Source organism: Heterocephalus glaber, unplaced genomic scaffold (genome assembly GCF_053883595.1).
Source record: "Heterocephalus glaber isolate CG9 unplaced genomic scaffold, H.glaber_assembly_v1.0 deba00001662, whole genome shotgun sequence".
Classification (NCBI taxonomy): Eukaryota; Metazoa; Chordata; class Mammalia; order Rodentia; family Bathyergidae; genus Heterocephalus; species Heterocephalus glaber.
Window position 1 is genome coordinate 7,619,402 of NW_028258403.1, and position 288,358 is coordinate 7,907,759.

The following is a 288,358-nucleotide window of genomic DNA, read 5'->3' on the forward strand; positions in this document are numbered from 1 at the left end:
TTTGTCAGATTGAGGTAGAGAACCTATGGTTTAGTAGAAAGATTTTGGCTTTGTACTCCAATAGATGTGTCCATTGTGTCTTCTTTCAATTGGGCAAGTTAGCTATTCTAGGACTCTGTTTACCCCATCTCTAATACTGGTAGATTAAAATCTAATTGAAATTGTTCAGTGAAATGTGAATGGAAGAACCTATGTAAAATGCCCAGTGCAGTATCCATGGGTAACTCAGCTCCTGTGCTGAGAAGTAAAGGCCTTCCTCTCTTGTTTTTAGCAGCTGGAGAAAGTAAAATCTGCACAGAAGCTATACTACCTTAACTTGCTGGATAGAATTGAATTCTTCCTTCTGATTCAGTTCTTTTTTATTATTATTTCAGTAAAAGTATTTCTGAAAAGAGATTAAGTGCTTTTGGCATAAGGAAAGAGGCAGACTATAGAGAAAATTGCAGGGGTTCAGTTTCCACCAAAAGATCCATTAAAAAGGTAGGTGAGAAAGTTCTCGTGGCTCTGTGTTTAAGCTCAAGTCACATTTAGGAGATCATGGCACAGGCCCTTCACCCTTGGTTTTAATGATCTTACTTTAAAGTACTGAATGGAAAACCCAGTAGAGTCAATTGCAGACTCAGTGACAGGAATTAAAGTGCAAAGCTGCCTAATGATATCCATGCTTATTCCTTGTGATTCAAGGAATACTGTAGTTAACAGTTTACAGCCTGAAGGGTCAATCCCCTTGCATAAGTAGAGTTAACATAGGCATTCCCTGGGCTGTATAAACAACACTGTCTGTAGTAGGAAGCTTGACCCTCCTTTTATCTTGCCAGGAAATTCTTGGAATACAGCCAGGATCTGATATTTATGGTTCCATAAGCATTTGGCTCTGAAAAGTCTCTAAGGCTGGAAAATAGCCACTTGTCCATTGCTAATGTGTGAGGCCTGCAAGAAAAATCACTTTAAAATAGGACAAAGGAGAAAGCTCATGAGAACATGTGGCAGGTATGTTGTCATGTATATCAGTGAAAATGCTGTATATATGTATTTTTACAGAAGTACTAAAATGGTAAAATAAAAATTTAATTTTAAAAATTAAAAATATAAACAGTATTTACCTTTCCTCTGCATGAAAAGGGAGAAATTGTTGCCTGTGTTATTTATCAAAATAGTGAAATGAAGAATATAAGTTCTGACCCAGTTTGAATTAACTACCTTGAGCTTTGGGGGCTGTAAGGAACCTAGAGAGCTTCTTTCATCCATTTCTCTCCTCTCTGTATTAAAATTGGTCTTCAGAGCAAGTCAGCAATTGTTTCTTTTTTTTTTTTAAATCAAAAAAATTACAGAAATGTCTGTGTATATATTGCCATATGTTAAAAAACCCTCCATTTTTGAATCCATTACCACTTTTTCTAGAGATTTTAAATTAAGCATAGTGAATCACATAGAATTTCTAATAACTGAACCAGAAATAGTGGTTGTATACATTTTCTAAGTGTTCTGTCTCCAAGGTAACCTGTTTTTTCCTGACAGGCTAGAGGGGCTGGAGAGAAGCGAGAAGATGGAGGCAAGAGGAAGTTACATCCAAGGATGAGGTGGCCACTGTGATGGATCAATCGCGACAACAATAAAACAATTCATTGAAATCAATGTCACCAACCCCCGATTGTATCTCAGAGTTGCTGCCACAGTAGAGATGAGTTGAAAACATTGCACCCTTTCTCCAACTAACACTAGCACCCATAGTCAGATTAGAAACTACTCTATCCCATTTGTCACAAGAATAGTCACTGAGGCAGCATCATTAGCTCTTACCCCGAGATAACTTTCAGATTACACTTCTAAGCCCACCCCTTTATCTTCTCATCACTAACACACTGTTAGTCTTTGAAACAAAAGGCATCATTTTCTATTTATAGCATTGTGGTTTTAGTAGTGGTATTTTCATTTACAAAATAAAATGACTCTTGATTGCTTGAACCTTAAAGAGCATAATTGTGTAAAATTAAATGACCTCTGGCATTAAGCTACACATTGGTTTTTCTAAATGGGAAATGGGTTAAACCTGAATTCCATGGTAAAAATTCACCCAGAAATCTGCCGCAGGTGAACTTGGTCTACAACATCCAGGCAGGTGACAGAGAAATTAGAGTCAGGTTGCTAAAACTGATACATGGTTGGGATTTTCTGATGCTATTCAAGGCCAAGATGGACTCTCCTTTCCAGGAGTACTTTAAAATATCTAACCTGCATGCCTAGAGCTGCTCCCACTTGAAAAGTGGCCTGAACTTGTAAAAGGATGATGCTATGATTTAGATGTAGAATGTTGCCCCAAAGCCTCCTGTATTCAAAGATGGGGCTTTTGCAAGGTGATTGCATCATAGGGGCTATAGCTAACTTGCTGTAGAGATGGGCCCTGGTTGGAGGTGGTCCCTGGGAGCATGACCTGGAAGGGTACATCTCCTTTCCTGGCTCCTGGAATCCCTGTCTACTTCTTAGCCACCGCGACATGGGAAGCTTTCCTTTGCTATACCCTTCTGCTGTGCCATTTGTGCCTTGGAGTTGGCTGACCATGGACTATAAACATGTGCCAAAAATAAACCTCTCCTGCTTTAAGTTGTGTGTGTCAGTTATTGTGTCCAGGGAAGAAAAAGTGACCAAGACAGCTGGCAAGAAGAAAATCACCTCAAACCTGGACCAGCCTCCTGCATTCTCCACTTGGACTGCATTAAAAGACACTAGGCAGGGGTATATGACAGCCTAAAGTTTACAATTGGCTAAATCTCAGTTAGCATATCAATGGGGCCCTGCAACTATTGAATTTATGTGTTGGCTCTTTCTGCCTCCATCTCTTTCCTAATCTACCACCTCATAAGTTTTACCACCACCACCATTAAGACCCCGAGCTCCCATCTGAGAGTCAGGAGACCACTCCTAAGGAGACTACAATGCTTAGGAACATCCACTGGTATTCACTGAGCAGTCAGTGTATGCCATGTTCTAGGCTACATGTTGACACATAAGCATCACAACATCCTCATGAAGGAATATTATTTCATTTAAGAATAAGAAAACTGAAGCTTAGAGAAGTAACTTATTCAAAGATAAGCAGAGAGTAGATCCAACTTTGGAAGTACTACTTTGAAGTTTGTGCTAATAATACTATATTCTATCAGCCACATAGATGCCATTTGGTAGATGTTGGAAACTCAAACCAGTCAGAGGCTGTCTGAATCTCATCCTTCCATTGAATAGGATCATTATAGTTGCTCCCTTTTTTGTTCTATTTTGTTTTGTTTCAAAAAGAACTTTACAGAGTCTGTATGAGGTGCTAACTTACTGGGTTCCATCACTGGACAAAAGAGGGAGGAGAAAAGGTAAAAAGATTTTTTTTTTTTTAAAAAGGAAGAAACCAAATGCAAATATTTCTGAATATATATACACACTATAAATAACTCAGAGGATAATTCAGTTGTGCATAGTTAGCATCAATTTAGATAAAAAGATCAACAAAGGCTTCTCATGAAGGTGACATCTGACTTACTGAGACCTGAAAATAAGCATGCCTCACGTCTGAAGTCCACTCCTAAGTGTGGCAAGACCTTATGTGAAAGCCTGAGACAGGACATGGATGTGGCTGGAGCAGAATCATCAGGCAGAAAGGTGGGGGGTAGGAAGCTGGAGGCTCTAGAGGCCATTGTGGAGAGGTTGACCCCATGTCTAGCCTTGTTTACTGATTCAAAAGTATTTCTTATTGCCTAAATAAATCAGTTGGCCAGTGCAAAATAGAAAGACCAGATTTGCATGTGTAAACAGTAATGGAAAGTCTGATTGTTGGAAGGTAATAATGTTGAAATTGAATGAGAGTGCCTGTGAAAATGCTTTGGAGAAGCTGAAGTTTTAAAGCCATTTAGTTTCTACTTTGTATATTTTCAGACAGGTAGGTGGGAGAGAGCTACTTGTATGTTGTGTTTTTGTTTGGTTTTGTTCTTTCTTCTCTGGAGGAAATACAAAAACTGAGATGGTCTGTGATGAAAGGGCATCTTATTCCAAAGAGGAACCTTAAAATGTTGTGAAGTTCTAATGCCAAGACCCTAAAAACTTAATTCATTTATCCAACAAACTTCTATTAAGTGCTGTGGCAGTCACTGATGCCAATTACCCTTGCCGGTGGAATCCTGACTTTTGACGTGATATCATATGGTCAACCCAAAATGGAGTGATCAGTTCCACAATTTCCCACTTTCTTTTCCAGGTAGCAAAAACCACATGACTCAGTTCCAGACAATACATAAATGGAAGGTTTTGAAACAAACATAGATTTTCTCATATAAAATTGCCTCTCAGACACCCACTACAGGGGATGCTATTGCCCAAGGCTGCAGTTGCTGTGTTCTGAATTCCATCTACGCTTTTCCTAGGAGTGTGTCCTGTACTGTGCTCTCCCAGACAATGGCAGTGTGGCGGGAACACTGATCTGAATCCATTCCTGGGATATGCAGGATTCCTCTGACAGCGGACTGGGGATGACAGCTCCCTGACAGTCTGGCCAAACTGGATCACAGCCTAAAATGCAGCCACCCACTTCCTTTCTCTCTTCACTCGAATCATATTTGCATCATGGTCTGACAATTCTCTCAGCCTCTGCCAGTTACTTCCCATTCATTTTCTCTCATAAGAATTTCATGGAGAACACTGTCTTGGAACCAGCTTCTCAGAGAACCCAAGCTAGCAGAAGATGTATATCATTTTGTGATGTTATAAGAAAATCTCTCTCATATATTAAAGGGGAAAATCAAAATCCAGAACAATATGTAAAATGTGCAACCCATTATGTTAAAACGGGAAATAAAAATATAAGTGTATATTTTTTTATATGCAAATATAGTGATTATGGGGATGGTTATGGAGAAACTGAAAGGCAGATGGAAGACAAGGAGAAGAAAATATTTTCACTCTATATTCTTTATAGTATTTTTGTTGCTAACTGAGTGAAGAAATTATATGTATAATTTTTTAAAATAAAAGATTAGATATCTTTAGAAGCAAATACAGATTTTTGTGGATTCTGGTTGCTCTAAAACTTGTGACACATTCTCAGTAAGGCAATTCAAAGATTGGAAAAGCTTTTTTGTAAGTCACAAGAAGACATCAATTACTCAGCTCAGTTGCATGCAAGAGCCCCAAAGCAGCCACACTCCTTGTGAAGCTGTGAAAACTATTTAACACCCTTCTAACAGGATTCTACCACCACTCACAATGCACATGGCCACATCAACACAGCCTCCATTCAGAATCTGAAGCTAATGACTTCTGAATTGATTCTTGCCTAAGTTTATCTGGCTATCTAACCTTGATTCTAATTCACAAATTTGAAAGATGGCAGGTTTAGATAGTCTCACAATGGCCTGAATTAACCTCCACTACAGAAGGTGGTCTGGTCCTTTAATGAGATACAATGCTACTTCCTCTGCTTGACACATCATTTGGGCCCTAAAAGGGACTTCTGGTCTACCTCCAGACAGTTTGCAAAATTGTGATGCTTGCAGGAATTGTAAATAGCAATGTTTTGTTAAGGTTTGATAAATAAAATATATTTCAGAGATAGACAAATTTGTGGAAAATGATGTCTAGAATCTAGTGTGCTATTTCACACGGAGGGGGCAAAAATTTTTTTAAGCATGATTTTAGAGTGAAATGGCTTGTATTATCAAGATTAAATATTGTATTAAAATTTTTAAATTTTCAGAAATCTAATATGCATGGGAGAACACTATAGATTGTTTTAAAAGTAATGATGTGGGGTCCAGGGATTTAGCTCAGTGGTGCCACTGCCTGCCTCACAAGCACAAGGGTCTCAGTTCAATCCCAGTACTAAATAAATAAATAAATAAATAAATAATAAAAGTAATAGTGGTGGAACTTAAGACCATATGGTTATCCCCAAGCCATCTGCCCAATCTTTAAACATGAATCCTTTATATTATAGAGTATCTGCATTCCACAATAACAACCTTATCACCTGAAGACCATATCCCTACTAACTTTCATGAAAGCTTTAGAGGTTTTCTTGGAGATAACATTGGGAGTAAGGATTTATCTTTATTGAGCTCCCACTATATCCTAGATCTGTGTTAAAGTTTTCACATATATTACCTCCAAATTTCATAACAACTCTGTATGAGGTAGATATTATTTTTCCTTTCTTACAGATTAAGTTTAGAAATTAAGTGACACAAATGGGGCAAAGCAAGGATTCAATCCCAGCACAGTCTGACTTTGAGGCCCATGCCTTTATATCTCTGTGAACTTTCACACATAGATGAGAAAGAATGCATCACAGTACCTAGCACAGTGTATGTCCAACGAGTGTTGGTCTGCTTGTTACTTGTGCTTTATTCTCTAGACACAAAACTCATCAGCTTGTTCCATAGTTGTTCAAATATAACTGTGCTTACATCTGCTTGTAGGTTAAATTTATTGTGGATCCAAGGAAGTCAAACAGAGAATGTTGCTCTTTCTATGCCATTTGGGTCATGTTTTGCAGTCAAATTGGAGCCAGTGCAGGGGAGTAGGACTCTTTGAAGGGAGATCTCACCTTGTAGACAGCCAGCCAGGTAATACTACTCACAGTACTGGCAGTGCTTGGAGGGTTAGAAATTAACTTGCAAGGAGTCTTTTGCCACCAATACTAGAAAAATAACATGCCATGGGCAAGACTATTTAGCATGCTACAGGTAGGCATCACCAGTCTCTGATTAGCCTCCACTATGGCTTGGGAAGAAAACTGAGTTTATAGGATTGGAATATGATCTCAAAAGAGTTACAAACCTAGGAATAAATATCTTAGAATTTTTTGGTCAGGACTCTGGGTACCATTATATATTATTTAACATTTTGTTTTATTATATGATTGCTATACGATAATTTATAAAAACCACAATACAGATTTGTTCAAAATTAAAAGTGAAAAAAATTAACTCCGTTTTTGACTTTCTGTCTTTAAATTTGTAATGTATATAAAGATATATCTTTTTAAGCCCTGTAGGAGAGCTTATTATACTCATTGCTCTGCATCTTGCCTTTTCATTAAATATATCTTTAAAGTTTTGTTTTATGAGAACATAAAGATTACATCATTTGAAGTTTTTACTTGTAACTAACAGAAATCTGGGTCATTGAAGCAGAATAATTTTTATGAAAAGTATAGAGGGAGCCTTTTGAATGAAATGGCCTGAGAACAGTGTGGAGATCTCAGTATAGGAACTTACTCCAAAGCCTTATTTCCAAAGTTGCTCTGCCAAAGATGTATATCCATAGCTTCTTCCTCATCTAACATAACAGTCACTGACCCCTGGATGAGGCTGCCAGAAACACTCCCTCCACCACCCCCTCTGTCATCACTCTCATCGGGATGTAGGTTGTACAGCCCTGCTACTTCAAATCACACCTTCAATTGAAAGTCTTTGGGAGAAAATATTCACAAATTATACATCTGACAAAAGGTTGATAACCAGAATATACAATGAACTCAAAACAACTCAATACAAAAACGACACAAGTAATCAATTTTAAAAGGGCTAATTGTCAGGTACGGTAGTGCATGCCTATAATCCCAGCACTCAGTACGCTGAAGCAAAAGAACGACTGCAAATTTGAAGCCATTCTGCACTACATAGTGAGTTCAAGGCCAGCCTGAAATATGTAATGAGACTATTGTCTCAACAAACCAGCAAACAAATAAAAAAACAAAAAAGGGGTAGGGGACAATTTATCTAAATAGACTTTTCTCAAGAGAACATAAAAATGGTCAAGAAGTACATGCAAAACTGCTAAATGTTACCAATCATCAGGGAAATGCAAATCAAAACAATAATGATATATCACCTCACTCTGGTAAGAATGGCTGTCATCAAAATAACAAAAAGAAAATAAGTGTTGGTGAGGATGTGGAGAGAAGGAAATCTTTGCATGTTGTAAGTAAGAAAATACTATATATTAGTTTAGACAGTATGGAAAACAGTCCAAAGCTTCATCAAAAACTTAAACGCATACACCTTGTTTCCATTTTGGAGGGGAAGGGTGGAGGGGGTGAAGGGTGCACAGATAATGCGGAAAAAATAAGAAACAAGATATATCATGTACAGGTACAAACACCCAATGATAAATGTAAATGGATTGTATACCTAAAATGTACCAATAAAAGAATTTAAGAAAAAAAAATTAAAAAGAGAAGTGTCCTATGATCCAATAAATACACTGCTTGGCATACATCCAAAGAAAATGAAATCTATAGGGAGAAAAAATATTTGTCCTTCCATGTTCAGTGTATCACTGTTCATAATAACAAAACAGAAAAAATTGAAGTGAAGAGCAACTAATAAGTGAGTAGAAAAAATATGCTACATATAGAACACGGAACACTATCCACCTATAATAAAAGGTGAAATCCTGTCATTTGCAATAACTTGGAAGGAACAGGAGCTCATTATGTTAAATGAAATAACCCAGGTACAGAAAGATAAATACCTGGTGATCTCATTCATACATGGAATCTAAAAGATTTGATCTCATGAAGTTGAGTGTAGAATGGTGGTTACCAAAGGCTAGGGAGGAAGGAAAAAGGATGGTTATTAAGTTTTACTTAGACAAGGAAAAGTCATTCTGCTATTCTATTGCAGAGTAGGGTGACTATAGATGAGTGGAGAGGGCCATTGGCTGGTACCCATTTTGCAGAGGGTTCTACTGAGCTCGGAACTCAGAGCAGCTGTGGGCCACCCCCACCTACTGGCTCCCAGTGCCTCAGGTCGGGTGCTGAGTTCAAGTCAGTAGGAGGTCAGGGAGCAAAGTTCAAGCTGGCAGGAGATACACAGGCTCAAAGAATCCAGCTCCAGCCTCATAGTCAGAAACCTGCCTGAAATTCAGTGGCTGATTATGATGTATTGTATATATTTTTTTAAAAGACAGAAGAAAGGATTTTAAATGTTACCAACATAAAGAAATGATAATTGAGGAGACATACAAGCTTACTCTGATTTAAATAACACATAATACATACAAAATCAAACATCACATGGCCTCCCACAACTATGTACAATTTACATGAATCAATTAAAACAATAAAATAAATAAATGTAATACTGAAAAACTACGATGTCTGTGGCAGTTCATTCTGAATGAAAGGGACATGTGATTGTCACCAGGAAGGGAAGCTTCAAAAATGAGTTTCCACTGTAGTATTTTCCCCTTCTTCCATAAATGGAGATCTATTAATGTTACCAATCCCTCAAGGTGTTTAATAAGTCAGATGCTTGAAAGCACAAGAAAAGGAAGAAAAAAAATGGGCCACTTTATGGTTAAAGATGTCATTTGTCTTTTAAGTTGGCATATATTTTATAGCTCCATCAATATAAAGTTAATCTCTAATTTTCACTAAATAGTACTTCAGTAGAAATCTTTACTTGTAATATTTTAATTATGGCTATAGGTAAATTAATGGCAATAACACTTCATGGCTCTCCAAGAGCCATTTTTAAGCTTCAAAATTCTACCACTATGAGTTCCTAAATGTTGTTGTAATGGACACCCCCCGAAGAGCAGCATGTGAGGACACCTCATTTGGCACAGCTTGGTCAACAGCCTATCATGCAGATTCATTTTTGCCAATCTTAAGTGTCAACTAAAGGCTCCAAATGTAACTGCTTCAACTGTAGAGTGACACTAAATATCATTTTTCATATGTTCACTTCTTTTCGGGTAACTGATTGGCTATATTTTGATATGAGACTGCATTTCCTATGGCAAGTATAAACTGTTGGTTTGTTAGACTTAATTTCTATCTGGAAACTCAATCCCCATTTGGAAAGTTGCTAAGTTGCTATGTTGAAGTTCTACCGAAAGTTGCTGACCTTTGTTGGTGAAGATATTTCCCCAAAATAATTATTTTAAGTAATGTCACCAAGAATATATTGGCTTAAAGTCAGGGACTACTCATATATGTTAAGGGTCAGGCTTTTGAAGAGCAGTGGGAAAGCAGAAACATGGATCTTTTTTTGTTGTGTAATATTTAGCCCTACAATGACAGTGGATTTACCCAAAAGGAAAGGTCTTCATAAGGTCTTCTCTGCAACCAATGTAATTTATCTCCTTCCAACCATCTGAATTGGGGAAATTTGAAAATTCCAAGTCCCTGACACTTCAGCAATATCTATAATTCAACATTTCTCATCATGTGCTTGGGCATAAACATGAGAAATTAGGCAAATGGAAAGACAACCTGGCTCATTTAAGTTGGAATCATGTTTGCAATACACATGAAAGCATCTGGACTTGATGAACTAAGACCAGAGACCAGCACACTCCAGGTTTTCCCTGGCCCCCACCCCTCCAGCAGGTTGGACATCCTTTCTGGACCTATGGAAGCAGGTTCTGAGTTCATCCAGGCAGTGGACTTTGAAGAGCCTTCTGGGTAATTATAGTGCAGGTACAGTTTGAGGACAGGTTAGCAGAAAGAACAGCTGTGGCGGTTCAGCTTCTATCCTTCATCTGGCAGTCTCTATGAACATTTCTTCTCTCAGGAGTTGATGTTAAGAGACGATGTGCTGCCCCGAAGAGCAGCCATATATAATCATAATTCCCTGGATAACCTTGTCCTGTCCAGGTGTCATGAAAAACTGCTAAAGTAAATACCTGGAGAAAATTTTACTTCCAGCCAACTTCTTTAAAGTTTTGTTGTGAGTTTAACTCTGGCATACCTACAAGTATGTAAAAAGTAGGGTTCAAGGCATGTATATTTACACATCCACATACACGACTGTGTCCATCAATAAAATCACCACCCACAGAGTCTTGCCGTCCAAGGAAAGTGAAAGATATGCCTCCATTAAGTTTGTTCACTGTATCGTAACCGTATTTGTGGACTTCTCCTTATCTCAGTGTGATGTCCATTTGCACACCATGTTCTTTCCAGTGACTGAAAAGTGATCTCTGCAGCTTGGCAGCCTGCACTGCAGCACCATCATTCATTTCTCAGCGCACTCTCTCCTGGACATTCCCATTGATCACAAAGCCTTTGAAGTCCATGAGGGCATATAATTGAGCTGACAGTGGATTGGACTGGAGTCCATCTAAATAAAGCCCAAGCCTGCATGGGCATCAAATATCTCCCCCATAATTGGCAAGCACTATTTTTCTCCTGTGCTATAAACAAAAAAAGGATATTTTCTTGGCTACATATTTTGTCAACTTTTGTTATAATGAATTTTTATTACTTTTGAAGATGTTTTTGCATGTCTCTAAATTTGTATCTGTTCTAATAAACCCCAAATTTTGCTCAGTTTATGTGTATCTTTACATACACTAAGAAAACAAAGGAATATTTTTTAAATTTCTCAGGCTTTGAATTATGACAATTGCTTTAGTTTCCCCTGGAGTTTTTAATTAATTTGTGTAAATCCTTTTTAAATTGGGGCTCATTTACTTAATGTTCAATGTCTACATTGGGTTCCTTAAGCTAATTTCAAAAAACAGGGTCAGTTCAGGAAAGCATTTCTTCTCTGAATGGATGTATAAGAGCTGGGATGGGAGGGAATTTGGAAACACAGAGACCCAGCTAATTTATTACCGTTCTAATGTAGCAAATGCTGAATTATCTTACAATAATATCCTTTAGCTTTCCACTTCTCCTCATGGATCCTAATATAGAATTTGAAACATTCAGCCTTTGTTACTATTTTTAATTTCAGGTTATAAGTAAACCTGGCCTAAGAAACACCTGGGGTAATTTAATAATAAAGTAGGACACAGAAGACACTAACAGTTGGCATTAGGGCATAAAAACACAGAAAATATAAAATGTAATAGCAATTGCCAAATGTAATACAATTGCATGAAAATGCAATTAAATCAGGTTGGATAAATAGCTTCCAGGATATAATAGCAAGAAGAGAGAGTTCATTTCAATGAAGTGAAAATGGCAAAAAAAAACCCTGAATAAATAATTTAAAGATGGAAATGAAAAAGTTCCGTGTGGAGTTTAGAAGACAATTGAGCTCATCTGACATCGTGAGAGTCAGTTAACCTCCTGGGGCCTCCCTTTCCTTATTAGGAAAAAGTGAGGGCACAAGGGAGGGTTAGATGGCTGATCTCAAAGGTTTATTCAAGTTCTGAATTTCCCTCCTGGGCTTGGGAGAGAATGAAAATGTAGGGCATCAACACAACATTAGTGGTTCTAGAAAAAAATTCACATATACAAACTGTGCATTTGGATTTCTTATGGAGCTTTGGTTTTGTCTGCCTGGATCCTTTGTCATTCTTTATCAAAATGAAAGGTAAGAATAAATGCCTGCAATGGATTAATTTCTGTTTTTCCATCTTTTTGTATCTACAGTTTTCCTTATCTGGGATTTTTTTAAAAACAAAGGCAGTCTGCATATAGATAAAGCGGCCCAGGTGGATAATGCTATGCTGCAGTTCCAGGCTCAATCACTTTCTCTACTTTTCTGCCCATCTGCTGTGTTTCATTCACCTGATCCTCCAGGGTAGAGAAGCTAGCTGGGTACTAATGAGCAGGTAGGGAAAAGGAAAGCATGTGTTATTACAGACTGGATGGATCATGGATCACGGGTCAATCAGGCAAGCACTCTAATGAGAGCTTTTAGAGATTTAATTCATTTAACCGTGAAGACATGCTGAAGAAAGAAATGCCTTCATGAAACATGCACATATTGGTCAATCAACAGACCAAGGAGGAGTGTTGTGTTTATTATACTTATTCATAAATTTATGGGATCTTGAGAAAAACAGAGGTATTCTAATCTCAATGTCTTTTTTTAACCTGAAATATAGTATAAATAAAAAGATAATCCAGCCTCTTCTCTCCACTGTCAGATGAGGGTGTATTTCTCATCCTTCTGTACTTCAATGGAACTTGTCAGCAAACATGAAAGTTAAATTGGATCTTTGTAGATGAAAGGACCATGTCCAATATTTTAATGCTCAAATTTCTGATTGGAAATGTATTTATTTGCTAGTCATATGATGATTATAACTTTTGAGCATTTAATGACTTTAATAATTCCTCCTTAGAAGGGGCACAACAGGGAGAATCTGGTAATTAAAGTCACTACAACACTATAGCAATAAGATTATTGATGAGCTCTTTAGTCAGCCTACCTTAGGTTCACCACTTCCTAGCAATGTGACCTTAGGCTAGGTTGTTCTCTGGGTGTTAGTGTTCTCTTAACAATAACACTTATAGTACACAATGGTGATTAAATGTGCTACTATAGATCAAGAATTGGAACAGTGCCTGAACATAAACAAGTAGTGCATGTAAGGCAATATTACAAGGAGCAGGCTTTAGGAGAAGCCAATAATAGCAATAAAAATAGTATCTAATTTAACTTCAAGGCTTAGATGGCCTTGAATTACATCCAAAAGTCACAATTGTAGAATATCTGTGCTTAGTTTCTTTTTTTTAATATAAAATATCATTTTAATTCTTGTCCTTAAAACTATAAAGATTATACATGATTTGAAAATGAGACTGTACCAAACAATGGCAAAAGAATCATCCGTTCATTCCTTTCCTTTTGTCTGGTCACTCAAAAAGATAACGTTATCAGCTATGATTGTTGTTGCTTGTCACCTCACATTATTCTTATCCATGTATTCACCATAGTCTATTTTCCCTTCCAGGAAAACTCAACATCCTTTTTCACATATTGATATGCTACATCTCTAAGGCCTGGCGGAAACACTGATATTCGGTGCCATGTCGTCTTTTGACTGACATCACCTATTTGGTATGCTTCATTGTGCCCTGATCGCCACATCTCATTTGTTGCTAGAGAAAATACGGTGACTGAATTTTTTCCTTTCACCTGTCTCATGACAGGGTCCTGATCCACTTGCCCAAGCAACTGTACCCGATTTAGAGATCTTTCAAGAACAAAACTGCTGGCTACTTCAGACCCATGTCTTACAAACTGACGAATCACCTGTAATAAAGGTCTTCAAAAAAGCATGGCTCCTATCTTCTTTTTTTACAATCTAATCTTTTGGGCTCTTCCTGACGCGCTAGCCAGCACTACCTCCACCACGGAGATCGCTTCCGGGGCACAGAATCTCTGTACTTAGTTTCTGTTCCACTAGACAAATACTGTCTTTGTAGGAAGTAATTGTTCCACTTGACAGAGTTCAAAGAGAAAGCCAGAATAAGGCCCCATCTAGTTTATTCACAGTCTTAATCTCAGAAACTAGCTGTGCTCAGTATGTGGTCAGTAAATTACAGTAGAAAGCATCCAAGTCACACTCAAAGAGTGGCTCCCTGGTTCCACTTTTCAGAAGCCAGGGGCTATAAGAGTTGCAGACTTTCATGTTATAAACTTCTTTCTAGTGTTGGTGGGGAAGGTCATAAAGTCGTGGGCAGCTTGTTCCCAGATTGTACACCACACCCTGCTTTCTGGATAATGATAAATCAAAACTCAAATATAACTGGTCTAAAAATTATCGTTTTACTGATTTCTAAAAAAATACATCTAACTGAAGGGAGTGGATTGATACTAAAATCATTAGTGAAAAAAAAATCCTAACAGCAGCAACAGCACATCCCTGATGCAGATGAATTACAAAGCGTTTATAAAACATATAAACCCAAATCAGCTGTGTTACTGAACCAACAACAACTAAGTTATTCCTGAGTTCAAATAAATGTCCTTATGAAACATTTAGTCCATAAAAAGTAATCTACATCTTGAACAAGTAGAAACTTTTAAGCACAGAGAAAGTCATGAAAGGGTGCAACCCTGTACTTCCAGGAGGATTTTACCTGTGAGGGGTTTTAATTGTGCTCCTCTGAGAACCAAGTTTCACAGAGGTTTGGAATATTCATAGCACATGATATTTGTCTCACTTGGAAAACCAGAAATTTATACATGTGAAAATATTACACTAATATGTGTTATAAGTAAGTCTCTACATGAACAATATGGTTGTTGAATTGTCTAGAACCCTGGTCTTAATCTCAGCTTTACATTACCTGAGGAGCTTCCAAAATATCACGGTGGCAGGCATACCTGATTTGATTGCTAAGTGCTAGGAATGGTTATTTTTTATTAAAAGAAAGCTTATATTAAAAGAGAAAGAAGATGGATTACAATGAGCCCAAATTCTGAGAATACTTTGAGTAAAGGTAATCTTCAGAAAAGACTTTTAGGGGCTTGGAATATAGCTGAGTGATAGAGTACTTACCTAACAATGATAACATCCAAGGCTCAGTCCCCAGTAATGGAGGGGATGTGGGAAAGGCATTTAAAGGATTATAAACATAAAAGAGAAAAGAGCTTATTCTAAGAAAAGGATAAATTGAACAAAATTATGACTCATGTTGTGATATTAATTCATTTTGTAAATATGTAAGATGAACAAGAATTTGGAGAACTTTAACTGCCAAGCTGTAGATTTGGACTTGAACAAACCACTGTGGGGAAAAGGAGAGATACCAGTCTTTTGGAAGAAAACTCAACAGGAGTCTAGAGCTTAGTTCTGTGTAGTGACTGTGAGAGAAGCAAATCAACTTCCGTATGCTTTGAAGTTTATTAAACATTTCTTTTCCATGCTCAGAAAATCTCTCATTTTACTCAAAGCTAAAAAAACATACATATGGTAATCTAATGTTTATGTATCTAGTTTGCGCTTGAAAACAATATCACCATTGGATAGTGAATTCTATTCTCTGAATTGGGATATATGCGTTTATGAAATCTTTAATATTGAGGAGTCAGGAAATGAAAAATAAATTATAGTTGATTCCTATCTCTCAAGTTCATCTTAAATGAGTAATATCTCTATTACACATTATGTTGAAGGGCATACTCTTTCTTGAAACTTTCTGGGTCACATATAATTGAACTTCTGTTTGGGTGGCTTTTGGTCTAGATGCCATATCAGAAGACAACAACAATCTTATGTTTCTGAAGCCCTTGAAATTATATGATATAGGGGAAATAGCAATGTAATGAAGCAGAAGAATCTTTCACCAATGGACACTAGGGTCACCGTAAGAAAGAAAAAAAAGACAGAGCCTAGTGTTGTCAGGAAAGTGCCCAAAGATCAATCAGAAATATTGTCATGATCACCCTATAGAGAATTTATGACTTGCCAACTATATAACTGCTAATTTCACTCTCGGTTATTGAAAATACTGGGTTTGGAAGCAGTCCCGCGATCAACTGCAAGGTGTAATTTCTTGCTAAGCTTCATAGCTATCCTAAGTTAACAGGTAGATTCTCACTGTATCACTTTCATGTAGACAGACACTCAGGCTAAGAGTACCTCCTATCCCAAACAGTTCGGAATACACTGCCTAGAGCAAAGGAAGACCTGGAAGTCTTGCACTATAAATGCTCAGCTCTAAAGTGACACTCATAATTTCCCTTTAAATGCATTATTCAGAGCTAGCTATGGGGACTTACATCCACACAGGAGGCAAGAAGTAAAATCTACTGAATTTAGGAGACAGCTAGAAATAATGATAGAATACCAGTGAGTACCCCAAAATGTTACATTGACGATAACATTTAGATATTACTCTCCTGGGGTCATCTAAAATGTTGGGTCACTGAAAATCTTATACTTACTCCTATGAAAGTTCCTCAGTACTAAATAAATGAATGCTAAAGAGTCCAAGATCTTGGGCTCTATCCCTATAATAATTTGTATTTATCTTCACACTATCATGGCCATGGATAGATGCTCTTTTTCACACCAACAGTCCAGACGACCTGAGTAAAACAAAGCAAGGCCATTTTAGAACGCCAGTTCCCAAGCCCCAGTTCTCAACAAGACAACAGGGAGAAAGCCAGGCACCACCTGTGCATATGCAGTAAGCTGCACTAGGGAAGAGGAACTCCGTGCTCATGGAGCATAGATCCATTATACTGTGTATGCATAGACATGGCCATCTGTTGTTCCAAAGGCATGTACTATCTCTGTCTCCCAAAGCTGAAAGCAACCCTCTTTTTTGCTCCAAAAAGAAGTGTAGTTTCTGTTTCCCAGTAAGGTTTACTACACAAACAACTTTGGGAAAAAAGGAAAGAAAAGAAAGTCACTACCTCTGTTCACAAGACATGCAGAGACTTGTGGAGAATTATCTCTACGTGCCATTCTATAGGATAGATTCAAGCCTAAATATCCCCAGAAAAAGACAACTCCAGTTTATCTGCATCAAATTATTCTTACCCAATTTTAGAAAGGACATTTATATTTTATTATATTTTCTAAATCTCTCTTAGATTAGTTGCCGCAATAACAGCTCCTAAAATCCAGAGGTTTAATAGAAAACATTTTATTTTTTAACTTGCATCAGTATATATAATGCTGTATTCCATAATGTCTCACAAGTGGATAGAACTCTACCATTTGTAGATGTACCATGTACCACGTAATTTCCTCAATTACCTTCATGTTCAAAGAGACTCATACACGGACTTCTCACTCTTATCCTGGGAGTGACATATGTCACATCTTATTAGCAAGTATGGATTATATGGTCTCATCTAATGGCAAGGGTGCTGGGAAATATACGAAGGTAATGGAATATTGAATAAGCATTCCTCTCTCGCTATATTGTACTTGAATATCCAACCTATTTTCTATTTTAATGGCAATTCTAATCCCTTTCTTAACATAGGTTACCAGATCTGCTTTGTCAAGATTCCATAGGAATTTTTTAGATGATTTATCCACTCAGTCCTCTAGAACATGAAACCGGAATCCTGTCCCTACATCTTCATTGTTATAATCATAATATTATGATTGTCATTCTTTACAATGGTGAAACTATACCTTCCATTAAGAGGAAAGGAAAGTCACCTCTCAAAATCGAAGCTGCTTCTTGTTTTGAACCTTTGTGCTAATATCAGGCCAGGCTTCAGGAATGCAGAGAATAAAAAACAAAAATAAAAACCAGGACTCTGCAATGGAGAGAGAAACATAGATGAACCAGACTGTGAAACAACAGTGTACAGGAGTTGCTGTGCACATAGGGTGCCTCGCAAGCTCAGAAGACATAGTACATAGTCTAGAAAAAGACCTCTGAGAATACCTTCTGATTCTCCAGGAAATATCTGAACTGAATTTACAAAAAAACAAAAGTGAAAACTGTGGGGAAGTCATTTTAGAAATAGGGAATAATTGGTCCAATTAGAGAGGCACAAAAGACTATGGTTCTCTTATTAAAATGCAGGTACTTTGGTATGACTGAAACATAAGGTCAGTATTCACAAGTTGTAAGTGATGAAAATGGGAAGAAGAGTTGGATCATGAATGAATGCATTCTACATTAAAACAATAGCATGATTTTAAGTATGATGAAACTTTAGTATTATGAAGATCATTCTGACAGCAAGATGAGGGATTGGAAGTAAGTAGGACTGAGTCAGTAGAAGTGTTAAGAGGTTTTTCAATATTTCAGGCAGTTGTGGAAGTGTGGATAGAGAGGAGAAAATGTATATGCACGATGTTAAAGAGATAGACTATCAGAATGTGATAATTATGGGCATTGGAGATAAGAAAGACTCAAATGTCACTCGGACTCCAGAGCTAGAGAGATCATGTACAGATTTCAGACTGAAAATAAAATTTCCATATGGGAGGCAGGAAGTGAAATCTACTCTTTGCTGTCTTTGATTGACAGCTGTGGAACATCATGGTATCTACTCTGGAATTCAATGGAAGACATGGATGTAGAGGAGATTACATTGGAAAAGGCAGATAAAGAGAGGAGAGAGGTCAAGGACATAACAACATCCTGAGAAAAACAACAGCAATGGTATGCCTTTACCAGCAGAATATATAAGCTTCTTGTCTGCCTATGAATTAAATAATGTAAGCTTAAAAATAAAAGAATCCTCAAAATAGCTTAGAAATACTTTTCCCTACCCACTTTCACTTCCCATACACATTTAGCATAAATTCAATGATGAAGAAAATCACAAATGTAATGTAAATGGAAAACTGAAAACACTTGCTAGTCACCAGCAAACACTAGAAATATTTTATATTTCCAAAGCTCTTGTCTTCTCCAATGCACTGCTGGAATAATTATGACAAACCTCACAAAACTCCCAGGCGGTAGGAAATGAGTGTGGTAGTACTCTGTGGCATCCTTGTAAATAAGAACAGATGCTCATCCATCCACAAAATCATTTTGTGCCAGACTGCCTTAGGTCATGGGGTTGTTGAACAAAGGAAATCTCAGTTTTCTACCTGTCCCAGATGAAAGAGACCAGCAGTAGTTGTAACTGGTTTTGGAACAACTGGACTCAGGAAATGACACTTTGGGATATGAGAACCTTGCCAGGGAGCTCAAAGCACATCTGAGTCATTGATTCACTAACCCTCAGGCAGCCCTTGTGGGATAGAAAATGGCTCTGCATACAATTTTAAAGATCTGAAGCCTTGAAGTCAGCAAATTAGAGGCCAATTCCAAATTCTAGTAAAGTCCTTTTTTTTACTAAATCCAAACACTTGGCAATATCACCCAAGTACCTACAGAGATCCAGAAGGATGCATGTCTCAGAAACTCTCTCAGTGGGCTCACCTGCATCCTCAGTTTGCTTGGTGCTGAGCCATTTTGATTCACTATCTAAAAGCTCTCAGGAGGGGAGGTAGTCCTGTCTCTACTCCACTTCCCCTTGTCATCTTGTCCTGAACTGCTGCTATTTCTTTTAGTCTGATTCCAAGCCAGAGAACTTGCTGTTTTACTGGAGGCAGAAAATGAGTAAAAAGAGAGATAATTCTCATCAGCAAGCACCCTGGGACATTCACTTGTTGCTTTGGCCTGACACTTCATGATGCATTGGACTTCTACTTCACTAAAACAAGCATTATGATCCACCATCCTACCTCTTAGACATATAATGTGGCTCTTAAAGGGCCAATCTAAAAACACTTACACTACACTCAAGGCTTCATATAGTTTACAACTTTTGGTAGAACAGAATATTCTCAAAAATATGTATTTTGGAAAAAAAAAGAAACATCACTTCTCCTTTAAAAGGAGGAGTATGGAAATCATAGCAGTCATGATCTGTTTCTACTCAGGCCTGACTTGTTCTGAGAATCTCTTCCACTGTGCTTTTAAATATTGTATTATGTGATATCAAAGCCTGTTTTAATGCAACATATTGATTGTTTTATAGACTAGGGTATTGTCTTAAATAGATTCAAAGTAAATGATTAAACATAGCTTATGCCATTTTGGTCACTGGCAATTTACCACTCTCTTCTGATTGGTATGTATTATGGCTGCTGCTCAAGTAACGAAGGCTAGATAGAACATCTTACACGTGTGCCTGTGAAATGAAAGCAAACGTCACCGCAAAGTCTCTGCCTACTTCATTCCATTAAAAGAGCCAACTTACTAATTAGGAAAATATAGCAGACATAATTCCCTTTGGATAGGAGGTTCATGTCCTCACAATTGGTGTAGCAGAGAAAACAAAGAGAAGAAAATTAAATCACCTTGACATTATTCAGTGAATTTTTGAGACAATAGCTAATGCTACGCCAGTGACCAGCAATAGTCAGCATGTTTCCACTGAGTCAACACATACCTTCTCTAAAAAGCACAAATCCATGGGAAAGCATTGTGGTAAGAATACAGTCTTCTCACCAGCACCCATCTAAGATGTTAGCCATCTTTATATAATAGAAAATGATTAAATTGAGGGAAGATTACAAGTGCTTTAAATTTGCTTATTTTGGAAAAGAATGTCTTAAACCAACCCCTGTATTAGTGGCACTGTCACTCTTCCTAGGGAAGATATAAAATCAAAAATGAGCTCCTTGTATTTTGGGGATGATTTGTTACCCAGGCTGAAATAGGTCCTTGGACTCCTGCCATTCAACTTAGTTGGATTTTTGCTTTAATTATATTGGGATATGACCATCTACCAGATTTCCAAAAGGTTCAGCAGCAGAGAAAGAAGTAGAACCAATGGCATGTGTGTTATAAAGCTTAAAATGTAGAAGACATCTCTACTGCAAGGCAAAGAGCTTGGAGAGAAACTGTTTACACATGGCAGAAGGATGCATCTTTTTGTGCCTTTTATGATTATACAAAGTAAGCATTGTAGGAGAGGCCACTTACTGAGGGTGCCCCATGGTCCTTCCAAAGATGGTTCTTGGGATATCATATGACCCAGTTTCTCTTGGTGGACAGAGGTGAAGTCAGTGAAGGTGAGAACAGTGAGAAGTTTAAGGTAGAAGCCCTGCCTCTTGGAGTTCTAAAAGCTACCAGTCCTGTATTATTCAGCTTTCCTATCACTGAGACATAAGACTCAACATTCACAACTTAAAGGAAGAAGGGGCTAATTTAACTCTTGGTTCTGGGAGATTCAGTACATGTTTGGTTGGCTCTAAGGCAGAAAGGTACAGCAGAAAGGCAAGCAGAGCCAAGCTGCTTAGCTCATCGTAGCCAGGAAGGAGAGCAGGGGACCAGTGCCAGAGACAAATGGGGACAGGGACCATATATAGTACCAAGACCACGCCCCCATGCCCCCCCCCCCGACACACTCAGGAGCCTGCTTCACTAATATGCGGGGTGTTTTTTAATCCAATGAAACTGACAAATCAGGATTGGGGGTCCAACATATCAATGATGGAGATAAGAAGTGGTGAAGAGCTGGAAATGTCCTTTGATTAGTGTAGCCACACTGGGAAATCCAGATAAACGGGTTCAAGATTCTGTCTTCAAGGGGCTTAGAGAAGCTCTGGGGTTTTATAGGAAAGGGGAGCAAAGGCAAGGGTTTGGGGTTTGCTGACAATGTAGGTAATACTGGTCAGGTTATGTTCTGGTCGGTCTGTATCTCAAGACTGCTTTTGTGAAATCCTCCTTGGGGAGTCATCATTGCTTGAGGGGACAATTTAGTTTCCATCATGAGATGATGACTTCTGCTTTGGAGGGCAGCCTCAGTTTTATCATAGGGTAATTGTTCCTGCTTGGGAAGTGACTCCATTATGGGGTCATCCAGAATGCTTTGCCTTTCCTGGAATCTGAGGTGGCTGCAGTTTAGGACAATGATTAGAGACTGCTAGGCATTGCTCCAGGGGGTTCCAAACTGGGCTGTTGTAAAAGCTGGCAATTAAACATCCTGAAAATTAATTCCTCTTATCTTGTTGTCCTCACTCTTGAAGGAGGATGAGATAGCCTAGGTAAATTTAAGGCTAATAAACCTTTTAATACTCCTTAAGTGACTAACACGCCCGCTTGCAGAGCTGAGCAGGGATCTGACCCATAGTTTTAAAGTAACAAGGAGACACATAAAGTAAAGGCAGTGATGACAACTTTTACACTACCTTTTGTTACCCATTGAACATCTGCAGGCCCAGCCTCTAAGTTCCTGTTACAAAGTGACTTGTGGCAACCCAACCCATTTACTTTTCCAGTGATAGAAAAGCTTTACAATGATAAGACTGCTGTTGCTCAGTGAGTATTTAGGAAGAGGGTTCTAGGGAAGTAGAAAGTGATAGTATCCTAAAGAAGCCTGGCTAAGATGGGACAAGGATTATTTGCTTTTAAGTATAGATTTTATTATTACTCAAGTGTGTAAGACCAACCTATCTGGACACTACTGTGAGAAGATGCCACACAGAGTCCCACTGGGAAACAGCAGGGTGAGTCAGTAGGCAGAGGAATCAAAGAGAAAGTAAAGGAAGGATGGAATGCACCAGGCAAGCTGAACTGACTTAGTACTGGCAGTCTGGATAATTTCAGTGGACTCTAAAATGTAAGGGTGGTGCCTAGTTTTGTTTTTTGTTGTTGTTGTTGTTGTTGTTGTTGTTGGCTCTAGAGGGAAGGGATAGTAGTGCAATCTTGCTGGAGGAGGTGGTGGGGATGTAGGTCAGGAATGGGTTCATTTACATATGAAAAACATGCTAGCAGTGGGCTGTTTTTAATCTGTAGGAATTGGTTACCCAAGGAGAGGCAGGCTCTCCAAGGTCAACAAGGCCGGAGATATCAAAGCCTCAGGAATACAGAAAGTAGAAAGGCATGATAAGACACCATCCAAGAGTAATGACCATAACTTAGAGAAAGAAAGACTCTAGTGTTATACCAGTAAATGATGTTCCTGTGAAAAAGAAGTGCTGGATCCAATTAGCTATGTTTGGGGGGATGACAATATCCAAGAATATAGGGCAATCCTCAGAATGAAGGAGGTTACCCTGTGTGAGATAAGAGTGGTCAATTGTAAGAGAATGTCCCATAAAGAAGTGGTACTGGGCCAGGGATTTAGCTCAGTGGTTTCGCCGCCTGCTGCGCCAGCGCAAGGACCCGCGTTGGCTCCCCGGTTCCAAAAAAAAAAAAAAAAAAAATAGAAGTGGTTCCGCTACCCTGCTGAGAGCTGTAAGTACAAGAGGAAAGAAACTCAAGAAAGAAGTATTAAAAATAATACCCTTGAGTCAGAGGCCAGGAAGAGTTAGGAACATCACCATTATTTTTTTCCCTGATCTTAACATACAGAGAAACAGGCTCCAATTGGTTGGTGAATATTGCATTTGTTACAGAGCCATGCAACAGGCCTGCTTACATCTCAGCTTGTACTGTTGAGTTTACAGCAATATTTTCTGGACCGTATTCAAAGAATTTTACTGATACAGTGTTGAGCTGTTAGAGGAAAATCGACTTGTCTATTTATTATTTAACAAAACAAACTCTGGAGAGAAGGGCTTGTGAAAATTAATAAGGCTTAACAAACAATTCATTCTCTCCACCTAGCCCCGCCCCCATGCATTTATCAAACAGACATGGCCCTTGGGAGAGTTCATGGCAACTTGATCCCTACAGATGCAAATCCAGACAAGGACACTTGAAACAAGAGTGCAGTGGTTAGGAAAATGCCTTTCACCACCTGGTAGATGAGAAGTGGCAGCTAAGGAAACACAACCATGTTGACTTTCTCCTTTACTATTTTACTGTCTTAGGGGAAAGCAAAAATTATAAACCAATTTGTACTCAAATCTCCACTGCATTACCAGAAGTTGCAGTAATATAAAGTAGTGATGGTGGAGATTTGAGATTATGATGTTCTGGTAAAGCTGAATGGAGAGGAAGGCAGGCACAAGTAAGGGGTTCATGGAGTATGGGGAATGGACTATGAATCCTGTCCATTCAACTCAAGTCCCACAAGGGGATCACCTCCACTCCCTCACTGGTAAATGCTCACCAAAACTGGGGTCTGGCTGTGTGATAATGCAGCTACTAGATACTAAGAACCACTAGGTGGCATTTGTGATTTATTACTTTCTAAGCAGAGATTTAAAAATATCTCTGCTGATCCTTTGCTTAGACTGAACAAGACATTTAACATTCCAAAGCATTTCATTCAAGAAATGCATCGTTGATTCTCTTTCTCAAGCTCTAAGGGAGTGAGAGCAGGTGACTGGCTTGAGAAGTTGAATTTCAGATCATCTGCATTCTTCAGGTCCTCTCTGACCCCACACCATCAGCTTACATAAGTAATTACTTGTCTACAATTAAGCTGTAAATAATGCAATCACTCCATTCTTGTCCCGTCACTCCAGTCCCAACCACAACAAATAGTGCTAATCACATACTTATTCAAGTGTGTAATTATTCACAGTTAAACTTCTGTCACTTTCACCCTGTTTGGAAACAGCAGAACACAACCTGTAATTAGCAAATGTGGCTCCAGGCACATTTGCTTGGGAGTACGCCAGGGATTCAGCACCTAGGCGCTTCTTTGATCTGGAAGCTGGCAAGGCACCTCACCCTGAGGCCAGAGTGCTATCAGCACTCTGCAAGTCACTGAGATCAATGAATATGTCAAAGGCATCTATCCCAAATCACATATTACTTCCTTCCCTCTCTGTGGTTTCTGCCTTTAGTATATATTTCATAGACTTTCCTTTTCTTTTTGAACCCTTTGACTTCAGTTTAAAGGGTTACCAAAAAGGTCTCCAAGCCCCTGCATTTTCAACTCAGATTAAAAATGAAAGTCCCAAAAGTCCTGCTTGAAGGTCCCTGTTCTTTCTTAATTTTGCAGTTTCCTTGAAGAAAAGCACAATGGAGGAGAAATGACCTTTGCTGCCTCACTGGCTCCACATGGAAAAAAGAAACCAAGGACTTTTGTCCAGTCCCTGAGTGTACCACTCCCCTCAATGCCCAGCTGATCATCCATCCAGCATATGGGTACTGTGCCTGCTTGCAAAAAAGACCACGCACAGTTAGGTGTTTCAGAGCAAATCCATTACATTTTATTACAGGAGAAACTAATTCTGCAGCACAGATCTTTCCCAGGAAGAGATGACAGTGTCCTCCTAGGTGAACAAATAGGACTCTATGGGCATGGTCTAGCTGGTTCGGGAAGCCATATGCCTCTAGGGAGGAGGTCATGCTTTGCATACAAATAAATTGAGGCCATAAAAAGGAATAGTGCGTCATAAGACTATAGTATGTACATCCATGAATTGGACTTCTATTTGTGTGTTATATTAAGAGTGATTATTTGCTTCTTTGAAGAAAGGTTATTCTACCTTCATTAAGACCTCCAGTGACAATTACTTAATGAAAAGAAGTTTTCATGTCTTGCCTGGTTTAACATCTTCCTCTCCTGACATATCCAATTAAGATACTGGTTTTTCTCTTCAACCAAACATGAATACCCTTCACAATATAAAGGTAAAGAGGATTTCAATTCAGCTCTTTGCATATATAAATATCAGTCAACTTTTGGTTCTAACCATAACAAAACCTATATTTAACATAATATTTAAGTCTCCTTGGGAAGAACAGCTATGCAAGAATCTGTCAGAAAAGGCTGCCTCAGAATAGAAAGCGTGAGAAAGTGTGAGAAATACAGGCATGTAGCCTGGCCAACTAACTTAACCAAATGAGCCAAATTAGCCCTGGCAAAGAGCACAGTGACAGATGTGTGAGCCGGATTGCCATGATGTTTTTATTTTATAATTTTTAAGAAGAAATACTATGATTGTTTCTATGGGAGCAAAGTGGAACAGTACTGAGTAGTTATCTGGTGATTTTGATTCATACAGACTGGCAAGCAATCTGGAGGATTAGTTAAAAAACAAACCAGAAAGGACTCTATTTTTCTCCAACAACAGAGATCTTTAACATTTCTATTTTTTAAATTGATAGATAAAATTGTATGATTTACCATATGCAGTGTGATGTTCTGATTTTTTAAACCTCCACTTAATTTAGCAGCTCACACATAGCACTTTCATTGTCATTTTGTTAAAACTCAGTTTTAAAGGTTATTCTATGCAGTGCAGTGATGTAATAACAATGAAACCCATCACACTGCTGACCTAAAAGAGGGCCATAGAGGTGCCCACAGGGACTCTCCTGTCTACCACCTGAGAGAACTGAAAAACTGTGCGAAAAGTCACTTCTCTTGTGACTTGGGGCACAATTTTACCATTAGTTAAGACACTTCATCAATATTATCTCTGTCTCTGTGTCTACATCTTTATCTGTAGCTGTATCTTTTGCATTGGAGAAATGGAATCAAAATAGTCATGTTCAACCAGAAATAAAACACATCAACTAATCTTCCTGTCATTCCCACTATGTCACACCCATGGCCTGGGTCACTAGCATCTCTTTCTTGGTCTTTATCATCAGTCTCCCCATGTGGACCTTAGCATTCTTAGTGCATCTTGCAAAAAAGGGACACTAACTTTAAAATGTAAGTCTGATCTTGTCCTGCTGTGGTTTAACTCTTCAATGCCCTCCCATTGCACTTACAGTATCCCTTGCCATGCCTTGTGAGGCCCCAGCAGATCCTGCTCATCCTGAGTACCAATCTTCTTTCTGCATTGTTCCTCCCAGCCAGCCTAACTGGTCTTCAGCTCTGTGTGTGTGTGTGCACGCGCACACGTGCACGTGTTCGCACACGCGCCCAGGGGCACACACACCTTGTGCCTTCTACTTCAATTGTTCTTCATCCAGCTCAGCTTCCAAAGTAGCCCTCTGTGACTACCTTGTGTAGGATAAGTGGTCCCCTCTGTCCTTTCAGTTTCAGCCCTCTGGTTGATCCTTCCATGAAACACATCACCATACGTAGTCTATTTGCTCATTGCGTACTGTACCCGTTAGACTTTAGTTCCATGAGGCAGAGTTGATGACCTTCTCATTCACTCCTGAATCTCCAGTGCCTATCCCAATATACTATGTAGTGAACTCCCCCAAAATTGCTTGTCAAACATATGAATAAATGGAATTTAATCAACCCAAAGATCAAAGCATATGATATGGCAGTTGTCTTTTGAGATTTCTTTGAGTAATTGCAAGTAAACCAAAGCTAAGACACTTTCCTTCCGATATTTTCTTTTGAAAAAATTCAAATATATAGGTGAAAAAATTTGGTAGTGAATATCTCTCTATATTGGGCAATTAATATTTCATTATGCTTACTTTATCACTTGTCTATCTATCCCTCTACCTCTAATTTAATCCACCTGATTTTTGGTAACTTTCAAAGCAAACTGCAGTTGTCAGTATACTTCCTCCTAAATATTTCAGCATGCATACTAACTAAAATTCAATATTTGTTTAAAGTTTTTCTTTTGGTATAAAGTTTACATGTAATGAAACACATAAATCAAGAGAATAATCACTAATGTTTAAGAAACACACACATCTCTGTGACCCAAATTGCTATCTAGATAAAAACAGTATCCATGCCCCTCAATAGTCAATCTCTAACTCCAAGGACAAAATTATTTTACTACTGTGGATTAGTCCTACCTATTCTAGAATTTCATATGAATGGAATTATACATATATATATATATATATATATATATTATACTGTATATGGCTTCTTTCACATTAATAGAATATTTTTGAGAGTCATTGATGTTGATGCATATGTGAGCTTGTATCTAAATATGCCCCTAAAACCTCTTGCATTCATAGGTGGGGTTTTGGGTAGGTGGCTGGATCATGAGTACATGATACTGGCATTAAGTGTGTGTGGTAGTGAATCAATCCACTAATTGCTTTAGCATAGTTTTAGGTGTGGCTGAATGGATTTGTCAAAGGCAGAAGCCCTACCAGTAGGCTTGTAGTCTGGATAGAATATATAGGGAAAGATGGAAGGTAGACTCACTCTTTCCTGCCTGCCCTGCCATGAACTGTTTGGCCCCTGTGATGCCCTCTGTCATGCCACCCTGCCTTGGAGCCAGGTGCCTATGGACTGAAACCTCTAAAAACTGTGAGCTGAAATAAACCTTTCCTCCTTTAACTTGGGGGGAGGGCATTGGGTATTTTCTCCCAGAAATGAGGAAGCAGCAAAGACAATGAGTTATTAATCTTTTTTACTACTAAGTAGTCCATTGTTTGAATATACCGTAGTTTGTTTATCTATTCTCCTGTTGATGGATACCTGATGAATTCCTAGTTGAAGTAGTTATGAATAAAGTTTCCATGGGCATTCATATAAAAGTATTTTGGTGGATATAATTTTCACTTGAACAAATATATAGTAGAATTATGAGTTATAGTTGGATTATACTGTTAGATGTTACAAGAAACTTCCAAGTGTGTGCACAATGTTATCTTCCCACCAACAATCTAAGTTTTGTTGCAACCTTCTCAACATTTGATGTTATTAGTCTGTTTCATTTTAGCCATTTTCAGGGATATTGTGGCTTTAATTTGATTTCCCCGATTGGCCCTTTCTATATCTTATTTTGCAAATTGTTTTTTAAAATATTTAGTTCATTTTCTCCTGAGCTGTTGCTGTTTAAATTATTGAGTTGTACAATTTCCTTATGTAACCCAAATATGCAATATAAAGTCCTATGTCATTTGTTTCACAAATATTTCCCTCTGGTCTGTTATTTATCTTTCATTTGCATGAGTTTTTTGATAAACATAATGTTATGGCTTGTGTTTAGATGTCCTTCCAAAACCTCATGCTTTTTCAGAGGTGGCTGAATCTAGAGTATGTGATTGATTCATAGTGGGGCTAGGCTGAGGGCACTAGGATTAAAGGTGTGAGTGTTACCTGCCCTGAGTAGTCTGGATAAGATAAAAGGGGCAGAAAGACACTGTTAAGGTCCCTTGTTGCTTTTGCTCTCTTCCACTGCCATGAACTGTTGCCCCTCGGCCACCCTGCCTTGGAGCCAGCCAATTACGGACCGAAACCTCTACAAAACTGTAAGCAGAATAAACCTTTCCCCCCTTACCTTTGGGTGTTAGTTATTTTGTCTCAACAATGAGAGAAAAATAACTAAGGCATGGAAGTTTTTGTTTTTTTGTAGCCAAGTTTTCCAACTTTTAATGGTTATTGCTTTCTGTGACCCCTAAAACTTTTACTATCTCCTATTCCTGAAGATAGTTTTTTTACATTTATTTTCTCTAAAAGATCTTATTGTCAGGTATACTCTATCTTAAGTTAATTTTTGTGTGTGGTATAAGATAGTCATGTAGACTCAAGTTTCTGTTTTGTTTTATTTTTCTGTATGGATATTAGTTTCAATAACATTTGTTAAAAGAATTTCTTTTACCAAGTACCTTACTTTAGAAACTTTGTCAAAAATCAAACATGATCCAAGTGTGAGCTGACTCCTGGGCTCTCTATTCTGTTCCACTGATTTATATGTTGCTTCTTATATGAGTAGTATTTTTGATTATTGTAGCTTCACCATAAGTCTTTAAAAATCAGACAATAAAAGTCTGCCAACTTTGCTGGGTTTTTTTATTCACAACTGCTTTTATTATTCCAGGTTGTTTGCATTTCCATATCAATTTTCAAGTCAGCTTGTCAATTTCTACAAAAATTCTGAAGAGATCTTGATTGAGATTACACTAAATTGGGGATAGCAGTGCTTTTAAATGCAATTCTATGATCCCTCAAAGGCATCCTTCACAGTTCTCTCTTGCACATTGGAGGAGCCTGTCAGTTCTTGATTGGAAGTTTATTTGAATTAAGATGTTGTGCCTTCGAATTTCTTCTGCTACAAATAATAACCAGTGTTTTAAAATGCACTCAAGAAATTTACATTCATTATTTTATTTAGCACACATATAAAAAACAAACCCCACAAGTGTGATATTACTTTTTGAAAATTGCACATTAGATATCTGAGGCCCAATGAGTTTAAATAATTTGCTCAAGGTCAGACAGCTAGAAATGGAAATTTTGAATTCAGATACCTCTTACTCTGAAGCTCACATGACCCAGGCAACAGAATTTTATTATCTTTTAGTATTCATTTTTGCATGAATGTGAGAGTTTTATGTTAGTGGGATCCAAATGCTAAGGGATAGGAAGATGAATGAGATCATTCTGGAATAGTGAAAACAGTAAAGACTTTAAAATAGAGTCGGAGGGGCTTTGTCTGGAGATGCCCAGGGTCAATGGACACTCCTGGGTGCTGGGAACCTGGATTTGAACCCATGGAAAACAAAAGCAAAAAGCTTCTCTCCAAATTTGGCCAGGCAAAGCCCTGCCTATAGGCTGACCACCTAAAAACAGCCTGTTCTGATGCCTTTAGCTGCCCGAGAATATTTATATCTTGAGAAACTCACATGTGGTACACTTGGCAATAGCTGCGGGGCACTAGTTCCACCTCCTCTCCTCAGATGCTCAGGGCAGCAGAGAGAACATAGAGATTCACAAATGAGCTTTCTTTGTAAGGCACTGTCCGCTTTGAAATTCTTCATTAAATCTTTTTCACAAATAAATTGCCCAGTGTCCATGGGGAATATTTCCATCTTTTAATCATATGCAGTTTGAATTGATTCTAGAATTCACGCATGCGTGGCAGGGCTGGTGTAAGTCCCTAGCAAGGGGCTAGATGGGAGCAGACCTTCAGAGGCCCAGCTCTTGAAATCTCTTTTGAACGTAAGTAACAAAAGAAGGCCCCCAAAGGAGCAGTTGGAGTGAGCTTATATTTTGTGATGTGTTTAGTGTCCGTTGCAAATGGAATTTTAAAATGGTGAAAGTTAATTATTCACCTAACCCACTGATTTATTATTGGCTCCAGAAGTGAAATCTTAGGGTTCAACTTTCTTCTCGTAGGCTGCTGAGCCATTCTAGGTTAGTAGTTTAAATAAAATGTCAAGCATCTGATTGCCATGGAAATATTAATACCGAATGGACCCAGTGGCCCTCTGTGCTATAGAATTACAATGATATGAATTACCTTGGTCTCAAGACACCTTTAGAAATGGCCAGAGCTGCATCCTTGAAAAATGAGTCATTCATGCACAAAGCAAGAAATGGTATGGAATGTCTCTACTCAGTCATGTCGCCATGCACATAGCTGTGAGTTGGACAAATGCCAGTTGCTTCGCAAAGACAAGAACAGGTAATAACGCAGACAGATGTTACTCTGGTATGGTCTTCCCCTCCTGCAGAAGAACCAGTGAGGATGGGAAGTCAGCTTTAGTGGTCTGCAGTCCTAAGGGAACAAGTGTGTCAAGGAGGGTGTCAGGCCCCTGGGGGTAAAGCTCAGGAAGGTGCAGCATGCTCTTTGGGGCTCACTCCAGGACCTCTTCATGGAACACATGTTCCAACTGCCTCCTCCAGCTTGATTAACAGAGCACTGCTGATTATGTTATGCAAATGATAGGAGATGGATTTCACATTTCCCCCAGCCAGGCTTTGCACAGCTTTGCATTTATTATCCCCCTTTAAAAATACAGAGTCCTCAGAGAAGGGGAATGGCTTGTTTTTATTTGTTTGCCAGTGGAGTTGGCACAGACCTGTCAAGCAATCATCCTGGGCTGTGATCTGCAAAGCTGCCCTTTGTCGTTCCTCCTCCTCCCCCATGGCCCCCCCTAGATTGTTTACAAGAAACACAGAGACATTTGTATGCCTCAAAACAAGTTATTTTCTGATTCTCCAAAACTTGTCAGCCTGGGTGATGAAAATGTTACAGCATTTGCTGACAAGCCATCAGATATACCCAGAGTTATGTCCCCAGCACCTTGTCCTCATTCACAGCTCAGGACAGTAAATACTTAGCAGGTCCTGGTTCTAGATGATTGTGCAATCAACCATCTGGCCCTTGGCACTTCTGCTATTGCTTTCTACACTTCGGTGTTTGTCTACCATCAGGAAAGCTGTGACTAGGTTTACTTCTCTTTGGAAATACAAGGACTAAGCTTGTATTTCTCCATTACCAGTAAAACCTAGAAGTCAAGGTTGGGTCTCTTGGTTTACACAAAAGTCCTGAATGAGTGCCCATACAATTCAAATATTTCTGAATCATAAATTATGGAAGATGTTTTCTTCTATTCCTATGATAGCTGTCTGTGAATGTCAAGAAAACATAGTGTAGCTTTCTATTAACCTCTCCTCCCTCCCCCACTTGGCCCTCAGCTCCCACCACAGGGAGAAGCTAATATAATTTGTGTAAAATGAGCAACTGAAAATTAATGGCGCAAAGATCAGCTGACATATCCAATTCCTCCGGAAGACTTTCTATGATGATTTCTCCTGTATTTACATGATATAGCCCAGCAACAGTATGAACTCATCAAAGTGGGGTAAAAATGGCTGCATGTCACAACTTGGAAAGAGCTCCATAGATCTTTGTCAGAAGGGAATAAAATTCTGCAGCTCTAGAAATGTTTATTAAATCAGAGATTTATAATGCAGCTTTGCAAATAGCTACTCGCCACCTACCTCTAGTGAATCTTGAGTACTTCCAGACATTTGGCATAAAATATAAAATATATATATATATATATATATCAATCAATAACATATATGTGTGTGTGACACACATACACCTCATATATTTGTGTGTATGTGTGTACTTTTTAACAGTTATTCTCGACAATTGCATTAAGTATTGTGTTAAGACAATTGCACCTGTGTGTAAAACACTAGGCCTTGTAGGTTCCTGTAAGTTTATAGCTTATAATGCAAATGAGGTGATAGTTCCAGCACTTAAGAGGCTGGAATCAGGTAATAAGATTGCTTGAGCCCAGGAGCTCAAGATCAGCTGGTCAACATAATGAGACTGTTTCCCAAGAAATAAGTAAATAAAATTGATATCTTCTGGTACTAACATTTGATGAGCCCCTTTATGAGCCAGGAGATTGGCAGATAACTTATATTGTTAGGTCAACTCTACTGAGTTGATACTATCTTTGTTTTTCAGATGAGAAAACCAAGACATTGTTTATGTGACTATTTTTTAATGGAGTCAGGATTCAAATACAAGTCTTGGCTGGTTCACAACAATAAGGAATCTTGTAATTTCCAGGGTCAGTAAGCCCAATGCAAGCTTAAATTTAAAACAAAAGGAAGTTGTTGTTTCACATAACCAAAAGATCCAGAAGTTGGCTTCAGTGCAAGCTTGCTCCAGCAGTTTAAAAGATATTACTAAAGGCATAATATTTTGCAGTTCATTCAATCTTGTACTTTGTAAAGAAACTTTATTCTTAAGCTCCACACTGTGGCAAAGCAGCTCTGCCTCTCTTAGGATATGAAATGCCTCCCCAGTGGCACATCTTCAACACACCAACCAGGAAAAAAATAAAGCAAAAAGAAAACTGATATTTAAAACTTTGAGAGAAGACAGAGTTTCTTTATTCTAGAATTCCAACAAATTTATCAAGTTAAAGAAACTATTACTATTACATTCCCATCTTGAACCAATTCCTTAGCCAGGGGAAATGTGCCAATCAGGACTCATGTCTGGAATCAAGGTGGTGTCAATCCCATCCAAACCATATGACTAAGAATGGAGAAGAAAGATATTATCCCTAAAGCTGGCCCAAAATAACAACAAAAAAAGACAGTGTTTCCTGTTTACACTTCTGTTTAAAAATGTATAATGGAGACAATGAGGTAAAAGATATCTGTTCAATGATCATTAGAACAAACATCAAGTGACACTCAAACATGGATAGCAAATATAGCAAAGGAGAGCTGAAAAAGACACCTTAAGGAGTTACATTAGATAAGAAATTTAAAAGGGCAGAGTTCCAGCACAGAGGTTTAAGCACTTGCATTGCTGCTGCTGCTGCTGCTGTTTTATTTTAGTAGGAAAAAGCTGAGAGTTGTTGACACAAAAGCTGAAGTGCAAAGGTAGAGAAATCAATCACCTGAAGACAAAGAAAGGAGAATAAGCACTTGGTGAGAACATTAGGGGAAATGATTCTGGGGAGGCTAAGTGATAGATAGTGAGAGGCTGAACATTCAAGGCTTTCTAATACTATGAAATATCAAAATACTTCAGGGTTTTGAGCTGAAAATTCACATGGTAAAATACTATCTTAATAAGGTTTCCTATTCTCTATAGAGGTCAGAGAGAGGAGGTGATGAGATTAAAAGGAAGATAAGTGGAAGGAAGGCAAGCTGACACTTCCGATGTGAGGTCATTCTTCACCAAAACATGTGCTAAGCATATTCTTTGCCATGATTGTGCTATGGCTTGGGTGTAGATCCCAAAGGAACATGTGTTGGAAGTCTGGTCCCCAGTATAACAATGTGGGAAGTGGTAGAGACTCAAGGTGGGAACCTAGATCATTGGTGGAGCAGCCTTCTAAAGGAATTAAGGTAGTTTTTTTTTTTTTTTTTTTTTTTTTTTTTTGGTGCCAGGGATTGAACTCAGGTCCTTGTGCTTGTGAGGCAGGTGACAGAACCAATGAGCTAAATCCTCCCGCCCAAGGTAGATCTTAATGGGTCCTTGAACTCTCATGAAAGCAAGTTATTTGGAGTGAGCCTGACCCCTGAGTCATGTTTTTGCTTCCTGTTTAGCAATGTAATCTCTTTCTCCCTCATGTCCTCTTGCCACTGCCATCTACCATGAAGTGACCAACATACCAGAGCCTGCTGAATGCTCATTGAACTTTCAGCATCCAGAGATATGAGATAAGTAATGCTCTTTTCTTTCCACAGTGTGCCTTTCTCAGGTACTTTGTCATAGTAACAAAAAACAGACGAATGCACACTATATCATGTGGAAGTCTGTGGGCTAGATACAATACTAACAGAGGTGACATAAAAATGAATTACATATAGAACCTGTCCTCAAGGGGCTCACGGTCTATAGGTCAAAGTAAATATGTAACATAGATCACAATCCAACATGAAACATGGTTTACAGGTAAGAGATACAGACCATGGTGTACATGTGAACAATTGATTTTACCTAGAGAAATACAAGGAGTCCTCACTTGGCTAGATGCTATAGATGATAGGAAGCACCATAAATGAGGGTGTGGGAATGCAAATGATGATTTGTAATTAAAAGGGAAAAGAAGAAAAGGAAATAGAGTGAGTGGGGGAGAGAGAGAAGGGGCAGACAGAGAGAGAGACAGAGAAGGAGTCTGAGAGAGAAATCAGAGGACAATAGTATTTTTACTTGGTTGTTTGTTCCATGATTTAACACTTGAGGCCTTTTTCAAACTTTTTATTAGGCTGTTTTTAAAATGTCACCAACATTAATACCGGAAAACGAAAAGACATGAAATAATACTTACAACTAAAGTTAGCAAGAGAATATGTCTTCTTAGGAGTACTATAATGGAATTTAGTTTGTACACATTTCTTACTTCACCTTCAGTCTATGCTATATGTAATCACTAATATAATTTGTGGTACCACCCAGTAAAATGTACACTTTTAAGAAACTGCTATATTGATTTGGCACTAAGAAGGTAGAAGGTACAGATTAATTAATAATGTTATTTTTTTCCACAAATTCGGACTCTGCCAAAACACTAATGCATGCATATGAGACAGGAAAAGAGAGGATGACAAACTGTTGTGACCTTGTAAAATAAAGCATTATGATGAAGAAGCAATTTCAGACATCAGTGGCTTCAAAGGAGAATTTTTTCTGCTATGATTAACAAAGGTCACTATGTTAGTGGTTCTGGAAAGTGGATCAGAAGCTAGGAGTAGAGGACCAGCAACAATTTTGCCTGAACATGACATGTATCACTCCCTAGCTCTGGAGTTTCTTGCATTCTTACAAATATTCACTCACTATAAGGTATTAGTAAGAGCCACATGTATTTACGCCACTGAACCCATCACTTATTAAGGTACAATTCCCGCAGTGCCAGGTTATACTGTTTCATCTTGTACTTTATAGAAGTATTGCAAACTTTTCCTCTCCTCCAACTCACTTTTCTTCAATTACTCATTGAATTAGACTCCCCTGGAATTTAGGAGAAATTAATTGTTATATCCACATTCATATCAAATTAATTAATCATGATTAATGTTCCTACAATGAATACAAAAGGAATTAATCATGATTAGCAACATACTGAAATGTGTAGCTCTGAATTTGAGGTCTTCTTTCCTCCGTATGTACTATGGAATCCTCAAAATGGTATCTATAGGTTTTTGCCCTTCATTCTTTCTTCTATTTTTTATTACTATTCTAAATTATTGATTATGACTTATAGATAAGAGTATATGAAAAGTATATGACAAAATATTTATGAAAATAAAAATGGAAGGTAAGTTTTCTTCCAGCCATAACTCCTCATTATGGTTTGGATCCTAAATGACACCCAAAACTCATGAGTTAAAAACTTGGTCCCCAGAACAGCAGTGTTCAAAGATGGGGCCTCTAAGAGGTAATTGGATCATGAGAGTTCTGACCTCATGAATGGTTTACTCCACTTGTAGGTTCATAGTTAATGAGTTTTAGGGGAATAGCCTTGCTATAAAAGAGATTCTCTCCCCCCCACACACCCCTTTGATTTCTTTCTGCTATGATGTTGCAGCTTTGTTCAATGAAGATTTCTCTGTCATGATGTCCAGCCTCAACACAGTGATGAGGCTAAGTAACCACGGACTGAAACCTCCGAAACCATGAGCCAAAATAAGTCTCTTTTTAGGTTGTTTGTGTTAGTTTTGTTATCCCAGCAAGAGAAAACTGAGAACTGTAAACCAGTAGGCCAGGGATTTGGCACACTGTGCCAATCTTTGTCACTTGTGTATTACTCATGGCTGCTCAGAAAATATATTGCAGAGCAGAGTAATTGTAATAGACAGACACTCAGGCAACAATGCTAACAATATTTACTATCTGGTCCTATAGAGAAAAAGCTTTTCTAGTATTTACTTTAGATGGACACAAGGAAATAGATTTCTCATTTATGTGTTTTTAAAAAATTATCTCAACTAGTTAAGAGTAAGGAACTTAAGTGACACTAACTGGAACCTCCTTGAGGTCTATAGGTCTAAATTTGCTGTCTGTACCAAGCACACTGAACAACACAGTGCTGGGCACATAACAATCCCTCACACTGTTGTGGTTTAATGAATAAATGAATGAAATATGAGTACTTGACTCAAAGAAGTCCAGCAAAAACTCCCTTTTATTTCATGACTAATTTTTATACCTATGGAATTGAATTTTCTGTTGTTAATCATACCATGTTTTGAAACTAGATGCCATTATATACAAAGACTATATAGTTCTACCAGATTTACTTTTGCAATGTATTTAGTAAACACATGTAATGACAACAATGTACTAAGCATATGTGCTATACAAATATTAATTCATTTAATCCTATGTAACCCTTGGCTATAGAGTTTTAGAGAGACAGGGAGTCACTCAGTGAAGATCACAGAGGTACTAAGTGCAGGCAAACTCCAGCAGTGTGGCTTGGACAATAGCAGCTCTGCTTCCAAAGCTGACTTTTTTCACTCTCTCTGCTGTCCCACGTATTCTATAAAAGGATGCACTGCTTTCAATAACTGGACAATCAGTCGAGAGCAATAAACCAGACACTTTGCTCACAACTGGTTTCCTTTGAAACCTTTCATTGGAATGGGACCCAACAAAGATGATATTCTAGAGCTTAGTACTCCTAAATTTCCCAAAGTACTTATGAATACAATGACTTTCTTTACAAGGCAGCTAATTGTGACCAAAAGAAATCTCCTGGAAAAATATATAATCCTTCAGAAAATTCACTGTATCCTATGAATTTATCGGAAGAAAATTTCAAACTTAGGTAGAATTTCAGATGTTCACTCAACTTATCTATTTGGTCCTTTAAAATACAGTGTGAAATGTTTAATTAAGTGAAGAAAATATTAAAATATTTGATCCCTACATCAGTTAATTCTCAGCTGCAAGAATCAAAAAGTGACATAATAAAGTAGGAAAAAATTTCTTGGAAGGAGATAGATGTTTCACAGAATGGACCCTTGAATAACCAGGCTCTGATTATGAGGAAGACTATGGAAATCTGAGCACCAGAGGATGAGCTAATCTCAGGGCAGAATAACTGTCCAAGTAGGGAACACTACTCATCTTCCTCTATTCCTGGCTACTTTCCATCTCCTTAATGCACTCATGGGAATGCAGCCATTTGTTTAAATTTGTTCTCAATGATCCACGTGTTTTGGTAACACTACCTGAAGATTTAAAGACCCAGAGAAGTAAAAGTTGCATTTCTTGGCTGCTAAGGAGTGAGGAGCAAGAGTATCTGGATTCTTGTCAGCAAGCCACATTGAGGATGCCTTCAAATTCAGATACTGGGTACCCAACACACATGCACACACACACACACATGAACGTATATGTATATATAATCACATATATAGAGATATTACCACCAGCAACCGCACCTTTGCTATATTTTTCTTTAAATAGGATAATTTTAAAGAGTTTTCCTTTCTTTATATCTCTTGTTTATAATTGAGAAATGATTTCTTTTCATAGTAGTTAGTTTCAACAAGTATTTTTTAGCTCATGTGCCAAAAAGAATGTCAAAACTTTCGGGAGTAAACTTTAAACTGTTATTTTTAACACAGAGGGATTGTATTAACATTGGGTGGATTATGTGTTAATGAGACTCTACAATTTTATGCTAAAGTGGTTTTTAACTCTCAGAAAAAATTTCTCTGATCATATGTTTGCATTTATATATATCTGTATGTATATTTTTTAACTGCATTCATAACTTTATTTTACCGTGAGCATTATTCAGTTGGTATCAAATATCTAAAGGCAAGGATCTAAACAAGGAAATATATAGGTATTTTAGCAATATAATTCATACTCTTGTGAACAAATAAAACATGACTTTTCAAATGTATATCCGATTTGACTTTTTGCCTTTATAATTGGGATTTTACATCGTTGTTTCTTCTTTCATTCATTCAACATATACTCATTAAGGGTGGGCTTATTTCCAAGTAATAGCATAGAGAACAGTTTCTATTGCCATATTCTGGAAGCATAATGTATTGCTTTTCCAGAAATTAGTATTAAAAGAACTTTGAGAAAGTCTCATCTATTGAGATGTTAATTCTATTTCTTAAATGATGAAAGCACTTGTTTTATAGAATGTTATTTTAATTCAGTTAAATAACTCAGAAATGTGATAGATTTTTACAAGAATGGCTCCTAATCTATTAGGTTATCATCAATGGAATCTGTTTCCCCACTCACTGAATCCAGGCCAAATATGTGATTTTTAGTTGGCTTGAAAGTGACAGAAATGATGATGTGTGAATTCTGGAACCTGGACCTTAACAGGCCTTGTTGCATCTGCTTTAATTATCTTGGAACCCTGAGATGATACAAGGTGCACAGAAGCTTAGTTTAACCCACTAGAGAATGAAAGGCTACATGGAGGGCAACTGAGATGCCCAGCAAGATCCAATATGAACCATCAGAGATGTGAGGAAACTGTCTCGGACCTTTCAGCTGGAACTTCTGGCTGTCAGATGACATCAGCCATATGTATGTTCCCTGGCCACTCAGCCTTCAGAACTGTGAAAATAATACAATAATATTGCTTTAGGTTACTAAGTACATGGATAGTTTATTATGCAAAAATAGGTAATCAAAACAGGAAATACTTATTAAATGTCTCTTACCACTAAATTTATCATTCTTGGATTCAGCTTCTCTAATCAGATCCAATTTCTCCATGTTTGTCTATAATTGGTCATTTCCTCAAAGTGGATAGAATTTAGTTACCTGATGAAATTAAATATTTCCACTTGGATCATACTGGAAACACTTCAGTTTTCTCTTTGTGTACTTGCTCCTTTTTCTTGGAAAATAATCATGGATTTCCACATAGCCATAATTATAGAAATCAAGAAAAAAATTACATATTCTTTTTTATAATTATCTAGTCATAATTTTAGGAAAGGAGAGACACAGGGAGAGAGGGATTAGTGCCGAACTTTTGGATGCCATGGCTGTAACTTCAAAGGTGACTTACAAGACTTGGGAGTCTCGGTGGCAAGCCCAGTGGCTAACAGTGTAAGCCTGGTTGTATATTTGCTGAGTAGATCTTGCTCAACAGAAATCACAAATCCCCATAAACAATTCAGATTTTAATAAAAGCCTCCAAATCTATGTTGCTATAAAAACGTTTGTTTAGCTGCTAAATGATTCCTGTTAAAACCACAAACTTATGAACACTAAAGAAAAAAATTAAAACAAAATCAGTATTTATACATCTCCCCCCAAATATGTATAAACATACACTTATGTTCAGAAAATTCTAATAACTCTGTCCCTGTCTTCAACACAGCCCAAGAAAGCTGGTTTCTGTAACAGATTTCCAGCCCCTTCCCTACCCAATTTTCACCTGAAGCAAATCTGTGCATCCTGGACCACTTGCTTGTCCATGTATGAGTGTAAAAATATCAGAATTAACTTTTTCCATTCTGCAAGGAAGAATATTTTATTTCCTCCAGGAAAACTAGTTAGGGGTTTTTTTCTGGGTTGTTATTTAGATTGTTTTGTTTTGTTTTGTTTTGCCATAGAATGAGAGTTACCTTCTGTTGGAAAGAGGAATAGAACAATTATACGCAGGGAGAGCCACATGTTAAATGTGTTCTTTCTTGTCATTTTCATGGAGAAGCCAAAAATAGCAATCTCCCCCAGCCATACTTTTGTCTGACAGGTAAAATCCTATTAAATGGTACCTCAAATTGTCTCATGAAAATTACACTCACTTTTCTAAAATTGAAAAGATCCACCCAATCTTCTTTTATTACATAGCAAATTGATAGGCATATTGAGATCATACTTTGTCTTTTTCAGCAAGGTGAAAACTTAAGGTTTTCATTTTTGTCTAAAAGCTATTAGAAATATACAAGACCTAATGTTATTTTAAAATCGTATTATAAAAAGAGGATATCAATTGCAAGTACTATCTTTTAGAATTCAAATTGTTGACTTGAATTGCACCTAGAATTTAATACGTTTAGTCCCAAAGTAAATACTGTTAAGCAAGCTTGAACTTAGCTTAACAGAGTTTAACATGTTCAGTTATGTTTGTTTAAGAAGAATTATTTCTGGCTCTTCTTACAGAAGTATATTTGGTACAACTTTTTAGAGATTTGCCTCTCAATTCAATGCCTATGTTTCATATAAAGTGTTCATTAGTCTATCTGGGAGTGGGGAGGAAGTAGTTTTGTCTACTATCAAGACAACTGGGAAAATATTTTATCCCAAGACCAGTGTGAGTCTCACTCAATGAGATGAGTGCATTTTTCAAAGTCCAGTATAACTATTTATGATAAACCACAGCTTATTTGGTGCAATGAAACAACATGTGCATCAAAATAATGAGAAGAAAACTGAGTTACTTTCAAGTACAAAATATTTTATTCTATAGATAATCTTGACCAGATGTTCTCCATCTTCTCTGAGGATAGCATAGGATGGTGAGGGATTATACTGTAGTAAAGAGATTCAAATTAGATTATTTTCCTGATAATGAATTGCTGAAAATTTGAATTAGTAATCTAGGGAAACTAATTACATGATCCTCAAAATGGTATGCCAATACTGCTGCTTTATCTTATCTTTCTACATATCATCTTTCTATCTCTGTCATCTTCCTATTTAATCTTATCATTCACTATTCACTAAAAGTTCAGTAGAGTTACTAGTTAGGAAGGATTCCCTGTTGAATGTAAAGCTCCTTATGAAGAAATCACCCATCCCTCCATATTATCTAGTTTCCTTAGGAATAATCAGATCTGAAAAGGGCTAGGTACTTGAAGCACATGTAGTTGCCACCTTCTGCTCTCACAGGATTGTCTTACTAAATTATCCTTTGATGTGATGTTATCATACTACATAAGAAATTGGCCTGATAGCAATGTCTCTTGCAAGGATGCAGAGGAGTTTTTTTTGCTTTATAAGTCTATTCTTTAAGAGGGTCTCTGGAACTAAGAACTCCTAGGTTTTAGTAAACAGAATAGTTCTAACTTCTACAGTGACTGATTACACATAGTTATTATGTAACTGCAAGGTTTCTTAATTTCGGGTGACATCTAGAAAACAGATCCAGTTTTGTGGAATACCTGTGTATATATTTTGTAAATATGACTTTGCAAATTTCCCAGCTTATTTTATTTTCTCCATCTACTTGTTCTTTACTTTTACTCCTGGTTTTAAATTGTTCCATTTTGTTGCAACTTCCATTTATTTTGCACTATCTGTACGATTTATGCTGAGTCAATACATTTCATTTAATTTAATTCGAACAAAATACTAGTGATATTATCTCTATTTTTATATACAAGGGAAAAAAATGTCATCACATTGTGATATTTCTTTTGTTTAGTGGAGGAACTGAGATTTCTTTTTAAATGTGCTCTCAATGATTGCAAACATATAGGGAGCAAACTGTAGGTACCAATAATTACTCAGTGCATGATGTGGGCTATGTTTATTAAAATCAGAAAAACCTGATGCTATAGATAAGTACTATCAGGTACCAGCACTACTTATTATTTATTATTCTCATTTCACTGATGAGGCAACTGAGGTGTAGAGAGGTTAAATCACATTGCAAGATCTGAAATTGGTATAGAGCTGAGATGTGAATGCAGATGTTTTACTTCCGGGCTCCAGAAGAATAAACAAGGTATCATCCTGTTAGAATGTGAGCTGTCCATGTAAGCCACCTGAAATTCATCTAGGGACACATAGAGGAGGATGTTCTTAGCACACCTGTGTTAACATATACACCTATCTGCCTTTTTCATCTCTTCCCAATGGAAAGGATCTTGTATGGTGCTAAGGTAAAGAGAATTTCCCTGCTTAATGGAATAGGTAGTTCTGCTTGGAATCAGGGGAAGGGTCAGATGATTCTTAAAAGTTCCTTTCTGCCTCAATTCAAAGAGGTGAAAAGCTCCTTGAGGACAGAGACTATACTAATGAGATTTGAGAAGTAATAAGCCTGAACTGCTCTTATCTGACTCATTAGTGTCCCTTGGCTTTTCATGAGTCACAGAGCTAGACAGTTTTCACATTACTGGTGTACCTCTTCATTAAGCAAGAGTGACTTCATTTCCTTTATAATGAACTCTGCTCTGGCCTTAGACCACACCCATTGGTCACTTAATCATGTGGCAGCTACCGGTTAGCAGCTCTTTTCAGGCTCTGAACTTTCACTGTAGAGATGAGGCCAGAATGAACAGGGCAAAAGCCTGGTTCTTGTTAGCCTGATAGGGTCAGTGTGTGGGGGGTTATATGCTCACAAATCTGGACCAGTTCAAGGAGATGATTTAAGTTAATAATATCTGAATTAAATGGAAAAATTAAAAGTGCACCAATATCTTAGAATCCTGGAATAAATGAGTATGGGCTTTCAATGATTTCATACTAATATTCTTCTACCTTTCTTACAAAGTTGCCATGCACTCAGCGAGCAACAGTGGAAACAAGTCGCTTATCAATAGAGAGAGAGGAGATTCAGTTTTGTGTTGCTTCATTTTGTTTGCTTGATTGTGTAAGAAATAAACTGGAAGTTGATGAGAGATGTCAATAACAGAGCTATTAAGGTCCAGATATTTGGAAGAATAGTAATGGACTTGTTAGGAGTAAGCAATTATGATTTGATTTGGTGGTATAGAATTTAACACTTCACAAATTTTAAAAATGTTCCATCTGCTTTGGGTGGATCATTCCTTTCAGTGGATGGTAATCTACATGAGAGTACAAGTCAGTGTTTGAAGTGATCAGTTTTTTAATCAATTTAGAAAGTGTTGGCTCTTCTGGAAAATCATTCCTTCTCCTCAAGCACTGGCTTCTGTGCTGCATGAAAAAATCAGGTGGTGCTTCTCCTGCCAGCATTTAGGTTGCTTCCTCTCCATGTACACTGATGTAAGAACATATTCACTACGGCCCTGTGCTTCATAGCAGTTAGGAGAAAGTATTGTTCTCCTCAAACTGGCCTTTGGGATAATACCTTGTTTTATGCCACTGCATAAAAGCTTCCTGGATGAAAATGGAATAGCTATTAACCATGAAGGAATATAGTATATATGATATATTGGGTATGGGTAGGGACTATGGACACAGATTGTCTGTGTTTGTGTCTTACTCTACTGCTAACTCTGGATCTTGTTAAATTTTGTAAATCTCTTGGGTCTATTTTCTCCTAGCCAAACCCACCTCCTAGAGATGTAAGAATTAAATATGTGTAATATGGATATTTAGAAGTTTAGAAAGCACCACATATGTTAGCTGTTACTATCACAGCTAACATAAGTAAGTCTTCACACAAAACCCCTTAAACTTGACCTCATTTCCACTCTAACTGAATTTGTCTTCTGTAGGTCTTCATAAGCTCACCCACCAGCCTCCAAACTGGTCTCTCCATCCTTCCTCTTTTTGAATCAGTCTTACAGGTAGATTTCTTGTTAATCTTCCTTAAATACTGTTTTCTACTGCTTTCAATCAAAACCGTATTTTGCCCAGGTAAAGTTTGTTTTTCTTTTTCTGACCTTTAAGATCCTCTACAATTCCCTTTGCTTCTTTGTCAACTTACATTTGTAACTATTTCTTATTTTTACTGTCCCACAATGAGTTGAACAGAATGTATGCATGTATGTATTTACTTACTGTGTAAAGGTAGAATGGAGGGAGAAGAGAGCTAGATAAAAGGAAGAAATGCAATACAAATAGTCCCAAACTATACATCACAAATCAAGGGCTCTGAAATTGTTTTAAGGAAGACTTATGAATTTTAATGTCAGCGATGAGGCTGGGCCACTCTAGTAGAATCCAGAAAGGCTCTGTTGATGGGGGGGATTATGGTCTCTTCTGTGACTTAAACACTGATTCTAAATCACCCTGGGTCATGAAAAGTTGGGCTGAAAAGCATATGCTCAATGAGCTGCTATACTCAATGCTTTCTTGCACAGGAAGAATTAACCACATTAGCTGCCATTATAATGTGAATGTACATTGCATTAACATAATAGAATTTTATAGATTTAGAAAATATTAAACAGAAATGAGGTAAGCAATGCATTCCTAATGAGTTTACAACATCTCTTGTCCTTACTCTTTCTTCACTTTGCCTTTTTGAAGCCAACATCATTTTCTTTTCTGGTTAAGCAAAATAGATTCATTTCCAAGCATGCACTGTGCTATATCTTCTGATGGAATGTGTGCAAAAGGCAAAACTATTGATATTATATTGATGTCATTTCTCATCTGTGAAACATGCATGTGAGTGCTGTGCACTGCATCTCTGTGTGTGTTTTGGTTACATTGTAGAAATTCTCATAGTTGGCAGCGGCTCTTCTCTATGTTTCTTGCTTGTCTTATTCTGCTCCCCATGACACCGATCAGGTTGCCAAGTTCTTACTGACATCAAAGCAGGCTCCAGGCTCAGATCATCTCTGTGGGATGCAGAGGAAGAGGAGAAATAGCTCTTTCCCAGAGAACACTTCTCTGACTGAGTTCTGAATAAATTCTGGGGCTTATCTGACAGTTTTTTTTCCTCACTGGCTGGGCTCCTAGTGAAGTCAAATATTGCAGCTGACGTCAATCGGCATATGGCCAGGTGCTGGACTGTGCTGGGCAGAATCTCAGGGCAACAGATTCATCCCCCTTGGATCTTGATTTTATAGTTCCATTTTACATGATGTTCTTTCAAATAACAATAAAAACAATAAACACATTACAAAATGCAAGCCACCCATGCGTACATTCCTTTCTTCTGAACCCAAATGAATACAACGCCAACCCCAACAAAGGTTAATTAATAGCACAACAGAGATTCTTATTTAAAAATTGCCTCTTCCCACAGGCTGCAAAACTAGGCTCTTGCCAGTCTTGTGTTCCTTCAACAAAATCTGTGTGTATTTTTCTTCATGGTTGTGTAAAGCCTCTCCTCTTCACCTCTTCCATATAGAGATACTAGCAAGTCTGCAGATGGCACAACTGAAGTGAGTGGCATTAATTTTTATATCCAGAATTCCCCACATTTGGATACACTCTTATTAATTTTGTGTATCTCCCTTGTTTTGCTCTAGAACTCCCTGGGCCGTGCTTCTTCTTGGTTTTACAGGCTCAGCATTGAGGAGGAATGAGTCATTATGCTCCTGATCACATCTTTCCACAGTCACCACATAGTGTCTTACTTCTCAACCCCAAAGAGCCTCGCCAATCAGTGGACCCTCATGATGATGAGTTTGTGTTTAGGTGGAGCTTCTTATTGTAATTGCTGTAGATGAGGGAGTTTATGGATCAGAGAGACATTTGGGGGTCTTAATTTGTGGTATGGGACTCACTCAAACTCACATAGAAAAGAAAGTCAAATTTGGGACTAACATAAACAGTGAATATATAAACACACGTAGTGAACAGAACGACTTAGACTCTTGCAGGACTTTGACTCCCTGAAAAAACAATCAGCATTTATGTGAGGTCTAAGGATGACCTCAGTGTGTTTTCATATTCAAATGGAAGCAGGGAACTTGCTATTCCTGGAAACTCTCCTGAGAATCCTTCCATCATGGATCTTCTCCTGGACTGGACTGTTGAGATGACTTGACTCTGAGATAGGCGTGTTATCCCTTTACTGAGCAAAGACCCTGTTATCTATTTCTTGGTAGGAACAGCCCATTAGCAATAATATTTTAAATTACAGAAAGATGCCTTTAAATGATCTCATCAGAGAGTTTTAGATTTTCAAAGGATCTTAAACAGTGCCTGTTCTGCTTGTTTATTTTACAGCTGAGGAGAGATAAACCCAGTTAATAGAAAACCTGTGCCTAGAACCAAGATCTTTCACTACCTGTACCACAGTCACTTATTTGAGGAAAATCATTAATGCAACCATTCTCATCAGAGTTTTCATACTCTCATTATTTTAATGCTATTATAAGAAAGTTCTATGTGATTTACTAATTCATTTGTTAAGTGTGAGTAAAACATATTGGAAGAGACTGTAGAATAAAACAAAACAGTGGAGTCAAGTATTATAGCTGACAACAGAAATATAATCATGCCCTTCCTGGATTAATTGTAGATGTTTATCTGTGGACTTTCAGAAGTGCCACAGCTAATATGTGCAGTAAGCTGCCTTCATCTTTCCAATGTGAATCAGAGTTTTAAAACTACATTATAAAATGCAGCTCAGTCTTTATGGGAGAAGTAGTCCTAAAAGTTTAAGATATTCCTATTAACTATCTTTATGTTCTGCTCTATTCCCAACCAACTCTTCTCTATGCCACCTTACTGGTTCCGTATTCATTTCAAGTACTAAGACCTGGTTGTGTGGTTTTTCTGAAACTGTCTTTCTTTTCCTAACCCTAAGTCCTATGTGCCTTCAAGTTCAGGCCCACTTCATTAATTCTTTTCTCTAGAAGTGATACCTTTCCTTTCATTGAAACTCTCTTAAGAACTTACAATTGATACACCAAATCTGATATGTAATTTTATTTAATTCAATATAACTTGCCAATTTATGTTCATCTAACTAAAACTTTCACTTTGATTGTGAAAGTTTCCATGCAGAGATTGAATGTATTCTTTATTACCATACTACTCAGCATTATACTGCAGAAGTAGATACCCCAAACTATTTGCTCTTGATTAGCTTATGATCAAATGGGAACCTATGAGATAGGAAGCACACCCCATGCTACTCAGAATACGGCTCAGTAGCATCAAAATTCCTTAGGCCTCATTCTAGATTTACTGACTTTAAAAATTCAATGACTTGAAAAGTATGATAAACAATAAGTTAGGTGAAAGACAGATGGGCCACTGGCACTAAATTGTGTCCTACATCATGCAACTGCCAAGGTCTGTTAGGTTTAGATCTGGTACATGTGCTCAGAGGGAAGTAAGACTTTGACATTCATAGGCACCAACTATGTAGAGCATCTGGCGACCATTCTGAATCCTTTTTCATAAAAATAAACATAGATATATATGCATAATATTTTAAATGTAATTTATGAGCTTAAAGGATGGCATAAGTGTTTAAATAGATAATTTATTTATCTACTGGAGTTGCTGGTTGCACACTGTATTTCTATTGTTGAAAAATTAGGGGGATCGAGTTGGCTTTGCTCCAAGAGGATAGTCTTTGATATTTGCACTAAATGTTTGCATGGACAATAATAATAACGTGTAATTTTACCCCTGCAGGTGCAGTGGCCAGAATTAGTGTGTAAAACCTAATTTACACATGAAAGAGAGCTTCATGTGATAGATTTTATTTATCTCAGTAACAGAGTAAGCTTTGATTTAAGCAATAAAGTCTGTCATTCTACCTAATTTTGTACTTATTTTAAAAATCTCTTTTTCTTTGAATTCAGGCAAAGAGTCATACTTTGCTTTACAAATATTTTAAAAAGTCTTTGGGGGTGATGATCTGAATTGCTCTTAATTATCAATTAAAATTTCCCCAAGTAGATTTTTTTAAAGTTTAGGTGATCCCAATTAGTGAGAAGCACACTCATAACACCAAGAGTGAGGTTGATTACTTTGTCTTCTTTATTATATGAAAAGACATGATCAGATATCTCAGATCAAAGTTAAAAAGGAATTATGGGAAATGGATCCTACAAATAAAAAATATAAAAAGTATGACCAAGCAAGTAAAAATTGTGGTCCCCAATGGTTTTAAGTTTTTCCAAACTCTAATAATATTCATTTAAATATATTATACCCCTATTTATTCTAAAAGGAGTGACAAGTTAATATCTGTATTTGAATTTGAAAATTATTCTATTTTATACTCTTTACTAGTGTTTTTCTTGGAAAGAATAATACTCAACATTGTATTTAAAGACCATTAAAATTTGCTAAGCCCATCACATATGAAATTGGGATGAAGCTATCCGACCAGTTGGACAGGGCATCAGTGAGGACACTCAGAAAATATGCAGCCTTATACTCCTCTATCAGTGATACCCTAAAAGCAGTGCCAAGAAAATTTTGTGAACTGAGAATTTCTGAGAACTTCTTGGAATCGATTATGTGTCAGGAAAAATCAATAGTTCAATAGTTTTAAAAAAGAGAATTCGTACTAGCCTGAACAAGCTTTGGAAAGAAGAGCTACATGAGAGAAAGTTTAGAGCTGGTCCCAAGAGCTGACTAATGATGATAAGATATACTATAGATCTCTATAGCAAGTTTTAGACCACTTCATACTCTTCATTAGAGTGACAGTGGGTAACAATGTGACTGAAAGGAGTTGAGGTTAAATTCCATGTAATTTGATTGGATAGTGTGTATTTGTGGCACCCTTAGCTCATGCCAGGTATACTTCTTGGTCAGTGGAAAAAATTGGAGTTAGACTAAGAAAAGGTTAAGATTGGTGCAGTGAAAATACACATCATTTACCCTTAAGAATCTTGTTATGTATTTGGGGAAACAAGCACAGATGCACTGAAAATTAAATAACTGGTAGTGTTTGGAAGGGCTAAACCTTGAGAGACTGAGGGAAACAAAAGAAGGAGGCCATATTATTTTTTTAATCCTTATGGCTTTTATTTTTCTGACCCTATTGTACCACATAAAAAGCTGTATTTTCACATGAATATAAGTCTAACTATGAAAGTGTAACTGTATGATACCACATGCAGTAGGTCAGTAGGGGCCAAGATATATTTGGAGCAGTGGGTTTCAATGGAGCCTCTGAAACTATGTCTGCAGGGATTTGGTTTGATCTAATTGCTATCTTGAATTTTGATTGCCATAATCACCCCTGTTTACTCTAGTTGGTTTTTCCCATGTAGTTTCCCAGCGTACTATGAGTAAACAAACCATTGTTATATGGAGCTTTATGACTGGATATTTGCACCAGGATTGTGCCTGAATTGGATATTAACTTGAGACAAGCCAAGAACATTCTGCCCTAGAAAAAGTCACTTTTGTCCTGATAATTATATCCTCCTTTCTACCCAAATTGTAGAACTCAATGATCTTTTGGCCACCGAGGTTCACATTTTTTTGTCAAAGACCCCAATATACTGCACACTTTGCAAACCTGAATCTGCATGCCTTTTTCTTTGGTCTCAGAGTAGCTGGCAGCTGGTGTTCTCATACACTGTGACCCAGTTTTTCACATATCTCAGACAGTCACCTCTCCACTGGTGGAAGTTTTGGTAAAATAATTCAGAGAGAAAGTCAGATCAGCAGGTTGGGGTATGAATCCCTAAGGTTATTTTGAGATAATTTTGGATAAGCTTAACCCATACCAGCCTTGGTGAAACTCTGGATCAAAATTTAAATACTGATTTAAATTGGATGTGGTCTCAAAGAGAGTCTAACTCTAAAATATGTCTAGAACAATTGGAAGGGGGAAGGGCAGAATGAGATGCACTCGTAACCATCTTTTCATTTTTCTTTTTCAATTTGTCTATCATTTTAAATCAGAAAGCACTTATATTAAATCTAATATGGACCAATCCCATTTCTTATTGCTCTGCTTAGTGGGAAGAGCTCAGTTGTATACTGTCTTTCTCAGATACTTATGAAAACATCTGGATTTACTCTTAGGAGTAGAATAATGTGACCTGACTTGTCTGAGCTAAGGTCACTCTTTCACCTTTGTATTCTAGCTCCTTAAGGGTAGTTGCAGGCCAAAACCAGAAAAATAATCACTTGATTTCCCACTTCATCTTTACTGGACACTTTAACTCAAAGAAGGGAATCATCTTGCCAGAAATAAAGAGCCTTGGTTTTGGCCTAATCTGCAGAATATCTTTCTAAACATCTTAGAAACTGAAATGAGATTTTCAGGAAATAGTAATAACAGTGATGACTATGACGATGATGACTATGGTGACAAGAGTGGTTAGTACGTTAGTCAGTACCGTGAAATAGATTTATTATTATTAGAGTCTCTATCATGTGAATCATAATTTGCCTATGTCTCTGGACCATGCTGTTGCCAAAAGCAACAATGACCCTATGGAACAAAAGTCCTGATAATTATTAGGGCATGCTCAATCACAATTTACTAGTTGGAATTCAATATATTCTAGCTTTAAAGAAATTTCCTTATCATAAACTAAGCTTGCTATGAGGGAAGGGGGGAAACATTATATGTAAATTAAATTAATAACTGCCCACTTCATCTAAGAATGGAAAGTCAGAAGGAGACACAGGAATGGTGAGTTTGGATTACGGATAAACTAATTACAAATTTATGTGAAAAAACCTAAAATAAAGACAAAAGACTAATCACTTTTAGTAACTATTTGTAAATCTCTAGGTAGGTATCATGGCCTTGAAGTTAATTTCTATAATTAAAATATAAAATGCTATCTAGAGCTGGGAGTTCTCTCCGAGATCTTTTAAGCTTTCATTTTATAGAAACCAGGCTGTAAATTCAGAAAAGTGAAATAATTCAATGACTGTCATACAGCTGGTTACTGGCAGGGTTGGGGCAGGAATACATGCATCCTAATTCCCCTCCGTCAGCTTTGAGAGGAAAGTGAGTTTTCATGGAGGCTTCAGCACTGAACAGATTAAGCAGACAGTGGCAGATGGACGGTGTTTATTACAGCTTCTATCAATATGTACAATTATTGGGAAGCAACACGCTACTAGGGTTTAACATTTACTTCCCGACATCTAATTTTTTACTCAGTGTTTATTGTGCTGCTTGAAGAAAGCTAAACATTTTGTAAACAATACAATTCATTTTCCCGAAAGGTTATATAATCAAGTAAAACAGCAGTAACAAGAGCTTTTTTAAAAACCTGAAGTTAAACCTTATTTTAACAGCAAATCACTGTCTTTTGGTAACTTGCTTTCTACCACTTTCAGCCATACAAGGATCAAAAATGTCTGTGCCTCATACTATGGCTTTGTTTGGATGGTGTTATCCCAGAAGGAATGCTGAATCCAGCAAGCTTTCTCCTGCCCACACTAGACTTTTCTTATATAGTCAGTGTAGATATCAACATAGTAATTTTTAAGATGAAAGAAAATGTGCCATTTACATACAGTGGAGTACTACTATACCATAAAGATAAACTTGAGTCATCTGTAGGAAAATGGATGCACCATGAGACAACAATGTTAAGTGAAATAAATCAAACACACAAACTTAAATGTCACATTGTTTTTCTTATAAACTAAAATTATAATGAGCAAAATAAAGGATAAATAATATGGAGTAGGGAAAAAGGTCTTTCTCGAATGGGAGAGGGATCGAGAGATGGGAAGAGTGGGCAGGGAAAGGAGGGAAAGAGGATGAAAAGGGGAACTAAAATGTTATGCACATGTACTATCTGCACAAATGGAATGTAAACATTATGTGCTACAAACACAAACTAATAAAAATTTTAAGAATAGTAAAAAAATAACATAATTGGTCTAAATGCCTATAACCCTGAAGTTTTTGTGTCTTTATTTCTAAGTATACACTTGTTTTTCTTTTTTTTTTTTTAAATTCTCTTGGCCTGAGAACAAAATAACTGCTACTGCTGTCAGACCAACTATCAACTTGTGCTAGATTCTGTGAAGATATTTTATTCTTTTCTTTTAAACTTTACTTCCTTCCTTCCTGCTTGCCTTCCTTCCTTCCTTCCTTCCTCCCTTCCTTCCTTCCTTTCTTCCTTCTTGTCTCCTCCTCCTCCAAATCCTCTTCCGTACCCACCCATCCTCACTCCTTAAAGGAAATTCAGGCATCGTCTCTGTATTAAAACGAGGGATATCTGTGTGGCTGTGAAGATGCAGTGGACACGCCTCTTCCTGGGGAGGTCTCACAGTCATTTTAAAGAAGTCTACAATTCAGTTCTCAAGATCTAGTTCATAAGGTTTGACAGATACTATAAGCACCCTTAGTGCACTCTATGATTAGTTTACTAATTATACTTTTCTTCTGATTTCTTAACCTATTTTTACTTCTAGTCTGTAATACTTCAAAACAGAAGTTCTACCATGAGTTTACCACCTCCTTAATATACCTAGCCATAGAAACTATATCTATGTTTGCCTCGTGTCCAGATCCCTAGGACCAAAGATCATTAGTCCTAGATTTTGAAGGCACAAGAAGAAAATAGATGATCCTGACTTGATTACACTATGAAGATTTCATTTGGTGAAGGACCCCTTGGCTCCCTTTTGTTCTGATGTTAACATATTCATGATGTATTCTAAAAACGGTGCCCCTTTTGCTGAGAAAGGAGATTTAAAGAGTAATTTCTTGTAAATGTTACTCTGCATAACTGATCTGACCCTAACAGAACTGAGGGTTTAAGAGCAGTGAGAGGTGCAGATTTACTTGTAATCCTTGCTGCTGCTTTGTCAGGTTGTCCTTCCTGTCGGAGGCGTGCGATCTGGGCCAGGCTCAGAGTGAGAAGAGAGAGTTTTTGACTGAAATAGAGTGGTCACCATACATTTCCAAATGGACAGTCTGATAAATCAGCTGCTATCCACAATGAGATGAATATATTTTTCTTCCACACTTAAGGGCAGAAAAAAGAAAGAAAAATCCTTACAACCTGTAATAATATGTGTGTATGTGTGTAAGAAAAAAAATTCTAATTAAAATCACAATCCAGAGAATACAAATAGACAAAGAAAAAGCAAAAAAGGGGAACTCTAGCAAGGTTTAATAATAATTTATATTCTAAATAAGATTGGGGGAGATTTGGGAATGAAGATATTAAGGGAAGAAACTTGTTCAAAGGAACAGGATTTTTTAAAAGGGGACAGGGAGTAAAGGGACAGACGTGTTTGGGGAAAAACGTAGATTTTAGTTTGAAACTCAACACCTATGAAAGGGGTTAGAACACATGACTTTAATGCATTAGGTTTCCATTTAGTCTCTCGCATTTCCAGCCCCCTCTTTGCAAAGTCTGCAACAAGTCTTAGATTCTGTGCTAAGCGCCATGCATTCTAGACAAGGCATGATTGAAGAGAAAATGAACTGTACACTATGACCAAGGATTGGAATCTCTCCAGGGAAGCAAAAATGCATCCAGAGACCATTTAGTTTCATGTGTTAGCAAAGTAAAGCCTCTAAGTGGTCTCTGGAAGGAGTTTACATAGGCTAATGAATAAGGAAAATGAAAGCTTATACTTCATTAGCCTGACAAGAAATCAATAACGTTTGATGAACTAGTAAATCTGATTTAATTGCAGGGAGTTCCCTAAGAGTACTTAAATTTGCTCCACCTTTGTGTATAAATCCCAATGGTACCTGTAGTTACCACTCAAGAGTATCAGTCTTGGGAGTTCATGGAAAACCACATCCAGAATCAGCCTATTCACTTTTCTGAAAATGTGTACATCTTGGCCCCCATTTGAATTGTTTGTAACAGCAGTGTGTTTAATTGCTGCCTGCCTTCTTGGGTTCTGCTACTATCTGTTTCAAGAAAACAATATTTGCCTAAACATCATGTGCAGATAAATACAATAAACAATATGGAAGGCCAGCATGGTGGTGTGCAACCTTGGATTGACCATTGTGTTAGCTCCCTAACTTCTTCGCCAACATTATGCAGCATGTAACTTAATGCTCATGTAATTTAATTTTATCTTGGAGAGGTAGGGAGATTATATATATTGTCACTTTTTTAAAATAAAATTTTAAAATTAAGTGACTTTTCCCAGTAACATATAAGAAGGGGCACTCCTGAAGTTTTTCTCAGTTCTATGACACAAATCACACAAAAGAAACTACTTGTTTGGGTCAGATAGTATGATAGAAAGAACCTCCAGACTGTACCAGCCCATATTCTGAAGGAAATCTGCCTTTATTATGCTTCTAGAATAAGCCAAATCACCTTGAGTAAATTATGTAATCTCAATCTGTTATCAGTTTATCTACAAAGTCCTTCATTCTTTGAACAGTTGTTCTTCTAACAATGTGTTTTAAAATGTTCCTTTCTAATTCCAAAATTCTATGGCTCTTATAATTACATAATTTTTCTAATTACAACTTTCTTTGATTAAAAAAAAGGAGTTTAGTGATCTTTATGGGACAGAATGAAAGTATACTAACTAGCAATACTAGCACCATAAAAATTTTCCTTAGTGTTTGCCAAGAATCTTAAAGTAATATGATAAGAATATGATCAAATCTCTTTTAGTTTTCATGCCTATAGCAAACCATAGTCCTACCCAATTTCTGGATTACTTGTGCTGAATGTAGAGATCTGTTGTGAATATAAATGAATTATAACAAGAGATTTAAGCCAGCAAGAAGCATCATTTGTAGAATATTCATATCTATATCAATTTATTCCATGAATATAAAATTCACAATGGATTTTAATCTCTTCTGTGATGAACATCCTGTCTAATCTTTCCTAAATAAGTCTTTACAATTACTTATGATTAAACCATCAAATATATATATGTAATATTTACTATGTTCAAGGTTTATAGACATGGCTGTTGTCTTTAAAGTGAAATATTGCTATATTTGGTGTTTATTAGATTTTGCTGACTAACAGAAAGATAATTGGAATCAACGTTTTAGAAGAAAACCTGTTTGAAAACAATCTCTTGAGATACTTTAATTTCTTAATTGTGTAATAAATTCAATATAGAGAGACTTTGAAAAATGATCAGAGTGCCAGGAAATCTGCTTGGGAATAAAATTTAGAAAGCCACTACATTTTACCACCTTGGATAATCTACTCTTACGAAAACTCAAAAGAAAATATGACTGCTATGTTCTTTAAATATTTTAAGAGGAATCATTTGTGATTAAATAATAGAGCATTATACATTTCTGACAGTAAATCAGCTCCTTCCATTGGGGAACTTCTTTTAAAACTTGAAACTATTCCAACTTTTTCCCATTCCAATAGAAACAGAACACAATTGCTTAGTAACTCACCTGTTATGGCTCGTTAAAATTAGAGGTGGTTATCATATTATTATCAGCCATTCCTTCTCCAAGCAAACTCCTGGTTCCCTTATTATGAGGACTTCAATTTTGAATTTTTAGTCAGTTTTGATGAAAACCCTCTAACATTTTCTATATCACATTTTAATGCTAATGAGTGTTTTTCTTTATTAAACATATCACTTGAAGACAAATAAAGAAAAGGACGGATGTGTGGGGGGATTAGGACAGAAAAATAATGGCAATTCAATCACAGATTTTCTAGAGATAAGTGTTAGAAGAGAGATTGAGTGTGTCACTTGAAAAGTCTGTGCCTGAAGTAGCTCAAAAAGGCAACTGGAACCATTGGACCCACATGTGTTGGAAATGAGACCTAGATGATGTACACCATGTGCCAGCTTATTGCAACATACACATGCCTTTGGGCTCTATCACCATCACAGTTAACTGTAGTAACTCAGTAGGGCCAGGGATATGTTTTTACATAGAGTTTTCTCATCAACTTTTCCAAATGCAACAAGAGTGCAGTAAAATGAAACATGGTACAATTCTGAACTAATTTGTTTTCATTCCCAAATATGAATGTTCATTACAATCTAAGCCAATGTATGGTAGAAGTGAGTTAATTTTGGGTTTATCTATCCAAACAATAAACACAATTTTTAGAACCCAGAACCTGACAATTTTTACTGTTGGGGATGTCTTATGAAGTAGTAGTGGCTTCTCATCAAGATTTGTTCATATCTTTATTATTACAAAATGATGTTTCAGAAAGACAAATTCTCGTCACTTCAGTGAAGACCAGCCAGGCATTAATCTTCAGTTCTTTTTCTTGTCATCAGTTATCTGTTTAATATTCTGTGTGTTCACTTTGGTGACTAGAAGTTACCTATATTGTCACTAAGGTGTGACTCAGAGCTGGGTTTTTGCCCCTACTGGGCAGTGTGAATCATTTGGGAAACCCAGGTAGATATTTCATACCATTGTTAATTAGTCACTGTGCATCTTTTAACTCATGAAAATGGCCTGATTTTGGAGAATTAATCGTATACCCTTCTACTATTTGAGGTAGTTTCTTTCCTCTTCCTTTCACTGCCCCACCCCTGCACCAGCCTTCTATGTGAGGCCAGACTTGTTCCCAAAGCCTGAGTGAAGACTCATTATTGGTGGTTTACATATTTGATGAGGTTCTATCTGGCAACCAGCATTCTTCTTGTTTTTGGTTGTCATCATGCTAAAGTGAGTTCTGATACAAAACACACACTTGGGAGTGAAACCTTAGAGGAAAAGCTTGATAAACAAAATATGAAAGAGACAGATGATGAAAGGATTTAGAAAAAAAAAACACTCAAGCACTATAGCAGTAGGCACTTTATGAAGAAGGAAAACAGTATTGTTGATTCTCCAGTACTTCTTTCATTGTTGTTTCTGTAATGTCATCTCTCCCCCGACTTCCCAACAGGATGGAAACAGGTAGAACTTGCCCCAGTGTTTCCAATTTTTTTATTCCTCTTCAAGGTCTTTATTCTGGAGTGTGTGTGTGTGTGTGTGTGTGTGTGTGTGTGTGTGTTTTAACATTTGGTCCTTTCTCTTGATTCCCTATATTCCTCAGATTCTATGTATTTAAATTTCTATCCTCATTTGGGCCATCAGGAGAAGTTAATTTTCATAAAAACAAGAATGGTTTTAAGTTCCTGTTCCAATACACTTGTGCTGTAACAATGGCCATTACATTATGCCCTGAACTTACCCCTAAGTGTGTTATGTGGCAGCAAAATACAATGGGGGATATATTTTGGGTCAGTGGGCTGTTAACTCTTTATGTGTAATTGTTTACAGCATTGTGCTGATACTTCATGCTGTTGTTGGTTTTTGAAAGTAGGACATTTCTTCCTAAAGTACAGTCAATTCAAGTTATTACCATCTACTCCATTGTGTAAAAGCCACTGACACTCTAGCTAGCTTTAGAAAATACAGATAATAAATGAATTTGTACAGGTTTCATGTCTATTGGAAAATTGTAAGCTCAGCTTTTACATTTGCTTGTAATTTATCTTGATGTAGGGGTTTGTACTGTATTAATATTCAAGAAGTTTTTTAAAAATTCTAGTCTCTGGACATCAGAACAGTAAATGTGGATTTTTTTTTCAGATTCTTTAGTAAATTTCTTTTCTTGATCATAATGTACTTTGCTTTTGAAATATGCTCCCTTCTATAGGGCCATTATTTCCTCAATTAGATTTATGAATTGGTATGAATTACTGGAAAGCAAGCTTGGCTGAGGGTCAGGAGGTATGATTTGTAGCCATGACTCTGTCAGGACTTTGATACATGATCACTAACTGACCTAAAAACAAAATCAAACCAAACCAAAACTATTTTCATTGTCCCACATGCATGTGTTCTAGTGTTAACTCCTTTGGGTCTTTCTATGAATTTTGTATTTTCTCTATAAGACACACCTAATATATAAAGTCTTATAATACACTATAATCCATGGTCTATTTTTTTTCCTTCAAAGTCAGGACAAGATGTGTTTATTTTTTTACCTTAATAAACTCACGGTTTATTATGATGTCAGGCATGTTGCAGGTCCGTAAGATTTGTTGAATTAAAGAATGAAAGTCACAGACAAAATGATTGCTGCTCTGCATTTCTGTCTACAGCTACAGATAGGGAAAACTAACCACCTCTGGTCCTTTCGAAGTCACTCTGCTGAGTGACATTGTAATGGAGGTTTTGCCTTCCAGTAGCCTGCTAACTGCTCTGTGTGATGTCACTCTTCTCACCTCTGTTCCCTATCACTTTCTATTCCTTGCTGTTTTATTTTCTCCACATCTTGTTCTTAGCTTCCAAACTGGAAAGTTAGCTCTATCTGGCAGACACTCCATTTTGTTTTACTTAAAATCCATTTTCCTTTTAGAGAGAGCCATCCATATATATTGTAATGCTTAATGAATGGTTGAGGGAACGATGGAATTCCTTATGTGGCACTGGGTGTCTCTGTCTCAATAAAGGTAACTATTTTTTATGTGACAAAATAGTATGTAAATGCAATACTATCCTCATGTTTCCTTTGTCTAACACAAACAATATGCTAACTGGAAAAAAAGGGGTCTTATTTACTGGTAATTTTTAATTTATTTTTGTAACCATTCTTTGTTTAAAAGGATTATAAACATACAAGCCTTTTAAGATGCAACTTCTTATTTTCTTGAGCTTTCTCAAATTCCTTCTCGAGGGAGTAAGCGGTATTTCTTGAATTATTAAATTTCTTTTCAAAGTTAAAAGACAGCATTTAATATAATAATAATACAAAGATGTGTTTAAGGATTAAACGTGCTCATTTTATTCAGTATGAGGGTTTCAACTTTATACTTAATTGTAGCATAGGTTTGTGGCATGAAGTTAGTTTCTGGAATAACATGAAGGTGTAATTTCATATTTCTAAGTATTGATGATTTGTGAATAAAATGTGGATGCCCATGTATTTTCAACCAAGTTTCATAGTCTGCATCTGAAAGGAACTTTTTAATATTGCATCTTTCACCTTTTAAGGACATTAAAACTTACCATCGTAGGTGGGCACTGATTTGATACTGCCATCAAGAAAGCAAGTCAACTCTTATGTTTATTTTCACTCCTGACAAATGAGGATGGTTGACAAATTAGTGAATCTGAACATCACAATTATATACATACAGGATCATAAAGTATTCAAACATATTCATACTCAGGAATCTGCTTGTGCATAATGACTACAAGCAACATCTAAGAGTGTCTTTAGTTGGACTGTTGTCTTCTTTGATGTCCTGAATCTTTTCAAAGCATTTACCTTTCATGGTCATTTTGGCTTTGGGGAAGAACCAGAAATCTCACAGTGCCAGATCCTGTGAATAAAGTGGATGCAGACACACCATAATGGTTGTACAATCCTGAATTTCTATCGGATGGTAATCAGTAGCACTATTTACTGCATTTCTGATCACACCTTATAAAGATACTCATGAAAGAGGACTTCCAGGACTGCTTTAGAAAGTGGCAAGAATGATAGGATAAGTATGTTTGAAATGAGGGGAAGTATTTTGCGGGTATTAATGGCAATGTGTCTTTTACTGTAATAAATTTTTAAAATTTAAACATTAACCATATTTTTTATCACCCTTGTACAGGAAACATGAGTTTTGTATTATGTAGAACTATTGAATTTTATAATAGTCACTTTAAAGGCTATAAGCAACCTCTGCTGTCTTCTCTCCTAGTAAAGGAGATATTAGATTACTTTATGAATTTAATCCAGAGACATTTAAGAGCAACCAGGAAATTTTATTTAGTATCCTTCACCATATCATTCAGTGGAAGCAGTTATTTAAGACAAAGTTGGGGCAAAAGGTATGGAGCCAGGCCTCAACTGGTCATGCTTCTTGAAGTCAACTGAAATGACTTCAAAGATAAGACTATTTAATGAAAAAACAAGTCTTAAATAGGCATTTAATATAAGATCCTACAATAGGTGCTACATACTGTAAATTTCCAATCTTCTATGCCTTAAGTTACTTCTTTAAGCCATGTGAAATATACAGCATCCAACAGCCAGTTAAAATATTATTAGACCATTGGTGGATATCTATTCATTGCTTGAAAGCAAGGTCCATGCAATGAATTATATTTTATAACAGAATGTAATCCAAGCACATTTAAACTTACCTTCTGAGATTCTGAGTCATTTCTGAGAGTTGTTGATCTGGGTAGGCATCAGACAGGTTAAAAATTTAATACATTACACATTTAAATATTATTGCCATCATCAATGGGTTGTGTGGCACTTGTTTCATGCACACTAAAGAGTGATTCTCATAGATTAGGCCTTGTCAGGTATTCAGCACATCTGTCATTAGAATTTTAAGTAAAATATGAATGTACATATTTAAAATTATTGGGGCTCTGCCTTTTAAAAAAATACAAGGCAACATATTCTTGAAGAATACAATATACTATAGTACTCAGTACATATAGGGATCAGTGTATTTTAAATTGATTGCTATTCACATTATGAATGCACACAACTTAATTTTTGCTTATACTTTTCATTTTAAAATGAATGAAAATAGGGCCAGGGATTTAGCTCAGTGGTTCTGCTGCCTGCCTCGCAAGCACAAGGACTCAAGTTCGATCCCCGGTACCAAAAAATAAAAAACCCCAAAATAAATAAATAAATAAATAAAATGAATGAAAATAAAAATTTTGATATAGAACATAAAAGTGGGAAAAGCAGTTTTCCTTTAGATTTTATTGTTCTCTTCTTTGGTTATGCTGAAAGTTGGGACACAGTAATTGCAAAAATTTAGAACTTGAAGTACATTTGTCAAGTTAGAAGTGAAATTTGTTTTGGGAGGCTGAGGGAGGAGGTTTGCCACAAGTTCCAGGCCAGCCTGGGCTACATAAATGAGTTCAAGCCCAGCCTAAACGACAGTGAGAGACCCTGTCTCAAAAACCAACAAATAAAAAAGTAAGAAAAGCAATGAAGTTTGTAATTGAGTATGGAGAAATATTCATTGTTCTAAATTTGTTTTAATAAAAACAAAAACAAGGGCATGTACTACTCTTTCCATTTCATCAGTACACAGCATCGTTCTGGCCTGTCAGTTTATGAAAGGATGTGATATGTGGGATTGTGGGCATTTAGTTTTCAGATACGATTTGATCTGTATACTAAGAGAAGAGACTACTCACACAAAGAAGTGTTCTTGCTTGGTTTTCTTGTTTTGATATTTTATACTTAGTACAAGTTAAGGCCTACTGTCAAACAGAAGAAAATTTTACTCTTTCATAATTCAAGATTTTTTTCTGTACATGCTTGTCTACAATAAATAGCCTTGAATACTTTATAGAACCATATTTAGGGCTGGACTCTGAAAGTATAATATTCATATGAAATGTGATGTACATTTTAAAATTTCATACTGTTGAGGTGCATTCTGATACTCTAAAGAGATATTCATCTTTGTCTGTTTTGTTTGTTTGGTACCAGGAATCAAACTCAGGGCCTCACTCCTGTCAGGCAGGCGCTGTGACACTGAATTACCTCCCTGGCCTCATTGTTGTCTTTGTTCTGTGAATCCTGTGAACAATTTTCAGTCTTCTCACTGCCCGAACAATGGGGAGCTGCCATTTCTCTCTAGGCCTGATCCATATTTCAGGTTTTACATGTGTACATGATTTTCCATGAGGAATGTTCACCTCATTTTCAATGATGTTGGAGAAAATTAGACAGCAAGAAAAATGAAATTGAGTCATTTTTTTATGTGCATTACTATGTTATGACTTTTCTCTTTTATTAAATATAACAAAAGGTGTTTATGTTGCATGATAGAAAATGTAATATGCAATTTTAAAATATTTGACAAATTAAAAAATTAAGTTTTCCTAAATTAGATCAATATAGATCTTAGTCTTAGTATTAAAATTATATTAACCTCCTAAGTATTAGATGTAAAAAGTACATTTCTGATGAGTCAAAGTGTCTCTAAACTGTATACTGAAAATTACCACTTTAAACATCCAGAGAATGAATGAGATAGAAAAGTGTGAGTCACAAATAAGTTCTGCCTCCAAAAATATCAACTCCTCCCATTAAAATCAAGATTAAAACGTGGGTGTGTGTTTGTATATAAAATTGTCAGCTTTTAAAATATTTGGTATAATAATCCTATGATAATCAGTGAAGAGTATAAAGTGTTACTCAAATTGGATAAAATAAGCCTTTCTCTATTTAGGATCTTACCTGTAATTCTGTACTGGACTTATCCACCATTTAGATTTCCATATTCTGTGGTGTAAACTATATCATGTTTTAATACTTTATTTGTTGGTAATGAAAACAAGAGTTAGTAACTATATTAAAATTCATACAAGAAATAATTTTAAAGTGTTGATTTAAAATATCTAGGTTGAAGAATATTCATTTTCTTATCTGTCCTCTTAATAAATATAACCATCAATCACAGATGACTAAGATGATTACCACTGCTTATTATCCACCAGAAATCGTAATAAGCCAAATGAATTAGGCTTCATAGCTCACTTTCTCTCTATTAATGGCATCTTCATTTATTTTTCTTTATTTTGAATGCCTTTCCTATCAATTGCAAATAGAGTATTTTGAACATTAATCACAATATTCAATTTAATGCTTTCAAACAAGCAAAATTTTCTGAGATTACTATTGTTAATACTTCAATTTATTGAAAATGAAAAATTAATTACTGAAATAACATTGTTTTGACATATCAAAATTTATTAATAATGTGTTAGCTTATATTTAGTCATCCATCTTGTACTTTCCTCAAATCTCTAGTATTTGCTTCTTTTCCATTATAGTTGATCTTAGAAAACACGTTAATGGCAACAAACATACTTTGATCTCAGAGAGCTAGCCCATTGTGTACACTGAACTTCATTTGGTTTAACTTCTACCTAGTGCTTAAGAGCATCCTTTAAAGTGGGTAGTGTTGCCTGAGAGAAAGAACAATTTTGGTCTTTGAGTTCCCATTTTGTATATCTCCTGAAAAATCTTCAGGCTATGCAAGAGTTTGCAATCAGATTTCTGTGAAACTCATAATACATTACGCCCATAATAATATTTTAGCAAAAAGAAAACCTCTTAAAGCTCTTATACATTTTACATTTTTCCTTATGTTGAAAATCATATGCACATGATGTTGTTTACTTCTTAGTCAAATATGAGAACTAAGCTTGAGGGCCAATTTTAGCAAAGGTATTAATTTTTCAAATTAGTGAAATGAGAATTTTTAAAATATATTCTCCTTAAAGTTGTAAATATCCCATAATCAGTAGCTGCCACTAATTTGGTAGATATTTTGAGAACTCAGATGATCACTCACTATATATGGAAGTGTCAATTTTTTTTCCCTGTGGGACTTTCTGTTCTTCTGGTGGACAGACCTTATTTCAACTTTTAAATTCTAACTTGTGGCCTTCATTCCAATGCTATCTTCTGAAGATATCAAGAATACAACGTAACATGTATTAAAATTCTCAATTATGTCTACCTTTCCCTCTCCCCTGCTGTTGAAATCGTATAAATAACCATTATAGTTTAAGGAGGAATACTAAATTTGATATTGGTTTTGGCAATTTTAAGAGATTACTGTGAGGGAGGAAAAGATGCTGTGTGAGAGAACTTTGAAAACTTTCAAAGTGCTGTTGCAAACATATTATAAAAGTATTTGGCTCTGCTGAGTACTTTAAACCATTAATTAGCTACCTGAGCAGTAAGTGTACTCCATGTCATATTGTATGGCTAAAATTATTCCACAAAATGTACCCCACAAAGACTGCAACAATTTTCCCACTGATTTTCTTGTAATGTGTGACTTTATAACTCTTTAATGATGTTAATGACCTGAATATCTTAAATTTTGTCCTACAATTCTTCCATTAAGAAATATTGATACACTTCAAAACTTTTTCATTCACTTTCAAGAGTACTTTTTCAAAACAGATATTTATTATCTTTAAAAATTTTGAATCAATTTTTTTTATTTTTAATAAAACATACATAGAATTTCATATATAAAATTCTGGGGGTGTTTTCTACTTTATTACATATCTAACTTTACTAACAATGAGTTTACAAGGAAATCATCTGACATATAAAACATTAAGTAGTTAAAAACAATAAAAAGCTGAAATACCATTTTACTAATATTCAATATAGCACACCTATCAAAGATTTCTAGCACTTTATTATTTATTTTTATTGATGTGCAAAAAAGATTTCTTTGAGGGGCTTATGAAAAATAACCTAAAAGATGACTAGTTACTAGGCAACCTGATAAACATGGTTTCAAATTTTATTTTCTCAAATAAAAGTAATTAAATGCCTATTTTCACATAATTTCAACAAGCCTTTAATTGCGCATTTTATGTTATTAATCTCTAGAATATTGCAAGCTTTTGCCCTTCTTCATTTGTTCACTGAAGTTTTTAGAAACAAGAAATATATTTAAAGAGTATTTTCATTGAGTGTTTATAAAAACCCTTTTGAAGCTGTAACTAAAATTTTCGTTTTATGGATTAATAAATCATGCTTAAAGTAGTTACATCTTTATATTTTTTTTACTACTTGATTAATTTAGTGAAAAGTTCTATTACCTTATGGCATCATCCATACGGAACTGTAATAAAAACATGAATATGGGAAAATATTTACTTACTGCCTATTTTGTGTTTATACTATAGGAATTTCTCCATGGGATATATTTTTTTCAAACTAAAGAGTCTTATTCTAGGTTTTATCCTACTCATATTTTGGTAATCATTCTTCTTTAAAATAGTTTGTAAATGTGTCACCCTTTTAAGGAACAATTGATAGTTACTGAAAACTCCCTCCTTGAGGTTGAATATAGGTACTGAAATTTAGATATGCTTAAATTCTCATTGAATTCTTGTATGCTGAGCTAATCACAATCACTATAGTCTATAAAGGATATAAGTCTTAAAATGGTAAATTAAAAGCAAAATAAAAGATAGATAACAGGAAATACGAAGATAGATCTTTTCCCAAAAAGGAGGGGGATCAAGAAAGAGGAAAGGTAGGGGAAGGGATGAAAATCGAATTAAGATGTGTTATGTATATGAATCAACTCCGCAGGAGGAGTGTAGTCATCTTGTATTACAAACATGTACTAATTAAAAAAAAGAAAAAGAAATTGCAACAGTATGAGAGAAACTGAGATTTAAATCCTTATTAGTGTATTGCAAGACACACTTTTCTTCTATATTGGGCTTCGTCTAGAATAAGGATTACTTAAGAAAAGTCACAATTTTATTTTCCTATTTATCAAAATCAGCAGCATTGCACTTTATTTTATGGAATGTAGAAATCATAAATCTGTACTTCTAGGGTAGAATAAAAATCAAATAATATCAAATGATTTATATATCTCTTCATTTGGAGAACAAAGCAAGGCAATTATTCTAAAACACCTGAAATTAAAATATTTTTTTCTTCTGGAACATTCCATTGATTATTATTTTAGAGAAAAATAAGTCTTCTTATGAAATGGCCACACAAATCCTTATATTTTTCCTATCACCCTGAAATCGAAAGCAAATGGGGCCAGGGATTTAGCTCAGTGGTTACGGCGTCTGCCTTGCAAGCGCAAGGTCCCAAGTTCGATTCCTGGTACTAAAAAAAAAAAGAAAGCAAATGAAATATTTTCAAAATATTATTTTCAGTGTTACATAATTTTGCTTTTCTTGAAGAACTGTGAAAACAAAACTAAATACATTATTAACAGTGAGAATGTTAATGCTATATCCCAATTACAAAATAGCATAATTTGATGAAAATATTGGGAAATGTTCTTTCCCCTTTAATATATTATTAGACATTAAAACATTTTAGACATGTTATCAAAATAATCTCTTTAATACAACTAAGCCTCTTCTAGGATTTAAATTTTAAATTAAGTTTGCAAAGAAATAATCTCTGAATATGATAAATATAATGATCAAAACTGGATATGGCAGAGCTAATTTGGTACAAATATTAGGATAATCAAATAAGCAAAGATGAAATATATAAAGGGTGTATTTGATCACAAAAGAGACTATAAAAAAGACACACCCTGTGAACTACATCATAATTCATAATGTAAGTCATGGAGACCACTCTTTTTTGTCAGAAAAAAGAAATATAACATGAGAAACAAACAAAAAAATGACTTCAGAATTTTTTAAAACTTCCTTTAGAGCTTGTTCATATTTTAAAACTGATCATTCAGAAACTGCCATTTGACTTTTTTATAGCTTTCATTTATCAGAACACATTAGATTTTGATAATTGTTTTTATACAATAATATTTGTAATCAAAACACTTAAGGATTTAACAAACTGAAAAAATGAACAAGTGGCTTTTATGAATGCTTTAAAATTTATAACTCCAACAGAATGGTTAAGAAGCAATGTGTTTATTATTATCCTGTCATATAATCTCTATAATATGGCAGCATTTATTTTTCTAAATATATTCTATGCATTCAATTTAAAATTGATGTGGATTACTTGTGTTTTGGTTTTAAAATATATCCGTGAATACATTTTAAACATCTATCCTTAATTCACTTTTATTTTTCTTAGGTTTGGAAAATAAACCATGTAAATTTGAAACTTTCAACCATTATATTTTTCTGTATCATGAACATTATTTGATAGTTCGAGTGGGTGCATATTTTTAAAACTAAAAAAATTATCTAGTGGCAAAATTTTCCTTATTGACTTCTCAGAGAAAAATAACACTTAGAAACTGCTTTGAAATCATGTATTATATAGGGTTTTGTGAGCACAGAAATAAACTTCAATGAATTTTGTCTATGGCCATACAACAAGCTCACTGGACAGGAAAGAAGACAGACCTTGATTTCACGTCATTCCAGGTAACCTTAACATGTTGCTCCACTTGCCTGAACATATTTATTTCTATAAAATATTTTGGTTCTCATAAATATTACCTTTCTTCACTTTTCAAGTTATCTTTAAAGAGGCAACACGTACTGTAACAGGTATAAAATTACAGTTTAAATGGGTTAGTAGTATACTTTGCTTTGCTTTATAAGAGAGGTGTGATTCCAGAAACTTTAGAGTATTTTAACTTTTTGGAAACTTGCATTAAACTTGCATTAAACTTGAATTAAAGTTACTTAGGTTATGAATGAGGAATCTTTATGTTCAGTAAAGTGGAATAAATCTTCAATTTATTAATTTAATCTTAGTGGCTTCAGACTCAGCAGTTTCATGTTATTTCATTTTCTGTAAAATAGGGATAAAATTAATGCTTGCACTGTATACTATTATGACAAAGAATAAAAGTGCATTCTGTACATTGCAAGATATGTTAAATTTTGTCACATTTTGGAGAATCATTTATGAAAATATCTTCCAAATAATTCTTGAGAAAAAGTTCTTACCCAGTTTTGTATTAAGAAATATTCTTGCAACAATTTAATTTTAGAAGTTCAATTTTTTAAAGATGTTAAGGTTAATGGCAATAGGGCTTACGCTCATGATAGGAAAATATAATGAGTATTATAATTATATTATAATTGTAACTTTGCTTTGCCCAAACAGTTGAAGTGATATAAAAAGAGGTGTGATAAGCTTAATTATACTAGTCTTAACTGTTTCCCCAAGATAAGTTATGACATTCTCATTGCTGGTGAAAAAAAAATTATTCTCAGTTCTAAATTAGAATCAGTATATACATAAAATACATGATCTCAAATGAGTGTTAATACCTGTTCAGAGAAATAAGGGTTTTGTATCTGCACTTTTAATATCAATTTTGGTTCGTTGGGTATAATGTGCTTAAAAATTAAAAACTGGTGAAAGTTCCTCACTGATTTCATTTTGGGAAAAGAATTGAATGACTTGAAAACAAACATTATGAGTGAAAAGTAAGGAAAATAAGCAAAAAATGTGTTTTAATTTGCATTTGGTGTAACGACGACATGTAAGCAGAACTACCAACATAATGTATAAAATGTTTTTGTGGTATCATCACCTTCTACATGTCACTTCCTTGGTACATTACTTCATGTACACGCTTGGTTATTACTATAGAAGAGCCTTTAATGACAGTGTTGACTGGAAAGTAATGCTGGTGGTACAATGCAATTGCAAAAGCTGAAAATACAAAACAGAGATGATGTTACATTGGCTTAATCTTGGTATGCTTAGGTAATGCCAAGCATTCATTCGAGGTGTCCTGGTTGGCTCAGGTCTCTGACTTGGTTATCCTGCCACTCTTCCAAAGACTGATTCTCTAGTGCTTTGCATTCCTTTATCACCTTTTTTTTTCTTTTGGGTCTTAGGTAGGTATGAAGAGTATACTAAATAGTTTCAAATCTGTACAGGAGATATTTTATCTTTACCACACTAATGGTGATTGCATCTATCAATCCATAGAATTTGTTCCAGAAATTTAAAGAGAAAAATTCATCATTCTTACCAGTCTATAAAACTTTCAAATATTTTAATAAAGAAAAATTATCTAAAAATAAAAGCTGATGCATAAAAATAAACTGATATGCTGACTAAAAGAAATAATATGTACTTGTAAGAACTATTTTATTAAATGATTTTATAGGTCTTAAATGTGATAAATTACAAGGAATTTTTTTTTGTATATTTGAGTCAGTATCTCATTATGTAGTTCAAGCTGGCCTTGAACTCACTATGTAGCCCAGGATGGCCTCCAATTCCTGGCAATTGTCCTTCCTCAGCCTCCAAGTGCTGGGTTTACAGGCATGTGCCACTATGCCCAGCCTTAGGAATTTTCTCACAAATCCCAAAGCTCAGGTATGGTGGCACACACCTATAATTTCAGTACTCTGAAAAGATGAGGCAGGAGGATGCCAAGTCCCAACCTAACCTAGGCAATTTAACAACTTAGCAAGGCCATGTCTCAAAATAGGAAATTTCAGAAAGGGCTGAGGATGTAGCTCAGTGTAAATGCATTGGGTTCAATCCCCCATACAAAAAAAAAAAAAAGTCAAAAAGAAAATGTTTTAAGTTTGCTGAATGTGAGAATTTTATGCTAAAAAATAGTTGCATATGCAATCACTAAAACCTTAAAATAAGAAGGATGCTTCTAGAACAAGGGAAAATGCTCTCCTTTAGCTATCTACTAGAATAGATGAAAACTATTTTAGGAGTGTGAAGATAAAAGTGAATTTCAAAAGGTCTCTAGATTAAACCTTGTAGTACATATAGAAGTAGCATTTTCTGAAAGTCATGAAGTCAAATGTAACAGGAAGTTCATTTTCAGAGTTTTTCTTTCTGCTGGTAAAATGGTGAGAAGATGATAATTGAATATTTGGCCTTTCTGTATTGAAGTTGTCTAGCTAAAACTGTCCTGATAATTACCTCTATTCTCTATGTGTAAATAGCCCTCTTTCTTAAAAAAACAAAAACAAAAAATCCCAAAATACAATCTTTATGGAAGATTGAATTATTAAAGATCTTTTGAGTTTTGGCCCTAGGTGGTAAATTTGTTAGCAAATGATTTTCAGTAGGCACTCAAGCCCCACAAAATATATTCTGTACAGAACTCAGTGGAGATGTTTATCCTAAGATATTTAAAATAGAGTACAGTAAGGCTTTGATATGAATGCAAAAGTTTAAAATAATTGAAATTCATAAGGTCTTATCTTTCAGTTTCCCTTTTATCTCTCAAAGTGAAACAAATGAGATATAATCCAGTTTGTGTTATGTTAATTTTCTTAAAAGTTTCAATTCGATTCTGGACAGTTATAGTTTAGTTTACAATTTCAGCATGGATTGATCTCACTTCAGTTTTTTGGTCATTCTCTAATGAAAGCTGTTTTAGAAGTAACAAAATATGAAAATACCATAAAATTACCATCTATCTAAAATGTTTAGATATACTGAAGTATTTTAATATATTATTGTATCTACCAAGGATCTGATCTACTTTAATACTTAGGAAAAATAATATAAAATGTGAGAATATGTGCAAATTTGTACAAGTTTTTTTTTTTTTTGTATCGGGGATCAAACTCGGATCCTTCCGCTTACAAGGCAGGCGGCAGAACCACTGAGCTAAATCCCCTGCCCCTGTAGAAGTTTTTTTTTTTTTTAAAGTTAATTACCACAATCCTTTAAAGAAAAAAATATTACCTATCATCTAAAACACTGACAAGTATTCGAAAGTATTTTGTTATTGATCAACCACTGTAAATTAGAAAAGCCAATGAAAATGTTAAAAGTTTTCATATGCCAGAAGACCCCAAATATTTTGCTAGTTAAAAATAAATTAGCAAATTGAAATATTTCGTTATAATTTGAATGTTCACTGTAGTTCCAGAGGACTGTGATACACAAATGAGTCCTTCACTAAACGTTAAGCATCTCTGCTCAGCCAAAGACCACACCCTCCAAAAAAACACACTTCAGTACTTCAGTATTTTTCTTAAATATCTATCCTCTTAATGGCATTTTATAAAATGGAGACTATATTAACAGGAATAGATGACTATATGTTATCCTAAAACATCTTTGACATGAAATATTATAAAGTCTTAATTCAAGGGAAATAAATGCATTTTAGCTTAACAATTTTAATCATAATGTATAAATCACATTAAAGAATAAGGCACTATAATTCAGAAGAATCTATGTTCCTTTATTGCTCTATGTAACAGAAGATTATTATCATTATCAAGTGATCTTTTGATTATCATCATTTGAACATGTGATTTCATTCATTTGCTGTTGTTTTACTTGATTGAATTAAAGCAGATACAAACTGGTCCTTTACTGATATGGGCAATGGCTAAACTGGTGGAGGTTTTTTTTTCTGAGGAGGGAGAAGGGAGTTGAAGTGTAATTGTTCTTATGCAAAAACTTCAATCACATCAAACAGGTTAACATGCTCCAATGCTAAATACCTGAACTTTTCAAATAAATGCAGGCCTATCTTGATTTTCAGAATAAGCCTCTATTCATTTCCATCAATGTTTTCACAAAATAGAAGGCAAAACAAGTGTTATGTACTTAACAGAACTCATAATTTAAATAATTAAAACTAATTTGTGTTTAAAGCTATTTGCAGATTTATTAGAGAAACAAATACAAATATGCATTTCTACAGAACTGTTTTTTTTTTTCCAAAATGATCTTAAACTTGTTCCACAGTATTCACTTGTTTATATATCTATGGTAACCCAAGTATTGGCTTCTGTACCACTTGTAATGAGACAATTGCCCTTCCATTGCAAATATAAAAAACTATTTAAAAAAAATTCGGCACATACATGTTAAATATTTTTCCTTAAAAAAATAATCTAATCAAAATATTGAATACTTTAGATTTAAACAATATTTTATTTACAAATCTGATTTGATGTACTTTATTAATTACACAAGGTAATGCTTCAATTTTCAAGAACAGTTGATTTTTGTTTATATAGACCAGTTGAATGACATCCTATCTAATAATATGTACTACACTTCAATTTTTTTCAAAATTAACATGACAAATTTTGTGATATTTTCATTTTTTGAAAAATGTTATTTAATTGGGGCACATATCTGATGAAACAAAAATAACATGCAGAATTCCAAAAATAATCTGTTAAAGTAATATGATACTTACCCTTTATGTAAAAAGACATCTATGAACAACAGTGCATAACAATATTATGTATTCATGTTTATGAAAAACCACGCAGGAGGCAAAATGAGTTCATCCTGTTTTCTAATCATATGCAATTTCATATGGCTGTTTGCATCAATTAAATAAAGTGTGTACATTAAATTTATAAGACTGCATTGCACTCAAAATTATTACGTATAGCCATGCTTGCCCTGTATTTAATAAGTGATTAATTTCTCCCTCTAACAGAGTAACTGGTCTCATATCATGTCTGTGATGTAAAGAGTATTAAATTATACTTTCATCTCCTCTAAATTGCTGCCTTGGAAAGCAAGAATTCCCTTCTTGGAGAAGACTTACAGTAAATAAAATTTACTTAAGGGCTCAGTGAGGAATCAGCATATGAATCAAGAACGCAATACAAGAATGGGTTAAAAGGAATGTGATTATAAGTACCTTTGTTGAAATCTATTACCACCATTAAAGATTCCAAGGAAAGATAGGGCCTGTAACATAGGGATTCCATTCATTGTTAAATTACTAAAATCTACCAATTTAATGCTTTCATACTGTTTATTTTTTCCAATAAAAAAATAAATCTCATACATTAGAAGTGGTACACAAAAAACTGGGATAAAATTTATCAGATTCTTGATAGCACCATTTACACATTCTTAAAGTAAACAATATGCACTTTCTTAGAAAGCGATATAAATATATAATACAGGACTTGCTAACCTCTGTTAACCATCTGAATGCGATGGAATAATCTATCTCTACTGTGCAGGTAGGCTTGTGCATGGTGGTGTGCAATATCATTTTAAACGTTTGTTACAGATGTGATGGGAAGCTGGAAGGAGTCGAATAAGCAGAAAAAAGAGCTTAGATCTATTGTAAGCAATGAGTCGAAATGAGCCGTTACAGGTTAGAATTTATCTTTGTTTCTGACCATTCGATGAGAAAATGACTTCCACACAAATAGATACATTTAACTGTTTCAGGAGTGGGTTGGGTGAGGTGAAGTAGGATTGAAGGTCCTACAGGTAATAGCAATAACTGGAAGTGCAGACGAAATTGGTCTTCAGTGCAAAGAGGAAGGCAGCCGTTTAAAAACTCTAGGTGCAATGTTGTGGTGCTGAAAGAAAAGCTCCCAGTAATAAAGGGGGGAAAAACTGCAATGCAACTTCAAGCAGTAATTTTGTGGTGCTGAAAGGACAGCTCCCAGTGTTGAGGAAAAGATCTTGGCTCTAGAATGAGGTGTCCAATCTGTATGATAAACAGCACACTGTGTCTCAGAGCGCCCATTCAATCTCAGTAAGTAAATGAAATATTGATTGAAAGTGACCCTGAAACAGAATGCATTAAAAAGACATAGAAAGCTGCAGAACTGAGGTAATTCGTATTCAGCATGTTCACCAGCCTCCCTATAGCAAAACAAGTCTATAAATAGTTGCATTTCATAAGATGTTTGGCCCTTGTATCATCAGTTTTCTCCATTTTGGATCAGTATAGCTGAACAGCCATTGTTACATGCCTACCTGTGGCAGTTTGAAGCCATACTAATTTTCTTGCAATAAATTAAAGCATCACATCACAAATCAATTCTACATGGTCTATAAGTTTCAGAGAATAAGTTTTTAAACAGCATGAAGCTGATTTACACATAATGCATACAAACCCTTATTTGTTACCACAAATTAAATTGTAAATATCTTCAATTTAGCTTTCAGTTTTAACTTACATATAACCATGCCAACTAGGTAAAGTTTTAAATTCCCATTTACAATTAAAATTGAACTGAGTGCATTGTCAGCAATACTGGTTAGTAAAATACACATAATTGTTTAATGGGTTGGCTTCAAAGTAACATTAAATTCCAGATGAAATGCATGGGCTCCACAGTGGACTACTGGAATTTTGAAATAAAAGACTGAAGATTTGCTAAGACTGAACAAAACATTTTAAAGACCCAACATTTGAAATGCTTCTAATACACATCCTAGGTCACTTCCTTTCCCTTTTTAAAACTGAGTGGGGCCCCAATCTTTGCCTTTGTCCACTGCTGACTCTGAGACAGCATGGTGAAGGAAATTTACATAGATATTATTTACTGTTAATGTATTATAAATGATCTGAGACTTGTGACATGCAAGGAAAAAATGAGACGGGAGACAAGTGATGCTACATGATGAACTAAGCACATTTATAATGATAAAATGAGTAAATATAATAGCGGCAATGCTAACCACTGATTCCACGAGATACACTATTTGTCAAAACTTACACAGCTACAGAGTATCGACGATAAATAGTCATTACCAATTAACACAGTTTACTACAGCTTTTCTCTTTCATTTAAACAAGCATATCATTCCCTTTTAAAATCATTCTCTAAATAAATATTTAGAGATAGAGAACTCTAAATGAAATAACAGTCCAATGTTAAAAACTAAAAAAAAAAAATGAGTCTACTCTTACAGTTTGACAGAAATGAATTATTAATAGTGAAAGGGGAAGGGATCGGGAAATAATTTCAAGTTCTCAATGTCCAAAAGTAAATTGCACAGTAAATCAATATGAAATGAAGAGTCCATATAGTTCAATGAACAAAAGGGAAAGTTCATGAGGACAAAGATCACAGTTCAGAGAGAGGCTGGACGAAATTCAGACATGGAGCATCACACTCATTGTTCTTTAATTGGTTGCACAGAAAGGAGCAGCTGGGATGCCATTTAGCTTGCTAGGATGGACGTAATCAATGGGTTGAAGTTGAGATGGAAGTAATTCTCTTTTGTAATTCAGTTGCTCAGCCAGATGATCCAGAGGTAGCCAGCATTTTATTTTTGTCCATTGAATTTAAGACTGCATGCACAGCATGAGGAGGTGCTTGGGGATGGATGCCCCTATGAGTGGCCTTGAGTGGGCAAACTCAGAGGTTAACAGATGGTGTGTCAAATGGCCTGGACAGTTGGCACTCAGGAGAGGTACAGAAGAGGGTGACAGTTGTTGGGTCTTGGGAACAAAGGCTTACTCAGAAATGACCTGTCAAAAAGCCTGACGAAGGTAGATCATACTACCTCTCAAGATAAACTGCCTCTTCTAAATAAGCATGCAGAAAATACTGTCTGGTTGGTGACATAAAAATGCTCCACAAAACATGCAAATTACCGAGTATTAGAAACTGCATTGGCTGCTAGCGCCATGCTGCAAAGACTCCATCATGGGAGCAAACAGCTAAATCACAGATAGCTTCACAGTAAAATCTACATTCACAATACTAATAGGTTTCTAGTGTTAACAAATTATACACAATTATAAGCTCTTAAAATGCAACATACTTATCAAGCAGTTGCAGATAATGAAACATTATCAGCTATCAATAATTTCTTGGCACTTTCACTTTTGTTTATAAAATTTCCAATACACTGTACCACAGTTATGTGTCTAAACAGTGAGGATGTTAATGGAGTAATGACTGTTCTACTGGCCAGGCGATGGGATCAGTAGTGAATTCAGTGCGTAAAAACAAATGTACAAACCTCTGAAGAGGTGGGACTCCATGTGAGAACTTTTGTTGAACTTACAAATGATGAAGAATGGGCCATGGCCAGCATGCAGCATTATTTCCATTGTCTAGTTCAGATGGAGAACAGGTGCTTTTATTGATCTGTAAACTTACCAATATAATTTTCCACAGTTTTAACCTTTTAAATATTTTACAGTGCTTTTATGCAACTATATTGCTTTTTGATCATTTTAAATTTAAAACTTAGTTTCAAAACATTGTTTCCTACTTCACTGTGCCCTAAGCAGGAAGTAAGACTTACATGACAGTGCTTTGGCCTCACTCCATTTTAGGTCACTGACCCCACCAAACTCAACCTAACAGTAGTTAATTTAGTGTTATCTAGAACTAATACTGAAAACTATACGCATATCCCTGTCTACATTCAATCATTAAACTACAATAATGCTGGTAAAATGGCAGGCTTAAATCTTACACTAGAAACACCTCTGACAAATATACACAAGCAAAGTATAGAGAACAAAACAGATCCAGAAAAAATTCTTTCTATGAAACATCTGGTAAAACACATATTATTTACATATACACATTGTCAACATAGTCGCATTCATTTGCATAATTATATATTAATAACAGAAAAACTTCACTTCTGCAAAGTACAGTACATCCTTCTTGAAAATGGGGTAAAGGAGGGGTTAAAACAATCTGATGTACAGTTGGGATACTCAACCCACTTTCTGAGGATTGGCAGCCCGAACTCCTTGCTCATACGTGATCCTTTGTGTAATTAAATACTGAGCAGCCTGTGTTGCAGCTGGTGTTCCAGTAATGGTTACCTTCCGATTCCTTGTGCCAGGTACGAATTCTCCCTTTTTGGAGATCTGTATCCTTGCACCAGTCAACTCTTGGTATTCCACTAATGTTTTCCCTCCTTTGCCAAGTATTGCACCAACTAAGTTTTCTGGCACTGCTATTTCAACTACATCCTTTGATCCATCTGTGGATTTTTCTGTTCCTAGAATGGCACTGGCAGCTAGGGGAGAAGCAGCTCCAAAATATCCATTGGTTGCAGCAGTAGCAGCAGCCAGGCTACCTAATGCAAATGTCCCCGCCGTACCACCAGCTGTGCTGCCACTGGCTGAGGCTTCACTGGCATAGGTGGCCAACAAATTGGCTGCTGCTGCTGCTGGGTTGGCACTGGCAGCTGCTGCAGCCAAAGCCCCTGTTGCTGCTGCTTGACTGAGACCTAAACCTAACGTGTTGAGATTATATCCATAGCTGGCTAATGTATTAAGTGCAGAGGTGATGGCCACCAGGTCATTGCCTGTAAAGCCAGATAAAACTGCTGGAAAGGCTGCAACGCCAGCAAGGTTAGCATGTCCTAATAGCCCTGCGGCTGCAGCAGCAGTTGGTAATACTTCAGCAGTGTTTGCATAAGGAGATCCGGTTGGATTGGAATTTGCCACTGGACCTGTCACATTGGCATAACTGATATTGAGACAGCTGCCACTCTGTGGATCCTCTTGTATCTTCTGGATGATAAGTTCAACAGCTTTTCGGTTTTGTTCCGGTTCTCCACTCACAGTGACAACCCTCTCTTGCAAGTTGATCCCATCGGGTTTCTGGGAAAGCTGCACCCAAGCCCCTGACTGCTCCATTATAGCCTTCACAGTAGCACCTCCCTTCCCTATTATCAGACCTGCTGTGCTGTTGGGAACTATAATCTTTACCTGTAATTAAAAAAAATACATATAAATAATACTTCTGTTTTGCGCACATACATTATATTACTTTGCTATCCTAGAAAAAGTAAAATAATAAATTGTAAATTAGTTCAAATATAATTTATGAAAGATATAAATACAACTTTAAAGTGACTTTTATATTTTAATAAAACTTTCTTGTAAAATAATTTCCAACGAAAGAAGAAATTTTCAAATCAAAATCACTACATAAAATTTTTTTCTTGAGTCTGCGTTTTGCAATAGAATTAAGGAACCAGTATGTTTAAAAGGAGGAAATCATAATGACAAATCAATGATAACATTTTTATATAGTTTTAAAATCACAATACTTTTGACGATTCTTCACCTATTGTAACTTTAAAGAAATCCTTTGCTCTAGAGCATATGGAAAAAAGAAGCTGAAAATCACAAAGCAGAGTTAATGAAGATAACAGTAGGAACGTTCTCTCTTAAGCCCCTTCAAAACATTAATTTCATGTTCCTTATCATCTAGTAATTTTTGGGTTATTCATAAGTACCTTAATTGTTTCATGATTGTTTTCAGAGATGAAGGTCAATACAATCAGTAGTAGTTGTTTTTCAACTAAACTGGTATATAACATTTAGCTTCATAAAATAGTTAATGCTTCCTAAATAATATTAATTTTAAATTTTTCAATGGCTTTGGGTAGGTTGAGTCTATCTGAGAATTGTATTACCTAAATCGTCTATCTACATTTGGAAAATGACTGTTCTGCTAAGGCAAGTAATTTTCTTTCTTGGCAGGTATAGCTACATTTTTAGAAAATAGGCTCCACTACCGTATTACCAAAGGATACTGAAAAATCAGTCACTTGAATATTTGCAACAATCTAATGTGACCATTAGAAGTATAGGCATGCTTGTTAATTTATATTGAAATATCCAGCCACAAAAATCAGAATATGTCTTTAGTTACAATCAATTATTATGAAAATATAAAATAAGTGTGGTATTCTCCATAAGCCCTATAATGCAAGTACATATTAATATTTAAAAAATGTATTTCAGTAGTACAAAGATACATATGAGGATGACTGATGGCTCAGTGGGTGGATCAAAACCTTTGATTCCTGCGTCACTGACAAAGCAATGAAGGGAATGGTTTCCTGGTTCCAGACGTTAAAATGGACAGGCTAAAATAACTTGTCAAAATTTAAACAGGAAATGTAGTTGTGCAGTGGAAATATTCTACAAAATACTTCATTAAGGAATTTTTAGCAAGCACCATTAATGCTATCTTTAAAACACAGATTTAGGTAAGGACAATTTAAAGAAATACAGTGGTGCATTTCTGGCAATTTTGTACTGGAAGGCAGAAAGCAGTAGAAGTATAAATGAAAATTCTAGACAGGGTCATCTAATGAATATATTTATGTATTTTACATACACATATGTGTATACACATTCCTCTGTTCTTTACACACTCAAGATTTACGACATGGTAGAATCCTGGTTCATTATAATTTGTTATGCAATAATTTCCTTCGATGAAAAACAATCTACATTTCTAGAAACATTTCTTAAGAATGTCAAATATATCCCTCATTTCCCTCGGTTTACTGTATTCACTTTCATGAAGTAGACTAAGATGTATTTTTTTAAACCTTTACTAATTTTGCTCAGACATTGTTATAGAAAATTATTTCTCTGAAAAGCTAATACGTTACAATTAGAAAGTTAGAAGATGATTATCTTACACCAATTATAAATTAGAATTATCTTTGTTTCATCACACAAAATGTTGATAAATTATACTTTTAGAGATTTAAGAATCTGTTAAATATTATTTCATTAATAAGCATTTATATCAAAATCAAAACTTTTTTGCAATAAAACATTGTTGAAAATATATATGACCTGGAAAACTTGTGATTTCACATAATTTTTATGAAGGAAAATACATTAACCAAGGCTTTGCAAGAGCTGATTTTAAATTATATTACCTTCTAGTATCACTGTTGTTTTGTTCAACATAATGTAACCTGTGACAACTCAGTAATGGAAATCACATGAAAGGTTTATTATAGGAACTATCCTATAGGCTGTTAATAAAAGGTAATGAAATATATAATTTTATAACATCTACCACAGTTGCCGTAAGCTTCTATGAAATGTTTACAGATTATATTAATTTCTACTACAAGCTGCACATCAATCTTATACTGTATTTACTATATTCAATTTTCTTTTTTAAATTCTAGGATTAGTGTCAAGTAGAACTTGCAGATCTGAGCATGGAACATTACTGAGCATTAGCTTGTCTTTTAAAAAACTTATTCCCCCTTTAATAACTTTTCTGCTTTTAAATATTCAGAAATTCTGAAATAATATGTTGCTCATAAAAAGTACACTGATTTTTCATTAATAAACCTTCAAAAAATCCCTATCATTGCAAATTGGAGAATTACATACAAATTATCATGTATCTTTATATTAAAGATGTCTTTATATGTAATTGGTACTATTTTCTGGTTTTAGTTTTAACCATCTGACATAATAGTATGTAAAAAAAATTATCAGCCAAAATCATTGTTTTAGCAAATACTGATGTGGCCCCCAAATTTTGTTGCCACGCTTGATTTGTCCAGATAAAACAAAAGGTGTGTTACAATTTGAGAAGAGCTGTTAATGCTTGTTACTAATAACTTCGTATTTATAACATGCAACACTTCTAGGATTAGATAATAATAGGCTATTACTGAACTAAGAAAAGTAAAATAAAATATAAAAAGATCCTTAAATTCTAAGTTCATAAATGTATACTTAACCTGGTCAAGGAATATGTTATCCAAATTTTATTTATGATAGAAGGACACGAAAATCTTCTTAGATTTATCTTTTTCTCTAAAGAAATAAAACAAACTGTATCTACCTGGGCATATAACATTAATCTAATATGGCTATACAGACTGGAATCAGACACTCTAAAAAGAAGTTGCAACAAAAAGAAAAACAAGTATGTATGATATCATAAGAAAGAATAGTGATAAATTTACATTTTGAGTCAGGTCAGAGTTAAGTGATGCCAACATGGAAGATTAGAGATGCTAGGCAATGTACTATTAGGAAGAAAAAGAAAGAGAAAAGAAAAGGAGCATGAAGAATTACATAAGACAGCCTAATAGCTCACTTCTTCAATATATAGGCATAGAGTATTTACAAAGAAGAATTCTGTGCACTGACAGTGTTTTCATTATAACTGATCAACTGCAAATTTTAATTGTATAGGTGTATGAATATTTATTGGTGAAGTCTATTAGTGCACTAACAAATGCAGACATACTTATTTCTAAAGAATTGGGTGAAGACTACTGTATCTTAAACAACATACAAAGTAACTGGCACAAAACATATACAACTAAGGTATGTTCTTGACAGTTATAATACAGATTTCTCTTCAGAGTTATGATCTATATGTGATCCCATCTATCTGACAATTTATAAATGCTTACTGACAGGCCCAGACACTGTGTTGGAAGCTGGTGAAAATATGACATGTCCCTGCCTTTAAAGAGTTTATAGAGTAGTTACAGAAAACATTTGTGCAAGTTTTTCAATAATATCTGAGTAGGGCTAGCCCAGAAGTATATAAAAGAAACACAAAACCTAACTAGGAAAAGGGGTAGGTAAGAAAATACTTAAAAGGCCATGACCATATTTATCCAAGTGTGTTAAACATTTTTGCACTACCAGTACACTATTTTTCAACTACCAAATATTCCCATAAATATAGTCACTGTTACTTCTGTAGCAGGGATTTCCTTTTTTCAATTTAAAACCATTTCAACAGAGATGATCTACTTAATAATATTATTTTTAAGTAAAAGAATCTTTAAATTTTCTGTATTCTAAACTTATACTTCAATAAATATCAGATAAGATTAATGATATAATTATACTAACTATCTCTTATCCAAAATGCTTGCATTTCAGATTTAGCATATTTTGGATGTGGAATATATGCATATGCACAATGAGATATTTTGGGGGTAGGACATAAGTTTAAATGAGAAATTAGCTTAAGTCGCATGTACAATTTATACATATAGCCCAAAGTTAATTTCACATAATAATTTTAGTGCACTTCAATTTTGATTGGAACTTACCACATTAGATCAAGTATGGAATTCTGCCCCTGTGGCATGTTGATGTTAAAAGGTTTCAGAGTATCAATTTTCAGAATAAAGGTGCTCAACCTATAGCAGTAACTTTCTCAGGGAAAAAAATCAGGGGGGTGACTATTTTTCTATTTATAATAATAAAAGAAAATCTGTTTTAGGACTTCTATGGTAAGTATTAAAACCATCAAACAGGAATGTACTGATGTGTTTCTTATTAAAAATAAACATTAAGACAAATGTACTCCTTTGCCAAATAGGAACCCCATTCACTGTGGTCATAAGACTATGAAGAGATGTGATTGTAGACATCATATTTCATCATCCTGGCAGGGAAATTATTAAACTATTACATAAAACTATAAATAGATGAAAATAAGTTCCAGTGTAGTTTAATATCAATTAAGAGTGTGCATAGCTTTGTTTAGGGCTGTCATATTATTTGCCATTTATGCATAAGCTAACATTTATAAAGTAATTTCTGTCTACAGTACCAAGTACCTGTTATTTTACACAACCACTCATGGACTTCATTCATTCACCTGGCATGCAATCTATTCTAGCAATAGAACCTCGGTTTTCCTTTGAGAAGCACACTTTCTCATTCTCTTTTTTTTGGTACCGGGGATTGAACTCAGGTCCTTGTGCTTGCACAGCAGGCGATAAAAGCACTGAGCTAAATCCTCAGCCCCTCTAATTCTTAATATATGTGCTTCAGGTAAGGTTGGCAATCTTCTAATGTCTTCATGAGTGGAAACAAGACCTGGGTCTGATCTATCACTATTTTCCATACCCATGAAAATTGTTGATTAGATATTCAGTGCATGACACAAGGTGGTCCAATAAGAATTGGTCTGATGAAGCTGTTGGGGTAGAAGTTATTTATGTTCCTAAGCTAGTAGAATATGATCTTGCCATTGACAGTGACTATCTTGCCATCATATGAGAAAAATAACTCTTCACACCTGACTGGAAGTGAAGTTAATGAGAAAATCTTACTCAACATTCTCCCATAACTCCTCCCACTTAAATTCTCACAGAACTGTCCAGACTCCTATGTAGACAATCAAAATCTCAGGACCCCATCTCCAACTTGTCTTCACATTGTTATCATCTATGACAAGAAGCCTATGTTAAATCCAAACTTTATTTAACTTCTTAATATATTCTTATTGTTTCCTTGTATTTCTGTTCTATTTCAAAGATTGCTCCTGTAGTGTTCTTTTCCTCAAAATGTGCACATCTTTGCCTGATAAAATCTTGTGTCTCTTGCAAGTAGTACAATAGCAACATATTTTTAAAATTCAAACCCTATTCTCTAAAACCAGAAGTGTCAAAGTATTTTTTAGGTTTCTTATGTTACTTACCCTATGGTGACTTGTACAACAGATATTTATCTCATAAAATTATACCTTCTTAAAGGCATTTACTATTCACACCTAGCTGACATCACCAACTGGATTAACTGTTAAAGAATTTAGAAATAGATTTGTATAAGAAATAAGCAATAAAGTTTTGAAAGTGATCTATCATGGCCACGCAGGAGTGTGTTTGTGTGTGTGTGTGCACGTGCGTGTGTGTGTACAAAATATCTCACTTTGGTCTCATAAACAAATGAACTTCTTTGTCATCCCACAACTCTAAAATTGTAAAATTACACCACAATCACACCAAAAAGATAAATGCACTGACATGGTAGACTTATCAGAGAACTGCTTCAATCAAAACAGAGGCTAGTGGTTATTTAGAAATCTAATGAATAATAAAATATGCATGACATGCCTTCTAAGTTTTCACTGGTGTATTATGTTTTTCAAGCGTTTCATCATTTTTCACTTATTAAGCTTGTGCCCAGGCTGTTTTAGCCAAAAATTGTAGCTAGATTAATTCTGAAAGTCTAGAATATAAATATGTTGGTATTTACCAAATTAAATGGTGAAACGCATCAATTAATAAAATGGATGAAAATGATATCTTCTACTGAATCATAATCATAACTCTTAACTGATACAATGAACTCTCATCATTTCAATTTAATTTTAAATTCAAAATATCTGACATACAAAATTAAGGTCTTTAGAAGTTTTGTGCAAATTGTACCTCATTTTGTTTCTTCTTGTGAAGGGCCATACTTTATTTTGCCCTCTGGTGCCAAGTTATGACAAAGACTGACAGGCAAAATGTCTTTTTTATCTGTGCATCTTTGGAAGAAGTCTGAAACTGAATATTAATCTCCACAATATTTCTAAAGGCAAAAAGTTTAATGTACTTATTTTTTTTTTTTTTTGCTTAACACATTATTTCAAAGTCCCTGAAGCATTATTCCATTTTTTTTTCTTTTGGTAAAATGCTACATATTTTTAAAATACATCACTTTACATCCCAGAGAAGGATATTAGGAATGAGAAAAATATAAAATGTCTATGCTTTCTAGATAGAAAAGGAGAGAGGCACTTTGAACTACTCCTGTTATGCTGAGATGATAAGCACTCCAGAGATAATTACAACAACAAAAAAGAAAGCTATTACAGTCATACCTTGGTACATAATTGCTTTGATACTCATGTTATTTGGTACTTGACACGTTTTGACTTAAAACTTTTGTCCTCATATTTGTCCTATGGTACTTGACAGGAAGAACTTTTGGTGTTGATGCCTCCTGACTGACTACCCTTTCCAGCCAAAACAGTTTGGTAATTGTCATTTTTGGCACTCATACCACCTCCCCCAACCAAGATACCACTGTAGAGTCAAACAACTATGAACAAACCATGAAGGCCATAAACAATACACTATCACTATAGAAATCTCTTATTTAAAGAAGTGAAAAATAATTTGGAATACTGAGGTTATATTTATGGAGATCTACTTATCAACTATGTGTCAAATTATAAGGAAGTTCTTTGAAATCATCATCATTGTTATTATTATAAATCCCTTTTTAGTTCATCTTTTTCAAGGTATATAAAATCAGATGTGTTTACAGTTCTTAATTGTAATGTGAAAAAATATATTTTAAATATTTAGTTTTGATATAAAAATGTTTTTAAATTTAGTATTGGAAACTGATTTGAATAGTCAATTTAAAAAGTGAAAGTATGTATCATCATAAAACTAGGAGGTCTGTTCAATAAAGTACATGGTGGGGGGAATAGGGTGAAAGATGAGGACCAAAAATGTTGTTTTGGATATTGTGAGTTTGAAATGCTTATCCAATTTTCAATTGAAGATATCAAGTAGATAAATGGCTATTGGTCTGGAGATCAGAACGACATTGGGAGTTAACATAGAAAGAGTATTTTAAATCACAGGAATAGATGAGGTTAGCTAGTGAGAAGTAAAAGTGAACAGATAATGAGCATTAAAGAATTAACTAAGAAAAAATATTTAACTTTGACAAAGATATTCAAAGTAGAGCAGCAAAATTAATCATTAAGATGAAACTAACACATCTAAATAAGGGAAGCATTAAAGTATTAATATCTTTCCTTTTAAAAATATGTGTGGAAGCACATACAGCCTTTTTAAAATCCCACTGTAGCATTCATGAAGTTATGAAATGAGCATAATTAAGTTTTGCAATCTTTTTAGTAAATTATTCAAAAAGTACAAAAGGTATATAGTTAGAACAATATTTCAGTATCTGACTAGTAAAGGGAGGTGGATAATGTACTATCACAGATGACTCATTAAGAAAATGAAAATGTCAAATCTTTTTACTCATTAATACTTGGGATAAATATTGACTAACATATTGCAGAAGTATGTCTACATTTTTACAAACTATACTATTTAGTCATAAACTAAATTCTTTCTGTATATATGCATTAAAGTAGTTCACTTCTAATACTTAATGAATCACAAAAATATATTAATTTTATAACTTCTATTACTTGACTAACAGCAGTTTGAAGTTACATAATGAAATATATAACTTTATAGGTCAGGGATTTAGCTCAGTGGTCCCATGCCTGCCTTGCAAGTGCAAGGTCCTGAGTTCGATGCCTGGTACTGGGAAAAAAGATATATATATATATATAAATAACTTTTTATTTTTCAAAAATATTTTCAAGGAGTAAGTACGTCATCATTTTGTAGGAAAGAATAGTAAAACCAGTAAAATGAATTAAAAGATACTGTTAAGAAGATGAAAAAGGTCACCTAGAAAACTCCTAATTCAAAGATGAAAATAAAAAACTGACAACGCAAATTATAATTGTAAGTAAATTTGTGAATTAAAAATAAAGGAGAACTCATTATTTCATGGGTAGGCATCAAACTGACAAAGCTACTCTTAACTGAGAGCCTATCTGAAGGCATTTCTATTTCCAAGTCATGGATGGATGGATGCAAATCCAGGTTCATTGCAGCAAGGATAACATTTAATTAGTATGGATCATATGTATTTATTTTATTCTCCTTCCTTATGCATACAAAGCTCAAAGCTAGGATGACCCAATTATTAGCTGTTGTTCCAGGAAGTTGTACTCTCTTAAGCACATCAAGATAGTGGGGTACATCAAATTCAAAACAAAGGGAATGTATGGGAAATAGTGAATATCTATAAAATCTGAGGTAAATGGTATCAGTGAGGAATAAATTGTTTTAAAGAGGTAAAAGAAAATAAAATTTTGAGAATAAATTTGATAACTACCCATTTTTGTATTTTAAATGTTTTCCATCTTATACGGCTTTCTGAAAAATAAAAATATTTGATAAACTGTATGTACATAGAAAAAGAAAATAATACTCAGGAGTAGACAAGTATTTCAGTTATATATAGAAATGCATAATATTCTGTCTTGAGAACATACTAAGTGGAAGAACTACAGGGAGATTTTGCTAGGACTGAAGAAATTTGTTGAAACAGAGAAACACTTTTACCTAGTAGGTGGTTCAGAAAGACAGATTAGTGTCAATCTGCCTATTCATGAGCTAATGTTAATATGAGGTAGTTATGCATTTTTGTCAATGCCCGAACCCTATGTGGAATTTAAGATATTAAATATTAAAAATCTATTATTACACTGACTCTTCTGAAGTGTACTTTCTTCAACCTTGTGAAATCCTAGGTTTTTAATAAATACAAAAGTGTCTTTGTATGAAAGGATACCTCTAGAAGAGACTTTTGTAAGCCTGCAGAACCTGTTATTTACTCAATGATATAACAGTAACCAGGACACATTACTAGTGTGCTGCTTTCAGTAGTAATTCTTAACTTCCCCCAGGAAGATCTGATTCCCACCAATGGGGATCATGAATATACTGTCTCTAACAGAGCATACGGACAAACTTAGCAATTAGCAAGTTAGCAATGGATATGAGTGGGAAGCAGTTATTAAACTGATTTCCACAAATTTTGATAAGAATATTATTAAAACACCTTAAAATAACTAATATAATTTTCAGATAAAGATCTTTAAGATGAGATAAAATTTGTCAATATCAAAAGCCTACTAATGCTACATGAATGGATAAACATCCTTGTAAAATATAACCCTTCACAGATTCAAATAATTAACGAACTCTTACTTCTTACTCTGAATTTTAAAACTTAATACCTACTCCAACTTTTGTACAAATCAAATATTTTTCCTGCAGTGTAGTCTTTTCCATATAACGAAGTATGATGCTTCATGAAAAACTCTCAGTGAATTAGTTGAGAAGGGGACGGCTATTAATACATAGTACACAATTATCAGTCTGTAACTGACTAATGTCCAATTATGTAATGAAGTGTTTCCCAGACATCTCCACAAGCTTCAAGAATTTATCCAACTATTCCAATATAGGTGTCTCATTCATCCTAGATCTATTAAATTAGAATCATCTCCATAGGTAATTTTGTTATGAAACCAGGATTGAGAGCTTTTTGATATATGAAGTAATCATAAATAAAAATGTTATATTTTTAATAATTATTCAATTTGGCACAACTTTAAAATAGGAAACAACTGCCATTTTTTGCCAGTTAATAACTGCTTAATTTATGCCAGACGCCTCTTTGGCGAACCTTCTTGAAACTCAATAAAGCATCCTGACATTTAGAAATAAAAGTATATATAGTTCAAATGAAATTTCCACTTCATCTTCCTTGAAACATTATGATTACCACAAATGCAGTCATTACTTTTTCCATCCTGTCTTGCATTCTTCTAGCTAACATTTAAAAACACGGATAAAAGAAAAAACTTAGAAATTATTATATTCTTTAACATCACCAATAAACAAGAAAACATGAACACTAGATGATTTTTGACCATTAAAGAAAGGTTATAGGTCTCTTATCACCTTAGATTTCTTTACTAATACGGTACAAACACTATTCTAGGTCAATTTACATGGATCTCACTTTTACATTTAGTAGCTTTACCACATGATATTCTAAATATGATAATTTATTCAACCACTTTTCGGTTTGTGGGCAAACTGTTCCCCAAATTCTACCAGTGTAAAAATGCCATAATACACACTTTAAAGCTGCATTCCCATGTGTTGGTGCATTAAGTTTTACAGGATAGGTCTCAAAATGATAATATTATACCAGTTGCTACTCTGTCATTGTATGAGAATGCTTATTTTCTGTATCCTTGGTGGGAGTTTTAATTTCTGTGCATACTCATGAACATATTAATTCTTGCATTTCAAATATGTGTATTATATATACATACACATAAAAATGTGTCTGGTAAAAAATACTTGATCTTGAGTTATTGAGTCCTATTTTCCAAATGCTGATGAAGTTAAACAGGCTTTTACATGTTTGTTGGCCATTCACATTCCCTTCTCTGAAAAGTAGCTTTCCATAAATTTTACACATTTTTAATTGGGTTGTTGGTTCATAGTAATCTAGAATTTCATTGTATAGTAGAGATAGTAATTAATTGTCATATGTGTTCACATATTTTTCTAGAGATATTGTCAGTGCTTATTAATATTGTCTTCTGCAATACTAAAATATCAAACATTTACATAGTCAACTATGCTAACCCATTACTTCACGATCTGGATTTCATTCTTGCTTAAAAGCCATCCTCAATTTGATTTCACACATTACTATCAAATATAGTCTTGTAGTTTTAATTATGAATGTTTTGTAATTTATTTGTGTATTGTTGGAGATGGAGTTATGATTTTCTTTCTGATGGATAATGAAGTATACCAGCATCATTTATCAAAATATTATTCTCTAACATGAATTAAAATGACACTTATGTATTACTTTGGTTTTTTGTTGTTTTTTGGAGTTTTTTTGGTACCAGGGATCAAACTTGGGACCTTGCGCTTGTGAGCCAGGCGGCAGAACCGCTGAGCTAAATCCCCAGCCCCCTTATGTATTACTTTGGACCAGGCAGTTTTCTAAATGTTTATCCTGTACAGGTTTACTAAAGCATCATGACAACTCTACAAGGAAGACACTGTTATTATTTACATTTTACAATGAAAACACATGCCTCACAATAGTGAGGAATTAAATTTCCATTGGTGTAAACTGGACCTGCTGGAGTGGGTTCTTTCTCTCCTGTCTCTTCTGTGAGGACACAGTGCTAGTCCTTTTTTTTCTAGCCCTTCTACCTTCTGCCATCTGATGAGGCAGTTAAGAAAGCTCTCTTCAGATGCTGGCATTTTGCCTTAGATTTTGTAGCCTCTGAATCTATGAAAATTTTCTCTTCTTTATAAATTAGCATTTCAGATATTCTGTTATAGCAACACAAAACAGATGAAGACAATGGAAAGCCAGTCTCTGACTAGATACATAACTTCTGTAGATGTCAGCATATAAAAGCCAAGGGATGCTATGGAGAAAAAGCATATACTAGAAGAAGTCTCCAGTATCAAGACCTGGAGCACGCCACCAAAAAGCAGATAGGGATAGGAGGAGGAACTGGCAAATGACTCTGAGAAGTAACGCATCAAGGAGCAGGACAAAAACTAAGAGCGTGTAATATCCTGGAAGCCAAATAAAGAAGGTACACTGAAGAAGTGGAAGTAATAAATTGTGAAGAACACTGTTACTAGGTGAGGCAACAAATGGACTGAGAAGAGGCACCTAAATAGTAATGTCATGACTGATGACCTTGGGAAATAGTTTTGGTGGAACAGTGGAAACAAAAACTTTACTACAGTAGACTTAAGAACAGAAGCGAGAAATCAGAAAACAGAGTATAGATAATAGTTAAGTGAGAATTGCTTAAAAAAGACTAAAACAAAAAAAAAAGCATTAGCTGTGGTTTAAGTGAGATTAAAGGAGATTATTTCATCTTTTGGGATGAGAGAAAAACAAATATTTGTATGCTGACTGGAATGCTCTTATAAAAAGTAAAAACTTGACAGGTAAAGGAGAGAGAAGGCAGAATTGCTGAAAGGATCCCTTATTAAAGGAAAAGAATAAGATTTAATGTACAACTGAAATGACTCATTTTAGATAGAAGCAGAAAAACTGTCTATGGTTACAGACAGAAAGGGAGAATACTGGATATACACGCTGGTCCATTAAGTACCACTTGCTGTCAGTTTGGGGAACCTCTCTTGATTGCTTCAGTTTTTTCAATAAAGTGAAAAAAAGTAAGGTCATTAGGTCAAAGAGAGGGAAGAACAAGAGATATTGGGGGGTGTGTCAGGAAGATTCTCAGATAGCACCCATTATCTGTACCTCCTCTTGTTATACTTCATATTCCTGTCCCCTTGAGTTTAAGTGGAACCCATGACTTGCTAATAACTCACAAAATATGGGACAAATGATGAGATATCATCACTGCATTTAGCAAAGAAGGTGAGCAAGATGAGCTTCAAGAAAAAAGACTCCATCTTGCTAGCACACAATAGAGAGAGTTTCTGGTCTTGAAGGGGCAAACTGTCAAGCTACGACTATGGATGTCTCCTCTAGCATCTAAAGTCAACCTCTAGTCAATAGCCAGTAAGAAGTCCTGGGCCTTAGCCAAACAGCTACAAGGAACTGAATTCTGCCAACAACCAAGATGCATGGAGAAGCGGATTAGTCCCTAGTAAAGGCCCAATGTGAGATACAGCCAGCATACTGACTGCAGTGTGAGAGACTAGGAGAAGAGAACTCAGGCTGTGTGGCTCAAGTAGTGTCTGAACACCTGACCTACAGAAACTGTGAGAAAATAAACAGATGATGTCTACACCTTAAATTTGTAGTGATTTGATATAAAGCAACAAAAACTAATATAGGGGTTGAAAAGAGAAGAACTTAAGAAAATGTCACTAAGAAACCAAATGGGCTTATGATCATGAATTTAAAAGTTTTACCAGTCAGTTTTAGTCATGTTTTTCTGCAAACATAACAAGGGTAGTATAAATGAATCACCTATTTGAATGTGTTTTATATATTTTGATAAGCATTTTTTATATAATTTCAAATTTTCAGCCAAGAAATATATATAAAACACATATTCTGAAATCTTTTTTTCTTTTCCTAAAATTTGAGAAAAATTCCTTGAGTGTTAACAGCCAGAAACCTAATGTTAATTAGGAATTTACTGGAATTTACTTTTGCCAGCACTGATTTGGTTTAAAAACCATTCTGTTGAATCTTAGTGAAATGAATAAGTAATTCAATATTAACAACTTAAAATTCACTGAAAGCTAGTGATTGTTTTTAAATGTTTGTTTTTAGAGTTTAAACATGATCCTTTAAAGAATTCAATTTTTACATTTACTTCATATATAAAATTGCTTATATAAAAATTTCAAGCTTGTATCTTACAATATAAAACACAAACAAAAGAGAAGTTGTAAAATCATTAGCTCTGCAGACATTTCTTTCCTCAATATTGATTATTTACATGTTAAAAAAAATGTATTTGCTAGAGGGGACCAAAGGAAAGAGGAATATATGTATGTAGAAATCTGTCAAAATGAAACCCATTAGTCTTTAAAAACTAATATGCACAAATAGAAATGTAAAAGAAAATAAATAAAAGTCTATTTTAATTATAAAAAGTTTAAGATTATTATATTACAACATTTTCCTATTGTGCTTACACTTACAGAATTAAGTCAACATAGTGAAACTACATTAATTAGAACTATTCACAAGAAACCACTGTGAGCTTTAAAGTCTACATGAACAACAAAACATAGATCTCCTACTGTCATACCACATGAATGGAATCTATTGGGAAATACTGTAGAGAATAATCACAAACTACTAACAACATAATGGTTGATGATAACTACAGGTCTTTCAATGAATTAAAGATTTTGTTTTCTTCGTTTAAATCTTCCTTCATGTTATCCGGAGATAGTATGCTTCTTTGTATAAGAACAAAAGAAAACAGAGCTATAAATAACAAAGTGAGCACAGTAAACAGAACATAAAATCACAAATGACTTATTTCAAGTTAACAAAATGTTAGATTTGGTAGAGGTCAATGTAGTAACATTTAGAGGGTAAAATAAAGTAAGAATAAATTTAACGTGTATAATCAGCCTTTTAAGACATTGTTTTATGAAAATTCACATGGTCATATGAAATAAATGAAAACAAATCTAACTTCAGAGACAAAATTATTAAGATGGCTTTTTTCTAGATGCAGAATTTTTACTTTTTACTTAAAAATAATTCATTTTATTTTTACTGCTGTTGTGCTCATTTGTCATGTTTTGTTTAGAAACAAAATAATGAAGTACAAGAGAAACATTTAATATACAATTATTTTCTCAGTATTTTTATATCATAAAATTAAAGCTCATGTGAAAAATAGGATATGTAGAGTGAATAACATACATACATTTTTTTAACTTCATGTATACATAATACAAGCTTGGTTCTCAATTTATGTAGTACCAATTGGTTAAAACATAAAAGTTGGATTTTATCACTAGAGATGTGTACTTTATTCACCAATTTATTAAGGCCAAAATATGAGCACTATAAGCACTTTTGTTTGAAAGGGATATCACTTTATAAAACAAAAACCAAACTCCTACTGTAGAATAACTACCTAGTTTTGTTTCAAGTTATTCTAATAATTTTTTTGCTGAGGTTACAAATGCATTGGAATGAACAAGTGAGCAAAATAATTCTGATAGTCTTATATTAAATATGATGCAAAAGCCACATTTAATATATGTAGTAAATATAGTTCAATGTTGATAATTATTAAGTCAGCTAGTCAAAATATATTAAAAAGATAAACTTCTGTTTGATATTTAAATATTATCACAAGGGCTTGTATTAGTAAACAAAATGGAAAGAAAGAATATAACATTTCTTACCTAAATGAAACTCAACTCAGACAAAATGAAAATGTGTTTAATCATTTTAATAAATATTATTCAACATTTACATATTTGAAGAATGACCTACAAGTTCTCAGTAGCACAACAATCATCAAATCAAATTAAGAAAATGTATTTTAAATTATAAAGTTGCCACTCTATCAATAAAAATGTTTAGAATTTCTTAAGCACTAAAAAAAATCAAACTCCTGAGTTGTTAAACAGTATTAAAATATCACAAGTATCAACTTTAGTTATCTTTGGATTGGTAAAATGCTTCTCATGGATATTATTTATATAGTAAGATATGTCTCGAATAAAATTGCATTCACTTTTAAAGATATACCTTTGCTCAATTATCCATTTTTACATATATGATATTCATAATTTACATATCAAAAATTCTAGGAAGACACATTAAGGGTGATTAAAACACCAACTCAATAAATAATACTCGGCACTTTATACATCATAATTTTAAAGGAAAAATTCCCAATAGTAGTATTGTTCTCATAGTCTACCATTTGTTTTTCTTTTTGGGTTAAGTAATAAAAATGTACATAATCTATACTTCTTCCTATACTTAGAAGTAACCTACATTTCTTCCTCAGGTTATTTGGAATCTGATCATGGTGCATATATGTGAATGAACGAATAAATCCTTAACCCACCATTATCATTTTCTCCAGTTTGCAGGCAATCACCCGTGAAAAGTATGGTGTAGATGATAGGATGATACTGTACCTGATTAGCTCTGGAGGTGGTCATGGGATCAGATGGAGAGGACTTGGTGGTAGTTGGGGAAGATGGCAATGTCTGGGAACAAAGCAGTTCAGGAGCAAATCAACCTTTATAAGCCTTAAACTGATTATTAAATAAAACAAAAATAAAATAAAATGTAATATAACGAGAACAAAATCCTATGAACAAAGTTTTCTCCTATTCATTTAAATTTAATGGAATTTAAGATCAATTAAGTAACTAATGCAGGTAAATATGCATGCATAAGCATGTAAAAATAAATCCATGACTTGAAATCATGATGGTGACTGATAAAAACTTACATGAGTACTAGAGATATCCTGACCATATTCATGAATAGTAGTCTCATTTCTTTCCCTCAGTTTTCTTGGGGAAAAGAGATGTCACAAAGAAAAATTCAGGAAGTTCAATGAATAAAACTTAAAGAGTCATTTTCCTATCAATGAATACAGTCGGAGATTTGAAGAAGTGGTGAAATGAAGTTTACTTTGGCATAAAAGTATCCACCTACTTAATATGTTGAACATCACCAACAAGTTGATTCCACATGAATTTAGGGATCCATACATAAAAGCAATTAAATTTGCAGTTCTGAGTTCTTAATATCACATTATCTTCTAAAATATTAATTTTTAATAAATTTAGAGCCCGTCTGAAAATGTAAACATTAACCTCAAATTAATAAACAAGTAACTAATAGTATTCTAAAAATTACTAAAATATTTGTATCATTTATGTTAAAACAATAAATTTAATATAGATGAGTATATATTATATTGTAGCAGCATCAGCCTGTGTTGAAAATAATAAAAAAAAGCATATTTATTGGCTCATTTCTAAACACATATACATTCTATATAAAACATATTGTGTAAGATCATATATATTTGTTGAGTAATTCATTAATATATTTAAAAGACATTATGTCTAACAGAGTAAACTTAAAACATAAGATGCTAAGATTTTTTTCTTATATACAAAGTATATCATATGTTCGTATAGCAAAATGACATTGCTTAAGTAGTATCCTCAATTAAAAAATACTTATCAACAGGCAAAATTGGGCAGGTTTTTAGTGTAGAGACACAATTCTATATGGGGTTTCTTTTCTACCTTGATATATATGAGCAAAAGCATAGCTTTAAAGGTTCAGCAGTGTGAAAAAAAAGTAGATGAAATTGTTGGAAGTTATATTTTTGTATTTGAGATTTCAACAGTCTTAATTTAGGTAAAATAAACCAATTAAGATGGAAAGATAGGTTTAGAAATTCAGAGGCTTCTGGTTAATTTACTGTCTTCCAGCTAAAAAGGAGGACTGGTTTTAGCATAAGATCATGTTTCAGATAGTTTCTTCAAAATATTTCTTATTCTTAACACCAAAGATAATTTGCGGAAAGCTACATTTAATGGTGAGTCAAATCAAGATTCCCCAAATCATACAAACAAGGGAAAAAGGATCCAAAGTCAGAGATAAAACTTCATTAAATTTTTTAAAGTTTCAAATGTTTTATTTTCTATTTTTGCTTTTTGTAATAAATTCTTGCTATTTCTGCAGATAGACTTTATTTCAGTCACAAAAAATTTCCATGAGTATTTTTGTTTCCATGCAATACAGTGCTGTGGTATATGCTGATTATTTTATGCTACTCTTGTGCTCTATGCATTAAAATGTAAAGGTTTTATTTTCCCACCGTTGGTTTAACCATTACTATATATAGTATTCTGGGAAAAGTTAACATCCATTTAAAAATCTGTTCTGTACTAATCTTAGATTAGTATTGAGGGCATTAACATAGAGGCCATTTCTCCCAATGTAGATTAAAATACGAGTTCAATACCTGCTAGAAGCCCAAGGTTCCACCTGTAAAATCAACTTGAAGTACTCTGTATTCGCTATGACAATCACGTTTTCCTGGATATAAAATTTCATCAAAGTCTTTAAAAATATAAAAGATCTATATGTAAAAAGTAGAATTGTCAAGTAATTTAGGATTTGTAATAACTTAGATTAAAATTATTGATTCATTTTGCATTCTCTTTCTTTTAAATGTCATATACATGAAATACTGAACATGTATTAATAATTGATACAATTTACATTCATCAAAATTATTAAATTCTGATGCTTTTTTCCTTACAATATATTTATACTTCTACAAAATATTATGTTTTAAATAAAGGTTTGATTATTAAATATCATAATCTGATGTTACATTTTAATACTGTAAACAGTTAAAATCACATAAATTTGGACTCGTAAGGATGAGACTGTTGAAATATCTCAGAAAAATTGTCTTTAAATATATTTGTTTGGCTTAAATTGCTAAAATACTAATGAAATTGTGACACATTTTCTAATTATTCACATAGATATTTCTAAGAATAAAGTCTCTTCCTTTTACAAACTTAATTTATAACGATAAAGACATTCCAGAAAGTTTTCAATTCAATTTTTTTAAATATTAGGAAGAAAAATTGTTCTCATAAACAGATAAATTAAAATATATTAAAGTAATTATCTTCAATTTAAAACCTTCTATTAATTAGACAAATGCAGCAGTTCTGATAAATGTTCTCAACTACACAGAAAAATGGAAGAAAAAAGTCCATAGAAATGTTTCAAAGTACAATATAAATGAATATTTGTTTCCTAAATATTTTATTAGCAAAAATTTTATATCTTTTCACTGTGCAGAATTAAAGTTTAGTAGTTTCAAGTTAATACCATTTACTAAAATTTCTGTTACACATCATGTAGATGTAATTAACTATATATATATGACATCAATACACTGATATAGTTATAATAACATTTACAAAGTACACATTCCTCTAATTTTTTGTAAATTTTCACACAGTGACTATGAAGGACACTGTCATTTTTAAGACCAGTTCCCCTTCCATTTGGAAAGGTATTTTTTATATACAAAATGAGTGGCTGCTTAAGAGTTCCTCAAACATTGAAAGCAAATTACTTATTGCAAAGAAAAATTGAAGTACTTCAATGATTCTAAAATAGCAGATCCTTTGAACTATGAAATAGTTTTTTTTAAATGAAGGTTTTAGTAATAGTCCTTTAGTTAAATGTAGATGCTACTAGGCTTTCTGTAATAAATAAAAAAGTTACAGCAAATTATAAGATAAAGTCTTGTTAAGATGTGACAATGTTGTTGGAGTAGAGACTACTACATAAATAAATGATTAATAAATATAGTTTGCCCTCAAGCAAGTCTAAAGTTGTAAATGTGAAGAATCTCTTATATTTACAAGTATAATGACAACAGCAATGAACAAATCTTAATTTAATTCAGAATCTACTATTAGCTAATAATACTCAAGTCATAACCTCCCCTGATCCTTATTTAGAGTTAATCCTATATATTGCTGCATACAAAATATATAAAATATTTAATATGTAGCTATCACCTTCAGTTGATCATTCTTGACAACTATCTTCCCTTTCTTCAAATATCCGAACTATCTTCCGACATCTGAACTAGTCCATTCAAGTTCTCCTTCCCTATCAATAGCTTTTCCTACATGTACCCATAAAGTCTATTGGGACTTTTAGCACACAAGACCAAAATGCAAAGATGCCTTCATTGTTTCCATAACCTTTAAGATAAATTAAGACCTCTTTTGGAATACATTGGGAATAATCTGTAGTCTACAGGAAATTCCGAGTCAGACATCCAAGTATCTGCATTATCTGGCTCCATCTTCCCTACTTAACACTAATTTTCTCTAAATTCCAACACAAATGCTATAATTCTGTTAAGACAGACTTCTTATTATTCAAATTATATGATATCCTTTCCCACAAATCCATGTTGTTTCACCTTCCTAAAATAAATACTTTTCTTTTAATTAGGTAAGTCTTGCACAATTTTCAAAGTCCCATTCCAGTCTTTGCTTATTTTGTAAGACTATTTACTGCCACTGTAGCCTACACGTCTTTCACGTGCTTCTTAAATCATTTATATTGAAGTTTTGATATATATGTAGTTTTCCATTTTTATAAGTTATTTTAAACACAGATACCACCAAACTAGTCTTCAAGGGAAAAGGTTATAATTAAATATATGTTGTAATACCTAGGCATTTCATGACTGAATGAATGAATAATGAATACACAAATTAACAACTGTGATTTTTGCTATTTGTTCATAATGGAAATAAAATACTTCTGGCTAAATGATAGTGTTTTTCATATCTTAATTTGACTTTTTGAAAAGCAGGACAATTCTTGAAATGCTTTTAGCAACCTCTTTCCTAATAAAAATTTTCTTTAAAAAATTCTGAATTATAATATGACATCCAATATCTAAATTTGGATCTAAGGCTATCCTGCTAGATTTCATTATTCTACTACACAAAAGACCTGTGAGACCAGTATGCCCTACATTCCTAAGAAATTATATTTATTTGAGGACTCATTTAATAAATAATGGTAGGTTTTATTTGGAAACAATATTATAATTCACATAAAGCTTACTCATTTCGAACTATCTTAATAATACAATTCAGAATATAATAGCTTATTAAATTTTGTAACAGATGTAAAATCCTAACATTTATAATCTTATTTGTTTAGAACTAAAGCATAATTTTAATAAGAAAACTTTAAAATTCTCAATTCTAATAAACAATGGACAAATGTAATAACTGAACCACTAATAAAATCCATAATTTCATATTCAGGAAGAATTTATTTCTATGGAGAAATCAAGAGTTTTATGGATCCAGCAGTTTTTGAAAGTAGGTTTATCCTTTAAATAATCATATCTTGAATAAAATTGGTAATAAATAAAGGTTTTAAAATTTTTTGTTTTTGAGGTGCTGGGAATGGAACCCAGGACCTTGTGCATACTGAGCAAGTGTTCTACCATGAAGCTACATCTCTAGCCCAGAAATTATTATTTTTATTATTTTGTTTTTTTGAGATAGAGTCTCACAAATGCAGTCCAGGCCAGCTTTGAACGCACTAGGTAGGCCAGGCTGGCCCAGAACTTGTTAACATGACCAACTCATTAGTTTCTGGGGGGAGGGTTGGGGGTGGGGGGTTTTGCTGGGGATGGAACACAGGGCCTAGCACATTCTAAATGCTCTACCTCTGTGCTATATCTTTAGGCCTCCAGGTCAATTTTTTTAAAAAACTACATTTAGGACTAAAGCTAAAAGCAAATGCAAATCTTATTTCATTTATTAAGAGAAAAAATATCTTTTAACAAATATTTTTATTATGTCTTTGTATTAAAATTTAAAACAAACATTGAATAAAATGTTTTTATCTGTTTTATGGAAAAATGATTTATTTTACAAATAATACTTTATACTGCATAACCTGGATATCTTCAGAAATCAGATCACCATCTGTATTTATAGACCTGACTTATTACTTAATGCTCTGGTAACAAGTACTGTATTGGTGAACTGGATACCTAGAAAGTAAGAGAATCCTAAACTTAAAGTATAAAAACCAGTTAATCTATAATACATTAGATATATATTCTATTTCTTTTCTAGATATATCAAGTAAATTTTTCAGTTTTTGAATTACAAAGAAAGTATTTAAGCATTAAATATGTTGCCCTATTAGATGCAGTGTTGTCTTTTCATAAATCCTGTTAAATGATATGGTACTTTATATGCATTACTGACTATATGAAAAAATAAAATAGTCAACAATAGTTTTAATCCATAATACTAACGAGGTTTAAAAATGAATGCAAATACACAAACTTCGATCAGTCAATATTAATTTTAACATTTCTCTTGAATGTAAATAACATTATGCAAAAAATGCAAAAAAAATCAAACCTTTAAAAATTCTAGTCCTTATAAATCTACACTGGCAATAGTATGGCAGTCAGTAAGTCTCATATTTCCCTAATTAAAGTTATAAAGTTTTGACAATGATTCACAGACTATCATTTGGTGGTACTAGCTATTTGCTCTTACAAAAAATCAATTCATCACATAACCTGAATATATTGCCAGTGATATCATACTACCAAAACTACATTTTATGTTTTACTTTAAAAAAAATCAAGATGTTCACACCTATATGAAGTATCTGAACTTTCTCACAGATGTTACAAAAAAAAAAAGGAAAGTAATTGGCTGGATTAAGGTAGAAAGTCAGAAGACTGTGTACTTCAGTGCTTATTCTGTAAATCCTTAGTCCCATATGATTTTAACCCAGAGGTCTTTAACTAGAAATATAGATTTAAGAATCTGGAAGTCCCAATATTACTTTTGAGTAATCATTCCTTTAAATTAGTCTTTGTATTCACCTACCATAGACAAAAACAAACACATCAAAACTATTGAATGGCTGGGAAGAATAAAAAATCCACTAATAATTACCACTTTGAAATATTTTATATACTGCCATTGAAAAAATTCCTAGAAAAGTTATGAAAATTATATAAATTGAACCATTTAACCCTGACAAAGTATCATATGTAAGATTTTATATAGAGTAAGAACTAATTACTCAGGATTTAAACATGGAAGAATTTTAAAAAGAGAATTAACAGAAAACTGATTATTAGTTATAATTTGAAAATATCTAATTATTAATGTTTATATTTATATACAAATTAGTATATTTACCTATATATAGGTAACACTGGTTGGTATAATTTTTTCAATTCAGAAACATGAAATTAATAAGATTTTGAACTATATTTCAAATTTATTACAGTGAACATAAATATTCTTGAATTAATTAAGAATAATACATTTCTTCTTAAAGCATAGTCTGTTGGTAGTAAAACTAAATCACAAATTAGAAGGTTAATTATAAAATGGCAAAGGCAGAAACAATAATTGTGAGCACAAAGTATTAAACAAATGCGTAGATTTAAAATTGTTTATACTGGAAATATCTGTCATATTTAAGATTATAATGTCATTTTCCCTACATCATGTTAACCATTAGTCTTAAAAATTTACATTGGATTGTATCAAGTAAATATTTTTTTTTACAAAAAACCCCCATACATTAAAAATCAACATTGGTCCTTTACGACATATATGTAAATACTATAAAAGTTATACAAAGCATAATAGCTGATTTCTAACAAAGGACTGAATGCTAGTTACAAAAATTATACAGATTTTTGATAAAAATGTTGAACAAGACAATTAACAAAACAGGAGTCTATAGGCAAAATAACTACAGTACATATATCACTAAAAATTGGGTACTGGAAATTTTGAGGATATGGTTTCATTTCAATTTTTAAACTTAAAAAAAACTGATATGATTTAAAATAGATTAAGTTCCTATAAGTGAAAAAATCTGTAAGTTTAAAAAGGGCAATCATGAGTCACATGAGTGCTCATCAATGTAATAATAATAAGGGCGTAATTCAATTAATATGTAAATTTATCAGTCGAAGGAAAATACCTTCATAGCCTTTAAATAACTAAATAATATCTGCTGTGTTTTTAATATGCTTGAAAAAAAACTTTAAGGCTTCTTTTGTAAGGAACATGTTAGAAACTATGCTGTGGAATTTTTCTTTGATTTCCCAACTAAACACTCACTTGTTTGATGCGATCTGGGTTAACGGTGGTCTGGGGTTGTAGAATGCTGACTGGTTCTGTCTTGGCCACATTTTGGGGCATTTCTCGAATTTTTTCTGCAATGAATCCATGGACTGCATTCAGTGCTTCAACTGTTCCCTGGATCAAGCACACTCGCTCAGTAGTACCTGTAGACAGAAGATTAATTTTCAGCAAACATTCCTTCACGTTTGCATTTTTAAAAATTATACAAAAGAACACTATAATCCCAATAAAATAATGTAAAAGGTAGGGCTCTAAATATATATCCCTTTTTAGCATTTTTATTCATTTTTTTCTTATTGTTGCAGTTTCAAAAGGAGTGTTTGGATTCTAGCAGAACCAGAGATGCAGAGAAGTTGAGTATATTATGGATTCATTGATATAATTTAAAAATGCAGTTTCATTTCAAGGACTTAGAAATTGGTGACACAGAGGTGACAATCTATGAACCTATTTTTCAAAAAGCTTATTCTTTATAGATTAAAAACACCAACCCAATAAACATAAGAGAATATCATTTGAAAAACAAAGAAGTACTATAATGGGTAGCATAGTGGGTTTAGTAGATAAATGTCTAAATTTATAACACCTTCTACTCATTTACCATGCTCTTTTAATTACAGCAATAGTCACTATTTGATATTTACTTTTTCACTAGAATGAAAGCTTCATGTGGTCAATTAATTAGTTTTGCTTTGTGCTGTAGTATCTCCACAGCCTACTACAGTCTGTGGCACATTAATATGTACACAATAAATATTTCCTCAGTAAATGAATCAATGTTCTCTACTGATGAAATAATTTTAAGGAACGACAGAACATCAGGATTAAAGGGGTATTTTAAAGTTTATGAAATTTCAAATTCATGAACAGTTGATAAAAATAATACTAATGGCATTCATTTCTTATTAAATAGAAAAAATGTAGACAGGGCTAAAATGAAATTGGCAGGGTCATTTACATAGATTCCATAATCGAGTATGATTTACAGATACACATTAAAGCAAAGAAAATAAGTGATTAGTTTTTCAGACTATTGTGAGTTTACTGCAGCAGCCTGGTATTCAATGGTAATCATCTTCTCCATGTGCCCAAACAACAAATGCACTCAATAAGCTCACTTCTCAGAAATCTTTCTTTTCTAAAGAGTTGTAAAAAGAATTTTTAAATGGTATTTCAAAGTTTGTGAATTCTTTGTGAATTAATATGAGCACTTTCAAGTACCTACCATACATCCTTTTTTTTTTTGGTACTGGGGATTGAACTCAGGACCTTGAGCTTGCGAGGCAGCCTGCAGCACCACTGAGCTAAATCCCTGGCCCTAGCCTTTTGATGTTTACTGTTTCAAATTTCTAAACCACTCTGTAAAATTTTTAAATGTATTTTTAGTGCCTACTAGTTTCACCAAATATTGAGTTCCAATGCAGCACTTTCCTGCGTTCACCTAACGTATCTGGGTGCTACCTGTCTTTCTTACTACTCTTCCTTGCACCTCCCCTCCCCTGCTTTCATTTCCTTTAGTAGGAAGGCTAATAATAGTATAGTCTCCCTTCTATTTCCATGCCATCTTTTTTTTAAGATTTCACATATTAGGTAAATCTGTAAAATATTCTTAAAATATATTTTGAGAGGCAAAGTTGTGAAAATATGAACATTCAAAAAATCAGAGTTTATGCTGCTTCAAAGATTATGACTGCATTTTTCTAGTAATTTTAATTTAAAATAATAGTAAAATATTATCATTCCTCTAGGAAACACGAAGGACCTCAAGAATTAGAAAAAGGTATAGCTACAGGGCTATAACAAAATTAAATTTTCACAATTTAAATAACGAAAATTCAAATGTAAGAAAAATCAAGTTTCCTAGATTGTAGAAAATTTGTAAAGAAGGGTAGGTTGTAAAGGCATAATGTAAGTTTGTGGACTTAATTTTTCCTGTTTTTCTTAATTAGCTTTTCTTATTCTTGTCTATCTTGTCTTTGTGATTCTTGGGTAAAATAATGTATAGAGATGCTCAAGGGAGATTTTGTAAGATTGCATTAGTTGTCCAATAAGTGACTAGAAAGTGTGGGAACGCAGCAGACAACACCAAACTTAGATCAGATTACATTACTATTTTTGGAAACAACAGAATACTCTTTTGTGGATGTCAAAACAGTTTAACTTAAGCAGGATTTAAAAAAATAAAACATGTCATTAAGTAACTGAAGACATTGTACAACCCATGTAGTTCCTGAAATTCAGATTTGACATAATACATTTCACATTTGCCCACACAGTAATCCCAATGCTGTTCAAGTTTCACAGACAGCAAATGGAAATCACTGAACCATGACAAAATGATTGTCTAAAACAAAATCTCACATATCAGTGTGTGTACAACAATTTTAATATAGCTTTTGGTTCACAGTTACAGTGCAAATTCTCTGATGATGAAATTCTGTAATTTCTATTAGAACTACTCCAAAAAGAAAAACAAACACAACAAAACAAAAAACGAAAAAGGAACTGATATATCTACCACTGGGAAATACTACAATCCTCAGAAGACACACTGTCATATTCTTCTACTGAACTCTAACGGCCTTTTCAGTCAGGTAAGACAAAACCATATATTTAGGAGGAAATCACAAAAAAGGAATCCTGTCAGGTATGCGACCAAACGTGTAATACAAATGAGCCTATAAATCATAAAAGTTGCTAGATTTTGTCATTTTAAAGGCTTTTAGACTCCATTAGTGTCTAAACTAAACTGCCAGTTATTTATCATTTTATTTGCTTAACAGTAGCATTTACTTCTCTTTGCAACAGACTAGCAACAAAAGCTGTTACATAAAAGTACATTCCCGTATTTTGCATAATGTAAAAATTCAGGTGCATAAGACATCAGCAATTTTAAATTGCACTTTTTAAGGGACAAATTACAAAAATTGTAACAAAAACAGTCACTGTCAAATACAAAGAGTGATATCCAAAATTGCTTTACATCTTGATTTCACATACAATGTTGAAAATGCACAAGTTTTTGAAACTAGGTACAGTTATCAAATAGGTTTCACAGCAAGTTTCCACAAAAATGTAATGAAATATATTCTTCCTATGCTGCCTTTGGTAATCCACTTAACCAGTCTCTGCTCCTATCTATAGCTCTCAGATACTTACACACTAAGGTCCTCCCCAAGTACTCACTCCACACTTCTTGTTCACAGAGTTCTTTCTCATAGCATACTTTTTGTCTTTTTGTATTGTATTTCACTATCAACAATAGAAAATGTGTTATAGTTCCATCAATGTTTAAAGACATTGATGGGTTAGGAAATTACCCTATGGAAACCTAATGAAATAACTAATTTAAGCAAAGATAACTAATGCATAATATCATTGGATAAAAAGTTAAAGAGAAGTTTTCAGTGAACACAGAGTGACATCAACTTAATTCAGGGGTCAGCATTACTATGATGAAGAATGTGATGTATGTGCCTCGTGATGTGATGCAGTACAAAGCACAACACCAATTTAAAGCATGTGCCCAAAGTAGCTGAACCTAAATCCAATGAAACATTTATATTACATTACATTTACAGATAATACTGGAAAATAGAGATAACACAAGAAGAAAGCAAAGATCTCAATCAAGAATAGAAAATAGTTTACATAAATTAATCCAATTTCATCAATAAAGGATTACTTTCCTAACAAAATGAAACAACTAAGAGGTGTTATGATCCAATGTAAATTAGAGTTTGGCTGAATTCAAATTCAAAAAACTTTTAAAAGCATAATTGAAACATAATAACTAAGCATTATGCAATATCAAAGAATTACTGTTAATTTAAAGTTATGACTATGGTAAGTTATTAAAAAGTTTATAATATTTTCTTTTTTACTCTTTTCTTTTTTCAAGATGCATGCTGACATATATACTTAGCAAAATCATTGGAACAACTGAAAAAAGTAAATGAAACATGTATGGTAAAATTTTAACATTACTGATTACATAAATACATTTATTATACAATTCTATTTTTATGCATGTTTGAAATTTTCATAGCAATAAAATTTTAAAGGCTTCTTGATGTTATACCTTTATTCTAGTTACAGTGCTCAATTTAGTTATCCTTCAAACTTTTTTGAACTCTATATATACTTATTTTCTACTTCCTCACTATCCAGTCTTCAACCCTACTGAAAGTGACTTTTGCCCCTCAAATTTACTGAATTTTGGCGTTTGTCCTATAACTCCACTGAACTCATTCACCACAGTTATACCAAGATATATCCACTTCTCAGGTCTGCATGCTATTTGCACCATTACCAAAATATGACATAGTTGGCCATTCTTTTTTTTTGTACCGAGGAGCAAACTCAGGACCTTGTGCCTGTGAGGCAGGCAGGCATGCGGGCGCCACTGAGCCAAATCCCGGGCCCTGGCCATTCTGTTTATAGAAGTTACTTGGTTTCTAGTTTTTACTCCATTCGTTCACTTGCTAAACAGTTAATGAGTCCCTACTAAACAAGTGTTAGATAGAAGCACAAGATACAGCAAGGATCAGACAACCCCCTCACTGGCCTATGGAACTCATAGTCCAGTTTGTGTAAACAGACACTGTAATAAAACAGACTATACAGAGAAAATATCAAAAGCAAATAAATGCTATACAGAAAATTAGAGGTCAGTAAAAAGCTGAACAAAGATAAAAAGAAAATCATGAAAAGGACTCTGCTATGTTTCTTACTGTATTTACTAAACCTAAGCATAGGCCCTGGAACATGACAGGATGTTCAGCAAGCTTTTCTGAATAAATGAATTAACTCCCTGAGTATAGATTTTCTTTAGTTTGGAAATATATATAAAAATGAGTGATTAATGTCCAAGGCTGTTTTATCTACTAAATATCTGTAAAGATAGTAAGTCTCTTTGAGTTTATAAGATCAATGTATATGAAAATGAATATATTTTAGGAGATGATTTAAAACTGTAAGTTATAAATTACTGTATCTTTATGTCCATAAAAAAGGGACTCAGTAAAAAGGTCTTAGGCAAAGGTACTAGGAGATACAATAAATAATTCAATACTATATTTTTATTTAAAAAATAGATTAAACATGTAATTTACCTAAGTGATAAGGTTAAGAAAAAAAGGATTTTTTTGGCTGTCATCTAATGTAAAGTATAAAAATTCTAAATACTTGAGACCTATTTCAAACCAGAATGTGTCTGTTATAGAATAATGGACATACACCATTGAGTTGATCCATATACAGTATTTCAAATTGTTACCTATGATGAAAATTATGGAGTGTCTTATTTGATTATAAAAATACATCATTGTATACAGGTTAAGCACCTTTAATTCAAAAGTTCAACATCTGAAACCCTACAAATATGAAACTTCTGGAGAGATACTGAAAATTTTCAGACTTTGGAACATTTCAACTATCAAATTTTCAGATTAGGAACACTCAATTAGCAAAATCTATGCAAATGTTCTCAAATCCAAAAATCTGTACAATCTGAAATGAAATATTTCTAGTTCTAAGCATCTGGATAAGGGACACTAAACCTATACTCCTACTGAAAATATAACTATTTTAGGATAAAAATGCAAAAGTATATTAAATTCTATAAGAAATATGACTGTCATTCAAAAGCATGAAATCTGGTTGTAAAATATCTCAAAATATAACACTGATACAATAATCTAGTAGCATATTTATTAATACTTCTGATACCCTACAGACAGTATTTTGGGGCTTAAAAATAACAAGAAAAATGGAAATGTTAATTCATTTTCTGATAGGCAAAAACTGACCTTTAAAATAATACAAAATATTTAAGTGGTTTTTCCAGTAAAAAAAAGGCGACTTATTGTGCTGAGAAATTATTAATTCTAGATAGCTAATATCCTGCATGGGCAAAATTTATTTCTCCCAAGACAACTTTAGCTTTTACCATTCCAAGAAATATCTCCCAATGTATTATGCATTTTCAAGTATATTTAATATTTTCTTAATGTTCAGGGTTAATTATATAGTTATGGTTAATAATAAAGTGGAAACCTTTAGGTTTCCTTATGAATTTATATGTATTTACACAAATGGTGCTTTCTCCTCTTTTCTTATTAGTATATATTTGTAATATCTAATAAAAATATTCATCAAGGGGAATTGGTAGATATATACATAACATCTTGATCCTTTTTTACACAGGGCTTTGTGACAGCTATATGTCTTTTTATTTTTCCTCTCTCCTTGGTTGTCATTTATCCTTGATGTTCGTTAGAACATCTAATTATAAGAGTCCTCTGCTTCTAATCATCAATGGGCTTATAACCAGACAAGCAAAGTTGTTCAAATTATATAAGCTATCAATAAAACGTTTTATTAACAACCATAGGGAATTCTTGACTTTTGTAAAATCTAATTTACCTAGGGTTTTTTTTGGCGGGGGGGGGCTTTATTTCCAAATTTGGGGTCAGTATCAATAGATAAAATATCACCTTAACGTTTTTTCAAATGTTTAAAACTGTGTGTAGGTATCTGAGTGTATTTTCTCCAGAAAGGAATCTGCAATGAATTGTTTCAGTATCCGCAATCTACAATTATGGTAATTACTTGCCCTGTATTTTTACGATTTAAAAAAGTGTATATATTAGTTCATCATCTTTCTTTTAGGTTAATGATTAAAAATACAGAAATTAATCATTAGTGGCAGCTAATGTCAGGTCTATTCTGTCATTAGTATGAAATGTGAATTATTTAAAAAACTAGAACAGTAATAGCGATGATAAAATTAACAGATAAAAATTGAAGAATGCTCATACATGATTTCATTTAAGCATACTTTTTTCAACAGGCCATGTTATTTCTTTATTATGCCATCCATAATAGTATATATATCAGAAACATTTATTCCTATTATTCCTGTTTATAAACAGATTATTTATGTGCATTTCTTAGGTTACCATGTTTATTGCAATAAGGATATCACCCATTTAAGGAAGTTCGTGTGTTTGCTAGATACAGCACAGTTGCATAGTCTCTCAGGAGAAAATATGTATTTCACTCATTTAAAGAAATGAAGCAGTGGCATAGACCTGTAATCTCAAAACTTGGGAGGCTGAGAAAGGAGGATAATATGCCTGGGCAATTTAGCAAGATCCTAAAATTAGATTAAAACAAAAAATTTAAAAGAGCTGGGGATGTAGCTCAGCGGTAGAATGTCCTCCAGTCCAATCTCAGTGAGACACACACATGCGCACACACACACACAAATAGTTAAACTAAAAATTTAAGCAATTTCACAACTTGCATATCAGAATATTACTCTAAATGCTTTAAGTAGTGATTATGCTTCCATATGTTTACACATCAGTTTATTATTTATACAAAAATACACACTAACTTATATTAGCAATATAATTATAAATTATGTAATTCATAATTTTATACACATGCATAGATATTCACAAATACAGAATCTTATCTAGTATTCACAATAAACAGGACAGGTAATATTATCTTCAATTTATGGATATGAAAATGAAAGCAATACAGTAAATGCTAAAATAAGGGCCTATCAAATAATGATCCGCTTGTTAAGTACTGAAAACGTAACACTAAGTCTGGTAGCCAATTAAAATATTTAAGAAAGTCAACTTTCAGGGCCTGGGATTTAGCTCAGTGGTTTCGCCACCTGCTGAGCAAGCTCAAGGACCCGAGTTCGATCCCCGGTACCAAAAAAAAAAAGTCATGTTTCAGTTTGTTTATGGAAAAATAATTTTCAGCCGAGATTGAAATTTTTTAAAACATACTAAGTCATGTCACTAATGTTTCTTTGCAGTTTTATTCTAAATCTGGCATAAAAATGAGAGAAATGATTGACTCGTCTTGAAAAGAAGACTCGATCATGAGAGATGGTTAATAATTGTGTGGGCTATTAATATTTTTTATAATATGTTTTCAGATCAACAAATTAACTTATGAAAATTGTTACAAAGTTAAGTTCAAATTGTAATTTCAGCTCTTATACTATTCTAAAGCTATGAACATTTAATAATACTTTCTATACTACAATTATGGGGGGCAAAATGCACTATATTAAGCAGAGGCCCTGTAGAAACAGAATTCATAGGAATTGACACCTATAGCACAAAGTAATAATTACTTTTCTTCTGCAGGTGACTAAATGCTCTATATGAAAATGTCTCTATTATATTTTTATTTTTAAATTGTAGAAATTTGCAAAATGCCATATACCATGCTTTGGTCTCAAGGCAACATAGTCTAGGTTTGAGTATTTGGTTACAGAACATGCTTTGACATTAAAATATATACAAGCAAGCCAAAGGATAAGTGTATACTTTTCAGAAACATCTAAAAGATACTCATCCTGCAGCAACTTGAGAAAGAGAAAATGAACGGCAATCAAATTAAACAGTTTAGCTCCACACTACTCATTCAATATCTTATGAATGCAAATGGCCTATTAATTTAATTAGCCATTCTAACAAAGAAACATTATCTGCATAGGAGATTTTAACTTCTGAAGAACTTTGAAAACAGACATATCTGAAAATTTAAAAACAATGACAACTGTTCACATATGTATTGAAAATCCATCTCGAGATTCGAAGCTCTGAAGCAATGCAGAAGTTCATAACAACAGTTAGTCATTCATCCTTAATACAGTTATATTCTAAATTCAAGATCATTGCTACAATTCTAGTTTGGTCAATATTATTATCTTTTAATTTTTAACATGAATTATATGTATATAAAAATGCTAAGACAAAATTTCATTATAGTTTAATTATATTCTTATATGTACAAATAAAAAGATATTTCCTGACTTGTCACCATCCTATAATCACGGTTATCATTTGACACTGATATCTACTCTTAATTTCTGCTGTAAGAAAAATATCATTTAAATATCTTCTAGCTATCCTTCATGTACTAATGGAAATTTACTTGCATAATTTTGCAGACTACACTTGGGGGCTCTGGAAACACTCTGCAACAAATACAGGGTACAGAATCAAGCTCAGAAACTTAGAAGTATTATCAGTTGTGGCATATAAAGGAAAGTCATGCGAAGATAATGAGAAGCACAAAAATGGACATGAGAAGGCAGGGCAACAACTGGAGAACTGTTGCCTATAAACTGAGAAAAAAAGACAGCTATCTTTGGTGATCCCGTTTTTGACATTTAATAAAGTTATCACCTTTGAGATCCAATAAAGATTAAGCAGTAACTATTCCTTGTTTTCTAAAAAAAGTTACAGAATGATTAGATCTTTATAATGAGCCAGTAGTTAACAATAGGAATGCAAGGTCTACAGGTACCCAGGTTTCAAGAAGGAATGAATTATTAAAGTCAGTGAATGATTAGTAAGTCTCAAATTGCTGATCACATGCACTATACATAAAGGTAGAGGAACTATGAAGAATCATGACCCTCTAACTTGCCAAGAGAAGAAAAATGCAAATACAAATTTATAAAGCTTGGGAAAGTGACAGAGATGCTAAAAGTATATGTAATTTTCATTAAAAATTAAAAGGTTTTAATTTGGGGCACAATTTATGTGTGTCAATATTATATACAATGGCAATTAAAATATTTTACATGTAACATAATACTGGTCATTTTAACCATTTTTAAGAATATAATTCAGTAGTATTAGTTATATTCAAATTGTTGTCCAAGCACTCCTATTTCCAATTTTTTTCATCATCCCAAATATGAGCTCAAATACTAAATAAATAAATCTCTTTCCAACATGCCCTGGTAACCTCTAATCTACTTTCTCTCCCTGTGAATCTGTCTATTCTATCTATTTAAAATATTTTCTGCTGGCTTGACTGGGATGTTTTAAGGTGCATTCATCCTATAAAATATATTAAAACTTCAGTCTTTTTATGACCAAATAATACTTCAATCCATTTTATGTATATATCACATTTTTTTCATTTATCTGTTTGTAGACACATGGTTTGCTTCCATCTCTTGGCACTTGTGAATAATGCTGCTGTTAGTCCCTAATTTTGTTCTTTTTCGAGATTGTTTTCTCATTTGGCACATTTTGTAATTGACTGTCTTTTCTGTTGTAAGTTTTTAGAAGTTGTTCATTCTGGATTTTAAATTTAAAACAATTTTTTTTAGTACATGATTACATTTCTGGTGGGGAGTTGATACATGTACATATCTAATTCTTTTTATTCTTCCTTTCCTTCATCCCTCCATTTCTTTGTCCCCTCCCTTTTTGCAAAAGATTTATCTCCCTATTTCTTATCTTTTATTTTGCTTATTATTTGTATTTTGGGTTTCTCATATAAGAGAAACCATATTATATTTAAGCTTATGTGTCTGATTTATTTCACTTAACATTATGGTTTTTCCTACAAATGATTCAAGTTTACCCTTCTTTATGGAGCAGTACTCCATCATATACAAATACCACACTTTCCTTATTGATTCATCTGTTGATGTCATCTCTTTTAAGATGTAGCTACCAAGAATTGTGTGCCATAAACATGGGTATGCATGCATCACTGTAACCTATAGTGATACTAGAAGGAGAACAGCTGGGTCAAATTCAATTTCTATTTTTAGTTTGGACATTAAACTTCTAAGGTTGATTTGTAAGATTTTGTCCTTTCCCGAAGCTGTTTTCTCACTTCCTTGATAATTTCCTTTGGTGCACAGAAGTTTTAAAATTTTGACAAAATCCATTTTATTTTTTCCCCTTTTGTTGTTCCTGATTTTTGTGATATTTCAAAGAACTTATTTTCCAAATCCAAGGTCACAAAGAACTACATGTATGTTTTCTTCTAGAGTTTTTTGGTTTTCACTGTTAGACTTAAATTGCTTTAAATTTTTTGGAGGTCCTTCTAAGTTAACTTTTATTGGTGGGTTGGAGGGGGTCTTATTATGTTGCACAGGATAGTCTCATACTCCTGGGCAATCTCCCTGCCTCATTCTCCTGAACAGCTGAAACTACGGATGCATGACACTACACCCAGCACTGTTTGAATTGCTGCACAATGTGCAGTAGGGCTCTGACACTATTCTTATGCATATGGAAACTGTTTCCCCAGCACCATTTGTTGAAGAAACCAGTCTCTTCCCACTCAAGAGAGCTGGTACTCTTGTCAAAAATCAATTGGTCATCAATACATGGGTTTATTTCTGGACTCCAAAAATATTCTATTATTCTATATGCCTATGCTTATGCAAGCAAGAGTCTGTTTTGATTAGTGAAGCATTGTAGTAAGTTCTGAAATCAGAAAATGTTAGTCCCCAGTTTTTTCTTCTTTTTCAATACTGTTTATATTCAGAGATCTTTGTAATTCCATATGAATTTAAGGATCAGGTTTTCCACTTCTGGGGAAAAAAGCTTTGAAATTTTGTAGGAATTAAAATGAATCTGTAGATTGCTTTTTGTAATATTGACATCTTAATAATATTCAATCTTTCTGCCTAGGAAATGGGTTCCCTTTCATTTCATTAGAACTTGCCATTCACCTCTTTATTCAAGGTATTTTATTATTTTAGATGTCACTGGAAAGGAATTGGTTTATAACTTCCTTTTCAGATATTTGATTGCTAGTGCATAGAAACATGTTTTTTTCTTGTACCATACAATTTTGCTGAATTTGTTTACTAGTTTTAGTAGCTTTCTTGTGGATTCTTTGCAGTTTTCTATTTATAGCATCAATTTATCTATGCATACAGTTTTACTGATTCCATTTAAGCCATCTTTTTGTTTTCTCATTTCATTATTTTGGCTAGAACTACCAATATAATGTTGTATAGCAGTGGTGAAAAAAAGACATCATTATCTTCTTCCTTATTACAGAGGAAAGTTTTCAATAATTACTATTATGATGTTAGCTATGAGTTTTCCTTTTACTATACTGACAAAAATTGGCAATATTTTATCAAGAAAGAAATTACAAACTCATTACTAATATATCTTGGTGTTCAATGCTCTTTTTGGGCATTAAAGTTATTCTATGATGATACTGAGAACAAACAACAAAATATCTTATCTAATTAGGTTTAGTATATCACAATATATTAGGTAAAAAAACAAAACAAAACATGGCTTTGAGGCTGAGGGTGAGAATACACTTGGTCTTAGCCAAAAGGCTGAGAAACCACTGAAGGTGCAATTAGAAGTTGTTCAAAATCCTTCACCTCATTTGCTAAAAGTGATACTATTTTGTATGAATAGATAATGGAATCATTATATTATTCAATACTGAAAAATAAATAATTACAAATGAAAGAATATCAGAATATTTTAAGAGTTCTTAGGGCTAAAGTTGAAAATATGAAAATAGATAATACCAGTGTGACTGCAGCTGTGAACAGGTGGTTGTGTTTCTATGACACCGTGAACTGAATTCAGTTGACTTATCCACTATAATTTTAACTTTTAAAAATATATGCCTCAGAATATTATAAGCTGGGTTCCTATACCTCTGTAGCTCCAATTCTTCTTTTGTATAAGCCTCTGTCCTTTACATTTTTATTCTGAATTATTAAAATGAGTGAAGCTTGCCCCATAACTGAAGGAATCCCAGGTCAGACATTACTTGAGAAATAATAGGTAATCTGGCAGGTATTCCCTGTCAGATGCATCTACACACTGCCATAGAAATACACAATTATTCACAAGCTCAAAGCTCAACTCTCTGGATAGACCTACTGACTTCTAATCTACTTGAAGACAGATCCTTGGACTTCTGGTCACTCACTTACTGGCCTCTGATCTATGTGAAGACAGATAATTGGCTCTCTGACACCCTCTGGCCTTTACTTCAAAAGGGATCTCTGAGTTTTTGTTTCCTATCTGCAATACATGCAGTCTAGCTTGCTTCCTCTACTCATTAACCTGCTTCCTGTGAATAAGTCCTTGAGTAGCCCTTAGTTCATTTCAGCCAACTCTTTCCCCTGTAATTAGTTACCACAACTCTTTAATATCTCATTATCTCTATCCTTGCCCCTATCAAAGACCACTAAATAATATCAAGGACTATACAAGAATAGTGGTACCATATCATTAAAATAACTTGGACTAGAACACTTATCTGCCCATCTTCTCATAAGTGGCCACCATTCCTGTTCTTCTTTATTAGTTACCAGAAACCTAAGTAACTTCAGTCATCAAAAGTAGATTCTTACCTCAAAGTCTTGTCTATGTCACTGAACCTCACCCAATTCCCTACTTCTTTGTTTTTCTAAACCTCTTCATAGTGCCCTTTGTTATCTCCATTTCAGCATATGTCCCATATTCAAACATCTTTTTACAAAACGTTCTCGTCAGCTTCATCCCTTAGATAAAACCTGGCTGTTCCCCCATCTTTTTGTATACCATAACTACTATCACGTTTCTTTCCTCTCAAATCCCCAGTTACTTTGAACCACAAAATATTTAGTTATATTTCTGGGTCCAATTTGCCACTTTCTTTTTCTCTTTATCATGATTTCTTCTTTTCCTTCAGTGTTTTATGAAGCAAAGATTCAACAGGTATATAAGTACAGAGGCAGAGTAAATGAGTTGCTAAAGTTTTCAGTCACGACAGAACAGCAGGTATACTGCTAAGGTACAAGCAATGAGAGAAATGTCCAGCACTCTGGTGTTTTATATTTTCTTTCCATGTCTTCTTATTGAAACAATTTCTTCTTTTAGATTCCTAGTTGCTACTCCCTTCTAAGATAATTCTCATTTATTTCCATGACTGTAAATATCATAAAAAACATATTACATATTAATTCATTCTTTCTACTGATACTTTCCCAGTCCAAGCCATCATTGTCTCTAAACAGGTCCTTTGCCATCGCCTGCTAATTACCTGCTTTCTTTTTTGCTCTTCTACCTCTTAGTCCTTGCTCAGAGTAATCTTTAGAATATATAAGCCATGAGTAGCTTACTCATTTAAAACCAGTCACTTCTCATCTAATGCTAGAATTAAATCTAAACCCTTTACTTACAGCTTCCAAATCCATCAAGTTTGGCCTCTGCTAAGCTCTCAGTGCTCATCTCATGTTACTCTCTGTCTTTTTCTAAACACCAGAGAGTCAGGTGTTTTTTAGTTACTGAAACATGTCAACTTTGTTCTCACTTAGGCCCTCTTTCCCTGCTGATCTCTATCCTGGGAACCCGTTTCCTACAGCTTTTCCCATGGAAGCTCCTTTTTTACATACAGGCTTTAGCTCAATAATACCTGTCAGATAAGTCTTTCTTAACAGCCATGCAGTAGTCTATTCCCAGTCACTACATATCACTGTATGCTTCTGCACTTTCTCCATGACCATCACTACTCTCTGAAAATACTGTTGTAATATGTTTACTTCATTGTTTGTCTCTTTCTGATGCAATCAAAGGTCAAAAAAGCAGGAACTTGAACTGTTTTGTTCACAGGTGTATCCCCAGCCCAGTACTTAGCAGACCGATAATAAATAACTATTCATTTATTAAATTAAAACTATGGACTTGAATAACCCACATTAAACAATTTTTTAAATCTGGATTGCATAAAAATACAAAGTAAATGTCAAAAGAAGAGGGAAAATGAATATGAAATGACACCCAGAGAAACAAAGACTATAATTAGATCCTTTTCTCTTTATGAGGGTTCATTGTCACATAATACTGTATTAAATATTATGTGACATTCATAATGTATATAATGAATATATACGTAATTATATATGCCATGAATATATACTAATGGATATATATGTCATGTATTCCAGAAATTGTGTTCTACCTGTCCCTTTAGAAATACTGCAACACATGAAAGCTTCCTTATAATATTGCTTCATATCAAACTCTAAAATTTTAGTTTTGGCATATAATGGAATGCCAATAAGTATAAATTGTTGGGAAAACTGTTTTTATCAATTTTTCTTAACAAATTCTGTTAGATTAAATTAGAACTAAGAAAAATATTAGTATATTGATCATAACCAGTTCTGTGTAAAAATTGAGATATACAAGTTTGAATAAAATTTTCTTCTACTTAATAGGTGAAAAAGTAAAGTGCTAATACAGGATTTTTCTAAAAGACCATGTAAACATATTATTTATTTATTCAGTAAGTCACTAATAGGTCCAGATAAACTATTATTTTACAAATATATGTAATCAATTGACCAAAATATTATGAAAAATACTACTTGTTAGTAAATAGTAAAGTAATATTATTGAGAGTGAAGCTATTCCTAGTGTTTCCTTACCATTATGTCAGGATTTCAGGCACCTATATATGCTGTAAGCAGATGTAGTATATTATCACATTTAAATACCACAGCAACATAAAGGTTACAACACAAATTTGACAAGAATTTATAAGATTCTTATATCTTTCTAAGAGCTACAAAAGAGTCTTGAAAGGTTGGTCACAGGACTATTATAGCAAAATTTCAGGACTGACTTCAAAGATATAAACATTTAAAACTATACCTTCAATATCCTTATAAATATTTTAAAGTTAGAGACCAAAAATATAAATCTACACACAAAACCATGTAAATTGGCAGGATAAAGCAACTGTGTTTTTGTTTGTGTCTAAGTTCTAACAATGCAGAGGAGAAACCCCCTATAGATAGGAAATTTCAAGCTACAGGTCACTATTCTTTTAGGTGTTGCAAAGAAAAGGAAAGCAATATGACATACAAATTCCACGGGCAACATTAATGTGTACACTGTAAAAAATATCCAAAACTGTGACCACTTTTAATATGGAGAAAACATGTATTAGATTTTAAGCATATCTGCATTCCCCAGACATGGGTGTTAGCAAAAGATGAAAACAACTTCACTTTGTTGGAAATTTACTCTTTTATGGAAATTCAAGTCAGGGTTCCTTTATATTGTATTGCTATATAGCTATGGTAAGGAGAAACAAACTCAATGTGTGTGGCTTATAATATGCTTTGTATTTAGTACAAAGCAACCTTATTAGTCACAGTCAATTCGGACATGGACTCAAGTGTAGACTTAAAGTCCTCAAATCATAGTATTTGGTAAGTCTATATAAATTCTTCCACTACGTATTTATCAATATATTCTTGACTATTTCCCTGGCAATTACCCTGACTTTCACTAGGTTTATACTTATTTTTACTCTTTTCTTAGATGTTCAGCTTATGCACTCCATCTTTTTAGCTCACCAGTGCTATTTGTCCTTTAATTCTCTGGCCAGGTTTCTTTCCAAAATATGACCAGGTTTGCATGGTGTAAGTCAAGTACTCCTACCTGCAATATTCTGGAATCCCCTAGACAACCTTAACCATCCACTATTTTAATTGCCTGTTCGCCATCCTGCCTAGCTCACAAGAATGTGAGACATACATTCCTTATACATGAAGCATCCTGGAACGCATGAGCATTGTGACATAATGATTCTATGTGTATACATAGGATTTAATAACTGGCTCAATATTTTATTTGCATAAACAGATGGCAGGAAAAGCTTAGGGAGTGGGCCACAATCTGAATTCTAAATCACAAGAAGCAAGAATTTACTAGCTAAACATAAGGTAAATGAGGGATATTTTAGGACAAGAGAACTGAAGTTCTCAGAAGTGTTAATAAGAAAAAATCATCAGAACCATAATGTCTCATGTATTAGGGTCATATGGGAAATAGATCAAGGGGAACAAAAACAGAGATGAAAACGGACATATATAAATGACCCAGGGCACATACAATATCCTTCTACAGAAGGAAAAGTGAGAATTACCCATTGAGAAATAGGATCAGATTGGAAAAACTTTTGAAATTATTTCAAGAAAACTTAAGAATTACAGGAAGTATTGTTTAAAAACCAATAGGGTTAATCATCTTGTTTTAAACAAAGGTAGAAAACAGTAAATACAGTATTTTTAAAAAGTATTAACACTTCCAAATGGGTGCACAGCACTCTTCTAAGTATGTTCTATACAACACCTGTTCTATAATATGTTCCATGAAAAAGGGAATCTCTGGCAAATATTTTTGACATGGAAAGCAACATATAATACCTTCCTTGCCAAGTGATTCTCAATGCATATCAGCATATTAAAATATGAACTTATAAAATAAATTATTTAACTTTTATTAACATTTATCTATCCAGGGCACATTTTTATATGTAAAACTTATTAAGATCCTAACCATATGATATTTTACAGAACATACACTCTAAAACTAAATGTCACAAATCAAATTTGCTTGAAGTATTTACCTCACAATTTTTTTAAAGGCAGTAACTCAATGCTATTTGTCAAACATAAAGCCAAGACTTTAAAAAAGGAAGACACAATAAATATCACCTTCAGGTTAGGCAGGATCCTAACTGATATTTTTTGAGGCTGCTAAGATAATATCATTCTTAGTTTGCTAGCAGTCTAGAGCCAGAGAAGATAAAGGGACCATATGGTGGAAAACTGCTGCAGAGGTACCAGGGAAGAGGAGTTACAAGTGGATTCAGTTACATATAAGCTGATGTACAAAGCCCATCTACAAATGTATGAATGTGTGTTATGAGCAGTATTAGCAAGTGATGTACAGAAATGACTATTTCTGTCTTTTAAAGAATCACTGGAAGTCTATTGAATAGAAACAATAAAAAAGATTTGTTTTAAATGGTGACAATGCATTTTAAGTACAAAGGAATCATGAAATATTACTGAAATTTCTGAAGAGACGTATGGTGTTAACACTAAGTTTGCATTTCATTGAAAAAGGCACCAGCTGGGGGATAAGACCACAATCATAATCGTTACCATTAAAAACACAAAAATACTAAATGCTGGGAAGGATGTGGGAGAAAAGAAACCCTTCTCGTTGTTGGTAGGAATGTGAGTTAGCATAACTATTATGAAAATCAGTATGGAGATTCCTCAAAAAATAAAAATAGAAATTCTATTTGACTCTCCTGGGTATGTCTCCAAAAGAGTGAAAGCTATTGTAATAGCTAAATCCTTGAAGCAGCATATATGTCCATCAACAAGCAAATGGATGAAGAAAATGTGGTATTTATACACCATGGAGCATTACTCTACCAGGAAGAGGATAAATCTGAGTCATCTGTAGGAAAATGGATGTACTTTGAGACCATAATGTTCACTGAAATAAATCAGACACAGAAGCGTAAATAGTGCACAGTTTTTCATACACGAGAAACCCAAAGCATAAATACTTGAAGAGCAAACTAAAATATAATAGGCAACGGGAATATAGATCTTTTGAGAAAGTGGAAGAGACCCAGAGATGTGAGATGGAAAGCTGGGGAAGGGGATGAAAAGAAGAATTATGATGTGGTATGCACATAAACCAACTCCCCATGAGGCATGTAATCATTATGTGCTGCAGCATGCACCAATAAAAATTTTTAAAAAGAATAGAAAACAAAAGAGTTAAAGATATCATATAGTGACACCTGTATACCTATGTTAATAGGAGCACAACTCATAATAGCTAAGCTTTGGACACAGCCTAGGTGCCAATCAATAAACAAATGAATAAAGAAAATAAGATTTATATACATAATGGATACACTGTTCATCTATTAAAGAGAATGAAATGTCATTTGCAGGAAAATGGATGAAACTTCAGATCATAATTTTAAGTGAAATAAGTAACAGAAAGTTAAATATCACATAGATTCCCTTATACAAGAAACTTAAAATTGTAAAATAAAAGAGAGATGGTAGGAAACATAATGGCAGACTTGTTTGACATGGGGAAGGAGGATGAGGGAGGGGGAAGAGTAGAGATTAAAAGAATTTAAAATAATCAAGATATGCTATATACGTGTACCTATTCTCCAAAACGAATGTAACGATGATGTACTGCAATCATACACTAAAAAAAGGGACAGGCATTATTGTTAATGAATCAAGGTATTGTTGATTCCCTTTAAGAGTTTTTCATTCTCTACTTCAGCAAACTTCCTTCAAGCAAAACTGTTGGTACAAGATTTTAAACCTTCATAATTAGTAAGAAGAATATATTAACTATGCTGTTATATTTTTCAGCTATGAAAATAACCAAAAGTTAATAATTTATTGTGAATCAATTTATTCTACTATTCTTTTCTCATGTATCTAATTTACAAAAATAAAGGGAGGAGGCCCGGGGATTTAGCTCAGTGGTGCTGCTGCCTGCCTTGCAAGCGCAAGGTCCTGAGTTGGATCCCTGGTACAAAAAAAATTTTTTTTAAATAAAGGGAAGAAAAACCTACCAAGTCTTGCAATTTTGCATCAAGTCTTGCAGGAGAATTTTAGCAAGGATGAGGTGGAAGTACTTCCGATTCAAACAAAATAAAGAATTTAAAATAATCATAGTGGCAACTCAGAAATACAATCAACAAAACCCATTTATTAAATACTAGTGTGATAAAAATGGTTATGTTTAACAGGAACTAACTAGTTCTTGTTGTTTTCTCTCAAATTACTATTTTTTTAATAGATTCTTTGGACTGAAGTTTATTTGCTTCACTAATCATGGCTATTATATGGATTGTAATCCATCTTAGGACATGAGCCTTTCTATATTTCTAAGTTTCTTGCTAACATGTCATGGACTGCAAAACCTATGGGACTGTGGGAGCTTTACTTAATTCCATGGTGCTAAAGATGCAGCTATTCATTTCCAGATCGTCATTCCAGCTATTAAAGCCAAGGTAGAAAAACACTTTAAAACCATTATATACTATATTCTCATTTTATTTAAGATTAGCATTATATAGTTATTATGCATTTTTAACTTGCTAAATTCTATTTTAAAGAGAAAATAAATATTTAAAATATAAACTATAAAAAATGTAAATTTTATTACAGGTTATGCATACAATCAGCTTAAAGACAACATGTTTTTGGAGAAATAAAAAAAGAATTACACAAATCTAATAAGATTACAGAAAGTGAAGAGTTAGGGATTTTCTAGCTCATTTAAAAATTCACTGGGCCAAAAAATTCAAATATTGTAAGTAAAAAAGAATTAAGATGTGTTATATTAATGTACCAACACCCCAAAATGGATGAATTATTATGTACTGCAAACCTATGCTAATAAAAATTAAAAAATTAGATTTTATAAATTAAATACTTTTGATAGCTATCACTTCCTAGTAAACTCTAAACAATAAAATTGCACCATTTTTATATAACCATACTTGAATTGTATGTACAATGGTAAGTGTGCCTTTTGTGCTATAGTTCTCAATATGTGATTTCAGAAGCAAATGAAAAAGCATTTATTTATAAAGTGCTATGTTGATATTCTTCATAGCTGTTTTTCCTCCAGCTGAGAATAAATTAAGGGTCATAAATCAAATGTTGCTTAGTACCTGCTTAGTCTCCTTTAGTACCCTCCATCAATATACAGGAGTGCCCTCATCAGCACAGGCTCTCTTGCATTTAACTAATATAAGTTATTGCTTCCTGATATCCAAAACAATGTCAAAAGGCTAAAATCAAACTTCAGTGAACTTGAAACAGAAGTGTTAAATGTTAGATTGACTTCCAGTACTATTCTTTAATACATGCAATATTTAAAAAATCCTTAAGAACAACGTAAGTATTAACCAGAAAAACTGACACAGGTATATCAACAGTCCCTTCACTTACTCTCTCTTATACATATATGAGGTATGGTTAAAAAAATATGGTGAATATTAAATTTAAATTATTATAGTAAAAGACACATTGCCATTAACCCCTCTCAAAATATTCCTCCTTGCTTCATACTCACTTATCTTATCATTCTAGCCATTTTTTGAAGCGGTTGTAGAAGCCCTCTTTCAGGAGTTCTTTCAGTTGTACTATTGTGGCTACCTCAATTACCTGAATCAATTCAAAATGTTTACTTTGCACAATCATTTTGACTTTGGGGAGGATCCAGAAGTCATATAGCACCAAAGCTGGTAAATAAGGTGGATGAAGACACTTATAATGTTTTTCAAGAGCCTGCTTTCCACTGGACAGTACTTTGCAGCAGCATTCACTGTATTTTGGTAACTCATAAAGATTCATAAAAACTAACTTCCAGAATTCATTCAGTACATGACAAGAATGATGGGATAAGTGTGCTTAAGTTTGGGGGGATTAATGGCAATGTGTCTTTTACTATAGTATTTTTAAAATTTAGACATTCACTGTATATTCTGATGACACCTCATACATATGCACACATATACTAGCATAATCTCAGCAAAAGAATAGAAAACGCAAAGAGGGAAGGATGGAGCAAAGATTTGCTTAATAATCATATGCAAACATATCTAAATTCACTTACTAAAAAATGAAGCAGGGTTCAAATACTCCATATTGCTCTCATTAGCAAATAATTAGAAAGGTTAGGTATAGACATGTAGAAATGGATATTATAGAAATGTATTGCTAAAATTATAGGTTGGCATACTCTTTCTGGAAACCAGTTTAGTAACAATACCAAAAGTATTTTGATCCAGTAATCCTATTAAATACATATAAAATTGATAAGGAAATGAGTGAAAGAGTTTACATATGAAATACAGACTTATTCATGTCAGTACTACCTAGCAGCAATCAAACTTGAACTAAACTTAAGGTTCAACATCAGTAAATTAAAAGGTGATTCACTATGATAAATCAAATAAATTTATGATGTAGATCTTTACTGGTATCAAGAAAGATTTATAATTAATTAACTTTTACAAAATCAGGTAACAGGACAGAAGGGAGAGACAAAATGTGCATTGCTTTATGCATACAATATTCTGTAACTTTTTAATAACATGTCTTAAATAGTTGCTGTTTATCACGGGCCATAAAAGATGACTTACTTCAATACAAATGGTAAGTCTCTCTTTATATTCAGTTTTGAACCAGAATCTCCTGGAAATAGTAATACTAAAAAATAATAAACTAAAATAATAATTACTAAAAATATAGATAAATGTGTAAGTCACCCATGCCATGTGACATTAAATGAATGTCAAATAACTAGCCTCATGGTCTGCAACAGAGCCTGTAACTATGTTATCCAGCACACACACACATGGACATAATAAAAATATTTGACAAGGACAGTCTTTTCAATTCACAGCAATTATGTATTGTATGTGGTGGTAGGACAATTGAACACTAACATGGAAGAAGAATAAAACTAGACCCCTTCTCTCTCATCAGTTACAACGTAGACTAATCATTTAAATGTAAGGCCTGAAAGTATGAAACTACTAGAAGAAAATACAGGGGAAATGCTTCTGGATACTAGAATGGGCAGGGAATCTTTGAATGAGACCCCAAAAGCACAAACCAAAAGCAAAAAGAGAATGGATTCACATTAAACTAAAATTTTTCTGCTGAGGAAGGGAAACAATCATCAGAGTGAGGAAACAACCTACAGAATGAGAGAAAACATTTACAAACCAGATATCTGACAAGGGGTTAATATTCAGAATAAGGAACACCAAAAATTGAATAACAAAGAAGCAACCTGATTAAAAAATGATTTAACCCAAATTTAAAGACCCAGTTCAAAAATGGACATCTGAAATGAACAGACATTTCTCACACAAAGAAGTAAAAGCAGCAAATAAACAAATGAAAAAATGTTCAACATCACTAGTCATTCGAGAGATCCAGATGAAAACAACACTGAGATTCCACCTCACCCTAGAAAAAATGGCTGCTATCAAGAAATCAACCAATAACAAATGTTGGCTGGGGTGTGAGGAGAAAGGAACCCTTTCTCCATTGTTAGTGGGAGTGCAGACTGGTGCAACCACTGCAGAAATCAATATGGAGATACCTCAAAGAACTAGGACTAGAGGTCCCATTTGACCCAGCTATTCCTCTGCTGGGGATCTTCCCAAAAGAATTAAAGGAATCATACCACAGCGATATATGCGCACCCATGTTTATAGCGGCACAGTTTGTAATAGCTAAAGCTTGGAAACAGCCGAAATGCCCATCAACTGGAAACTGGATAAAGAAGATGTGGGTTTATTTATATATAAAATGAGTACTACTCAGCCATAAAGAACAAGAAACTAGAGACCTTCACAGCTAAATGGATGGACACTGAGGCCATACTCTTAAGTGAAATAAATAGGACACACATCTGTAAATATTGAATAGTTTCTCTGGTGTATGAAACTGAAAGTGTAAATAAGGATTAAAATGAATAATTGATAATATGAAATGAGAAGTAAAAGTCCAAAGGGGTAGGGGAAGTGGGATGGGTAGGGGAAGGAAAAGAAAGGAAAGGAAAAAATATGAGAAAAGGAAAAAATGGAAACAAAGTTTTTGTAAATAGGAAGGGGTGGAGGAGTTGAAGGGAGGGCAGGGTAATGGGGAAAAAATAATAACCAAGATACATCATGTAAAGGTACCAGTTCCCAATGATAAATGTAAATGTATTGCATGCCTAAAAGGTACGAATAAAAGAATTTAAGAAAAAAAAAGATTTAAAAATATACTTCTTCAAAAGACTTACAAAAGGCAAACAGGAACATGAAAAAAAAGCTCAAGATCCTCAAGCAGTGAAATGCAAATCCAAACCATGAGATATTACCTTGCCCGAGTAAGAATGGCTATTATCTAAAATACAAAAGATAACAAGTGCTGGTGAGGATATGGAGCTAAGGTAATCCTAGCACACTGTTGATGGGAATGTAATTTATTGAATATAGTGTGGAATTTTCTCAAAAAATTGAAACTTGAACTGACATAAAATAGAGCTGTTTCATATCCCTTGGAAATGTAATCAGGCTGTTGAGACACCTGTACTTCCATGTTTGTTGGAGCATTATTCATAAGTCAAGAAATGGAAATAATCTAAGTATCTACAAACTGATGAGTGGATAAGGAAATGTAGTACATAGCCAGATGAAGTGCAGATGCTTGTGATCCCAGCACTCAGGTGGTTAAGAAGGATTGCTGTCAGTTTGAGGCCAGCCTGGCTACATAATGAGTACATAGTGAGACCCTATCTCAAAAAAAAAAAACCCCAGCAATATATATATATATATATATATATATATATATATATATACACACACACACACACACACACACACACATATATAGTGGAATACTATTCAGTCATAAAAAGAATGAAATCCTTTTTTAAATGGATAGAATTGGAGATGATAAGGTAAATAAGCCAGGAATAGAAAGACAAGTACTGTATGATCTCCTACGTGGAATCTACAAAAGCTGATCTCACAGAAGTTAAGACCAGAATGATAGCTATTAGAGGCTAGGGAGAACAAGGAGAAAGAGGAATTGGTAAAAGTTGGTTAAACGATAATATGTGTCAGACAGGAACAAGAAGTTATTACTTCACAGCAGGATGACTGTAGATAACAATTATGTAGTGTATATTTCAGAGATAGAGGAAAGATTTTGAAAGTTTTCACAAAGCAGTGATAGATATTTAAAGAGATAAATACATTTAAAATGATTAAAACATCATACAATGCACACATACATCAAAACATCTCAGGGTACCCCTTACTAGGTACAATTTTTATATTTTATGTATCTATTAAAAGTAAATTTTAAAATATTCAACAAATTTTTCCAATTAAATATCCACTCATGGTATCTGTTGTGTTAGCAAGACCACTATATATATATTTTTATATATATATTCATATATATTTATATATATATTTCTATATTTATATATATATATTTATATATATATATATTTCTTTTTTTCTTTTTTTTTTTTGGTACAGGGGATCAAACTTGGGACCTTGCGCTTGCGAGGCAGGCGCCGGAACCACTAAGCTAAATCCCCGGCCCAAAACTTTATATTTTTATGTACTTATTTATACACTCATTTGTAAACTTCAGTTATGGAAAATCATTTTCTCTTTTCATTAATTTCCTGCATAATATAGAAAGGTAGATGTAGCTCAAGATATAGGAGACAAGGCACATCCAGTCCCTTCTTGACCGAGTAGGCTGTCTTACTGGATCAGGAGTTGAGAAAATTTCTTAAATGAAGACAATAGTCATTCTACTGAAGCAGACAGTTCTTGACATGATTCTCCCCTTTACTCTAGTATTACATTATGCTTTTGTAAAATTTTACTTATGCTATTCACTAATTATTCAATTCTTTTGCTTCCCCTAAGAGCCAATTACTTTGCATACATTTTTACTGGTATATTCTCATAGCCTTGAACTGTGTCCTACACACAATATGTCCAATAAATAATCATTGACTACAAATGGCGATGAATAGGAAGAAAAATATAAAATTAAACAAGTGCTCTTAACTCACAGAAGAGTGGCTAGTTCAAGCACTCAGAATATAAACATGAGTGAAAAGGTTACCAGCTAGAGCAGAGCTGGTACACTTTGAAGGGAGTACAGGGAGAGAAAGGGACTTAATTCTCACATCTTTTTCTCCACGAGGGCTCAGTGGCACAAAGTGTCTCTCAGACCCCAGGTGGCGGCTGTGAAGAGAAACCAGGTCAAAAGGCAAGGAGTGCTGACTAGCCACACTCAGACAAACAGATGAGCATGGGCATGATGAAGACAGCTTCGGAGTAAACCACACCCAAACCAAAAGTAAGCGCAGATTCAAGACACCTGATGTATTTGAGGAAATCAACAATGTGAATGCTTAGCAATGCTTATAAGTCAGCTCTACATATCCAAGGGTTCCACACCATGGTTTCAATCAACTACAGAAAGATGGACAATATTTGGGGATATATAAAATACATACAAATATATGATAAAAATATAAAATAATACATTATATACCAAAATGTTAAAAGTAATGATCTCTAAATTAAGCCAGTATAATTTGGATTAACTTTTTATTCTTCTTAAACTGTATTTAAAATATTTCCTATAGTCATGTGTTACCTATGAGTCATAACATATATTAGCCAACAAAAGAACATTACTGTAAGTATTCCATTTTGTCATTTACAACTCATTTAGAAAACTAGAACTAAATGTAACTAGACTTTAAAAAAATTTCATTTTCCTTATTTTATTCATAAGAAAATATTAAAAAATCAAAATTATTCATTGAAATGTTTAGAAATTTTTTAAAATTGGCTATACATAAAAATTAAGTGATTTAAAAATACTGATCTGAGTAATATTAACAAAATTATAACTAAATAGCATTACAAAATAAATTTTATTAAAGTAGGTAGATTATTATCACAATTCCATAATTACAGCTTTCTAAGGAATGGTATATAATTTATCATTTCTTAAAAAAAAATATTTCATTCTCTGAAATTTTGCTCTCAGGCAATACTAAATTACCAACACCTGAATAAATTCTACTCATTAAATATGTTTCCACGTTAAGAATTTATGGAAGTTTTTAATTAAGCAAGGCAATCTTCCAGGGTATAAAATTTCTCCAGCAGACCTTGGAAGAATAATTAGGATCTGAAGTTTAAAAAGGGAAGTAAATTCAACCTCAGAAAGGCAAACTTGAAGAATAAATTTAAGAAATTTTTAAAACTACTCATGTTTAAGCACAGTAAAGCCCCACTACTAGATTACAATCACCATCCTGTTCATCTGTCTTTGTGCTCCTTATTCATCAAGAAAATCTTGACCAGTGCTGATCCTAATCTAAACGAACCTCTAAAGACAGAAACATTAATAATTGCCCTATAAAGACTGGTCAACACATCAATTTGGTATCAGATATTGGATAATAAAATCAAAAACTGGAATAACCTTATTTAACTGCTCAATAGCTACCTGAATTTTCCAGAATTTAATGTTGGGATTTAAGTAAAAACAAGCTAGCCTCACAATGTCTACTGAATACTACACTGGTTGCTGCATGCTAAAATTAACAGTGTCAGAAATGTATTTATTTTATATAAAGAATCTGTTTTATGCTATAATAAACAGCAAGCACTTAGCACAACTTCCCAAATTTAAGAAATCTACTTAATTAATAGTCAGATAAAGGGCACACCCACATAATTGGGATGATTGCAAAAGAACACCTTAATGCAATACATTTATCCTCATAAGTAGATTAATGTGAAAACTAAGTTCTAAATGGCATGCACTATGATTTCTGCAAATTTTATTATTGTAATTAATAGATGTGAAGTGATACTTGAACCATGTTTCCTGCTATGCAGCCTTTTGTTTGGGTTAGGCTGCTGCTTTTTCTATTATTATGGCAAAAGAAATGCATCCCATCTTGATTCAAAATTTTACCATGTTTTTAGGAAGTTGTCCAAAATAAATTTTGAAAGTAGTAAGTAAAATAACAGATGCTACAAAATCTTGATTAATTAATGTACTTCATTATGTTCACTGAATTTCATAAATTTTTACCCCTGGAAAACATTTTAAATAGCTTTGGTTCACTTCTCACTAAAATCACTATGTTTCTTGCTTTGTCAAGAGCAAAGGAGTGTTCTAAATACAAGATTGTACAGCAGACTAAGAGTGTAAATGTCTTGCTGTTTTTCCATTATACTATAGCCGCCTAATTATACATTATGTTAGCCTCTACATCAGAAGATCTGAAACAGAACTGAAATTTAAATGTGTTCCACCTTAGAGTGATTAAAAATTCAAACCTTAAAAATATCAAACAAAACATCCTTGATGAAGATTCATTTCTTTGGCAAAACAAAAACAGAAATAAAAACTGCCTACTAAAAGGAGTAAACAAATTCTGTCCTAAACAAAATGTGGTCTTTAGCTAGTTATATAAAATAGAAGAGAAAAGAAACAAATGGTTCTAGTAATATAGGTTATCTTTAAAATTTTATATTGCTTAGAAGAAACGGTATACAGGTAGTCCCTAACTTACGATGGCTTGACAGAATCTTCCCAACTTTATAATGATACAAAAGATCTACACATATAATAAACTGTACTTCATATTTTGAATTCTTATTTTTTCCCTGAGCTAGTGATGTACAGTATACTATCATGATTCTGGGGAGAAGCAGCAAGGCACAGCTCCTGGTCAGACATGCAATCACAATAGTACATAATCAATACTCTGTGTTGTTAAACTACTATGTTCAGTAGGTTACACTATCAAAGGCATTTTGATTTATGATATTTTTAACATACAATCATTTAGGGGGGAGGTAACCTCACAGTATGCTTAGATACATCTGTGGCACTAATATACTTAACTTCAAGAGATGCCATTGTTTGGTTTCTCTTACAAAGATGAGCATAGCATTCTTATATTAATTTTTCTAAAAATATTTATGACTTAATTGTATATAAGTGAAATGTTATTCTTGGCTCAGTATATAATTTTCCGACATTTTTTAAAAAAAGTTTTCTTCCTTGAAAAGTCAGTGTTCTTGATTTCAGAACTTTACGAAGAAATAAAAGAAATTGAAGTTACAAATTTCCATAAATACCCATTATGATATGAAAAGATTTGTAATTGGGATCTACTCGATGGCTATATCTTAGATTCACATCCTATCCTACATAGATTTGCAAAGCACATTTACCAAGAGAAGTTTTTAAGATATACATACAATAGGTAAGCACACCTATACACCCATGAAAGTTAAACACTATACTTGCAAGTATACCTCAAACCACTAGACAAACTATACGTTAACACACAAATATGCATACACCATGTGATGGAAAAGTTGTTATGTAGATGATAGAAACTATAAGGCAGTAAAGGATTATGAGGGTACTCGTACAAAATAGAAGCTTAAGGAAATAATTTAACAAATGAATGGGATGATATATAATTTTTTTTTGAAACGGGGTCTTGCTATGTAGTTCAAGCTGTCCAGCCTGTCCTGAAACTCTCAGCGATCCTCCTTCCTCAGCCTCCTGAGTACTTGGATTACATGCGTGTGAAACTATGCCTGGATCAATATATGATTTTTTAAAAATCATTTTTAAATTATAAAAGAGAAAACATTATAAAATACATATGTTTAAAGATCTGAAAGTTGTAGAGATTAGCGATGTAGTCCATCTAGATTAGGAAAAAATGAATAGGTATTAAACAAAAGGAAAGGAAACTGTGGAGAGAGTCAAAGTGAAATTGAATGTGTGGCAAAGAGTATGTCTAAGCATTATGATGACATAAGCACAACAGAGTTTTTGTTACCTTGAAAAACATCTTACAAAGGACAAGACATTTCAAGAAAGGATTTCTGTATAATGTGACATTAAACTAGCCTGTGGTTTTAAAGATGAATAAGTTTGGGACACTTATAGATATATTTTTAAACAGCTTCAAATACAACATTGAAGAGTCTGAGTTTAGTGGTAAACAATGAAAAAATAAATACTTTTAACAGGAGAATGGGATAATTATATTTATATAACATGCATAAACGATAGTGAGACTGGTGATAGGGAGGTAATGAAAACAATCCAAGTAAGAGTCAATGAAATTAGAAGAGTTGACCTGGGACCAATCAGATGAAAAAATACATTTTAGAGGAAAAATTATCATAATTTAGCAACAGACTAGCATAAGCACCTGAGGGGAAAGATTAGACATTAAAATGTCACCTTTTCAAATTTTCATGATAATAATGCTGATAGAATGAGGCACAAGAAAAGAAGGTTTTAAATAGAGGAAACACATTTAGTTGGGCACATTGTGAATCTGTAATTCTCTAGACGTGAAGATGAAAACGATAACAGTTTTAGTGTGGGGAAGACCTTTATTCATGCATATCAACCTTTATTAAGAACAAACAATATGAACACAAGAGAACAGGATCAAGCTAGATGTTTAGAAATGTGAACAAATAGAAGATTAGGAAGAAAATGATGAAAGAGTAAAACAAGGGGCTTCATAACTATTCATTGAAAGAGAGAGAATACAGAAAGATTTATCATTTTGGCTTTATAACTGATTCATTAGCTATAATTTATTTTATTGACTTTCTATACCACTCAAAATAAATATAAACTAAGTAAATAATACCCCTTGCCTTCAAGTAACAAATAACCTATTTTAACTTAGTTTGCTTTCCTCAGTAGTCCTGGCTTGTTTCTATACTGCTAGCATAAACAGTGACATAAAAAGAGATAAGGCAAATCCATTGTTTCTAAACATTATATCCCATGTCTGAAGGATCTCAGCTAGCACATAATAAGAAACCATACACATAAAACGTGAAGATTAAAGTGAAATACAGTAATTAATGTTAAAAGTCTTAAAAGTTTTGAGGATAAAAGTACATCATTTTTTAAAAGGCTCCTAACCATATGGCAGAAATATAAAAACTATTTTATGGAAGTGATTGGTAGGGTTTAAAAAGATAAGAAAGGCTGTGGGAAAAGTGAAAAAATTATGGAAGTTGGAAGAGAAATATACCACTGTTTTATCAGAACATGAATGAGAAAGGGGAAAATGAATTTGTGGACAAAAAGGTTTAAACACAGCTACTAAAACCTTTTGGTCTTTGCTCTTCACTCATTTTGTTTATAGACCTGTTTTAGATTTTCACTATTAAGACTGTAAAAAATGTATATAGTTATAATTTTACATGAATATAATATTCAAATAGTATTTCACAATGATGTATAATGATAAATGGATAAATTAGACTGGTTACTGTTGATTCAATGACTCAATAAACATAGGGAAATAACTTTCAAAAAACACTCTGCAAAGAAACATATTATACTGTAAATACATACTCAGTTATCTTCAAAGTATCCTTCCTAAAAATGTAGCCCATAAAAATACTTCCTAGCAGAGTAGCTTGCATATTTGAGATTCCAATGAATACTGTCAGATAAATAAATGGTAAAGAAAATTTCCCATTGAAGTTTACTATTATGTTCTAACAAAATGGTTTATAATACATATATGACTGTGTAACTGCATAGCTATATTGTGCAGATGTACATAAACTGTCAAATTAATATTCTTTACATGCAAAAAGAGCTATTTCAGAAAATTTGATAGTGATGTAGAACTTACACTTACCCAATGGATAAACTCAATATTCATTTGTATATTTTCATGTCCACATACAAGTTTGTAAATGGTCAAAACATATATTGTAACTATTTTCATTATGTCTTTAAATGTGCCCTAAATTTTTAGCTTAATGATCTAGAGATAAATAGATTAGGTATTAAATTCAAATTTCTTATGCTGATAGCTGTTCAAAGTATATGTAGAAGAGGAACAGAGGGAGAATCTAGGAGCAGGGAAAGGAAGAGAAGGACAGGGAGGAGAGACTGAGATTTTGCTTGAAAGACACCTGTCGAATCTAGTAAATATGAGAAACACTGGCCTAAACATCATTGAACAGAACTGTTATTCAGTTTTCTGAACATTTAGTCCACTAATATACATCATGAGTTCTCGGGGGAAATACAATATCTAGTAATTTTCACAATTGCTAGTCTATATAGAAAACTTCTTTTATGGAAGATCGTGTTAAAACTATTACTTCACAGAATACATTTCAGGGAAATTATGCTATACAATGTAAAGCTGCCTTTAAAAACAACATATCAAAGCCTAAATCTGAATGTAATTTTTGCCTCAAATGTGTCCCATAGGAAAGCCATATGCTTATTCCAGAATTATTCAAAAATATTTAATTTAGATTTCTTTTGGAACCTGAGCAGTCAGTCTTATTATTTGAAATTCAGCATGTAGGAATACTTCCCATACCTTTTCACTAAAGAATTTCTAACTCCAAAACAGTAAGTAAAAGTGTGAAAAGGAAGAAGGTAATTGTAACTGAATAGTCTAATTCAAGAGTCAGCGGATTAAAGGCTGCGGGAAAACTGAGACCTCTCCTTGCTTTTGTGAATAAAGTTGTATTGAAATTCTCCGACACTAATTCTAGTTATCTTCAACAATTACAATGTAATATTGAAACACTTGTGACTTCTAGAAGTAACAATGTTATAGATAATATTGTAATTATTGCCTATATTCAAAATTAACAGAAATATTAAATTTGATAGAGATTTAAGAAAACAAACATAATTTTTCACAGAATACAGATTACAAAACTCCGCTTTAGAGGAAAGGGAAAAAAGAAATATGTAGGTTAAACAAAGGAATGTAACTTCTCAGGCAGGCATTAACCTAATATAATAGGAAGGAGTTTAAAACTAAGATATTATATTATTATAATATAAAATGTAGATTATTACAATGCAATGCATGTAGATTATAGGTAATGTTGGAGATGGAGATTTTCCGAGTAAAGGGCTGTATGCAGACCTTGTGACAGGTGATATTGGAGCATCTTGCCTTTTTCTTCTCAAAGAACATGGAATCAAACTCAAGGCTGCCATGGAAATACATAAACATGTTTTATAATACCATGGGCTTACTATATAAAAACAGATCTAACTTACATTTTTATCTCTTTTTCAAATAAGTTTTTGCAGAATAAAAGGTATTTTTAAATTAAAAATAAGTGAATTAGGACAGGACATTATAAATTACACTTAATTTTTAAATTATCAATCCCATTATTATAAATTCTCATCTTCAAAAGAAAACTCACATTTTTATTCTATTTCATTTTCTTATTATCTTAATGAAAATTTTATTATTTTCATGTTTCAAACTTTTCTTCTTGCAAATAATAACTTCTTTCTCTTACTATATACTTATTCTTCGTTAGTGTCTCTACAAACTTTTAAATTGAAATTAAAAAGTGGCCATAAACAAATACAAATAGACATTATTTGTTAACACTCTGAAAACCATTTGAAGGGAAATTTTCACTTTATTCCTTGCATCATTTTCGATTTTCTTTTTTTAATAAATTTTACTGGTACATTTTAGATATACAATATGATGACATTCATCATTGGAAATTTGTACCTTTACATAATATATCTTGATTCTTATTTTTCCCCATTAACCTGCCCTCTCCTCAACCCCTCCATCCCTCCCTATTTACAAAGACTGTTACCATTTTTTCCTTTTCTCATATTAATTCCATTCCCTTCCTTCCTTTTCCCAACCCCTCCCACTTCCCCTTCCCCTTTGGACCTTTTCTTACTATTTCATATTATCTATTATACATTTCAATCCTTATTTAACTACTTTTGAAAAGTCGCAGGTTCCCAACACCGCTGTTTAGGGTTCCAGTTAAGTTCAACTATGAATTGTCACTTTAAACTGTATATGATTACTTTGAATTTGTATTTATTTTAACAGCAAAATTTTCTCTAAGTGCAAATGTTTCTAAAATGGAAATGTACTTTATAAGAAATTTCATAAAACCCTGATTTTGGAATTTCCTTATTATATGACTATTATCCAAAGTTGGTATTAATTATAGAATTTTAACTTCACTTTCTTATGTTAGCTAGAAACAATTTTTCAGGCACAGAGAGAAAAGAAGACAGTAGCATAGAAGTCACTAGCATAACATAGCTTCTCTAGGATATGGATTCATGACACCAGGAAAACAACTTAACAAATAGCAAAGGAAGAAAAACTGGGAATTAAGAAATAGTTGTTTGGAAAACTAGAAATTACAGAAAAACTGGAGACTCTGAAGACAACATAGGGAAAAGAAGGTGCAGGATGAACACTAACCACTGTTTTCAGGGAGGGTGACCTGTCTCTGCACACACAAGCTAAGCCTCAACAGGATCAGCACTCCAGAGTGAAACAATCAACTGACTGGGCTGGCACCCTTTGCCCCAAGAGAAGCCCATGGATATTTTAAACTGCAATAAACAGCATGAGGTTTTATTCTGAAAGTAATTTCTCTTGTATGGCAGGCTAAAGTTGGGGAAGAAATCCATTTCAGCACCTGCCTTATTTGAAAGTGATTAACCAGGAGCTATTTTGGGAAGGGGTTAATTGTTTAAGACTGGGCTATTCTAGGAATCAGAAGTCAAAGAACAACTATACTTTAAGGTTTCTGGGATAACCCTAACACAGTGACTGGGTGGCAGAAGGTCACAAGAGATAGTTGGAGAGAGGGAGGGGTTAGACATAGATTCCCTGAGAAGTTTAATCTCAGTCTAAGAAGAACACAGGGGTCCCACCCTCTTTGGCAAGAAGTCACCAGGTCATGAAATCCATTGATCTGCTTAATGCCCACTCCTATCCCTCTACTCACATTCAGGACACAGCTCACTGGTGTATTTACTTTCCCCATCTGCCAATGTGATCATGGAAATGACTCATTTTGGATGGTTGCCAAAGGCTGGGGTGTATGGACAGAGAGCCCTCTAAGGCAGGGGAGGGCAAGTCACAAACCCATAGATCAGAAATGTAGAGAAAACAGTAACTTGGGGTGCACAGAAGAACACAGAAATTGAGTGTGGATTGACTGAATGCAGCACTAGAGCAGACCCAACTGACCAACCATGCCCAGAAGGGAGGACAGGACTCAGTGTTCCTACAAAAATAAATAAATAAATAAGCATGGAAACAAAATATGATTTAGTAGTGACTATCCTTCCCTCCAATCTTGTGGATTCCAATACTGCAGGCCCTGGAAAGAAACCACTCATTCAAATGCATGGAGGAACTTTTCACTCATTTTATTTTTTGTTGGGTTTTTTTGGGGGGGCGGGGTTGGAAATTTTTTCCTTTATTTTACTTTTTGTTTTCCTTTTTTATTTTCTTGTTTATTCTTTCCTGTTATTTACACCAAATTACATTGATTTCTTTTAACCCCTAAATACGATCCTTTATCTCATTTTCTGTCCTTATTTTCCAAGGCTTAACTCTTCAAATTTTAGTTCTTTCATTATCCATTTTATCTGTACTATGATAACCATTAAGCCTTATAAATCTTTAGGCAGTTAACTCTGTGCTATCACTGCCAAATTCCTTTTTTTTTTCTTATTAGTAGAGGTATAGATGTTGTACTAGTAGATACTGTATGTTAATATTTGGTTTGTCTTAGTGTTTAATTATAGATCTATTTTCTATGGTTAAGGGTGGTATGTTATTGCTTCTTATGGCATGTGAATATCCCATTTATCTTTGAAGCTGCTATTATTGCTGACTTTGTTCCCATCACCAAGTTAGGAAAGTTGTTGCTTTTAGATGGTTTTCTCTGAATGCCCATATTTGGATTATTTCTGTGTCATTAACAATACTGTGCTCCATTCCTGGAGAAGTGAGTCCTATGACAATTATAGTGCATCCTACCCACCCTTATTAATGGAGAGGTTCGGATCTTGGACAGAGACAAAAAACTATAGTTAGCTATGTCCACAGAAAAAGAATGAAAAACACACACTCAGGAAAGTGTTAGCTATACTAGCAACAATCTTTCCATTATAATTGACCTGCAAGCCTCAGTCCACATGTGACCCCCATCCTATAGAAACATGAGATGACACAGCTACAAAATGTCTCCCAAAACTCTCAACTCCTCCAGAGCTGATGTATAGGGCCTTTAGGGGGAGAAAATGAAAAACTACACCGCTAAATTATTTAAGTCCTGCATGCTAACTGCACCACTGGAGCTCCTACACAGATAAATTATTTCACATTATAAAATAGGAGATAAAAAATCAAATCAATAAGGTGGTCAGCAAGCTCAAAGAAGATATAACTTAACAGGTACTGGATAAAGAAAATGACATCAAGTTTCTTTTAATAAAAAGGTAGCTGAACTAAAAAAAATATACAATACATTAATTACCAGTTTAGCAAAGAATTAGTCTATGAAAAGGCACCACGTGGAAACTGAGAAGATTTAACTGAAAGTATGGGAAGTAAAAGTGACCAATGTGAGAACAAAGTGTCAGCATTAGAGGACAGGGTTAATGTTGGTAACCAATTACTCAGAGAGACTTAAAAAAAACAAAGGAAAATGAAAAATGAATCCATAAGCTGATAGATGATACAGAGAAGACTAAGATCAATAGGAGTTAGTGAAAAATCAGAAGATAGTGCTAACAGCATAAAAAAAATTTTTAAAAAAGCAGCAGAAAACTTTCAAATATGAGGAAAGAATTTAACACACAGATAAATGAGGCACATAGAACTACAAACAGCTACAATAGTAAAAGAAATTCTCCAAAATATATAATAGTCAAAAATCCCAGAAGTCCAACAAAAGATAGAATCATAAAAGTTGTCAGAGAAAACCAACAAGTTTCCTTGTACAGGTAAACCCATTTCTATTATAGCAGACTTCTCAACACAAAAGTTCAAGACCAAGAGATCTTAGAGTGAAGAAGTGTTTTAAACCTTAAAAGAAAACTTCCAAACCAGACTAATATATCCGGCAAAAGTTTCTTTCAAAATTGATGCAGAATAATGTATTTCCACGAGAAACAAAACCTTAAAAAATTCATGTCCCCCAAACCAGCACTCCAAAAAATTCTCTAAAATATTCTAGAAAGAGACAATGAACCAATAATGCTTACAATGTCTAACAGAATGAGTACAGCTGGACGAGTGAGCAGTTAGGCAGAAGCGGTGGTGGTGGGTCAGTAACAGGAAAATAATGCAAAAAATGAATAACTTCCAATAATAACTCTCAATGTGAATGGTCTCAATCTCCAATCAACACGGACTGGCAGACTGGATCAAAACCCAAATCTCATGGTACGTTGTAAACAAGAAACTTATTTAATCAAAAAGAAATTCCTAAATTAAAAATTAAATATGTAAAAGAATATTCTTTGTAAGAAGAGCGACAAAACCACCAGGAGAAACTACCCTATTTTCAGAAAAAGTGGACTTCAAGCAAATATTGATCAGAAGAGACAAAGAAGGTCACTACATATATTGGTTAGGGAAACAAATGAACAGGATGTGATTGCAATTAAAAATGTATATGCACTGAATACTGGTTCCCCAAATTCATACAACAAATATTACAATGTATGTTGAAAGAAAACTGAATAGGACCCTTGTAAATTTAAATATTAAAACATACGCCAATATAACCCAGCTTAGCATGTCAATTGCTAATTTCTCTATATAGATGTTATTGAATTTTTTTATATAGATGCGATTAAATTTTTTAAATCTCTATATAGATGTTATTGAAACATCTATTTAGATGTTATTGAATGTGTTTACAACAAAAAAATTGCATAGCCATTTAGTGAAAAACAAAAAATAAACACTCAGTATTGGACAAAAAAGATCAGATAAACATTAACACAATTATAATGGTGGACCTCAATATCCCACTCTCTCAAGTAGCTCAATTTATTTCATTTCATATGATCTCAAGTTTCATCCATTTTCCTAAAAATGACTCAAGTTTATACTTCTTTATTGGAGAATACTGCTCCATTGCCTATAAATGCCACATTTTCTCTATCAATTTAACATCAAGTAGACAAAACAATCAGCCAAATTTCAAAGTTGAACCAAACCTTCAAAGAAATGGATTTAATAGATATCTATAGAATGCTCCACTCACCAAAAGAATACACATTCTTCTCAATAGCACACAAAATTTTCTCCTAAATAAACACACGCTATCTAATAAAACATACTTTAATAAATGCAAAAGAATTGAAATTATCTCACGCATATTCCAGATCCTAATGTAATGAAACTCAAAATCAATGGGAAAAGAAAACACAGGAATTATGCAAACACGTGGAAATTAAACAATACACTCTTGAATAATCAACGAATCACAGGTAAAATTAGATAGATGCTACTATCAAATGAGAATCCAAGTACAACCCACCAGAACTTAAGGGATGCAATGAAAGCAGCCATGCGAAGAAAATTTATAGCCATGAATCAAAAAAAAAAAAAAAAGAAGAAGCCAAAATAAATAATCTAATGATGGACCTCAATGTCCTAGAAAACAAGAACAATCCAAATTCAAAGCTAGTAGAAGAAAAAATATAAATATTAGACCAGAAATTAATGAAATTGGCCCTATCCGAAGAATCTAAGCTAGTTCTTTGAAAGACACACAAAATAGCCAAACCCTTAGCAAATCTTGAGAGAAAGAAACAGAGAAAGAAAGAAAGAAAGAAAGGAAGGAAGAAAAGACAGACCCAAATCAATGCCAACAGAAATCAAAAAACAAAATCACTAGAGTCTTCATCGCAATCTAGAAGATTAGTAACTACTTTGAAAATCTGTACTCTAATAAATTGGAGAAACTAGAAAAAATGAACATATTCCAAGACCCATATACTGAACCAAAACTATACAAAATCTCAGAATAATTCAATAGCACACTAAGCAATTGAAGCAGTAACAACTAAGAAAAGCCCAGGACCTGATGGGTTCACAACTGAATTGCACAAGAACTTCAGAGAAGATTTAATGGCATTTGAGCAGTAGCTCAAACTCTGTAGTGAAATTGAAAAGAAAAAAGTACTTCCAACATTATTTCTGGAAGCTAGCTTTACCCTGACAAAGACTCAACTAAAAAAACAGAACTATAGACCAAACTGTTAATGCCCACAGACACAAAATCCTCAACAAGTTAGCCAAACAAAAAGCAACAGATCATCAGAAATATCATATATCATGGGCAAGTAGGTTTTATACCAGGGATAGTTCAACACAGGCAAATCATAAATGTAATATGCCACATAAACAGAAGCAAGGTCAAAACTCTTATGATCATCTCGAGAAATGCAGAAAAGGCCTTTGGGACAAAAATCTAACATCCATTCATGACTTTAAAAAACTCTCAAAAAAAGGTATGAAAAGACATTATCTCAACCCACTAAAAGCTATTTGTGACAAACCTATTGCCAATAGCATAAGCAGGGAAAAACTGAAAACTTTCCCTCTAAAATCAGGAATAAGACAAAGATGTTCCCTATCATCACTCTTGTTGAATATAGTACTCAAAATATTAGCCAAAGCAAACAGCAAAATAAATGGCTGTGTATAAGAAAAGAAGTCAAGTTAGCATTATTTGCAGGTGCCATGATCCTCTACATAGAAGACTGAAAAAATTCCACTAAAAAACCCCTAGAATTAATAACCAAATTCAATAGTGTGGCAGGATACAAAATCAACACACAAGTCTATAGCATTCCTTTACACCAATAATGAAGTGAGAACAACAAAACCAAAGTAATATCATTTATAATAGCATCAAGAAAAATTAAATACTATGGAATTAACCTAACAAAGTAAAAAACCTCTACAATAAAAAAGGGGATCAAAGAGGACATCAGAAAATGGAAAGACGTCACTGTTCTTGGATATGTAGTAGCAATATTGTCAAAATGGCCATACTTCCAATATTGATATATAGATGTAAGGCAATTCAAATAAAAATGCCAATAGCATTCTTCACAGAATTAAAGAAAGCAATCCTAAACTTCATATGGAATCAGAAAAGACCCAAAATAGCAAAAGTAATCCTAGGTAACAAGAGTAAAGTGGGAAGCATAACAATTCAGGATTACAAGTTAGATTTTTAAAAACTGTAGTAATAAAACAACATGGTACTGGCCCCAAAATGGACATGTGGATCAACAGAAGAGAAGAAGATCCAGAAACAACCCAAGGCACATTCAGCTATCTGGTCTTCAATAAAGGAGCCAAAAAACATAATGTGGAGGAAAGACAGCCTCTTTAACACATAATCATGGGAATCATTGGGAAAACTACCTATCCACATGCAGAAAATTGAATCTAGGCCTGTATCTCACAGTAAGTACTACATTAAAATAAAAATGCACTGAAGTTCTAAATGTTAAAACATAATCTGCTGGAAGATAAAATATATAAAACTCTTGATGGCATAGATGTGAGCAGTGGCTTTCTGAACAGAATCAAACTGCATATGAAATAACATCAAGAATCAACAAACGGGATCATATTAAATTAAAAAGCTTCTACACAGCAAAAGAATGAAAAGAGACAACCTACAAAGTGAGAAAAATATTTTTGCCAGATATTTTTTGGACAGAGGAGTAACATCTAGAGTACAAAAAGAACTTTTAAAAAAATTATTAGACCTCCCCAATAAAAGATTCAATCAGAAAGGCAAATGAAATTAATAAATACTTCTCAGAAGAGTGTAAGTGGACCTAAATATATCAAAAAATGTTCAACATCTCTGACCATTAGAGAAATGCAAATTAAAACAACATTGAGAGTTTATCTTACTCCCGAAAGAATAGCCATCATCAAGAAATTAAATAATAACAAGTGCTGGCAAGGCTGCAGGCAAAACAGAATCCTTCTACATCATTCCTGGGAATGTAAACTAGTACAATCACTACTATCAGTATGGAGTTCACCAAAAAACTAAACAGAAATTCCATTTGACTCAGTCATTCTCCTCTAGGTATCTTCCAGAAAGAGTTAAACATATTAACAGTGATACATACACACCCATTTTTTATGGCAATACAACTCAATTTAGGTAAATCTTGGAAGCAGCCTATACGTCCATTAATAGATGAATGGATAAAGAAAATGTTGTATTTATAAAGAATGGAGTATTACTCTGCCATCCAGAAGGATAAATTTGACTCATTTGTAGTAATATGGATTTAGCTTGAGACCATAGTAAGTGAAATTAGACAGCCAAACTTAAATAGTTTTTATTACATGAAACCCCAAAGTACAAATAATTTAAAGTGCAAAATAAAGATAGATAATAGCAAACAAGGAGACAGATCTTAAACAGAAAGGAAGGCAACCAAGAGATGGAGGGAGGGGAGACAGAGGAAACAGAAACGTAAAAAGAATTAAGATGTGCTTTGTACATGTACCAACTCTCCGAGGTGAATGTAATCACTGTGTCCCCCAAACACATACTAAGACAAAATATTCACTTAAAAATTTAAAATGGAAAACAATTGTCAGGCACATAACACACAGCTAACCATTACTCTTTGATTTATTCATACAATATATAAAGAGAAACTCCCACCAAATTAAAAATTTCTCAATATGTGTATAATATTTCTATTATGGCTCCTTTATATTTTTATAAAAACTTTAGATCATCACATATCTCTTCTCCTACAAAGTATGATTAAGGATAATAGAAAAAATGAAAAATTGACTTTTTGAATGGAAATTATTACAACTCTATCGTACAGAAAAATGGATCATGGCTGTATCTTACATTCTTAAGTGTCTGTAGATTATATTACTGCTATTTTAACTTATTGTATGTATTCACGTATACATAAAATGCAAAATCACAAGTATGTATTTTCAAAACACAACACAAAAATAGCATCGCAGGTCAAGAAACAGAGCATCAGAACTACATTATTAGTCACCTGTCTGCGTTATTCTAGGCATTACTTGCTCTCCCCAAAACAAACATGTTTTTTAATATCGAAAACTAGTTATGCTTAATTTTGAACAATATATAAATGGGATCAGACAACATTCATACTTTTATGCTGCCTTTCTTGTCTCGATATATATATATATAAAACATTACTTATAATATATAATACAAATGTTTGTAAGATACATTTACATTGTATTTACACTTGTAGATAACTCATTCTGTTGTGTAGTATCTTATTGTGTGAGCATAATACAAAATATTTTTACATATTATTGTTGTTGGAATTATTGCTAATATTGCTAATAATATTTTCCCATATGTCTTTTGGAACACAGGTAAATGTTTCTGTTTGGTGTTTTTTTAGTAGTGTAGGGGTAGGATCAACTTTATAAAATACTCCAAAATGATTTTCACAAGCTGTTGTAACAATTTATACTCCTTTTAGAGATGTGTGAGAGTTAATCCACATTGTAGCAACATATAACATTATCAGTCTTTTTCACTTCAGTTGTTCTGAGGCATATATTGTTGTGTTACATTATGAGTTTAATTTGCCTTTGTCTGGTAACCGGCAATTAAGATATCCATTTTTGGATGCATATTGAGGCCACACTCTTAAGTGAAATAAACAGGACACACAAGTATAAATACTGAATAGTTTCTCTAGTATGAGAAATTGAAAGTGTAAATATGGGTTAAAAATGATTAAAATGAATAATTGATAATTTGAAATAGGAAGAAAAGTCCAAAGGGGTAGGGGTGGTGGGAGGGGAAGGGGAAAGGAAAGAAGGGAAAGGAAAAATTATGAGAAAAGAAAAAAAAATAGAAATGAAGTCTGTGTAAATAGGGAAGGGTGGAGGGGGTGAAGGGCGCACAGGTAATGGGGAAAAAATAAGAACCAAGAGAAATCATGTACAGGTACAAACACCCAAAGACAAATGTAAACATACTGTATACCTAAAATGTACCAATAAAATAACTTAAGAATAAAAAAAAAGATATCCATTTTTGTAAAACTTCTAACAGTTTGGTCCATTTTTAATATCCTTTCCCTACTGATATAAAGGAATTCTACACATAATCTGAATATAAATCCTGTTAGAAATACGTATGACGAATATATGCCCATTTTCTAACATATCCATTCAGTTTATTAATGGTGCCCTTTGTTAAACAAAGGTTTCATTTTATTTTGAGACAATTTCTCATTTTTCCTTTCCAGTTAGAGCTGTGGTTGTCTACTTTAAGCTTAAAAAGATTTTGTCATATGCTTTTTTCTTTCCAACAGTTTTGTTTTCTTATCACTGACATTGAGATTTGCAATCCACTTGTGATTTTTGATAATGGTGTAATATAGGACTCAAGATACAAATTTGTATGCTTATTTCCCATTTGGCTACTAGACCAACCCAAGCTATGTTTTCATAACTACACTACAGGGTCACTTTTGTCATAAATGAAATGACCATATAAGTTTCAGTTCATAACTACACTCTTCCCTGAATGCTTTTGTTTTTATTCTGCTATACAGGACTACTTACTTATTTAGTCCTATGGACTTATTTAGGACTTATTTCGTCCTACCACGATGGGTCTCAATGTGTTTTAGTATCTGAAAATAGAAATCATCTGTGTATGTAGTTATGGTTTGGAAAAAAGTGAAGGCTGTGTGATTATCCTTATCAAAGTCTTCTCATACTCAGAATAAAATCCAAGCCTTCGCTATGACCTACAATTTCTGCTACTGCCCCTTCCTCTGAAAACTCTCAGCCCCTAGGCTTTTTGCTCACTATGCTGCCACCAGTGGCCCTCTTGAAACACTGTTGCTCTTCTTGTTGGATTCCCTATCCTCAAACTACCTTTGCTTTCTTCACAGATATCCCTCCTCAAGCAGGCCTTTCCTGGTTAGTCTTCCAATAAAAGTTGTGCTCCTGAAACAATCTCCATAGTTTGAGTACTTATCATTTTTCTTGGTCAGTTTCAAAAAGTCCAAGATTTGTACAGGTCTTCAAGTTTTGTACATATAACTTCTGATTACATATTCATTGAATTAAGTATTGAGAATCGTAATATGGAAAACAAAACTAAGTTGAGGAAACTAAATGCAATATGTACTTTAAGATGGTAAATTTAATAATTTTATTAATTGAATACAAGTTTTACTGTTTGTCATGTTCCAGCTAAAGTTGAAAGTATCATTTCACCAAAAGCAATACTTCTCTGAAGAATGTACCCATAAATGGCTTATATACACCATAACAGGAACAAGGCACAGACATACACAAACACTAGTCAATTTCAATGGATATCTTTGGAACCATATGAGACCTACAAACTAGGATCAGGTTCTTCCTCTTTAACATAAGTATGTATTAGTTAATATGCATTAAAAATTTTGATATAATTTGTTTTCAAATATATAAATTCCAAATCAGTTTTAAAAACTCACTTATTCTGATGAAATCACAACTATATATAATAGTTAACTACACTTGCAAGTTTCAATCTCTATCATAAACATGATACAGACTCAGTACTATGATTTAAGTCAGACGGTATATTTAAAAGGGAAAATTCATTTGTAATAAAATATCCCTAAATACACCTGTTTCAAAATGAATAAAATGTGTGTACTGTTTCATCTCTAAAAGAAAGATTGCATTCAGTAGACCATTTTAGGTGTGGTAGATAAAAAATAATATGGGAAAGTCCTTATGTGTATTGATTTAAGAAAATGTGAATATTTTAAAAAATTAATGGTATTATCATTACAAATGAAAATAAATAATAAAATCGTATAAAAATGAAATGTTAAATAATTGAGTTTTTCCCTTGCAATTTCAATTTTTAATTGCAAAACAGTCTAAAAGTCCTATTATCTAGATTCTCGGCTAATATAGAAATTCGTAAGAATTAACTGAAAATAAAATTTAAAAATAAATGAGTCATGTAGAAAACATACCTCTCCAGAGTAACTTCCTAGAAGCAACTTTAGCAGGAAAATATAAAATACAATAAAGAAAAAGACTATAGTGTTAGAAACAACAGAAAATATACAATAGAGATAACCTTAACAAGAAAACTGAAGATCTTTTTTTCCCCTAAAATACTACTGGCAATGATTCTTGAAATTGAAAAAGTGATTTTATGCTTATTTGAAAATTAGAAATTACTACAGTAATTATGGTAAAACATTTTAAAAGGAAGGTATTACCACTGCTTTTATAAATTATATCGTGTCAGCTTACTTTACATCTTTTTATTAAAGAGCATATTCTTTTATTATTTTATGTTACAGTAAATTATGTGAAATTTCACTCCACTTTTTTTTTTTTTTTTTTTTTTGTACCATGGATCGAACTTGGGACCTTGTGCTTGCGAGGCAGGCAGCGGCACCACTAAGCTAAATCCCCAGTCCTCTCTCCACTTCTTACTTTAGAAAATATATGCGAGTAAAATGTTTTAAACTCCTTCTCTTGTCTCTCTTGTGTTTCTTTCTCTTTCCTCTCCTGTTCCCCCTCTATCTCTCCACAGTACTAAGGATCAAACTGAAAACCTAGTACATGCTATGCTAAAGCTCATTTTTAAAATGTATTTGAAATTAAGAAATTGCTCAAATTTTTCATGTAGAAAATATTACTATACACTTTTCAAGCTTATACTAAATCACATATTCTATGGTTTTATGGAATTTCATTGTAGATTTTTAATTGAAATAATTGTTATTAAAAATTGTACATGAACACATTTTTCTATTTAAGGTTGTATTATTTTTCTTTATCCCAAATGACTTATTCAATTTTTTCATGTGAAATTGACATTTTAAAAATATATTCAGAGTTTCTGTTTTAACTAATATATAATGCAGAACTATAAAATTCAGAATTTTAGAAATAAGATATTTTCAATGTTCTCAAACAGCACATTAGAATTTTTGAATTATTCTGACAAATGAAGTAGTCATATTTTAACTTGTAAACTACACTGAGTAGATTCTCACGATTACTGGAGACAGCAGGAATTAAGGTATATACAGAGTAAATGAAGATATACTCAGCGAGGCTACTCCCATGGTAGTAGACAATGACATGCTTTGCAAAATAAACAGCACAAATTATGAATATGTATAGCACACCCACATTTGAATTCTTTGAAATTCACACAAAGGATTTCGGATTTAATTATTCAATTCTTAGATGTGTGGTGTCATGTTTGTTTTTGCAAATTAATACTGTTAATTCCTATGCAAAAGTATTAGGAAGATAAATTAATTCACAGATAATATAGAATCATAAGTCCTAAAAGGATGAACTATGCTAAAATTTGTCTTCCTGATATAATTTTGAATTTTTTTTCGAGTATTGGTAATGGATTTGCATAATTCAATTTGACTTCCTCTAGGTTCTTTATAAATAATGATAGAGACTGGCAAAGCTACAACTAGGATTAAAGCATCATCCTATGGACAGGAAAACAAAAACTGTATGACTTTGGGGCTGGGGATGTAGCTCAGTGGCACCATGCCTGCCTCTCAAGTGCAAGGTCCTGAGTTTGATCCCTGATACCAAAAAAACCCAAAAACAAAACAAAATTTTTAAAAATTGTATGACTTTGAGAAAAGCAGATAATTAGCAGGAAAACAGCATAGGAAAGAAAACTTTCTGAAATGGAAACAGACAAGGAAATGTTTTTTTAATTTGCATCCCCATAAGTATGATCTCTGAAAGAATCATTTTAAATAATTTTTGCTTGAACTGTTGAAGAATGAATACAATTTCTGTTGATACACATATCCAGTTGACTCTCACAATCTGAGCTAATTCAGTCTATAAAGCTGCCATAAACAAATACTGGAACTATTACTCTTAGGGGGAACACAGAGTTAGGTTTTATGGCTCTCTGGTCACAATTACCTCAACTCGTAATCTGTCACTTTATGTGTGCTTCTGTTTAAAGACATCATATTTACTACATACTACGGATTTATGAATACCATATAAGTCATGCCTGAATGCTCACTAACACATATAACTTCTCCAGAAGGGATATCATTACCTCCTGGAATTTAGGACCACTGAGATAACATTTTAGGACTATATTTGGGGATACTGTGAACAGTAAAGTCATTAGGCACCAGCACAAAATTGTTAAAAACATGGTGCTAAGTAAACTAATAAAAGACATTTGTTTATAGTTGAGAACTCAAAAAAGGTAGTGTTACCTTGTTCAATTTAAACTAAGAAAGTATGTGTCACCTGACTGAAAAGTTTCACTGCTTTGCTCATATCCATGACTGATTGTAAAAGTTCTGCGTATGCACTGATCTGGGGAATACACATAAACTTTAGCAAGTGCACAAGTTCTCCAACATAGAATTCATGGATAATGAAGCTCACTGTGTTTAATGGGATCATATGTACTGTAGTATATAGAAAGAACATAGGAAGGCAATCTTAATTTAGTTAAGTGAAAGTAAGAATGTCAGAGTGGGGATCAGTAAATTTTTCTATAAAAGGTCAGAAAAAGTAAGTATTTTAGGACTTGCAAAACAGAGGTACAATCTATTACATAGGCACTTATATAACAACAGAGAAAAATTCTGCAAATTTTATTGAGAAAATTCAAACTATAACAATCTACTACTACAAACAAAAGAGAATATATATATTTGAAAACTTAAATTATTTGGGGAGTAAAGGTATAATGTTATCCTCAATTAGAGCTCAAAATCAGTGTTCTTTATCATCAAATCAATAGTAAATGTTGATATGCTAATGTGGAGCTACAATGAGATTTTTTTCTATTTCAGTTTTTGTGTGACAAATGCTGATAGATGTTCATGATCATATAATATTTTAGGAGCATATTTACTATTTGGAGGTATGTATAAAATTATAATGGATTTTTCCCTTAATATTTAGTGTGTCATTACATTACTGACAACTGAAGAATAAGTAGCAGGTTCTGGGGACCAAGAGATGGAGGGAGGAGGGGAGGAGATGGGAAGAGGATAAAAACAATTAAGATGTGTTATGTAGATGTAACAAATCCCCACAATGAATGTAATCATGTACTGAAAACATGTACTAATAAAAAATAAAAATTTTTAAATTTTTAAAAAGAAGTAAAAATCTGTACTAAAGTCTGAAACACACTCCTGGAAACATAATATGAACTTATAAGATACATCTATGCAATTCTGTATGGGAATGAAGATTTTGCTTTAATTTCTGGAAAGAGTTGAAGCGATTCACATGAAGTGTATTCATGTGATCAAAAACTTAGTGGCAGAAATGACTTAAGTTTAAACTACTCAAGTGTTTTCTTGGCAGGTAATTTGCATTGAATTCATTAGCAACATTATCAAATTTACAGAAAAAGCTAATTTACACAGCCATTTAGCCTCAATAACTGTGGTTGGCAGTCAGATTCACGGTTCTCATTCAGGAAAATTTCCATCTTGATCTAAATTCAAAAAATCATAATAAACTTTATCAGTACTAAATTTACAAACTGCTATATGAAAGAGAAAAATCAAGATATTTATCTTATGTTTCATACAAAAGTGCATAACTGTCAATGATTAAGACTATAAGGGTGTATGAACTATATTCTTGACAATATTAGTTCAATAACTTGATAGATTCAAATATATCCACTAACTGGTGAGTAATAATACAACATACAATCATAGATTTAAAAACCTTTAATCTTCAAAATCCACTGAAAGCTCCTAAAACTACACAAATCATTGCGCTCCAAACATGTTTTTATCACCTTCGGTTGTAATTCATCTACTTCTACTTGTTCTGAATTAGTATTTTCTCAACGTCTTTGAAAATATTCTCAACTGTAGTTGTTCCACAGAGACCATACATAGACATTTAATTTCTCAGTAATATTAATTCCTTGAATAAACAACTAGACATTAACTTCTTGAAAAAGGCTATCTTCTTTGGACAGGTTTTAATTTACCATTGGAAATGGCTTTCCTTGCCTATCAACAAATTAACTACTCAGAAACTTACTCTTGTTGCAAACTGTTTAATTATTTTCATTAACTCTAAGACATCATTTAAAAATTTTTTCTGACCACTGCTTTCTTAGATGTTGGGAACATTGCAATGAGGGCATAATCTGGTAATGTTGACATTAATTCTTTTAGTGTAGATATCAAGTTACTGAATAACAATACCTTGTACAACAAAATTATCCACACTGTATGGTGCCTTAAAACCATAACATTAGAAGTTCACATTTCTCTTGGGGTTTTTTTGACACTGTAAATATGGACTGATAATAATAATACAATGGTAGGGTAAATACTGTTCCTGAAATTTTCAGTGCCTTCAAGGCAATGTGATGTGATGAGAGCACCATGAATGATGTCTGCTGTAACTACTCAACCGCCACTAAACTGCAAAAGCAGACAATGTGGCATGCTTGTGTTCTGATACATTTATATACTGACACTGGAATTTCACAGAATTATCACATTCCTTGAAATGTCATTAATTTCTTCTTATTATTTCCACCACTTATAGATTTTAAACAATCTGTAGCTTGCAGGCTGGGGAAAATGAGGCAGCCCACGAGATGTGACTCACAGACCAGAGTTTACAAACTCCTGTGTTTAAGTATGGATACAATGAAGTCCTGGAAACTGGATAAAGAAGATGTGGATTTTTTATAAAATGGAGTACTACTCAGCCATAAAGAATGAGAAACTAGAGACATAGCTAAATGGGTGCATATTGAGGCCATACTCTTAAGTGAAATAAATAGGACACACATGTGTAAATACTGAATAGTTTCTCTAGTGTGAGAAACTGAGAGTGTAAATAAGGATTAAAATGATTAAAATGAATAATTGATAATTTGAAATAGGAAAAGATCCAAAGGTGTAGGGGTGGTGGGAGGGGAAGTGGAAAGGAAAGAAGGGAAAGGAAAAATTATGAGAAAAGAAAAAAAAATGGAAACGAAATATATGTAAATAGGGAAGGGTGGAGGGGGTGAAGGGCACACGGGTAATGGGGAAAAAAATAGGAACCAAGATACATCATGTACAGATACAAGCACCCAATGATAAATGTAAACGTACTGTATACCTAAAATGTACCAATAAAATAATTAAAAAAAATAAAAATAACCAGGGGGTCTTTTTGAAACCTACCCATCGATTTAATTAGTTACAACATGGATGAAAGCAACCTGTTTATAGATCTGGTTTCCACAGAATGAAAAACCTTTAAACAGTAAGACCAGTGCTTGTGCTTCTTGAATGGTGACTAGAAGCCACATTACAGAGTATACTTGCATTTATTGGTGTTGTCAAAAGGTTTTCACATGAGCTCAGAGGGATCAACAAAAACCCATCAGAAAAAAATGACTCAAAAGACATGTGTCACAAATGTTTCAATATTAATAATTGACAGCAATACTAAAACTGTTAATTCCACTCAACACTAAAATGGTACCACGTTTTCCTTCAATTCATAGGAAAACGTTGAGGACTTTTTCAGTGAACTTATCAAAGTGGTCTGGAATAACAATAAAGAATGCCATAGAATATACAATAAGTTCTTCAAAGGAGTATTTGGAAGCTTTCTCCTAAAGCAAAATCTGAAGATGGATTCTTTAACATAGTTTTGCATGTTCAGTATAGTAGACAAAGCAAATGTAACACACCAGGGCAAAACTCAAGGAATTGTTCATTAAAAGTGAAAATTTGGATATAGAGAAATTATTTTTAAAACACAAAGAAATTCTTCAATATTCCAGATTATAGAAGGGATGTTATACAACCTGTGTAGAATATTTTATCACAAATATTATCATACAATATGTAATCCACTGTAATGATACTCATAGGCTTTTGAAACTATAGTTCAGAAATCACACATATAAAATCACTTTTCATATATAATTTGGGAAGGATAAAGTATTTATATAGGCTAATATACACAAGCTTTCAGAGTAACGTTCAAATTCTGAGGACCAAATCAGCTAAATTTTGTTAAAAAAATGCAACTCTTACCAAAATACATCTGTCCAGGCCTATGTAATGAGGAAAACATCTGTCTGTTTTACATTAGCCAACTACAGTACTGTTATTGACAGCCAACTTATTTTGTGTTGAATGTCTTCAGCTACAAACAAAAGTAGCCAATTCCTACAAGATCTTATTTTTATAGTTAGTAACTTTGCCAACATTTTTTCTACTTTCTGTATAAAACAAAGGTTCCTTAGGTCATTTACTGCTTTAAGATTCAAATTATTACTATACTTACAATGAAGAACAAAACAGAGAAAGCAGGAACCTGGAACAATTTGGTAAAAGAAAAAAAAAAACACTTCACAATTCATGTAACAGTTGCATATCTGAAAGTTATCAGTAAACTTATTAGAAAAAGAAATCACATTCTCCCATCATAGTAGTTTTCTGCTTATAAGAAATCCATGTTCTCTTTTTCTATCAAAATAGAGTCTGTGGGCTGACATTTTATTAAATATAATGTATGATCCAGTATATACGTATATAATAAACTAATGTAAATATATTATATATTTATGTAAATATATATATATATATATATAACCTGAATTAACATACACTAAAGCAACCCATAATGTTCAACTTAGGGTTAGGGTTCCTTTTTAAAATAATGTGTTATGGATAATAATGCCAAATTTTTAGCTTAAACTTCTAAAACGCAAAGTGTTATTAACATGATTTAAATTATAAAATTAATTTTTCACTTGCAATTTTTATATTTGCAGACTATTACAGAATTCTCTTTTTTAATGAAAATTTAATATTAAGAGAATTGCTTCCTGGCTTATTATTTACTCAATGTTAATTCTCCCAAAATGCTAATAAAAGAGCCATTAAACTTTTATTAATATTAATTGAGTAAATCACAAAAATGTTAAGTAAACATAACTCATATTTGAAACATGTTAAAAATGAGAATATATTTTTTAACTTTGCAAAGTGGGTGGAGTTTATTGATGACTAACATAGTTCTGTTTTTCATCATTTATAAATTCCAAAAGTATAACAAATTTGGATCAGTTGCTTTCTTAAATATTTAGTCACTCCTACAATTTCAAAGCTACAGTTGCTTAGAAACCTGCATAAATACTTTTTTCAAAAAAAGAAATTAAAAACACGTTGGAATATTATTTAAGCTGAGAGAAGTATAAAAGTAGATAAAAACACTTTATTAAAAAGCTCTAGCACTGTTTACAAAATTCTTAACTGAAATATAAAATTTAGTACTGAAAATTATTACATATTAAATATAGGGATATATATTACTAATTTTATTAGAATAAGAACCATATAGAGGAGTTACTGTTATGCTCCTTTGAAATAAACCAAATTGTATCTGAAACTCCCATTAACAGTGAGTACTGAGATTATATGTTTAAGCGTTGTTATGAATTTAGAATCAAGGGATTAAGACTTGAAATTCAATTGCCATTAGTTTTAACCAATACCTGCCAACTCGAAGTAAATTAAAATAATTTATGGGCAAGTCTACTTTCAAGGCAATGCATTCTTGAAAATGTATTATAGACACAGATTATATTATTAAAAACTGGAGGTATATTAGCTACATGAAAAAGTGGCTAGGAATTCCCAAAATTACTTTAGATGGATAGTCTGTATCAGAACCTTGGAAATCTCATGGGCGTCAGTAGTCTGGGGTTCTCCAGTTTGCTTAAAAATTGCATAAGGTCTGACTCAAGGTGAATTAGGTCTGGTAAAGTCCAGTGGCATAGGTATACTGGGCTAGTACAGCTGCTCAGTCCCAAAGAAAACTGTTTAAAGGTGTAGTGGAAATGGAATCTCTGCTCATTGGGTGAAGTCATGGGCTGTTGCTTTCCCTTGTAAACATCTTTAAAATCTGTTACATATTTAATGTTTTATCAGTAAGCAATGGGCTAGTTTTATAGCAAAGTCTAGCAGTGGGATGATTAGTTGACCCAGTCCTAGTCTCTATGAAGGTGAACATTATGGCTGCAAACTGTACCCGGACCACATGTTCCATGTGTATGCCTGCAGGAAAGGGGCCTTTGAGAGTCACCATTAATAGAATTAATGTTGATCAAACCTTCCTAAGTAAGGACCTTAGTCACCTAGAGTCCAGGCCATGGTTATCCAGCTGCATTCCAGGATGCCCAAATCCCAGTGATCCAAGCACATAGTCAAGGATGCCAATAAATGTGTCTACTAATACAAACTACAGATTAAGTAGAAAAGGAACTCTCGGGTATTTAGACAGAAATACTAGCCCTGTCTAATTCTATCAAATAGAGTATATAGGTAACATTCCCTGCTTTTAAGGATACCACTAAGTGTTAACAGCAGTAGACACCAAGATATTTATTGGCAAAGGTGTCTGTCTACTGGTATCTCCATCCACATTGATGCAGGCCACACTATTCAAGGACTCTTAGATGGACTGTGTTATGTATCTAGATTCTCAAAATACATCCCATTGAACAATGGTGCTGCCTTTATGGCAAAAACATCTAGCAGAGACAGATACCTGAGACACTCAATGTATAACTTATGCTCCAAATGAACCTCAGGTAAGAGGTGCCAATGAAAGTTGGAATAGACCATCAAATGAAAAAGTAAAAAAATTAGTATACAAGTTCAGATTCCAGTCTCAAGAAAGGTAATTTGGGTTCTTAGTGTGCCAATTCCCAATTCCCCAAAAGAGAACTTCCTATCTCATACAGGATGTTTACGAGGTTTAGAAATAAGAGAAGAGGCAAGACTTGCTATAAAAGACATAAAATATGCAATTAATCTTGGAAGAAGACTTCTGGAACAAACGAGTGTTGATTGGCGGTAAGAGTCTCTAACCTGTTGATTCTTTTACTTTCTTTCTTTCTTTCTTTTTTTTTTTTTTGGTACCAGAGATCGAACTCGGGTCCTTCCGCTTGCGAGGCAGGCGGCAAAACCACTGAGTTAGATCCCCAGCCCTGACCTGTTGATTCTTTTACTCTCTTAGTAAACTTATTACATCTAGACTTATAGATAATAATAATGATTATAAATATGTGATTGCTACTCCTAGAGTGTTCCTTATGTGGCCTATATTGTATGTAAGAAACTTACATTGTATGAAAAAAACTCTTGAGACACCTAGTCTTGTCTGCACCATGTGGTACGTATAAGTCAGAGGGAAGATTAGAAAAAGTTTAAGTAACTGTCACAGACTGATCATACTGCAAGAGCAGAAAACATGGCTGTGGAAAGAAAAGAATGTTGGCTATGGCAAACAGAACAATAGCATCCACAGGCCAGGGAAGAGGAAATGGAACATTAATTTCTTTCAGCTCTTTTCCTGACCCGGTAAACTTGACTATTTCCCAATGAAGAGTCTTAATCTAATAATCCCCCCAAATCTCCCAAAAGATGATGCATCCAGGAATGAACAGGTCACTGAAAAAGATTAAGTTTCTGGACATCAATATGATGACTCCCTTTGCTCGATACTATTATTTTTGGTTCCCTGTAGTTTCCCTCTGCTACTTAAGAGAAGACAAACTTTGTTGGATGTTTTACACAGATTAAAATTGATAATCCTAATTTGTCTATCACAAGTAGTGATGTCAAATAGTACTGTACTTCCTGCTTGCCAGTTATGTGTAAGTTTCAGCAGCTCTTGCTGCACCTTGATTTAATGTTATAATTCATTTCACTCTGGATAACCAATTTGGCTACAATCTATTCACCAAGTATATCTGATCACCCTACTTGGAAGCATCTTTGTTTTCACCAAGCCCCTAAATACAATTAAGAGTCTCTGATGAAGTGATTATGCTCTTAAAAGCTGTTTGCTAGGTATATATGAAAGGCCAAGGGCGGGAGTTGCAGGTGACTAGTTTCATTACAATGCCTGGGCTGCTACAAACATACAGGCAACAGGCAATACCTTTAAATGCAGCTAATCTGCCTCATGGTAAAGAGCTTTATCATTCTCCTGGGAGATTAGAGAACAGGAGATTATCACAAGACAGTTTCTCATGGTATTCCAGGCTTTAATGAGGTATGATGCTTCCTACTGCCTGACCTTCAATGCAGAATATAAAAACATTTAGCTGTGGTCTAGAACTCGGTTTTCAGAAACAAGATATCCCGTATCTCACACAGCAGGCCTCTACCTTTTGTTTTGACATTTTAGTGTGTGGGATACTTTTTTCTTTTTGCTTTCTATGTAAGAAATAAATGCCCATATCTAAATGTTGCTTATCTTTATCAGTCAATTTTCCCATTGTCTTCCTACTGTATGCTTGAAAAAGAAAAAGAAATTGTGGTATATCCACTCTATTAAATAATATACAGTGGTACAAATGAATTAAGGTACCAACATGAAAAGTTTAGTCAGATATTGTTATAATAAAAAATCAATTATAACATATTTATTTAGGGTAATGGCTCTCCCAAAAAATCTTCTACAAATGTGTATACATTGTGCATGTGTGTGTGGTGTTTGTGTGTGTGTACATACCAGTATCAATATACAGAAAAAACAAATACTCCAACCACCAATAACTCCAGTCTCTAATAGATTCAAATGTACTTTTGGTGTTTATTCTACAACTGTATCTTGGGAGTTTTCAAAAAAATATTCATGAATTACTCATGCAATTAAGAGATGATTAAAAAGACTTTTTAAAGACTGTTTCCTAATACTTGTTTATTAGTACCCAGTAATAAGTTCCTATGTATGTGTGTATGTTGGGTGAATGAAGGAGTTAAAATCCTGAAAAAAATAACCAAACATTAGCAAGAACATTAGAAAAAACAGTAATATCCAATACAGTAGAGTTTCTTAAGACACAAAAAGCAAGACACATAAAAGAAAAAAACTGTAAGTTGGATTTCATAAAAATTAAAATTTCTCTTCCTTGAAGGACACAAATGAGTAAATAAAAAGGAAAGTTAAAATATGGAAAAACTATTTACGTACATATATCTGAAAAGAACTTGCATCCTGAGTATGAAAGAATCTTTGTAACTTAAAAATATGAAAATTAACAATCCAATAAATATAGGCAAAAGATCTGAAGAAAAAATTGATGAAAGAAAATATTACAACAGTCAGTAAAAAGAAGAAAATCCATTAAGAAAATGAAAATTAAAACCATAATGAAATATAACTACACACCAGTTACAATGGCTAACATGAAAAAGGCTAATACCACTAAGTACTGAGGAGGATGTGAACCATTTGGAATACACATGAAGAGGTGGCAGAAATTAAAATGATAAAACACATTTAGAAAAGAAGTATTTTCATAAAAACAGGTGACTCCATATGAGTCAGACAATCTATTCCTAAATACTTGCACATACACAAGAGAAATAAAAGGCTATTTCTGCAAAAAGACTTGTATTCAAACATTCATACCAATGTTATTCTTATTAGTCAACTACAGGAAACAACTTAGTATATAACGTAACTCATTAACAGGTATGTGAATAAACAAACTATACCCAGACAATGAGCACTCATCATTGATAAAAAGGAATAAATTACACATGCAAAATCAGAGACAAATCTAAAAAATAATGGGTGGAGCAAAAGAAATCAGACATAAGGCTATAAACTGTATGTATTTATGGAACTAAAACTGAAGTCAAAATCTATAGTGAAAGGAAGCAAACCAGTCACTGCCTTGTAGCAGAAGGTGGTAAAGCAGGAAGAAGCTAAGGTAAGACTGGAGGATGGTCTGACAAAGGGCATAATGGGATTTTTTGGCACACTGGGAATATACCACATCTTGACTGTAGTGGTAATTACACTGATTTACATGGACTTATGTGCTGGGGTAAGTTAGCAAATATACTGCACTTTAAAATCATCTTTGTAAAATATGTTGTAGAATATCTTATCTTTTCAGAGCAGAAGATATTTTCTTTTGATATTCATATCTTATGTGCCTGGCCTATATGTGCTGAGACCCACTTAAAACAAATTTGAAACATTATGTCTGAATTTCCCAACTATAAATTCTTTCATTTTTTTCAAATAAAGTTCTAATAAAAATGTTATTAAGTATGATTTTTAAGATCACACTGCAAAGAAGTTATTAGCTTTAATGGAATTTCAGTAAAATTAAGACTAACAATAGTTCATTTAGGAAGAGTAAAGTGGCAAAATGGTTTAAGTTCCTCTGAAAAAATAAACATAATACTATATGGTTCAGAAGTCTCATTAATATGTCTGTTTCTTTTTTCCTGGTTAATTACACAAGTATTGGGTGATTATCTTGCTAGCATATTTTTCTACAGACATATTCTTTCAATTCTACATCTGTGTATAAGCTGAATTTAGGAGGCTCCTCTAATTTTTATTTTAATACTGTTTCTGGTATTTATTACCCCCACTACCTTCACTAGCTCTCTACTTGCCATTGAGTTAATCTTTTAAAAATAATGTACGAAGGGCTGGGGATTTAGCTCAGTGTCTCTGCCACCTCCCTCGCAAACGCAAGGTCCCAAGTTCAATTCCTGATACAAAAAATAAAAATAAAAAAATAATGTACCTAATGATGACATAAGCAAAACAAATATAAATCAATCAATATTTAAAGGAAAAGGTAGAAATTCAAGAAGAATCCACAACACAGCTTTCAATTCTTAGTAATTATTCCATCCTAGATAAGACCTATCCTAAACTCTAGCCTAAGAATCTTACTTAAAATTTTCTCAAGTCTTCAGGTATTCAACAATTTTTATACCTTAGTCACTACTGCCTAGATTCATGATGAAACTGTTATCACATTTTACTTGTTATTCTCTTCTTTTCTATTTCTCTGTCATCTCCCTACAAAAAATTACTTTTTCTCTGGCTAATATGTTTCCTGAGATTAAAAATTACATATTCTTTATCCTTACATGCATACCACCTACCACAATGCTTCAATGCTTAATATATAACAAACATATAACAAAAGATTCCTTAAAATCCTGAAAGATTAGAAAATTCTCTGTGAACAATGTAAAATATTGAAATTCACTCAAAAAATAAATAAGGATTTTAAAAGACTGTCACATAATTACAGTCAAGGTAGCCTATGAACTCAGGTTGTTTTATGTGATAATGCCAAGAAGCTTAGAAAAACAAAAAAACTCAGTTTTTATATGAAATCCTAGATAATATAACCCTATCTTGTGCAAAGAAGTTATTAGCTTTCATGGAATTTCAGTAAAATTAAAAGTAGAAATAGTTCATTTAGGAAAAGTAAAGTGGCAAAATGGTTTAAATTCATTTGGAAAAATAAACATAATACTATATCAATATTTTATAAGATAAAAGATAATGGAATCAGGGAATTATTACCCTAGAAAATACCTCACAAGAAAGGGAAACTATAAAAAAAAAAAAATCCAAAAATTTAACATAACAACAAACCAGAATAAACAACCCTCTCCCAAAAGACCCTGGCATACATAAAAACAGTATCATTAGAATACCCATGATTCTTTAAAATGGTACTGTTGGCATAACTGGATTACTTCTTGAAAAAATGCAAGAATCTATGTTCTCAAATATGCATTCCATATGAATATCATGCATTCAAATATGCATTCAATATGAATGAGAGAAATGCAAACATAAAATGATATACTATACAATGAAAATTACTGTTTAAGTACAGATATGAAGAAAGAACAAAGAAGAAAAGATAAATTAGATTATGAAATTTAAATTTTGAACATAAAAACACCCTAATAATTTTTTATGATAACTTTAGAAGAAGAACAAATGAGGATGTTTTGAAATGAACCAAGTTTTTAAAAGCATGTAGTATTAGGAATCAGAATATCAGGCAGTGCACACATACACATGACTACCTACTAGGAAGAGTGCAAATGGATTTAAATTTTCTGCCTTGTAATTGGGCAATGAATATTCAAATGTTTTAAAACACACACACTCTTTTTATTGTTGTTGTTAAATTCTTTTATTGGTACATTTTAGGTATACAACACAGTTACATTTCTCACTGGGAATTGTACCTTTACATAATGCATCTTGGTTCTTATTTTTTCCCCATTCCTAGCCCTCCCTTCACCCCCTCCACCCTTCCCCTATTTACAAAGATTTTATTTCCATTTTTTTCATTTCTCATCATTTTTCCTTTCCCTTCTTTCCTTTCCCCTGCCCCTCCCACTACCCCTACCCCTCTGGACTTTTCTTCCTATTTTGCATTATCGATTATTCATTCTAATCATTGGTACATTTTAGGTATAGAATATAATGACATTCATCATTGGAAATTTGCACCTTTACATAGGTGCAAGCACTGTGGAAATCAGTATGGACATACCTCAAAGAACTAGGACTGGAAGTCCCATTTGACCCCACTATTCCACTGCTGGGGATCTTCCCCAAAGAATTAAAAGAATCATACCACAGTGATATATGTGCGCCCATGTTCATAGCAGCACAGTTTGTGATAGCTAAAACTTGGAAACAGGCCAAATACCTATCAACTGGAGACTGGATAAAGAAAATGTGGGTTTTTTTAATAAAATGGAGTACTACTCAGCCATAAAAAATGAGAAATTAGAGACATTTATAGCTAAGTGGATGCACATTGAGGTGATACTCTTAAGTGAAATAAATAGGACACACATGTATAAATACTGAATAGTTTCTCTGGTGTGAGAAACTGAAAGTGTAAATAAAGACTAAAATGTATAATAGGTAATGTGAAATAGAAGAAAAGGGGCAAAGGGGAAGGAAGTGAGAGGGCTAGGGGAAAGGATAGAAGGGAATGGGATTAATATGAGAAAATGGAAAAATAGGAACAAAATCTTTATAAATGGGGAGGAATGGAGGGGTTGAAGGGAGGGCTGGGCAAGGGTGAAAAATAAGAACCGAGAGAGAACACACATACTCTTATGATCCAGTAAATCCACTATTTAAAGTTTAGGAATATACTATAATGAAACTATCATAAATGAGCACAAAACCTTAAAGAGTAACAAGTATTGTGTTATTTATATTAAGAAAAAAGACTAAGGAAGTATATCATGAGAGATTAATAACGATACTGTAACAGATGACTAATCAGTTATTTTGCAGAATTTACATGACATGGTTGTGAAGAATGAAGAATATATATTATCTAAATATGTACAAGGTACAATAAATTGGGGAAAAGATGAAAAGGCCCATAAACAGTATGATCTCTATCTTTAAATACGTAATAAAACTGGAAGAAAATAACACAATTATGAGGGTTATCTTTATTTTCAAATAGTTTTCCAAATTCATAAAAATAAATGGAAATTTTACATTTAGAAACATTTAAGTATAGATAAATGAAAGATTTCAAAATGGAAAATTTTTTTCCTTTTAAAAATGATAAAATTTTGTTGAAAATGGAAAATTAAGTCTACATGTTAAATATCATGAACAAAGTTGAAAGACAGCTAGAGAAAAGGGAAAACACAACCACAAAGGGATAAATGGTTAATATCCTTACATTAGCCACTCCATAAAACATATTAGTTGCCTGCCATAGCCTCAGAGCAAAAAACAATCAGAGTAGATTCCTGTCCACATGGTTCTTTCATTCTCATTAGAACAGCCAGGCAAAGATATAAACAACTAATAAATAGTGGCAAGTGTTGTGAAAATCACAAAAGACTGGGTGAGGGGTGGAGCAGAGCTAGTAATGTGATACAATGAGAAAGAGGTGATTAAGGATGTTATATCAGGATGAAGGGAATAGTTCTCAGGAAGTAACATCTATACTGAAACATGACACATGGATCTTCACTCCCCATCATAAGAGAAGATTTGGAGGAAGAAAAATGGAGAAATGGAGAATCACAAGTTCAAGGCCTTAGGAAAGCCAAAGATTGCTTATTTCAGACGTGCTCGGAATGTATACAACAAAAAAGGGCAGAGAGGGAACCGACATAAAATGGAATCAGAAAGTATCAAGGCTAACTCATGTTGAAGTTTTTAGATCATGTGAAGAAGTTAACTTGGCCTTTCCAATGAGTAAGGAAAATACTGACACCCCAAAATCATTAAGACTACAGACAACTTTCAATTGGAAACAAAACAAAAACCAAAAAATACAACTGGTTAATAAATACACTTAAATCTTAACCTAGCTAGTAATCAAAGATAAGCAGTTAAAATAGCAAGGTATACCTTACTACCTTTTGAATTAGCAAGTTTTCATAAATCATTATATGTACATACACAATGACAATGAACTAAGAAACAGACAAAATATCAGTGTGATTTATGGTAGCAAAAAATGAGGGAAAAACTAATAAGGAAAGAGGGGGGTGGAAAGTAAAAAGAACTAAAATGTGGTATGTACCTGTACCATTTCCCCACAATGAATATATTATAGCACATTAGTACATGTGCTATAAACATTTACTAGTAAAAATAAATAAATAAAAAGTTAAGAACTGAAGAAATAATTTATAAAATAATGGTACACTTTTACAATCGAAAAGCATGTCCATTTAATTATGTTTCAAAGAATACTGAATGTTTATATCTAATACTTTTTACTTTTTCATTTCTAATGCATTCATAAATTCTAACAGTGCTCTTCCAAAACATCCTCTCATCTTTTTGACTGATAAAATAACTACACCAAGACACCATAAGTTCTCAAGGGACTGCCACATAACATCTTAATAATTAATGTACTTAGCCCTCACCTCTTTCCTTTGTTCATCTTCTGGACAGCAGGTAGAGGGATTTCCTCAGGGCTAAGCAGTTCATTAATAATACTTAATTACCCACTGTCTTCACCTGGTAATGATAAAATTTTAAATCCTTACTATGGTCTACTTGCTCTGGCTTTTGCATTATCACAAATATTTCACTTCAAAAACCTTTGAACCATACATAGAATATGATTTTCTTCCTCTTTAGGAACTCAACTCAAAAGTTCCTTCTTTGAAAATGTTTTTTCTCACTGTCCTAGTTAAAATATACCCCTTCTCAGTTTGGTTTACCTCAAATCCTTATTTCTTACACAGTAGTGTTATACGTTGATGTCTTCTTCCCTTAGAAGAATATAAGCTTCAGGAGGGCAGAGACATTCCATATAACCAGCTTGCAGGACAATGCCTGGCATAAAATATTACTAAAGAAACATTTAATGAACATATATCAAATGAATGAATAATATATAAGAATGTAGTAATATACAAATAACAGGACAAATTATATTAAGCTTACTAAATTCCACACAAGCTAAATAGATATCACATAATATGAAAGAAACCCGCACGAGCATTAATATAAACAGAGGCAAACCTGAAAAATAAACAGTAAAACATAAATTTTAATTTTATTTTTAAACAAGCCAAATTAAAATTTAACTGACTTGAAAAAAGTTAGCTTATGAAAACAAATAATTGAGACATTAAAATATAAAAATGAACTTATGAATTTAAAAGCGCTTCTGTTTACCTGTGTATGTGTACAGGCAGGTGGTAGATGTAATGATATACATACATAATTATTAAAGAAAGGGAAAAGGATAGAAAGAAAATAGGAATATATTAAGCAAAATATATAGCATTATAGACTAAAAATATTTTAAGGAAACCATTAAAAGTGTTGTCTTATTTCTATACAACACTAACAAAAATGCCAAGAATTTTTCTAAACACTCTAAAAACACTGAGCACATATTCAGGTTCAAATTCATCTGAATGACAGTACTTTCATAATAAAAATTTTCAGAAACAAGAGATTATCTTCAAAACTGTAATAAGAACAGCCAAGGAGAAAACCAAGCTATCTATAAAGTTGTAGCACAGAAAGCACTAACATGGTCTGTACCAGAGATTCATCATAGGAGGCCACAGTGTCCTCTTACAAGAATAAATCAGACCTATAGTGGGACTGGAGTTGGCATAAGCCTTCTGTAATATTCCAAAAGGCATGCTTCCCATTTACATTGTGTCTCTAAGAAAGCCAATAAAGCACTAATGTAAAAAGACACCTAACCACTTATATGCATTTTGCCAAAATTATTTTTCCAAATAGCACATTATCATATTTTAAAATATGAATGAATATAAAAAGATTAAACTCAGTTTAATATCAGGAAAATTTGTTTTTACATAATTAGTACCAAACCAAATATTCTTAATAGATTATTATTATTCTAGATTCATATAAGGCACTTTCTTGGCAACAGTATCACTGACAAATCATCAAATTGGACAAATGTGTGACTAACTTTAAATTGTAGCACTGATCTAACTTTCAGCAATCAATTCAATATTTTAAAGAATTAAATACCAAGAATCAACTACCTCATAATTAGATGAATTTAAAAGGGAATTAGGAGACTATAATCCATAGAAAGAACAAAAAGTGAACAACATGTGGCTTCCACCAAGGAAAATGCAATCTAAACAGAATGATAAAACTAGTAGACAAATCTAGTTTTAAGTAAAACAGAATAAAACACAATGATTTCAAGAGAAATCTAAAGGCAAAATAATTGGTGTTCAGAAATAAATAGGATGATATTTAAGTCAAAGGACAGAAAGTGAATTTTATTTTTTAAATGTAAGTCACAAAGCATATGGTGAACCCATAAGCCAAGAATAACTAAGGCTGGGAGGCAGAATGGGATTGGGGAATTACTGATCTCAGTTTGATTTCAGACAAGCTAAATGAGTCATACCCTGTAGAAGAGTAGGACAATGTAAAATTAAGAGTTTTAGAATCTTACAACAGAAATATCAGCTGATAACTAATTCTTTATGTTTTCCCCTTTTCCTGTTGACACAAGGAAAGTATTTTGTATGGGAACACTATCTAGGATTAACTATACAATAAGTAACTAGATATTTTTTAAAATTTAGAATTAACTTCTCAATTTTTAACATTTTTAATTGACCCACTAAAAGAGGCATTCCAAAACAAAGTCCTATATATCAAAACTGAAACACAGAATGAACCATTTAAAAGGGGAAAAATGGAATAATAAGTATTTAACATTGAATTAGAGGTCATTTGTTTGGGAAATTATATTTTTATTTGATAATTGCGGTATACTAGATATATCTCCCCAAAATTCTCCTGCATACTGATTTCTCTAATAAATTCAGAAAAACATGAAAATAAAATTTTGTTCATTCTCACATCAAATTCCACTCAGAGCTAAAAAAATATAAGATTCATTCATTTTACTAAGATAAATAAAATTTCTGAATTACTGCAATGTTTGGGAATAAATCATACTTTTGAGCCTTAAAACTAAGAATCACTTAGTCATACTTTGTAGCTTGTTTCCTCTTATGACAAAATTAATAAAGAAATTTATTGGTATAAGAAATATGACTGCACAAAAATAATAACTTCTGTTGGCTACATCTTGAAATTCAGCTGATCATGAGATCTATTGTATTTACCATTCATTCACCAAGATCCCTAACTCAGTAAATGCTAATGAATAAAATTATCCTAAATTAAATGTGAAAAATCACCAGACTGGTGAAAGTTAGTAAATGAGGTAAAAACCTCTCTTTTCAAAAATTTTATTTTTTCAACAACATGGAAATAAGGAATAAATAAATAATATCATTGGGACATTTTATTGCACACTGATTTATCTTCTTTCAAACTTTAACAATGCAATTCAAAGAGAAAGTTATCTCCACTTAATGTATTACCTGTACTTATATGGAACTTTTCAGAGAAAGTTTTAAGAACGGGAAATTTTTTCAATTATCTCTATTTGCTGTGGTTTGATTTCTTGGTTATCTGATTTTTATATATTTGCCTGATCATATGTACTGAAGAATCCTACTTTTGATATTTTGTTGAGGAATGTTGGAAATTTAGAGCTACATTACAAATTGAGGCAATTTACTGTAGTAATCATTCAAAATAGCAATAAAATAGTGATTGAAACAATCCATTACTTGCAACAACAAATATAACTTCAATTTAATTTTCTTTCATAGGAATATCTATTGTCTCAGCCCTTTTGGTCACCGTTTTACCATTTCAGATCATACCTAGTGAAAAAATATGAAACTTGAAAGAATTTGAAAATGAAGAAAAAAATATTTTAATAGAAAATAAATGGTGATATTTCATTAACTCTTCTTACTCATAACGCCAAGTTACATAGAATATTTCATTATCCGTACTTACAATTAATCCCATTGACTAGAAAGAAAATGAGATAAAAGCAACTTATTCAAAACCACAACTAAAACTTAATATGAATTTCCCTAAAAAAAGATGAAGAGCAATACTATTTTGATTAAACACAGATACATTTTGCATAAAAACTAAATCTTGCTCCTCAAATCTTTTTTGGAACAAGAAAGGAAATATATAAAAAGATCAGAGGTATGAATTACTCAATAATCTGATGAACTTCAATCTCAGTTTCCAAGAGAGATTCATTAATTCAGCATATAATATACTGTACCCATAAGAAAGACCAGGGAGTGAGAAGTTCACCAATAAATAAGTCAGTGACTCAAAACTGCTCACATTGTGGCCAGGGAAAAAGCCATATCTACAGTTAATAGAAGTAAACAACCTAAAATAAAATATTAATGAGAATGAATTAAAGGAAAGAACTTACTCTAACTGCCACAATCAGTAAAAACTTCACACAAGTTAGGAACTGAAGACAGGGTACGATTCTCCAGGAAAAAAGGTAGGACATTCAAAAATGTCAAAATATCATGAGATAAGCTATGAGATTATCAAAATGTATGGGCATGCATAAAAAAGGAAGCTGTCTGTATGTGTTCAAAGGAGGGTGTGGTGGTGGGTATGGACATTAAAATCAGAATTTTTCTGTTGTTTCACTTTCAATTAAGGACTTACAGAGGAGAACAGTAAGTTTCAGGTATCAGAAAGGTGAAGACAGGTCATCTATAATTGTGCCCTAAAACAGTCCAGGCAATCTTTGGTCCATCATTCACATTTAAAAAAATAAGTGTGCGTGCGTGTGTGTGTGTGTGTGTGTGTGTGTGTTAGGAAAAGAGACTTTAGAGACTAATAAACAGTGACTCATTCAGACTTTGATTTGTATCCTAGAATACAGGACACTTGAAAACTAGTCCCTATCTAGAGGAAGGGAAAAAAAAAACAAATTCCAAAATTATTTGGGAAAGAGAGGAGGATATGGTGCCACATGCCTATAATCCCAGTTATTTTGGGAGGCTGAGGCAAAAGGATCATTAAATTCCAGACCAGACTGGAAAACTTAGAGACTTAGCAAGACACTGACTCAAAATTTAAAATTTTTAATAAGGGCTTGGGATGTAGTTCATTGTGGAGGCCCTGGGTTCAACCCCTAGTATTGAAAATAAAGTTGTTAAAGGGCAAGATATCCCCAGGCTCGCCTACTACCTTAGAAAGGATTAGTACTTCAAAGCTTGGTGGAGTTAATATGTTTGCTAGTTGGGTGCAGTGGTGCACACCTCCAGATCCAGCTACCTAGGAGGCAGAGGCAGAATTATTACTTGAGCCCAGGGGTGCCTAGACAGCACAGTGAGATCTCATCTCAAAAATAAATAAATAAAACCAAGAACAAATTGTCCCATGAAACAGATAAGGGCCTTTGGAAAAAGAAACTAAAACTTAGTCATTTCTAAAGGGACTTGGGCCAGGGATGTAGCTCAGTGGCACTCTGCCTGCATCGCAAGGGCAAGGTCCTGAATTCAATCCCTGATACCCCCCCCCCAAAGTCTAAAGGGACTTACCTAGAGAATTACAAAAAGAACAAGTTAACTCCAGCAAAAAGACAGGAGAGACCAAGACGAAAGAGGGCAGTCAAAAACACAAGAAACTATCATATACATCAAGTAACTACAGCTGGCTTATTTCCAGACACTGGGAGTCTAGTGAATCCAGTACGGCAAGAAAACTTCTGGATTCCTAGAATACTTTTACTATCAATTACTAGTCCTTTCCTACTTCTAAGCTTCAAACTTTGGAATACCCCTAAGTACAGTTTTTAAAAAATGCAAAATCTAATTGACCATATTCTCTACTATTGAGACTTTTAAACCTGCTTTAAGCAAAGCTGATATATGAGAGAAATTTTAAAGTTTGAAATTTTAATTAGCCTTTTTATCTGAAAATTAAGTTAAAATGTCAGAGTAAACAAAGTAGGAATGAGGAAGAGAAAGAACAAGAGGAGTTGGAGAAGGCTAATAATAAGCACCAATAAAAGATGTGCAAGAGCAAGAACAGAAAAGAAATAGTCATACAAACAGCATTTTTTTGAGACAGAAAAAATGTTGAAAGTGGAATTGCAGGTACAGCGATGGGAAAGAATAAAGTAACTTTTTGCTTGCACATTTGGGCAGTTCATTTCTTTTAATAAACATATTATTGTGGTAAAAATAATGGAGAAAGTAGGCTGATTATACACCATAATTTTTTGCAGTATTAGAGATTTTATCCAGGGCTGTGTTTGCTGGGCAAGTACTGTATCGCTGAGTTACATCCCAAAAAGTTTATTTTACTTTGATGCAGAGTCTCGCTATGTTGGCCTGGCTGGCCTTAAATTTACAGTCCTCCTGCTTCAATCTTCTGAGTAGCTAGAATTACTGGAATGAACTACTGTGCCCAGTTGTACAGTGGTAATTTTGATATTATGATGTTTGCAACCTATTTTTATATATAAAATAACCAGTTGCTTATTAATGAATAACAATCATAATTATATGCTATGAATTTTTTAGAGGGTATTTATATCTACTTATAAAATGTTCACTTACTTTCTGAGTTGCAGAAATTCTGTTAGGTAATGGGCAGAAAAGCTAAGTAAGATTCCATCCTCTAGAAGTTTACATCTAGTAGAAGAAACAGACAAATACAAAGGCAGGTACATTACACGCGGTTATTGCTAGAATAGGAATAAGCAGAGGATTTACAGAAGACTGTCTAATGATATATATTAGAAAGGAAGAGGGGTAAAGAAATACCTTAGTGAAAAAGCATGGTATATTCTGAGAACTGCAAAGACTTCAGTCAGTATCAATCAATTAGTACATGCAGCATGGAGGAAAAGAATGAGGCTGATGACATAAGGAGGAGCCAGATCACATGTTAGGACAGGACATTTAGATTTGATCCTGTGGACAATGGGGGCCATTAAAAGGTCATGATAACAATTATTTTTTATATACATCTAGTACATGCTAAGCATTCTTTCAGATATGTTTTATTGTTATTTTGGTTTTTTCCCTCACAACAACCCTGTGAGGTAGGTGTAATGATTCTCAATTAACAGTTTAAAAAAACCTTAAAGTTGTTAAGCAATTTACACTTGATTAATAGCTACAAATGGCAGTCAGACTACACTACAGAAAATACATTAGAAAGATGATATGCACATATATATACACACACACATTTACCCACAGGACATACAGCAATTTCAGTGTTTAAAGGAATTTTTAGAAGATAATAAGGTCTGTGATAGCAATAGCTCTTATCAATATATATCCAAACTTACACATTTAAAATTTTCAACTAATTCATATTATATTGAAACTAACTGAAAAATTCATAGAAATAGGAAATTATTTGATATATAAAATAACCTCAAAGTGTGGTAATTCTATACGTGTAATTTTTATCTCATGTGATATGCCTGAGACTACTTGAGACAAAAAGAATTCACATTTTTAAAATATTTTAAATTAAAATTGCATATATTATTCTATTAATATAAATTGTATTTTTCATGATAAAACTGATGAATGAAACACTAAGCTTTATTAAGGGAAGGAATTTAAGATTTAGCCATTTTAGTATCAAAGCAATTGTCCATATAATGTTATATTGCAAGATAATCTCCCTATAAGTAATAAACTAAAACATCTGTATGTGTTTCATGTCATTATGGCATCACAATATGTTTTTTCAAAAAATTCGTTAAAAATATACTTTAAATAATTTGATATAGTTCCCTAATTTAAAAGCTGTAATATTTTGGAAATGTGAGGAAAGCATTTGACAATTTAAATTATCAATGAAAACTCCATTTTAAACTATTTTACTTAAAAGTAATTCAATTACATAAAATCTACACTCTTAAGTTTATTGATTTATACTCTCTTATTTTCTTGCCCATTTCACTATTTATTTCTTTAACTGGCCCTAATGCAGTTTATCTTTCTAAAGATTCTTCTTAAAGCTAGACATTACCAGAACATTACTGATAGAAGGCTAAACACATATCATTAGATATTTAAAAATTCATATTATTTATACCTTTCTATCATTTTTTTGTTTTATAAATTTACAATTGTGATGGGATAAGTAAAAGTTTAAGATTTAGTTACTCTTAATCTAGTATTGATTTGAATTCCATAATGATTAAATGAGTAGTAATTAAATCCTACCCTTTGGAAAACAATGGAGTAGGTATCTATTTTAAAGAATTAGGATAATCTCGTAAGTAAACTAAACAAGTATTTGAATGTATAATTTATGAGAAACACCAACAGTTTATTTGTTATTACAAAAGAAATGCATTTTCATTTAATTAAAAAAACCCAGAAGTATATTCAATAAATGTTTCCACTTACTTCTTTATCCATATCCCATACACCAGAAGTTTATAATAATTCATATGGTGCAAAATTGAAGGTAATGACACCAATTTTACATTATACACAAAGGTTTAAATCATAACAATTAAATGTCCAGTATAATTTAAAAATATATACCCAGACATATACAATAGGTAGAGTTTGTGCATTTTCACCAAAACTTAAAATAATATAAAAAGCTTACAGTCTATTCCCCAAATGATTATTATTTCAGGTAATAAAATAAATGGTGTTAAGTAATACTTACAAGTAAACTACGTGTTGAAGATGCAAAAGAACTACTAAAAGCAACTGAAATATTTCATATATTATAAAAATGTTCACTTGCTAGAGATACATAAATACATTATGTCTATACTATATTTATTAAAATAATGTTTACATCTTTGGTGCTCTGGTTATTAAATGAAGTATTATGTAAGGAGAAACCTCATTTCAAAAGTGAGTTTTTTAATAATATTTAAGTAAATTTCTACTCTGTAAATACAGTTTTGTAATTCATTTGATCCTTCCTTGAAAAATACTATGAATTATACTACGTTAATGTTTAAAAATTCCATTTCAAGAGTGTGGTATCCCCATCACAGAGATAGCTGAAATTCTTTGTTGGAAATTTGACCTCCACTTTTCACTCTAAAACAGTTACTCAACATTTAATTAACACAAATAATATTCTAACTAGAACAAAATCACTCACATGAAAACGTCACGATTTGTAATACAAGGTAAAATTCTATGTATACGGAATCCTACCTGAGTTAAAAAGAAAGCACTTAAAGAAAGAGTATCTAGAAAATAATTTCTTCTACTCTTATTAATTTTACAAGTAAACAAACTGTGGTTTGAAATTAACTTTTATCTGCTTTCATTTTGAATCTATAGACATAGATGTGTGTACAAATATTTAACTCATGACATGTAATTTAAAGTTACTTAAAAAAAAATGACACTGTATTTCAAATGACTAACACTGGGAAGACCAAGAGACCCTAATGTTTTTACATAGAAATTTCTGTAGACTGATCCTCCCCCCAAAAATACACAATTAACTAAAAACAATCTAAAGTAATAAAAATAGAAATATCTTCAAAAAGGCATACATAAATATGCTGAACTATTACTAAAGAGAGCACTCTTGTAAAATTGCTCTTACAAAAAAATGACATGAAGTTGGAGAAAGAGACTAAAATACATTAAGAGGAAGTTCAAATATTTACTGTTTTTTCTCTCTCATGCTTTGTTTCAAAATGTTATTAAAAATTTAAACTCAGTCTTTCTAAACCAAACAATAAAAACTACCTTCATCATGAACTGGCTTTGTTACAAAACTTTCATTAAGAAAAGCATTAAGACTAATGTACAAAGCATTGCAAGCAAAGCTAATTAAGATGTTCCTGTTGGATTAGAAAGAGATTTGCTATTTTAAGAACATGGTTATAAAATCTTGTAAGATTGGTTTGGTTATTTGAAAATATTTAAAAACAATTTGATTGTTTTATATTTCATTAACAATGCAGAATTTAAAAAATATTTTAGACTCATCTGCTTTTAGAATAAAAAATTTCAAGGAGTGGTGCATCTGTCTGTTATTCAGTTTGGTACCGATCACAAATTAGAAGCCCTTTAAATGAAATTTAGAGCCAGAGACAGTAGCACTAAGTTCAACTGACCTCCGTCCATTTTTTAAGTGATGTCTCCCAGTTATTTCTTATTCTCTCTCAGTGAATTTTCCAGTCTAGGGCAGGTACACAAGAAACTTACAGTCTATGTAGTACTCCTAGTCAGTTGCACTCTGCAGATGGCACAGTGGAGAAATACCTTCTGTACAGCACCATGTACAATTTCTTCTGCAGCTGTCAGCACCTAGGGGAAAGTGCGCTGTTAAACAGTTGCTGCGTTCCACCTCAGAAGTGGCTGCAATTCGGTGGTGGGTGAAGTGATTCCTGTACATATATACAGGGATGAAAAGTACTATAGAAAATGAAAATATTTAAGAACAAAAGTGGCTGTCTGAAAACTGTGCCACGGTAACACAGAGTACATCATTCAGTCACAAAAGACCTACACATATGGGTTATCATTCATTTAAAACTTGAATGTTAAGAATGACTGCAAGAAAGGCAAAAGTACAGTTCTTCAATTAACAACATATTAACCAAATGTTAAACATATATTTTAAAAATAAAACCCAAACATTTTATAGTGACTTATAACATTATCTAATTTACCTAAAATCAGGCAAATATACATAGCAAGATTCTTCAATCTGTTCAGCTAATTTAATGCTTTTGTTCCAGTTGACAATTCTGGGCAGGGGTCCCACAATAAGTGAAATTTCAAAACTGAAGCATAAGCAACATGAAATATTTAAAAACAAATATAAGAAAAAACATTCTAAAATTCTGAATCATTTTATATTTTGAAGAATCAATTTTTCGAGACAACTAGTTCTCACAACTAGTGATAGGTAAATTACTTTTCATATACTGGAGTTTTAAAAAGTGATCTCTATAAAAGGACAACTTCTCTTCTCCAAAGTCAAATTAAATTAAATCCAAGATACAGTCTTCATCCTTAATCCATATGAACAATGCATAAATCAAGATTAGATAGCTTTTGTTCATTGACATAGAAAATTATTACCACATCCTTTTACTACAACAGCACCTACTATAGCAGCATCCATTCATTCTATATGATTCTTGATGGAATCTGATCAAATTCAAAAATTAATCTCTAAAAATAACACTAAGTCACTATGATGGAAGGATTCCCTAATCTCCTATCTCTAGGCACAGCTACTATGTTTCTATTACTCTAACTTTAAAATATGTACCCTAATTCAAGTTTTTCTGAATTGCATTTGCTAAATTAGTAACAGAACTTATTTACTTTCGCATAGACTCAGGACAGTTAAAAATAACTGATATTTTTCATTTTTTGGGGGGAGGGGGTACCAGGGATCGAACTCAGACCCTCCTGCTTGCCAGGCAGGCACTGTGCAACGAGTTAAATCCCCAGCTCTTTTCCTCTCTTTAATTCTTTCTACAATAAAGCATAGTATAGATAAGGACTTTCTTTTAAGTGACAAGAGCTGGTAGAGGAAGAAAGAACAGTTTCCCATACTCTGTATTATTAAAACGGACACAGACCAGAGATTTTGAAACTAGAATCTACATACAGGGTTTATGGAATCCTGAAATTCTTCAAAATTGCCCACTAAAATAAAGATGTAATACATTAATCATACATACATTTTTGTAGAGTAAATAAGTCATAAACTTTTGTAAGGTTCTCAAAAGGTTCTGTCATCTCACCTACAAAACTTCAGAAGCTACTGATGATGTCCAAGAAACTCAACTGAATGATCTTTTAGGATTAAATGTGAAAGTTGAGTAGCTATTTTTTTCATGTGAAATGAAACATAGGACACTGGAAGGTATCAATGACTAAATGAAAAATATTCATATTCAGCACACAGTTTAACACCTACCCTAATTTACCAATGATCACAGTGACTGTTCAAAAGAGCTATCTCAAACAAACAACTAAAAGCTCTTTTTAAGGCCCACATTTGTTTACTGCTATTTAGCTTATTATTTTTATTTAGTCATGTCTTTAAAAAAGTAATAAATATTATCACAAGCCATATTCTTCTGCATTGTTTTAGATACAGAACTGCCACCTACAAGTTGTGGAATTCCCCAGGAGTCTGTATTTCCCAAAAAGCTACACTGGTCCCTTCCCTTACACTGTACTTAGAACAGTCAGATGTGGAAAATATTTGGCTACAATTGCCTATATAAAATAATTTCCTGCTTTTTCCTTTCATTCTCCCAATAACATACAGAGAAAATTAAATCTGAATAAAAAATTCTAGCAAAAGATCACATATTTTGTAAAAATAATACAATTAGTACTGTTCCTTTTATAAATTACCTTCCCTAATTCTTTTAATTTTCTGAAGGTAAAATATAATAAAAATTTATACATATATATTATTCAAAAAGGATCTTGAGTTACAAGTAGATTAACTTCACTTTTAAGGTAAATTGACAGTAGCACAAACAATATTACAGAATAGCATATGTGATGCACTTGAAGGCTGTGATTATTTTTTGATTACTTATCAAAAAATGTCAAAAGAGCTTCTACCATGTACTAAGGACACTAAGTGAGGAAATGTGTTTGCTAATACATATGAAATAATAGCGTAAATGCAAATATATAGTTGTTTCCCAAACATTTCAAATGTAAAGAACCTTTTCTAGAGTCACCTCTTGGTAGGAGTTACATTTTATGTATTCATACACTAAAAACGTATACAGCAATAGAAAAGGGGAAATAGGTTTAAGTAGGGACAGAAGGAAGAGAGACACACAGTTTAGTAGTGAGAGTACTGACATGAAAAGGATGTGAGTAGGAAGGAGTACATACTGAGACGACAAGTAAAACAGGCACAGGCCCAAGTATGCTCAGGAATTTGGGATGTTTTTCTCCCAGGAGTGACATGTGAATAAGCATTTTATAAAAATCACTCTAGGGCCGGAGATTTAGCTCAGTGGTTTCGCCACCTGCTGCGCAAGGGCAAGGACCCGCGTTCGATCCCCAGTACAAAAAAAAAAAAAAAAATCACTCTAAAAGGAGCATGTGCTATGAACTAGAGGTCTAGATGGTTTAACTGAGGTGATGATTATGAGAACTTACAAATTAGAAATAATAAAAATGTTACAAAAAGTATAACACTATGTAAAATCTTGGAAGAGAAAAATTATGGAATAAGTCAAAGCCATTTTCTAAAGTTTGACTTTGAAAACTATCATTCAGCAGAAAAACTGACTGTCTTCTACAGATAAAGTACAATTTTGGGTACAGGGTAAAACATTAAACAAATAAGTTAATGATCTAACTTTTTTTGAAAATTATTTTCTAACAGAAAGATATTAAACATACATTATATGAAAATGAAGCAAAGTATGGGAAAAGAATGACAAATATACTATTTTAACAAGGTCCTTAGAGACCAAGGAAGCAGTACTGTTTGAATGCAGAATGAGATGAACTGTGATGACTGTCTGGAGTAAGAACACTACAGATACACTGAAAAGTAGTGCACAGCCCTAAGACAGGACCATGTGATCAAAAACTGGTCAGATCAAGGATCAAGTAGGGCTTTCTATGTCATAATAAGGACTATTTTTTTTTAACTCTCACAGAAAGCTCCTGCAGTATTTTCACTGGAAATAGTATAAATTATTTAAGCTTTTGAAATATCAGACCAGTTGTTGTGATGGAATAGACTTTACAAGGGCCAGCAAGAATGGAACTACTAGCAAGACTAGTAAAATTTACATAACAGGATTTCAAGTGAGACTTCCCATTGCTCTGGGTTTGACAATTAGAAGTCAAGAGAAAGATAAAGGGGACTCCATTAAATATTTCACATTCAGAATGCATGCTTAAACAAGTGAGAGCCAGCTACTCCTCAATAATTTAACTCGTTTTCTTTCTTTAGTTGCTCTTTACCCCATACCTATCATCTTGGTGCCCCCATCCTAGGGGGGTCAATCGTCAATCATCAGTTTGCTCTACTAACTTAATCTAGATGGACAGTGACATTGATAAATGTTCACATCAAGTGAGAACTGGTATAGACGACTGTGTCCTAGATTTGATTACCATTCCATGTTAACTAGCTTTCACAGTGCCTATTTTAAGGGATGGAAAGGCATGGAGTTGAAAGATAGGCTAGAGAACTGGAGTCACTATCTGCAATAACATAAATACCCTGACTGTGAAGGTAACTACTGGATGGAAAGATTACAGCCAGCAAGAACTCCAGCAGTAAAAAGCTGTGAGTATAATGGAGAAGCAGAAAATAAAAGTGAGCAGAAAAGAGCAATCTAAAGCTGATAATACACACTCCACAAACATTTTCCACTCCTAAAAAATGTTTTATACATGTACCACATCAGAGATCCGGTATTTGTCTCTCTGTTTCCACAGAAAGAAGGGGAACTAGTCAGTGTGAAACAGGGTAGCAGAGGGGGAGAAAGACAAAACAAGTATCACTTAAGAGAGCATTTTCTCTTTCCATCCTATCTTCCAAGCATCAGACCCTGAAGAAATAGGAATATGAGTAAAAGAGCAGCAGGTCATTCTACTCACTGGAATGAACAGAGTGGATGCTCAGACTTTAACTTCTTCCACATTCCAATTTCCTAGACAAGTTGAGTGGCATTGAGTTTTAAAAAGGGAGAATTTGAGTTTTAAATTGACTATGATGTTAAAATTAAAACTAGTAAAATTAAAATAACTTTTTTAAGTGCCCAGAAAATTATGACATCCTCTTAAGATAGGTAAAGAAACAAAAAAGGGTGATTAGACCAATCACAAAGATCATACTGGAAAAAAATAAATTTATTTTATGTCTGCACTCACAGTTAGTTTTCCTCCTGAAATGACAGTATACTATGAAATGGTTAGCATAATGAGCTAGTATGTAATTCAGATATTACACCCCTAAAACATTCTATGGACACCAATTTGAGTACCTATATTGTCGTTATTTCTTCTTTTTACTACCAACTAGCAACTATATAACTATGGCATTTACAAGGAATTTCTTAGAACTTTCTCGTCTTGTATAAAAGTTATATAAATATTCTTAACATTTATAAACAATACTATTTATTACAAATATTAAGCAAATGTGTTGACAAAATATTTTGTACATTTGCAGAAAACACAAGGCTTTAGATACTAGAGCCTAAAATCCTCTAAATATGAGATCAGACTTATAAGATTACATATCAAAGAGCCTTTAGAAAAGGAAACAGTAAAATAGAGGAAAAAGATATTTATTTGTTTTATTGTTCTACAACAATAAAAGATGTTTTACTGTTTTAAAGGAAACTTTTGATATTCATATTGGAGTAATCTAAAACACAATTTTAGAGAATAGTCTGTTCTGATTTACAGCTCAGTAACTTGGGTTCTTCCCTCTTTTCTTGCTTCTTCCAAGCATTCAACATATAAATTAATATTTAAAGGAGCATTCTCTAAAAACTCAACCATTTCCTTTTAAATAAATTAAGGTATCAGTGTTTTACTTGTCATGTCTACCTTATGTATACCCTTATCTCTTTTTAAATGTCACATTTTTAGAGAATACAGAATCATATCACGTTGATGTTTATAGCTGTTCATGTAATACTCCCATTCCTTTTACAATCACTCATCAAACTAAATTGTGACATGTATATTCAATACATATTTTATCAGTCATTCCTTCTCAGAGGTACAACATAATGAAGAGCACGTAATGTGAGCCAAAATTATAAAACGAAGTTCTATATTAATACCTTTTTTCCAGTCTACTTTCCCATAGGATATGGGAAGAGATATCATCAGTTACAAACAAATTGAACAGTATGTATCACACAAGCTTAGTTCATCTGGGTACATATGAATTCACTATTAGCTAATAATATGAACCTACATAAGTTGACAAGAGTCAATTTGTTGTGATGGAATAATTCTAAGCTTTCTTACCTTGAAAAATATCTAATTAAAAAGTTATAACAATCTAGGAATCAATAATCTACTCCAGTAATTTACAATTGAACCAGTATTAAGCTATTGCCAAGACTTATTTTACCATTTCTTATAACTGCATAAAAACTGGTTGCTTTTAATTAAGAATAATCTGGTATGAAACCATCAAAATATGCCCATAGCTATATGAAGATAACTACTGGTACAAGCTAAGATGAAAGAAATAAAAGAGCTAAACAGATGAAGAGGTATTTCATGTACTTGGATAGGAAGACTTGTGAGTAGCAGAATGTCAGTTCTTCACAACTTGATCTACAGATTCAATACAATCCCAATAAAATAAAATTTCAGCAAGTTATTTTGTAGATATCAACAAACCGATTCTAAAGTTTATATGAGAAGACAAAAGACACAAAGAGTCAATATAATATTAAAGAAAAAGACTATCTTATTTCTATAAAGTTACAGGAATCAAGACCATAGGTTATGATAAAAACAAAACTGATCAATGGAACTGAAAAAGAGCCCAAAAGTAAATGCATGTAAATAACAGTAAACCGATCTTCCACAAAGGAGCAAAGGCAATGAAGACATTAGTCTTTTTCTAGAACAAATGAACATCCACATATAAAAAAATAAATCTATACACAGACCATAAATTTTCCACAACAATTAACTCAAAACAAAACTGTATGACCCCTAGAGAGATAACCAAGAAAATCAAGGTGATCTTGGTGTTGACAATAATACAATGCCAAAAGGATATCCATGTATGAATCAAGTTGATCAGTTGGACTTCATTAAAATTAAAAGCTTCTACTCTCTATGTTGAAAACATTGTTAGCAAAATGAAAAGACAAGCAATGGGTAGGGAGAAAATACCTGCAAATCTGATAAAGGACTTGTAATAGAAAATATTCATAAAGCTCACAAAATTCAACAATCAGAAAAAACATTAAAAACTGGGCAAAGTATCTAACAGATAACAAAAAAGATAAACAGATGGCATATAAGCATGAGAAAAGATGAGCAAAATCCTATGTATGTTAGATTCCTAGGGCTACAGTGATTCAAACAACAGAAATTGGTTTTATCAGTTCTAAGCTAGACGTCAGGAGTCAAAGTGTGGACAGGTTGACTGTTTTGAGGGCTATGAGTGAAGAACGTGTTCTAGAACTCTCCTTGGCTGCATAGCATTCTCTCTCCATGTGCACTTTATGTACAAATTTCACCTTTCATAAAAGTACCAGTCATAATGGATTAGAATGCACTGTAATTACCTCACTTTTACTCCTTTCCTCTGTAAAGACCCTATCTCCAAATGTGGTTACATTCCAAAGTAGTAGGAGTTAGGGCTTCAACATTTGAATTTTGGAGGGAAATAATTCAATTCACAGAAGTTGATCATTAGGGAACTACAATTAACACAACCATAACGTGCCATAATGTGCCTATTTTGGTTAAAATCCCAAATACCAACACTTCCAAAGAGTGGCAAGGATAAGGAGCAACAGGAGGAGCTCCTGCTCAGTGCCAGCCAGATTGAAAAAACAGTACAGGTACTTTGGAAGTTTGGTGGTTTCTTAAAACAAAACATCCTCTTATCAGGATACAGTAATCATGTTCCTTGGTATTTAAAAAAATACAATGAAGACACAGTGAAAAAAACTTACGTCCACATGAGAACCTGCACAAAAATGTTTTTAGGTGCTTTATTCATAATTGCCCAAAATTGGAAACAGAGATGTCTCTCAACAGGCAGATGGCTAAACAAAGTACAGTAAATCTATACACTGTATACACAGAGAGGAAACTTACTTGTATATTACTAAATGAAAAATACCAATCTGAAAAAGCAGTGCAATGAAAGACTGAACATAGACAATATTTTGGAAAAGGCAAACCAGACAGTAAATGGACAGTGGTTACTAAGTATACACTAGGAAGGAGAAGGGTGAACAGGTAAAATATGGAATTTTTAGGGCAGTGGAACCTTTCTTTACGACACTATAAATAGGGATACATTTCATTATGTATTTTTTACAACTTATAGAATGTACAACAGAAAGAGTGGATTCTAACATAAATTTGGGACTTAGGTAAATAACACTGTCACAATGTTGTCTCATCTATTACAACTGAAAGCACAGATGTTAAATGCCAGATGTTAATAATAATAATATGTTAATAATAGTGAAAACTGGGGGAAGGGGAGCAAGGAAAAAATGTGCATATAACTCCTTCAACTTTCTTCCATTTTTTTTCTGCAACTCTAAAATTGCTATAAAAAGTCTATTCTTTTTTAAATTTGTTATTCTATTAATATTGAGAAGTAAAAGATTTAGGGTAATTGCATGGAAACATAACTAAGACAAAAAATACAAATGCAAATGGTGACAATATTATTTTTCCAGCAATAGTCAGAAAAGGATATTATAAAAATGATACATTATATCTGATTTAAAAGGGTGAGTGGAATACAATGCAAGTAGAGAAAAAAATAGTAATATTATTGTTATAACAGGTAATATGCAAATGAGTATTTCAAAGTATAAATGTTTGATTCTCATTCTTCTATTGACATTCTTTTATAAAGCTATTGTACAGGTTTAACAAATAAAATTCTCAATATGAAGCCGACTTTTAAGACTATTTGCACTTGCAACAGAATACAGTGAAGAAGCACAATAAGCATTTTATATAATCAAATTAAGCAATAAATCTAAACACAGCTATCCAAACCTGCTTTAGTCCCATGGAAGTAACATACCCAGTTTCTAGGATTATAGTGCACATTAATCTATATGTTTATAAAGACAATCCAGCCAAAAAGTATAATCTCTGCATGGGAAAAAATATAACATATTATATTTAACAAAATGCTATTTTCATTTCACAAATCCAGGTAATGCTATGGAGATAGTACCAAAACTTTGAGGTTATAAGCTTTTAAATATTCACACTGTACTTTAATAATTCTAAATTTTCCTATCCTGTCTGATAATATTAGGATAGGACTAGATAATATTTCAGCAGTTAAATAAAAAATAATTTTTGGCAAAAAGAATTCAAGGATAATTTTCCCTCCCTACTTATATTATGCATCTCATATTTACACAGACAAGAGAATTTTAAATTAATTATAAGATGAACTTTTACCAAAAGATGCAAATAGTTTTCTATCCTTTAAAGTAAACTAATTGCTTCTCTAAAATGCACAGATGTATCATTATTCTACTTAATGCAATCATTACCATGCAATCATTATTCTACTTAATATTTCTGTTATTCCTCATCCACACTTCTAATAATACTTTATTCTTTCTAAAAAGAGAAATAGGCTCAATTTTGGGAAAACGTGGGATATATTGGTAGCTACATTAACGAGTAAAATTAGATAAAGTTCAAAGTGGAATTCAATGAATTTGAATTTTGTTTTAGCCTCACCATTTATTGAATGCTCTACTGGTTACTATAACTCTCAGAGTTTTATTAAACTACCATTTGTTAAAATATGAGAAAATTATAAATTTTATTATCATTTCTATAAGAAGTAGGCTGGTTTCTACTTCAAACTTTCTTATTATCAATGCTGTTGACATTTCAAATCCAAACATCCATGAATGATATTCAAGACAAATCAAACACAAAACATATACGTTACATGACTAAACTTAAATATACATTTTAGCATGAGTCCAAGGCCATCTCTCTACTTTATAGATCTCTGAAATGCATGTGAATTTCTCAGAAGTCCTTAAAATATCTATAAAATAATTTGTTATATTTAATAATACTTGTTAATATTTTCTTAAATAAAAAACAATGAGTATTTCAGTTCATTCTATCAAAAAGTGGTATAAATAGAAGACTAAAGTAATTGTGCTAGTTTAATAAAGCTTCCATTGAATAAAGAAATAAGAATGTGCTTTCTGCCTATGCCATATGAAGACACAGAGCAGGGCCAGGGATTTAGCTCAGTGGTGCTGCCGCCTGCCTCACAAGTGCAAGGTCCTGAGTTCAATCCCCAGTACCAAAAAAAAACGACATAGAGCAGAGATTTCAAACAAAACGGTATTGCATAAATTCCTAAGGCTTTTGGAAGATAAAGTCCCACTAACAGCAATATTTGTCATTCCTGGGAAAATCTGACTAAGAGATAAAATTACCTAATTTTGATAGCATATCCACTGTTAATATTTCAATACTCCTATCAATTGACTGGACTAGAAAATACGGATTTTGCATAAAATCCTTTAGTAATTATAAAGACAAACCTTGAGGACACATTATAAATCTCATCTCTGCCTTATTTTATAGAAATTTTAAAAATAAACATATAATTTTACATATAGCTACATACATACCAGAGACACACATTTACATATATAAAGGGGTATATGCATATAACACACATACTCTTTAGGCAAATTCATGTAAACTGATTCATCTTTCTTCCTGTGTTACTGTGTGAACTAACTCAGTTAAAATATCAAAAACAAGAAATAGTATAGGCTCTATTTAACTGTTAACTCCTACTTCTATTATTAGTATTATTTCTGCTGATGCTAGTACTAATGTTAATTTTAACATGCAAATACGAATAGTGCTCCAAGAATATTTTCTCTAAATGTGTTATTACTTGAATAAGCCAAGTACGTTTGAAGGCAACTCACACTGAAACAGATAAAAACTGCATGGCCGGTGGGCACGTACTTGGAATTTTTAGAGGGAACAAAGAAGAACTGAGATCAGGACAGCATCTTTTGTCATCAAATACTTTAAACTCTTGATTTTAAAATCTATTTGCATGTCATATCAGATCTGTGAGCAGAGATAACAGAAATGTACCCGATCCCAAACCTTTTTATTCTATAACGACAGCAGCTGACATAGAATAATTTCCTGCTTCACTGTGCTGACGGTATACAGCCTAGCTTCAGAAATAATATCCTCAGCAGGAAGGCATTAGGCTTCTGTCTACATGAAAGAGAGGGACAGAAAAATTACACAAATAGAAACAACTTATTATAAAAGAAAAATCAATGAACAGAATTTATTTTTAACTAGTGATATGCTAAGTACAACTAAATTCATTTTCAATTTCCAATGCTTAGCCGGAATATTTCTTGAATAAGTAAGGTAGTTTTGTTTATTTATAACATCTAAATCTTATAAACAAATATACTTCTACTACTGCAAAACTGTTAGACACTGAAAAAAACCACATACAACCAACTCTTTACTTCTCTGCTTTTATACAACTATCCTAAGTTTTAGAACACTGTGTTCTAGTTCCGACAATAAATGCCAATTCTTTTCAAAAAATATTTAGAAGAATGGTAAGTAAAGATTAATATCCACGTTTTACGTTACCAGAATAATTATTTTTCACTCATTACGTTAAAATTTCTCTATGGGTGTGTGTGTCCGTTCGTGTATATGTGCATGTGTGTAGCAAACTTATAAATTGTTAGGTTTTCATCTAATTCACTTATAAAAATCCAGTGATTTGCCCTATTGAAAGAGATTTTACAGCATAATAGTTTAAGAGAAGTACAGTAGACTTCCAGTCCTTATCAATAAAGAAAATGTATAAAATCTTGACTTATCAAACAAAGTTCCTGAATTCAAATCTTTCTACCCTTCACTAGTCATGTGATCTTCGGTAAATTGTTTCCTCCATTTTCTCATTTATAAAACAAGGATCACAATAGTAACTTTCTAATAAGATTGTTTTTGAAGACTAAATGAGAACCTGTATTTAAAACACTTTGAACAAGTCTAGCACATAGCAAAGTACTCCATAAATGTTAGTTTCTGTAATTGTTAAGCATGGCAAATGAGCGCACACATTAAACTTCGCTCCCTTCTGGAACTCTGCTAAAGTGGTAAAGAGGTATAAAACCAGAAGGGCAAGTAGAAAGTAGATGAGAAAACAACAAACAAGAAATGCAACATGGCTCAAGCCCAGGCAGAAGACTAGTGATTGATTTACCACAGCAAAAGAAGCTAAAGCAAGCAACAGTAACGTAACGGAGGAAAATATGTATATCAAATAATTTGCCTAGTAATACCCCACGAAGGCACTATGAAAACATTTTGACACACTGGTTACCTACCCACTCCACATGTCCTCTTTCATGCTTAGAAGTTCAAGGCTGATCTCTTCAATCAAAAATGTTCGTGCTTTAAAACTACCAGGCACAACATAGCTGTCACAAGGCAAGGTCAAACCTCTCCTAAACTGGTTCCTGAATGTTGGTAGACAGACATGTATCACCCAAACAGAATGTCTTAAAATGTTTCTGAAAAACTTTAGTGCCCCAGATAGCAAACACATAGCTACCAAAATATGTGACCTGCCAACAGAAATTGTGGCTCTTTCTTTGATCACTCTAACAAAGCCAGTAAGTCTGGTAACCAGACACCCAGCTTTCAGCCAAGTATGGAGTACCACATTAAATGCGAACTTTGACAAAAGTTTCCAAAAACCAAAATAAAAAAACAAAAACAAAAATAAATTAATTGAAAAGGACACTCACAGGAAATACAACACAAAGAACAGAAGAAACCTTAAGACAAAACTATAATTAACATTCTCATAGATAGAAGAAATGTCATTCACAGCCACAAAATATGAACAAAATATCATGTAATTAATAAAAAGAAAATCAGAGAAACATAAGATCTTTTAGAAAATAAAAATAGCTGAATAAAGCATTCCATGAAAGAGAAAATCTAATTAGTATCTTGCATTAAGATACTGTCTTCCAGTAAGTAGAATGAAAAGAAAACTATAAAAAAAGCAAAGAAACATAGAGGACAAATCCAGATTAACAGATCCCCTATGACCAGCAAGAACAAAACAGAAAAATGAGAGAAGAGAAAGGAACAAAGCGTTCTTTTTTCTCAGGAAAAAACACTATGGCCAGTTGCTTATATACATAAGCTAATTTTCAATCAAATGTGAGAATGAGTTAAATATATTTTCATGTGTGCAAATTCCTATGACACTTTATCAGGAAGGAGCCAAAGAACAAAATTCTATAAAACAAATGAAAAACAAAATCAGGAAAGCATGGGAGTTAGGAATTACTTTACCAGCAAGCAGCAAAAATACATACCTGTGTGAAATATAGGAAAAAGAAAAGATAGAAAAGCATGGGACTTGCAATGGAAAATAGTCAGGTGTCCCCTGAAGTCAGCTAATGGACAACACTTAGAAAACAACCATTCTAAACTGCAGGACAGACCATTAGGGAAACATTTTTAAAAGAGTACACTTGATAGAGGGTTTAAAATGATGTCTAACCATGCATATCAGGGACCTGTTTAAATATCTAGGGATCAGAAAAAAGTAAAGATCCTACAAGGTTTCCCAAAAGTGAGTATATAAAAATGAGGCAATTAATAACTCCAGAAAAAAAACTGTCAGAGACAGGAAATAGAATACATTACCTGGTTCAGAAGAGTGCACTACTTGTATTATTTTAATAGTGCTGATTTAATGAAAAGCTAGTACATATGTATGATGAAAGAAATGGATGACAAAAATGTAAATTCCAAGGTAATAAAACAGGAAGGAAACTGGTAAGACAAAAAAATTGAAAAAAATCAATAAGCAAATTTAAATGTATTATTTAAATAATGTGGAAATGCCATAAAAAACAACCATAGTATAAGGACAAAATGACTATCTCTGGGGAGCAGGACTCTGGAAGATGACAAGCAATAAAATATGCAACTGCTTTGTTTTTAAGGCTTTAAAAATGATTTTTTAACTTTGTGCATATACAAGTTCTCAAATCAATTTAAGAAGGTAAACTGGAAGAATCTTCCATCTATAATATGAAATAATATATGATTAGTGTCAATTTCTAAATATTAATATAACAATATTTTAATTATCTTATTCATTCAAGAAAATTGGGCACAAGCCAGCATTGATGGTACATGCCTCAAACCCCAGACTCTGGGAGGCTCAAGCAGGAGGATCACAAATTGGAGCCCAACTTGGGCAACTCAACAAGACCTGATACTGTTTCAAAATAAAAAATACAAAGACCGGGGATGTAGTTCAGGGCAATGCCCCTGAGTTCAATCCCCAGTACTGGAAAAAGGGGAAAAAAAAGAAAAAGGAGAGGAAAAGAAAGGAAAGGGAAAAAGGAAAAGAAGGGGGAGAGGGAGAGAGAAAATAAGAGAATGAAAAGGAGAAGGAAGGAAATTACAAATTTACAAAAAAATAAGGTACATATAAACTAATATTTCCATTCATGGTTTGATTTGTTTTTATTTTCCCTAAAATAGAAGAACAGTATCTCTCATCTTTGGTTTTGCTTCCTGAAATCTCACAGTCAGCCACAGGTAAAAGACATTAAATGTAAAATTCTAGAAATCAACAAGTCATAAGTTTTACATTGCACACTGTTTAGGTACAGAGATGAAATCTGATACTGTCCTGCTCCATCCTGCCCAGGACGTGAATTACCTATCCCTCCGTCTAGCACACCATGCTGTATGCACTACCATCTGTTAGTCATTCATTTACAACCTCTGTTATCACACTGACTTTTCAATATTGAAGTTCTTGTGTTCAAGTAAGAAGGATAAGAGAAGTCTAATGCTATACTATTCACCTCACTTCCTGTCATTAGGTAGGCACTGTATCATTTCACATCATCAAAAGACAGATGAGTACAGTATAACAAGACATTTTGAGAGAGACCCTATCATATCATTTTGTTACATTATAATTGTTCTATTTTAACATTAATTATTGTTAATCTCTTACTATGCTTCATTTGTAAGTCAAACTTTATCAAAGGTATATAAGAATAGGGAAAAAATACTGTGTAGGTTCAGGCATCCACTGGGTGTCCTGGAATGCATCTCCTATGAATAAGGGGAAACTACTATAGCATTATTTTATCTGCTAACTCATAAAATCAATTAAGTATAAGTAATACAACGCAGAGGAACAAAATAAACATTAACTTTGAAAATCATAATATGAAAAGCTGTATTTACCTATCTAACATCATAATATTGTATTGTATTGATTCTAAGACATATATTCTTTGACAATTTTTTCTTTCTTTAACAATTGTTTCTTTCTTATACCATAAAATAATGGTACATCTTATCAATCATGTGCAATGGTTTGAATGTCTCCACTAAAATTCACCTTAGAATTTAATCCAACTGTGAGGCACTAAGAGATGGGATTGTGCAGGACCACTAAGAAATGAGTACATCATGAGGACTCTGCTCTCATTAATGAATTCATCCACTTGTGGAATAACAAGTTAATAAGTTACCTCTCAATAATAGTTCTATACTAAAAAGCCAATTTGGTTCTGTCTCTGATACGTGTCTCTCTCACCTCGAGATGCCTTACTCTGCCTTGAGACTCTAGAAACCTTACCAGAAAGAAGGCTCTCACCCTTCTTGAGGTATAGCCCCACAACTTTTGACTTCCCAGGCTCTATAACTGTAAGAAATAAATCTTTTCTTTAAAAAATAATTAGTCTGTGGTATTCAGCTATAGTACCAGAAAACACTATGTTTTCTAATATAGTATACCATGTTTATTTTCAGATTAAATGAAAATACAGTAGCTAACAGTTTCATAGCACTCAATACTTCGTACATATTTGCTAATTTAATGTTCATAACAACTCCAGGATGTAGATACTATTATTATCTCTACATTAAATAAAAACACAGATTCAGTTAATTGCTTGTGTTTATGCAACGACTAAATTGCAAAAGTAGCAACCTAACTTCAGTAGGAAGTTTGACTCCAGAGAGTAGGCTTTAAAACACTGGGCAGCATGGCTACATCCCTATACTACACCTCTACCTCTGAGACATGCTAACTTCTCATGCTTTTTTCTTCTGTGAAACTGGAACTGTTTCTAACTGAGGCACTTCCTATAACAGAAGCTTTAATAAACTATTTATATGGTCTTTAAGAATAAAATGTAAAATTAAATGTGGAGCTTCTTGGTTGGCAATGAATAAGAAACATAAATGGAACAATTAGCACGTATTCTTCAAGACCCTGCTCAGCTGCTTCTCACCCAACTCTATAACAATCCCTTGGGTTACAAACTCTCAGTACTTTCAGTTCCAATGGAAAATACAGAAGTGTTGAATCTGAATAAATGGAATATGTAGTAACTCTTCTGTAAAAACAAAAGTGCCAAGGGTTTTAATTCCATGAACAACTTGAAATTCATTCATGAAGAAATCACATACAATGATGACTTTCTAATACAGGAAGATGTATTAAATGATTTTGAATATAATTACTTTCACCAATAATTTCCAGGTGAATCTAAATCATATTTCTTTGGTAAATAAAGAAAACTTGAAGCTCTGTAACATAAGGTAAAGCAAAAAACCAAATGCTTACTTAATTTCATAACCACATGCTGCTTTATACTACAGAAATAATATTTATTGAAGGATCAGGCTGTATTTTACTAAATAATTTGCATATACCATCACTCATTACAGCTCATTTTAAAAGATGCTAATATATCTATTTGCTACATTGAGGAACTGTAAAGCAAAGAGAACCAGCAGCTTGCCTATAAGTTACAGCAAGGGACAGAAGAAATTCAAGCCCAACACTGCTTTACTTCACACTCTATGTTTTCCATATAATCAATAGAATATGTCAGTAAAATGGGTGTTTTTAACAAAACTTTTAATAACTAACCTTTATTTTATAAGACATAACAGTAAAAAACTATTAGTTACAAAAATATGTCTAATAGGTATAACTACTGTAGTGTTTCTGTGAGACATTTTAAACCTTTATGTACTATGTCTAAATATTTTTCAAAATTTAAACATATTTACAGAAATCTTTCTAAAACATAACACACATATCTCTAATTTCTTAAAAATTTAAGTAACAAAATTTAAACATATCTTGATAGATTAGGGTCATCACTGTGATTACCAGTAATTACACTCTATGGCAAAGTAGTTACAGGTGTAGATAGTAAGAGACAAAATTTAAGAGCTACTGAAGTCAGTAGGAGTCCTGTAGATCATGCTGAGAGAATTCACTTTTGTCATCAGTCTTTTTGTCTCAAAAAAGGAGGAAAAAAATCCACAATAGCTGTTTGACTTTGCTTTCCATCTATAGTCACTGTAACCAGAATCATGTGCTTTAGTAAGAACAAAATGTTACCTTTTTTGTTAAGCAGCTTCGTTCTCTAACACTGAAATAAACCCTGCAGAAATACTGTATGGATAAAGCATTATTAGTGTTTTACAGTGCTGCCCTTGAGGTCTGTAAACCACCCTTCCTACCCTCTGTAATCCATCCATCTCTTGTTTCTCTACTTTTTTCTATTTAATCTGCTGCTTGGCCTAGTATAGTCTTCTATAATATGCCACTCCCTTACCTTTCTTTCCTCCACTTTTTGTTTGTTTGTTTGTTTGTCTTTGGTACGGGAGATCAAACTCAGGACCTTGTGCTTGCTTGCGAGGCAGGCAGCAGAACCACTGAGCTAAATCCCCGGACCCCTTTCCTCTACATTTGTTGTTTGTCTATCCAGTTTGTCATTTCTTGGCTTTCATGAAAACAAAAAACCCACTATGATAGGGAAGCCAAATAGTGCCTTGATGGAAAAAGATGAAAGGTGCCCCTTGGCTCACTCATTTTTATAATCTAGCAATAAACATTATGCCACAGTATGGACTAAACGATATTGTATGGAAACAAATAAATGGAATAATTCCATTTATTAAGAAAATCACCAATAAATGAGATTAACTAACTTAAAACCAGTACCATCAAATTCTGCCACTTATTAATTTTCTTTTTAATCTTCTTTAATCTTTAACTGGTACTAAAGATGTGACAGGAGAAAAATGAAGCATGAGAATGCAAATTGAAGGTGGATTTCTTAAAGATATTAGAAAATGGGCACTCATGGAAAAAACGTAAAAGCTTAGAAAGGGATCTTTGGAAGTCCCAAGGACATTCAAATGAGCAGAAAGAAAGAAAGTTATACAGTAACAAATATGCAGAAATATGCTGCATGGAGGAGAGTTAATTTGAACAGTAAAATTATATAAATTACATGAATGATGAAATATTCTTTCAGAGTCATTGTCAAATGAAAGATTTTAAAATGCTGTAGGTTGTAAAAAGATAACTTAAAAGTTTAAGCAATATTTAAGGTTTAAAAGCATGGCACACAATACCGGATTCACAGTTTCTGAGAAAATATCATATTTATTTTGAAGAGTATTAACAGAACTATTCTACATTATTACAAGCTTCAAATGCTAGGTCTAATTCATTGCCATCAAAACAAGAGTTCATGGACAAGAGTTAACAGACACGAATCCATTATCATGTATATGCAAAGTGCTATACATACTAGTTTTCTAGGGTGGACTTAATGGTTATAAGTACTTTGGGATAATAGTTTAACCTTTTGTGCTTCAGTTTTCTATTTATAAGAGTAGACCCTTCATAAAGTTATCCAGTAGACTTAAATAGTATATACACATATTCTGAATATGGCCTTACAAATAGTAAATGCTTGGTAAATTATCATTATTATTTTGCTACTCTGTTTCCCTTATAATTTATTTTAATCTCTCCTTGTAGCTAATAAAGAATTCATTCCCAATACAAAGCCAAAAATATGCATTGGTGGTTCAATGGTAGAATTCTCACCTGCCAAAATAAAGCCAAGGATAGGCAAACAAAAACTGCATAAACTAGAAGAGCACATACTAAGAACCTGAACCCACCATATTCTTCCTTCTTGGCACTTTTGCTGATATCAACAATTTCTGTCACCAATTAAAATAGTGGAAAAATTAAAATCATCATTATAAGAGAAATAGAACATGTTAAAGCAGGTAAAAATAAACATATATATTTATTTTCTAAAAGGAAAAATTCGCCTTTATAAAATCTTCCCTAAGAGACGTTGAAACAATATTTGATTTTTCTTTTCCCTCTTCCGAAAACAGACAATGGGACTATGTCTTCAAAATCACCTAGAAGTACTTCTTATACAGAAGGAGAATGTCTGAAAAATGAGAAAAATCAATTTTACTTCCTATAAAAATAACTGCCTTTAGGTGCTGGGGATTTAGCTCAGTGGTTCCGGCGCCTGCCTCACAAGCACAAGGTCCCGAGTTCAATCCCTGGTACCAAAAAACAAAAAAACAAAAAAAAACTGCCTTTAATTCAACTCACATTTCCCAAAAAGCTTTAGAAAAATACCAAGTTATAACACTAAAACCAATACATTAAGTCATAAACATTGAGTAATATATACTGACATTCTGATGTACAACAAACCACATATATGATTGTATATGCCATATAACCCTCTGTGTGTACTGTACTACACCATCTAGATTTGTAAGTACACTCTATAATATTCACAAAATTGCCTAATGACACATTTCTCAGAACATAGCTCTATTGTTAAGAAACACATGATTGTACTTTAGGTTTAAATTTTTAAATCCTATTAAAAATAACAACGCCTCAGTAAAATTTAGTTTCTCTTATTTCTTTTTTTTTTTTTTTTTTTGGCACCGGGGATTGAACTCGGGTCCTTGCGCTTGCAAGGCAGGCGGTGAAACCACTGAGCTAAATCCCCAGCCCTTCTCTTCTTTCTATTAACCTATGTATGACAGTTATTTGTCTTGCTTGATTTAAAGTTAGATGTAGTTACAGTAACCTACCCTGAAGACTGCTTATAAGATCATTTTTATTTTGTATATGACTATTATTTTGTACCTTTTTCCTTTAGTCTTCTGCTTCATTACATTTCCATCTTCTCAACTCTATTAAATATGTAATAGTTATATCAAAATTCAAGAGATATGATCTGATTAAATTTTAGGGGCTTTTTTTCCTTGCTCAAGAAAAACTAGTTATGCCTTTTGATTTAATAGTAGTTTTTCCATTTATTAATCAATAAAAATAAAGATCTTTGCACTGTTGTAGTTTTACTGAGAAAAGCCTAACAAATATGATGCTTATTTATGTGTGTATTTGAAACATCTGAAGAGTTTCCTAATATTTACTCCAGATAGTTTGTCAGAAAATTGTTGACAGGACAGCTAAAGCTGAAAAGCAATGCAAAGGCAACAATGAAGAAGGAACTCTCAAGATACTGAGAAAAGACAGAGAGAGAGCAAACATGGAGAAATCAAGTACAGTTATACTCTGGTCTTGTCACACATTGTTAATTGCTATGTATAATATAGTGACTGTGGTTATATCTTCTTTCTCAAAATTCCTTGCAAGTAGTAATTCAGGATTTCGTTTTTAAAATATTTACTACTACTTATCTACAAAATAAACACTTGCCTGGAACTAAAGTATTTGTGGACAAATAATCTAAAGGCAAAGAATAAAGGCAGTGCTAATAATTCAGAACACACACTCCAGAATCAGTACAAAGCAATTGTCTTTATTTCTCAGCTGCATGCCTTTGGTCAGGTGATCTCATTTATGAAATGGTTATACTTCATATACATAATCCCAGGATAGCTAGAGGGAATAAGATAGCTTCATTTAAAAAACCTAGCATTTTATATGTATGACAATATATGCTAATCAAACAAGTCTGCTGTTTTAAAAAAAGTAAATATTTTGGAAAAAATATTTAAAATCTATCCTTCAATTATATCTGTTAGCTTGCAAGAAATTAGCAAACCTAAAGAATGTAGGAACCCACAGGAGTAAGCAGAAAACACAAGAGGTTCTTTACATTGAAGGTATTTTGATGAACACCGGCAATCTGATCTTTCGTCCTTGGCCTTCCTCACAGTGAGGGTCAAGGTAGAAAGAACAGAAAGGTGGGCAGCCTGACCAAGGTCCCCAGTAATCCTGACCTCCTCAAAGACTTGTGGCATCATTTATAAGAGTAAAATAGAAACATCTCCCCATTCTCTACCAATTCCCCCACGAATACACTTAGCAAGAAAAAAAGTCTCTGGGAATTCATAAGCATAAGTCAGCCTTCAAGCAGATTTTCAGCCTGAATTCATAAGTGAGTTGTTCAAACAACCTGAAGCCAAGAATTCAGTTTCAAGTTATTCCACACTAGGAATGACAACTAAACCCAAAGCCACTATGAAAACAATTTACCTTTATCTCAGGTTTCAAAAAATTCCCTCAGATAAATTCTATGGAAAAACTGACAATAAAAGAAATGCAAAAAACAAATGAAGAATGGTGGCACGAATGAGCACCAGCACCAACAACAGATAGGAGAATGATCATATAGATTGGAAAATAAGTACACTGTTAAGCTTTAACATAAAGTCGGAACTTGTAACAGCAAAGAAATCTGAAAAAGAATCAAATAGCACTTCCAGACATAATAAAAAACTGAAACTAAAGAACCAAGCAAAAAATCTTGCATATAAAATATCATAACATACTTTAATTCATTCTTCTCTATTTTCTTCCTCAAAACACATTTTGATTAAAGCAGGAGCAACAAGTCTAAATTATTTAAGAGTCAGAATTATAGATTTGCGTGTTGTTTATTAAATCAGATTTCTTGACAATAAATCAGACTATTAAAATGTTAACAATGACAGAGCCAATGCAGATGATACATTTGATTGTTAAAGTTTCCAGTGTAATTTTTTAAAACTGCATGTTACTTGCAGTCTTATTTGATTTCTTTATCTATAAAATTCTGTTTACCACAAAAAGTAATTAGGTAAGCCTTAGATCTATACATACAAATTATCAAAAACTTCAAAGTGCCATAATTAAAGATGTGAAACTTTCCCATTATTAATAACAAATTATCACATCCAATTTCAACAATTGTACACTAGAGAGCACAGCCTAAAGCAATTTTCTAGTTTAATAAATCAGTCCCAGACTGTGTTACAAAGCTTTCCTTCTTCAACAGCATATTATTTCTGAGGGTTTGTTGTGATCGTCAATTTCACTATCATAAATAAAGCTAAGCCAAAATAATTTTGAGGTTCTAATTCAATACATACTTAGACAAAGGTCCACTGACTTGCTACTTAATGATGATTCTATACCTTTCATTCTGGTTTCATTATGTGTAGGTATGTATCTATAAACACTAGAAAAGATAATAGGAGAAAACCATCCTTTTAAAATAAAGATAGTAAGTAATTTTTAAAATCTCAACTGAGCCAGATGTTGTGGTAAAAGCCTCAATTCCCAGCCACTCAGGAGACTAGGGCAAAAGGAGTGCAAGTTCAAGGCCAGTCTGAACAATTCAGCACGACCCTGTCTCAGAGTTAAATGAATGAATGAATGAATGAATGGAGTAATGAATAAATCGGTTATGGATATAGTTTTGTGGTAGAACACTTAGCCAGCATATGAGTCCCTTGATTCAATTCTAAAGGAAAGAAGAAAGGAAGGGAGAGAGGATGGGAGAGAGGTAGGGAGAGAGGGAGGGAAGAAAAAAACCTCAAATAAAATGATCCTTCTTTTATTACAGAAGGTTATAGCACAGAAAATACTGTCACTGACAAAACTGCAGTTACTAAAATGAACATCTTATGCATGTATACGCACAACAGAGAAAAGCTCCAGACCTCATTGTTACCAAAACAGCACAAAAAGAATCCTCCTGCCTCAGCCTCCCAGAGTCCTGGGGATACAGGAATGTGCCACTATGCCCAGTTAACTTCATCTTATTAAAGTAGTAACAGTATTATTATTATCATTATTATTATTATAACTAATATTCTAAACTAGTTTTATTCTTAATCATGTACCATTTTTATATTCTCCCTTGTTTAATTTTCCCAAATTCTGTGAAATGCTTTTTATAGTTTATAAATAAACCTTAAAAACATATTTTTCCTGGCTTAATCTATTATCTATGGTTGGAAGGCTTACAAAGTTTATTCTCACTCTTCCTCTCCATAAGCCCGTAGACTTGACCTCCAGGGTGGTGCAGTGGGGAGCAATGGCTATGTTACTTTTATTTCTTAGAGGTTAAATATGACTTAAAATATTTTATGTTCACATAAGAGGATGAATAAAAGACACTTTTCCTCTTACTGCTTGAAAACTAGATCACCAGGGAGAAAATAGAGAGGAAATTAGTACTCTTACAACTCAAGGAGAGCTACAAACAGCTGAAGCCAGATAAGTTCTCTTTTTGAGAATACTCTTCTCCTACAGAGCTGCAAACCTAGAGTATGGTCCCTGCCTACTGGATGACATGAATGCTTAGATACAAGGATTAGCGATATTCTTCTGTCTCTGAGTATGGACAAATTAAAAAGAGGTGGCAAGAAGAAGAAATGACATGGCAGTTAAGCAGTTACTACTAAAAACAACTGGTATGGGCCACATGGGCCTTGCAAAAAATAGGTAAACCTAATACCTCAGCAAAGATGTCTACCAATGGTACGATGTCATGCCTAACTAGCCAGAACATGGAAGGCCTGAAAGAGTTCACTAAAGATAATTTCACATCAAGTTTAACTGTGTAGTAAGAATCCTATACAGACCCCTCCGAGATTTAAAACATGCCTTCCACAAGACTGTTACCATTTGACACCTGTCACATAGAGAAAAGCATTAAGTCCGACAGTGGAAATCACAGGGGCAGTAAAAACCCAATAGAATATTGTAATGCAGGCCAAGTTAAGGAAAAAGGAAGTTGGGTTCATTTGCTTTCATCCAATCGCTCAACCTGAATTAAAATCAGATTGCGGAAGGAAAGAGGGATTGTAGAATTTATTCAACAATGTGAAAGAACAGACCACCCAACTGTCAAACAACAATTCCCCAGGAACCAAAGCTTGCTAGTGCTAGGATAAAGAAAGAGGTTTAATTCAGATGTAAGACTGAAATATTATACATTTGACCAAGGGTTTGTTTTGCTTAATAATCAAAGATGAAAGGGACATTATGAAATATGCCAGGGCACAATTATCTGCTACCTCAGTAGAGTCTATACAGAGAGTATACAGAAGGTTAAAAGTTCTCTCTTGGGGAAAAACATTAGGAAGAAAACATAAAGGAAACAACTAACTCAGCATATTATTTGTGATTAAATCAGACAAGAACTGACAACAATTCAAGAAAAAAAGTAAGAGTAAATAGAGGATCAAAGTTAACCAATTTTTTTAGTGTGAACAACCTTAAAGTCCCTTATGCCAATAACTGAGACCAGGAAACAAAGTGAAAGGCAAGTTCAAAAATTAAGAGCACACAATTTTTATACTGAGTTGTCTACTCAGTTATTCTTATTTGCATAATATATAATACATATTTAGAAATAGATTCTATTATGAGGAAGGCTCTATATATTATATAGGTATGCCAGTATAGTGTATCTTATTAATTAAGAACATACTGTAAAAATACTGTGTAGTACTGGGAATTGAACCTCGGGCCTTTGCACTGAGCTGCATCCCCAACCCATTCACCCATCCATTAATTAATTAATTAATTCATTCATAACTTTGACACAGGTTCTCACTTGCTAAATGGTCCAGGCTGGGCCCAAACTAGATCCTCCTGCCTCAACCTCCCAGACTGCTGGGATTACAGGCTTGCAGCTCCACATCTAGTTTGATGTGGTCTTCATTGTCACAGGACTAAAAAGGCTATATGTGAGCCATGATCTGAGATTACAAGAAGTATGAGAAATACGGGATTTCATAGGCACAAAAAGCAGTTATCTTATCCAAGTATGAATTATAAGAAAAAATTTCCTGGATGCTGATAATATATATGTGTGAGTGTGTGTGTGTGTGTGTGTGTGTGTGTGTGTGTATCAGTGATAGAGAAATTACTTTGTATGGGGGTTGTTCAAGAATGAGTTAATATAAATAAAATATTTCTGGAAAGAGAAGTCACAGGTAAGATCAGGAGAATCATATTAAAACATCTGCACTTTGTGTAATTTATAGAAAGACGTTAACTATGGTTTAAAAAATCAAGTTTGTTTGAAAACATGAAATATATGACAAGTTGTACATACAACAAAAGTTCTAAATGGTTTGAGCTGATCATGGATCAAACGATCTATATATAGGCAATAGTTGAAACCAAAGGAAACTACTTGGACACCTAATTAATTTTCACATTTATAGGATGATTTAAACAGGAAATCCACCAAAATGCTCAAAAAATACAGTTAAACAATAAGAGAAGCAGAATCATACGATGACAAAAGCCAAAGGACAAAGATGAGCAAAAGATGAAGAGTTGTGCTCTTAAAAAGGAAAAGGTAGTGATGTCTAGATGATTAAGTATCAGTTAATTTCATTTTGAACAAAGACACCAAGGAACAAAAGAAGTGGATAATCAAGAGGAAGAGTGCTAAGGAAAAAAAAACTCAGTAGACAAATTGTTCATTAAAAATTTCTGATAGTTATGCAAAGAGGAAAGAGGTAGTAATCATCAAAAAATATCAAAATCAAAGAAGTGATTTCATGTTTTATAATTTAATATAAGTAAAATTGAATATATTACTAATCAAGGAAAAGGATCCAATAAGAAATTTAAAAGATCTGAAAGAGAGAATTAAAAAGTTTGAAAAATGTAAAAAGAGGAAAAAGAGCCTACAAACAGAATTCCCTTTGTAGAGTGGTAGACAAGGATTACAGGTAAAATTACAGAGTAAGGTGTAATTCACAGTAATGTGAAGTACTGTAAAAGGAAGTAGACAGAGTTCCTTAAAGATGATCTAGAGAAATGTGAAGCAAGTTCACTTTCACAATATGAAGGTAACAGGGTAAGTTTCTAGGCTGACAAGAGATGAAGAAGAAAAAAAAAACTTGAAAAGTAGGTAAAGAATAGAAAACTAAACAGAGATAAACAAAAGGATGAAAGCCACAGAGCTGGATCAATTAAAAATACATGTTAGAAGGAGCAGTATAATAAACTGGCCCAATTTTAGTCTTTTATCTGAGGAGGCTCAGCAACCATATAGCAAAAGTATAATAAAGTGGAAGATGGTAAAAGCACAAAGTTGGCTATATCAGATCTTGCATTTATATTTTAAATACTGACAGTTCTAAAAAACTAAGGTTATATATTTTCAAAGATTCTAAGGAACAGAAACGAGTATCATAAAACTGGAACAATAACGGTAATAAAATGATTAGAATGTACATCATTCCTTGCTGTTTTAAAATATTGATATTTAATTTAAAATTATTGTATTAGTTTTCTCACACATTCTTCTTTCCTTTAGTAGAGATTTACTGTAAACAGTACCTTTCAGCAAATAGCTTTCAGGTTTCAGCTTTAAAAGGAGGTACATACATTAGTGGTCACAAGTTAAAAATGAAAAGTGTCATCAGAAAATAGTTAAAGCATCAAGTTTAAAGTTAATGAACTACTCCATTCCTAACACTTTTTATGTTCAAAATCTTAACTATATTATAGGATATCTTATAGGTAAATTCTAAATAACTAATTCTCTGCAAGCTGTACTAACTCAACAAATTTATGATTTTAAGCCACAAAATTAAATGCTTAAGTTTTAAGCTTAAAAATGAAGCTAACTACATAAACACATGTTCTTGTCCCTGTAAACAAGAAAAATAGAACTACCAACGTTTCTTAACAAGAGTGATTGAAAAATTTCCCCTAGAGTATCATTTATGTATTGACAAGCCTATAAATTTATTTCATCTTATTCATTTGGCAGGTCATTTCCAGAGATTGAGTATCTTTTGTCAGTAAGATACATCAATAAAAAGTCTTATTAGAAAATAACTTAAAATTAAAACATAATTATTTCATTAAAATATTATATTGGAACTATAAAAACAACTTTTCTCGTACTTGAGAAAATAACACTATTTTATTATGTATATAATGGAAAAACAAAATTAAAATAGTAAAATTAAACCTACTTCATTCAAAGAAAGAGGTGAAGTCCATGAATTTTGCAGTAAAATAAATAAATTTTCAATTGACAGGTGTAAAATAACTCAATTATTTTATAGAAAAATAACTACCATTTGTACAATTTATTAAGTATACAATTTCTTTAAGGTATAACACAAATTACCGATTGAGCATAATATTCTAAATGGATCATTATATATTTATCATCCACAATGTGTTTATATACTTACACACATGGTTTCTATATTAAGTTAATTATGTTTTCTAACAACAATGAAGTTTGTCTTGTTTTATTTTGTTTTGTTTCTCTTTTGATGTTGGGGATAGAAACTATGACTTCACACATGCTAAGCACATACTTTACCAGTGAGCTACACTCCCCAGTCTAGATTTTGATATTTTAATGATATTCCTTAAAATAAATATCCTGTCTTACAAAGTTCTCTATAACATAAAAGTTAAAATCATTCCACTTTTCCCAATAGTTTACCTTGGAAATTTTAAATTATTTGGGGGCTTAGTCTAGAAAAGTCAATAGCCAAGAGACTACTTTCTGTAACTGATCAAAAGTTTTAATACTGAATTCACTCTCAATTGTATTTTTAGGTTAATTCTAAACTTAATGCTTTTTTGCAACCTTTACTTCTGTACTTTAATATGTGCATTGTGCTTGACTATTTGGTTTTCCTTTAAGACAAACATCTTGAATATAATCAGAATTACAATGCATTAGATGTGGAGTTTGAATGAAAGAGCGAAGACAAAGGTACCTCCAAGACTTATGATCACAGAAACTGAAAGGATGAAAATGCAATTAAGATGCTAAAGATGTAGAAGTTGACCAGGGCAGTTGAAAGAAAGCCAAATATTTATTTTAAAACACATTTAATGCTAATATATGCATTAGACACACAAGTAAAATAAAGCAGGCAACTGAAAGGTCCAAAATGGATATAAACAGCTTGTAGTTGTTTTAAAAACATGAACATTTAAAGCCACCATCAAGTATGAGTAGAGAAAATGGCACTGGTCCAATGGCTGAGCTCAGGCAAAAGAGAAGAATTCAGCAAAGAAAATTTGAGGCTGCAAGCAGCAAGGCAGAGATGAGCTAGAAGCAAAATAAAGTGTTTCAACGAGAAGGCAGCAATCACTATATCAAATGCTGCTGATTGTTTTATAAATATGCACTGAAAATTGATCACTGAATTAAAATTACTGTAGTTAGCATCACCTTGATCAGAGCAGTTTCAATAAAAGGATGGGGTCAAAATTCTAATTGGCAATGAAAATAAAGGACTGGAAATAGCACAATAAGGACAATTATTCAGAAACATTTATGTTAATGGCATAGTGATGGAACATCAAGTCAGATAAGGAGAAACATGCTTTTTTTAACACAGTAACAACACACTTGTATGTTGAAAAATGTCAAATAGAGTGAAAAATTGGTAATGGAGGTAAAAAGTTGTTAAAAAGAAGATGTAGGAATAGAAAAGGTGAAATAGAATCTTAAAAAGTAGAAATTGCCTTTTGCTAGACACAGAGGCAATTTATCAGAAGAAGAAAATATATAGAGTATACAAAAGATGTTAATGTTCTTGGATGGGTGGAACTGATATCAGCTTATGAAATTTCTTCTAATTAGTGTCATTTTCTCTGAAATCTAAATAAGATAGTCAATGGAGATGACCAAGGAGATTTTGGAATTAATACTTTATGTAAAAGTGGCTACAAAGAAAATCAAAACTATTACAAGTGAGAAGAATATTCAGGTTACTGTCACTGTTCATAACCTATCTTAAATTTCTGTACTTCCCAAAGGCATAATTCTAACATAAACATAAAGACAACCCTTAGTCATCTGTAACCCAGAGTTACAGGTTGCCCTTCATGAACTGCCAAAATTCAGTATTATTCTCATTCCAATTCCACTTCATTTTCATTATCTTTTCAGCTTCTAAATGTTTAATAATAAATTCACTGGTTTAAAACTTTGGCCCACAATATTTAATCATTCTGGAATAAAATGACCATTAGCATATAGTCTCATTTACTTATTCTTTCTTATATCACTTAGTATTCTTGCATATTTCAAGCCATAGTGCTAAATATTAAGTAATATTAAATATTAAATTTACCATAACGATATTCACTAAGATTTAATTTTTTTCCACAAAGCAATTCAAGAATCAGTATGATCTTATTAAACTTACTGTCTCCAAGGAAACAGTCACACAAAGCCAAATGAAATGTAACTTATTATGGTATTAGATGAATCTTAAATATATAATAGATAAGTAGTATCTCATTTAACACTTAAAATATTTGAATACAGCATTAGGTTCATACAATTATTATAACAAAATATTTATTCATCATACAAACACAATTTTAGTATAATAGCAACCAAAAACAACTGTGATAATTTGTGGAAAATATAAATACTTGTTAAGGAATGGAAAGAATAAACTATGATCACTAAAAGATACCTTTAATAGAATTATAACACTAAAATTTCCTGACTCTTTTATGAAAATTCACAAGAACAGGAGTTAAAATGTTATGGACCTGGGCCAGGCCTGAGGCCACACAGCTGTAACAGCCCTTGGGAGGCTGAGGCAGGGGGACAGTCACAAGTTTGAGGAGGCCAGTGTGAACTACAGAGAGAGACCTTGTCTTTTAAAAAAAGCGAAATTTTTCAACAGCTCAAAAAAAATCTAAGACCCCTTACAAGTTATTACTTATATTGTTGAACATTGAACTTTATCATTTAATATACTGACTTTTTTAACTAATAGAGAAAAATAATTTCAAACGGTTTAATTTCTGGAAAAATGTCATGGAAGTCAGTATTCAACATGCTACATGTCACCTGATTTATTCCTACTAATGTTCTTATCAGTAATGTTAATGTTCTGTATTTCTATATATAAATAGTACAAAACTTAAGAGGCTGATGAATTAAGTTAATTTTCAAGAGTTACAACATAAATTCATATGCTTCATATGAGATTATAGTATGCTGTAATATTACAAATCACTGTCCCTAGGTGAGAAAAAGTCATGAAATGCTATTATATCATACATTATATGATATGCTTTCATATCTTTCCTTTTTAATAGCTAGAAATAAAAACTTACAGCTTTGAGAGAAGTACTGATATCCTATTATGCAGATAAGAAACCTAGAGGTCCAAAAATGTTAAAAGATTGATTAAAATCATACAGCTAGTAAGTATCAAAGCTGGAATTCACACTTTGTTCTAAAACATCACAGGATAGAATCTTATAATCCATTTCACTTCCACCACAGAAGGCATCAATGCACTGAATTGAGATGCTAATTCCTTAATAAATCTATTATATGGTATATTGTATAACTTCCTCATAAAACTTTTGAGTATAGTAAGCACTTTCATAGTGATTTGACTACATATAGTGATTTGACTAGACCTTTCTAACCTTGAACCTTTAATTCAATAAATTTATAGAATAGTGACTAATGTAATTTATGAAAAAAACTTACAGGGTTAAATAAGAACAATTAAATTATTGTATGCAAACAACTTCAAAATTTCAAACCAATTCAGCATCAAGTCAGAAATGACAAGTCAGAAAAATACACAAGTATCGAGGTTCTATGTATACTGTCAGAATAAAAAACTTTTTACATCTCCATTTTGCCTAATTATTACAATGGCAAATTTTTCAATGGGAAATGTTTAATTTGTAGGATTTCCACACGAATAATAAAAACATTGTCAACCCTGCAAAACTACTTGATTGTGTCTCAATTAGGGGTTAATATGGTAGTTTGGTGAATCTTAAGCTAAATTCTGAATGTTATCTTTCTGAATTCATACATATTATTAATAATATTATTATTTCTGAAAATCCAATATATATTTGGTGTTCACATTCATAACTCTATCAATTTCAAAATTCTCATTAATTATGACAAACTTCAAAAATAAGCTAGTTACTAACACAGGGCCCACACAAATAATTCCAACATCGAAAATAATTTTACAGAAGTTGAAAACAAGGAATTAAAAAATAAAAGATCTGTTGGAATTCTAAGTTCACCAGCAGGAAACTATATAATAAAAGTAGCAGTCTTCTGCTGTAAAATTACTCCTCCTAGTAATACAGTACATTAAACATCCCATCTGATATATACGCCAACCTCAACTGCCACATATGGCATATCCAGCTCATCATCAGTTTGTGTTTTCAATTGCAGACTTGTTCTATTTTATAAACAAGATGTCAATACACCAGTGCAGCTAAAAATGTGATAAAGCTTTGAGAGAAACAAACCTTTCATTACACAGAATAGGTATACCTTTCAGGAAAATAAGTTTAAAATAGTACTGCAGAGAAAGCATGGCTTGAAATTTCCAGTTGAAAAATATGTTGAAATACAAAATAAATTGTCATTTTAAAGGCAGAATTTACCAAAAAATTTAAATTTCAATGTAAAGAGATATAAAACAAAAATATCTTTAAAATTTTTCCAACAGAGTTCTATTATTTGCTCTACAAAAATATACAGGTAGTACCTATATGTGTTATTTACCACTTTAAAAGCAAGCTATGAACTCACAACAGATATGAAATCATTCTATGATATGGATATCAAAGACAATGAGACTTTTTTTAATGCTCCCTTTTTATATTAAATCCACCTTGATTTATACAACTGGTGTTATTGAATTATGAATAGCACTTAAATAAAGATTACAAAAGAATATTTTTATTTTAAATCCCCATCTGGTGCTTAATGTCACTTCAGCTGTTCAACTTTTAATGTTTCTCTATACAAGTAGCCAAAAATTTCACAAATCAGTATAAAATGCTAGATAGACTTTTAATATCATTTTCTAAATGGAAAAACAATGCCACATTTTTAGTTTTTTTTTAATTCATCTGAATTCAAAAAGTATTAATTCCTTTGTAACATAATTATCAATTATAGAAAATCCTACTGAATCTCAATAATCAACCAAAATTATAAACAAAATAATTGCATAAGTGAGAAACCACTAACAAATGAATGACTTGATTTTCATTTTCATTGGCATAACACATAAATGTTTCTGCAATTTACCACTTTTGTGTCCTAATGGCATCAAATTCACACATAAAAATACATACATGTATACTCATTGTGTAAATCACTAATTTTCATCAAATTAAAACATGCATCTTTTAATATGCCAAGAAGCTAGAAAGGCCTATACAGAAATAAGTGAAATTCTAACAGGAGTATGATTTTAAACTGCTACAAATCAAATGCAAACTAAATAAAACATTCAAGTCACTTTAAATATACCTGCACAGAATATAACTTTATATATAAAAGTGAACAAATGTCAATTACCGATTTTTACCTTCAAAACCTCCTATACCTCAAAACATTCTTCATTGACATTTGCCCTTTGCAAGCTATTCACAATTTTTTCTTCCACACTCATCACATAATTGCTTAATTAAACACAACCCACATTTCTAACATCTATTTTGTATTCCCAGTTGTCTCACCTTTCCCTTTGTCTTTTCCTTTCTAAATAAATTAGTCTTTTAGTCTACTTATATTTCCTAAGTAAAAAGCTAGGTTCATCAATTGAATAGTCAATTCTGCTTTTAGATAACTGGGGCAAACTTTCAGAGTACAAGTATGACAATTTACAGCTACATGATACATATATTTTAATTACAGTACCACTGCCAGTCATTTGATAGATACAGCAGATATGTTTTTTAAAAATAATTCTCAGTAACCAATACTTCTAAGGTGAATATTTTTTCAACAAGCTTTTTTTCGTTTTCACATATGATATCCTGTCTCTTATATATGCAAATATCTATAGTGCCTCCCTACTGCACCTGCTCCCATATATAGCGATATCAACTTTTTATCCAAGAAATAGCAAACCTCCTGTGGAGTCTTGAATATAAGGGCATTTTTTCATATCTTATTGTCCATATATATCTTGTCTCAGAAATCACATTCCATCCATGTCCACCAACTAAATTACAATTCAATACTCAAAACCAAGCCAGCTCCTCCCTCAAATCTTCTTTGAAGTCTAACCACCCCTCCCAAGACCCCACTACCAAGAGGTAATTTTAACTTCTAGACATAATTCTCCCATTATATAGTAATCAAAATTCATTACAACTAGTTATCTGTCTTTTGTCTTCTTTTTGTTCCATTGGTTGGCAGGAAGACCTTCAGGTTACTAACTACTTAGTTCTAATCACAAAGAGACCATTCAAAAGTCCATCAAATTGTTAAAATCTAAGCATGTGGAATCAGCCTGGTTAAAAAACAAAGCAGAAACATGATAGTGTTATTATAACCCACTATTCTAGAGCTATTTTTTAATTAAAATTTATAAAAATGTGGAAGATTAACAAGGAGGCCTGATGGGCAGTATATATATTAAAATCTTAGATATTTCATTGGTTTATTATGACAAAAATCAAACAATGTACTAGCATAAGAAAAGCCTAGCATTTCCATTCATCTCACCAATTTTAAATGTTTATGAAGTAGTAAGCCTTGAAAACTCCAAACTCAGTAACTTTCCTAAAATTTTTAATTTCAAATAAACTTATACGAACACACTGTCATTCCAGTAGGTCAAACTCTAAACAAGTAAGCTCTACTTTACTATACAGATATTCTGTTTTTTATAGTTAATAAGAAAATATACTCATCTTCTAAAAGTAACAGTGTGGCTGCTTTCCACAAAAATCACACATTGACATAGCCATTATAGGTGAAGAATATATTAAAATGTAAATAAATCTTCTCATAATCACACATTTAATAGTATTATTTTAACCAGTGGTTAATAATGCTTGATTTTCAAGATATCTTAAGAAAAATCATTACTGGTCTCTGTTCCTTACATTACATAGCGTCATGTGGCCTTAAGCTATAATGTAACATAGCTATAAAATCTTAAAAGTTACTTGTAATTATTTTACTAGTAACTACATCTTACATATGTGTTGCTTAAGTCACAGTACATTAAAAGTGGTCTTCATTTCTGAGGTGGTTTTGAAGTACTCCCCATAACACTGACTTTCAAGCTCCTTCATACAGGACAGACAGCATGCCAATAAAAGTAAAATTTCTCCATCAAACGCCATTCTTCTTTAATACTCTTCTTTAATACCTAGTGAATGCTTGACCTATCAGTCTGAATCATTCTTATTCCTTTGAATTTCTGAACCCATTATTTCATCTAACCAAAAATACAGGTTTTACACACACACACACACACAGCCTCTATCAAAGTAAAGTAGAAGTGTAATAAAAACTAAAGATGGAATGGCTTTTACATTTACTAAATTGTTATTACATGAGCATTTTTCAAAAGAAACCTCAAGTTGTTTATTCATCCATTTATATATTTATTTAAATCTGCAGTGCCACCTCTGAGTTAAACTTTGGGATGTACGTTGAACACAGTAACAGCCAAGGATGACAAAAATTACCCATACTCACGGACCTTAATCCAATTACTAGATGGATGTGAGGAAAGACTATCACAAAAGACTTTCTGATTTAATCTAAAGTTGTATAATAAAGACTACAGGGCCGGGGATTTAGCTCAGTGGTTTCCCCGCCTGCTGTGCAAGCACAAAGACCTGAGTTCGATCCCTGGTACCAAAAAAAAAAAAAAAAAAGAAAGACTACAAAATCATGTTAAGTATTTTTATAATGATGTTAGAAAACAGTTCTTTTGCCTACAATACAGTAAAAACACAAGAGAATTCTAATTCAGAAGTTGATCAATTTAATGAAATGGATAGACAAAAATGAGAAAATAGTAATGCTTTCAAATTAATAATAATTTGATATAACCACAATTTTACTTATGTAGTCTTACAAGTCATCGCACGCTTATTTTTTAAACATAATGTTTTGTCCTTTTTAAACCAACTGCTGTTTTGAATACCTAGCCTAATATGCTATACTTAGCATAACTTTTATAAAAGTTATAAAATTTATGGAAAATATACAAAGACTTCAAAAATACTTGAAAGCAAAATCTAGGTTAGAAAGTCTACAATTTTTTATAAGAGCAATATTATTTATCCAAAAATTTTTAAAGTTGTAGAGCTAAAGAAAATGGAAGCAAGGAAAGAAACTGCAAACAAAGAAAAAGTAACAAAATGATAGAAATTGAATCACTTTAAAAAATATTATCATTTCAACCTGTAGGAAAACAGAAAATGACCAGGCTACAGACTCCAAGCAATATAGTGTATATCTTTTTTTTTTAATGTGCAGTAAGGACTGAAAGTATTCTGCTTCTGTTTTTTTCTGTGGAAAATCAACTAAAAATAATAATAACTGTAAGGCAATTACTGGTAACTTTAAGAAAATAATCATTTAAAAACTGGGAGGTGGCAAAACTTATTTACTCAATCGTATCCAAAAAGGAGGGAAAAAAAGATGGAGAAAACTACAGAGAATGAAGTTACAACTACAACTGCACCACAAATTTAGAAAGCGTACTCAATGTAACGAGAGAATTACTGCAGTAGAAAAACCTTGCATAAATCACTTAATCATTTGGTACCTTGGGTTTCTCAACTACTTAAACAAAGGCCCTAGAGAAGATCATATTAAAACTCTAACACTTTCATCTAGTATTAGAAATCTATCATTTCTCCAACTCCTTTAAATAGTAACCCTCTTAGCTACTCTTTAATTTTCTCATTAAATGTCTGAGACAGATGCCATATAATATAAATAAATTAAAAACAAAATTTAAGGAGACAAAAAAGTACAACTTTAGAATAACACAGACCTATATTCTTTTAATGAAGAAAAGATTCTTTTTAATAATTCCAAGTAATGATAACCAAACTACAGCCTATTACTACACCTGGGCTTACCTGAAGCTAACTACATGTGATAATAAGAGAAGCTTCCAGATAAACTTCACAATGGACCATGAAATCATGTTTTCAAAAAGTTCTTCCATGACATAGTAAGCCAATTATAGTCTCAGAAAAAAATACATGAATTACACAAGGAATAATTTAAGACTAAGTAGGTGAACAAGCTGTGTTCTTGACTCCAAAACTAAACCCTTAAAGAACGGGTATTTCATGAGTAAAAATGACAAATTGATAAACTTGTTATTCTAAAACATTTAGCAATATAAAACATAAATATAAAAAATAACATGTATATAGAAAAACATATATACAGGAAAAAACATATAAAGAAAATAATTATGTTCCCTCTTATTCTGTTACTGCAATGACTAGAATGTTCTTTCTTTTCCATCTGCCCCTACCCAAATTACTAGATCTTAGAATTATTTCCAATCTAATTTTGGAGCAGCAATTATCAAAAATTGTAATCTTTATTAAGATCACGTAATTTAAAAAACCTAAAGAGTCAGCATTTATAATATCCTAGAAGGAATGCAGGATTTGAAGTCTTATTTCATGAGCTCACTGTGCAATAATTCATCATATCAGTAGAATTATAGGGCCTTCAATATATAACTATTCTCAAAATTCTTTAAAATGGAAAATTATTCTTCAAAACTTTAAACAGTATGCTGTTTCACAAAATGAAAAAAAAATCTAAAATTTAAAAATTACTCAGTTCACAATAAATTTCATTAAAAACTGCAAATATTCTGAACATTAGGAAAATGTAAGTCAACAAAATAACTAACTTTTAGTATTTATTGAATTAAATTAGTTTAAGAGAGAACAAAATGTTTTAAGTTCCCCCTCATAATCTTACCTCAATAATTTTGCTGTTAAAAAATTCAAGACACTGATTTCATTTTTCATCTGGTCCTGACAAGGGTGCCATGAGAGCCCTTCAGGAAGTAGCAAAGATCAATGCTGAACTACAAACAGTATGTTTTTCCATGATCAAGAGTGGTCAGGGGAAAAGGTATACAGACTGTGATTTTAAACCTAGAAAATATTGACAATGTTTCTGAAAGTTTGTCAGTATGCATTTTTAACCCTGTAGCCTTGAAATGTTTATTTTTTCTCATGTCTTCTTTATCAAAACTTTAAAATATATGTGAAGTACAAACGTGAATTTTAAGGCACCATTTTTCACACTGTTAAAGATTGATAAGAAAATAGTTCATGATGTCAAAACTGAAAAAAATCTTTGTTGAAAAACTATTTGTTCAAAAATGTACAAATGATTCTCTTGACCTGTATAAAGGGTTGTTTTAATCTTATTTAAAAACTCTAATTGGCAATCAACTATTCATAATTTTTAAAAACGAATTTCTTACAAGCAGCATTTTCAGAATCAAAGTTACTACGTATACTAGCAAAGGTTCCTTCAAAAAACGTTCTTAAGACCACAAAAACAATTTTTAAACAATTATGCAAAACTTAAATACTCCTGGGTAAGTGAAAATTATATATAATAGCAAAAAATTCGAATAAATAAAACAGAAGACTCAAAAGGACAAACTGCTTCACAGAGACTCCAAATGTTTGTGAATTCTAAATTATTTAAAAGTAGTATAGCATCTTACCAGATTTAATTTAAAGACATTGTGACATTAGGAATTATTTTCCATTCAAGGGCCAAATAATGAATAGGGCTGTGATAAGAGACACCTACATTTACCGAAAATACTTTTAGAACACATTAAGAAACTTCATGGGAACATACTCTTCCTAAGGCAATACTTCAAACAAGTTAAGGATTTAAAAATATTAGAAAGAAATGACAGACTAACTTTCTTGGAGTTTTATTTGACTAAATACTAATTTACTTGCAAAAAAGTTTAGTAAAGAACCGTTTTGACAGCACTATTATAGTAAATTCAAGCATCTTGAAAGTATTTTAAATATGCTATACCTCCCTTGTTGGAACACTTCAAAATGCTCTGCAAAGTTTGTTTGCAAAATCCCTAAATGCTAAAGATAGTTTTACATGGGTTATTTCTCTCTTAAAAATAAATAAATAAATGATATCTCCATCGTAATAATTTTTAAAAGAACTACAAAAGTAAAAGAACTACACTTCTACTCATTCATGCTTTAAAAATATGTTTGTGGAGTAGGGAAATTGAAATGCTTCTGACTTAAGGTTATTTTCTTTTTATTTTCATACCTAAAGTTCTCATCTCTTTCTCATACAGATCTTAAACAATTCATGGAAAATCATTTTACTTGCAGATATGTTCATATTAAAAATAAAAGAAAGTGGATATTGTATCTTTAAAGAGTAAGATGAAGAAAGTGGAAACTTCACCAGCCCAACCATCAGAAAGTATTGAAAAGTACTGCTTCATTTCTTGCAGGTTGCGGTTATACCATGACACTTCAGTCTCTGAGGGTCAGGTTAATTAAGCTCCATAGCAGCTGCAGTGCAATGTGAGACACACACTCTGCAGTTCCCACCAGTCCATTCCAATTACCTGTAGTATTCCAGCACTGGACAAGTGACAACCAACCTCTTCTCTCTAGTCACTTGCTCCCACTGGTCTACTGATAAATGTTAGAACAAACTAACCTCTTTTTGGAAAAGACTGCAAAGCTGAATGCACCTGCTGCAGGCTGCAATGATGAGTCCCAGAGAGATGTTTGTCAGTCAGATCTCTGCAGATGTTGTTTAACTTTATGCTAGAGCTGTATCCAAAGATGGAAATGAGATGGCAATCAAGCAGAAATCTCCCACCACCATCCCCCCCTTTTATTTTAAAAAGCTGCATTTGCTCATATGAGTTCTACTTTAAAACATGGTTCTACTAAGCTAGAAACAACCAAGACTGAACTTTATGGTTTCAAAAATGTTTATTAGCTGCTGAATTTTAGTTAACAGGTGGCACAATACATGTCCAACAAATGTCACTTGGATCACTTAACAAACAAATTTTTAAATCTTAGGGTTAGATCAAAATATAACAAAATAAAACAACTATAAAATACACAAGTTTTTGACTGATGGTTTTTTGGTCAAATTTCTATTGATACCACATACTACTCAGCATTTCCAAGACATGGATCACTATTCCCCTTGGTATATTAAGTGAAACATCTTAAACACATAAACATTGAACTATTTCACCAACTCTGGTCACTACTCCTGAAATCCTTTGAGGTGACGTATGCAAGGCAATACTGTTAGGTTATTCCCTTACAATGCCACAAATTTTATATGAGCTTGTTTTAGAAAACCCAGAAAGCTTCAGATAGCAAATGTTAAAGTGACATTCCACTATATAATTAATGAAAACATCAACACTATAAATTACTGATCTTCAACAACTTAATTCAATGATAAAACAGAGTGAAATAAAATGAAATCAAGTTAAATAAAGAGCTAAAATATTTATGTTAATTTTTTAAAAAATCTCATGCCAGGAAACATTTGCCTTCATGAGATAATCATAAAATTATCTTTCAAAAATTGCAGTTAATATAAATTATTGTGTGGTATTAATGTTTCTTCATATATTAAAAATTCCTATTGTTTTAAACATAAATGTTAAAAAGAATTTAAAATACAACAAAATTTTAGAGTGATATTAATATCTAATTGAAAGATTATGTTGCTCTTTAAGGATAAACAGACAAAATACAACAACAGGCACAATATCAAAAATAAACATCACAACTTTAAGATTAAAAAAAAACATTCAGGTATCAGCAACTCTTTGATCATACAAAATCAAAGGTATAATGCAATGTAATGATACTATCCCATAACACCCACCCAACAAGGTTGGACATTAAAATACTTTTTCTCTATGTCTTACAATTCTATTTATGTATTACATTTGCCCTAAAGTATGTACCAATAAACTTGTAAGGTGCTATGCATTTAAATCAAAGAAAAAGTACAGACTGCAACTTTTAGAAGCTATAAGAAACGTATTCACCTTACACAATCAATATTATAATACTTTTCCTTCAATAGTACAAATAAAATGGTCAATTCTAAATTTCCTTATGTCCTTTGACTTTCAAAAAAAAAGATCATGCATATACAATCCCAATCCTAAAGGTTAAATTGACTACTGATTTTTCTCACATGTCAAAATAAATATAGTATGGGGCATTTCCTTCACAGAAAGAAAATTTCATTTACACTGTGCTTTTTTATGATTTTTTAAAATATAATGGATAAATAACTTGTGATTAAAGAAGAAAGCAACACTCAAACTGGACAGCGATAAAAATCAAGATATAGAGTAATCAAGATGCAACAAATTCAAATTTTATCTTAAAACCATAAAAGGAAATAATTTATATTAAATGTAATCCAATTTTATAACCACAAATACTGCTATGGAAACAGTTTAGAATACACAGATTCCAATATTATAGTGAAGGACTACAATTTGATATAAAGAATATCTTCAGTGTCATATTATCAAATAAAAATAGGTATAGTATTGAGTCTTCTAATATCTGAGGAACACATAAAATATTTATTTTATACATCCTTTTATTTCTGTCAACCAATAACGTATTCAAGAAGTTTTTCTGATAAACTATTTGACCATCCATTAAATATTTTGGAAAGATAAAATCAGTCTGTTAATGAAAACTAAACACATCTTCAGATGACAAAAGAATAAAAATCCTATCATCATTCCGAAAATGCATAGAGTAATATATTCTCCAAAGTGAGAAAATGATTTTGACTAAAGAGCAACTTCATATAACCTAATTATAAAAGAATATTTAAATAAATCAAATTAAGTTTCTCTAATCAAGTAAAAGACAGGGTATATTCCTAAGCTACCAGTAATAAGCTGGTACTCATTAAGATTATATTTTTGAAAATAGATAAATGAATTATATATATAGCACAGCAAAAAGTAAAATAAATCTACTCATAGATCATTTTTTCTTATTACAGTAATTGACTAAAGCACTTTAAAATTCATCACACAATTTTCCCAAGCTATATTATTTAATTTATGACACAATCCAATATTCAATTGTACGAATTCTAAATACCAGCTAATATGCGAAACTATTTTCATTTCAACCAAGGTTTAAAAATCACTACTGAGAAAGGTGGGTTGCTTACAAATTTTAAAGCTATAAGCTGAGGGGGAAAAAGAAGGGGGAAAAAAATGAATTTGAGGAGAATATAACTGGCTATAATTTTTTAAATATACCTATTATTTAGGTTGAAATGTATTAATATCCCCCAAATTGTGACTCTATTCTGTGTTATATATCCTGGAGAAAGTTTTAAAAAATGCATTAATATTTCAACTAAACCTTGGGAACACAATTACATCTGACTTAAAAATGAGGGTAATTAGAATAAGTCTATTAGATTATACAAATGAAATACTCATTTTCCCAAATATACTTTCTTACAGAGAAACAGAAATATGCTTCATGAAATGAACATCAGGCATATTCATTCTAACAGAGAATATGACAGTTATGTATACACGTGTATGTGTCTACCATACACACACATACACATATACAAAAGACACAAAAATGGGCTCCCAAATTATTTCATAATCCTACAGGAAACTCTTTATACTCAGAGATATGAATGTAATTGTGCTGATCTGAGAGTGAGATGTGCAAACCAGGTACTCCTTATGTATGCCTGAGCAAGAGAAGCTGGAAGAAGCTAGGAGGCTGTTATGGTGAAGGTGAAGACCTCAGACAATTCCACAGGCTATGGTCATGTGTGAACAGAAAGAATATTAAGATTAAAGTCTAGCTAAAGAGGAGAGCTATCTGTCCACACAGGTAATAAACAAATTAAAATTATATTTTAATAAAAACTGTTCAGAATTCTCAAAGCTTCTTATAAACTACAAGGTTTTATCCTTCGCGTTGATTCCATTATGTATGATTGTTTTCCACCTGTTACAGGCAAAGTGTAAGCCTTCTTTGATCCGACATTTTAACTCACGTTTGATCAGGTTACGTCACTATACTCACAAAATTTTATTCAACGCATTCCAGCTTTCCATTTTTTTTCCAAATGATATTCTTGCTCTATTCAAATAACATGCCTCAGAACGATAAATAAAATAAGCAATTTCTGTGTAATAAGAAAAATGCAAAACTAAGTGGACTAAAAACAAAAGATCTAATTCTCAGTGCACCCTTTCCAACCCACTGAAAATAAACTATATTCAAAAAGGCATTTAATTTACTATTTGGAATGTCCTAGATAAACACCAATTTTCTGTAACAACCCTGCACATCTGATACTACCTCATGTATAATGCAAAAAAGCATTTTCATTTTCACCTATTGACAGTGAATTTAATTTACCATTGCAGCTCTTTTCCTAGAACTATCACATTATTAATTCTGCAATCAAGCTCTTTTGAGTGCTTTTATTTATACTACGGGTTTTCACAATTCCACACTGATTTTTTCTATCATACTATACCATTTTAAATGTATGAAGTGAGTATATTAAGAAACTTTCCCAAAGCCTAAGGAAAGTTTCAGAGACTAGGAAGGCCATCTGTAAAACTACACTTAGAGAAAGCAAACTTTAAAGGGGCATAGCTAACAGATTGCATTTTATTTTCATAAATTTAATGTTTACCAAAAAATTATATTAATTTCTATAGCCAAATGGTAAGTTTCAATCATTCTAAAATCTTCTCCAGTATAATGGTCCATTTCTACCACCAAAGGATTGGCTTTGAAAAAGAAGTCCTCCAAGTGTTCTGCCTACATTCATGCCAGATGTCTTGCTGTATTAAAGAAATCTTAGTGAATTAGATCACTGAACGCATATCAGCTTTTCTTTTTGACCAGGAAAAATAAAGATGCAGTCTCAGTCCCCCAGCATTGAATTATATCTCTGTAGCTGTAAAGATAAAATAACACCCCAAATGACAGAAAGCTAGATCTAAGTAAAAGCAAATCAGCTACTAATGTTTTATCTAGGAGACACACTATTCCATTCTGGAGATTTCTCCATTAAACTGAAAAATACTGAGTAACGAAATGATACAGAAGAAAGAGATGAACATACATAACTGTATAACAATAAGTAAAAAAGAAAAAAATGAAAAGTAAAAAGAACAAAAAATTATAGCACCTAGGAAACTTGCCATACCCCATTAGGTCACTGTATCACACACACTAACAGTTAACATTTTTATCAAACATGCCTCTCAAGTAACACAAATTTTAAGACAATTTTTTACTTCTTATATAATAGCGTAAATTTCCTTATCCGATTACATTAAAACAAAAATATTTTTAAAATCTGAGGAGGCAGCACTTGTCCTCTTTACTTCATCCAAGGCCAACAAACAAAGCAATGAAGCAGAAAGAGGTACATAATGGATTCAGAAGTAAATGGTCCATTCTTTAAGAGGCCTCCCTCCCCCCTTCTGAATTCACTCTAGACTAATTGTCATTACAATGATGTCTGAAAACTTCAGAAGAACCCTATTTCCTGATGCCAGCTGTTCAACTTTCTATCTTTAAAATTTTGTGTATTTTCCCTAATAACTATTCAGAAATACCCAAAATACTCTGGCAATTAGTCTAAATCACATACACAGTATATCAAGTATAGGAAAAAGACATAATCGACAATGGAAATATGTTGAAATTTTTCCCAAATATATTCTAACACAGCAATATTAAGGATGCACTGCCATTTCATAATTTCAAGATAACACACAGGTAAGTTTTCTATTCCTTTCTTTGGGGATTCATCAAACAATCTCTTCCCCATTGCACCTACCTGGGTAAAAGTCTTTGGACTTAGACAGCTTGATGGTGGCTCCAGTTTCTTTCTGCAACTGAACAATTGTCTGTCCTCCCTTCCCAATTATAGATCCAGCAGCATAACTAGGTATGAGAACCTTTAGAAAATACTGGCCGTCTTCTGAAAAATGCAAACAAATATTCTTGGTTAACATGATATTTTTAAACTTTGTATCCCCACTCCACCCTCAAGAGAGAAAAACAGCAACTAAAGCACTGGACATATAGCTGGAGGAAACTGGGAATTAAATTTTTTTAAAGAAAGAAAATAAGCCAATTATGCTGAAAAATAAAAATGTATCCTATCTGCAAGATTTATACTTTCAAACTTGGAATTAAAATCTAAACATGCTCTAATATTTTGCAGCACTGTAGAAACTGATGACTAAATTCCAGTTGTTATTCCAAACATGGAAGTATTCCAATTCTATCTGTGGTTACTATGGCAAAATTAAAGGAACGGACTCTTTAACAAAACTTCAGAGATTTATAAAATGACAAACCTTTACTTAACATACTGAAGAAGAAAAAAACCCAGGACTGTAAATAGTGACAAGATAAATTTGTCATTAGCAAACACATAAGCACTACAATCAGCCATTGCCTATGTCCTACTTAAAGTAAGCAAAACAACCATTCTCCTTCCAAATAATCAACCCAAACTGTAGGGTGTATTCCAAGCTTTCAATAACTGCCAGGTCTCAAGTCAATGTAGTAGAATGACAAATCTAACTAATCCTAACGTATTTCTTCAACACTTCTTAGTCTACTATGATCTCGTTTAAGCTCATTAATTAAAGAACCTTAAGAAGAATTTTGCCAATACTAAAAAGCTTAGTAGTCATTTATATTAAATACACTTAACAGTGACCAAATAGATAATCTTCTTTTTCTAAAAGAACCATAGAAGGGAAAGAGGGGTGGATGAACCAAAAGAACGAAAAATGAACTCTTTCAGAAAATAAAACCAACTCCGTAAACTTTAATCCGTCACCCTGATCATGTCTCAAATATGAAACATCCCAGTAAATCAGGCTTTTTAATGTGAATGAATATTCCAAATTTTGCGGTGTGCCACTCACAAGACCCCCAATCTGTTTCGAATGTACATGCTGGAGATAAAGTCACCTCTGCTTCGATGCATTGGGTGCATTGTTAAGATAACTCCAGCGCAAATGAAGAAGCGATACCGGTCCCGTTATAACTCATCTTCCAAGGAAGCGCAGGATGTTAACTAACAAGCCACCGAACCAGACACCCCCTCGTACGCACACCCTTGAAGACAAATCAATGAGAAACTTGTACCGACAATCTCAGTGCGGTAAGGGCATGCACTCATCAGAATTTTGCATACTACTTGTGGCCCAAAGCAAGGGGATGGATGGACAGAGGAAAAACTCCGGTGCCCCAATCATTTGCAATCTGCTACCCAAGTGCCATTTATTTATTTATTTTATCAGACTGTTCAATGCAGCGTGCATCTTTGGGCGGCCATCACCTCACTCGGAGGTCATCCTCCTCCTCCTCCTCCTCCTCCTCCTGGACGGACCCTCTCGCCCAGATCTAGGGTATTTCAATGGTCAGCCACGCGACCGATTAAATGGAAAGACAGGGTCTATTCCGAAAACCTGGTCGCCATTTTGATGAATGATAAACACAGAAATGGAAATGTGCGGGGACGGCTGGCCGGGGCAGGTGCAGGGGAGGGGGCGCGGAGCCGCGGGCTCGGGCAGGAGGTGTCCGGGCCGGGAGGGAGGGCGCGAGGGAGGGAGCGGGCGGGCGGCGGGGGATGGGGCCGGCGGGAGGTGGAAGCGATACCCACCGCCCGTATTGGTCCTCTTGGTGCTGCCGGCTTCAGGGGGGGCTTCCAGCGGCCTTTTCCGAGAGTCCGGCGGGTCCAGGTCTATGGGAACCCCAGTGTGGGTCCCGTTCTGTTGGATGGGAGCTGCCGCCATCATGTTTGCAGTTCCTGCCGCCGCTACGGGAGAGCGTCTCCCTTTTGTTTTTGGCTTTTTCTTGTTTTTTTTTTCTTTTCTTTTTGTTGGGAGGGGGGCGTTTGGGGTTTCTTAAGGTATTATTTTTTTCTCTTTTAATCAGATCAATAGCAAAAATAAAAGCAGTGTTGCTGGTTTGTTCTCACTGGGGAGGGGGCAGGGCCGAGGAGCAGCTGCAGTGCAGTGTCAGAAAGGAGACAGGGGAATGGAGGGGGTGTGAGAGACGGAGGGAGAAAGAAGGAGAAGAAAGGAGCGCGGGGGAGAGCGCGGAGCAGGGAGAGGGGCGAGTGAATGAGCGGGAGGAGGGGACGCGAGCGGGAGAGCGCGAGGGCTGGCGGGGCGCGGGCGAAGCCGAGGAGGAGGAGCGGCAGCGAGGGAAGGAGTGAATGAGCGGGAGGAGGCGGGCGGCGGGCGCCGAGGGCCGCGAGGAGCCGGGCGGGCAGGACGCGGCGGTCCCCGCGCTAGCGCTGCGCTCGCTCCCGCAGCTGGAGCTGCCGCCGCCGCCGCTGTCGGAGCGTCTCTGCCGTCGCCTGGGCTGCTCGGCGCTGCTGCGGTTGCCGCCCGGCCTCGCTCATTATTTCTCCCGCTTGTGGGGGGGGGGAGCCGGCGGGCGGGCGGGAGGGGGCGCGGCGCGGGGAGGGCGGCGAGCGAGGGCTGGAGTTCGTAGACTCCCACACACTTCGCGCTCGGGTCCCTGCCTCTCAGCGGCGCCGCCGCCTCCCCGCGCCGGAGACTCAGCCCGCGGGCGCGGGGTGGGGGGCGAGCGGGAGGGGCGGGGAGGAGAGTGGAGTGGAGTGCGCGTGCGTGTGCGCGCGGGGACCGCGTTGGCGCGCGGCGGGGGCGCGGACCCGGGCCGGGGTGCTCCGGTGGGAGAGCGGAGGTGAAAGGTCGCGGGGCCCCCGGCAACACGGCTCAGGCAAACGTAAGGGGCTTGTAGCAGAAACTAAGGGGTCCACGAAACACGCTAGGCGGGAAGGCGGGAAGCCGAGGTTACTGACAGCCACGCCAGCCAATAAAATGGAAAAGTGGGAAAGGTCCTCCGCGCCCCTTCCCAATCAGGACACTTGCGGGCTGAGAGGCGCGGACGGGCGCCACGGGAACTTGGTCCAGCTGGGAGCCGAGCTGCGACTGTGCTGGCTGCTCGGAGAAGGGCGTTCGAGTGACCGGTGACAGCGGGTGGGACCGCAGGCGGGGGCCCCAGAACCGCAAACTGCCACGACTTCTACCGAGCTGCAGTAGTTTTTACTTCTAAGAGTTAAGCGAAAGGAGATTAGCATCTTACTCTTGGGCGATTTCCTACCAGTAGATTTCACAAAAGAGGATTTCTTAACCTCACTATGTGATACCTTTAGGGGACTTTTAGTGTCACTTGCCTTGCCGCCTTAAATCCTTTTCGGGAACAAGCCAGGATATAAATAAAGATGTGGGTCTCCGTCTCCTTCCCAAGGTGCCAATAGGCAGACTAAAGACAGGCAACAGCTGAGTGTGTACCCAAAACTAAACATTGAACGAAATACGAACGTGGGAATGAAATTCGGAGCACTGTGCACGGTCTTTGATTATACAGATCTTGGCTGCATCACGAACCCGAACCTCAACCTTACAACACTAGAGGGGAAAATAGAATCTGACATGGCTGGAATAGACTCTGAGGGGACCATAGAAATGATCTAAATTAAGTTCTTCATTTTATTGATGAGTAAACTGACTCGGTGAATATTTTATTCAAGGTCATCTGTCAAGTTAGTAGTTTAATTAACTCGGAGTGCTAGAAGTAGGGCTATTAGAAAAGCCTTAACTTTGACGTCTCAAATCTCGGTTTCAGAATCCTTTGCAAGCTGTTCCAGTAGTGTATTTTGAGCAAATTCCTTAAAATGTTGCTATTTATTTAATGCTTATCATGTGGCAAACAATCCACTTTAGATGCTATCAGAGTATCATGCAGTATATCATGTGGTATTACTGTTCCCATTTTATGAGGCAGTTTAGTTTTAAAGATATTAGTAATTTACCCAAAGTCACACTGTTATAAATGTTGTGGTAATAATTCAAACTCTGGTCCTCCAGACTCCAGAGTCTGTCCTCTTAAATACCACAGTGCGCTACAGATTCGGTTCCTCCCCCACTGGAAACATGGACTGCAACCCCAGCTCACGCAATTCTGAAGAGCCAAATGAGATAATATCTGTGGCAATATATTCTACACTGTTCAAAGGTATAAACATTCACTAGATTTCTAGAATGGCAGTGCTCTTTCCCTTAACTTGGTTAAAGTAGCATAAGAAGGGACTTTATTATAAGGTTACATTCTAACAAAGAATATGTTACACATCTGAGACAATAACCAAAACGAATAGAGGAAAAATTAATTCCTGTCAGACTATAAAGAGAACAGAAAAGCATACTGACTCTTCATAGTATATTTTATTAGAAGCATCTAGGAGGTATTGCTTTTTAAGAAAGGAAATATAGATGACAATCTACTAAACAATTTCTAGTTTGGGACTGAAAGTTCATCTGAAGTATGAGAAACATGTTAGCCTCCATTCAGAAGATAATGTTAAGAGATGAAAGCAGTTAGTGCACATTTGTAAATGTTTATGAACCAAAATCCAGAATTTTGATCTGATATATAATGTAATAAGAAACCATAATGTAGCTTTCATAATCAAGGGGAAGATTTATACATAGTATTGGGTTAGAAAATGGTGTTGGAATGTGGGGGAAAATAGGTTTAGAATAAGTATGTGCTACTCAAGATAAAAGGCTGATGCCAGAAATTGTGCAATCAGTGTTCTGTGAGATAAAAAAAAAATTAGTAAAGACATTTTTTGAAATGACAAATTAGAAAAAGGCCAGCATTTGGCGCTAGATTGTTTTGAAATGATAAAAGACAACAGGCAAAGATAATTGAAGAACAAAGATAGCAATGATATATTTCATTAAAGTTTGGTTAAAGGATTCAATAGAATTTGGTTTTCAGTTGAATAAAGATGGGATTCAGAACTGGGAAACTTTGATTTTCATAAATCCCTGCAAATATTTGTAAAATAGTTTAGAAAATGTTTCCCATTGTTAAGTGTAAGTTAAATTGAAAATGATCAGTCTAAGTTAAGTTGCCTTATAGATACATGCTTACTGAAGTAGAGTCACACTGTATTCTTGTGGTATTTAAATGAACCATTTTAACTTGATATTTCTTTTAACTTAATATTTAAATACTACCTACCATTCCATGAAACCAAGTGGCAGAAGATAGAACTTTTAATGTGAAAGAAACATTTAATATTAATCTAGCTATGATATGCCAGGAATTTTAGAGACTATCTCAAGACCTGGTCAGACATCTAAGGATTAGTCAGTTCTGAACTGATTTGGTCAATGAAGGTTATAAGAAAGTATATTTTAGGGCTGGGGATTTAGCTCAGTGGCATCGTGCCTGCCTCACAAGTACAAGGTCCTACATTTGCTCTCTAGTACCAAAAAAAAAAAAAAAAAAGTACATTTTCCGTTCCACAGTATACCTTGTTTTTCTTTAATTGTAATTTTGCATTAATTACCTCTATAATTCTGATTAAAGATGTCAAATAAAAAATTTCCTATTGTTTGCATTTGTACCAGCTAAAAAAATAAGTAAAAAGAGTTTGTCAGTTTATTAATATTCAGTGTGATATACCTTTTATGCTACAAATAAGCTGAGTAAACTTTTCAAAAATGTAATAAAAATACTTGAGCTTTTAATCTCTGAAAATAAATGACCTTATTTTTAATTAACCATGCTATTGAGACCTGCTAACAATATTTTCTAATACCTTTAGACACAATATAACTTGTGTGTTTCTCATTGCTAATTAGTTGAGTTAGGAACATAAGCAACTATGATAGAAAAGATTAATATGAAGAACAAAATCTCATCTTTCTTGGCTCTCATTGAGTAAGTTTCTTTTTCTTCCTGCTGTTTAATATGAACATGACATAATCTATTTGCAGTAACAATGATTGGCTTTGAAGAGAAAGAACAAATTGTTGCTATCCACAGATATTCCTAAATTTGCTTACTTGTTTTCATGCTCCTACCTTTCCTACAATCAGTCATGTTACTAATGAATGTTAATATTCTCTTTACGTGAATATCTCTTCAGCCAATGCTCTGGGAAATAGTTCTGAAGTTGTGTAGGCCCTGAGTTAAGAATTCAAGGGCAAGCTGTCTATTTGAAAGTCATTTCAGGAAACACAGTAGGGATACTGGGAAGTGAGACAGGAAAGGGAAGGAAAGAAATAAGGGGTGAATTACCAAGCAAGTTATCACTGTGAGGAAATAGCGGTTAATCTCACGGGGATTTCCTAGGAACCAGTTTAGCATACCAGCCTCACACTCTAACATTTCTACCAAATGTGGAAAAGCTGAGATATATATGCAACAACACCCTTCAACCAGTGAGGGAGAGCCCTTCCTAAGAGCACTAATTCAATTCATGCTGTCCTGGTCTTCCAGTTCCAGCTGCCCACACTATAACTTTTTCAAGACTTCAGTGGCTGGAGTCGCTTTGTTTTTACACAGGCTGAAAGTCCAGGGGAATTAACAGCTTTCCTAGTAGAACCTCTCCTTCATTTACAGAAAATCAGGCCAGTGTGCCCTGAAATGGTAGGATCCTAGACGGGTTACTAATCTGTTACAAGTATCGACGTAAATCTGGAAAAAGGAAAGTGAAAAGCCTGTCAAGACAAGACATTATTGGGAATCAAATAGTAGTGATTATGACAGAGCTTAGAAACTTTGAAGTCCTAAAAAAATGTTTATAATTTCCACAATCCAAATATTGTAAAAAAAAAAAAAAAAGCATTGATTACAGAAGGCCTGCAGAATTTGTTTCTTCTATGCACATTTTAGTTTTTTAATACACAGTACATGAAGAATCAATACATGTATTCTGCTATGTATTCTAATTTTTTTCTTTCACTGTAGCACAAATGACTCGTTTAAACTGGGATGGTGGCACACACTTATAATCCCAGAACTCTGGAAGGATGGGACAGGAAGTTTACAAATGGGAACCCAACCCGGGCAGCTTAGTATTTAGGAAGACCCTGTCTCAAAAAAAAAAAAAAAAAAGGAAAAGAAGGAATGGGAATGTATCTCAGTATAAAGATCCTGGGTTCAATCCCTAATACAACAAGAAAAGGAAAAAAAAGAAAAGAAAATAACAAATATATAGCAAAAAGTATATCATATCACCTATCGCAGGTACAACAAATTCTAAAGTAGAGATATTGATTAGAAATACTTTCCGAAGCTTGTACTACTACAAAAATGACTTATTAAATATTGTCATGTCAAATATTCAAACAGCTTTTATGTATTTAATAATGTCACTGCAGATAAGCTTATGAAACAGTCTGTAAAAACACATGCTCAATTATATGGAGGCATAAATGTATGAATTCTTAGTAGTATTCCAAATTCTTTCAACTTCATTATTTCAGTTGCAAATATGTAATCCTGATAGGTATGCTAGTATCAAAGAATCTTACATTTTTCCTGTGCATATACATTTTACTTGTACATACTTAAGGGGTGCAGTGTGATAGTTTGATACATGTATGCTGTATAAAAAGATCAAATCAGGGTCATGAACATAGCCATCTTCTTAAATGTTTATCATTTCTTTGTGTTGGAAATCTTCAAACTTCTCTCTTCTATTTCTTTATAAAACATACAATAAATTGTTGTAAAATATAGTAAGACTACTGTGGTATAGAACAATGAACACATTCCTCCTATGTTTTGCTTCACTTCATCTAACTGCCCCTTTCTCCTTCCCTTCTTAGCTTTTATTGACCACCATTTTACCCTCTATTTCTATAAATTCAACTTTTTTAACTTCCACATACGCATGAGAACACATAGCATTTGCCTTTCTGTGCCTGGCTTCATTCAGTTAACACAGTGTCTCCAGATTCCATCAGTCTGCTTCAAATGACAATATTTCATTTTTTGTGGCTAGATAGTATTCCCTTATATGCATACATTTACTCACATTTCTTTATCCATTTCTCAGTAGATACCTCTGTTGATTCCAAGAATCCTAAATTTGTAGGAACTATTTCCTTTGATTTCTACTGGATCATAAGTTTTTTGCAACATTTGTCTAAATATTATGATATGCAACTTCCTGAACTTACTTTCAAGGTACTACTTCTGAACTAACACATTTCACAGTGTGATTTAAAAAATCTTAAGATTATTCTAACATGGTAACATTAAGGGAAGCTAAGTGAAGGGTACAGGGGAACTTCTGCTATCTTTGAAACTCATCTTTCAAATTCTTTCAAGGTAAGCCATTTACTGACGATCTAAGCCTTAACTGATGATCTAATTCTGACTTTTTGCCTACCAACTCTGCACTCTATAGCAACTCATTAATTGCTCTGAATTGCAGTTTCATCATCTATAAAACAAAAGAGAAGCCAGGTATGGTGGCACATACCTGTACTCCCAGGGCTGCATTCAGGAGGCTGAGGCAGAAGGATCAGTGTGAGATAGAGGCCAGTCTGGGCTGCCTGGTGAGTTCAAGGCCAGCCTGAACTAGATAGTGAAACTCTGTCCACAAAAACAAACAAATAAATAAAATAAGATAGATGACAGTTGCTCTGTAAGTTTATTTCTAAAGTCATTTTCTATATTATACCATTTATTATAATTTTTAGAATATAACAAAGAAAATCATCAAAATCAAAGGAAAAAGTATCTTCAATGTAGTTTTATATGAGTAGTACATATTTTGAAGGTACAAATACAATAGAAAAATAAAATAAGATCTATATTTCAACGAATATATTTATCTATCTTCCACATTTTTGTAAATTAAAACAATAATTCTTTCATTAAAATCTGTCACAGAAAATATTTTATTGGAACTACAATTCAAAATGTGACAATTTCATCTCTTCAACCATGTGTTTGTGAAAAATTGTTAAGAGTAAAAACAATAAAAGATTAAAATGTTTGTATATGCCAAAAAGAAAAACAAAGAAAACATCTTTAAAAAGAAGAACTACAAAAATATGTCAACAAAGCAGTAATTGACTACCATTCTCTATTATATCAAGTTTAAATCACTTGACTGTTGCACGGATAGAGTACATTCAACCTCCCTACTTTGTACTGACAAGAGCAACTGTGTTATGGTTTGTATCTACAAGTCTCCAGGAGCTGCCTGTGCTGCTGGGTGGGGCTTTCGGAAAGTGAGTGGATTTTCAGAATTTATAGCTGACTTGTTATTGGGAGTTGCAGGTTGGTGGGAGGAGACAGGTCACCGGGGTGTGGCCTGGAAGCGTTTATCTCCCTCCCCTCTTCCTCTCTTCATGCCCTCTGCTTCCTGAACCCCCTGATATGAGCAGCTCTTCTTGTACTATACACCTATGCCACCAGCCTATGGAATGAAACCTCTACAAACTGTGAACTAAAATAAACTTCTCCTCTTTTAAGTTGTGAGTATCAAATATTGTCTCAGCCATGAGAAAAGTAACTAATACAAACTCCAAGTCTTCATTTATCCAAGATGATCTTGAATATACCAGGTTTCCCACAACAATTATAAATGTCCTCTAAATTGAATAATAAGTTATATGGTAATACTCAAGGATTATGAATTTTTGCTTTAGACATACCAAGTCTAAGCCGTTGATCTTATTACTATACTTTATATAGGAATTTCTCTGTGTGTTATATAGTATAAATCTTTGTCATGGTTCACTTTTACATCATTGTAATGTAATAAAATAGTACATCCTTATGTCTTATATCTTTCATGATGTTTTACTCACTATTTCTTTTCTTTTGTTTCTTTCTTTTTTTTTTTTTTTTTTTTGCTAGAACTAAGGCCAGGGATCAAGAACAAGAACAAGAGTTAGAAGTGGTAGAATTTTAAATGTATATTTTCTCATTCAAACATGGCAAGTATCAGTTTCTCAGGATGATTCTTTCATTAAGATGTACTTTATGTGGAAAAAAGGGAGTTGAAGAAATAATAAATGAGACATAAACATAATGAAACACAACTTCAAATGATAAATAGAAGCCACATAGAATCAGGGAATAGCTAATATTATGGATTATTCAGATTTCCTATCTGTTTACTTCCTACTACTAAAATAAATCACAATCCTTTTTGACTTCTAGAAAAGCTTTTATATCTTTGCTCAAGGTTTCTTCCTAATGTAATTTGTATAAGTACAAGGCAAATAATAAAAAGTTCTGTTTGCTTTATAAGGGTGTTATTTGTGTCTGAAAGTATAAGAATAAATATTCTTGTATATTTTTTTAAATGACACTATCTTATTCATCAACATGTGTTACAATGGTAGGTCAGAAATGTCTCATTTACATCATGTAATTGTCAATCTTTTTATCCAAGTGTCATTTCATATAATTTTGAGTAAATAGAATTTATATAAATGTGCATTTTATATATAGATTATTGTGTGCATATAGATAAATGGGTGAGTGTATGCACTTGTGCGTGCATGTGTGTGTGTGTGTGTGTGTGTGTGTGTATGATAGAATGACAGAAACAAGATAGGACTGGTTATAGCTATTTTGTCTGATGTCTCTAGTGAGAGTAAAAAAATTAGTAAATGCATGTAGTTTGCCTTTAGACTTTCCTTCTCAAATCTAAATGTTTGTGGGCTTTTTAAAATTTTTATTTTACCTTCTCATTGTAGAAAAATTGAAGCATACTCCACAGGAAATAAAATAGGATAATAAATCCCAGGTTCATACAGCTGCCTCCAAAACTATTAAATTGACCAATCTTGTTTAATTTCTATACCTTCCCTCAATATAATTATGAAGCATATTCCATTATCATTTTCTTCTAAAAATATGATAAAGTTTAAAATTAACCCAAATGTCCTTTTAACATAGAAAATAATTTTTAAAAACCCTTAATATTACCAAATATCTTTTCTGCATATAAATTTCCTCTAATTAGTCTTATAAGGCTGATCTTATGTTTTGTTCAAACATTTATCTTTATTCAGGTACTTGTATTGAAATTAATTGTTATGTTAGTTAAATTTATTTTATTCTCTATCAGTGTGGCTTCAACCAGAGAAGAACTAAGAGATCATATTTTTCAATGTTTTTATTTTAAAATAGAGATACAGTGATAGCAATATTCAGGGAATTGATGTACATGGTTCTGGGTGCTTGGCAAGCAAGTCCAAACTCAGAAAGGAAAGAGAACACAGGGAAATTAAGTGCATGAGCAAATGCACGTAGAGTCTCTGGTTTTCAGGAAAAGTCACACCGATCACCCCCCTTCTTGCTTAAATACCTTTCTCGATGTCCCTGTCTTGGCATTGGTCCAGAATTTGCCCAAGGAGCTATTACTGACTATGTTGGTGATTCAAGTCGGATTTTTGGTCACTAAATTTTCCATCTCAACAGGTCAAGTAATAATTTATAAGATTCTCATCTCACACCATGTAATTTTCAGCTCCAAAACTTAAGTTTGCATCATTTTTATGTCTTCCAAGGACCTATTTATTATGTTCAATAAATCCTCTGCCTTCTGGAACTTATCAAAGACAGTATAATTATTTTGATATCTTTATTGATTCTATCATGTGTCATTTCTGCCATGGTTGTGATTGTCTGCTTTTTCTCTTCAACATGAATGGAATTATTCTATGTTCTTATATGTATTTTCAACATGTAAATTTTTTATGAATTGTGGGACATTTTAGCAGTAAATTTTCATTTGTTGCCGGTTGAATATTTTTGTGTATTTCTAAATATTCTGAAGTTTTATTCTTGATTGTGGCTATTGGATGCGGTTTGGGATTTGGGGATCTTGCATTTAAGCTTTTTTGGGTAAGAACAGATCACCATTCAACCTAAAATTAACTTTGCCCCACGACTGGGAGAAAACTCTGTAAGTACTTTACTGGTGCACAGTGAATTGAAAAGTTTTCCATTCTGGGTGATGGAAACAGGAACTACTCCCAGGTCTGTGTGAGCACTAGACACAGCCCCTCTCAGCCTTTGTTTCCACCTGTGTATGTGATCATTAGTGCTCAGCTAAAGATTCAAGGGAACTCTTTTCAGATTTCTAAGGTTCTATTTTGAGGGAGCTCTTTTATCTCAGTACATTGCCACCCTGTAAATTCTAGCCATTCTGTTGAGTGGTTCCTTGAAAAGTTAAAGATAGAATTTTCATATGGCCCAGCAATCCACTCCAAGCTTTGTACCCAAAGAACTGAAAGATTTTGAAATATTTTTACTTGAATACTTATGACAACATCATTCGCATTAGGCAAAAGTGCAAATAACCAAATTTCCATCATCTGATGAAGGAATAAACAAAATGGAATGAAACAATGGTAAATTATTCAACTGTAAAAGGAATTAAATATATATGGATACAGGTACTACAACATGGCTGGACCTCAAAAACTTTGTGCTAAATGAAAGAAGTCAGATAGAAAAGGTCGATTGCATGATTTCATTTGTATGAAACATAAAACCTAGGTCAATCTATAAAGACAAAAAACAGATTGTGGTTTTCTGGAGTTTTGAAGAAGTTGTCAGTGAAGGGTGACTACACAATGGGGATGAGTCTTTTTTTTTTTGAATGATTAAAATGGTTAGCTGGGCATGGTGATGCACATCTGTAAACCCAGCACTTGGGAGGCTAAGGCAGGAGGATCACCACAAATTCACTTATGACCATATTTATTTATAAATAAATAAATAATAAACAAGTAAATAATGTAACTTGCCTGATACATGTCTGAAGTGATATACATATCAATTACCCTGATCTGATCATTACATATTATACACATGTATTGAAATATCACGCTATATCCCATAAGTATGGGTAATTACCATGTGTTAATTAACAATAAAAATATTTTAAAAACTGATAAAGGTGATAGTATAGTTACACAACCCTGTGAATGTATTAAGTTCTTAGAATGGTTAATAGAGAATTTTATCTTATTTGAAAAAAAGATGAAGACGCGAAAGAGCATGGTATATTGTACTATTTTCTACAAAAGCTTTTAAAGTGTGAAGCAGTAGGGTGCAGTGGTTAAATTTACATATTTGAATCAGATTACTTAGATTTGAAAGTTATCTTTACCTCTTACTGTCAATGTGAGATTGAATAAGTTGCCTTCCTATGTGTGCCTCATTTTATTCACTTGTAAAATGGGATAATGGTGGCTATCTTTGCCACCAAAATTTTCTGGTTTTTGTTGTTGTTGTTGTTGTTGTTTTTATCTACTAAAATTTAGGCTCCCTTTCAACAGTATGGTGTTATTAACAAGAGGTGGATGTCTAGCTAGGCACTATCTCTCAACCTCTCTTGCATTCAGGTGGAACAATGTGATTCTCACTGAGAGAACAAAAGTTAAACTGACGTGTATTATTCACTGTTTATGGTTAAGGAACTGCAATTTTGGGGACTCTGGTATAACAGCAAGCCTTATCCTAAAACTGTAGTATCTCAAATTTTTAAGGGTGCTCATGAGTGAATTTGGCATATTTGAAATGTTTGATAAATTTTAGCTTTTATTCTTTCATACTGTGGCAAAATATGCATAACATAATGTAATGATTTATATCTAGATGTATCCCCAAAGCTTTCTGCTATCACAGTCAGGGCTTTGGGAAGGTAGCTGGATTGTGGGGCCATTACCGCAGATTTGTGTTAGGAGGTAGCTGCTGGTTGGAAAAGGTGGGTCACTACAGGCTTGACTTGGAGGGTAGATCTCCCTTGTGGACTCTTCCTATCCCTCTCTGCTTTGCAGCCACCATAAGGTGAGTGTCTCTCCTCCACCAGACCCTTCCACTATGTTGCTCCTGCCTGGAGCCAGCTGACCAAGCAAGGACTAAAACTCCCAAGATGTGAGCCAAATTAAGCTTCTCCGTTAAGTTGTGGATGTTGGATATTTTATTCCAGAAATGGAGAAAGTGACTAAGACACTTAAATGTTGCCATTTTAACAATCTTAAGTGTACAAATCATTGACATTATTACATTCACACACTGTGTAACCATCAATGCTATTTCCAAAATTTTTCATCAACTCAAATGCAAACTTTGTCTGTAAAAACTTTCCATTCCTGCTTCATGCAGCACTTGGGAAACCTTTTATCTACCTAGTTGTTATCTATAAGAACATGCTTCTTCTAAGTATTTTATATGGGCAGAATTACCCAATATTCACAATTTTATGCCTTGTCTCTTTCAGTTAGAATGATATTTCCAAGATGTCATCCATGTTGATGCATGCATCAGAGCTTCATTTTTCTTTATGATTGAGTAACATTTCATTGTATGATATAACATATTGTGTTTACCCTTCTATATACTTTGAAGGACACAGGCTGTTTCCACTTTTTGGCCATTATGAATAACGCTATAGGGAACATTAATAGGCAAGTTTCTTATTGAATTTTTGTTTTCAGTTGCTTTGGGGGTATAGCATAGGGCTAGAATTGCTAGGTCATATGTTAACCTTACATTCAGCTTTTGGAAGAACTGAAAACTATTTTCTGTAGAAGCTGCATCATTTTATATTCCCACCACCAATGTCCAAGAATTTCATTTTTTCTACATCCTCACCAACCCTTGTTATTTTTTGTTTTTGTTTATTTTCATCGTTATCAAGTGCACTGAAGTGGTATTTCACTGTGGGTTTGACTTGCATTTTCTTTTTTTTTTTTATTTTTATTTTTTTTGGTACTGGGGATCAAACTCGGGTCCTTGCGCTTGCGCAGCAGGTAGCGAAACCACTGAGCTAAATCCCTGGCCCTGACTTGCATTTTCTTAGACACTAATGATATTTTTTCATGTGCTATTTGGCTGCTTACATATCTTCTTTGAAAAAATGTCTAATTCTAGTCGTTGGACCATTTTTAATTGGGCTTTGACTTTTTGTTGAATGTGGATGTTCTTTATACATTTTGGATATGTTTCTTATTGGATATGTGATTTTCATATATTGTACATTTTACTATTTGTAAGATGTCTGTTCAATTTCTTTTTTGTTTTTGTTGGGTGTTTTGTTTTGGTGATGTTGGGCTATATCCCTTCCCAATTATATGTTTGTTTATTTATTTATTTATTTATTTATTATTTCTTTATTTTTGGTACCAGGGATCAAACTTTGGTCCTTGTGTTTGCGAGGCAGGTGGCAGAACCACTGAGCTAAATCCCTGGCTGTATACATTTATTTTTAATTTGAAGTAGAATTGGCCTTAAAGTCGCAATCTTCCCTCCTAAACCTCCCAAGTGCTAAAATTAGAGGCATGTGCCCCATTGACTGGCATTTTTGTTATATCCTTTGATACGCAAAATTTTAAAATTTTGATGAAATACAACCTATTTGGGTGTCTTTATTCTGTTGTTGGTTCTGCTTTTGATGATATATCTTAGTATCCATTGTCTACTTAAATGAATGTTATGAAGATTTATCCTTTATTTCCAAGAATTTATTGGTTTTAGTTCTTATTGTTAGGTATTTGATTCATCCTGAGTTAATTTGTGTTTATACTATAGGGTCAACTTCATTTATGTGTATGTGGAAATCCAGTTGTTCCAGCACAATAATAACCATAGTTATCATATAGCATGGAAAGTATCAAAGTCACGAGTGTAGTGGTTAAACTTCTTAATGATTGAAATTTACATACTATATTTCTATTTACAGTTTAAGAAAGATTATTTATTGGTATGATGGCAGGAAAACAAAAAGAAAATATTGAAGAGAAAGAGATAACATTCTCTTTTACCTTGAGTAGAGTTGTAAATATCTGTATCAATGGTATGTATATTCCAGCCCCTTCAGAAATGCCTGGACACTCACATACTCACTAGGAACATGATATATAGTCTCTCTATAACTCCATATCCTGCTTTCCCAGAAGCCCTACTACCTCACATGAGCAAAATGGCTGTGATGCAGAGAGAGTACTAACTAGGAATTGAGAGGAGTGAAGTCATTCTATCTAAGAGACTGGGAGAACTATGTAACAAAGTTTTTCGAAGCTCCCCAAATGGAAGTGACTGCTGGTAACGGTTCGATTGGTCACTTAGTACTGAAGCTAAAGGTCAGTGCTAGAGGTGCTTTCAGGGGAATATGCCCTCAGTGAAGAACTTCACCATGGTGGGATTAGGGAGCCTTTCGGAGGATCAGTGCTCAGCATAGAGCACTAGACTAGCCTCAACAACAGCATCATGGGACATGAGGAGTGATGGTAACAGTAAAACTGCCATAAAGTGAAGAACAGCCCCATATCTCTAACCTCACCCTCAATGACTGGACAGGTTCCTGATACTGTTCTTTCAGGGCCTTGGTTATATCTGCAGAGGAAAAGAGTCCCCTTCCTTAAACACAACAAATATAATTTGTCATTTGAAATATGATTTGATTTGTTTTAGAACATAAAGCATTCAAGTTAGAATGTGATGCAAAGCCACACCAGCTACTTTATTATCCAGTTCTGTTCTCTCAAGCAGCTTTGTGGTTGTGATAGAAAATGCCATCATTTCCTGCTGGAGCCTGTCTGAATCCTGTCAGCTCTTCTGACAGCCAGAAGCAGAGTTCTCATCTTAATAGTTTCTAAAACCCTTTTTCTATTGAACTGCCCACTAAATTCCAATTTTTTCTGTCAATGAGAAATCTCTGAATTCTCAGCTTATTTGCAAAGCAGAAGTTAATGATAGATTCTGAGTTTAATTGCTAGTGAGGCTCAAGATACCAGCTCTGTCCACCAGCACAGGCTCTTTGAAATTCCCTAGGTGATCACAGATGGTACACATACATAATTCCTTCACTTTAGGCTAAAATCTTGGACACTGCTTTACTAAAACTTTTAATAGCACCAACATATTAGCAAATGTCCATGACAAATAAGAGTATTTAAGCATCCTAGTAAAAGTCACTATAAGGTGTTTATATCTACAATATATATTTTATATTTTTACTATCTATGGCACATTCCTCCCAAACTTTCTCTGTCCTTCAGTCTTTTCATTATTTCTATTGAAAATATGAAACTCTTCCCCTTAAGTTTGTGCCCTTCAGATTCTCAGTTCTCTTGTTAACTATCTGTGACACTGGACAAGCACTTCACATTTCAGGACCTTATTCATCTATGACATGTACCATTTTGTTAAGCTATTTTTAATAATCTTTCTAGTTATGACTTTATAAGAGTAATTTGAAAATATTATGACATATGAGTAAGAAGTCAAAGAAATCTTATCATTAATTCTTTTCTAAGGAGTTGAATTCAGTTTAACTCTATTACTTTCTAAAAGCATAATCACAGACATTCTTATGACCAGTAAATAGCGTTCATGGAAAGTATGTTGAATATTTAAATTCATTTCCACTACTAGCTTAAGAAATCCAGCACGTTTGTCTTCCTAAGTCATTTCATTTTCATTTCTCAGCACTGTATATGGTCAGAATAAATATCTGATAAATATTTGTTAAGGGAGTCACAACTTCTATGTAAAGCTTTATTTATTTCATCCCTAGTCTGCAGGATTTCAGAAGTTTTTGGGTGTCCATACATTGTGAGGAAAATAGACCCACTACTCAGGAGCAGTCAAATATGCAAAGTTTGTCTTACATTAAAGTTTATCTTACATTATGATGTACAGTCCTTGTTTTACTATTTTGAAATCAGTGCCTTTCAGTATCTTAAAACTAAATCTACACAAGCCTCCATTTTTTGCTGAACTGATAAATACAGTAGTGTTTACTACATGGTCCTACATTTTGTATAAAATGAGCAACTATATTCAGACAGATGCTACTACTCTTAAAGTTAAAGCAGTGTGAAGATTTACAATATTTTTAAATAGTACACTTACTCCATAATTAATGAAAAGATGCTCAAAATTATTAACCAGGAAATTAAGTAAAAAAATAATGAAATTATTAAAATGTATCAGGTTAAAAACTTTTTAATGTCTGCCAAAATAATTGTAAGAATTTGAAGTAATGAATCTCTTTTTCCTGTCTTCTGGGTATGTAAATTAAAGATGTAATTTTGGAAATAGTTTGTAATCATCATTAATAGAAATTTAGACTGTTCATAGATATTTCTTATTCTTCCACCAGGACATGTGTTGCTCTTGAAATTAAATGTGGCTATGTAACCTGTGTCATTTCCAAGTGGGAGACTGTGAGAGCCAATGAATGATTGGCCAGATTTTTCCCTTTTTCAGTAATGACTTGTGGCATTGCCTGAGGAAGGATTATGTAAAGGACTCTCCCTACCTTATCATTTAAGATGAAGACATAATGTTGGTGTATTAACCTCTTTGCTGTTGTTAAGAATGTAATACTAAAAAAAAAAAAAAAAAAAAAGAATGTAATACTCCAGACTAGGTAAGCAATAAATAAAAGAAAAGCAATAAATAAAGCAAATAAAAGCAATAAATAAAGCAACAAATAAACAATAAGTAAAAAAAATCAATAAATATAGCAATAAAGAAAATTACAGTTCATAATTTTGGCCCAAGGTCAAGGGGACTAGTGTGGCCATTGCTTTGCTAGTAGAGTCCCTAGCAGTGGAAGATATCACATGGCAAGACCAGAAAGCATGTTCATGCGTGTTCTGGTATCTTCTTCTTCTTCTAAAGCCCCCAGTTACCAATCATGGAAACTTCACTCTGATCCCCTTATCTATTCTTTATTACCTCTCATAACCTTTAAACACCATAGTCAGATTAAGTTTCATTCTCTTAATACCTGACAATAGGGATAAAACTTCATCATATGAACCTTTGTGGGCCATATCCAAACTGTATCCAGATCATGGCAACAAGTAACAGTAAACCTTGATGTCTTACCTAGTGAGATTTTGGGGGTTGTGCTAGCCCATTCCCATTGCTACAGCATTATTTTAAAGTTGAAAAAGGGCTGAGGATTTAGCTCACTGGTTCTGCCATCTGCCTTGCAAGCATAAAGTCCCTAGTTTGATCCCCAGTAACAAAAAATAAATAAATAAAGTTGAACATGCTCATATTTGTTACCTAGCAATTCCATTAGTTGGCACTTGGTCTGTTGCTTATGTGGACAAGAAGTCATGTAGAAGAATATATGTACAAACATTGTGGTAATATCAAAAGTAAAAAGGTATAATATTACTAACCTATTAAAGAATAAACTATATTCTATTATATTCATACAGCATAGAGTAGAAAAAAAACTAATGAAATATAGCCAAATGCATCAACAAAGATGAATCACAAAATATATTGTGTGTAAGAAATAAGTCAGAATAAAATAGAATTGATAAAATCTAATGGAAAGTGATGGAAACTGTACATTGTATAAGAATTCATGTGTAAGTTGTAAAAATATTAGGAAAACATAGGAAATGATTAATACAGAATTCATGGCCATGTTTCTGGATAGTGGAAAAGGAAATGTACTCAAGTAGGGTCATTCAAGGGCTTTTAAAAGGTAATGGTCTAGTTCTTAACCTGGGTGATGGTTATACAGTATGTGCTTACATAATTATCATACTATAACTTCTCTCATACATTTGATATACTTGTTTCAATCTATTCATATTTCCCAAACAAAATTATTTTTAAAGCCCTCAATAAATACTCCTATTACACTGCAGGCCATAATAGAGGTTGAATCATACTTTGATAAGTATCCTATAATCTACTTGAAACCCTGATTTTGTTGTTTAAGAACAAAGAGAAGAAATTGATGATATCCTACTTTTGTTTTCAATGATTTCTGTGAGAAGTTGGGAAATTATCTACTAGCACTAGTCCCATTTTTGGGTTTATGGGATAGCAGCAATAATACCAATTTATTTGAAAATTACTGTTTATAAAACATCTTACATCTGAACCAATATCTGTGGTAAAATGCAGTATCATTGAAAATAATATATTAAAGATATTTATATCTGTATATTATATAAATTTATATATAACTATATAAACATTTATATATTAAATATTAGCTTCTGACTGGTAAGGTTCTTGAGTGAATAGTTGGAGTATTGGCAGTCTGAATCGTCACTGGCTTGGCTGTGTGATGATATGAAACATTTAGCTTAATGAAAGCAATAAAAATGATAGCAAGTAGATAGATTTTTAAAAGCTGAAATTTCGGCTACATAACAAACTATGGAGACACTTTCACAGTGCTTTATATCTGAAGACAAAACCTGTCTAGGGCATACAAATCCACGGGAAAAGTGTTTTGAACAGAGTCCCAAAATGCAGCCTGCTTAGGATGTTAGCACTGAGTGTTAAAATGCCACGCTGCTGGCTTTCTGTGCTCACTTTTGAAGATGACAGGTGGCTCTCCGTACATTAGTTTTTCAAAGGATCATGAAAAAATAGTGTCATCACCAACAGCACACCTAAATTATCTGTTTTCCATTTTGAAAAAAGTGAACAAGGTATAGTAGAGTGCTTTGTTCAAAGGCAGGTCATTAAAGAGAGCAGCTTAACTCAGAATGAAACAGGGGTAAGAGGACTGGCTCCAAGGTGAGTGGCCAGAGGTTACAGCATCTGAGTCATACAATGTCAGGTAGGATCTGAGTTAGCAGTGATGTCCATGGGATGTAATCTGACGGGTGAAAGAACCCCACTACCAGTTATCTAGGAAGAGGTCCTATTTTAATGTCAGAGAAATTCACTTGTGTTCTCACTGGATCTCAGTCAAAGTTACATGTAGAAGTATAAGTTTATGTCTCTATGAAGAGAAGCTGTAGCTGGGTGTGGTGGCACTGGTTGAGTTCCCAGCACTTGTGAGGCTGAGGAGGAGGATTGTTGCTAGTTTGAGGCCAGCTTGGGCTACATAGCGAGTTCAAGCCCACCTTGAATTACGTAATGAGATCCTGCCTCAAAAAAAAAAATCCAAAATGAAAAAATAAAAGAAGTTGTAGATTAAGACTAAGCTGCGTAGAAAGCTGCGGTGTAAATCTGATCTCAAAGCGGCTACTTATGAAGAACAAGTCTACACTGTAGCTACTTGCTCTAGCTTTGTTAACATAAATGTGCAGGAGTTCACACTAAAAACATTATTTATGTTCTAAACTCTGCTCAGCTAGGACTGGAGAGCTGAATAGTCTAGCAGGCCTGTGTAATTCCCAACTTTTGTACCACACAGAGTTAAATTTACACGTCAAATAACTGCTGTAGCTGTAACTTGCTGGACCAAAAATAAATTAACTGATTATATAAAAACCATTCTATTCACTACATTCTTTCAGACATTCAAAACTTGTTATTCTATTTACTGCCTCCTAGAACCCAACATACATGCTGAGAAGCACAAGATGGACTCAGGAATCCTAGAGAAGAGGATCAAGGCACTCACAGTGTTGTCAGCCATGCAAGTTTGTCATAGTAGTAGCTGGTCTGCAACATGGGACCTGGTGAAGGTTGCTTCCTGTTCCCCTCCCACACACTACAGGTGGTCCTCAATGTATGATGGTTCAAGGTACTCTTTTTAACATTTGCAATGGTGAAAAAACACTATGCATTCAGTAGAAACTGTACTTAAAATTTTGTTTTGTTTTGTTTTGGTACCGGGGATTGAACTCAGGACATTGTGCTTGTGAGGCAGGCGGCAGAACCACTAAGCTAAATTCTTGGCCTTCAAATTTTGATTTTGATATGGAGTATGATACTCTCTCTCAGTGCTGGGCAGTGGCAGTGGGTTGTAGCTCTTATCTTTCTGTCAGTGAGACACATGATGGCAAAGGTAACCAACCAACACTCCACACTATACAGTGCTGCTAAACTATGGTGCTGGGTAGATTAGGTGCATCAAATTCAGTTTTTATTAAGAACTTTCCCCTTAGGATGGGTTTGTATAACCAATTGAATATCACCCAAGTGGTGACGTGTCATTTCTAAGATTTTGTCATGAAATGCATTGTGGTTTTTGTTGTGGTGTCTCTTTCTCAGGTCATTCCCTGTGTGGAAGGCAGGTGCTGTGGCATGAGGACCCTCCGAGAGCCTATGGAGAGGGTTCTTTAGTGAGAGCTGAATCCTATCCACCAACACACACAGAGTCAACTCCTAGGTTGGCTTCCCTCAGGAGAGGCTCTGACAGGAACTGCCTGATTTTTGATGAGGAAAAACAAAATGACTGTGAGATAATAAATTTCTGTTGCCTTAAAATGGTAAGTTTTGGAATAATGTATTATACAGTAATAATAAAAGTGCCTCTATTGGAGGCATTTAAGTCCAGTTGAGCCCCAGATGATTGTACCCTTAGGTGACATGTAGAGAAGAGGCAGAGGGCAGTAATTAACAGAATCATTCAAGAGAAGCCAGTAGTTATTTTAGATCGAGTTTTGGGATCATTTGTTTTGTAGCACTAGATAACCAAAGGGGAACTCGGTAGCTAGAAGTGGGGTGCTGCTGTGTCAAAAGTCTAAAACATGGGACTGACTTTCCAAGCATGGAGAAGTGTAGCAAAATGAGCCTTGATTAGGAGAATCTAGAGAAGGGATCAGCAAACATCTCAGCTGGACAAAAGCGTTGGAGAATAGGGAGTGTCTTCTGGGCTCTTTTGGCCAGACAAATGGGATTCTAGGAATTTAAAATATTGTCTTTATAGTAGCTTAATTCTAAGGCCAAGGTAGAAAGGACTGCACCTTGGAGAACAGTCAGTGGAGGTGTAAGACAGCAAGAAAACTGTTTTTTGGAGTCTAGCCAAGGGTGACCCTGTATTTTTCAATGCTATAACTTATGGTGATCTGAAAGATAGAAAATATATCGAATGAACTTGTGTATTTGGCAAAGGAAGTTTCTAGGCAGAATTTTGAAAGTGTCAACTTTAAGTTTTAAGCAGTACCCAGAGTAGGGGTCACCACATATTTTCTGTAATGGATGAAATGGTCAATATTTCAGGCCTTTTAAGATGTATGGTGACTCTAAAAACGATTATACTCTGCACTTGTGGTACAAAAGTAGGCTTAGATGATATATAAATAAATAGGAGAATAAGCTGTGCTTCCATAAAACTTTGTGACAGAAGCCCATTGCAGTCTGCATTTTAACAGTGGGCCACAATCTGGTTAACCTCTGATCTAGAAGAAACACATCCAAACCAGGATATGCTGAGTTGGAACATAAATTATTATTTTATCCAACCTTTTCAGCACAGAGAAGGTACTCAGAGTAAATGAAAAACTGGAGGCAAAGATCAAATCTAGAGTGTTCCCAGAAAAACAGCCTTTGAGTGAAAATAAAGATCAATTAAAGAGTTCAGTTGAAAGACCCTTTATTCAGCCCTGAGAAAAACTAAGGATTCATTCTGTCAGGTAGACAATAGAGATTTTATAAGGATATTAAGGGCTTGTCTTGTTAATCAAGTCACCTAGACAACAAAGGTTCTATGAATTTTATGGGAGTACCTCTTAAACCCTTTTGCCTAGAAAAATGGGATTTTAGGAATTTATAATTATTGTTCTCACAATACCTTAATTCTATAGCCTAGGTAGAAAAGAGTGTATCTTAAAGAGTCTGTTTTAAAATAATGATATTTTAGGAAAGCCAGCATTTTAAACAGGACTTTTAACACTTAAACTAAAATAGAAAGAAGTAGTTCAAAATGAAAAGGAGACTTCTTATATTATTCATCTCCTAGGAGTAGAACACAGGCTAAGAAAACTATCTGCAAATATACTTCATTTCTTATGGGAAAATAAAGATGACTCAGATAGCACAGGCATGGAGAACTACTCTTAGGGAGCAGAAATGAACCCCAATGAAAGGACATTGTCTGGCCCTTGAGATAGAGGAAATTGTGACATGCCTTGCTACATTTCAGAACTACTATGGACCAGGAACTGCTATATGGGACTTTCTTCCTTCCTTTGTTCCTTTCTTTTTTCCTTCCTTCCTTCCTTCCTTCCTTCCTTCCTTCCTTCCTTCCCTCCCTTCTTCCCTCTTCCCCCTTTTTGCTTTCTCCTTTTCTTTGTTTCTTCTTTCTTTCTTTCTCCCTTTCTCTTTTTCCTCCTTTCCCTCCTTCCCTTCCCTTCTCTTCTCTTTTCTTTCCTTTCATTTTCTTTTCTTTTCTTTCCTGGGAGATCAAACCCAGGAATGCTCCATCACTGAGCTACATCCCCAGCGCTTTTCTATTTTGAGAGAGGGTCTCACTAGATTGTCCAGGGAGAACTCAAACTTGTGATCCTCCTGCCTCAGCCTCCCAGAGTACTGGGATTACAGGTGTGTGCAACTACATCTAGATTGTATCTTTCTTTTTGAGTGCAAATTTCTATTGTGTCTGTCATGTCCCTTTCTCCATGTTCTATTTGGTATATACAGAGCAGATAATGACTTTGTTGGTATTATTTTATTTTTTAGTTTATAAATGTTTCTGAAGAGCTGTAAGTTCTCATCTGCATCTACTTAGCTCTGATGACAAATGCCCTCATTTGAACTTATGTCATAATTGAACAGGAACTTGCTGGGGTTTTTGTGCTGTGGTGAATGTAGTGTATGTGAACTGTTACACCCAGAGAGCAAAATCTTAAGACCCTCTCCATTTTCCTACATTCTCTGTATGTATATGCATGTTAGTCTTGCATTAAATGATGGAGTTTAGTTTCTCTTTCTACAAAAATGGACTGCTCTTGCAGTTTTGATAAATCTGGTTCATTTTGAAATGGGTTAAATAGCTGTTTGGAGATCTACAAGCTCTGGGCCTACAAGGACTGTTAGCGTATTAGATATGCAATTAGCTGCTCAAATACACCTAGTGGGAGGAACTTTCTGTGCAGCAAGGAGGAATGAAGACAGAACAAAACTGTTGGGTGTCAACCTTCAGCATTTGCCTAATTTCAAACCTTTTCTCAGGTCAAAAAGAGGAGAGGGCATAAAGTTCTGGACATTTTGCCCTGATGCGGGACAAGTGTGCTGATTAACCAACTGTATCACAGCTTCAGTACCTCCTCTTCATCATTCCGTCTCTTTTACCTTTATTCCCCTCATTTTATCCCAAGTAAACATTTTATACTCCAAACATCTCCAAACTTTCTCCATGAAATTTATCCTAAATCTGGTAGCTTCTACTTTCTGTCCCTCAGAATCTGGTAACCATGCCATGAAAACCAAGTCTATAACAAAACACCATATAGAGACCACTCTGGTCAAGGGACAGATGGGCCCCTTGTCAATAATCAGTACCAACAGAAAACCATCCACTTAAGCCATTTTGAACCTTCAGTTAGACCCCTAGATGGCTATGCCCTGCTTGACTTCAGTACCAGAAGAACCATCCATCTGAACCCAGTCAGACAATAGAAATATGAACAACTGTAAGTACTAAGTTTTGGGTGATGTGTTATGTAGCCGCCACAGTTATCTGAAATATTTCCCCAGCAATCTCTTTGTTATGTAGAAGTTGTGCTTTTCCAGCAAGGGCAAACCTGTCTGGCAATTTTCTCCTGCAGTTACCTCTTCTGTTTACTGTTAACTGGTGACATCTTTCCCATCCTGCTCCCCCCGGGTTATTGCACATTTATTGTAAAACTCAGTATTCCTTTGCCCTTTTTTGACACAAAAGGAAAATATCTCTCACATTTTATTAAGAAAAAAAGCAGACATGATTTCTAAACAGAAGTTCCAGCACAAAACTTTAAGCGATTACTCTTTTTCTTTCATTCTTGCAGATTCATATCTTATCTCTGGAAAGAGGAACTTTGGCTTGCTCTTCCTTATAGACAACAAGGAGAGTTAGAGCAGCCATAAAGAATGATGAATTAGAGTCATTTATAGCTAAATGGATGCACATTGAGACCATACTCTTAAGTGAAATAAATAGGACACACATGTGTAAATACCAAATAGTTTCTCTGGTGTGAGAAACTGAAAATGTAAATGAGGAGCAAAATGTATAATAGGTAATGTGAAATAGAAAGAAAAGATCCAAAGAGGAAGGGGAAGGGGAAGTGGAGAGGGTAGAGGGAAAGGAAAGAAGGGAAAGGAAAAAATTTGAGAAAAGGAAAAAAGGGAAACAAAATCTTTGTAAATAGGGAGGGTTGGAGGGTTTGAAGGGAGGGCAGGATAATGGGGAAAAAATAAGAACCAAGATATATCATATACAGGTATAAATTCTCAGTGATGAGTGTCATCATATTGTGTACATAAAATGCACGAATAAATTTAATGAATAAAACAAAAAACAAAACAAAACAAACCTCATTTACTTCCCATAAGAAGAACCAATGCTACATGTATCGGAAGTTCTTAGTCCTCAAGCAGGGCATTGTCATAAAGCTTTGCCATAAATAACTGACAGTAATCTATAATCTCATATTCCTTAAATAGACTTTGAGAAGTAAGAGCTTAAACAGTAATAATTAATTTTTAGTGGTAACTTTTCTGGGAACTTGTTAGGTAGATAAGTTTGGAGCAGGATAACCTTTTAAACACTTTCAATATATTTTTAACTGTCCCATAATTTACTGTCTCACTTCTAGTTTCACACCTTATATTGACAAGCTAATATGAAGCTGCTCTTTTAGTTGTTAAATTGTGTAAATACCAGTAATTTTATAAATAAGTTATCTTCAAAAATGATAGATTATTATATTAGTTCCAGTTACTACTAAATATTTTGCAAACTTGAGTATTCTTGGTAATGTTTGACTCAGATTTTTAAAAAATTAAGATTAGATTTAACTTTTGTCCTAGTTTACCCAGCACAGACACATTTTATCTCACTATTACTACTATCATTATTTTTCCTACATTCTTTTAGTCACAAAATTATACTTCTTTAGATGATAAATTATATGGTTATCTTATTTCAAGTAGTTATGCATAAAACATAAAAAGTACGCATACCTTTGTCAGAAAAGAATGTCAAAATTATTTAAATACCTAAAAGCCAGAGATTTTTTGACCAAATAATAGGATCAAATTGTCTTGAAGTACATTAGAAATATTAAAAATGGCTTATATGATTTTTTAAAATAACCTATATCATTTTAGACTTAATTGGCTGAAAAAAATACTTTTTCAAATTGAAATAAATTATATTCCATAAATTGACTTTTATAATGTCTATAGAAAATTTTCTAATTACTTGAAGAAGATAAATGAGGTTTGAAACCACAAGTAAATTAAAGGTTTGCTTAATCAGTAGTTACATAAATTAGAAGAAATGTCAGTTTTATATTAATATTTAATAATAAGTTGATTAAACTTTGATTGAAAGCCTGTTTGTTTACATATTATGTAAATTGATTTTGAAATAAGGTTTATAGATTTAGATGATGTTTACATTATGTCAGTTCCAAAGTTTACATAAGCCACATTAATTTTGATGCACATGTAAATTAGGAGAAACCCCTAAATAAGTTTGGATTTAGATAAAAATAGCAAAAGAACAGAATTAGTGGGTAGGATGGTGTGCAAAATTAAAACATAACCTTTTCTTTCCCACTACTGTCATTCGTTTTCAATTTAAAAATAAATGAAAGACTTACTGATAAGGACAATCTTTTATGATGCTTATTCTCTTTTGAATGCCACTTGCCAGCCCTACCACCCACCTCAGACTCATGCCTTCATCCTATTTTTTGTTCGAGCCTCATCCCTGTGAACTTCATCACAGTCTTCCTTACCTTGTATAACACTAAAGGACTGATGTCCAAAATATGCAAAGAACTCTAAAATCCCAACAACACAAAAACAAAGAACTCACTAAAAGATGGGCAACATATTTGGACACCTCACCAAAGAATATAAACAGATTGCAAATAAGCCTATGAAAGATGTTTATTATGATTTCTTACCAAGGAATTTCAACTGAAAAGGAGAATGCATTACCATTTCACACCTACTAGAATGATTAACTTCCCTCAATCTGACAATACAAATTCTAACAAGAATGTGGAGTATCAGGAGCATTCATTCAATGTTTCTGAGAATTCAAAATGAGCAGCCAATTTGGCAGTTTCATTTCATTTTGTTTTGTTTTAACAAAGCTAAATATAATCACTACACACCTACATAGCAATTATACTGCTAGATATTTATTCCAATGACTTGAAAAACATATTCACACAAAAATCTTCATATGAATGTTTATATTAACTTTATTCACAATTTTCTCTAACTGGGAGGACCCAAGATACCCTTCAGTAGGTAGATGAGTAATGTTATACCCCATACAAGAGAATGTTTTTCAGTGGCAAAGCAAATGAGCTATCAAGCCAGAGGAAGATGTGAAGTGTTCTGAAATGCATATTGCAAAGTATAAAAAGATAATTGAGTAAGGTTACATAATTTACGATTCAAATTATATGACATTCTAGAAAAGGACAAAATTACAGAGACAGTAACAAGTTTAGTGGTTATCTTGGGTCAAGGTGGAGCATAGATGAAATGTATGGCTTTTTTGGGGGGGTAGAGATGAAGTTATCCTGGTGATACTATAATGGTGGATTTATAATTGTATACATTGTTAAAAACCTATAGAACTTGGAATTTTGTAGTTCAAAAATAAACATGAATGTATACAAATGTTTAAAAGATTATCTAGGAATTTAGAAGATCCCAGGATGGACTGTGACAGGAAATTTAACAGTATTACAAGTCTATGAAAAACAAATCTCAAAGAAGGACCTGGGGGAAAGTGGTGCTGACCTAAATAACTTTGGAAATAGATGGATTCCATGATACTTCAGGTGAATGGAAGTGCTCACAAACACTATGGTTAGTTCATAAAATTGTTTCCCATGGGTGGTTGAATTAATGCATATATACCTGATCTAAAAAATTGAACAAATGTGAGACTGTGAGAGCCAGTTTCTCGCTGTTAGAGCTGATAGGTAAACAAAAGAGGAAGGGTAGAATTTAGATGTGTAATAACAACCTTAGGTAAAAGGAAGCAGGATAAATGGATTTAGATACATGGTGACTGTAAGACTGGAGCAGGAAATAAATTGATCTAGAACATCTTATAGTATTAGAAATAAGAACATACACGAAACACAACAACAACAATAACAAAAACCCTACATTGATGAAGTGTGTTGAAGGAAATCCAGAACCAACTGAAAGAATTGCAAATGATCAAAGCTGAAAATTTTGGGCACTAAAGTAAAGAAGAAATAAATTGTACTAAAACTGTTTATTTTTTTAAAACCATGAATTTATCCTGGTATTAATAAATGATTGAATCATTAAATAAATAGGGTTGAAAAGATAAATTTCTTTTGTAGAATTACAAATAATTTATGGAGATATCTACTCTCATGGAAGGGGAGTCTTTCTTTTTTTTTATTGCCTTTTAAAACTCTACTACAATAGTACATTATGGGTAAGCTATGTATTGTGAGTCCAATATGGAAAAGGGGAAAAAGAATAATAAGAGAACTTCACAAACACTACCTCAGCCAAGTAATCAACATTAGTATTAAGTTAAAAGTGAAGTAAATAGTATGTACCTTTTGTATGATGTGACAAAGACAACATGTTACCTCTGTGATCATCTTTAATAAAACCAAAATTTACTTCTATCCATGAGAAAAACCCAGACAAATCCCAACTGAGGGGCATTCAACAAACTACCTGATAAGAATTCTTCAAAATCCTCAAAATCTTCAAAAACAAGGAAAATCTGAGAAACTGTCACAGTCAAGAAGAGACAGTGTGAAAATGACAACTAAATGAATTGTGGTTCCCTGAACAGAATCCTGGAACAGAAAGCATTAGAATATTAGAGTAACTAAGAAAGCATTAACAAAGAATGGACTTTTGCTAATTATGATGGTTAAATGTTAGTGGATCACTTTGTAACAAAACTGTGATGCTTATGCAAGATTAATAATAGAGGAAACTATTTGTAAGGTATATGTGTGCTCGGTATTTTATATTCTATATTTCTGTAAATTGGAAATTGTTCTAAAAATTATTTGTCTTTTGAAAAAACTTGTTACTGTCTGATAGGTCTGGTAAGTTTATAATCAATGGAAAGTTAGGAAAGTAAGGGGAAAAATACCTTCATGTATTCAATGACTGTACTTTTTTTTTGGTACTAGGGATCGAACTTGGGACCTTGCACTTGCAAGGTGGGCACTGGAACCACTGAGCTAAATTCCTGGCCCAATAGTTGTACTTTTCAGCAAACGATAGAATGTCATAGTTTAAAATAATCCAAAGACAATATTGTTCAATTTCAGTATAAATAGACAAGGGAGAACAAGCGATGTTCAAGGATTTATACAGGGTCACAGAGTTGGTGCCTTTATCAGCCTAGATGTTCATAAACAGATGAATAAAGAAAATGTGGTATATATGTACACAAGAGTATTATTCAGACATAAAGAAGAATTAAATCCTGTCATTTGAAGCAAGTGAATGGAAATGGAGGATATTATATTAAGTAAAATAAGCCAGATACAGAAAAACAAGTTCTGCATTTTCTTTCTCATTTATAGAAGTGAAAAATAAAAATGTTGACTTGAATAAAGAACAGTGATTACTAGAGGTTTGAGGTAGGTGAGACAGTGGATAAAGATGTTGGAATTGATCAGTGGGCATTATATGCATGTGTAGAAATATCACATTGAACCCTATAAATATGTATGATTAATACATGTCTATAAAAATAAAATAGAATAATTATTAATATGGAATCTCTTCACCAATAAAAATCAAGATTGAGTCCAACTTGCTTACACATGAAGATATCTGTGGTGTTGAGATGTTTATATTTTATGAAATCTTACCAATATTACTCTAAGTTACTCAATTTTGGGTCATTAAAATAATGTAGCCAGTTCTATAATTTATTTGTAACAGAAATTGTGCCCTGTTATTTTCACACAATTTCCATCCCAGGTAAGAATTAGAACCAATGTTAAAATAATGCTATCTATTTTAGGGAGATATCTCTGTCTGCCCAATGAAGTGTAGAGGAGCTCACCAGTTTTCAGGATGTTTGCCTAATACGCCGATTTTCTTGTGCAACATGAATGAATTGGATTCACAGCTCATCAAATCTTGTAGAAATTTAATGTGGTAAAAGCAGATAGAACTGATAAAGCTGATTTAAAGATGAAATCAGTTGATTTCATCTTATGTGAAGGATGACAGTTATTAAATATTGCATTGAGATTCATATATACAGTGGAGCAATGTTAGGGATTATTTAGGAGTAGAGAAAGACCAGGGAATCTGGGGAAGGAGAGAGAAAGAAGGTGGGAAGGGAGTAAAAAAATTTAGACACTTAGATCATGACATTATGTGTGTGTGTGTGGGTGTGTGTGTGTGTGTGTGTGTGTGTGTGTGTGAAACTCCCAAATGAATACAGTCATTTTGGATTGCAAATGTATAACAATAAAAAATAAAATAAAATCATTTAATTAAAAAATAGTAAAGTAAAAAAAAAAAGATCAACAATTCACAACATTTGCTGCTGAAGCAAACTTAAGTAAATTTAGAAACAGATCATAGCAAGTCTAAATTAAAGAAAAACAGATGCCATTTCAGTTTTTCCTGCTGTGAATTTTTAAATCTTTTGTGGTGTAAAATTCACTTTTTTTGTGCTGGGGATCAAATACGGGTGCATTACCACTGAGCTACATTTTCAACCTATTTTATTTTTATTTTATTTTATTTTATTTATTTGTTTTGAGGCAGGATCTCACTAAGTTGCTCAGCAGGACTCAAACTTTCAATCTTCCTACCTCAGCTCCCCTCAGTTCTGGGAACACAGGCATGAATCATCACTGGGGCAAGTTTAAAATTCACATTTACTCTCCAGTTTTGACCTAACTTTTTCTTCTATTCTTAAATGATATATCTGTTATATTTTACATAGTTTAATTACAAACGACACTTTCAAGACTACCAAGTCATATTTATAACATCATTTCACCTCTGCTACACAGATTATATCCAGGTTAACAAAGAACAAAGAAAACAGTTTTTTATTAGAACAAAACAAGTCAATACATAGAAACTCATATTGTTTTCCACTTCTTTATCAAGGATATCTTCCTCATTTTCTCCCTTTCATGATGTTACATTACTTCCTTGGATTTAAATGCTATCTTCTGACAAATGCTTTTCACATTTAATTCAAAATCTTCTTGTCAAATTATTCTATAACTCATCTAATAAAAATGTTTTGAATACATTATCTGCATACTTAAAGAACACATATAGACGTATTGATCTGCTCTCTTTCTACCCTGCATTGCAATGATAAGCCGTTTTCTGCTATGACTGCTAGTGTCTCACCTCCCTCAAAGGGTTTCTGTGAATAGATCAATGGAAGGATATGGCTCATAGTTTTTGGGTCTGTTTGGCAGGGTCAAGGAAATTACACTTTATTTACCAGTATTCTTATGTTCTCTTTTTGATTAGAATGCAGCATAGTAAATCAAAAAAACTGTAATGTTGTTGCTTAGTTACAGTGGATCTTCATTTTTATTACTGTAATTACCCAGCAAATAGAAAAGGAAGATTTTATTCTTTTTCCTTTTTTTCATTAAAACAAAGGGACTGCCAGTGTGTTCTCTTGAAATTAACTGATTTTTCTCCCCTCTTTATTTTGCATTTCCTTTTTTTTCCTAATTAACTGCCTTTCCTCATTCTAAAGTTAGCTCTTCTAAACTTGAATATCTTCTGCCAAAATAATTTCTGGCAATCTGCCAATGTTTTCAGCACTGATATGTGTCAGCTTTCAGGATTTTCAGACTGTTAGTTTGTTTCCCTTTGAATTCATCTCCCCTCCTCCTCCAGTAGTTCCTGTATTATAAATTTTCAGCTTGATTTTTTTTCAGTGGAAGGAACCATATTGTCTACTTAGTAGAAATAAATTAGAGAATTTCTTCATTCCCTGAAGCCAGACAGCTCAGGTATAGTCTGAGAAGTCTGATCATCACTTAAACTTGGGGCAAACAACCTGAGCAGAAAGCTGGTTCTATTAAATTTTATCATACACACTGAGTGAACCTAGAAGATTTTAAATTTTTACCAACTAGCTTTTTATTATTTTAAAAAGCTACTCTATTTAAGCCTTGATTGATGATCTTTTAATTACAAACTACAAAACGAATTTTGCAGCAACAGGAAAACTTTCCCAGATTGTTTTCTTTGGGTCCTAAAATTTGACATGTGGTACCACAGCCTAGAAATCATTACCTATATTCAGTATTTTTGTACATGTTCCCATACAAGGCTAAAGTAGATCATACTAACATAAAGTACTAACATGTATTATATTCAATCTGCTTGTTGTGATTGTTTCATGGAATTTTAATGAGTTACTTTATCCTTCTTTGCTTCATGCTCGTGTTGAAGAACACATTTTCATTAGCTGCTATCTTACCTGTATTTCAAGAATATTTTCCCTTAGTCAATGTTTAGAGGTAGCGCAACAAGGTAGAAAAGCCATTATGCTAACTATAAGAAACCTGAGTGTTTATCATATTATGTCTTGGCTCATTCTTATGATAATTTTGTAATATTTATTTTATTTTTGCTATAAAGAATAGCTAATTTAGGCAAATAACTCATTAGGATAATATAAGTAATTATGTAAGCCCAATTCAAAACTGGGCATCTGAAGTGAACAGACATTTCTCGGACAAAGAAGTAAAAGCAACAAACAAACATATGAAAAAATGTTCAACATCATTGGTCATTTGAGAGATGCAGATGAAAACAACACTGAGATTCCATCTCACCCCAGAAAGAGTGGCTGCTATCAAGAAATCAACCAATAACAAATGCTGGCGGGGGTGTGGAGAGAAAGGAACCCTTCTCCTTTGTTGGTGGGAGTGCAGACTGGTGGAACCACTATGGAAATCAGTGTGGACAAACCTCAAAGAACTAGGGCTGGAGGTCCCATTTGACCCAGCTATTCTCCTGCTGGTTATTTTCCCAAACAAAAGAATCATACCACAGAGATATATGTGTACCCATGTTTATAGTGGCACAGTTTGTAATAGCTAAAGCTTGCAAACAGCCCAAGTGCCCATCAACTGGAAACTGGATAAAGAAGATGTGGTTTTATAATAAAATGGAGTACTACTCAGCCATAAAGAACGACAGACTAGTCACTTATAGCTAAATGGATGCATATTGAGGCCATACTCTTAAGTGAAATAAATAGGACACACATGTGTAAATAACAAATAGTTTCTCTAGTGTGAGAAACTGAGAGTGTAAATAAGGATTAAAAGGATTAATAATTAATAATTGATACTTTGAAATAGGAAAAGGTCCAAAGGGGTAGGGGTGGTGGGAGGAGATGGGGAAAGGAGAGAAGGGAAAGGAAAAATTATGAGAAAAGAAAAAAAAAAGAAAACAAAGTCTATGTAAATAGGGAAGGGTGGAGGGGTGAAGGGTGCACAGGTAATGGGGGAAAAAATAAGAACCAAGATACATCATGTACAGGTACAAGCACCCAATGATAAATGTAAACATATTGTATACCTAAAATGTATCAATAAAAGAATGTAAGCAAAAGAAAAAAAAAGTGATTATGTAAGAATAATTTACTTAGAAGAACAACTGAGAAACCTGAAAGATAAGACTAAGCAGATTCTGGGCTGGGGATTTAGCTCAGTGGTTCTGCTGCCTGCCTCACAAGCACAAGGACCCAAGTTCGATCCCTAGTACCAAAAAAAAAAAAAAGAATAAGCAGATTTTGCAATCATAGTTGCATTCTCATCAGATGCTCCTGATTGGGTAAAATAAGTCTAACCTTTTTGTTTTATTTATTTATGTTTTCCTCCTTACCTATTCACAAATTTCCAGAGAGGAAATATCTTCTTAATGTAAATTGAAGAACATGATGGGAAATAGATCATGTTAATTCATCTCACCAGACTTCATCTAATGGGTGAAGACCACTTCTTTCAAAATATATTTCACATATTGTTAATAGGAAAAGAAAAAGGAGGAAAAATGTTGTCAAGACAGCTGAATGCAAAAGAATGCGGCAAAGAAAACAAGTTGTTTTCTCAATCTTTATACTTCCAAAGATATCATCTCATGTTGCTATAGTGAATTTCATATGAAATATGGATAAATAGGAATAATTCAAGTTTATTATTATATTTAAACTGAGGCCTCTTTCCAAACTTTCTGTCACTGCTTTGGGCCATTTTTTTCATTCTATCTTTAGGAGGCTGTTACTTGAACTTCCTAGCTGACAACATGGCATCTAGTTTTACTCATCTTTCTCCTAACTGCTACTCATAACTGTTTGAGATATTTTTTTAAAATAGAATGCTGTCCTTTAGAAACTTCCAGTAGCTTTAGCATTGTACCAGTACATAAACACTCACTACTTGTTTTTCATTATCATTTTGGGAAGAATTTGATGCCCATTCTACTTATAGCATTTTGTACATAGCTTTCTAGAGTTCTTGATACACTTTATTGAAAAAGGGAGAAAAATATCTATTTAAAATGGACAAAATATTATCAGATAGCTGCATAATTCTGACTGCCTTGCTGCTTCTCTTTTCTGAAGAGAATGCACATCTGCTTTTACAAATCCATGTAGTTTCCTCTCACAGAGCATGATGGTAAGAACTCAAATGCTGTATATGTTTAGGGGGAAATAAATTTTTCAAAACCTTTGTAGGTTCCTCTGTCCTGCTGTGGGCCCGTACCAAGAGTGAACAGTTCTTAATTTAATGGGTCACCTTCATGAATTTGTATATATGCCAGACTGACTTGAAGCTAGATTCTCTGCACAATAAAGGGCAAGCAATAGGAATTTTGAATTTTCTGATGTTAACAATGAAAAGCAGGGTGAGGAGAAAATTTGAGAATGATTTTTGGGGAAAATAAGTCATGCAACATCAACTCCCTTTTGGCTGGAGAATCTTGGTACAAAAATTAGCCAGTGAGATTTCCCCAGGATAGGAGCTTCTAAGAAGCTCATGAGAATAGCTGCACCTATCATTGAAATTTAAGCCATTTGCATTTCTAGGCATTTCTACTGAATATTTTGCCTATTTTTACTGTGTCCTTTCCATACTTCCCCAATTATGGTGTAACAACCAATAAGTTTAGGTGAGATTCACTTTTTCTTCTCTTTAAATAAAGATAGAAAATTAGTCTAAGCAATCAAGTAATCTCAAAATACCTTTTAGAAAGTGATTAGTTTCAGAATTATCCAGGGTTAAGTTGGCCAACATTTTTCTCAACCTTTTCAGAGGGACTTGCTTTTTTCTCTCTCTAAGTATCTCCATTTCTTGGTGCCTACAGGGCTCACTTTCTCAATTCCTTCACATTCCTATTTAAATACATATCCATTAAGCTCTCCCTGATTATCCTGAAAGAGAAAAATTAAAGTTGGTATTGTTGTCTGATCCCTTCATGTATTCATTTGTTAGTTTATCATCCTCCTCAAATAATTCATCTCCATTGTTTCCATGCCAGCAGGGATTCCTGATCTCACACACACACACACACACACACACACACACTAATGCTACAGTGCTTGAACAAACAGTTTGTGGAACCAATTTTGGAATAGTTTGAGATTGATTGCTTGATTGATTAATTTTGGTTTGCAACCATGAATCATAAAGGCTACAGCTCTGATTTAGTATTTCAATTTTAAAAGGAAATGTATTTAAATATTAAGGCCTTGCATTTATTGGTGCTTTGCGAAATCTGAGATAAATCATATGTATTTCTTTTAATGGTGATTTGATCAAAAAAGATGAAGCACAAGTATAAAAATACATCAAAGGCAAGAAATTGGAGTAAAAGTTCAATAGTTGAGAAAGAATGCTATGTTTTCGAATGGACAGAAGATAGGAGGTTAAGCCAGTTCACTTAAATATTAAGGGAATTGTAAGCAGTTGATATTTAGATCACTTTTTTGCATATGTGTGTGATTTTGGGAAATTGATTCATTCTATTTGTCATGGTTCCAATACGTATAGAAGGTGTTCAATCCATTGTTGTTGGAGAAATAACATTGGAACAAAGCTCTGGTGCGGGAGTGTCACTTATTAGATATTAGACATGTTATTTAGTCTGCCTTTGCTAAATATTCATAGATTTATGTATGAAATGAAAGTGCTGGACTTCATAATTAAGTCCTTTCCAACTATAAAATATCTATATTTTTAACTGCTTATATATGAGTGCAGACATGAATACACTTTCATCTATTGGAAATAAAGATACACTTCTTAAAAATTTCCTTTAAAAAATGTATTTTGGTTAATATAGCTGCCATCAATTTGGCTTATAAAATAGTGTTTTCAATGATCTTTTAGCAAGATAAATTAACTTTTATGTTCCTAAAGCCATTTTCTCTGAATGCTGCTGAATTCACACTTCACTAATGGCAAGGATCTGATTAAAACTAATTTCCTAGTGATTTTTGACATTTTCAAACATAGAAATGTCTGTGCTTTTCTGAATAAAAGTCAGAGCATATCATAAATTGCAAAAGTTACTATTAAAGATCAGTAAAATACTAGATAGTGGTTAAGAATCTAAAAATATCTGAATGCTTGTTATAGCTTATATCTACATATCCTCCGAAAGCCTCATGGGCTCATAGGTGGGGTTGTGGGGAAGTAACTGGACCAAGGGAATATGATACTCATCACTGGATTAGTGCACTTATGAATTTAGAGCTAAATGTGATGTTGGGAGGTGAAGTCTGGTGGGAGATGAGTCACTGGGATGTGGCCTGGGAGGGTACATTTGCCTTCCTCACTCCTCCCTTGATTTCTTTCTGCTTCCTCTCTGCCATGCCATGAGCAGCACTACTCTGCCAGGTCCATCTGCCATGCTGTCCTGCTTTGCCACCACCTGATAATGCAAGGAAGAGAAAGTGACTAAAACAGTACTGCACCAAACTGTTGCAAATGAGTTTCTTTTAAGTTTCTTCACTGCTTTTACTTCTATGCCCCATAATTTTCACACTTTGATCCACTAGACCTCTGCCTAATGGTCCTTCTCTTCTGCTCCTTTGTCAATTCTTCAACTTTGCTATTTGATAGAACTTAAAGTTAGAGAAACTGAGGTACTTAACCGCATAGGTGTCTTAGTTACTTTTCTCTCACTGCTGAGACAAAATACCCTACACCCAAAGTTAAAGAAGGAAAGGTTTATTAAGCTCACTATTTGTAGAAGTTTCAGTCCATAATTGGTTGGCTCCAAGGTGAGGTGGTACATGCTGCAGGGACAACAGTTCATAACAGTGGAAGACAGCAAAAGCAACAAGCAAGGGAGCGAGGGAGCAGCCCTCAGCAGTTTTTCTGCCCCCTTTTTTTCTTATGCAGACTACTTAAGGGCAGTTAGCACTCACATCCTTAATCCTAGTGCCTTTGAGCCTAGCATTACACCATGAATCAATTCCAAAAAAGCTTTTTTTTTGGGGGGGGGCATCTAAACACAAGCCATAACAATAGGTCAACAAATCAGCCTACTGTGTAGGAAGTCAAGACAGAAATCCACTCTTGTCTTCTATAGAGTCAACAGAGTAGCGAACAGAAAATTTCAAGTGACCTGAGCTTCAGTAATTTGTTCCTAAGTACCAAATTAATGAATCTGGAACAAGAAAACTTAGAGGGCAACAAAGCAGTGTCCTTAACTCTTGTAACTGGGCTATATGATTCTACTACTAGAAACTATCCCCCAATTTCAGATATATTTAAATGATGGATTTTGTGTTTCTGGATGAATTCTGCCCTTGGCTAACTTTACTGTAGGAACTAAAAGATGGTCATTTCTAAAGTAATAATCCATTACTGAAACAAGATAGAGAAAGTAAAGGCAGGAGATAGAAGGAAGAAGCTAAAGAGCTTTTATTATTAGAGTAAAGAACCAGTTAAGGAGACCCAACAAGGAACAGTAAGATAGAAAAGAAACAGATGAGAGTGCATCTGTTAAGGCTAAGGAAGAAAGTGTTTTAATAAAGAATACATCTAATTTTACAGTGAATTACCTCTTATTCAAAGGTTACATGTGTTTGTTTTTTGAGATGGAGTCTGTGTTGCTCAAGGGTGGCTTAACTTCAGAACGCTCCCACTCAGCCTTCTAAGTAGCTGGCTTACAGGTATGTATCAATACACCAGCTTCATGGATCATATTCTCATCAATAGTAAATATTGAAAATGGAATAAAATCAAAACTATTTTATAAAATCTATCAGAAAGATTGCACATTGGGTATTGACAGTTTTTACATAAAATTCTAACGTGAATTAGAGACATTTATAGCTAAGTGGATGCACATTGAGGCGATACTCTTAAGTGAAATAAATAGGACACACATGTGTAAATACCGAATAGTTTCTCTGGTGTGAGAAACTGAAAGTGTAAATAAGGACTAAATGTATAATAGGTCATGTGAAATAGGAAGAAAAGGGGCAAAGGGGAAGGAAATGGGAGGGCTAGGGAAAAGAATAGAAGGGAAAGGGATTAATATGAGAAAATGGAAAAACAGGAACAAAATCTTTGTAAACAGGGAGGAATGGAGGGGTTGAAGGGAGGGCTGGGCAAGGGTGAAAAATACGAACCAAGAGAGACTATGTAAAGGTGCAAATTTCCAATGATGAAAGTCATTATATTGTATACCTAAAATGTACCAATGAGTAGAATGAATAATCAATAATGTAAAATAGAAAGAAAAGGTCCAAAGGGGTAGGGGTAGTGGGAGGGGCAGGGGAAAGGAAAGAAGGGAAAGGAAAAATGATGAGAAATGGAAAAAATGGAAATAAAGTCTTTGTAAATAGAGAAGGGTGGAGGGTGTGAAGGGAGGGCTAGGAATGGGGAAAAAATAAGAACCAAGATGCATTATGTAAAGGTACACTTCCCAATGAGAAATGTAATTGTGTTGTATTCCTACAATGTACCAATAAAAGAATTTAATTTAAAAAAATTATAACGTGAATTATCTCTTTTTTTATGTTATTATAGGTTCATTTTCTTCTCATCTTTTCTGTCTTCTCTCCTCTCTTTTCTCCCATCTTACTTTCCTCTGTCTTTTCTTTTGAGTACCACAGGACAGAGTTGAGCATCGTATGGTAGACACTTTAAGTATAAAAGACCATGTTTCCCCTGCTGGATTCACAGTAACAATCAAGTAACTCATACTAATGGAAACCTGTTGAGCTGATGGTAGATTCAGGTACGTCATCTCATGCCTGCTGAAGAGAAGGTACAATAACTGAAAAAGTACACAAATCACCTACTTATAATTTTATTTTTCCCTTTTTTTCCTATAACTAAAATTCCAAAGGTTCAGTGCTTAATGATATAACTATTCTATCAAACTGCTGAGAAGTCAGAAAGTACAGGTACTGGGAAAAGGCCATTTTGTATTCATTTGAGAGTGTGAAAGTGACCTCTGAGTGAAATTTGAAGACTATATTGGGGAACATGAATCAAATTTCAGAGCTAGTTAAGAAGAAATTTCTGGATCCATTAGATAAAGAAGCAATTACTGATGGAGATTGTCAAGAGCAAAATTCCTCCAAGATTGTTATTCATAAGAAATAACTGGAGCATTTAGGTAAGATGTAGATCTTAAGCCTAATGCCAAAAATTCTGATTTAGTAAGATTATTGTGGAGGGCAGAAGAAAAAATAACTTTAAATATCAAAAGTGCTTAGGATTCTGGTATCCTCAGAATTATATTGAAGGGCCTGATAGCAGAGTGAAGAAGGAAAGACAAAGATAACAAATTAGGGTATCTTTGACAAGGAAAGGAGCAATTTTTCTCCTTAGGAATAAGGGAGCATTAAAAAAAGGGTATTAACATTGCTTCTTGGCCTTTTGGCTAAGATCAGGTGTAAAAAAGGGTATTAACAAGGGCCAGGGATTCAGCTCAGTGGTTCCACTGCCTGCCTCGAAAGCGCAAGGTCCCAAGTTTGATCCCCAGTACCAAAAAAGGGTATTAACAAGAGCTAACTTGAGGTTAGAAGGAAGATGGTAATCCTAATTAAAAGGGTAGAAGATGATGAGAGAGAGAAAGAGGGATAGAGAGAGAGAGAGAGAACCATTGAGATGTGTGAAAATTATGCCCAAGGGTCAAAGGGGCACTGAATTCACTTGAGTCTTTATAATTTCATCTCCTAAAAGTGATGAGATTTTTGAGCATCATGAACTTTGAGGCCCTTCCCGACAATAAACAAGTCTATATTCTATAGAACTCTCAGTCAGCACACCTCTTTGAAGAATATGAAGTACTTTTATCAACAAGAGACATTATAGCAGGTAGTTTTCTCTGAGGGCAGGAGGAGACCATCTGCTGATAGAATATTTTTATCTTCAGGAAAAATGGATTCAACTATAATCCCCCTTCTTGTTAACCTCCATTTCAACACCAAGAATTAGTTTCATAGAAAATGAACAATAAGTTAAAGATAAAACTGCTAAACAACAGTGATTAGCCAGTTTAAATTTAGGCAGTATAAATTTTTAGAAAACTAGGTCTGTAAGATTCTATGACTTTGCCCTATTTTGGGAAGCAAATCAATTAGTAACTTGGAGGGTGAAGATTTACTTCTAAATTTTACGTTTTCTCTTTCTATTGCTCATTTCCAATCTACTGTATGCTTCATTTCTAATGTGTGTTGTTTGGTTTAATTTTTCCTGTCTACTTATTCTTTAATTTGATGTTACCCATGAATGTTGGAAAACTGATATTATAGCATATATCATATCTGTCTTGAACACAGATAAAGATATTTTGATAAACTTTTGTAAGACAGTGAAGATAAAGAGTTTGAAATCCATTCTGCTTTGGGCCTAGATAAGATGACAGCCCTCAGTTCTGAGGCTGAGGATAGCACTGAATTCCAAATATAAAGCTAACATTTATTAAACATGTTTTTTGGTGTGTGTGTGGACCATACCACTCTAGTACCAAAAGAGAGTGCCCCCCCCCCGAAATGTGATGGCTAATTTCATATGTCCACTTGGTTAGGCAATAGTAACCAGTTGGGGGTCAAACACTTCTAAAATGTGGCTGAGAAGGAATTTTTTGATGTAATTAACATTTAAATCAGTAGACTGTGAATAAAGTAGATTTCCCAGTACAATGTGAATGGGCCACTCAACCAACTGAAGGCCTTTCGACAAAAGACTAACGTTCCCTGAAGAAAATAATTCTGCTTCTAGATTGCCTTTTGGATCAGAACTGCAACATCAGCTCTTCCTGGAATTGTTGGCCAGCTGGTTTTCCTTATGAAAATTGAACTTCTAAGCACTCACAATTACATGAGCCAATTGATTTGAAGAACTCCCCCCTGTAGATCTGTAGTAAATGAAACCCCTAGTACAGAGGGCAATTGGCAAAACATGGTTCTCACTAATATATCAATGGATTTACCTATTTGGAAGGAACAATACTATCAAGACTGAGATAAAAGGTAAACTCTAATCAGGCAAGTGAGTACACATAAACATACACCAAAACTTTGTGTACATATTTATACAAGATTTCCAGGGGTTAAACAACCCTTGTTCTGGGTTTGTATGTCAAATTGATTTGTTTCTAAATAAAATACAATGTGAGTTTATAAATTGGTGGTTCAAAAACTCCTTCTGTTGATATGATTTTGAAGGATATTGAAATTGCAAAATCCATACATATCCTGAGGCAATTTACTTGCCAGTGTGGAATATGCAGCCAGAAAGTAAATGGCAGTAGAAGCAGCTGCTATATGACAATACAATTGGCACAATTATTTTACCAAACACTTTCACAGAAGAAACATGGGAAATTGAAATGAAAGCTTTATAAACAGGCCCTGATTTTTTTGTTTTGTTTTGTTTTGGTATGGGAATCAAACTCGGGACCTTGCGCTTTCAAGGCAGGTGGCTGAACCAGTGAGCTAAAGCCCCAGCCCTACTGATTCTTATTCTTAGTCCCAAAATATCACTGGAGGACTGTACAAATTTCAACTGGAATCCAAATGTCTTAGTTACTTTTATGGTGCTAGTACAAAATACACAACACCCACAAGTTAAAGGAGGAAAGATTTATTTTAGCTCACTTTTTGTAGAAGTTTCAGTCGGTGATCTACTGGCTCCCAGACAGGGTAGCATGGCAGAGGGGTGTGGCAGGGAAGAAACCCATCCATGGCAGGGCAGGCAAGCACTATAAGCAGAGAGCTTTCTTTTCCCTTTTCTTCCATCCAAGCTACAAGCCTATTGGGTGGTGCCACCTACACCCACAGTGGGGCTTTTTTCTTCAGTAAATCCTTTCAGCCACACTCAGAACTATGCTAAACCAATTAGTGGACTAATTCAGTTCCACATACCCTCAATATCAGTATCACATTCATGATCCAGCCACTTCCCAAAGCCCCTCCTATGAGTGCCTGAGGCTTTAGGTGGACATCTAGATTCAAGACATAACAGTAGAACAGGTATATTCCTTGTTTCTCATAATTATGTGTGGCAAATTCTTTTTTTTGAGATAGTTTCATGGATTTTTCATAGTAAATGTTGGAAGGTTAATTTTTAGTATATGTGCTGCCGAAGTGAGCACTGGAAGGTTAATTTTTAAAGTGGTACTTTCTCACATAATCTGTGTTCTATAAATATGAACAAATAATGGCTGCTAGGGATTAGTATAGATAAGACTCAATAAGCAAAGTTTAGTAAAAATAACTTCAAACTGAAATAAACACAAAATATCAAGGATGTTATATGACAAGTTTAAAAGATCAGAGATCATCAGTTAAGTTACATTATTAGCTTAACTTGTTCTGAAATACACAAAAAACCCTTATCTTATAGTATCAATGCATACATTTACAACTTTTTATTAAATCATTGTAATATAATTTTATGGTGTAGTGTTACCAAAAAATTCAGATCCTCATTATTAAATTATAATAATCATTATATAACACCAATGACACTAATACTAAAAATATAATTATGATGTAATTATTATAAACATGATAATTATAGGATTATAAAATAATTATATAAGTAACATTGTATATTATATTAAATAATCATATAGTATATTTGTAATACATTATAAATATAAATATGAACGGAGAATATTATACATCAGTATATGTTTTTGTGCTCAATTTAGTGCTGGGCAAGACTGGCATATCTTCTGGTGGAGGCCAGAGTCACAGGGTAATATTTTGTTAAGGACTATAAATAATGGTGTAAAAAATTTTGTGTATAACATGGTACAGTGGTTAATTTTATACGTTAACTCAATTGAACCATGAGGTGACCAGATATTTGATCAAATATTATTCTGAGTATTTCTGTAAGGGTGTTTTTGATGAAATTAATGGTTAAATTGTTACGCAGAGTAAAACAGATTGTCCTCTTTAATGTGTGTGAAACTCATTCAATCAGTCCAAGGGGCCTGACTTAAACTGAAACTTCAGCCCTTGTGGGTTTTAAGCCTGCCACACTTCCGACTGGAACTACATTATTGGCTGTCCTGGATCTCCAGCTTGCTGACTCACCCTATGTATCTTGAGAATGGGTAGTTTCTTTAATTGTCCTAGCCAATTTTTTTTAATAATAAATCTGTATGTATGGACATATAGTTTTTTTCCTGCTTCTCTGGGGAACATTGACTCAGGCACATGAATCTAAAATCTAAAACTTAGTACTTACTTTAGATTTTAAATTCTTCCATGACTTTTTGGTTATTGTTATTGTAAGCTTTATATTCTTGCATAAATTTGATATTTATAGCTTATTTTTTTAAATATATCAAAATAACTTTTAAAGCTAAAATTATGGATATAAAATAAAATATTAAAAGAATCTAGTGATGAGATTGATCTAAGCTAAAATAACATGCTGTACTACATTATTAAGGTTCTTCGATTTATGTCATCCATGCTAACAACACAGCAGAAAAAGTATGCTAGAAATTATTCTACAAAACCAGTAGAAATTTAAAGACTAGAAAATATGATGGGAAAGTTAAAGACAAGTTGTTTTTGTTGGGATCATTTTTATAACAAAAATTATTCAAATCTCAATGTGTTTATCCGTGAAATTTTGAAAAGAATTCTGCAATTTCTGCCAAGTTACATCATGAAACAAAACATAGTGTGCATAAAAATAAGCTATTGAAATTCATTCAGAATAAATGAAACAGCATTATGTTATCAAAAATTTATGCAAACACAATTTGAACCTGATGCCGAAAACCCACTTATTAAGTGACATTCTATTTTATTGTTACAATTAGATTAAATTAGCAAGCAGCTATGAAAATATAAGTATATTTTCTGAAAATAAAGTTAAGAAAAGAACACAAGGATGTGCATACAAGTTACTTGACAATTTATCAGCTGACATGTGAAATCTGTAATTTAATTGAACAAGAGAAAATATTTTAGCACTTTCCATTTGCTTGAGATTGATTGATCAATTGATTGGTTCTTTGGTACTGGAGATAGAACTCAATACATTTTTCCCTGAGCTAAAGTATCTGTCCAGCTTCCATTTTATTTCTTATTTGATATCAGGTCTTTCTAAGTCGCTAAACTGCACAGTCTGAGCTTGAACTCGCAATTCTCTTATCCTCAGCATCCGGGAGTGCTGAAATTGCAGGCAGGCACCACCATACCTGGTTTGCTTGTTTGTGAACATAAGGGCCTTTATTACTTTGCAAATCATCATTTGACACAAACAGAAAGAAGAAATTTGTTTTAACATTTTGAGGAAAAATTTAACAAAAATTAGTATTAAGTTATCCAAAACTTTAAGTATAATACAACTGAATATTTCATTATAAAGATTTAAATTTAAGGCCCCATTTAAGGGCTCTTTCAAAATGAACACCAGTTCACTTATAATATACTTTAAGCAGATCCATTTGTACATATCATATCATTTACTGCTCTATGAGATAGTTATGGTTCAAATTTCTAATTTACATCTCAAGAGAAAACTTTATAGTAGTCAAGGTCAAATAGCAATTAAGTGAGGGAGACAAAACTCTAGTCCCAGATCTTTTAGAAATCAAAACTTGTGCTGTTTATCCATGATTATATGAACTTAGAATTCAACTTTGAAATGACAATTTTCCTTGAATCCTTTTTCATGCTTGTGGATGGATCATTTGTGGATGGATTCATGACACAAGTGTGTCATGAAATTGCAAGGCATGTCATTCAGCACTTTCACATTTAGAAACTAATTCTCTGTGTGAATCAGGACTTTTCTACAAATGTTAACCAAAATAAAATATAGAAATTATTGAACATTGAGTTTGAAGCTACCGTGATTCATCCCTAATGATAATTTTAAAAATGTTTAGAAATACTATCGTTGTTCTCATGTAATTGTTTTTTATTAAAAGCAACTATTTTAAATTTAAGTCTACAAAGTATGGTTATTTCTGCTCCTTGGATTTATTTTAAGATTTTATTTGAGAATCACAGATTTTCTGCAAAACAAACATTCAGTTAAGACAAATTCTGTATTGTCTCTTTTGCAATACAAAAATTTGTATATAACCCAAACTCATCTCAAGTCCAAGTCTTCAGACTGGACCCTAGATTCTTACCAATCAGCCACACTGTTTACAGAAAACTTTGTCTGATGCATTGAACATATTTAAATGACCACGTTCTTAAAAATAGTAAAAGAAAGGAAAATCAAAGAAAATCAGCATTCAAGAAAAAGTGAACTTCCAACCTATCAGCAAAACTGACTTCTTCTGATATGACTTTTTAATTCATTAGTGATTTAGTCATCAAAAATAAAGGTTTTTTTGTTTTAGCTTTTATTCATTTTAATTTCCTATATAATTTGATATAATGCCTTTCATTTCACTGAAATCATAGAGAGATGAAAGTTGTAAACATTTTGCTTATTTAATAGATTATGTTTCTGAAATTATTTTCCCCTCTATTATGATAATGTGTCACTATGCTGCTGCAGGATAAAATCAATCTCTTTCAAAAATAGCTTGTTTTCTATAATCTATTCCACAGAAATAGCATCCGGAATTTCCTACTTTTTCTTAGTTTTGAAAAAAATATTTTCTTATCTTTCAATTAAAGTGTAAAATATATATGACTCTTAAAAACTGTCTTTTTCTCAGTAGTGAGTTATCAAAAGAAGTCTATAATTAGCAGTATATATCAGATTCAAATGACAGAATAAGTGTATAATTTCTTTTTTCCCTTTCTAATACTAGATGGCCAATTTCACTTTCAACTGTGTCAGAATTATCTGTGACCAAAATATGCAGAGCATCAATTTGTAATGGCTTGTAAATATAGGTCTACATGTTGTGGGATTAATATTTTTCATGCACAGCAAAAAAGAACAACATATTTTCTTCAATCATGTCAAACATTGACACTGTCATATTTACATGCCCTTCACAATCAAGACCAGGGAATTCACAGTTTGTAAAAAGGCTGATTTGATAGATGACAGAAATTGATAAGTACCAGCTGCAGATATCATTTTAGAGATCCCAGATTTATAATCTATATGAAAAATGTCTTGGAGTTTAGAAAGCCCTGGATCCAAAGGTATATTTTCAGAAATTCATTGGTAGTATGTGCATCTCCTTCAAAATAATAAAGAAAATGAGCATATTTACATCTCCCATACTTTAATAGCTAAAAATGTAGGCAGTTGGTGATATATTATAGTTGAAGTATTTATTAATAATGAAAAATTCAGTAAAGTCTTCTGCTTTGTGGTTACCTTGGGGCTAGATAAACTTACTAGCCAGATGACTTTTGACAAGTGTCTTAGACCTCTGACTGGCCATGTTTTTCATCTCAAACTGAGGAGTGCTAAGAGCTACCTCACAGGAGAATTAAATTCTAAATAATTAAATAATTACCAGTGCAATCTGACTGGAAGGAGTAAATATTTCATCTATGTCCCTGTTTCATCAATTCTTTCTCTCAAAGATTATGTAGAGCTGAGCTCCTCGATATGGAAACCACTAAACAGACGAGGGTGGTGAGTGCTTGAAATGTGGCCACTTTGAACTGATATGAGCTGCAAGTATAAAGTGTGCACTAGATTTTTAAGATTTATTATGAAATAAATATAAAATATCTCATTTAATACTTATCTATGTAATTGCATCTTGAAATGGTACTATTTACACATATGTTATGGTGTATAAATATATTATTAATTTCATCAGTTTCTTTTTAGTTTTCTAAAAGTATGGGTAGAAAATTTTAAACTATGTGTTCCTGTCTTATGTTGTATTTCTGTTGACTAGCGATGATCTAAGAATGAGAAAATTCAACGTAGCTACAGTTTTCATGAAATTTCCAATTTAAGAACATAGAAAGGTTTTACTATGCTTTCCCAGTTTAGAATCTTTGTAAAAAGAAATCTTACTGCAGTCTTGTAGAAAGCAGATTATTTTTACTTTGGCTTCTTAGAGTTAGAAGATGAAAAGAAGTTTTTCCTTATTGGGCTACTATAATTTTAATAATTAAAATAACTCCCTCTACCTTGTATGCAGACTGTACAGGGTAAGTGTATACTCCTGTGGCTAAAATGGAATCATGTGTCTTCCTCAACTACCTAAGATTTATCAAGGGCTTGACCAGTTGCATTCCTTGACCTGGAGAGGGCCTTAGCCAATTTCTCAGACAGTAGAGGGAATGACAAGAGGAACTCATAGTATTTGTTCATCTGACCAATTTCTCAATATAGTACACTTTTTTCAAAATAAGTAGACTTTGTAAAAGGTTATTCTGATTGTGCCTTTTTCCTTCTTATGATCTTAAATCATTTTCACAGGTTTTAAGAGAAAACTAGAAGTTTATGTTCTTGACCAGAAGTTTCTGTTTTTACATGAAAAGTTTTTTTCTATCCTGTAGCATATAGGAGTAGTGGAGTAAATCAACCACACCTGGCCTAACCACAGTTCTGTGACAATAAGAGCGGCTGTTCTTCTGCTTGCAAGATTTGTCAAAAAACAAAAACAAAAAATCAAAAAGCAAAAATTCACTTTCTATTCACCTGTCCTGGAAGTTTTTATATTCCAGCAAGGAGACTGACAATAAGATAAATACCTTATATAGAGAGAATTAGATAGCTGTAATTGCTTTGGTCAAATCAGCATTAAAGAGAAGAAATAAATACGGATTATAGGTGTTTGGATTTTAGAGGAGATGGTACGATGGCTTGTGTATTTTTGTTTCTTCAAAATTCATATGTTGCAATCTAATCACAGTGCTATAAGGATCACAGAGCTTATGCATGGGATTAGTGACCTTATAAAAGGAATACAAGAGTTGCTTTGCTCCTTCTACCATGCAAGGATATAGTGAGAAACTGCCATCTATGGATCAGAATCCAGCCCTCACCAGATGGAATCTGCTGGCATCTTGATTTTAGATTACCTAGTTTTCAGTAATGTGAGAAATAAATTTCTGTTATCAGACATGGTGTATTGTAGTAACTGATAGCAAAAAAAAAACGGAGAAGTAGAATAGAAAGATAATATCATTTGCTGTAGTAAGGATCAATCCTTATTTCAAACTAACACATGCACATGTGGCTATGTGTTTACAGGATAATGATATGAACTGTGTTTCTTATTGTGGGTTGTAGACACAATAGTTTGATGCTGGCTGATAAGAGGACTTTTTAAATTGTCTCTCCTAACAAAAGAATAAGAAAATAGAAGTGTTAAGAAGGAGGTGTAGTGGGTCTTATTTTGAGGAAATAAAAATGTAGGGCTAAATGAAGAAAACAAGACTTCCATTATTTATTGTATCTGGGATTTAAAAGCTTCATTTAATAACTAGAGCTTCTTGGCTTTTTTTCTTTTTCTTTCTCTTTGATATTATTCAGGTGGATTTTTATTTTTGTAGAGGTGTATGCATTTCTCTGTGTGTTTATGGCTTACTAACATGGCTACCAGGAAGAATCTGCTGAGAAAAGATAAAAACCTATATATTTCCTTCTAAAAGAAGGAGAGAGGGAGGGAGAGAGCACAGTCAGAGCTGGAATAGCAATGGAAATTAATGGAAATAGAGCATTGAATCTGTGGAAATCCATTGCATAGTGTGAAGAAAATGAAGAACCAGGGACACTAGATATATAGAAAGATCTAAGAGCTGAACAATAAAAGGGCCCATATAGACCCTCATCCCAGGCTACACTAGCATTTTCTAAGATTAAGTTCCAGTCTTCCAATTTTTCTCTCTATAGTCTCTCCCTGATTAAATGTATCTGTTTTTATTCTTCAGTTATTTTAATATAGATCATTCTTAAATTCATATACTTAAACATAATTTCTCTGAGTTTGAAACTAATATATGTTCAAATACATACCAAGCAGTTCTTGAATGTCTCATTAAGTTTTGGGGATCCCAGATTGAGAGCCCAAATTACATTCAGGAGTATGCCTACGTACCTGGAGAGCTGATAGATCAGGTTCAGTAGGAATGAAGGTGAATGAGAAGACAGAATGCCTCGTAGTCTCTCCTAAAGATATAAGTAATGGAGACTAAAACTCCACCAACTTGATTTTAAAAATAAGATAAATACCTCTACAGGCCAGGTGGTGAACCACAATAATTCACATGAAGAAGGGCAGCCTGTGGCAGGAGACATCTTTCATCAAGCCTGGAGTAGAGGAATGGAAGGGAAATTTGAAATTTCCTGGAGAAGGAAAGAAAGCCTTGTTTATTTAGAATATGTGCAGACATTCCTCTGTTTGCTTGAGAGTATTGTGCACTTAAATATTTTTATGTTGTTTCTGCTCTGTTTTGCCTTCAAACTGTTTCTCCTTGGAGAAATATGAACTATGTTTAGATTAACATTGCTTCCAACAGGTTCAAATCTCCCTCATACTGCTATTTGGTCTTTCACATTTGAATCTATGGATGACCTTCATTTATAAGGAAGTTGTATTATTATTTTCATGTTGCACCGAACAAAGCTTGGAATCACACCAAATTCTCCAACAGAATCTGGAGCACCAGTCTTGATTTCCCTTGCAACCAACAAGACCTGGAATCTAGTGGTCCACACACATGATCTAGATACCAAACAGGGTAGATTTTGCTTCATATTTGTTCAGAGATTAATCCTGTCTTTATAGAATTAGAAGAAAATTTCAGCAAGGCCACCAGAGAGCCCTTGAGCTAAAGTCACTTGTCAGAGGAGTACTGCATCTTCCAGCAATAAGACTACCTCAGAATCCCTGCCAAGTGGAGTCACTGACTGGGAGAATCCCTGGGAAGTGTGGCCTCAGCACAAACATGCAACAGCTGAGCCCTTGGTTAATTATACCCTCTGTGTTTAATCTTTGAGGTATACACTCATGACTGCCACTCATTTCTATTTTCCCTTCCCTCAGGCCAATCAGATCTTATGCAATATTTTTCTTAGACACATTTCATTAGAAGAGTCAAGGACAAATTTATATACTTTAAAAAATATCGTTTCAGACTGTAATGTAGAACACAGTTATGGTTTGCATAAAAAATGTACCACACAAGGCTCGTTTTCCAGAATTGGAGCTTTGGGACAGTAAGCAGATCATAGATGCACTAAATTCCTGAGAGAACCAGCCCATTCATAAATGTATAGCTGAATGTGCTATGGGAGGTGAAGCACAGTTGGAGGAAGTAGGTCACTGGATGTTTGCCTTTGATGGATATGTCCTGTCTCCAGGTCCTTTTCTCTCTGGTTCTGTCAAGTCCTCTTTGTTGGGTCTGCAATGAAGTAAGCAGCTTTCTCCTGTCACACTCTTCTGCCATGATGCTTCTGCCTTGCTGCCAATCGACCATGGACTGAAACCTTTGAAACTGTGAGCCAAAGTAAACCTTTTTTCTGCTAAATTGTGCACACCAGGTCTTTTCATTCAGCAACAGAAAGATGACTAATACAAGTATATTTTTAGTTCAACTCTTCAAACCACTTGCAATTTATAATAGAATTTAATTATTTCTCTTGTTCATGAATATATCAACAAATTGTATATTCAATGATTTGTCTAAAGTATATGACTAGTAATCATCTTATTGAAAATGAGCTAAGTTCATAAAAATGGAATGAAATAAGAGATGTATTATGTTTTTACTAAATCCATATTAATTTCTACTGATAATTTGTTTCCAATTTTTCATGAAGCATACTTTAAAAATTTCTAAAACTTCTTACTAAATTAAACTCTCCAGTACATTATAAAATAAAGTTAACATTTAATTTAAAAAGAAATTGTAACATTTTTCCTTCAAAATTTTTCGTTTTTATAATTCACAATTCCTCAATAAATAGCTCAGTGCCACAGAAATATATTATTTGAAAGTTCCTCCTATAACCTGAGGTAAAATTCATCTGGCATAAAAAATATAAGATCATTTAGGGAAAGAATTGCTTTCCTTACAAACTCACATTTCTTGAACTTCAATTTCCTCTTACCGACATTGTTTTTGCTAGCTTTGACAGAGAAGATGGAAATAAAATAATAGTTGGATGGCATGAAATTTTCTTTGCCATATGTTTTGATAATGTAACTCTGAAGCAACATGTTTATTTTCTGTGAATATAACTAAAATCCTATTTTCCTTATTAGCATTTTTGGCAAGCATCACAGCATTTTGGTTATTGGCCTTTTGAAAATCATTCTTGTGCTTCTTATCTACTCAGCTTGTTATACTCCTTTTTCTCCCTTGTGCCTGTTCTCTTTCATAATTATATTCAACCACCTTTCATCCCATTTATGGTTCATTGATAATTATAGCTATGAAATATGAATTATCATTATCTTCATTCTGCTCCTCTGGCTTCTTATAAAAAAAAGTAGGGAGGGAGATAGATGGAAAGAGAGAGAGATGGAGAGAGACAGGGAGATGGAAACACGGAGAGATCTTTGTCATGAAAATCTGTAATTATAATTTTAAAAATTTATTACTTAATATCTATTTTCATATTTGATTATCCTTATTCAAAAAGAACAAAAATCATATTCCATATGGAAATAACTGGAGGTATCTTAATAATTAAAAAATATATATTTTCCCATTTTATGTTAATTTTTCAACAATGCAGCCTTTTTATATTATAAAATGGAAGTATATGTGCTTCGTTATTCAATAGAATAGAATTATTAAGTTCCAAAGAGATATTATTTATTTGATAGCAATAAAATTGAAAAAACCATAGAGTTCTCTATTGCCCAGTAGCATCTGGTTGACTAATGGAAATGAAGATGTGCTGAAGAGGATTTCAGTGCAGTGACTATTGTTTCCATTATACAAGTAAGAAGTAAAGACTTGGAAAATTTAGAATGCCCGTAAAAGTAAGGCAGGCTTCACAACTGCAAGAATTTGTTTCCTGAAAATCAGTAGTCAGTCTTTGAGACATTTCATAATTCCAGAACATTTGCAAATTTGCTTCTATTTTAATTTCACATGGCCTCCATGTACTTAGCCTATTAAGTTTTTTTTTAGATATAAAAACACTTGTTCATCATCAGTACTCTTCTTTACCACTGGAAGATACAGAGTCCCAGAGTTAGGACTGTGCTGGAATGAATGGCACTTTTATTGTGTCACATAAACTTTCCAAACACTTTTCTGGACTTGGAGGATCAAGTGAGCTCATGTATTTGTCTAGATGTTAAGATGTATAAAGCACTTCATACACATAAAAACTATTTTTATTGGATTATGGAGGGAATACAGTCTCTATCTAACCCAAGTTGCTAGCACACAAAAATGCTGAAGAGGATTTTTAACCCAAAAACATGTGAGAAACTAGTATGTTCAGTAGAAATGGAGCTTGTATTAGCTCAGGTAGCCAAGAAGGAAATTAGAAGAATTGGAAAAATAAATGGAGTGACGATTAAATAATCCATTTACCGATTAGAGTAACTGATATAGAAAATTATTAACTTTTTAAAAATCCTTTGATAGTTTGCTTTTTACCTCTCCCTCTCTTCTTCCTTTCATGTTTCTTTGTAAGTTGTGATAAGCTGTTTAAAACAGAAAAAATACCAACAAATGCTCCCTGGGAGACAAAGAAAGGATAAAATATAATTTACTTATACTGGAATTTAACTCACAAAAGTATAAAGCTTGACAGATGAAAACATTGCACATTTAATGGTTGTACCTCTGAAAAATGAGCTGCCATTAATTTTGTTTTTAACAGAGTAATAGTCACTGTTATATCCCATTGTTGAATAGCATTATTGCCTTCCAGTCTCTGTTCCAGAAGTTAATCGAATATATTACATGTAAATCATAGAACTAAGTCAACATTATTATTTAACATCTACTAAAAACACTTAGTGTAATATATGCTGTTATTTACAGGCTCATAAAAATGACTTCTTATCTACAGTTTAACTAAATTTCATATGAGACAACATATTCCTTTGCATTATGGATAGATATAAAAAATTAAATCCTAAACACATTACCGCTACTTATATTTTTAAAATTTCATTAATATCCTCTTAAATTTCTGTTGTATGAGAGTTAAAATTTAGCATTAAAGAAATTTGTAAGTTTTACCCTTGTGAAGTTCATTAACTCTCCTTAATGCATCTGTTATAAGTCTTCTACATCAAGCAGAAATTAGTATAAAGAGTTTTAAATCATGTTCATCCTCTCAAAATGGTTTAAAATATGCTATGTACAGTTACTATGTATCGTCAAGTGTTTTTAGTATAATAAGTAATTTGAGAAATATCCATTATAAATCATCTGAAAACGTTGTAGGAAACAGAATTTACCATGAGCTTGAAAATGCACTTTTGTTTTCTTATATTCTTAGTCCTATATTTTCATTTACGTTTGTAATTACACCTATTCCAATAGATGAAACGTTACCTAGCCCTGTTCAAGGTCATGCAGTTTAACAGAGTACAGCATTTTGTGCGCAGCAAGTTTTACAGGGTAGAACAAAAACATATTTGTAGATTAATGATGTAGTTGTATTCTTTATGATTAAATTTTCAAACAAAGACTTGCAGCATCAAGTAGTGGAAATAACAGTGGGATTGAAGTTAGCATGGCTTGTGAACTCATTTGTGAGTTGAATGACCTTGGGAAATCGTCTGCTCTCTGCGGGGATGTTTTTCTCCTCAATATAAGAGCATGATAAAATTCAACTCAATGTTTCCTGAGGAGTAGCTTTGTAAAACTCTCATCATTCAGTTTCAGTGTTGTAGCTAGTCAATAAATATTTGTTCATTCTTTTTATAAGAAATAGGAAAAGGTTTTATATTCTAGCATGATATATTCAAAGTTTTAATTATCACATAACTTTAGTATTTAGCTATATAAATACAATAACAGCTGTCATTTGCACATTAAATGATAGTATGGGTTTAAGTTTGAAAGCATTACTGCATTTCTTTGACAGAATGATCTGGACTTTGTTGTTTTACTTGCTGAGAAAAAATGGTGTATGGCTACTTTATATATACACAGCCAGGTTTACTATATAAAGAAAAATCTATAGGTTTATAGAACCTCTAAAATTTTAGTTGCTTTCTGTTTCCTTTTTTTTTAAAAAAAAAAAAAAGCACTGACCAGGATTTTTTTTTCTTTCTAGCAAATTTAAGGCAGTTTGGCAACTCTATAACTACAAATATGTACCTTTGGGGTTTCTTGGGGAACTGGTAGTAATCACATGAAAAAGCATCTAGCTTGGAAGCGACCTCTCAGTTTGATTTCCCAAGCTGCCGAAAGAGGAATATATTTGAGAAGCAGTTTGTGTGTTTAAACTCCAGGAGATTAGGGTGTGGGTTTCTGCCAAGACATTTTGCTTTCTGCTTGAGGAGGTGACTTATTTGAGGAGCTGGGAGGCAACCGTGTGGGAAGCTGGCTGATCTGGGCCCAAGGCTCTGTGTTTTAATCGTAGACACACGTAAGAAGATTAACAGGAAACCAGGCTTCGTGGAGTGTTGCAGTGTTAAAGAGGGAGCTCAAAGACCCTGTCCATCTGGACTGACCTTGAAGTTGAAGCTAGGTAGAGAGTGTGCTACACAGTTGCTTGCCTTGGAATGGTCCCCAGTCACATGGAAATATCATTTTTTTGTCTGATTTAAAATCAACTCTTCAACATGAAATGTTAACCAAAACATCTAGCCTATGGTTTAAAAATGTATTCAGCATTAGAAAATCTTGAAAATATTTAATGCTTCAAATAATTTTCCTTTGCCTTTGAAATATCTTGCACTAAAAATGTCTTCCTGCTGAAGTATTTTCTAAAATATTAGTTTCCACTTTTACTTTTTGCTCCCAGGACAACTATTCCCCTGAACCAAAACAGCTCCTTTATTTTATTTTTTTTCTGGTTCTGAAATAACCTAGCCTGAAGTCATAAACAACTTGCCTTGATGGCTAGCCAAGACTCTGTCCGGCCACACATCTCCTCCTACTCTCCATTTCTTACCCTAAGGAGCAGTAAACATGACTTTTCTCCCACCAATGCAGTCCCAGAACTGAGAAGAGATTCACTGCAGTTGAACAGTAGGTAGAAATAAAAACAATGCCTCAATTCAGCAATATTAAATGTACTGGAAGACAGACTCCAAGAGAAAGGATAAATAACCTACATAATGAAGAATTAGTTAGCAGTGTTATGTAAATATTGTAGCAGCATCAATGAGGAGGTAAGCAGAAGTATTTTAAGACACTATATTATACAATGCACTGTGCACTGTTTCCTGGTGATAAGGTTTTTAAAGCATCTTTATAAGCTCTTCTTCTCTGTTGTGACAGGATTATTTTTGCACCTTTGGAAAGCAACTGAAAAAAGGAAGCCTGGAAAAAAAATCCTGCCTAACAAAGCAGCCATACTCAAATAGCTTAAACTATAAGAATGAACTGATTTAAGATATAAGAATAGATTCAGATATAAGATTAAACTTAAGTAGAAATGATATCCTCATTTTTATTACAATGCTGTGTATTCCTGTTGGTGCAGTGAAATGCGAAAACAGCAAAGACTGAATTGGGGGGATTATTCCACTGAATTTTAAATAGTCACTGAAGCAAGTTTTCATGTAATAACATCCAGAAACAGTAACACATATAATGGAAAAAGTTGAGTGACTGGATAATGTAGTGTGAAAATTATCTAAAAATAAAGACATATATTTTAAGGAAATACCTTAGCTGCTGACATCAATAAATTGCCCCCCTCGGCACACTTTTGAAAAAACGTTGATAAAAATTTTTCTCTTCACTACCTCTATAAATATCTAAGTTTTAGAGTGGCAAAGTATTTAAATGTTTTAGAACTATGGACATTTTAAGTATTTCTTCAAGGAGTGTTGTTTGGATTGACAGTGGTGTTCAAACCACTAATATGCACAAATCTAAATTTGATGTTTAAGAAATATTAATGTTTTATTTAATAAAATGATGAAAATGTAGGTAATAGAAAAATAAAAATGAAATGGAAATGTTTTAGATAACCAACAAACTGAATTATTAGGTATAATCAACCTTTTTATAGAACCAATTCTTGATTGTTTAACTATATTTATATCATTTGTACACTCTCCACAAAGAATTTTTAGTTAAAGGATAGTTTACTTTCTATACTCTTCCAATTGCCATTAGATATTGTATACTCAAGGGAGGCAAACAAATTTTAGTGTTGTTTATGTTTTTGATCAAGAGGCCACCAGAGCTGGTATTATATAAAGGAATGAAGCCACAGGCCCAAATGTGCTTAATGAAACAGATAAACAATGATATAAGGAAAATCTTTAGAATGAAATCTGGGTAATAGGGAAAGCAAGTCAAAACATGGAAATATACGCACAGGCTAGAATCTAGGAATTGCATCCAGGTAACCAAAAATGTGGAATGGGGGACAAATGAGCACAGAATACATTTCATAGTAGCACTCAGGTCCACAAAAATGAATCAAACCTCTGGAGGCCTAGGAAAGAAAGGTCAAGAGTTCTCAGAAAAACAAACAAAAAAACCCATTTTAGAAATATCCTGCTGTAGATGTTATTTATAATCCCAAACCCCAGAGTTCTTGAATTCAGTTCAGTTTATGAATGGCCAAGATCTGTCAAGTCAGCTTCTCTGTATGTGCTTCCTAGGTGTTTATTCCATTGTCTATAGAAACACTGAAGATTGTGCCCAAAGAGAAGCATTAGTTTATAAAAACTCCCACGTCTCTTTATCACCAAGCTATTTACAGCCCCAAACCACAATGTAAATAAGTCAATGATCAGTTCATTTCAGAAAAATCAGAAATTAGGTAAAGGAATATATTTGAGAGCTGGGCCAGGAGCAGCATAATTGGAACCTGAGATGTTACAGTGCAAACTGACTTTACCCTATTACTGAGGTAGGTAAGATGGAGAATTGGAAGTGGGAACAAGGTCTACAAATTTGCTTTTCTGGGCCATGAACTAGGATTCAGGAGACTTTTGTTAGGTGCACTGCCCTTAGACTCTTTAGGAAACCATTGATGCTGAGGTTATTTTACCTTATAACTGCTCTTGCCATGTTAAGTGGAACCTAATTTAACAGAGCAGACACAATCAGGAGAAGCCTGATGCAATCAATAATTCTATAAAAGAAGAGACTCCAGGGAACACAATTTGAAAATGGCTGCTCTAAAGAAGTGGAGAGTTTTGCTAAAATCTCAGTATTTGCCATAATGCTAAATTTGAAATTGTCAACACAAGTGGTAAAGAATGTTGATTAATTTGGGCAAACTTTCACACCTCCAAGGTATCTAATCATGCAGAAAAAATAGTATACATGAAGTAGATGGTAATTGTTTAAGATTTCACTTTAGATTTCATCTTAGAAATGAAAAAAGAAAGCATTTGTTTTATCCACATGGGAAACATTTGTAAAATAATTCACATTTAACACTCTGAAATCTAATCCATGGTCACTTGTCATAGAAACCAGAGTCAAAGATTATCTTGACGGTGTAGTAAGACTAGTAATAAAAGAAAATATCTGTCACATTTAGTTTTCAAGGAAATACTTACTAAAGTATTTATTCAGTATCATCTGATAAACCCACTCTATATGTTTATTATCAGATTCCCAATTATTTTAAGAAATAATGTCTTTCTGAAAATATGAAAAACAATTTTAATCCTGAAATGTGTTTTGTTTGTTTGTAGAGCTGAGGATTGAATCCAGGACCTTGTGCGTGCTAGGCAAGCACTCTTTCAGCTTCATTCCTCCTCCAGGACTTTTGTTTTAAAAACACTTTGTTTTCTATTAAATACATTATTCAAAATGAACCAAATTAAATACATTAATCAAAGTGTTTGTCCTCTCATTTTCTTGTTCTCTCCATTTCCCCCCAACATTTGCTGTCCAATAAGGAAGGAATTTTCCTATCTATGGTAAATGAGTTATGAGGGAGCCTCAGCTAATTTTCACCTAGAAACAAACACATGACATGAGATGACTCAGATGAAAAGCTTCTTTGGATTGTATGTAGAGGCTCTGGGAAATACACACTCTCTGCTTCCTCCAGTGTGCCTAATCCATAACTTGAGAAACTGGAGTCAACTGCAGATCATGCTTATCTCTAGTTATTTGCAAGAATCACACCTTCAAAAGGAAAACAAAACAAAAGAATAAATAAAAGCAAATAGATGAGCAATTAATGGGATAGTAACAGGAAAAGAGAGAAGCAGAGCTGGAGAAACAAATGAAATGGGGACACAAGGAAGAGAAAGACCTCATGTGTCTGGATCTGTCACACTTACTCCCACCAACTTGGATAAATCCTTGTTTTATTTTCCTTAAGCTATTGTGAGTCAGAATCCTGTCATTTGAAATTGAAAAAGTCTCAATTAATATACTGCTCAAATAGATTTCTTCCTAGTATAGAGCGTGCCTAAATGTCTCCAACTTTATACCCATTTTTCGCTTTTAATTTAAAAGCTCTTAAATGATCTCATTGGCTTAACTTTAATATCTGCACTTTTCAGGAAAAAATTGAAACAAATAATTCTGTTGACAATATCCCAAGTTTAACTTCTTTAAGGGTCATTATAGAATTTTGAGGATTTGAACTAGTCCAAAGAACACATTAAAACAATTATCTTCATTCAAACAAACTATAGCCTCCAAAACGTAAAGATTGTTTGTTAATAACATTGGCTATTACACGGGATAAATTAAAAAACAAATATGTTTGGGATTCCAAATACATTTTTATTTAGAAACTGGTCTTTAAAAAGCAATTTTTATACTATATTATAGGTCAATTTAATATTTAGTACTTAAATATGCTGCTTCTATGCTTTTAGCAACTACAGTCTTCTATATTGTGAAATCAGGTACTTTAAAAAGAAAGACTATCTTTTGGAGTAGTTTTATGTTTACAACAAAATTGAGCTGAAGCAGAGAGCTTTCCATACACTCCTTTCCTCCAAGTACCCCCCCCCCTTCCTCCACTAACAAAATCATGCATCATAGTGGCACATTTATTACAATTAATGAATTTTTGTTGACTCATTCATTGTCAACCAGAGTCCATAGTTTGCATCACTCTTTAATCTTAATGTTTTATATTTTATGAGTTTTGACAAATATATAACGACCAGCATCCACCTTACAATATCATATAGACTAGTTTCATGGCCCTAAAAAATTTCTGCATTCTGCTCTTTCATCCTTTCCACCTCATTCATATGAGCCATTGATCCTTTTATTGTTTTGCCTTTTCCAAAATACCATGTTACTGCACTCACAACATGTGTAGCCTTTTCAGATGGGTTTCTTTCAGTTAGTAATATGTGTGTAAGATTTTCTATGTCTTTCCATGGCCTGATATATCACTTTTTTTGGTGCATAGTATTCCAGTGTCTAGATAAATCACAATTAATTTATCCATTCACTTAAGAAAATCTTAGTGCGGGCTGGGGATTTAGCTCAGTGGTTCCACTGCCTGCTTTGCAAGCTTTAGGTCCCGAGTTCAATCCCTGGTACCAAAAAAAAAAAAAAAAAAAAAAAAGAAAATCTTAGTTGGTTCCAAGTGTTGGCAACTATGAAGGAAACCATTAAAAACTTTCACTTGCCAGATTTTGTGTAGACATAATTTATCAGCTTAAATTTTGGTAAATACTAGGGAGCACAATTACTGAGTCATATGGTAAGAGTATGCCTACTTTTGCAAGAAATGGTAAACCAGCTTCCAAAGTTTTCAATCTATTTTGCATTCCCACCCATGATGAGTGAGGATTCCTGATGTTTCCTCCATATACTCACCAGCATTTGTTATTATTAGTGTTTTGAATTTGGCAATTTTTGGAAGTGTAGAGTAATATCTCATTATCATTTAATTTTTTTTTTTTGTACCAGAGATCGAACTCAGGACCTTGTGCCTGCGAGGCAGGCAGTGGAACCACTGAGCTAAATACCTGGCATATTATCGTTTAAATTTAAAACTTTCTAATGACATTTGTTGTGGAGCAACTTTTCATGTGCTTCTTTGCTATTACACATCTTGTTTGGTGAAGTATGTGTTTAGGTCTTTGACCAGTTGTTTAATAGAGATGTTCATTTTATTGTGAGTGAAAGAAGTTTTAGTAGTAAAACGTAGAAATTCATTCTTGAAAAAACGATGTTGCTTCTAATACAGAGCTATTAAAATACAATATACTTTAGTCAGGAACTTTGACCTCAGGAGGAATATATATATTTTTCAAATGCTAAAAACTCTTCATCTCTTAAAGATTCTGTGTGATCGTCCTCTTAGGCAATAATCATGCTAAGAACAATCATTCAAGTTTAGTCATTTTAAAATGATGTCTACATATGTTTGTCATATAATTAAGTGAAATAATCTTTTTTTTTTTTTTTTTTTTTGGTACCAGAGATCGAACTCTGGTCCTTGCACTTGTGAGGCAGGCGGCAGAACCACTGAGCTAAATCCCCAGCCTGAAATAACCTTTTTGAGAATTAAAAGTTAAAAGAAATTGCTTTGAAATGATGACACATGCTAGGTAAGCACTCTACTAAGCTTGACGTTATTTTCCAGCCCTTTTGCTGAATTTTAAAAACATGTCTACTATAGTAGTGTTAATTTCTAAGATATTTTTGTTAATAATTTATATATTCTTTTTTTATATTCCACTAATATTATTTTATTGAATCAATATTTTATGAACTCTGCAACATCATTAACTGAGCATAATTTTGCTATATTAATTTAGTGGTTTTGTTTATTTTTTCCTTAAATTTTCTTTGCCTTTTTCTGTTTTAGTAAATTTTTCATGCTAGAAGCTTTCCTCGAATATCCCCAAATAGTCTTAAGGGTACAGCACTAAAATGCTGTTTGAGGATTGTGTGACTGAGTCTTGTTCTCAGCGGATTGGAATATATTGTGACAAGGAGGTTTTCTCACTGGGGAATTCCTAAATGTTAGTAATTATGCGCCTTTGCTCCTGCGTTGATTACTTTTTCAGAGTCAAATTTTCCTGTTTCACTTCTGTTTTTTTGTTTGTTTGTTTTGTTTTGTCTTGTCCTCGGTAGATTCTGACCATATGGTGAGGTGTCCTTATTTGGGATGCAAGATTATGTGAATACTCTGGTTTTGAGTATGGGTGCACATTTGTCTGTAATTTTGCCTGGTGTTATTAGGCTTGTAGCTCTCGTATTCAAACTCTAGTTGATTTACCTGATCTACTCTCTTAGATGGAGGCAAGACAGGTTCAGAAAGATGGGGGAATTTGGTTTTGAACTTCTAAAGCCAGTTATTCACCAAACCTCTTATTTTCAGTCCCACCCTTCACTCTGGCTTTCAAAGATACCTGGTGGTTCAACAGCCTGAGATTTTCCAAGCTCTAGCTGTGATCTCATTTTATAAGCATGATTTTCATTGGTATCATCCTTCTACCAAATTTTATCTTTTTCACCTATAAATGTAAAACAGGCACAGATGTTATGGAGTAAGCCTGTAATCTCAGCACTCTGGGAGGCTGTAATAGGAGGATCTCAAGCTTGAGCTCATCCTAGGCCACTTAGCAATTTAGACCCTGTTTCAAAAAAAATTAAAAAGGGCTAGGGAGGTAGTTTAGTGAGAAATCCCTAGGTTCCCCCTAGTGCACACACACAACACACACACACCCCAAAACAGATTTTAATGTGGTAAATAAATCAAGGATTCCTTACTCCTCACCACAGACTTTCTTAAAAATTAAACTTAAAATAAAATGGAGTAGACTATTAACTACCTCTCCCATCTAAATTCCTGTAGATTTGTTTGGATACATTTTAGGATTTAGACAAGTAAATGCTGATTGTCCAGATTCAATCTTATTTTAATAGACCAAACATAATTTTTTGTATCTACTTCTAGATGTTTTTCTTAAGAATTCTTAAACAACTCTTCCCTGAAAGATATCTGTAGCTGAAAATTTGCTGATAGAGTTGTGGTGCTAGACAATATTCTTTAAGAATAGACTTTTTGTCATCATGTACTATTATATCTCAAATTGTTACATTATTTCTAATTTTAACTTTCTGGTTTCTGAATATCTGAATTTCACCCCAAAAATATTTTAGATAAGTAGCTCTTAGTCATTCCGTGTGATAAGATAAAGGAATAACCAAATAATCCAGTGTCTGTGAAATAAAGTAGTTTAAACTCTTCAGCCAGTGATCGGCTTGAATAGATAGTTAGGGTACCCAGAACTTGGGAACCTGCATTTTTCATCCATTTCACCCACAGTTATCTTTTCCCAGAACTTTCTGTAGCACATAGGAAGTTCCTCAGAGGACCAAGGCAAGGATGTTTGCTTCCTGTCTAGTTAAAGTCTTTAGCATTTGGTTCTCTGCAGTGGCATCTCTTTTATCTTTTCTTGTCATGGGGTTTTTAGTTCCTACGATGGGAATGTCGAGCTTACATTCCACCTTTACTTCAGTCCACCTGAGTAAGATTTTACTTTGTTTAATATTAGCATATATTAAACCACTCTAGTAAGCCTATCTTGCTGAAATGATTTTGTATCTAACTTACAAACATTTATAATTTTAAAAATTCATAGTATTTTGAAATCATTAAATTATTATTAATTAGTATTCACTGTTTTCTATTATTAATAATTGTAAGCTCTACTTAAATATAAAATTTGTATCATATACAGCTTTATATTTACCCTTTTTTTCTAATATTCAAGTAAGGAGGCAGAATAATACCAAGTTTAGAATTTGTACCAATAAATTTCTGTATTTTTATTGATCTTGGAGAAATAAAATTAAATCAGACATGACCAATGAAATTCAAAATGCTATAAAAAGACATTAGGACAAACAATTCTAGCTACCTATCCAATAACTATTCTTCTATTGTTTAATAACAGTGTAACCACCTACCTAATCTTTCAACCTACCTTTTCTTTGCCATTAGAAGTGATGATTTGAGACAATTCTAATCAATGAGTTAAGCTCAAAAATTTCTGTATATGGGAGGAGAGCATTCTTAAAATGAACAGGCCTGCTTGCTTCTTTATCGTATTGACTTTTGTACTTAATTCTTCCACTTTTCTGTCTAGAACATAGATTGTTTCGGGTTTGGAGCCATTTGTTGACATTTTTGACATGAGGAAAGATTCCAGGACTTTGAACACTTTCTTGGACAGGTTAATCAACCTTGAATTAATGTACCAGAATTACATGTGCAAAATTGTTCCCTGTTTTGTTAAGCCAAGCAGGCAGATTTTCATTAACTACTGCTGAATGTAATTCCTAACTTCGATGTCCTCCATGGTCATCTCATCAATTCCTTTGCATTTTACTTACATTCTACACTGTTGAATGACATGAACTTCTGTATCCAAATAATTCTCAGTGAAAACTATATTCTATTAACTTTATCTCCTGAAGTGTGTTTCTGATCCCTACATCTCACTAACAATTTGAAATTAGTCAAGAGTCTTCAGTGGCTATACAGTGTGAGGAAAGTGAGCTTCCTGCTATAATGCTTTCTGTTTTCCGTAGTATGTGCTTAATCAGAGCAAAGTAGTGAGCTTCCTCTTGATTAAGGGGAAAAAACTTACAGAATATGCATGGAAAAGGATATACACATCTCACCTCTAGCTAAAGTAGGGCATCATCCAGCCTTACCTTTTCCATCATTGGCACTCTGTTCTGATAGTAAACCTGAAGATTCACTTCATGATTCATGAGAAAATAGTTATAAAACCAAATAATTATGCATGTATGCAAGATCTATAGCAATTTAATAGACCAATCTCCATAAGCTGTACTATCTGTCTGCGGCACACATGAAGTAAAATTCTAACAGATTTTTAAGATGATTTTTTTCTGAGTAAGACATAAATTAATAATCATATTCTACTAAAAAAATAATAATCTTGTTCTACTGAGTACAGCATGGTGGATGTATTCTTAGAAATGGCAGTGCTAAATGAATCATTGGTATCACAGTTAACATGCAAAGTCCCTATGGAATTACATCAACAAGGCCATTCATTCAAATCAATCAACACAAAATTAGTGTTTATTGGTTGATGACTTTATGTTTCTACATTTATTTAGAACTATTTTAATGGTGGATTTTGCTAATACTTGTGGACGATTTACTTCAATCCGAAAATGTAATCGCTAGACTCATAGTAAAACTGACATTTTAATGCAACACGTGCTACACCCATAATTGCTTATTCTTTGCAAAATAATCAAAGTGTCTGGGCTAATGAGATGTACTAGTGCTAAAAGAAACTTTTATAGAGTAAACACAAAGAGATTAGAAAGTACCATGGAAATGGAAGAAAAGCAAAAGGACTAAGCATTTATTTGCATGAGAGCAAATTCTACTATCCTGACTGATCAGTGCCATGAGGAATTATAAGTACCTCACTATGCAAAATAAAGTACTACGGCAGTTATTCAGGCAGTTATTCAAATCTACTTAATATTTTAAAAATCATTTTCACATCCATTTGCTAAGACCCTTTAAAGTTTTCCAAACATGTGCACTTCAATTTATGTTCAATGTACCTGAGTGTATTTTCACATGTTAAGTTAATTTTACCTTTAAATACCTACTCAATTCCATTTTCAAGACAGAGTAACTGGTGGCAAAATTGCTCTCCCACTGAAAATAACTATAAAACTGGGTGAAACATATAATACATCAATTTCAATAATTGAGTTATACGGAGTGTAGATCTCTGAAAGAAAGGAAACAAGTGAGACGTGCCCCAGGTTCTCTGTGACTTTTTGCCTGTGGCATACACACTATGACAGAGCAGGGACTCTGGAGCCAAATCAAAGCCACAGCGTCACTGAGCAGGTTAGTATCAGAACTGAGATAGCTGAAGAAGCTGGAAATTTTCAGAAGAGGAGCTGTAAAGTGAGGTGAGGCTAGAAGTCAACATAGGAGTCTCTGGTTCTCAGTGGAGGACATTGCTACACCTGCATGAGACAAGACATGAAAGCCAGAGGGTTCGTAGCTGGAGGGAGCTAATGGAGGTTAGGTAGGTCAGGTGTTCTTGTTTGGGACCAGGTGGGCTGATGAGGCTTTAATGGGCACCTCAAGCATTTGGCTAATACTTCAGAAAGACCATATTTAGGAATAACTGCTGAAAATAAAGGGCCACAATCCAGGATCAAGGACATGGCTGAAATATACCTTCTTTCCTAAGTCTTGAAGCAACCTTAAGATTCTGATCTTACCAGAATTTGACGTTTTAGAAGAAGACAATATAACACAAATATTTCAATTAAACCTATGAAGCAGGCCTGGATGAGGAAGACAGCTAGGGGTAAGGTCAGGGCTTAAATAAGGAATTGACCTTATGAGAAGTTTTGACCCACAGGAAAAGTTTTTTGAAGGGCAGCAGTAGTAGGACAGAGTTTGGAGCTCTCATGAGTAAGGCAACGTATGAGGGAAGTGACCCACTCCAGCATTTCTGAATTGAGGAAACTAAAGAAATGAAACCACTAGGTGGAACATGTGATCCTGTATTGGACCATTTCATAGAGGACATTATTGGGACAATTGGTGACACTTGAGTGGGGCTTCTAGGTGAAATATGTATGGCAATTCTTGAAGGCTTTCTGTAAATTTACATCTTTTCTAAAATAAAATAAAAATACAGATAAGTTGACACTTTTTACCAAATGACACTACACCTTTCAAAATAGTATTAGCTCTGATGCAAAACTGGGAAATAAATTATGCCTCTCACATTTTCTTGCTTTACTATGTCATCTTGTCTTAAAATAGCATAAAGTACTACTGTATCCACATCTATTTTCAAAGAGAATGAATCTTAATCCTAAATTTTAAAATATATCAGTGTTATACAAGTATAAATGTTTGTTTTAAATAATAAGCTAATGATGCCAATAATTTATTCAAGGCCAGAACTTGGAAGCCAGTACATTTTAACCCAAATGAAAGGACATTTAATGGCCAGCCAAGGGCAAAATGCGCATGTATCCCCCTAAACACAGTGCATTGTCATCCAGATATTGTTGATGGGTTGTAAGCAAAGCTAGCAAATGCCAGCTTGGGAAGCTTTTCTTAGAGCTTTTTAAGCCCTAGAAAAATATTGCCAAAACCTGCCTGAAGCCACTGGCAAGAAGAACAAGCTCTCCAACACCAACTGTTGCTATTCCAAGGGTCATTTTAGGTTATTGACATTTACCCAGAAGATTCCCCTGAAGTGACCTATGAGATACAGGAAGCCCCATAGTGCCCTTTCTGAGCATTTGTGTAGTTTTTCTCTGCACACAACATCTCTCTGTGGCACTTTACAGTGTAGAGACCATGGTTGTGAATGTGGAAGTGTGTATGTGTGTGGAAGGTCATTAAAGGTTATGGGAAAACAGTATAATATTAGAATCACTGAAGAATAATCTGCCTTTGCTGCTACCTACCAGATAGGGTCTCTGTGTCTAGGAGACCAGGGTTTTTGTCACTTTCTTTAACCTTTGATACACTAAAACCTACTGCAGTGTTGCAAATGTCATATGCAACTCACTAATCCTGTGGCTCAAGATAATTGTAAAATTTATGGAGAAACAAACTGCTGGAAAAAGTGAAGGAAATTCAGTAAGACAATAAAAAAAAATCTAGTTTTTTTGAACATGCACATTATTTTTATTTTCAACACCTACATTTATATCATGAATTCTTCCAATAAGTATATATTTTGTTTTGCACATGTATATGTAATTCATGCCTATCATGAAAGCAATGTTTATATATGAAGTAAAAATTGTACGACAAGGAAAATCAGCTATTAAACCTTACTTTACTAATGGGCTTCAAGTAATTTTTAAATTACTTTTTGTTATTTTACCTCAGGAACAAAAAGATGCTATATATTTATTACCAATAATTCATTACACATTTGTATTATTATTCTTTATATAAAACAATACAGATTTAAATTGATTTTGAGTAGAGTTTGGCTACAGTGCCCTTCTTGTCTTCTAAATCATTCCAATTTTGATGATGCTTAGGATTCTGTGATTCCTCTTTGCTAAATCAAGAGTATATGTTGTCATATATAAATAACCTAAATATCCTAGGCCTTAGAACTTGTGACGATAAGGAAGGCAGCACTTTATTCTTGTGCGAAAGTGTATTGTTTTACATTTTCTTTAGAGCGAGTGCCTGCAAATGACATCCTCAAAGTATCTGCCAATTATTTTGAGGTTTCCTCAGAGGAAGTTCCTTATGGGCCCAATACAGCTATCAAATGAATTCAATATGTGGTGTCCTCCTTCTTTTCTTCCTTTTCTATTCCAAATCTCACTTCTTCATTTCTGCTTTCAACAGAGCTGCTTAAGGAAGCCTGTCTTATTTACTTTCTTGTCACTGAGACATGATACTCAACAACCACAACTTAAAGGAGAAGAAGTTTATTTTGTTTAACAGTGTGTAAAGGTTTCAGGTTCATAGTCAGCTGGCTCCAAGGCAGGGTGGCATGGCACAGGGGCGTGGCAGAGGAAAAGTACCTTCATGCTATGGCAACAGGAAGCACAGAGATATCAGGAAAGAAGGAGCCAGATATACCCTTTCAGGCCAAGCTCCCAGTGACCCACCTCCTCTGACCAGACTTCACCTCCCAACATCACATTTAGCTATTATCTCTAGTGGCCTAATCCACTGATAAATATCATGCCCCTACCATCTGATTACCTCCCCAAAACCCCATCTATGTGCACAGGAGACAGTGCGGGGCATCTAGATAAAAACCATAAGAAACCTCACTGATGTTTATACCCATCATGAAAGCATTACTGTAAAGTGCAGTTACTGTTTCAGTTACTTCCAAACTTATAATCCCCAGAACACCTGAGCATTTTAGAGCTCTATGTGAAGTGTGGGAAATGGTTTCTTTATCTGCTTTGTGCCCTACCCTGTGACCTGATTACAAAGCATCTCTATTTCTGCCCAGAACTTGAAGATACTGCTAGATGCTTCCACAATCTTTTTTATACATAGAAATTCTGAAATAATAACAAGGAATAGGTCATGGGTAGGTCCTAAGCCATTTCTTTTGTTATCTTTCTTTTTCTTTTAATGTCCTTACTCCAGTCAAAATTTTTCCTTTCACTTTCAGTTTTACAATGAAAACTTCTAGGCTTCTCAATAGAATCAGTTTTATATCAGTAAGGGGGTGCATAAGTGTTCTTGACACTAGTAACATAACTAGGAATATAATGACTTAGCCTGTTTTATTTTTCCATAACAATCCCTGATGTTGGATAATTGACAAAGAAAAGAAGTTTATTTAGCTAACACTTCTGGATATTCCAGAGCATGGTACCAGCATCTCTGCTCTTCTCTGATGAAGATCTTCTGGCTACATCACACATGATGGAAAACAGCATGGTGGGAGCATTTGCAAGAGTGAGAGATCACACAGAAAGACTGGAAACAAGAAATATTCTGAAACCGACTTATTCTTATTACAACTTGCTCACGTAAGAACTAAGATCCTTTGATAAATGCATTTATCACTTTCAAAGGTGGTGCCCCCACGTAGCTAATCATTTTGCAATAGGTCCCGTCTATTAAATGTTCAATCTCAGCACCCTGCAGACCAAGCTCACAGCATGTGAGCCTTTGGGGAAATACTCAAAGCATATCCAAACCATAGCATGTAGATTCTGGACTCAACTCTGGCTCAATTAGCTAGTAAATGCCCCATTACAAAATATCTTCAAACTTTGATTTGATAGCATACAATTTTAAAAAGAACTCTTTCATTTCTAGAAAGAATATAATGGCTTGGAAATAGAGACAGAAAGAACACAGAGTTTCTCTGTTTCCAGGAAGGATTATACCTCAACAGGATTCATGAGAGTAAAGCACACAATGAGTACAATAAATTCCTATCTCGTCTCTATCTAAGAATCCCCCATGGCACTGCTATGTGAACTTCCTGCCATCATCAGTGAATGAAATGACATTGCTGCTGCAGAGCTCCATGTCTGGATAGCAGCTGGTTCCCATATTTTGCAGATCTTGGTCTGTGCATGTTGCTGTCTCTGTGAATCATAGTGCTTATTCAGGAGCTTCCTCTGCAGTACAAACCTCCCAGCTCAGTTTCTCCTCCTCAAGTTGCCTTTAAACATCAAACTGGGAAACTAGAAACTTCTGGCTGCATTAGAAACATTTCCAGTTGCAAATTAACAAGGAAATGAGCAGTCATGGCTGATCCTGGCAACTTAATATCAGAAAGTTGTTGATGTATGGAGAATGGGATATCTCCTAGACACTCATGAATTCAATATTTATTTATAAAAGTATCTCCACTTATTGAATGTTTGTTTTTGAATAATTTATTTACTAGTGCATAACAGTTTTTATGTGGCTACTATATACCAGGTGTTATTCATGATAGGAATAAAGATGACTAAGTTAAAAAAGGAAGGAACTATAAAGTTACTAGTTTTAAAAAAATATATGGCAATAAAGTGGAAGATGGAGAGGAATGGTGTGATGGGAGAGGTAAAAAGACCTAGCTAGGCATTGCAATATCCAACGAGGTAGTGATGAAAGTAAGAATGGAACATAAATGATAGGGAACAGATCTGAGAGATAATTCAAAGAAAGAGTTATTTCAATTTAATGAGTATGAAGGATGAAGAAGATGGAAGAATATACAATGGCTCTTAAGATTTTAATTTCCTGACCAAGAAGATATTGATGTCTTTTCTTGAAATTATGCCCTGAGAAGCATAAATTATATGTACCATGATAATAAATATTTCTGATTTTGTGTGTTTGTGAATGTAGATGGCAGACAGTGGCCTAATGCCCTGTAGTTTATTGTCAGTTTATATAGATAGCTAAAAGCATTATTCTGAACCTCACTAAAGTCCAGCTGCTCATGGAAGTTTTTCTAAAAATGTTAAATTGAAAGTACTGAGCAATAAGTGCTATGGACCTACCAGGAAAGAAACCCTAAACCAAGTTAAAAATATAGTGTGTCATCTTGCTTGCATCTACCTGTGTCTCTTTCAGGTCAAGGCAGGCACATCAAGATGTATGAAGATACTGTGTGTAGAGAGTGGGGCATATAAATAGGGCCAAGTTTTATATATATCAAAATGTATTACTGAGATTGTTTTCCATTCCTGACCTCCAATAGTCATATGTGATGCCTCAAGGTTCACGTAAAACTGAAAATGTTTACATAAGTATTAAACATGGCAGAGTACTGAGAGTGCTTGACAGTAAGGGGATAAAGAATTAATTTACCTCAGCAGGGAAACACAGCTCTGACCTGGATTTCTTTTGATACTTGCTGGTTGTGCCAATAGCTTACACAATGATCTAGGGAGTAGCTTCAAAATTTCTTGTGGCAATAGCAGAAACCTACATGGGGGCAGATATCAGCTCCCTTGAGATTGAAAGGTGGCACTTTGGCCCACACTGGCAGCCATAACACAGAGTGAAGGCGATGCCAAAATGATGTAGGTAGATGTGGACAACAGTGTCACACCATTGCCACTGACTACTGCAAGAAATCTTACCCACTGAGGGAAAAAATGGCCAATATTGCATGAGGTTGGGAAGAGATTGTTAATAGCACATGTGATAAACTTTCCTGTGAGGTATATGGCTCTGCATTGTTTGCTATAGATAAATTTTCTCTTACGATGTTGCTAAGCACAAGAAGCCACATAAAACTATGAACACTTGACACAGACTTATTCTCTGGAAAGTACAGAGCTAGTTTGTGGTTGTAGTCACAGAAAAAACTGAAGCAAAAACTTTAACAAATAACATTATACATAAAAGACTTGTTGACAATTCTTCTAATACTCTAAAGTAGGAGGAATTCATAACTGTGTTATTTTCTTTCTTGTATATAGCTACATGGCACTACTATCATTTCTCTCTGTTGTAAAACCCTAGTTTTATTGATTTATATGTGCAATAAAATATGAAAAGAATGTTTAATTTGAATTGCTTTTAGAAATGTCAGTGGTCATAGATACTCTGCAAATGGTGAGAATTTTCTTCAATGAATAAACATTTAGCTAGGGAAAAACAATGAATCAACCAACCAACCAACCAACCAACCAGTCAACCAACCCACCAACCAACTCACTAAACAACCAACCAAATGAAAAACAAAAATCCAAACAACCAACGAACAAAAAGCAAAAATCTTAGTTTATTGTGTCACAGTGAAGCATAGATAGGCTTGAGTATCACCTAGATTTCCTGCCATGAAGAAGTCATGCCATTTTGAGTTCTCATTGCTTTTGACATGAAGATGTACAAAGACTGAGCCAGCCTTCTGGAAGAGACTCTTCCTTCTGGTTATGAAAGATATCAATTTCCTCAGAATAAAATTTTTAAATCATTGTATTTTCAATAATTTTTGTCACGAATTCATGCATAACATGAATATTTTTCTTGAGTCCCAAGAAGTTTGCCATCTTTTTAAATTTCACTAAACCTTAAGAGAAAGTTTCACTACTTTTGAAAATAGAAAAGCCTATCAACAGAAGAGCTAGACAAGGAGAAGTATATTTATGGGTTTTCTTACATGGTAGATATTTTGGTCCAAAGAATAAGTCAAATTGTATGATTTAAGGCCCTGCCATTACCT

General features: G+C 33.7%; 2 protein-coding genes and 1 pseudogene across 10 annotated transcripts; 1 reads left to right on the forward strand and 2 right to left on the reverse strand.

Moving 5' to 3' along the window:
- Positions 1-13,471: 13,471 nt before the first annotated feature.
- Positions 13,472-14,012, reverse strand: LOC101701808 (single-stranded DNA-binding protein, mitochondrial pseudogene; annotated as a pseudogene).
- A 60,455-nt stretch (positions 14,013-74,467) lies between these two features.
- Nova1 (NOVA alternative splicing regulator 1) lies at positions 74,468-217,816 on the reverse strand. Of its 9 annotated transcripts, none has more exons than XM_004864052.4 (5): positions 217,128-217,816; positions 215,283-215,426; positions 101,262-101,428; positions 93,687-93,758; positions 74,468-77,541 (listed from the first exon to the last, which is right to left on the reverse strand). In XM_004864052.4, the coding sequence occupies exons 1-5, from the start codon at positions 217,261-217,263 to the stop codon at positions 76,537-76,539; spliced, it is 1,524 nt and encodes a 507-aa protein (XP_004864109.1). In that variant the 5' UTR covers positions 217,264-217,816; the 3' UTR covers positions 74,468-76,536. The 9 variants fall into 9 exon arrangements, with proteins under 9 accessions (XP_004864109.1, XP_004864112.1, XP_087053172.1 ...); XM_004864055.4 differs by lacking the exon at positions 217,128-217,816 and adding an exon at positions 216,434-216,625; XM_087197046.1 differs by lacking the exon at positions 217,128-217,816 and adding an exon at positions 215,809-216,127.
- LOC147822334 (uncharacterized) lies at positions 216,533-242,275 on the forward strand. The gene is made up of 3 exons (XM_087197053.1): positions 216,533-216,626; positions 236,615-236,807; positions 237,278-242,275. Exons 1-3 carry the CDS (start codon positions 216,533-216,535, stop codon positions 237,312-237,314), a joined length of 324 nt encoding a protein of 107 aa, XP_087053179.1. The 3' UTR covers positions 237,315-242,275.
- The last annotated feature ends 46,083 nt before the right edge of the window (positions 242,276-288,358 follow it).

What these genes read in the sequence shown, in the direction of transcription:
- LOC147822334 (XM_087197053.1), top strand. Translation starts at nt 216,533, where the DNA reads ATGTTAACTAACAAGCCACCGAACCAGACACCCCCTCGTACGCACACC. An exon ending in GTACCGACAATCTCAGTGCG is followed by an intron (nt 216,627 to 236,614) that starts GTAAGGGCATGC and finishes ACTGCCTCCTAG; the next exon opens with AACCCAACATACATGCTGAG. An exon ending in TCAATGTATGATGGTTCAAG is followed by an intron (nt 236,808 to 237,277) that starts GTACTCTTTTTA and finishes TCTCTTTCTCAG; the next exon opens with GTCATTCCCTGTGTGGAAGG.
- Nova1 (XM_004864052.4), bottom strand. Translation starts at nt 217,263, where the DNA reads ATGATGGCGGCAGCTCCCATCCAACAGAACGGGACCCACACTGGGGTT. An exon ending in CAAGAGGACCAATACGGGCG is followed by an intron (nt 215,427 to 217,127) that starts GTGGGTATCGCT and finishes TGCATTTTTCAG; the next exon opens with AAGACGGCCAGTATTTTCTA. An exon ending in CCACCTCCAGAGCTAATCAG is followed by an intron (nt 77,542 to 93,686) that starts GTACAGTATCAT and finishes TTTTAATTACAG; the next exon opens with GTAAAGATTATAGTTCCCAA.